This window comes from Lacerta agilis, chromosome 8 (genome assembly GCF_009819535.1).
Source record: "Lacerta agilis isolate rLacAgi1 chromosome 8, rLacAgi1.pri, whole genome shotgun sequence".
Lineage (NCBI taxonomy): Eukaryota > Metazoa > Chordata > Lepidosauria > Squamata > Lacertidae > Lacerta > Lacerta agilis.
This window is the reverse complement of record NC_046319.1, coordinates 35,248,214-35,536,571: the sequence shown is the minus strand read 5'-3', so window position 1 is coordinate 35,536,571 and position 288,358 is coordinate 35,248,214. Positions and strand designations below refer to the sequence as shown.

Here is a 288,358-nt window from a genome sequence, read left to right as displayed (position 1 = left end):
AGATGGAGCCTCTCTTTGAAAGCTTGTGGAGGTGATACTCCCCAGGTAGCCAGCTGTAGATACTAGATCAAAGGGTTCCCCCCTCCTTCTAATGGCCTCTTCGTGGTAACCACGGAATGACGTCTTGAGTAGCTTCCGATCGTATCTGAACTCCCAAGATGTGTGGTCTCCAGATCCGATATGGAGATGCATCACTTTTATGACCCAGTTGCTTGAAAGCTTGTTTTGTTTAAACCTCTCTCTCATTTTGAATGTGGCTGTTTCCCCCCCCCCTAGACCTCACCAATTCTCATTTTATGTGACATTGTTGTTGGGTGATGGGTTCTACCCCACTTCCCTTTTCTTTTACTATTAAAAACTTGTCTCAACCCAACATCACTTGGGAAGCAGAAGGCACAGTGGTGAAAACAATCACTGTATTTTTGCTGGCTATTAAAAAAGATCAGCCCACCCACTATCCACCTCAGAAGTGCTGAAATGAGCCCTACCCCCTTCACCCTAAAGCAGGGGTGATGCACCCCAGACCTGAGGACTAAATGTGCCCTCTTGATATGACCCGAGAAAATCTCCCAGGGCTGTGCTTCCTTGATCCTCTTTCAGCATTTTTTTCTAGATGGAGTGTGTCATAAACTGTCATGAAGCCTTTTCCATGCATGAATGTAGGGATATAAGGAGCAGACCATTTGGGAACCTCTGACTTTTGTGAAGCTGGAATGCAGCCTACTGTAAAACCTTAGGATTCTCTTAACTCTCTGCACACGTTCTTCGTAAACTGTGTTGCCCAGAATTGAACCACAGTTTAAGAAGAATGTGCACAGAGGAGGGCAACCAAGACTATCAAGGCTCTGGAAACCAAGCTTTATGAAGAACAGATGAGGAAGTTGGTATGTTTCACCTGAAGACAAGAAGACTGAGAGGTGATGTGATAGCCATCTTCAAATATCTTAAGGGTTGCTGCATGGAAGGTGGAATGAACTTTTTTCTGCTGCTCCACGGGGTAGGATCTGAACCAAAGGATTTAAATTACAAGAAATGAGATTCCAACTAAACATTAGGTAGAACTGTCTGGTGGTAAGAACTGTTCAATGGTGGAATGGGCTAGCTTGGAAGATGATGGACTTTTTAAACAGACAGTGGATGGCCATCTGTCAGGGATACTCTAGTGATGATTCATGCACTACATGTGGTTGGACTAGAAGATCCTTGGGGTCCCTTCCAACTCTACAATTCTAAGTGTCACATTCATTTTTCCACCTACTTCTGCCTTTGGCCACACCCACCACTGGCACACATCCCTTGGAATGTTTTTTGGGAGGGAATGTGGCCTTCAGCTGAAAGATGTTCCCAGTCCCTGTCTTAGAGGAAAGGGGGACAAAACATCATCTATGTTGGGTTCTACTCAGGCTCTAAGCCCTACCTAGAAATGCCAGGGATTGAACCCGTGACCTTCTGTGTGCAATGCAGATGCTCTGCCACTGAGCTAAATGGCCTTACAGGGGTGCTGAGATATGGTTGGGCAGAGTGCTCCTAAAGTGATTCTTTGGAAGATCCCTGTGTACATAATGAGGATGGAATAGACTCTCGGTGACCCATGTCCATGTGCATCAACTCTGCTAATGCCTTTGATTCATCCAACTTTCCCATTGCATCTGAGGGCTGACTCAACGGAGTCAAGGTAGATGTTGCAACCTTAAAACCTGGCATCCTTTGAACATAAAGGCCTTTCAAGTTCTGGGCCTCGTGCTGCATGACCTGTCTGTCCTTCTCAGTTAGAAAGACCTGGGTGAGAGTCTGATACAATAGCTAGCCCTTCCCTGTGGCTTTGTAGTCTCTGGGAAAGAAAGCATGAAGGGATCAGTGGGGAGGCTCAATGCTGGTCAATGCTTGCCAACATCAAAGAGACAGCTTGGATCCGCTCCTTCAAGATCAAGGATTGCTGGAAGAGTGAGCCAGCTCAAAAGCGAAGTCCCCAGTCAGAGACAGCTTGGGATTGGTACACACAGATAATGGTTGTTCCCAGTGGAGTAACTCAGCAAAGATGTAAAGGCCAGTTTTGAAACTAGGGAGAGGGGGTGGGACTTCAGCCAAGGGTGAGGGAAACTGTGTGTGGTTCTGGCAGGAGAACAGTATGTGCTGGAAAAGAGGTCAGCCTACTGCTGGGATATCATCTTGCAAAATACTTGCTGGTGTTCGCTTCCACTTCACACCTACGGACAGACATCCTGTGCTGGGTGACAGCAAAAAGCTCTTCACAAAGGCCTAAACTCCTCTCCCCTGCTCTTCCCCATTCGCTGGCTCTGTTCCGATTTTCCAGATTCCCCACCTCCTCCAATTTTCTCCAACTTTCTCTTTGTTCACATGTGTGGCACTTTTTATACATCCAAACATCTTCTGCTGAAATGCTTGGAAAAGATTAGATTTGCTCAGAACGGTTGGATTTGTGCATTTGTGTGTGTGTGTGATATAGACACATTTGTACATCACAAATGCTCAAAATTGCTTTTGTCTAAGACATGGCTATGTAGCCAGATCCGGTGCTTTGGAGTGGCCCAGATCCAATTCAGAGCCAACTCGACCCAGATCAGTGGCTCAAATGGATCCGGGTGCCTTTAATTGGGGTTTTTAAAGCCCTTATTAAATGTGCAAAATGTCAAAAAGGGGTAGTGAAAGTGATAGACACAGGTTGCCTGTACATCTCCTTCTCACTGGCAGACTGCACTAGTCATGGGCCCTGAGTGCAGAGCAGGTAGGCAGGACAGAGAACAGCAGTGACTGAAAGAAGACCCCAAGGAAGGATCCAGTGGTCTGGGAAGCTTACTACCCAGGTCAGGAGAGCCTGGGGAAGGGGTCCTGAGGGGGCTGGATTCCCCTCACCTTGTCCCAACTTCCCACCTGTCCCCACAGTGTGAGACGTGAGTCAAACACACACGTTGCAACCACCTCTTGCCTCGTGAACTCCTGTGTTTATTCAGGAGATATGAAGAGGCAAGGGACACACACTCTAGATTTGGATTGGAAGGGGCTGGGAACCTGAACTCTCCATGGCTCTGCCCTGAGCCTTACAGTGTCTCTCCATCAAACTCTTCCATTATACCTCCTCAGCTGCAGCTTGGATTTCTGACTGCATCAGTGTGGCTGCGCCACATTGCTCTGCACATGGAAAAATAGAAGGCTTGCAGATTTTAAGATAGGATAATTTGTTTGCTTTATTTTTCAATTTCAGAATGGTTTAAACCCAGCAAGCTGCTCATTTGAGCAACAAACCCGCAACCTTCCCTAATTGACTTGGCCCTCCTGCTGGGATTTTTCAGGGGTTGCCAATTGCTCTATTTTTTTTCTTTTTTAGTTAGTTAGTTGTTTTTTTAAAAAAAAAGCTTTATTTGCATCTGTAATGTATTGCATGCATCTGATCTGTGTCCCCCCCACCCCCTTTTTCTTTACAGGCAGTCCATCCCTCCCGTTAACCCAAATCTTTTTTGGAATGTGTATCCAGCTTGCGGTAATAACGCTAGCAATAACATGAGCCGGTTGCAAGGTTGCCTATAAAATGAGGCTCTATGGGCATGAAATTTTTACGAGGACCATGATTAAAACACTTGCTGGATGGCGTGTTTATGTAGAAAATCGTAGGATTTAAGGACTGGAATATGTACCTTAAAGAGTTCGCTTTCCTGCTTTTAAACTGAACCAGTAATTATCCTTGTCTTCTTGTAGACTCATACAACTCTGCAACTGGAAATGGTACTCAAAGGTCATCTACTTCAGCCTTCACCAACTAGGTGTTCACCAGATGTTTTGGACTACAAATCCCATTAGCCACAGCCAGCATGGAGGGCAGCAGGTTGGCAGAGGTTGATCTAGACACTCCTGATGCACTGAGAAGGTTAAACCCCACCGTCCTTAATATTAGAGTTCATCATTTGGATTTGAGTGACAGTCCACTTGTTGTTTTTTAAAAACCTAATTCTCTCAGAGTTACCAGTCCTCATGAAGGCTCTGTTCTCTTAAATCAAAAAGATAAACAGCTATCCACCAGCTGGGTGCACAGTCCTCTTGGTAGGCATGGTTTATCGGCCTGATTGTTTATGATAGTTGCTGAAGATGGCAAGCTATAAAAATCTACTCTTGGTGGTTGCTCTGCCATTGGCTACCAAGGACTTTTGATGGGGCCCATAAACCAGGGAGAGAGAAGTAAGGCAACACAAGGGGGAAAGGGAGTGAAACACAAACACAAGTGGTGAGACTGCAGGAGTGAGGTATAGCAGCTGCATCTAGGGCAAGTGAATCATTCACAGGGGCATCCTTGCCCTACATTCGGGGGGCAGCAGGTTCTCGGAGTGGGTGAGAGCAACACTGGCTTGCCTTTAGTGCGTGCCAACATTTCTCTCTTCCTCAAAATGACAAGCCTTGCTATCACCTACAAATTCGTCCCAGCGTAAGCTTTCGGAGACTAGAGTCCATTTAATCAGATGCATATACAAATCTTTGATGCAACTGCCTTTGGTTCCCTTCCAGCTCTATGATTCCAGATAAATTGCTTAGTTAAATATGATGTTTATTTCAAGAAGCAATAGTACTATGTAAAGAAGTATTTCCTTTTGTCTGCCCTGAATCTCCTTCTGGTTGCTTTAATTATATTTCCAAGCCCAGGCAATGTGTACGGAGGTCCTGTGCTACCCACATAACTCTCCTCTCAGCCTCACTGATGTGGTCCAAAGAAAAAGATAGCTATACATTTGGCACCAGCTTGGCTCCAGCAGTTGTCAGAAGCAGGAGTACAAGATGCCATGCACAAACTCGTCTAACTCGCTAAGAGTTTAAGACCCATCGGCTACCCTCACCTGGTTTAGCCAGTCAGTCAAAGCCGTTTCTCAAGGTGTGGCTGCTGTCAGCTTCTAGGAGCCACAGGTGAGAGCTAAGAGCAAGGTGGGGACTAAAGTGGGGAAAGGAGCATGATGTGTCCCCGACCAGAGATACTGTCCCTCTCCTAACACCCCATACTTAGATGACCACAAGATCTAACATTATCAGAGAGAGAGAGAGAGAGAGAGACCTGTTTCCCTTCTCTCGTAATATTTTGTATCGTTTCCTGCAGGATTGGTGCTTTTGTGTGCATCCATTTCTGGGAAGACACTTTTACTTGGGAGCTGTTCCACCGCTTGTATGTTCAAAAGCTCATGATGATCTTGGGTTCACGCATAGTTCAGCGCACGTAGCAACATGCAGCGCCCTCAAACAAACCACTGGCAAGATGTCCAAAATGTATCAAAACGTTTGCTGACAAATTAATTCCTCACTGCAATTTAATAATTGAGGATTAAGACAATGTCTATATCTGTAACGTTATTTCTCCTGGAAGAAGATTAATTTGTTGCTGGAGCAGATCTTGAATTTCCTTTGATGTTTTTGAGCACACATGGGAGATCGCAAATTGCTTGGCTCTCTCATTGAACTGGGGAAAAGAAAAGAAAATGCCCCCCACCCCTTTCTAATGCATAGGTTTTTAGGGATTTCTGCAGCTAGGATGGTGATATAAAATATTCCATTTGTTTAACAATGGCCTGTTCCAGTGATGTCGAGACTTTACCTCAGGGCCACTTGGAAAGCAGTCAAGTGTTCTTCAGTGTCAGGATCAGTAATAGAAGACAAACTTTCCTGAAAGACATTTGCTCAACTTTGCTATTTGTTGGGTGTGGTCTTGGGTGCATCCTCAGTTCATTTGGAGACATGGTGAGTCAAGCTCTTTATGTGAACTCAGTTTCCAACCTATGACATCTACCCAGAATCCTTTGCAACAGTCAAGAATGGCTTGGCAAACAATAAGAGCATAAGATCAGACCAAAAGACTATCTAGTCCAGCAGTCTGTTCTCACAGTGGCCAACCAGATGCCTGTGGGAAGCCATTGCATAAGACAGGAGCACAATGGCACTCTCCTCCTTGTGATGCCCAGAGACTGGGGTAGTCAACCTTTTTCTACCTACCGCCCACTAATGCATCTTTCTTGATGGTAAAATTTCCTTACCACTCACCAGTGCTTGATGGAAGGAGGATTCAGCTTGTGCCGTAGAACCCCCTACCGCCCACCAAGAATCCTGAAACGCCCACTAGTGGGCGGTAGGGACCAGGTTGACAACCCCTGCCTTAGAGGCATACTGTCTCGAATAGTAGATAGCAGAACATAGCTGTCATGTCTAGTAGCCACTGATAGCCTTATCCTCCATGAATGTATCTGTTTAATTATGTGCTCTATGAAAAATTATGAACCACATTTCTCCCCCATCCTTAAGCTAACCTCTGCTGTTTTCTTCCAAGCAATTGATATTTTGTGGTATACCGCCATTAATCTGGAGGTTTCATAATTATTCCTAGACCTCCTTTCCATGAATTTATCTGATTATGTTTTAAAGGGAAATAAGCTAGTGTGGCAGTTGTGTTATAGTACTGGTTAGAGTGCTTAGAGTGCTTAGGGACACGGGTGGCACTGTGGTCTAAACCACAGTCGGTGGTTTGAATCCCCATGATGGGGTGAGCTCCCGTTTTTCGGTCCCTGCTCCTGCCCACCTAGCAGTTCAAAAGCACGTCAAAGTGCAAGTAGATAAATAGGTACCGCTCCAGCGGGAAGGTAAACCGCATTTCCGTGTACTACTCTGGTTCACCAGAAGTGGCTTAGTCATGCTGGCCACATGACCTGGAAGCTGTCTGCGGACAAACACTGGCTCCCTCAGCCAGTAAAGCGAGATGAGCGCCACAACCCCAGAGTCGTCCACGACTGGACTTAATTGTCAGGGGTACCTTCACCTTTACCTTTACCTTTAGGGGTACCTTTAGTGCTTAGAAAGTGGGGATATCCATATTCAGTTCTGCTCTCTCTCTCACACACACCCCAACACACACTTTTTGTAAGGGTGCAAGTTTCTAGAAGATTTTCAGTGCTTCCTGTAATCAACAGAGCTGCCATTAACCAAATCCCAAAATCATGCATTTTTTTTTAATGAAGTGCAAATTGTAATACATATTACATTTCTAACCTTACCTCCTCCCCACTCCCCCCCCAAAAAAAACCTCACAATGATCCCACTGAAACCCTATTTGAAGTCTGTGGAAATAACTGTGGATTAATCCATCTGCAGAATTAACAGAGGAAAAATGTGCAGTCTGGCGATATAAACAGGAAGTCCCAATAGCCTAGCTTTTTAATATTTGCTTATTGCTTTAGTGAATAAAAAGATGAATTGATGGCATGTGGGTCACAGTCTGAAAATATCTCCGTGGGCTTTAATATCATACTATAAACAAATGTCAGTCACAAAATATCCCCCCCACTTTCAGCTCCCCACCAAGAGAAAATAGTTCCCTTATTTGGATAGAAACATATTTGATATGAAGAACAATAGCCTTTGAATTACTTTGGCAATGAGCGAGAGAGATGGGCTCAGCTTTATTTCCCTTCAACGTTGAACTTTAAAGAGCGGCGCGTGAGGAGAACCCGCAGGTTCTGCTCTTCAAACGCCGGCTGCTGTTTTCTGGAAATAAAATTGCTCATTCCGGGAACAGACGGTACTTTCTGAGGAGATGCTGGCCTTTGGCTGTGCAGCCCTTGCTTTAAAATGGATGGAGATCCCCCCCTCCCTCTGTGTCCCTCACCTCCAGTCTTTTACATCTTGGTTCAAAAAGAGCAGGCTCAGACCACCTACATTAAGAGAACTTGTGGAGGTCTCTCCACTCAGCTTGACCTGAGAGGAAGATCTCTCCTCCACCGTTTTCTTCACAGTAGTTAGCTCCATGTACTTCCTCTCTCCTTCCAGGCTTCCATTTGGATTTCTCTGGAGAGGCTGCCGAGTTAAACAGAGACAATGTTCCTTCTTCTTTCCTAAGTCCCAGAGCTTCACTCCTACCTTCCGCTCTAACTGCGGGGAGCGTTCGCTCAGTCCCCACCGCTCACTAATCAAAAACAAACCCGCCGCACACAGGTTTTCCCAGCATTTGTGCAAATGTGAGGGCCGAGGGGTCTCTGGGATACGGACGGGCAGAGGGAAGTTAATCACCAGCAATGATGTCCTCCCCTCTCTGGGCTGACCTCTGCAAGGTCAAGTTGAAGACTGGTTTAGCAGCCTCTTGGGATCCTTGTGTAGCAAAACATCTGGAGGAGCCCACCTGGTGTCAGCAGAAATTTACTGGACAGCCAGCGAATGTGAGGCTCTCTTTCCTCCATTTGAAGTTGCAAAACACACAGGCAGCAGTAACATTATTTCAAAAAACAAAACAGAATTTAACAAACTGGCCTTTACAACACACCCAGAGGTGTGCCCCAACCTCAGCATGTCTGCGACACAGTCACAGGACCTAATAACGTTGCGTGCAAGACCAGGTGTTCCTTCACTTCCTCATCTTGCAATGTGAGATATGCCACCATCTGTCAACAATGCATCTGGCAACAGGCCAGTTGCTAAACAAAAGGATAAATGGATGCAAATTTGACATTGGAAATGACAATATCCAGAGGGGGCATTTCAACCTCCCATGACATTCTGCAAGAACATTAAGGGGAGACAGTAGCTGAAACCACTGAATTACAGTGCATCAAGAGGTTCACTGCTACTGCTTAGGAACTGATTTCGGACAAAGGATAATAATAAAAAATCACACTGCATAGGTTGATTGGCTTACCAATGCCAGGGTTTCTGTGTTATCAACAACAGTAACTGGTGTGGGTGTGAATAGCAACTGTTAACAATGTAATTATCACTCTGTACTTTCTGCAATTCATTCTCTGGTTACATTTCCCCCCTCTCTCTCCTCTACCCACCTTGTCTCTATACTGTATATCTACAACTCAGGATAACATTTATCCATTTATTTTGTTACATTTTTACACCACCTTCCCCCTTAGGAGCTCAAGTGGCTACTAGCCCCTGCTCAATTTTATCCTCACAACAACTCATCGAGGTAGGCTAGGCTGAGAGAGGCAGGGACTAGCCCAAGGTCACCCAGCAAGCTTTGTGGCTGAGTGGGAATTTGAACCCAGGTCTCTCAGGTCCGAAACCAACCTTCTAACCACCACTCTTCATGGATAAGAACACAAGAAGAGCCTGATGGACCAGGCCAATGGCCAATCTACCCTCAACTAAGAAGTCCCAAATGCTTCGAGCTTTTCCTGCAGGAGAGTCGCTCAGCCTCCTGATCGTTTGGGTTGCCCTTTTCCAAACCTTATCTAACTGTAATTCCAGGCAGAATCTAGGGGTTGTAGAATGGGGAGGTGTGCATAGTGGAAATTGGGGGCTGGGTGAAGTTTCTGAGGGGCAGAGGAGCTTTTTTTTAGAAGAAGAAGAAGAAGAAGAAGAAGAAGAAGAAGAAGAAGAAGAAGAAGAAGAAGAAGAAGAAGAAATAGGTTCAAGTCAGGGACATTAGAGAGGAAGAGGAGTTACAAAGCTCCATTCTCTGAAGCAAGGGAAGCAGCATGTTCATTTAGCGCTCAGTGCTAGCCTAGAAGAAATATAAGCACCCTAAACAGAACTCTGTTAAGTCCGTCAGCATATACAGTGGAGTAGGTTACTGTTAGAAGAGCTGTAACTCAGAGCTAACAGGAAATCTTTCCTATTTATGCACAGAGTTCAGCCAACAGCCTTCGAAGTCATTTAGATGTTCTCAGAGATTTAAAAAAGAAAAGAAAAACCATCTAGAAGACAGGCCTTTTTGTAAACCCAAGGCGACATCCACACAGCCGACAGCGGGATCAGCCTTGTGGAAACAAATGATCGGCGGTGAGTGAAAAGCTGCACAGATTTGGCTCCTGGGTGCCCTCGGAGCTGGAAAGAGCAGTCAGAAATTTCAGGCTGGGTTTGTGTAATTTATTTTTCACCCATTTTTATTTATTTTCAGTTGAGCTCAGTGTTGGAGAACTGCAATAAATACAGAAGGCAAGAAACACAGCCATCCTCTGGAGGGATTAATATACGGGATGAAAAGTAATAAATAGAGTCAAAACAAAGAGGAAAGATGGCAGAGGGGGGAGAAGAGTGACATAGATTTTTTTATTATTTTTTTAAGTGACAAGGCAAAAATGTAAACTGCAAGGCTTTATACGGCTAGGAAGGAAGACATTCTGCTCCTTCGGGGAAATGCAAAGACAAAATATCAGTTACGTTTAGTGACCCATGTTGACCTGCAGCCTCTCTGACCTTCCCAGAGTCTCCCGAACGAGCCCTGAATGACTTGCTAAAAGATGGGGAATGGCAAAGTGACATCAATTCGTGTCTAGAGAAAATACAACAAAATGCAAGCCAATAAATCCAGGGCAGGGAGGGCCACATTCCCTCATGCTCAACTTTCCAAGGGCCGCATGCCGGTAGGCATAGCCAGAAGCAAAACTGAGCAGAGCAATGGATGTAACCTTGATCTTTGTACAGTAGGTGGCACTTAAGCCGTGCAAAAGTCGGAGGTTTATCCACACCCATAAACACCACTCCATCTTCTGGCCAGGTAAGCAAGAGGTGTTATTATAGTCCAATGGCATATTCTGGAGGCGCAAAAGCACCCAAGGAGGGAAGAGAGCAGAGCTAATGAGGATTTGGACTGGGGACAGCCCTGCGTGGACCAACTAGAAAGACCTCAAGGGCCGCATTTAGCCCCTCAGCTTGAAGTTCCTCGCCCATGCAGTAAATGGACCCACCTTAGCAAGGGGTGGAACCATTCCGTGAATAACTCTGTGCGCCAATGTCTACGTACCATCAGTGGATATGTGCCAATGGATACATGCCACCAGTCCTGAGTAACTCCAGAGGCTGTGAAAGAGAAAAAGAAAACATTTAAGTTGGCAGAAGAGAAAATGAGAGAGAATTGGGCTGGCTTGTTTGGCATTTGAACGAACACAAAACCATTTTGCTCCACATTTTGTTTCAGTTGCAGGAACTATAAATGGCAAACAAGAGACAACCATTCACTAAAAATGGGTCCTCCAGAAGGAGGCTTTTTCTCTACACCAGAGGCCATCATCGTGGCACCTGTGGGCTCAGTAGGTCTTCTCCTGATGCCCACACATCCTCTGACTGCCCTCCCACATTTGGTCATGGGGTGGTAAAGACAGACCCTCCAATTGTCCCTATTTTCCAAGGACAGTCCCAGATTTACAGTTCCTGGTTCCTGAATGTCCCACTTTTCCTTAGGATGTTCCTACTATCATTGGAAAAATAAGATGGGAATAAGGATAGGAGTCAATGGACGTGACCAAGTGATCCTTAAGAGAAGAATTACTGGGGTGTGGGGAGAAGCAGGGGGAATGTTTAGCACAAAGAGCACCAGTAATGGAACAATAATATACCCAACCCCTGCACATGCAATATGGGTCTGGCACAGTAGACTGTGGTCACTGCAGCAACATATAATTACTGGTATTTTATTTTTTAAGACACCATGAGCGGCAGGTCATACCTTTTTATTTTTTATTTTTTTAAAATGCATTTAAATCCCACATTTTCCCCGCCCCCCAAGGAGCTCAAAGTGGTGGTTCTTCCTCTCCTCATATCACAACAACCCTGCGAGGTAGGTTAGGCTGAGAGACAGTAACAGCAGAGGCAGATTTAGGGTAGCATGGCTGATCCTGTCACACTGGGCGCAGAGCCTCAAGGACACCACAACTATGATGTAGAATGGAATGGAATGGAAGATACACTTCTGTTTCAGTGTATCTGAAGAAGTGTGCATGCACACGAAAGCTCATACCAGGAACAAACATAATTGGTCTATAAGGTGCTACTGGAAAGAATTTTTTATTTTGTTTTGACTATGGCAGACCAACACGGCTACCCACCTGTAAGTAGAATGGAAGGTGAGAGGCGGAGGATGCTGAATTTTGGTGTCACACTGGGCACCACTGAAATTTGAGACCCCCCAAGGTCTGCCACTGCTGACAGGCCCAAGGGGTTTCACAGTGAGCTTCATGGCCAAATGGGAGATTTGAACCCTCATCTACCAGGTTCCAGTCTGACACTAAACACGGCACCACCACTGGCTTAGTCGTTACAGCCTCTCCTTGTATTCCTGACTAGCAGCAAAGCAGATACAGCTGCTGAAGGCAGAGGTTGGTCTTTTCTCCGCATGACGTCTAATCAGGAAGCTATCTGGAAGTTTGGGACTGATAAGAATTCCAAGCTTTGGATTCAGGCCTGTAGCTCAGTGGTAAGGCAGATGCATTGCATGGAGAAGTCTCAGGTCCAGTCGCTGCAATGCCCAGGAAGGCCTGGGAGAGAGACTCCCTGTCTGAAACCCTTAGGAGCCACTGGTGGTCAGTGTAGACAGTACTGGCCTAGAAGGACCAGTGACCTGGCTCAGTAGAAAACAGATATATTAGGAAAACAGTATGTTTTTATTTATGCGGCTTCCGCCTTCATCAGTTGCTCAGATAAAAAATGGCATGATGCTATTTCCAAGGTGGCTGTTTTGGAGCTCAGAGGCTGGAATGCTCAGATGGGCTTCATTCGCTGAAGCTGAGCAATGCTGGCAGCATCTTCCAGGCTGAGGCCATGCAGGGCTAATGTGGGCAGCGAGTATATCCAGAAGCTCTATCTTTTTGCTAACATTGATGGATCCACTGGCATCTTTGTAGCAATGACTGGGAGGACTGACAGGCTGTGCTTCTCAGAACTGGAAAGCTTAGCAACTGGTTCCCCCCCCCCCCCGCCTCTTCTCCTTCTTCTTTTTGTCAAAACAGTAGATTCCTGGTTTCTAAAAAGTGTAGCTGGGTGTGCTTTTACCTATGCACAAGCTATGACATCCCTTTTCATTGCACTTAATTGTATAGAGTATAATAATATATAGATTATAATGTAGGATCTGTAGGTGTTCTCTTCGATGTGGTGTAGCACTCCTTTTCTCTCTCTCTCTCTCTCTATATATATATATATTCATGGTGCTATAACAAGATGAAATTGTAATTATCTTTTACCTGTTTCTATTATATATACACTCCACACTAATAGAAACACTTCCATTCAGCACACCATCCACTGTGGCTGCTCCTTCCATCCCACATGACAAAAGACTGAGTTCTCCTTGCTGAGTAATCTGACCAGCTGCCCTTTGCAGTTCCCATCTTCCACTCTGCCAAATGTTGAGTCCCTGGGACTCCAAAGGGAGGGGATCTGAAAAGGAGAAGACACACCATTTGGCAGCGACGGCACATGCCTTCTTGCAGGGTGCCAACAGAGAAGGTTTGAGATACTCCAAAAACCCCAGCCACACCTGCACTATCCATCGAGCACAGTATCATGCCAATTTAACAGCCACGGCTTCCTTGCAAAGAATCCTGGGAGCTGTAGTTTGTTGAGGGTGCTGAGGGTGGTTAGGAGACCCCTGTTCTGCTCACAGAGCTGCAATTCCCAGAGTTTTGTGGGAAGAGGGATTGGTTGTTAAACCACTCGGGGTTAGCTTTATCCTCCATGAATTTGTCTAAATCCTCATTTTGAAACCGTCCAAGTTGGTGCCCATTACTGCCTCCTGTGGGAGAAAATCCCATAGTTTAACTAATGCACTGCCCTTTCTTTTATCTGTCCTGATTGTTCCAACATTCAGCTTCATTGGATGGTCCTGATGAAGTATTATGCAAGGGCGGGAGGCGGGAATGTTTATCCACTTTTCCCACACCATGCATTATTTTATAAACCACTGCCATGCTATTCACTTTTCCTCTAACCAAAAAGGGACCAAATGTTGCCAGCTTTCCTCTTTAGGAGTTGCTCCATCCCCTTGATCACTTTGGTTGCCCCTTTCAGAACCTGAACTCGGCTAATGCCCAGCCAACCATTCATCCTTAGCACCTGGCCAATAGAGCAGAAACACATTTTCTTTAGCACTCGGCCTCCTTTTCGTGCAGGAAAGGAGAAGTTTGCAACACCTCAGGATCTCAACCTCTGTGGTGCCTAAACATGACCCCGTGAAGCATAGGACAGTGCCACCTACTGGCCCGGAACAGCATGATCATGCTTTCCTTGCGAAGGAAAACTCATTCCCGCTGAGAGGGTCTAGCCTTTTCAGATCCAATTAGGAGAGAAAACAAATGAAGGGCCATAAGATGGTGGCGATGATAGGTGTGTTGTTTCTCCACCACTTTATTTCACTGCTAAGTTAATAATGGGAACTCATTGTTCAGATAACAGAGCAGGCCACAGAAGCTGTAAGATGGAGGTGGATAATAAGCATTAGCACCAGAACTGTGCGGTGAAATTATTTATGACAACACTGATTCATCACAAAAAGTGCAGTGCTCTGGCTTTAGGTTTTAAGTGGGAAAGGCTTCAGGTTCCTAAAGCGTAGAATGACCTTCTTCTTCTTTTTGGCCCAGGGTACAAAGGCTCTGGGTGCCCATCCCATATAAGGATTTGGGCCAATTGGGTTGTACCTGCAGAGATCTGGAAAGGTACAGTCCCAGAGCATAGCACAGAAGAAAATGAGCCTTCAGCTTACTTTAGGGTTAAACTCTGTCAAGACTTTATTCAAGCCATTGCTGAGGAGAGGTACAGACAGGTCAGAGGAGGTTCTACTGGTCTGAAAGTCCTCTGATGATGAGCAGTTTCCTACAAGTTTATATAGTACTCTGTAGTATATAAGCATATCATCAGATAAGAAATGAGTTTGTGCCATTTTGCTATGGTGCTAGTAAATAATTGTGAGCCAGTCTGGCCACATTAACACCATACATTTAAAGCACTATGGTACCACTTTTAACAGTTGTGGTTTCCCCCCAAATAATTGTGGGAGCCATAGTTTTCAAGGATGCTTTTAGGAGACTCATATTCCCCTCCCAAAGCTACAATTTTCATATCAATATCCATCAACCCCTCTTCATAGTGAACTCTGGGAATTGTAGCTCTGTGAGGGGAATAGGGTTCTCCTAAACAACTCTCAGCACCCTTAACAAGCTTTGTCTCCCAGAGTTCTTTGAGGGAAGCCATGACAGTATCATGGTGCCTTAAATGTATGGTGTGAATGTGGCCTCTGATACAGTGAGCATTGAATGGGGAGATGGAATTTTGGGCTTGGTTGGGGCTGGTCAAACTGTCAGTGGTGTGAATTTCAGGGGTGGGGAGCACCAATGAGTTTTGTGTCCACTATCTCATCCTTGAAATTATGTGTCTCTCCATCCCCAGCCACAACAAAATAGCCCCATTCCCTCCTCCACTTCCATGACCATTCTCACTCAGTATCAATGCAAACCAAACATTGCTCCTTGGAAGACACGTTAGATGCAAATGCAAATGCAAAAAAAGAGAAAAAGGTGGATGCTTCCACATGGGTGTTTATTGTGGGATGGGTGCTCTTGGTGCCTGCAAGTTGTTTTGTAGCATCCACATGAAGTTGTTGGCATCAAAATGCCAGCCTGCATCCCTTCCCTTTAACCCAGACCTAGCTTTTTCATGGAAAATCCGGTGAATTTTTATTTTAAAAAATGTTGCCAATGCCCTATTTGTGATCTGAATAACCTATTAGTACTATTATTAAGCCCTGCTCTGGAAACCCACTGTAAATTTAGTGGATAAATTTAAAATGTGAGGTGTATTTAGGTTGCAAAATAGGCTTTTTAAAGCAGAGGTATGAACAGCCTTGCTTAGGGAGACCCCATTTCCAACCTCACACCCTGCCCTCCAAAATACCAGTGGGCTATCCTTGGACATACTGCTGGCTGCCAAACACGGCCCTGTCATGGTCTATGGATTTACTAAGCTAGACCCTCCGGAAAGTTGTGTATTCTGCATCCACCCATCCATCCATCTTCAAGTCTTTTGTGAGCCCTCTTCCCCAAAGACCTGCTGGTAGACTGCTTTTTTTTTATGCCCCTCACAAATGTGCGTTGCAGATGTTGGAATATGTCGGAAAAAGGAACTCCCTTTCCGCAACTCTCCAAGCTCCACATCGATCTCTTTCGCCTTCCTCTGCAGCCTGATTATTTTCTCCAGGCTGCTGTCCGTTACCCCTTTTCTCACTCATCGCCTTGCGTGCTAAGGGTTCGCTATCTGCAGAAGGGCATGTTGATTGGAGATAATTAGAAAAGGTTCAGAAGCTTGAAAACTTTCAGAGCTCAGCTCCTCTACCACCAACACCAACCCCCCCCCCCACCTGCCCACCCCCTGTGAGAATGTAACATGTCAGGGCCCTGATAGGAAAATTGCTGCAATTGTCAAAGCCACACAGAAACCCCTGCCAATTAATCCCAACACCTAGCCACCTGGAATAATAAGGAGCCAGCAGGACTTGCCAAGCTCAAATCGACGGAGATACGAACCAGATTGGAAAACGGGGCTTCCTTTCTCACCAGGAGTTGAAGGGTTTTGTCAGTTCCCTGATATGCACCTCATTTATTTACTCCTTGAGGCTCCTAGTCACCACTGGATTATAAAACGCTGAGAGCCGATCCTGGACTATATTTTTGGCACGCCATATGTCTCTCTGCCTCACTTACTTCTTTGCTGCATTTTTATACCTTAGCAACACACTCGAGTCAGTTTATGATTTAAAATCCATGGCATGTGATCGAATGTGCATGGCACATAAGGAAAAGGGGGTGAGGATGGAAGAGGAAAATAAACTGATTTGGGTTCTGCTTCTTATAGAAGGTTATGCAATTGTTATAGTGTTACAGTGCTGGATTTACTGCAGCTGATGGAGACCCTTCTGGGAGGGAAGGAGCCAAATGGCTGAGCTGATAGAAGGGCCTCACTGTCTCATCTCTTCCTTAGATGCAGTCAAGATGACTCTCTGTGCTGTATGCATGAACTCATAATGCAATGAACAGTGTCTTTTAAAAGTCTTATTTATCCCAGTATTATAACTCCCCCCCCACCCCACCCTACCATTCCCTGCACTCAGTTACATGAACATCTACAGGGAGGCTTCCTTCATAAGTACAACTGTCATTACAAATGATCTCTCTAAAGATCTCAATGCACAGCAGGAGGAGGAACTGCAGTACTCAGTTTGCATAACGTTAAGTGTGATGTTGGCTGGCTCATGGTAATGTAGACAGCTAATATTCTCTACGCATGCCTTGAAGATTTGTGCTTACTTTCATAAACCTCTGCCATTTATAATTTTTATTTGTACCTCCCCTTAACTAAAAGTTCCCCAGTGCTTTCACTTTTCTTGCTAGGGAAGGTGAGCCAACATTTGAATCATTTCTGGTGGCTCTTTTCTGCCCTTAGGAATCCTACAAGACTGCCCAACGAGGTGGTTAGTGTGTGTGTGTGTGTGTGTGTGTGTGTGTGTTTAAAGTCCATCCAAATGGTTCCAGGGCTTGTAACCAAGATGTAAACTGAATTTCCCCGACACTTCAGAAGTTTAATGTGTTTCTTCAGCTGTGCTTACCACACAGGGGCAAAAGCACTTTTCTTTGCAATCGCGTGCAACAAAGATGTGTTTTATGGAAGCTGCAACTTCAGGCCGTTGCGGGCACATCTTGAAAAAATCTCCTTGTTGCCTTTGAGCCCGTTCCACCTATTGCCAAAAGTTGGCGTTCAACAGGCCCCTCGGAGGAGTGCAGTGGGACTCTCTCCCCAGGATTCGCTGCAACAGATAAAGGAGCAAATGCACAGCAAGCAGGGCAGCTCTGAGGCAAAGCGGAGAGGCTGCAATTTGGCCGCAGAGCTCTGGACAGTTGGCACATAAATTTCTCACAACGGGCAAATGTCAGGAGCATTAACACCTAGCGTGGAGTGTAATCATTTCAATCTGTTAGCTGAAGGGGGACGGGCGGGCAGTCTAAATTACACACACACACACACACACACACACACACACACACACACAATGAATGCAGCAAGGAATCAAAGCTTGGGAGGTCTATCTTGCAAACTATTTCAGGAGCTTGTAAATGTTGTGTAGAAAGGAAGAAGAATCCAGGATTACCAAAGTAGTGCGATATGCTTTATAGCAGGGGTGGCCAACTTCCAAGAGACTGTGATCTACTCACAGAGTTAAAAACTGGCTGTGATCTACCCCCTTTGGGGGGGGGGGTTCTGGTCAAAGTTGTTGAGCTTTTTTTCGGAAGGAAAGCCCTGTTTTGGGGGGTTCACATAAAAGTTGTTGAGCTTCTTTAGGGAAAAGGAATGTGATGTTGAGCTTTTTTTAGGGAGGAAAGCCCTGTTTTTGGTGGTTCAGGTCATTTTTGGGGTGAAGGGCAAAGATGTTGAGATTTTTTTAGGGGAGCCAACGTTTTTTAGCTTCTTTGGGGGGAGCCACTGATCTACTGGTGATCTACCACAGACGTCCAGTGATCTACCGGTAGATCACGATCTACCTGTTGGACATGCCTGCTTTATAGGTTCAGAACAATTGATTTAGAGATAAATATAAGCCTGCCTCTCAGGAGCAGTAAATGAGGTGGGTCAGTCTGTGCTGGGCTGAATGTCAGGTGGGGTATTGAAATGGCTGTGCATTTCTCCATACCGAAATCATTCGCTGGACATTGCAAAACAAATGAGCAGACGGTAGGGAAAGTCTGGAAAGACCATCCCTAAGGAGCATTCAGCCCTTTGGTTGCAAAGCCCAGGAGCAGGTTGAGCGCATCAGCTGCTTTCTAAGAACGAGACCCTAGAAAGGTTAAAAAGAAAAAAGAAAAAGAGCCAATCAACTTAATTAACTAACATAATTCTGCTGTTTTTCATTAAAAGAAACAATCCCAAGGCGGTTTGCCACAATAAAATCATAGCAATAACAATATACAAGAATAAAACAGCAAGGCATCACGATTGCAGTACTAGGGTTGTTAAAAGTTGGCATCTACAGTCAGGAAACATTTGTGCATCTAAGGTATGCTATTGATAAACGTCAGAAGCGTGCCAGCTGTTGGCACCTTCCATGGTGCAGAGTCGAGGTTGGTGTGGTGCAAATGTACCAGCAGGAGTGTTGGATTGACTCCGAGTGGGATAACAAGGTCATTTATCTATTGAAACCCTCTAGAGTGAGCAGTGCTAAGCTAGTGGATCTGGCTAGAAAGTAGACTTCATCTGTTGCAATCACACACAGAGAGGTGCTTGTAGGTAAGAAAATAACACAGTGGCTTCTTGCAGGAAATGCATACCTTGGATAGGAAAGTTTCTCATTCTAGTCTAAGTAGTGTAGAGAAAAACAAGGCAGATATACTTGCTCCTTTCCTGAAAGAAAGGCCAGCGGAAACCAGTTCACTCCTTGTTTCTGTGATGACACTTGTCCTCTGGCACTTTTCCTTCCCAGATCTGGGTTACAGTTTCACCGGAGAGGATAGTTAAAGATGGCATATGGAGGTCCGGGAGAGAAGTGTGAGGAGGAGGGAGTTGTAAACAGGATGGAACCTAAGACTTATCAGCCTAAACAAAAAGGAGGTAGAGAAGGAAGCTGATTGAAACAAAATTCAGCTCATACTGCTTTTGCAGACCTGGAACCCCATCATGATGGGGGAAAGCTCTGTTGGTTTGATTTCTGCAGATGCCAACTGCATAAAACAATTTGCTGTGCATGAGCCCTTGACTTTTAGTTTTAAAAAAAAAAATCTACAGGGACCCTGTGCATGGCATGCCCAGCACACCTCTGGCTTGTGTCCTAAGTCTAAGGCTTGAACATTGCAGACATATGATGTCACACTTTCTCAGCAACATGGGCTCTGCAGAAGCAGAAATGGAACTGTTGCTAATGGTTGGGGCGTGTGTGTCCTAAATGTGCCAGGCCACCAAGACGCTTTCTCACAAGTCCTGCTTTGCCTCCTATCACCTGGGAGCGGATCTAGATTAGCCAGGGTGATTCTAGCAGAGACAAAAATGATCGGGCTGTTGGAGGTTAAGGGCAGATGAGATATCCGATTCGGTCTGCATTTACGGTCACATCTATAAAATTCACATTTTCTGAAACAATGCGCAAACCCAAACAAAGCCATCCTTTGGAATTATTTTGAGTTACTCGAATTTTGCAATAAGTGCTCCCACCTGAAATGGGAGGAGCTGCTTCCCCCTCCTACTGGATTGCTGCAATGCACTCTATGTGCAGCTGCCCTTGAAGATGACTTGGCAACTTCTACCGGTCCAAAATGCAGTGGTCAGATAACTGGTTGGGGTCCTGTTTAGATCTCACAAAATCTTTGCTTGAAAACAGCTGCCCTGGTTGCCTGGTTCATTTCAAGGCCCAAAATACCTGAAACACTGCCTCCTTCCCTACAAAGATTAGCAGAGGGGGCCCTCTTAACTGCCCCCAGAGATTTGGGGCATTCTCTGTGGCAGCTCCTAGGCTGTGGAATTCCCTCCCTACCACAGGGATAACCACCCATCTAATTGTGAAATGTTTTAACTGAATTAATATTGTGGACAGATCCCCACTATACATCGAGAGCATATTCAGCACAGGTTTCAAGCACATGGCTTCCCCCAAAGTACCCTGGGACCCATGGTTTCCCCTTCACAAAGGTACCATTCCCAGCACCAGGATCCTTTGGGGAAATCATGTGCTTGAAATGTATGTTGAGGTTACCAACCAGTGTTACGAAGCCAGATCAGAGTGAGGGCAATGCTTCTTGTTCTCGCCCTGAATAGGCAAACATTTCCCCTCCATTTCTCTTCCCTCTCCCAGACTGAAATGACTGTGTGTGTGTTTGGCAGGGGTCACGTTTTTCATACAACCAGCCCTTCTGTTTCAGCTTAGCCCTGAAGTTTGTGAGATGGTAAATAATAATCCCCACTTGCCCCTGATTAAAGACATTACTCCCTCACTTGCCCTGCACAAGAGAAACTGTGTTGCTGGGTTCCTTTTATGTGAAACATAAAAACGCAAAGAGGATGACATCACCACAGGCCAATTGCTCTTTATCGTACAACAGATGCATAATGACTTTTTAAGGCTCCCTCCAGACCTCAGCCGGGCTCTGTTGTACATGTTGACAAGTTTCATATAAAGCTGGAACTCGTCAGTCCCAGCCTCAAATTCCCACCATGGCCATTGAAATCCGTGATTAATAACACTGCCTATCTTATCTGCTTCAAAAAAAGAAAATAAAACGAGGGCGGGTTGTTTCCCTTTGATTACGGCCTATGGTTTAACAACAGGAAAATCACCCACTGAGTTCACGATTGCTTTTACAGCATTTTAAAAAAGCGGGGGGGGGGGGGGATAGCAACTTATATATGTGTATATATATACCACATTTCTCATCATCAGGCAAATAAGATAGCTGGTCAACTGCAGTGAAAAATCGCAGTTTCAACAGCAAAACAACAGCTCTGCTTTTTGCAAAACAAGAAATATGGAAATAGCCACAACTGGAGAAGATGGTGAATATGAGAACAAAATAATAAATCCTCCTTCCTAAAAAAAAAAAGTTTGAGACAATTTCCTGGGTGGTTTTTCACAGCCTAGTGAAAGGAAGAGAATGTTGAGAGTAAGGGAACGACAGTTATCCGATGCCAGAAAATCCATATTTGGAGTTGATTGACTGTGGCCACAATCCAAAATTCGGGGGGGGGGGGGAGAGCCAGAGAGCCAGAGGGAAGCCTCAACAATAGCTGACTTTGTTTGAAAACCTTTAAATGTTTCTGAAATCAGGATCCTTCCCTAGGTCTTCCTCAGAGCAATCTGATATATATCTACTCCCTCTGAATTCAAAGATGTTTACTATTCCAAGTAAATCAGAGATTACATGGGGGGCAAAAAAGAAAAGAATGGGATGGGATGGGGAAACTCAGACCTGGGGGTGGAATGTGGTCCTCCAGGCCTCTCTGCCTGGCCCCTTGGGACTCAGCCACACACCCATCTCCGGGAAAACCTTCTGCTGGCCCTGGTTTGGCAGATGACCCAGCAGGTCAAGTTCATTGAGCTCTTTGGAGTGGTGAGGATCAACAGCCTGCTGCAGGAAATGCTTCTGGGAGTTACAGCATTTGGAAGTGATGTGTCTTTCCCACCTGTATGTTGTGAAACCTCAGGACTAGGGGATGAATGCCACCCTCCAGATCTCTCTGTACGGCCTTTGCTACTCTCTACAAGCCACCTTCCTCACTGGCCCTGTGTCACACCTGAAGTGTTTTTGCCTGGCTGGAATGTTCCCTTCAACTCTGATGGTGCCTCTTGCTTGTCTGGATGGAGAATGGGTGTGTGGATGTGCATAGGAATCAGCTTTCTATACAGAGATAAAATCTGTATTCATTGCGCTCCTCATTTTTGCCTCTAGCCCTGCCCACCACTGGCATGCAGCCCCTGGGAGGTTGCCCAGAACAGAAGGTGGGCCTCAGACTGAATAAGGTCCCTCACCCAAGGGGTTGGGGATATAGGCAGGATGGCTTAGGCAGCTCTGGGCTACGGAAGCCTGCATGCAAATTCCTGATGAGTTTGACATGCAAAAAATGCAACAAGCAAGCACTTTCTTTCTCTCCTAGCCTAACCTGCTTCACAAGGCTGATGGAGAAAATGGGATTTAAAAAGCCACACACACACCAACAGCCTGAGTTCCTCAGAAGGCTAATGGAGAAACACATGGGACAAAACGAATATCAGGCTGGCGACCCTGTGCACATTTGCCTCTGAGGAAGCCTCAGTGAATGCAGCAAGACTGATTTCTGAGCAGGCAGGCATAGGATTGTGCTGTGCATCTCAGAGCTGAACTCCAGGCAACAGTCAAGAGGAAGTCAAGAATCGGAAGCCAAGAGGTCAGAAGCAAGGAATTGAATAAGGTCTCATTGTAGAGAGATAGGGTGGGATCCAATGCTAGTTCTACTCAGAGTAGACCCATTCAAGTTAATGGATAACTTTGGTCCATTAATTTCAATGGGTCTTCTCTGTGTGGTTTGTGGACCACAGTAAAGTCCTGAATTAGGCAGAATTGCATACAAAAAAAATTCATATTAGGGAAAATGTGCATTCCAGTGCTGATAAATTTTCATGAGGACTTTTTTTTTAAGTCAAACTGATTTGAAAATAAAGAGAACTAAATTTAAGACTGGAAAAATAAGAAACTGAGAGTAACCAGAATCAACAGATTTGTCTATCCCTTGTTCTATTGCAGTCAATACGTATTGCTCAGCTGTGGATTTTGGAGTTTTCCATGGGGCTGGGCACATCTGGATGCAAGGTGGGGAGAATGGGGAAAGATGGCTGCCTCCTTGGTCCAGTTATGAGCATCACAGAAGCATCTTGGAAGGGCAACTGCCAGGAACAGAATGATGGACTTGTGGGCTTTTGATCTGACCCAGAGGGATTTGTACTCTTCCGTTCTTACAGTGCCCACCATAACAGAATGTTTGAAGGCTCAAGCAGACAACGTGGAAGGCTGCTCCTCTGCCTTGTCAATGTCGCCGATCCAATGAAAATACCATCCGAACCATCTTGGAACCGAAATGCATTTGCAAAGGAACATTTCCATGAAAATAACAAGAGATGGTTCTACTCTGGTCATAACTTGGCTCCTTCGGCTCTACCTGTGGATCCATGTTCATGAATTCCTTGCCTGGAGGAACTAAACAAAACACAAGAGTGATTGGGTTCCCCCTCCCCTTTCCTTTTTATTTTTACAGCTTCGAAGCACAGAAGGGATCATGGTTAGGAGAGCATATACCCACGTCTCAAGTTTATCACAATTATCCAAACAAACGCAGTTTCTTTAAGGCCCAGGACCAGAAATTCCAATTCAAAATGTTACCCCACCCAAAATTCAAATAAATATATGATTTATGTTCTCATCTCCTCACAGCAAGGGACAGCCTTTGAGCTGAGCCCAAGACTCAGCAAACTCCAACATTATCTCTTCAAGAAAGGGAAAGACAATTTCAAAGGCAAAAGTCCATTGAAAACATGTTACCAGCGGCCCCTGGATATACAGCTATGCCGCTCCTGCAATCATATATGATTCTCAGCAGAATATGGGATGAAGCGGTGGATGAGATGGCAAAGATGAAAGCCCAAACCCTTGAACGGAGCCCAAAGCCAATAAAGGAGCAGTGGGGAATGGTCCCTCTGAGATGGACACACATCTCCTGGCTTCAGCTTTGCATTATTCCTTTCATAATAACCCAGCAGGGGTGACTGGCCAATCTGCCTGACTTGCACTGAGGCACCATATCCAGCATCATATTCAGACTGCTCCCCCGCTGGCTGGCATGCGGCTAACAAATTGCAAGGCTGATAACAAGGCCTGAAGGAAAGAACAGAGCCCGGGGCTTTGTGTAGGTTTAAGTTGAAAGTTGGGTACATCCCTCTCAGAATGGCACAGAGCAAGGAAAATGGATTTCCTAAGAAATGTGCGCAGCAATCTTTTTCCTTAATGGTGTCCAAGGCAAGGGTGAATCAGCAACGCCCTGGAATGTTTAAGGCATTAAGTTATCATCTCCCACCATGGGGCTTTGAACTTTACAGGGAAGGGCCATAGCTCAGTATCTCCAGGGAAGCTGTGGCAAAACTGCCAGAGAGCTGCTGCCTGTCAGTGTAGACAATGCTGAGCTAGATGAACCAATCGTCTGAGTCGGTACAAGGCAGTTCCCTATGTTCCTCCTAGGCTAGGTTCTTCTCCCAGCTCTATGAAACAGCACCATCTTTTGGCAGGATGAGAAACTGGCACGCTAGACTTGCCAAAGAGCAAATCAGAGGGTTATCAAAATTCTTGGCTGTTCCCCTTAGTGCCCACATTGTTAGTCTACCCAGCCTTAGAATAGCCAGGGATTGAACCTGGGACATTCTGCATGCAACGCAAATGCTCTGCAGCAGCCCTTTCCTAAGTCCTCACGCCAACCATCAGGGGACCCTCTTGCCATGGTTGCAACTCAGGGCAGATGGCATCCACTGAAATTGCCAAAATAATTCCATGTTCCATTATTACAGCAGAACTGTCTTTGAGAGGCCCTACCTAACTACCAAGAAAATTTAATCTCTCCCTTAAGCATAGGGGAAAGAGCATTTGTCAACAAAATGTACTTTTTTAAAAAAAAAGAATAAAAATCCCCTTGTAAACTGAGCAAAGCACTTTCCTTGTCCTGCCATCATTTACAACTGGATTTTAAACGTTTGTTACATAAATGGCTCCCTTGGGGAAACAGCTCCGGTTAGGGAGCCTGACAGTTTCAGAGCTTTGCTGCCGGTTTAGCTCTTCCTGCTCCTCATGATTTAATGTACATCGTGAAACTTTACGGCTGTATTAGAATGAACTTCAGTTGCACTGGATTTGTGCAGGCTGCTTTCCCCCTTGAAAATATGTTTGAAATGACACTGTAAATAAAAATAAATAAATGGAGGGAACCAAAGAGAATTTATTTCCCAAATTTGGAGAATCAAAACACCTCTTTTTAGTGTTAACAGCTGGTGGCAAAACACTCCTTATCCTTTGCAATGGTTACATTCTACCCATTTAAAAGAAAACAAAGAAAACCAAGTGGAAGAGATGGGTAGCATGTTGGTTGGAGGAAAATGAAGTAAAAGAACTCATTACTGACACAACTTTTTTGATACATCTATCATAAGTTAGAAAATGATCTAGGGGTCTTAGTAGACCTCAGGCTTAACACGAATCTGTGGGATGTAAAACACAGGAGCAGTCAAACACAACATTGCTAGAGTGGACATAGAAAGGGAACTCTAGGCCAGCCAGTCGGAACTTGCTGTTTCCCCTGGGCTGGGATGACTTCCTCTGTGTAACAAGAGATGGGTGTGGTCTCACCTGGGCTTGTTGTTGTTCAGTCGTCCAGTTGTGTCTGACTCTTCGTGACCCCATGGACCACAGCACGCCAGGCACCCCTATCCTCCACTGCCTCCCGCAGTTTGGCCAAACTCATGCTAGTCGCTTCGAGAACACTGTCCAACCATCTCATCCTCTGCCATCCCCTTCTCCTTGTGCCCTCCATCTTTCCCAACATCAGGGTCTTTTCCAGGGAGTCTTCTCTTCTCATGAGGTGGCCAAAGTATTGGAGCCTCAACTTCAGGATCTGTCCTTCCAGTGAGCACTCAGGGCTGATTTCTTTAAGGATGGATAAGTTTGATCTTTTTGCAGTCCATGGGACTCTCAAGAGTCTCCTCCAGCACCATAATTCAAAAGCATCAATTCTTCGGCGATCAGTCTTCTTTATGGTCCAGCTCTCACTTCCATACGTTACTACTGGGAAAACCATAGCTTTAACTATATGGACCTTTGTCAGCAAGGTGATGTCTCTGCTTTTTAAGATGCTGTCTAGGTTTGTCATTGCTTTCCTCTCAAGAAGCAGGCGTCTTTTAATTTTGGGACTGCTGTCACCATCTGCAGTGATCATGGAGCCCAAGAAAGTAAAATCTCTCACTGCCTCCATTTCTTCCCCTTCTATTTGCCAGGAGGTGATGGGACCAGTGGCCATGATCTTAGTTTTTTTGATGTTGAGCTTCAGACCATATTTTGTGCTCTCCTCTTTTACCCTCATTAAAAGGTTCTTTAATTCCTCCTCACTTTCTTTCTTTTTTTTTATAAAGAATTTATTGGCATTTTTATAACAAAACATACACCCACACCCACACCTACAGTTATACAATTATAAACAAATACAATTATAAAACAAATACAAATATTGCCAGGATTCTTCTTCTTGTTTATATACATAAAAAAATGTTTTTTTCTATTTCCGAATCTTGACGGTTGACTTCCCCTGCCTTTTCACCTTCGGTTTCATATCCATAATCTACTTTTTTAACAACTTCCCTCTAAAGATTAAACTCAGTTAAAAAGAAAACAATCATCTTAATCATCTTAGTCTATATTGACTAATAATACACCATAATCATAACAAATTATTCTTATCAAATCTATACTAACTTCTTCTGTCCTTTATCCTGCTGCTAATACTATAAAATTTCAAATATCTCCTTTCTTATATAAAAAAACCAAATAAAACTAACAATCTTCACCCTCCGATTTCAGAATATCATAACAGACCATTTAAATTTTAAACTTAATACTTCACCCTACTCCCCCTCTGTCCATTATCCTTCTCCGTCTATCACCGGAACCCATCTTCCAATTGTCCTCTTTTCCCATATGTCCACAGATCCAGGCACAGTTCGCAACAGACCTTGCATCGAGCTTCAGGGTACCCATCTCATCTTCTTTCGGCTGCTCCTCTTCTTTGTACCATTCTTCTTCTTTTTGTAAATATCTTAATTCTTTGTCCCTTACCCCCGAGCTCACACCTCGGGGTCTGGATATAGCAAATCTTACCGTCCTGGGGCTGCCACCCCCAAAGAACGGATCCTTTTCCCGAAGTCGCCCTGTCATTTCTCTCCATCCTTCAAACATCCCTTTCAGCTCTTTGCCAAGGTTTCCTTCCATCATATCAAAGATTTGAAAAGCCTCCTCTGTGGGAAGTAATTTTTTTTCCATACTCCCACTCAAGACTTTCACTTTCCGATTAAGCAGTTCCAGCTTCAAAACAATAAGCCTTTGTTCATCCGTTAGTCCAGAGTTCAAAACAAGTTCAAACACAAAGTCCAGCATATTGAGAGAGGGGATGGATATCAAATTTCAGTTCCTATCTCTATGTTCTTCCTTTTATAGCAGTTATTTTCCACGTCGATTCAGACTTTTCATCGCCATTTTTCCTGAAGCCAGAGCGCAAAGACCAAAACTTTAAACGGAGATATTTTCCGCAAACTTACTCCCCAAAGGGAGATTTTAACAGCCTCATTTATCAAAGTTCGAATACTTTGTAGCCAATTTTGTAGCAGCAGTCACTTAAGCTGGTTAATTTCTTTCCCCCGAAGGGAGGGAGGCAGGCTTCCTTTCCACTTCCCCCCGGATCGTCCGAAAAGCATAAAATCTAATCCAATCGAATACTCACGACCACCGGGTTTCTTTAATTCCAAAAATCACAGGTAGAACTTTGACGCTCGTCGCGGGGGTGACCGCCGCATTTACATCCCGGTTGGGGCATGTCCCCTATAGCCCGGCTCCGTTGTCCCTTCACCCCCACTCCCCCTTTACAGGGGGAGCGAGGGAAGGGTTCGGAGCACTAATGGGCACAGCCGGGGAGCCCAGGGTGCGGGACGCTCTTCCCGCACCCCACCGGAGCCCCGCTTTGCGGTAGCGGAGCTCCAACCCCCGGGACGGACTGGGTCGCCTCGCAGCCGAGGCAACCCACGACCGCTCCACGATGGCGTCGCCGCCGGAAGTAATTCCTCCTCACTTTCTGCCATCAAGGTTGTGTCACCAGCATATCTGAGGTTGTTGATATTTCTTCCGGCAATCTTAATTCTGGCTTGGGATTCATCCAGTCCAGCCTTTCGCATGATGAATTCTGCATATAAGTTAAATAAGCAGGGAGACAATATACAGCCTTGTCGTACTCCTTTCCCAATTTTGAACCAATCAGCAATTTTGAACCTGGGCAGGTTAACACAAAACCACAGGGACCACACCCATCTCCTGTTGCACAGAGGAAGTCATCCCAGCCCAGGGGAAACAGCAAGTTCCGACTGGCTGGCCTAGAGTTCCCTTTCTATGTCCACTCTAGCAATGTTGTGTTTGACTGCTCCTGCATTTTACATCCCACAGAATCAACAGTGTGATGCAACAGCAAAAGAAGTTAATGCAATTCTAGGCTGAATCAACAGAAGTATAGTGTCCAGATCAAGGGAAGTAATAGTACTCTGTCTTGGGCAGATCCCGCCTGGAGTACTGTGTCCAGTTCAGGGCACTATCATGCAGTATGAGCTGACGTGTGTGCAGAGGAGGGTGACCAAGATGATTAAGGGTCTGGAAAGCAAGACTTATGAGGAACTGTTGAGGGAGCCGAGTATGTTTAGCCCGGAAAAGAAAAGAGGCAATATGATAGCCATCTTCAAATGCAGTGGTACCTTGGGTTAAAAATATCTCAGGTTACAAACACTTTGGGTTACAGACTCCGCTAACCCAGAAGTAGTACCTCGGGTTAAGAACTTTACCACAGGATGAGAACAGATATCACGCACCAGCGGTGTGGCGGCAGCGGGAGGCCCCATTAGTTAAAGTGGTACCTCAGGTTAAAATCGGTTTCAGGTTAAGAATGGAATTAAGTTTGTAACCAGAGGTACCACTGTACCTGAAGGCCTGTCACATAGAAGGAGCAAGCCTATCTTTCTGGTGCTCCAATCTGCAGCATGACATAGTGGGAGGGGTGAGGAAAGCAGCACAATTATATCTTATGTTACACAAAATCAGCTTTTCCCAATCTGCCGACCTCAAGATTTTGGCACTGCCCAACTCCCATCAATCCCAACTAGCAACGCCAATAGTCAGGAATGATGGGAGTTTTAGTCCAAACATGTATGGAAGGCACTAGGGTTGGTGGAAAGGCTGCACTAGATTTCATCAGGAAGAGTGGGAGAATGAAATATGGAGCTGCATTGACTCTTTCAGGGCATCAAGACATCCCGTTTCTTCGTTTTGGTCGTTTGTACACCTTCAATTTTGTTTTTTGAGGGGAACAGCATTTATGTTGCTTTCAGCCACTAGAGGTCACTCTGAATCTTCCAAAAAGGATAACGTATTATTTAAGAATGAGCTTCCTTCAAATAAGTACCAGTATGTTTTCAAACATACTGGGAGCAGCGTGCCGAGATTGCAGGGAGTTGGACTAGATCAGGGGTAGGCAACCTAAGGCCCGGGGGCCGGATGAAGCCCAATTGTCTTCTCAATCTGGCCCATGGACGGTCCGGGAATCAGCATGTTTTCACATGAGGAGAATGTGTGTTTTTATTTAAAATGCATCTCTGGGTTATTTGTGGGGCATAGGAATTTGTTCATCCCCCCCCCAAAAAAAATATAGTCTGGCCCACCACATGGTCCGAGGAACGGTGGAAGAAGGTTGCTGACCCCTGGACTAGATGGTTCCTCAGGACCCCTCCCAAACTCAGCAATGCTATGTTTCTATAATTCTATAAATGAAAATAGAACCCACAAACGATTGTGTCTGAAAGCTAATAGGCTTTGTACAAATTATTCAGATTACAGTACTAGCTTTTCCCAGAATAGAATCTTGATTGTTAAAAGGCAGCCCGTTTGATTCTCAGCCACTCAAAGGCTGCATGAGGCTCCCAAAGCACCACCATTCTATACCAGCCTTCTTCCACCTTGGATGCCCAGAAGCTGTTGGACTAAAAACTTCCATCATCACTGACCATTGGCTAAGCTGGATAATGGGATAATTGGATAACTGGGTGTCCAACACCTGGACACACAAATTTGAATAACTGTTGTAACTCCATAAATTAGGGTGGCCTTTAAGACTTTGTTAGACTCCAACTCTCATCAGCCCCAACAAATGTGCCTAATGGCCAGGGATGATGGGAGTTGGAGTCTAGCAACATGTGGAGGACCACATGTTCCCCATGGCTAGTGTAAACCATGCTTAGCTATTGAGCAAGAGAGACTGTGAACGTTGAAATTGTTCTGCAGCGGATTTCATACCCTTAGGTATCTACCAGCCTCCAGTTCTCTACGTTGCTGCCCTCCAGTCTCTTCTGTAGCTTCCCTAAATAAATGACCCCATGGCTAAGAGTTCATGCTGCATGCCCAGCTCTTCAGATCTTATAATCTGCTCTGCCTAACTTGCTTAATAATCAAGATACTCCTTCATCACTACACTACTGGCAAAAACTAAGAAAAAGAGATGGTAGCAAGGTCCTGGGTTCTGGAGCCACCTGCCTCATGTCTCAAGCAGGTGGAAGACCACTTGGCTACTGGCTGAAGAGAAATGCCCTTCTACCCACCAAGCACTGTGAATAAAAGCTGCAGCAACAGAGAGCAATTATTGGGTGGCACCTGCAATGTAGAGGGCAAGGCCAGAAATGGAAAGATCCTGTTTCGAATATTTTGGTGGCCTCAGTAAAGACACACACTATCTCTCTCACTCTCAGTCCATCATTGGCAACGTGGCTCAGTACTTGCTACCAGGGCTGTTGTGAGTCTTGTTGGAAAAAATACATTGAAAACATTTTGAATGCTTGAAAGGTTGTAGACGGTTGCATCTACCTGGGCTCCACCATAACCTGCAAATGGTCTGACTCAGTCTAAAGCAGCTTCCTATGTAAGAAGCCACCAATCCCAATGAGTTCAAGGTCAGTCTGGTTTCACTAATTCAAGCCTGGTTGCATCCCAGCCGCTGCAGTGTAGTCACATAGGCATACAAGGGAATGCTGCTAGGCTGGAGGTCTGTTTTCAAAGCATCCTGTGCCACTCTAAGCACAACCTGGGCTTTTCTTCAGTTTCAAGGCATTTTCTTGCTCTAAAAATGGCCAAGAAGCTCCATATGTGCTGCAGGATCAGAAGAACCATATTTAAAAAAAATAAAAATAAAAAATCCAGAAAACAAAACCAGAAAACAATCCACCCACCTCCCAATAGTGTGGAAAGTCACTTGCAAATCTACTCACAGCTTACAACAAAAGAGCAATTATTGGGTAGCTCTAGGAGACACCCATCTGGAAGGAGTCAGAGATTTCTTTATTTTCGTGCTCTTTAATTTCCTCAATGAATCCTGCCCATATATTTATATTTTAAAATCACCACTTTGGGAGGGAATGGGTGAAAGAGTGTGAGAGTGAGAAGCAGGATGAGAAGATTGTTTTCATTTACATTCTCTTGCCAGGCAAAGGAAGACCAATCTGAAAGCAGCAGATGTAAAGATATTCAGGAACATCTGGATCCCAGCTGAGCCATGCAGCTGTGCTCCATCAGACACAAATGACCAAGCTTTACAAATGTTGTTAGAAGGAAAGCAATGAATAAGTTATCCATCCTGGAAATATGACTTTCCGAATACCATCCCACAATAATTCCTCTTTATGCTGCCACTGAGGAGCTACTGCCTGGTGGCTGCATCCACCTTCCATTTTAAGCCCTGTTCCAACAGAGAGCCAGTGCAGCATGGTGGTTATAGTGTCAGACTAGGACCTGGGAGACCAGGGTTCAAATCCTCACTCTGCCATGAAACTCACTTGGTGACCTTGGACCAGTCTGAATCAGCTCCCAGAGGGCTGAAATAACACACTGGAATAACTGAAGTAACACCTTTCCAGCACCGGCCTTTGAATTAAATGCACCACCTGGTGGCCAAATAGAGATCAATGGATTATGGGGAAAATTGAACCAGGGAATTACTGTATTTCAGCCTGCAGTCCTATGGTTATTTACCTGGGAATAAGGCCCTTTGAATACAGTGGGACTTATTGCCAATTAAACCTGCCCAGGGATGAGATGCTGCAGTGAGGAGTTTGGAAAATGGACATCAGGCTTTTTTTACATTGAAATGAAATGCCAAGACCTTTTCTTGATATATGTTATTATAGCAAGGTTTTCTCATTCCTTGGCTATTCTTTATTTCTTGACAGCCAGTGTGGTTGTTACGGTTGTTAAGGTATCAGAACAGCCACATGGAAACCCAGGTTTAAATCCCCTCTCAGCCATGTTCACAGGCTGACCTTGAGGCAGGTACTTACCACAGCTTATCCTACCTCACAAGGCTGTTGTGTGCACATTGCCTTGGGCTCCCACTAAATTCAATGAGGCTATCTTGGAACTTTTACAGGTTTACCCTATACATGCTCAGATCCAACCCTACGTCTAATTTGGCTTTTAAAATCTCAGCTTTTTGAGCCACTTGGAGACCAAGGTATTTGCAAGAAAATTATTGTAGGGCACTCTGGGAATAGATTGTGTCATTTCATTCCGTTTTATCTAGCATTGCTTAATTGGTTTAGTGCTTGTTTTGATTTTGCACCTCTTTTTAGATTCATTTTCAGAAGAAAAATGGCAACAAAAGCAGGGAATTTATTCCAGTCTGTATCTATATTACATATGAACCTTTAAAAATACGTATGAAAGTGTTTTTAAATGGTTTTAATGTTTCTGATTGCTTTTATGTATGAAGCTGTGCAAATTTTATTAATGTTTTAATGTGAAATCACTTCGAGATTATTTTATGGGAAAGGAGTCATAAATGGCACGTGTGTGTGTGTGTGAATGAATGCACATTAAATTGTATTAAAGAAATTATTTAATTTAATTGTAATTAAACAAATTTGTAATCCTATCTTTCCTGGATTTGGGGATGATTTCTCCAGGGATGAAGCCTGGCCTAGAGAAGCAGGCTTTGGAAGTGAGGCTGAACCCCCAGATTCTAATGAAGCCCGGTCGCAGCAATTAATTACAATCACGGCAAAGGTCACAGGTCAAAAACTTCCCAAGAGAAAGCATGAAAAAACAGAAGCAGGAGACACGTTTTAGGCACTGCGCAAGCGCAACGAGGAATCCGGGACTTTCCAGGAGCGCTGCCCATTACCCCTCACTTCGAGTTTCCATTCGACAGCTGCCATTTGCGGGGCAGCGACGTAATCCCGATTGAGAGCAAAACAAAATAAAACGGGATGTCCTGTATGCTCCGCAGCTCCCGCGCTGTTACTTCTCCTTCTTCCCCCGGCATTTTCGATTAATGGGAGAACAGGAAAAGAGGCTTGCTTACATGACTTCCAGAGTCGCTGCAGTGCCCTACTTTTTCTGCTTCTTTCTCTTGTGCCCTTTGGAACCCATCGCTCTACGCATGCGCAAAGCCATCTTTCCTCCCCACCCCTCAGGGGCTGGGCCTAAACCGCGCGACGAAGCGCCTGCGCAGTGTGCCGGGCTGGCTTCCCAAGCTCGCGCTCGCCCCGTTCCCCTCACAGCAGCGGTAGCGGCGGTTACACACACGGCCTGCCAACCTCCCTTCGGCGGGCCGCGAGCGGAAGGGCTCCTCTCTCCCCGGGATGGGCCGGGCCTTGGAATGCGAGGCTGCTGCTGCTGCTGCCGCCGCCGCCGCCCTTATCATCCTGGGTTGTCGTCGGCAAAGCCCTGAAGGGACCGAAGCGACGGTGAGTCTGTGAGGGAGGGGCAGGGAGAAAGAGAGATAAGCAAGCCCCGCCCTTGTTCTAAGCCACGCCTATTCGGGTGTCCCCACTCCAAACCACGCCTCGGTTATCCCAAGCCACGCCCTTTTCGACCCCTCCTTCCTCTTTAAACCACGCCTACCAAGCATGTCACCAGTTCTCTCCCCCCACCCGTGTTCCTCTGCCCTACAAACTGTACCTCCCACCAACCACGCTTCTCTCATGGCTGTGTGATGTAGATTTTGTTTATTTATTTTGTTTATTTATTTATTTATTTGACCTGTGCTGCCATCGCTAAAGAGACCCCATGGAGGGGAATGCAATCAAAACTAAAACTTTATTGAACAAATAGCAATTTAAACTTGCAGCCAACGTGGGCAGAGGAACACCACAACACCCAGCGTCAGAGCTCATTCCCAACAAAGCCCAGGGCAGACAAGGTAAGGCCTTTGGTTGGTGCCAAAAAAAAAAACCAATCAAGAGTTCACACTACCAGTATTTCAGAAAAGAAGCTTATTAATGTGGTGCCGCCACTGAGAAGGCCCACACCTGTGCTGCCATATAGCACATTTAAGCTAGAGCAGCCTCCCCCAAGCTGGCATCCTCCAGATTTTTGGCTTTTAGCTCCCATTCCTGACCGTTGACCACACTGATTGGGGCTGCCAGTGTTGGAGTTCAGCAACATCTGGTAGTCACCATCTTGGGGAAAGTGGTGAGAGGTGGTTTGTGCCACCTGATGAGCTCTTTTGAGAAACAGTGGGGTCAGTGTTGTGTAGTGGTTAGTGTTAGACTAGGACCTAGGAAATCAGCCATGAAGCTCATTGGGTGACCTTGGGCCACCTCACAGAGTTTTGGGGATTAAATGAGCAGGTGCAGAACCATATACGCCACCTTGAGATTATTAGAGAAAAAGATGTGATAGAAATGGAATAGATATAATAAAATAGATGTTTAAAATATATACTAAAGTAAGTAGAGTGGTACCTCCGGTTACGAACTTAATTCGTTCTGGAGGTCTGTTCTTAACCCAAAACCATTCTTAAACTGAGGCGCGCTTTCGCTAATGGGGCCTCCTGCTACCAGCGCACGACTTCCGCTCACATCCCGGGGCAAAGTTCACTACCAGGAGCACCTACTTCCTGGTTAGCGGAGCTCGTTACCCAAAGCATTCGTAAGGAGGATGGTACGTAACCCAAGGTTCCACTGTACTTAATTAGTTTGCTTGACTATTTATGCTTATTTGCCTAAATCACACCTTTCTGCCAAGGTACGCTTGGTTCTCTTTACCATTCTTATGCTCACTAAACCTTGAGGTAGATTAGGCTGAGGTCATGACTGGCACCTGTTGAGCTGTATGTCTGAATGGGAATTTGAACCTGGTTCTCTCCAGTCCTAAACCAACAGCACTAACACCTTTTCTCTCTTCCAGCTGGTTAATTGTAAACCCCTCCCAGTCCTATTTGTGCATTTGAAAACGACCTCTACTTGACCACACTTTTCATCGCCATCTGACAACTGATAGCCTGTGTTTCACCCCCACCCCTACAAACTATCATGGATAAAATCAGCTGTTACTGCCTTTTACTCTTCAATACAGTGGTGCCTCGCAAGACGAAATTAATTCGTTCCACGAGTCGTTTCGTATTGCGAAAAATTCGTCTTGTGAAGCACAACCATAGGAATGCATAGGAATTTAATTCCCGTAGGAATGCATTGAAATTTTCGTCTTGCGAAGCATGACCATAGAAAAATTCGTCTTGCGAGTCACCTAAAAATCGCAAAACCCTTTCGTCTAGCGAGTTTTTTGTTGTGCGAGGCATTCGTCTTGCGAGGTACCACTGTACTTTGTTACTCTGTGTTTCTCCCACTTTTCAAACCTATCCCATCTTTGTAGCCCTATCCTGTACTTGGAGGTATTCCCAATTAATGTATACGAGATTGCAGCCCTTGGATAACTGTTTCATCCCACAGCAAAAGCTGTACCATGCTTCGTCTAGGGCTCACTGAGGTAGTCCGAACATAGCTTTGCCTGAACAATGTTTGCCTGAACTGCGTTGCTTCGGGGGGAGTGCACTTGATTGAATGTCCCCCCCCTCTCTCTATATATGTGTGTACTTAAAAATCCATCCACATAGAAAATCAGGAACCCTGCTGTCTCCCTGACATAATTGCTTTTTCTTTTAAGCACATGATTTGATGGTTTGCTTTCAAGTCACTACTTACAGGCTGATGTGGTGTAGTCTAGACACTGGCTTGCCATCTCTATGAGAAATTGGTCCTGGTTTCCCTGTTGATCAGGATTTTCCCATCATGCTGTTATCTTTGTTCTTGTCTCAGCACAGTTTAATACAGAGGCTTACATTTTTCCTCCTGGCATAAAGGTGAAATCCTTAACCATTAGCATTCATTTTCCAGGACTGCCAGTGACCTAGTCCTGTAAATGAGAATAAGTTTTCTCCTTTTTTTCAACCATGGCTTTGTGTTCTTCCATGATTGTAGGACCAAGTTTGAGAGAAAATGTTTTTAATCAACTCAATGTCTGGGATAATTGGCTTTCTGTTCTGATATGTCTGCTAAAATAATTTCATTCACCTTGTACAGAAAAACTCACATTGAGAGCCAGGTGCTGATGCTTTTGTTGGCTGCTGTCTTTGCAGCAAAGAAATCAAGGAACATTGTCATTGATTTAATTCATTATCCTTGGCTTTAAGAGACACTGCTCATTAGGTTTCTTTATATTGAGTCAGACCAATGGTCCATCTACACCAGCATTCTCTACTGTGGCTAGTATTGGCTTTCAAGAGTCTCTGGTAGAGAGATGATATTTCCATCTCAGCAGTCTATGGTTCCCCTCACTCCTTTTTTCCCTTTACTGTGACAAGGGATTGAACTAGGTAGGACATACTGCCAGGAAACTGCATGTACTCCACCTAACTCCTCAGTTGGCTCCCCAGCACCATCACTGCTCAGTACAACCTCTCTCTTTAAGGTCCTCACATTTCAGATGATTTAAGCAAATTTTAAAACAAGTAAGAACCTGAAGCTTCGATAATCATTTTGGAGTAGGCACACACAACTTGTATTGTTGTTATTTTGATTTCTTACCTGCCCTTCACTATGCGATCCCAGGTCAAGTTATAGCATTATAAAAATACAATATTAAAATAGTTTAAAGCCAATCACAGTCACCAGAGTAGAGAGAGGGTCCCTATTGTACTACAAGAATTTGTAGTCCCTGCTGTATCTCTGTGCAGCTTTTAGGATCATAAGAAGCTGCCTTACACTGTGTCATAGCATTGGTCCACCTAGCAGGAGGTTCTGTGTTAAAGTGGGTCCACTCCTACCTGCAGAGTTGCTACAAGGAAGTAGTACTAGCAGATTGTTTCTTGGCTCTGTGGTTTTTGGACTATGGGTCCCACAAGGGCACTTTTCGTCTTGTTGCTATTTTAGTATAAATAGCATAAAAACTGTTAAAACTGTTGGGAGCTGTTATCTGGGGATTTGGAATGCACTTTAAGAAAATTATGGACATGTTTGCCACCCTAGGCTCCTTTGGGAGGAAGGACGGGATATAAATTCAATAAGTAAATAATAGCTCAATATTGTATACAGTGACAGGTGGAAACACTCCAGGGTTCCAGCCAGGGGTCTCTCCAGTTCTACCTGGAGATGCCAGGAATTGAACTTGGAACCTTCTGCATGCAAAGCAAGTGCTGCACCACTGAGCAGTGGTATTGTGGTATTGTTACCTATTATTCAAATATGATTCTAGTCCTTTTGGTTGTTGGGAGTATGAAAACACGATGGCAGTGAAACAAAATCATGTTAGTTTTCCCATGCATATTTGGTGTTACTGTGCAGTGCAGTAGGACACTTTGTTGAAATGTTTCCCTGAAAACCAAATAGTGTAAAGAGTGTCTCCACCCACATCGTTCTGCCTGGACACTGAGGTCCAGTCCTGAGGGCCTTCTGGCGATTCCCTCGCTGCGAGAAGCCAAGTTACAGGGAACCAGGCAGAGGGCCTTCTCAGTAGTGGCACCTGCCCTGTGGAACGCCCTCCCACCAGCTGTCAAAGGGGAAAACAACTATCAGACTTTTAGAAGACATCTGAAGGCAGCCCTGTTTAGGGAAGCTTTTAATGTTTAATAGACTATTGTATTTTAATATTCTGTTGGAAGCCGCCCAGAGTAGCTGGGGAGACCCAGCCAGATGGGTGGAGTATAAATAATAAATTATTAGTATTATAACTTATTAGAAGAGAACAGCCTTTGGCTTCTTATTTTGCTTACCGAAAACTAACTTGGGTGACATAATTTGTTTTTGAATTTTTAGCGTGATGACTGTAATCATAATGAATTTTTGTGGGAAAGGGAACCTTTGTCAGTAAACAGGTAGGTAGCCATGTTGGTCTGCCATAGTCAAAACAAAATAAAAAATAAACAAATTCCTTCCAGTAGCACCTTAGAGACCAACTAAGTTTGTTCTTGGTATGAGCTTTTGTGTGCATGCACACTTCTTCAGTAAAGTTTGTTAACCAGAAATAGGAGTCAGTGGTTTAGTAAGTAGTTGTGATAAGTGCTGTTTCTTGGACTTTGATGTCAAATACTTTAGCTGTGTACCTGTGTACTTCCAAGCTCTCTCTAGTGTTTTAATAAAGGCATTGGTAGCGGTACTCCTGACAAATCATGTGAAGCAGCTCTGTGTGGAACTGAGTTGGACCATTGGTCCATCTAGCTGAATCATTTCTATTCTGATTGGACTGACCCTTCAGGGTTTCAAGCAGAGGTTATTTTAAGCACTTGGACCTGAAGTCCTTTTAACTGGAGAAGGCAGTGACTGTACCTGCATGCAAAGTGGGCACTTCATTACTGAAAGCTATGGTCCTTCTCTACTCGATTAAGCAATCCAGTAGCTGGCATGCAAAAGAATAGGTAGATTTTTGTATGTGCTTGGAAAGCTCTTCAAATGAAAGCGGTTGGATGTGTATACAGTTTAATGGAACATACATCACACTGCTTCGTATTAACATCATAAGCATTGAGAAAGCTCTAGAAAACTGCCTTTCAAAACCTGGATTGGGTTTTGTGTGTGTGTAACTGTAAAGGGGGTGGGTAGTGTCTGTGGGCTTGCTTGTGTAATCCTAACCAAAGGCAGGGTTCAGTAAATCTCACCATATGTAGGAAGAAGGACTAGTTTCAGATTTGTGTGTCTGTTCCTATATTGCCATTCATAAACTTCAGGCCCTTCTAGGTGTGTCTGTGTCCAACTCTCAAATTGTGACCGCTCTCAACCAGCCTGTTGCTGCTGAATAAGTGGGTCTGCCCTCCTCACAAGCAGAGTGGAGATGGCTGGGCTCTGTGACATCACGGTTTCACACAGTATGGTTGAGACTTGCTGCTGAAGAGGGCTATGGACTTGTGACAGGCCCTCAAGTTTGAACAGGGTCTGCCCGCTTTCCATGATGGGATGACATCATGCAGCACCGTGTGGGTCGGGCAGCGCCTGCGAGGCCTGCAGAATTCCTAAGCCCCTTCACCCTTTCAGCTAGAACAGTTCATCTTACTTACTTGTAAGTAAGTAAGGTCGTCTTAAAGGACTGATTATGGATCGCACGGGGTGGAAGGAGAGGGTGCAAGACACAAGCATATACAAATTGAAGGTCAGAGACTTGGGAGGTACAAAAAGTGAAAGGTAGCCTAGCATAATTGAAAATAATTCCCTGACTTTCCTAATGTACAGCTGGTCATGTACAAAGGAAGCTTCTAGGGGAAATATCTTACTTCAAGATCATTTTGCATATCCAATTGCAGAAAATCTACCATTAGCTGGAGTAGAGCAACTGTGACCTTGAGCATGGAATACTTGGACAAAATAATCAAGAGGGGGTTAATTGGGCACTTATAGGTAGATTGAGTCTCCTGCAGCTGCTGCTTTCCTGCAGAAGGGCTTCCCCTGGGCTATAGACCTGGTCTGCCTGCCTTCTGAGAGAGGAGATGCTGACTCTGTAGTTAGCAGAGCCAGTTTGCTGTGAGATTTTCATTTTTCGTTATGGAAACCATGCCATAACTTTGTGTGACAGCTTTGCTTACATTGTCAATGCGGATATTCTCACTAATATTGTCACTGGTGCCCACGTTTAGGGCCCTGTAGATTTTTCTTTTCTGCCAACAGAAATCTTTTGGGGGGAAGGGGGAGCTAATCTGACTGCAGAGACAGAATTTTTCCCAATTGAATTCATGGTCATGAAACCTCAAGCACTGTGTCTGGGGATGTGTTAATACTTGAGATAATAGGTGAAGGTGCTTCTATATATGATGCTGCAATGTCCATACAGTGGTACCTTGGTTCTCAGACTTTATCCGTTCTGGAAGTCCATTCCAAAACCAAGGCATTCCAAAACCAAGTCACGCTTTCCCATAGAAAGTAATGCAAAATTTATTCATCCGTTCCAGACTTTTAGAAATAACCCCTAAATTAGCAATTTAACATAATTTTTACTACCTAACGAGACAATTGATCCATAAAACGAAAGCAATAAACAATGTACTGCAGCCACACAATCAATCAGTAGCTGAACTGGGTTCCACACAGTCACAAAAACAAAACAAAAAAGCCGCAAAAACAGAAATGTAAAATAAATAGCAAAAACAGACAGACCTCAGCGTAACACTCAAATGGAAGTGTGGCACTCAAATCGGAAGCGTAACACTCAAAACAGAGCATGTTCGGCTTCTGAAAAAAGTTCGCAAACCAGAACACTTACTTCCGGGTTTGCAGTGTTTGGGTTCCAAGTTGTTTGAGTACCAAGGCATTTGAGAACCAAGGTACCACTGTATACAGGTTTACTGTCCCAGGTAGTCTACAATATTCCATTCTATTCCCCACCTACCTGCTTTTCTGTTCTCTCCCTCCCCAAATCATTAGTCAGCATTCTGTGACCACTGAGTGTGGCAAGTGCTCAGTGGTTTGTTTTGGGATCCTGCCTTTTTTATTATTGTTTTTAACTTCAGCAAATTCTTATGGTTCCGCAAACTTGCTGATCCTTCTCTTGTGAGTGTGTGCTGTTTTGGCTATGCAGGTTCTGTTACCTACCTCTGAACTTCATAAATGGAGGGAATGATATCCCACCTTTCAGTTTGCTAAAATTTCGAAGGCAAGTTCCCAGTTAAGGTTAATATAAAAATAAACATAATTAAGACCTTCCCCAAAGCATTGCCTGTATAAATAGCAAAGGGGCGGCATAAATAGACAGCAAAATATAAACACACAGACACACAAAAATCCACTCAGAAGTAGTAAAATTAAATCATAATTCAGTAAAAGAAGAAAAGAAAAACAAATGGAAGATAACATCATTATTAACTGCCACCTAAAGCTTCATGATGTTGATGTCAGGTAAGCATACCTAGGGAGGGAGTTCAGCCATGGAGGAAGAGACAATGCCCAGCTATTTGGAGAAGGATTTCCGATGAAGTTTATCATGGCTGGACTGGTTCATGTAAGAGCAGGTGGCTTCTTAGGTATCCAGGTTCCAAGTCTTTACTGACCTTAAAAGTCAACACCAGCATTTTTAAATTGTGCCCAGAATGAAACCACAAGATACAATCCAAAGTCAGTAATTTAGCAACCGTGTTGTGCTCCAGGTAGAAGTTCTCAGATAGATAGTCTTCTACAGCACATATTGGTGTTTCCCAGTTGTGAAATCTCTTGCTGGAAGAACATGGAGGTGAAAGGAGCAGACAGCAACGTGGAGCAGCTGGGCAGGGCAAATGGTTTGAGTCTGAGATTTCCTGAACAGCTGATGGTAGATAATGCCTATCATTAACGTTATCCTCTCTTCAGAAAAATGAAAAGCCCCTCCCCCACTTTTTTCCTAGAGATTCAGTGTTTATCCAAGGACAGAGGAGAAAAGCAGCCTTTTTAACTTGATAAGTGAATCGGAGGTCAGAATGGAAGTTTTCCTCCACGTTAATGCAGGTTTTTGCCTTCTACAGATGTGTTGTAATTCCATCACAGAAGACACCTCATGCTTTGTTATAACCTTGCTGCTGTGCTTGTAACTAATGAGTGGCTTTATTATGTCTGTGCAGGTTACATCAACTATGACTACATGCATCGTAGAAGCCCAAAGGAACAGCAAGATGTCAGACTAACACTCACACTCATTGTCAGGTATGCGTTCATTCTGGATTTATTGCCCAGCCTGTCCCCAGAGGCTCAAGGTGGGTTGCAAATAGAAATACAAACGGTTAGATGCCTTTAAGTCCCTAATGGTGGGCCTGTAGCCCAGAATAAGCTTTCTTCAGATTTGTAAAAATAGAGCAGTAGACGTAAGTATGATGCCTTGGAACAAGCCACAACAGCTCACCTTAAAATGCCAAAGCAGGGAGGCTCCTTCACTCTTCAAGCAACTTGTGTGTAGCAGCTCAGCAAGCAGAAGTGGCATTTGTCTGTGCTATTTCAAATGCTGTGTATGCCAGACCAAAAAAAAAAGTGAGGGGAGGGCCATAGCTGAGTGGTAAATTGCCAACTTTGCATGCAGAAGGTCCCAAGTTCAGTCTCCAGGTGGGGCTGGGAAAAACTCCCTGTCAGCGTAGACAAGACTGAGCAAGGTAGACCAATGGTCTGACTCAGTATAACCTTCCTATGTTCCTATGAACTGGTGGCACCGCTGGATTGGCATAGCAACCTGCCACACACACAAATGGCAGCTCACTTGTATGTGTTTATTAGGTCTTCGTCTTCAAGGCAGATAAACTTTTAGCATGCTTCCATTCAAAATTCATGCTGTTCCTGGGACGTTACCTTAATAGGCCTTTTTGTACTTGCATCTTGATTGCAGTAAGTTAAGCAATTTATGCAGCTACCCCAAATTTCATCCTATTGCAGCTTCCTTCCCCCTCTGTAGTTCAACTTGCTTATTTGTTAAACTGGCTTTAGTGACTTAAAGCAGCATGTTGCATAGAGGTGATGTGCTGTAATGTGACTGAGGCGGAAGTCTCTATTTTAGTTCTTGCTTCCCCTCCAATTGTTCCTGGACTACAACTCCCATTGTTTGTGAATACCCTTTGACAAGGAGTGGGGTGGGATCTGCCTTATTTGGTTCAGAAACACCAAAAGTTCTTATTATGATCAAATTGAATAGTGCAAGCTTAATGTTTGGAAGAGAATCAGTAATGACACACAAATTGATAAGCATGCGCTTTAAACTACATTGAAGCTGGCTAGCTATAGGGAAGGGGACCTAGCATAAGCTTGCAAAGCAGTGAGGCATCTGCTCAGATATCACAAATCAATGCAGTGCTTTCAGGTTGCTCTCCAACATGGTCCTTAATAGCAGTGAATCAATAGGGATTTCAGTGATGAAAGTGCTTCTAGGGTTTCATGCTATTTCTGGCACTTTTGGGGTTATGCTGCAATCTGGTCATAATACTGTGATTTTTTATATAGATAGTTGGAGGCTCTCTGGGGCCTCCTTTCTGTTCCTGGTGCGATGAGGCAATGTGCAAATAAATGGAGCTCATTATAGTTCCGCTCCAGACACCAAGTGCAGTTCAATGAACACCTAGTCCCACCAGCAAAACAAAAACCCTCCATCTGCTGGGAGAGAGGATTATTGCAAAATGAAACCAATAGGGTAGCTAAAAAGTCAGAATGTTATTTAGTATTTAAAGATGCTGAATTGTATCCAAGTAAAGTAGTTTTAATGGGTCTAACATTGGATATAACCCTCGATTATACTGTTATAAATTATACTGTTTCTCTTTCAAAAATATGCCAAATTTAAAAGGAACAATGTTAACGCATGCACTTGACATTATTGTGAGTATCTTGTCAAAATTATTCTTATTTACAACATGCCATCCATCGTCATGGTGCTTTACTAAATACAAAGACACGGCACTCACTCTCATTTCACTAAAATCACTTAGAAGATAGCAGCACATTTTACCCCATTTCTTTCTAGAAGGGCTAGAGACTATTTATTTATTTATTTATTTATTTATAGCTGCATTTATATCACACCTTTATATATAGAGGGGATTTGGTCTCCCAGGTGCTCATTCGACACTGGGGTACCTGCCCAGGGGCACTAACTAAAGCTTTTGTTAGTGCCATGGTACCCACAAGCACTGGGCTGGCAGTTCCTGACAAGGAAGATAGCAGCAGAAGAGGAAAGGAGGAATTGAAAGCATGTGTATACAGTGGAATAATATTTCAGCAGCACAGTGTTAGATTTGGTAATATTATGAGAACTTATAGGGTTGCACCAAAGAAAATGTGGCTTTCCAAGGAAGAATTTGAAGAAAGTAAGACAAATGAGCTCAAAGTTGTGTTCTTGGAGGAAGTTTCATTCATTAGACTGGGAGCCAGCAGATGGCATCCTTTATCTCACCAGCTCATATGGGTGATTTTATACCTTTTATTTTATGTCCTCCAACAATCTGAACTCTGCAAGGTGTTCTGTTTCCAAATTATGAATAGTTATGATTCCCAATAAGCAAACAGCATAGGCATTTTCCATCTCATGGTTTTCCCACTTAAGACCTGCCTTTATTTCTGTAATGTTTTGAACATCTGATCATATACATGTTTATTAATAAGTCCCACTTGGTTCAGTAGGTGTTACTTTCACATAAATGTGCATATTCTACAGGAAGAAGAAGAGTTTGGATTTGATATCCCGCTTTATCACTACCCGAAGGAGTCTCAAAGCGGCTAACATTCTCTGAGAAGGCAGTCTCACTTAATATCCATGCATATGTGTGCAGAAGGCCAAATATAAATTTATCTCTTGTCTGTGTTGTGGACTGTGTGAGGGATCCCTCTCCCTCCCCTTTCGATACTTCCCCAACCGTGAGTCTCCCTAAGTTTCACTGTCCACTAGGATGAATCCTTCAGTGGTTATATGGGAGTGTCTCTGGGGTACCTCAGTGCTTTACGTTCGAAACAACTCTTGCCACCTTTGGGATCTCCCGCCCTGGGTTCCCAAACTACTGCAGCTTGCCTTCCCTTTTTGGCAACTGCGTGGCACCTTTGGCTTCCCTGCCCAGTCCTCTGTATGCCAGGAAAATAAGCCACCCGTTCCCTCTATCACAGGAAACCCTTAGTGCTTTTCCCCTCAGCCACACCTCTTGAGGCACTGACGCACTGCCACAGTCAGCGAACGTTTAAACACTTTTAACTTTATTAAGGTAACGTGAAAACATGGATGTCTTGAGTTGTTACTGGTACAAATCTTCTCATATAATCCAGCTCAGTTATAATCTTTCCTGCATCCCGTTAGCATTGGTAATGACCTTTCCTCCCATTCCCCGAAGCCTAACCTCGCAGTTTCTCTTTCTAAACCTCCACACCCAACTGCCAAACCCCCAACTGCCTTTCCAGGTTGTTCCCCCTCCTTTTAGAATGCCCAGTAGCTCCACCTCCCAGGGAACACCTACCTAACATGGGAGTGATAGGTTAACCCATGATGAACCAGGCCTTATTCCGCCACATTCGTCCCACCCCCAAAGTCATTGCATAGGCATAGTTATACACTTTAAACAATGCCGAAGCAATGTATTGGAGCTTAATCAAAACCCACAACATAGTACTTCCCTTTTGTACACAACTTCTATGTTGCAACATAACTTAACAAATAATTTACTTTTTCCTGTATCTTATTTCCACCATAACAACTACTTTGGCACTTATACACATTTCTAATTTGGAATACCATTTGCTATCCTTCTATTTTTTTTTTCACTCTAGCATTCAGTCCTTAAAACATCTTGATAATGCATCAGCTATGACATTATCCTTCCCTTTTACATGTTTAATGTCAAAGTTGTAATCTTGCAAAGGCATACTCCATCGAATTAATTTATTATTGGTGCCTTTTACTTGGTTTAACCACCTCAAAGGAGAGTGATCGGTACACAGGGTGAATTTTCTTCCCCACAAGTAAGGCTTTAGTTTTCCAATCGACCACACTATTGCTAAACACTCCCGCTCTAACCTGTGTTTTTCTTTTTTTTCCTCTTTTTTGTGACAGGTCCAGGCCATTCATTAATTGCTTTGACCTTGCTGTGGTCAGGCCTGATGACCCCACTTCCTAAAATGTGTCCCAAATACCATATTTGCCTCATGCCAATTTGACCATTAACCTTCACTATTACCAGGTTTCTGTCAAAATATGGTTTCAACATATTGACATGAAAACTTTACATCGTCTCTCTTCAACATTTAACTCAACTAGATAGTTCACCGCTGATAGTTTTTCTATCACTCTAAAGGGTCCATCCCAGGAAACCTCGAGCTTCCGCTGTCGTCTGGGCCTCAACACCAGGACTTGGTCACCAGGTTGGAAATTCCGATCTCTGGAGTGTGTGTCGTACCATCTTTTCTGACGTTGTTGTGCTCTTTTTAAATTACAGGATGATAGTTCCTTAAGTTCCTGTAAATCACTTTGTAGATCCTGAAGATAGGTTAAGACGTCCGCATTCCCAATGGGTTCCTTTCCATTCCCATTCCGGGCCAATAAAACCACGCTTTTATTCTGTCTCTGGTTTTATTAATGCCTAGATAAGCAGCCATGGGTGACTCCAGTGCCAACTGTAAAACTTGTAGTCGGTATTTCCGGGGCAAAACCAACTTTTTTTTTTTTTCATTTTCCATTTGGCTGCACCTTTTCTCCTTTTGGCTATTTTCATTTTCCACTTGGCTGCACCTTTTCTCCTTTTGGCTATTTTCATTTTCCACTTGGCTGCACCTTTTCTCCTTTTGGCTGTTTTATGACGTCTCCCTTCTATTGCAGTAAACAGGCAGGGATTCTCTAAAGTCACTTCAGAGTCAGGACCCTGCACCTCATCCCACAAGTCTCTCAGAGATTCATCTTCCCTCTGTTCCACTAAAACCTGGGTGCTAGATTCCTGCGCATTTGGTAGCGTAATCAGTACTTCCTCTCCCACAGGCTCTGTGGTTGGTGCATTAATGGCAGGATTTGAACCCACAAGGGCTTCTGGTTTCGCTCTTGTGATAGCATGTATTTGAGGTCTCCGTTTGGCTAGGTCGTTGCCTATCAGGACAGGAACCTCCAGATCATCCCAAAGACCCACTGTCCACTTGCCATTGAAATCTTGATACTGAATATTCACTTCTGCTACCTGTACCTCAAACTCCGGTCCCCATATACCTTTTATGCTGTAAGATTGGTTTGGGAGATATTGTTCCTTAGGAATACAACTAGATCTCATCAGAGTAACTTCCGATTCAGAGTCCTGTAGTCCCACTAACTCTTGTCCATTTACTCTGACAATCTCCAAAAATTCCTTATTAACCTCTTCCTCAGATCTCCAGACCTGCATAACTTTGGCAGAAGCCTCTGTTTGACTATACGTTGGCTCCTGGACTGGCGTCTGCGGAAGGTTTTTAGTATCTGTTTGAAGTAACAGTTTTACTGGCTTCGCAACAGCAGCTGCAGTTTGTGCTTTGACCACTAGAGGGCATTTATTTTGTATGTGACTCTCACTTTCACAAAAGAAGCACGTAATTTTCTTTTGAGGAGACTTATCAGACTCGGATTGTCTGACAGGATTGGGTTCTTGTTTTTCCTTTCTTTCCCCAACTTGCCACAGTTTATTTTTCTGTGAAGGCTTAAAGAATGTGACTTCTTTACTATCTTGGCTCTGAGATAATTTTGCTCTTAGCCGTATCTCCTCCAGCCTCAGTCTTCCCAACTGCACTTCTCTCTCCATAGCAAATCTCTCCCGTTCTGCCTCAACCTTGGCTAATTGTATTCTTTCAGATTGCATTCTCTCCTCAGCAGCTATCTTAGCCTTTTCTGCCTCAACCTTGGCCAATTGCATTCTTTCCTCAGCAGCTATCTTAGCCTTCTCCTTTTCTGCCTCAACCTTGGTCAATTGCATTCTTTCCTCAGCAGCTATCTTAGACTGCTCCTTTTCTGCCTCAACCTTGGTCAATTGCATTCTTTCCTCAGCAGCTATCTTAGACTGCTCCTTTTCTGCCTCAACCTTGGCTATTTGTAATTTGAGTTTCATTAACTCCAGTGCGGAACTCGGATCTTCCCTTGCCTCAGATCCTTCTGTTCTCTCATCTCCCCTTGCCTCTTTAGCTTTCCTCAAATGTGCCATTTTCCTGACTGGAAAATCTTATCAAAATCACACAAAACTTGGCGTGTGGGCTTTGTATTCGAATCGCGACGCTGCCACCAATAAATGTGAGGGATCCCACTCCCTCCCCTTTCGATACTTCCCCAACCGTGACTCTCCCTAAGTTTCACTGTCCACTAGGATGAATCCTTCAGTGGTTATATGGGAGTGTCTCTGGGGTACCTCAGTGCTTTACGTTCGAAACAACTCTTGCCACCTTTGGGATCTCCCGCCCTGGGTTCCCAAACTACTGCAGCTTGCCTTCCCTTTTTGGCAACTGCGTGGCACCTTTGGCTTCCCTGCCCAGTCCTCTGTATGCCAGGAAAATAAGCCACCCGTTCCCTCTATCACAGGAAACCCTTAGTGCTTTTCCCCTCAGCCACACCTCTTGAGGCACTGACGCACTGCCACAGTCAGCGAACGTTTAAACACTTTTAACTTTATTAAGGTAACGTGAAAACATGGATGTCTTGAGTTGTTACTGGTACAAATCTTCTCATATAATCCAGCTCAGTTATAATCTTTCCTGCATCCCGTTAGCATTGGTAATGACCTTTCCTCCCATTCCCCGAAGCCTAACCTCGCAGTTTCTCTTTCTAAACCTCCACACCCAACTGCCAAACCCCCAACTGCCTTTCCAGGTTGTTCCCCCTCCTTTTAGAATGCCCAGTAGCTCCGCCTCCCAGGGAACACCTACCTAACATGGGAGTGATAGGTTAACCCATGATGAACCAGGCCTTATTCCGCCACAGACTGCAACTCCCTTCAGCACGAGCCAGGCCTGATGATGTTTTGCTCAATGGAAGTTGGGAGTCCAAAACATCTGGAGGATCCCACCTCAGCTACCTTCATGTGCTAAATGGGCCACTTTTTTTTTTTTTTTACTCTGTGTACAACTATAGTCTGTATAAGGCAGCTTCCTACATTTGTAGGTTGTAGAACAGCTCAGCATAGTTGCAACCAATTTGCTTCACAACAGGAATCGGTGAATATAACACTTGTTCTCAAAATATATCAATTTTTAAATGGGGAAACTTGATTTAAAGACAGTGATTTAAATAACTTTACTATTTTTAACTGATTTTAAATTGACTTGATTTAGATCGTTCTATCCTGGGAATGAGTATAAAAGCCATTGTGTAAAAATAAGGTGTTCTCGTGGAAAGCAGTCTTATTTCATAAGGCTGGAACCTATTTCACCACTTAACCACTTTTGAATGAACAGAATGTGTGGGCAGCAGAAAGAGCATCTGTTCCCAAGATTAAATTGCTAGCTGAAAGTGCAAAGCACAACCCCTTACAGAGATCTTGCTGCTGCAGTGCATTGAGTAGCCTCTTCCCTGTTTCTTTTCTTTTTTCGCTGAGTCATTGTATAAATTGAGACATATACTGTATATTTTTTGCTTTGTGTGTGCTTTAGCTATTGTCTCTGCTTTAGCAACTGTCTCTGCTTGCCAGCACCATATGGGATCAATTGTTTGCTCTTCCTGCTATTCCATCTACACAGAAGTGTATATTTTTAATTTGTGATTTGAACATAATCATTTACGTGATTTCCAAATGCCCAGAACCCCTGGTCATTAGGCATGCTGGATGAGGCTGATGGGAATTAGTAGTGCAGCAGCACATAGAGAGCTGCAAAGTTTCCTTCCCTGCTTCACAACAACCCTGAAAGGTACCCAAGTCTGATAAGCCTCAAATTGCAGAGACTAAGAGCAAGAGTGGCTTGCCTTAGGCCATCTAATCTATGGTGGAATGAAAATCACATGGGGTTTCCTGACTCATTTAATCTCTTTGCCACCTTGCTGTACCAATTGTATGCTCATCCTATGCTAACAGTTCTGCCTAAATTACTTATGACTTGTGGTGGCGGGGGGGGGGAATCCTTTTTTGGCCCCTGGGATCAAAAAAATGATGCTAGTTCCTAGGGAAATGTTAATATGAGCCTCAAGTCTTTTCACTTTGGGGTAAACCCAGTTGAATTCAGTGAATCCTGCTTCAGAGTAAATATTAATTAGCTAGAGCTGTTAAGGCCGTTTCTTCATATTTTTAAATGAGACTTAGAATTAACTGCTGTAAGTGAGGAATCTGTCCTGGATGTAATAAAAGCTATTTTTAACTCTGTACAAACGTATAAATGTTCTCCCTCAGTGAATTATAAACCTATCTTGCATAGGCTTCATTTTCTTGTCTTATGTGAATGTTGTAAAGAGCATTCACGTAATGTTAGGCACATGAGCCAGTTGTACTCCTCCTTTCCTATTGGGGAATTCCAAATGCCTACACCTTACAGTCATCTCCCACCTTTTTGAAAATGACTAAGCCTGTTTCTCCTTCCTGTTAAAGGCAGAGATGAGGAAGGGAGAATGTCTACAGCACAATATCTGCATTGCTCCTCTCCTTCTATACTGAGGCACCCAGTGGAGTTGGCACCAGTATTTTTAGCTACTTTGCTGCATGCTCCATTTGAATGTAGTAACATAATCATAAACATGCTTACTCTTAAGGAAATCCCATGTTATCCATTGGGGCTTATGAGCTGGTAATTGCAGCTGAAGACTCCTTAGTGGGGTTAATGGTTGGGGTAGCAAACATTTGGTTTGCTGTTGTCACCAATTTCAGAGAGTGGTTGTAGAAGTAAGGTGAATGTGGGGAAGGGAGTGCACAACAGCAACAAAATGAGCAGAAATTAGAGCCTGGAAAGGGGGGGGGGTTAATAATGAGGGGCAAGGGTGCACAGAGGAAAAAAAGGGGTGACATGGAGTGCAAAGTGATTTGGGGGTGAGCAAGAGAAAAAATAAGTACCTATGAAGTGGGGGTGCTGAGAAATCAGCAGATAGAGATGTCAAAAGGCAGCAATTTCCATTCATCACAGTCGGCACTGTTTCCATTCTGCTGCAGTTTAGTTTCCACCAAATACAGTGTTATTTGTGTTCTGTCTTCTGTTTAACATAAGTTAAATAACTATTTACTCAAGGTATGTAACTTACATTCATTTCAATCTAAAGCAAATATCAAAACAATGGTTTAAAAAGTCATTTGCAGACTCAAAGAAAACAACAGTGATGTCTTTGCTTGATTAATTTATGCTCCTGACCACAAATGAACCTTAAACTGCAGCAATCTCTGCTTCCACTTGCTTTTCTGTTTTTGGCTTAATTCCCTCACCCTACTCATGAGTGATGAAAAAGAGGGATAATGGATGGAGTGCAGAAAGAGAAAAAATTGTGTGCTGTGAAATGCAAAAAATACCACAGATTTGGGATTAGAATAGATGAGAATACATACAGAGAGCTCTGAAATAGGGACAAAAACAAAAACTTCAGTTAATTTTTTAAACAAAATGCTTTCCTGCAGTTGACATAAGAATTCAGACTTTGTAAAAAAATATAAATGGCCCTTGAAGTGGTGTGAGATCAATGTATCTTACTCGGTTGTGCATGTTCTTACAACCACAACAAATCTGTCTGCTAGAGAGAAATGGGAGATGCAAAATATTCAGGTAACTGGCAGAAGACTTGCACTTTCTCTCACTAAAGTACTGTTCCTTGAACAAAATTGTTATGGCGAGGTAACCTCTACCATCAGACCTGCTTCTGTCCCATGGTAATAGAACCTGACATCTGCTGTCAAAACGCCTTGGTTCATGGCTGCCCTCTTGTTATTTTTCTGCAGGGCCAGTCCAGAAAACCATGCAGTCATCCGGGCACAGGTTCCGCGACGTCGAGCATCACCCGCTGCTTGCCGAAAATGACAGCTATGATTCATCATCGTCGGAGTCTGACATGGCCGACCGGGTCTGGTTCATCCGTGACGGCTGTGGGATGGTCTGTGCTGTGATGACTTGGCTTCTCGTTATCTATGCGGATTTTGTAGTGACATTTGTCATGCTGCTGCCTTCCAAAGACTTTTGGTACTCCCTCATCAATGGGGTCCTCTTCAACTGCTTGGCGGTGCTTGCCTTGTCCTCGCACCTGAGAACAATGCTGACTGATCCCGTGAGTAGAAGTGTTCCTCACAGTTGGGTTTAACCATTTTGTGTGCATGGAACAGTGATACACGGGGAATTTTTTCTGGGCAGAACTTTTGGCACTTGCATAGCACCACAAACATGTTTGGGAAGAAACAGAACCTACAGTCAAATAAAAATGCCCCAAACAGGAAACACAACTAGCATTATACACATTGTGCTTGAACACTCAACACTTCTTACTGTGCGTGAAGCCTTTCCTAGTAATTTATCCTATTGGCATGCACTTGTGGATTGCCTACCACAGGGTTGGGAAATCTTTTTATGCTAAGGACTGTGCTCCTTTAGGGATAATCTCTTGAGGACCACATACTGCTAAAGCCAAAATCAGGCAGGGCCACACCCATTGTCGTACTCAGGTTTAGGAGCAAGAGTATACTTTAATTCAAATCATCAATCCCTTTTGGAGAATGTTCTCTCAACCCCCTGGGCTCCTATTTGCCTTATCAGGTTTCCAAATCTGGAATTCTAATACCTCAAGCAATCTTCTAATCACTGGTATTCTGCTACTGCCATATAGACAATAATATCTCTGACCGACTTTGTCATAGCCTTGATGGCTTGGCCAAATATGAGGTGTTTGAATGAACAAATATTTATTATATTAAAAGCAGGCATTAACAGGTATGATTTGCTTTCAACAATAGTATTAGAAATTTCATAGCATGTGCTTATAACTTTATCCCTAATACAAATACTAATCCTATCTTGCCCACTCTGCCCCCTGCTCCTCAGCACCGACACCAACCACCCTTCTTCAGAACGCAGCTGTATTTTTCTGTACACACACACACACACACACACACACAGTCATACTCCACCCTCAGCCATACAGGACACACCACACACCACCATTCTGTCCCATTCTCACTCGTACCCCCTTGCACTCATCTTACCTTACAACTTACAAATATCTCCCTAAATAACATTTTACAGTATTTCTTTTTAATATCAAACCTGTACAAGTCAGTTACAGTGACAAACACCATAGCCAACTCATCTTTCCGTTACACAAGTTCCCCTCTTTTTTCATTTATCTTTCTCTCTCTCTCTCTCTTCCTCTTTGCACTTCTTTCCACACCGAAAATCAGCCCTACACAATAAGTAGGGAAAAGCTTTCATTGACACCAGTGGAAGCTTTTTGTTCTAAACTCAGTTGCTACACAGGAGGGCTTTTGGGGGGTGGGGTCATGTCAGGCAGAGTTTAACCTTACTCTTCAGCTGCCGCCCCTTTAGAATTTCCAAGCACAGCAATTGGGATTAGAGAAAAAGCTCCCATTAGCACCAATGGAAGCTTTCCCAACTAAATCTAATTTATTTATTAGAGGGTGAGATCTTGGACAGGAGACTACGGGCTGGTTCCAAAGAAACCAGCAGTTCCCCATTCCAGGCTCAGTGTTGATAATGGTAGGAGTATCCATAACTGAGAAGTTAAAAACACACTGTGCATGCAAAAGGTCCCAGACTTATTTCCCATAGCTCCAGTTAAATGAAACATGCGTAGCAGGACTGGGGAAAACCTTGAAGAGTCACCACCAGTCAGAGTGGACAGTATGGTTTTTTTGTACACCACTTAAGAGATTTCATAGTAAGTCATTTAGAAAGGCTTTTAAATACAGGGCCAGACACATTGAGTTAAACCACAGTCAGTGAACTGCAGGTTCAGTGACCGAAGGGCAGTTGGGTGGCTCACTTTAAATGACATGAGCAGAAACTGAAGGGCAAGAAGACAATAGATCAGCAGCCCCCATTAGCCTCCTCTTTGACACATACTATGCTCAACCTGCCTCTACACTGCTGCATCTGCTTTGTTATCATGTAAGAATTCCCCATCCCTATAGCCTCACCCTCTGCAGTTCTCCCTAGCTACCACACTGAAACTTGGGGCCATACTCCCTCCAGGCCCTAGTGCCTGCTTGTTTATTTTACTTGTCCATTACTGTTAAGACTTTTGCTTCAGTAAATGCTATCAGTTTTGTGTTGCTGCCTTTAGAATTGAGAGAGGTAATTTGCACACACACACACACACCACCAAACTTTATGCTGGAAAATAAGAAAACAGTCCAGTTGCGCATAGAATACATGTGCACTCCTCTGGCTTGGCTCACAGTGAACATTCAGTTGCCAAAGCTTAAACCATCATGAATAGTCATGTGGGAACTTGTAGCCAGAATTCAAAGAAATTGCTCCAGTGTCTGCCGCATTATGGTCTTGCTACTACAAAACCCTTAATACATCTTCCTTCCTACAGGCCTTCCTCATGGACATACTGTGTTTTTCCTTGGTATATTCCCAAGATTAAATCTTACATGTCTATATGTCACTTGTTAAGAAATCAGCCCCGAGTACTCACTAGAAGGACAGATCCTGAAGTTGAGGCTCCAGTACTTTGGCCACCTCATGAGAAGAGAAGAATCCCTAGAAAAGACCCTGATGTTGGGAAAGATGGAGGGCACAAGGAGAAGGGGACGACAGAGGATGAGATGGTTGGACAGTGTTCTTGAAGCTACTAACATGAGTTTGGCCAAACTGCGAGAGGCAGTGAAGGATAGGCGTGCCTGGCGTACTCTGGTCCATGGGGTCACGAAGAGTCGGACACGACTGAACGACTGAACAACAACAAGAAATGGAGGCATAGGATCCTTTTTTGTCTTCCTAAACTAGGATTGTAAATTAAAATACAAGCAAGTTTTTGTCTGAACATGATACTGCTCAGTTTGGTAGCTTATTGAGAAGGTCGAGTGTCTGAGGAAATATGGCAGTCTCTCTCTAACTTTCTAAAATGTTATTTCTATGTATATAGGTTCCATATTGAGGGCAGTTAGTCCTTACCACCAAAGACCTCCCAGATCCTTGTCCCATCTTATTACTCTGCCCTCCTGTCCTGCTACACCTCTGCTTGCAACCTTCACTCTTCTTGTTCTGCCACCCTCATCTGCCCAAATGTTTCCAGGTCCTATAAATTACTCTGCCTTTTCTTCCTTTTTGCTGAGAACTCCCTCAAAAACGTGGTGGTGCCCTGTTTCTTTCTATCCAAATCCCTCCTTGGAGCATACCTTTTGCATGAAACTTGTGGACCTCAACCCCTGTGGAAGTAACATTAAAGTTGTGTGTAGCTGCATTCATACCCATTCCTATTCTCAGCTGTGCCTTCAGGTTGCCTTTTAGATCACTGGCACTCTTCAGATATATACCAGTAACTGGGCCTTGTCTTCCTTTCCATCTGTAATGCCTTAGGGGGCTGTTCCGAAAGGAAATGCCACAAAAGAGTACATGGAGAGTTTGCAGTTGAAACCAGGCGAAGTGATCTACAAGTGTCCAAAGTGCTGCAGCATTAAACCGGAACGTGCCCACCATTGCAGGTATGTCCCATTGCTGCTTCTGTACTGTTCTCAGCCTGGAATCCAAGGCCCAAACTATAAGTGATGTTAAAAACGTATTTGCATATTGCAATTATGCAGGTGGAAGGAAGTTAACCCCTTTCCTCCTTTCCACAGCCCCACTGAAAATCATCCTCCCCCACCACTTTCCCTCCTGGGGAAAATAGTAAGACAATTTTCCCAGTGACATCAGCACTTGGGGAAATGAGTTAGCCTCACAGTCTCTGCACAATACCTCCAATATGGATTGAAGCTGTTGTGTTCTATTTAATAAATAAATAAATAAATCACATAAACAATGGCAGTCTCAGTGTAATGTATAGTTTGGCTCTTGCGTGGCTTCTCAGACCTCAGAGATGCCTTTCTTTCAACACATATCTGAAGAAGTGTGCATGCACACGAAAGCTCATACCAAGAACAAACTCAGTTGGTCTCTAAGGTGCTACTGGAAAGAATTTCCTATTTTGTTTCGACATTTCCCTAAAAGTATTCTTTGCTTTCATGTGTGTTCTATTTGCAGCTTTCTCGGAACAGAGCATTGCTGTGTGACTTTTAAGTTGCCTGCACTTCACTATAGCTTGTGCAAAAGTGACAGACAAGGTCATTTCTTTCAAGATTCCTTTCAGATTCCCTTTTGTCTGAACAAGCTAAGCAGGAGCATGGAGGGTTGTTGTTTTCCACAAGTTGCCTGCAGCTGCTTCCCCACTTTGTCCCACCATCTCTTTGTGCCTCGCTCTTCTAAGCATTAAGTTGAATGCTTAAAAGCTTGCTGTGGCTTTGTGATATAGCAAAGCACTTGAATCTGGCCATTCCTGGAAGATCTGGCAGAGCTCATCTGCACTAAAAATTGCCAGCTTTAGTTGTGTTTCCTGAAAAATGTGGTGCTTGAGAGCCTTCGTTTCAAGGTAAGGGAAGGTGCCAGCACTCCAGGGTAGAATGAAATGTGGAACTGTGCAATGTTGTTATGTATTGAAGATTATTATAATTAGTAGCATTAGTGTTGTTAGTGGCGCAGGGAGCAAAATGTATATACTCACCTTCAAACCTGAGTGCTGCTCAGAGAGCCATCCATCCAGTCATACCCGCCTCCCTTATCCCACCCCAATTTTCCTTTTTTTATTTTCCAGCTAATACTCAATATTCCAAGACTTCCAAGTATGCTCAGTTTTCATTGAACTGATTTTATTGGGGAGGGAGCAAGGTGTGCCCCCTGAGGTGTGTTTGTGTGTATTTTAATCACGTTTATTCACTTTGACATGCAGAAAACAAACAATATTAAGTCGCACAATGTTTGAATGTCCTACAGCATCTGTTAATGTTGAGTGGCTGCATTGAATGAGCTGCAGTTTGAAATCATCCTCTATTTGGCCTCCTGTACCATGCGTGCCAGCATCTTAGATTTCCAGAGAGAAGGCCTCTTTGCTGTCACCAAGGGCAAAATATCTGTAACACATACCACAGCATAACTTTCAGTGTTTTTCCCCCCTCCTTCCACTAGCATTTGCAAGCGATGCATTCGGAAGATGGATCATCACTGCCCCTGGGTCAATAACTGTGTGGGGGAAAGAAACCAGAGGTTTTTTGTGCTGTTTACTGTGAGTAGGTTTATTTATTTATTTATTTAGTTGTTTGTTTGTTGTTTGTTTGTTGCCAATATAAAACTGTTCCTGGCTATCCTAATTTGGGGGTTGAATCTTCAAGTTGGAACCTCTACACTCAGAGGCACAGCGTGCCTCTGAATATCAGTTGATGGGGCAGATGCAAAAACCGCAGGAGAGGGCTGTTGACTTCATGGCTTTCTTGTGAGTTTCCTGGATCCGTCTGACTAGTTGTTGTTGGAAAACATTGATGGGCTAGATCACAGATAGTCATCGTGTAGATCCCCAGCCTTCAGCGCCCAGCCTTCATGGTCATTGGTTTGAGATCATGGGGGTTGCAGTCCAACAACATCTGGTGGAGGCATGGTGGGAGAGGTTTGCTATCCCTGCGCTAGATGGAACCTTGAGCCAATGGAGCAAAGCTTCCCTTCCCACCTGCCCCGCCTCAAAAAAAGAAAGAGAATTTTGAAAGCACTACTCAGTGTAGCATGGTTCTCCTAAAAGATGTAAAAGAATTTAAATATTGACTGCCTGCCTAATGATTGCATGGTTTTCAGAGCTGATTTCCAAATCTTTTTCTCACTTCCAGATGTACATAGCTCTAATTTCAGCTCATGCTCTCATCCTGTGTGGGTTTCAGTTCTTCTCCTGCGTCAGAGGACAGTGGATTGGTAAGCACGCACTTCCGTTGCTTTTGTAATATGGCGTTTTACTTATTTATTTTTGATATATCTAGGTCACTTTTCTACCAGAGCATCCAAGTACCATAAAAGAAACTACCATGTAAAAATCAAACAATTGAAAAGTTAACAGCACTATCTAAAAAAATAATAATCAGCAACAGATTTTTTCTTTTTAAGCAGATAAACCTCAAGAACCACTAAAACAGTAAGAACAGCAGAACAGTCATTCAAACACCTTGGTTAATAAAGGAAAGCTTTCACTCACCACCTAAGTATTATTTTAAAAAATGCTTCCCAGATTTGTTTGGGGATTGTACAGTGGTACCTCGGAAGTCAAATGGAATCCTTTCCGGAAGTCTTTCGACTTCCAAAACGTTTGGAAACCAAGGAAGCTCCTGCAGCCAAACAGAAGCCGCGTTGGATAGTTGGGTTCCAAAGAACGTTCGCAAACCGGAACACTCACTTCCAGGTTTGCGGCGTTCGGGAGCCAAAATGTTCAAGTCGCAAGGTGTTTGTCAACCAACGTACGACTGTATAGAGGCCACCACTGAAAAGTTCTTCCCTGGTAACCATCCTCCTTACCTCTGAAGATGGGGGTACCTTGAGAAGGACCTCTGAAGGGGTCAGAAAGATCCATAGGGGAGAAGGCAGTCCTCTGGCAGCTCAGGATGTATAGGGCTTTTAAGATTAAAATCAGCACTTTGAAATTTTGGCCTAAAAAACTGGTCACCCATGTAAATCTATGATTGAGAAGCCCTGCAGTATTTGCTAAGGTGGTTTTTGCCATTTCCATTACAAAGATGAACAGGCATCATCCTTCCTTATTAAGGAAGTCCTTGGAGCTTGACAATGGTGGGACACATTCCAACAGACCATGCCTTTTAACTTTGCTTTTAAAATAATTGCCTTTTTAAATTGTGCATGTGGGTGCAGGTCATGCACACCTACCTAGCATGGTGAATCAGTGATGAGGGAGACCTGCGTATATTGTGTTTTATGCTTTGCCATATAAGTACAACTGGGTATTTAGATCTATGCAAATTCTGGTGGCACCTGAGCCTGAAGCACCTGGAAGGCACTTTCCGTTTGAGCACATGGTGTCCCACTACCATTTGTGTACAGTGGCAGCTCCATACAGGAACAAACTCCCATTCTACATGTCACTGGCCCCTTGCAGGCCAACAGTCTGGCTACTGATGTGTATGCATGTGATCCCTCAGCCTGGGCTTTGTGTTGTAGATTGCTCCTAACCTTCTGTTACATTCTCAGATTTACTAATCCTTTTGAAGTTTACTCTGTTTGGCGTGCTTGTTGCAGTTTGTTTTTTTCATTCAAGTTCATCCGCTCTCTTTCAGAATGCAGTGACTTTTCACCACCTGTGACTGTGATCCTGTTGATCTTCTTGTGCCTTGAGGGTTTTCTGTTTCTGACGTTTACCGCAGTAATGTTCGGCACCCAGATCCACTCGATATGCAACGATGAAACGGTAAGAACTGAGGGTTTTTCTTGGGGTCTGGTTTCAGGACTAGATAGGGATTTGAACCTGCTTCTCCTATGCCGTTGTTCCGCCCCTTTCCTTATCCTCTGTTCAGTCTTGGCTAGAGTTTGGCGTGCTTTCCAAATTTCTAAGCATCAATTTTTATCATATTTGCTTGCAGGAGATTGAAAGACTGAAGAGTGAGAAGCCTACATGGGAACGGAGGTTGCGCTGGGAAGGAATGAAATCTGTCTTTGGGGGCCAGCCTTCTCTGCTATGGATAAATCCGTTTGCTGGATTTCGAATCAGACGGCTTATGCTAAGAGCCAAGAAAGGAGGTCCTGAGTTTTCTGTTTGAGTCTGTCTAATCATGCTGGAACTCACAAAAAGTAGTATATTGTATTTATTGGGCACCAGGAAAAAAGAAAAAAAGCTGCCCACAAGTAACCTGTGACCAATGAAGATTTGACACACATGAAACATTTTGCTTGTAGCAAGCAGAATTTTATACATTTATAGTCACAGACATCTCATTAACTCTCAGAAGTGTAAACTGGATACTACCACACATGGCTTTCAAGCAAGATGACAAAACAATCAGAAACAACCAAGAAAGGTGGACAGTCACACTATGAAGCCAAAATATTGTCTTTACTACTGTAACTTATTATTTTAGAGGACTAATTATGCATTTATTTTTGTCAAACCCCTTTTATTTGATATGTGTCTTTTTTTTTTAAGGAGTTGACCTCTGCTGTTTTTATATGACTTTGTGGCAAGGCACAGTTGTCAATCATGTTATTATACAAGTACAAATGCTGGAAATCACGAGCCAAAAGAAACCGTTTTTTGACTTGATAGTTTATAGGCAATGCTCAGCTCCATTATGTAACTTTTCTGTTTGTCCCCAAGGACCCCCTCAGCTGTACTTCTGCATGTGGGTATCTGAACAGGTCTGTAATCCATTACCTTGTAGCCAAAACATACAAGGCCGATCAGTGTCCAAAATTTCCATAGACTCAGAAAAGTATTCCTTTTTTGGGATTCAGTTTTAAGTGGTAAGTGTGCAGAAATCATATTGCAGGGTTTTGTTCTACCCTGAGGTATTTACACCAGTTTCCTGTTCATTATAATTTCTAAGGGAACTCATCATTAGGTGTATTGAAAGATTACTTTTTCTCCTAAAAAGGTGGGGGGAGGGAGTGGAACCATGGATACAAATTTCTTGTGGCATGAAAAATTGCAGATTGGAAGTCTCTTAATTTAACCAACAGCTTCAATTGCTTCTTGCATTTCATTATATAAATTTGTCAGAATGCAAGCCAGGCCTCTCAAAAGCTATGGGTAAGACCTAGTGAACTTGCTATTCCAAAATATGCACATAGTGGGGTGGGAAGATGAAAGCTGCAATAGATCTGAAGAACAAGCATGTCTTTAAACATGCTGGCCTGCAGCCAGATTCTAAACATGCTCTGTGGATGTCAGGCTTGCTGGTTCCAGATGGCCTTAATTGCTGAGTTCACTGATGCACCATTGTGCATGCACTGCTGCCACATAACACCAGTTTTCATGTTCATTGCAGTGGGAGAGGCGCCTCCTGATTCCATAAAGGGATTCTTGTAGTGGCATTGTCCTGTTGAAGCTATTGGCACTACTCTTGTGAGAGCGCTGAGTACTCGTCAGCACTCCTACACAAATATGGGGCTCTCATGATGAATCTTGAATGCATTTGGGAATGTTGCCAATTGTTCAGATAGTCTCCTTGCAGCCATGCCAACCGTGTGACTCATAGCTACACTTACTTACCATTGTCGGCAAAGGAGATGGGCAGATTTCTTCAGAAACAAGTGCAGTACTTGACTGAGGATTCCATTTTAATGATTTATTTATTTTTAATCCTTGGCAGCAAAAGGAAATACAGCATGCTACCATATTCCAAACAAAACCACTTCTGAACTGGAGAAATCAGTGGTATCAAAGCAGCTTTTACCATCCCTCGTAGAGTGAAACCACAACATGGTCTGAATGTGCTGTTACATCTGCAAGTAATGAAATATTGTCTGAAGGGAGTAATATGTGTGCTCAGTAACAGAAGCTGATCCCCCCCTCCCCTTTCTTTAAACAGGAGACTTCACATCTTGAGCATGCATGTATTGAAAGGAGAAATGTTTTTTGAGGGGGCGGGGGGAGCCTTTCTAAATTGAAACCTGCCTTTAAGCATATCGAGGCTGAGCTTTCGCTTCGCCATTGGTATTGCAGTACCAGCATGCTCAAGAATCTGGAGGCTGGCACACCCCACAGATGACCGAGTATGCATGTGCATGGGAAACTGGGACTTTGCTGATATCACCCCAGCACTTCCCACTGGTGAAGAGAGGTGGCTTAGAGAGTGGATTGCACCTTCTGTTATTACAAAAGCAAACAAACTTCTGTCTCATGCAGAATTCCCTCTTCTGAATGACTTGTAGGCTATAAGTTTAGTGTGAGGCTTCCAGTGGGATCTTTAATTCCTGGAGGTTCACTCGCCTATTTCTCTGTGTCTCTGTGCAGCATCTTAACTATAATGACCTGAATTGTGTTTTATAGCAGGATGGTAATGATGCCCAAGTGTGTGTCCCCATGAAGGGGGGCTTCCTGCATGACCATTTTGGTCCTTGGCTTTAAATGAAAACTGTGTGATCTGGAGGAATGGAAGTGCGGGAGGAGAAACAAGAGATACAACGGAAGGGCCTGTTTCATACTGCATACCAGTTCACTGACCCTCCTAATATAGGTGATGAATTTGTTACAGGCTCCCCCTCTTCACACACACATAGTGTAAGCTGTGGGGAAAGCACACTGTACATACATCCATGTAAACAATTCTCCCTTGGAGGAGAGGAATTGGGCCTCCGTCAGGAGAGGCTGCTTACAAAATCACAGTATTTATATGGTGATGAAGGTCCTATTTGCTCTCCCCCACCATGCAGGGCATAAACTGGAACCATGGTGATGTGTGCACTACCTGCCATGCAGAAAAATGGGCTCACGGCAAGCGGGTGGTGACTTGTAGCGAAGCCAGGCACACACTGCTGGTGAACTAAGTGACCTGTAAGAATCAAAAAATGCTCAGACAATGCCTCAAGGGATCTTTGCAGTTCATTCTCAGCCCATGAACAAAAGCCTGCCGTTTGTTCTTATGTACATATTCACAGTTCTGTCAAGTCTGTGCACGTATTACTAGGGAAGCAGAACTTGCAAGCAGATAAATAACATTAGATTTGGATCACCAAAGCAAGGGGTAAAAATGCAGCAAGCCCAGGAAGATCTTGCCCATTTCCATTTTGTACCTTCACCAAGTTTGGGAATTGGTTATATCTGCTTTAACACAAGACTTCATACATACACTTTGATGGACTGTATACTGCTGGAACTCAGCAAATCCCTTTTAAAGCAGCTGAATCTGTGTGTGACTTAGCAAGTGTGTGTGCGTGTGTGTATGAAAATGGAGTTTCTTGGCTTTTCGAATCCTTGTTCTGTTGTAATTTTTTAATGTAAAATAAAGTAACTAATTGAGGGCTTTGTGTTGGATATTTAATTTCATTTTTATATATTGACAGCAGAGCTCATGTTTTGCGTGCATAGAAGTCTGGGCATCCTTTGTGAATTTGGGAAGAATACCTACTTAGGGACGCAGGTGGCGCTGTGGGTTAAACCACAGAGCCTAGGGCTTGCTGATCAGAAGGTCGGCGGCTTGAATCCCTGTAACAGGGAGCGCTCCCGTTGCTCAGTCCCTGCTCCTGCCCACCTAGCAGTTCGAAAGCATGTCAATGTGCAAGTAGATAAATAGGTACCGCTCCGGCGGGAAGGTAAACGGTGTTTCCGTGCACTGCTCTGGTTTGCCAGAAGCAGCTTTGTCATGCTGGCCACATGACCCAGAAGCTGTATGCCGGCTCCCTCGGCCAGTAATGCGAGATGAGCGCCGTAACCCCAGAGTCGGACACAACTGGACCTAATGGTCAGGGGTACCTGTACCTTTATCTACTTAAGACTTTCAGGAACTCTAAATCCAAACAGAGGAGGCAATTGGGGGACAGATGACCTAATGTCTTTTGTTCCCTGTGCATTTGTGTTTTAAGAACTTCCTTACCTTCAAGGACTATGTCCTTCTGACATTTTATTTTTCAGCTGTTTAAAGAGAGGAAACAACTGTTAACATATGTTTTGGTTAAGCCTGGTATCTGGTCATATTAGGACTATAGGGAGGTACCTTACACTGAGTCAGAGCATTGGTCCATCTAGCTCACAGACTGGCTGGGAGAAGCACTTTCCAGTTTTTCAATTGTGGGTCTCTCCCAGCCCTATGTGGAGATGCCAGAGATTGAACCTGGGACCTTCTGGGTGCAAAGTAAATACTCTACCACTGAGCTCCGACCCATCTCCTATTTGTAGAAATACAGTACATCTCTACATAGTGAGGAAAGCTAGGTTTCCTGTGTGCTCACTCAATTTGCTGCCCTAAGTTTACAGGAAACTTCAAGGCCCACCTGTTCTTCACTCGTAAGTGTTGGTCATTTGTAGACTGGACTTGAACCAGATAGCTCTGCAACAGAGGACTTCTTCAGACACATAGCTGTGTTTTGTAAAAGATGACATGTGGCCACCCTGGAAGATTCACCTTGGTTCAACAGAGGTGTAGTTAAACATGCCTCTGTTATACTTGATCTCAAACAGGAGTTTTACCAGGAAGGAGCAATCAACAGGATCTGCATGTATTCATAGCAACCACTCCTACCCATGACATTGTTGCATTGTCCTAGCACAGGCTTCCTCAAACTCGGCCCTCCAGGTGTTTTTGATACTACATTTCCCATCATCCCTGACCACTAGTCCTGCTAGCTAGGGATCATGGGAGTTGTAGGCCAAAAACATCTGGAGGGCTGAGTTTGAGGAAGGCTGTCCTAGCATGTCATAGTCTGGTATCATTTTGAATGAAACGTTTTGTTACATCCCTGTGTGCTGCCCAGTGACTTTTTCATAGCATGTAAACTGGTAAACTAGCTTCCCCTGCTGGGGCTAGAATGGAATATACCGTATTTTTCCGTGTATAAGACAGTGCTTTTTGCTTTAAAAAAAGAGGCAAAAATTGGGTGTTGTCATATACACGGATAGTGAATGCAGAGGGGGGACGTGCAATTAATGGCAGCAGCAAGCAGGAGATTGGCGGTGGCGATTGGGCGGGTGATTGGTGGCTGCAGCAAGGCCCGCTGGTGATTGGCTGCGGCTGCGGCAATTTGGCAGGCAATTGGTAGCTGTGGCGAGATGGGCAGGTGGGCTGTTGCCAGCGTAGTGTGCGATCAGCAGTGGTGGGCAGGTGGGTGAGCAGTTGGTGGAAGTGACCTCCCCCACCCCACCCCCCAAAAACTAAACAACTTATTTTTTTAATTATGGGTTAGAAAAAATAGGGGTCATCTTATACATGGGGGCATCTTATACATGGAAAAATATGGCATGGTGTTGATGGTTACTCCATGTAGTAAAGGATATTTCTCAACTCAAAATCCTCAGACGGTGGCTTTAAATCAGAGGTGGTGCCCACATGTTTCAGTGTGTCTGCAAGTACCTCCTCTGTTGTTTAAAAAAGGTCTCCCCTCAAAAATCCACAGGCCATGAGTGCTCCTTCCACTCAGTTCCTATTTGCACTGGCTCAGCCTCTGTTACATTGAACATGTCCTAAGCGTGTCCACAGTTCATTGTGTACCAGGACAGGACACCCTTCTGAACATAGGAGAGGTGCCAAGAGCTTCTCTCTCCATGAGCAAGTTTGGCAGTGCCGAATGTAGGTGCCTTTGTTTACCATTGATGGAGAGGCATGGCAGTACCATTTTGTGTTCTGCCACATACAGCAGCCATTTTGTGTTAGGTTCTGTCATGTCACCATGGCAGCCATTTTGTGACTCGTGCCACAGCACTTTTTCAAAATCCCAAATATAACCACTGGGTCTAAAGCGTTGGTGACCCTGGCTTTCAATAATTGCTATGAGTCGTGGTTCCCATTTCATGAGGGCAGCAGCGGCAGTGCATCCATCCAAGTCAATACAGTGGTTTGTGGCTTTCACCTGATACATATTCTTAGGAGCACCTCATAGCTTGAAGAAGCAATGGAAAGACTGAAGCATTAATTACATACTTTTGTATCACTTCATGACTTTTTATTTAAGCACAGCATGTTCCTATTTTCAAATATTGACGGCTTTTAGAAATGGCATAACAATTCTCAAACGTTAGTAAGTTAAGTCCTAATAGTATGCTGATCAGACATTAATAAACAGAAACCTATGGGATCAAAAGAAATAGCAATGGGAATGTAGGAATCAATTTTGGCAGAGGCTGTGATATGAGCAGAACCAATCTTCTCCACTTTGGATTATGTATCCTTTATTCTGTTCCAAAAGAACCACACAACAGCTGGGAGTGTTAACAGAAAATAAACTGCCAATTTTTGATGAGCAGCATGCTCTTCAGTGAAGACTGGTGCCTGTTGGAACTGGTAAGGTAGAAGCCAGGGAGACCCACATAGACAAACAGAGCCAAGGACAGGTGGAGCCAACTAATTCTAGTTTTGTCCTCATCCTCCTCCCCACTGAGTTCTACAGAGCCAACACTGGGACTTAAGAAGTTGGAAACTGACAGCCAGTGTCGCCACGTCCTGGAGCAAGAAGGTAGGCAGCTGGGGACTGGCAGACAGCAACTAGAGGTTGGTGGGGCAGTGCCCCATTTGCCCAAATGGACCAGCCTCCATTGAGATACCAACTGTGGAGAGTGCAAACAGCACTTAACATCTATTAATTACACAAATAATAATGTCAGTGAGCCTCTCTTTAGTGAGTGCTGCATGATTGAGATACTGGATGTTCTGCAGTGAAACAGGGAGCCAACCAGGATCCCACATCCTCCAAGTGTCCCTATTTTCCAGGGATAGTCCCAGATTTACAGAACTGTCCCAGTTCCTGATCTGATCCTGCTTTTCCTTGGGACATTCCTATTTTCATCAGAGAAATGTTGGAGAGTATGGAGTTATCCGACCCCTGAGGCACGTGAAGACAGCCCTGTATAGTGAAGCTTCTTAATGCTGAATGTTGTTGTTAGCTGGAAGCCACCAAGAGTGGCTGGGACAACCCAGTCAAGATGTGCAGGGTATAAATAGTAAAATTAGTATTATTATTATTATGGAATAGGGTGTCCCTATTATCATTGGAGAAATGTGGGAGGGTATGGGACTTTGGAAACAAGGTCTGATGGTGCATTTATGCTTGCTTGCGCTCTTTAGTATGCAGCACATTATTAAGGCCTCATAAGATGTAATATTGCCAAGCCCCATGAAGGAGCATCTCTGTGTTGGAGCACTGTGGAGCTTCCCAGAGGAGAAGAAAGCGGCAGACAGGTCCAGGGTTCACAACATGCTTGCTGCTCTTTGCTTCTGATTTTTGAATGTGTCTCTCTGAGTCTGTCTGCTGCTTGAGCTTTCCAGGCATTGTTGGTATGTAGGCAGAGTTTGGAAAGCATGAACATGCACAAGCATGAAGACCCGTCGCCAAGAGAACTTAGAATACATGCATCTATCTGCTACTTAATCTCCATTAACAAAGAACCCCTGCAGCTTCATTAGGAAGCACCTGCCCCAAACACCTTACACTTCTAACTGAGGAAACGACATGAACCCATAGGAAGGGGACACTGCCAACAGGTGAGCTCTCTCCTCTCTTTGCTGAAAGGTGCCATTTTGTTTCAGGTAGGCAGTGCTAGCTGCTGCTGTGAGAACAGTGATGGTTGGACTTAAGACTTGAAAGGTTAAATTATTGATTTCTTCAGCGTGGTTCTTTATAGAATCTCCTGCTTGGGTATCACCGCCTGAGGCAAAACAGTCGCAGGTACTACTTCAGGCCTGGGGGCAGGACCTAGCTTGTAATCTTCACTTCCTGTACTGGTCGAAGGAGAAGGAAGGGATGTTTCAGGAGATGCTGTGGAGGGGGGGAAACACAAAAAGGTGTTATTTGCAATAGCCTGGCATTAGTCTTCAACTGGTGGGTCAGGACTATAGATGTTGGGGAATTCCATCAGAAATGGGAACAGGAGTGGACATTGCTGCAATTTGCATGTTCATTGGAGATCAGGAATTGGAATCATACAAGTTTATATGAGTAGCATTCACTAGCTTGTGTGTTTTTTTAGTCTGCAAATGTTATGTACCATATGTAATCATCCCCTGAACCTTTTCCTCCAAAGAGGTCTCTGGGTTGGACAGGATCCTGGCAGGATCAAACCAAAGTACTTCTGGGTGCAAAGCATCCTTGCTATCATTGAATTAAATTACTGCCCGGTACAATTTCTCACATTGCTGTGAAGACATATGCACTTGGAGTATGCAATTTCCTTTTCAGGAAATTGCATATTGCGGCTTAAATTTTCACAGTGAAATTGAGGCATCGCTCCCAGATTTTCCTCTTCTTATCCTTACTCCTTGGAAGAAAGTGCATTCCTGAGGCAATATGTGCACATTCAGAATTTAATATTTCAGAAGAAAGATCTGCGTACCTTAATAAGCAAAGGTTTTAACTACCGGTAAGTGAAACAGATAGGAAATTGGACACCTACAGGCTGAAATGGTGTGAATTACTGATCCGATGCTGCTGGGGAGCACAATGTGTCCCGGAAGAGGTTCCATGTTAAGGCTAGAAGGTCCTGACTGGTACTGTGGTGCATCCATAGTTGTCCCTGCATGAACAGAGAGAAAAGCTGTCTCATTTTGCCAGTTATTATTGACCAAATACTGTACCAAACACAGGCGTCATTTTCTTTGTTTTGAAGTTCATTCTGCCTTTAATGGGAAAGCCTAATGCAATCCTCTTGCTTTTATTGATGTGACCCACTCTGAGCCTTCAGAAAGCTTTTTCTAATTATACCATTCTCTTTGTATGCAAACACCCAAATGGATAGATGGATTTGTCTCCTGGCTTTCGCCCAAAGTGTGTCATTCCCCGTAGTTTGGTTTAAAGATACAGATGGGATAACCTTTCCAATCCAAGGGCTGCATTTCCTTCTGGGAAACTCTGCAAGGGCCACATACCAGCAGTGGGCAGGGCTAGAGGCAAAAGTGGGTACAGTAAGTTTACCTTTGTCTAGTAGGCTAGTGTCTACACACACCTGTGTTCTCCATCCATGGAAGCAAGGGGCATTACCAGAGTTCAATGACACATCCGAGCAAGGCAAACACATTTCTGGCATAACACAAAGCCAGTGAAGAGTGTGGCCTAGGGAGAGTTCTGAGGACCATATAGAAAGGTCTGGGGGGCCACATTCTGGCCCCCAGGCCTGAGGGTCCTCACCTCTGTTTTAAGACACACAGGTAAGAAATGTTACAGGTAGGTAGCCGTGTTGGTCTGCCATAGTCAAAACAAAATAAAAAATTTAAAAAATCATTCCAGTAGCACCTTAGAGACCAACTAAGTTTGTTTTTGGTATGAGCTTTCGTGTGCATGCGACACAGCACCATTCCAAGTGTTGTTACCTCCCAGAAGCATTTCCTGAAGCAAGCTGTCGATCCTTGCCACTCCAAAGAGCTTGACGAACTGAACCTGCTCAATCATCTGCCAAGTGATGCTTTGGAGAGGAGGCAGCAGGAGGAGAATGTCACTGAATCGGCCTCGCGAGTCATACTGCCGGTCGTTGATGTAATCCTCCAAGTTCACCTGTACCTGAAAACGCATGTTTTTCACCTTCCCAGGCTCACTCAGGCCTTTGCAATCTGGGAGGGAGAGACAAACTAATGAAGGTTAGTTTGGCTTGCATGCAGCAATTTGGCTCAGGGGGATCTGTGGTATTCCATATGTTGGACTCCATCCCCACCCCCAATCAGCCCTGACCATTGGCCATGCCAGCTGGGACTGATGGGGGTTGGAGCCCAACATCTGGAGGGCAGCAGTTTCCCTGTCCCTGCCTTAAAGGGTTTACAACTAGGATATGCACAATACCCTCTGATATCACCTAAGGAGATTTCTCTGTGTGCCCTGCCACCATCTGAGATGTGGTTCACAACAGTGCACGAAAGAACATTCTCCCTAGTGAAGCCCAGTTAGTGGAATTCCCCGCCGCAGGAAAAGGACATGTGGTGAAGACAACTGAAGAGGGTGAAGGAGAGACAAGAGGAGTAAGGGCTGGATAAGGGCAAATACCATTGGATGGACAGGCTTGGTTATGGGATAAAGATGCCCCATGTTAATTTCACATGTGCTCATAGCTTGTTCCAACCCATTTCCCCATTAACCTGTACCACTCCTGCTAAATTTCAGACACCTGGTTGAAACTGTTTTATGCCAGGAGGACTCTGCTGCACTGATGTTTAAATCTCTAGCATTTAATTTATGTTTCAAATGTTGTATATCATGTTTCTATTTTGTATAAGACCGTTGGGAACTGAGATGGTGAAACTCAGGATATACCTTTTTAGAATAAATAAATTATCCTCTTATTGCATACCGGTATGTTGTTGTTGTTTTCTAAGAAATCTGCATGAAGATTTGTATTTAAATAAATACGTTCTTGAAAAATAGCTGTTTTGTAAATATATTTTATTTCAACCTATGCATTTCTAAACACTCTTTTCTCCTACAATGCAAATGCTAAATCGCACAAGTCAAGAACCATGTTGTAAAATTCAAAGAAGTGCAAAATCCAAAAGAAAATTGCATTCCAATCCACACATTAATCCTGAAGGTGTAGATCAGGTCAGTTCACTTTTCAGATTCACCAAAACTGAATTCCTCCAGTATACCTAGAGGATTAAGGGGTTCAGCAAAAGGCCTTGAAGAAAAGTGATGTTTGTGGGAGGGTTCTGAAGAAAGGGTGAAGGGGATACCATATTAATGAATGGTCCAGGAAGGAACCTGAAGCATAGTGGATGGACAGAGATAAGCAGTGAAGCCTTGCTGCTGAAATCTGCATCATCCTCTGATGATTAATGGATTTTGTGATGGTCAGTAGCACATGAGAGGACCTCACCTGGGTCAAAGAACACAATGGCTTTCAGGCAAGCGTATTCATTCTCATCAATCTGAATTTCTCGCAAGGGCTTCACCAGCTCATCCAGAATTCTGGTAGCTACACGGGCAATTTCAAGCTCTGGACAGTGCATTGGGATGATGAAGTCATTTCCTGAAAAGAGAGGGGGAGGAGGAGCATCTTACCTTGATGCAAAGAGGAACATAGCATGCTGCTATACACTGAGTCAGATCCTTGGCTATCTTGCTCAGTATTGCCTCCACTGACTCTCCAGTATTTCAGACAGGGAGTTCTCACCCAGCCCTATCTGAAGATGCCAGAGATTGAACTCGGGGCCTTCTACATGGAAAGCAGATGTTCTACCACAGAGCTCTCTAGGCCTTCTCCAATGTTTAGTGCAAATATTGATGTGCTGTTTCAAAATTATTATTTTTAACAAATTGACCCCGCAAGTAAGAATGAACAAGCTTTTGGATTTAAAATGGGACTCTTCACCAAACAAAGTTAAGGCACCGTTCTCTGGTTGCCTTGCCTGAAAACCTGGTGGTAAAGGATGAAAAGGGTGGACCCCCTTCTCTGTTGGGAAAAGGATGTAAGAATGATGTGGAAGCTGTAGACCTTCAGATGTCCATAAGACTCCAGCTCCCATCAGCCCCAGCCAACACAACCAATGGGGGGAGTTGGATTTCAGCATCATCTAGAGGGTCCCATCTCCATCTCCAAGCTAGTGTGTTCGGGCCTTTTCAGGTTGCAATCCTGTGTACACTTACCTGGCAGTAAGCCTCATTGAACTCAGGGGGGCTTACTTCTGAGTAGACAATGGATGCATAGGATCACACTTTAAGGCAATAATCCTCTGCCCACTTTCCTGGGAGTATGTCTTATGGAACTCCCTGGGGCTTGCTTCTGAGTAGACATGTATAGATATTGCATTGTAAAAGGGATATTATATAGTGGCTGTTTATAAAGCTGTCTAATGTGCTATCTTTAGTGTGGAGAGAGGGAACCACAGAGATATTTCCCCCCTCTCTCATAATAAAGGCTCAGTGAAATTGAGACAGAATAAGTACTTCTTCACATACTGCATAAATTTCATCAATTATGTATGTATATGCATGCATGTTTTATTGTTCCAAATAAATAAATAATTTGTTGGATTTGCCACCAAAGGATGTGACTAGAGCGACTAACTTATGGAGATTTATCAGGGGGCTAGATGAAATCATGAAGGATAGGTCTATCAGCAGCTATTGATCATTGAACCTCCATGTTCAGCTACAGTCTACCTCTGAATATCAGTAGGTGCAGCGGGTAGAGTGAACTTCATGCCCTGCTTCATGTGAGCTTTAAAGAAACACCTGGCTTATCTTCTGTGGGAAACAGGATCCAGCAGGGATCTTCTTGTATTGGGGTGATACATTTTAGGGTGGGGTGTTTATAGATTATTGTTAACTTACTAGAGGGATGCAGGTGGCACTGTGGTCTAAACCACTGAGCCTCTTCGGCTTTGCCGATCAGAAGGTCGGCGGTTCGAATCCCCGCGATGGGGTGAGCTCCCATTGCTCTGTCCCAGCCTCTGCCAACCTAGCAGTTCGAAAGCACGTCAGTGCAAGTAGATAAATAGGTACCGCTGTGGTGGTGAGGTAAACAGTGTTCCTGTGCACTCTGGTTTCTGTCACAGTGTTCCGTTGCACCAGAAGTGGTGTAGTCATGCTGGCCACATGACCTGAAAAGCTGTGGACAAACGCTAGCTCCCTCAGCCTGAAAGCGAGATGAGCGCCACAACCCCATAGTCACCTTTGACTGGACATAACCGTCCAGGGGTCCTTTACCTTTACCTTTCACCTTACTACAGGGAGTTGGACAATATGGTCTTTGGGGGTAATCTTTCCAGTTGTCTTATTCTATAACACCAAAAATATAATAATGAATCACTGTGGTTTTGAAAACAGAGAGAGAGTACAGAGAGCTGGTTACTCTGTGGAAACCAGACAATGAGGTGTGTTATAGTGCATGGGTATTTTACCTAGTAAGAGAAAATCCGTGTATGGTATAGAACGCTTTGCAGCTCCCAGCAGTAAGTGCTCACCAGCATGGGCTCTTAGCAAGGCAACCTGTGAATCCCAAGAGAGAAAGGGGGAAAAGGAAGAACAATTTCATACTGACTGAACTGTAGTCTGCTTTACTGATGCATGTCAACAATGGATCTTGATCAGATCCTAGTTCTGGTGAAGTGATCAAAACATGAAATAAATCAGCCAACATCCTTATGTCTGGTGCTGCCATAAATTTCCTTCCTACCTACCTACGGCCTCTATACTTTCTTCCCTTACTGGCACTAGGGAGAGCAGGTGAGACTTGACAGTGAGCACTAGGCAAATGGGTCATCTGCCCGCAGTCTTCTCCACACTGGTCACAGTAACATCTGTGTGAATTATAGCCATTATCTTTCAATGCGCCTCTATAGATAGGAAATGAGCATTTGCAAATTGTATGCAAACCTGTCCTCTCCTTTTGTCTCCTTTACAAATGGTGCATTTCCTGTGTGTGTGTGGTTCATAAAAAATTATACACCACTTAAATGTTTTAAAAAGCCCTCAAAGCAATTTACAAAAAAGAAAACAATAAAACAGAAAAAAATTCACAACCATACTTTAAAACATACCAAAGTTAAAATATATGATTTGGTAATGTAGAAGTGACCATCCAAACCTGATGCTTTTTCCTCAGCCTGCTAAACTGGAGTCGCAGCTAGGGTTGTTACATGCAAGCTGGCCTCAATATGCTCATTGCCTCCCTAGGGTTCCTACAATGCTGCCTACCTACAACCTTCAGTGCCGTTGGCCTGATCCAGCAGGCTTTTCTTATGTTCTTCCCCACCTCTTTTAAGTGCTGTGAGGTCTTCAGAGCCGGTTGTTGCCTCAGTTTGTTGTCTCGTCTGTCCAGTTACCCAAGTTCCCTTCTCTTCCATCAACACCTTCCCTTCAGGTACCTTTTTCTCAGTCCATTCTACCCTGTTTTTGGATACCTTGCTTATGGGGGTTACTTCTCTCTTGGACTGAGACTTCTTCCTAGACCAACCCCACAAAGCTACTCCTGTCTCTAGGGTCTGTGCAAAGCTTTCATTTCAGCCAAACTGACAACTTTCACTCCCCTCTCAGAAGCAGAAAACATCTGTTCTTTGAGCAAGTGCAATGTTCGCTAACATTCCATGACATCCTACCCATCCACCTCATTGATATCTGAGGCTCTGTGCCACAATTGCCAATACAGTACATGTGTTAGCTTGAAAAATGCTAATCTTTTACACCCAGGTTTTCTGCTCTCTCTCTCTCCCAAATCACTAAATCAATCCATAACTGATGTGAAATGAACAACTGTACAGATTTTTGAGTTAGGAAGTTTCTCCTTTGCACATCGCAGGTCTGCAGAAGGAAAGCATAACGTTCAAAGAATCCGGGATGCAGAAGCCACATATGCCTCCTTCCTCCCCAAAAGTTGCTTTTTTCACCTGGTCATCCAGGGGAAGCTCACAGAATGCTGGGATGTATTTTGCCCACTCAACGAGGACCAGGAGCTGCTGCTTCATCGACTCACACACATCGTTGATCGTTGCAATCTTCTTCATGGCAATATCGGCGCTGTGCACAGGACGGAGAGCTGAATACTATAAGAGAAAAGATCAGGCACCCTTTAACTAGGCAATCCTACATCTCCTTCTTCCCCATTTCCCCACTCCTTCACCCCTCCATATAACACACCATCGTATAGATGAGTCTATCGTGCCCAAATGGAAAGTTACCCTTTTGTCCAGAAGGTGGCAATAGATCACAACTATTCTATCAACAGCATATGTTGACATTATGAATTTGCCTTGTGCCCAAACTCACCCTCCAAGTTCTGGAAATCTGCAGTCCTTCTGTGCAAGAGGCTTGCATTTTATTTATTGATTCCTGTTTGGGGCACTTTAGAATTTCTTCATAAAGAGAGAGAGAGAAACTAACTCCATAGTACACAGTTGGCTAATATCTTTATTTTAGGACCAAACAAAAAGTAGATGAAATGTGGCAAGCTTAAGAGTTCTCCAGAGTTCATTGTTGGATAAGATCCTCCATATGGTAGGGAGTTGTTGGACAAGGAAAAAGAATAAAGAAAAGGATAGAAAAAATGGTCTGGATGTTACAACCAAAAAATGATAAACAGATTCCAAACATACAGTCAGAAACTTCTCCACCTATTGGGGCTAATGGGAAAGCCCATCTGAGGATGTTGGGGATTTCAGGAAATGTGGACATTCAGGGCGGCCATGTATCTCCCCTGCTTTGGCCTCCTAAACTAGCCTGTTGTTTGGGGGTGCATGAATTTGTCCATTTTGGTTTCTCATTTTGACTGCCTTAAATTCAGTCATCCACATTTCCCCAACAACTAGTTCTCACGAAAATTCATTTTAGAGCATATATGCAATTCTCCTTAACACAATGCACTTTTGCTCCCTTTTTTTTCTTATATACACATTTTATTGCACATTTCACCCTAGTATTTTTGAACCCATTACTTGGCTTGACAATTGCACTGCAAAATATGGAGATACACAAATTTCAAAAGATGGCTATGTTTCAGTTCGCATATTGTTTTGGAAAGTACAAACTAGGTAGGTTCACCTTTAGATGTGACCCGAATCAAATTTTGCTGCCTCAGGTGCAGCGGAAGATTATACCCTATTGCCAGGCTTCAGTGTGGTTAAGGACCTCAGGATGAGTAGACTTCCAATGACTGCAAGATGTAAGAAGAAATGGGGGGAGGGGGTTCCCCTCCTACCTGATGCGCCATCGCCTCTGCTTGGGTCAGAATGGTGATTGACAGGGCTCCGTTGTCTTCGTAACTGCTCCGGCGGATGCTGATCCTGTCACGCTCATTCTGTACAGCTTTGCCAGAGAGATGAAGCAACCGTGTCAGGCAGGCATCACCTCCAATGACCACACAACCAATTGTCAATAAGCAAGAGGGCTGACTTGCACCGTAATTTCCAAAGTTTACATTTCTTACTGGACTTGCACCAAATGCAGACGCTAAGAATCTTGGGAACTGGTCAGGCCAGGTAGGGAGAACTCATAGGAAAGTGTTCTGATGGGGACAGGGTTATAATCATTTGCAAATGTTCACACCCTTTTAATTCATATTCCTTTCTGAAGGACCGCCTCTCCCTATGTGAGCCTGCCTGGGCTTTTCTCTGCCACCATGACAGGCACATTTGGTAAGCGCACAAGACAGGGCCTTCTTGCTGGCTGCTCCCAGATCGTAGACCTCCCTCCCATGGGAAGCTAGAATGGCCCCCTCTCTGCTTTCCTTTTGCCAACAGTCCTTGGCCACCAACTGGCTGTTGTGGCAGTGTCTTCTGAGGGTGGGTGCTGTATCTTTGTCTCTGTGTGTGGTTTCTTTTCAGTGCCGCTGTTGATATTCATTGTGTGGTTTAAGTTGCATCTGTTTTCATTTACGCTAAGCCCAGGATATAAATTAAGTGTCAACAATACTGAGCTGGATGGGCCAATGGTCTGACTCAGTGTGTTCCCACAGTACCCTAGAGGCTAACAAACACATTTTTGTGTTGAAAGCTTTTGTGGGTCCCACTTAGGTATATGGATGCATAAGCTAGGCATATATACCCTGAGAACAGAAAGAAGAATGATTTTATGACAAAGTGAGGCCAAAAGGTCATCCACGCAAGAGATAAAAAAACAGGTGTGTCACATACTGTTTAAAGCACAAATGAAGACAGGATCCAATTGAAGTGAGTTGCATTAATGCTCCTATCATAATCACACCCTTTGGAGAGCAAAGTGGTTCCTTGTTTATCTTTTGTGTGGTTTATGGTGTATATTTTTTCTGTTTTCCCTTCAGGGCAGATAGCAACCCCCCAGCCTAAAGCACGACGTTCTCAAGATGATTTTGGCATTATCGCAGGAGGCTCCTTGGAATAAACTTATCCAGTTAATATTTTACCTACTGTAAAAGTAAGTCATTATTAGGTGGTGAGTGCATTGCAATGCATTTCTGATGAAAAGAAACATTAAGTGAGACAGGGATGGGCAAACCTGTGAATTTCAGTTTTTCTGTTTCCCAACCTTAGGTTGAGTTCTCCACATTTTCCTTGTGAAAATTCAGCAGCATTTTAGTGTGAATTCCTCCTAATGCACACACCTTTGTATGCAGCTTTCCCTAATGTACACATATTTGCAAAGCGATTTCCCCTTATATAATGCATTTTTATATGCAGTTTTCATTTATATATGCATTTCTGTGAACATATGTGCATTTTTCTATTTGTTACTTGACTAGAGAAGTAGATTGCAAAGTTCAAAGATGTGTGAATTTTGAAGGATGGCTGCATTTCAGATAGTGTATCATTACGGAAAGTGTGAATTAGGAAGGTTTGCCCATAAATGCAAACTGAATTGAGTTTCTCCTCCATCTCTAAGCTGAGGCCAGTAGCCTATCTGAAAGGCTGGACAGACACAAAGGCTTACTGAAACTGCATCACTGGAAATGCAGCATGAACACAGAGCAAGTTTTGACTCTGCCTTTGCCAACTCAATGCCTTCTTGGTGTTTTGGACCAGAGTTTAGGATGTAGAAAATCACTGGGTATTTCCTGTCAGGAGCCTTGCTGTATCTGAATTTTGCTGAGATACGATAATCTTTATTGTCATTGTCCCATACAGAACAACGAAATTGAAAAATCTACATCAGATATGCAAACAACGACAATCCTACTATCCTGAAAAAGCCTATCGACTCATTCCCCATCCTGCCTATGCATAATTAACCTCCTAAACTTTAATACCCTACCTGGTTAGCCCCCTAAAAACTCTGATGCCCCACAACTAAATACTGATACTCACTTAGAGACTGCCTTACACTGCATTTAAAACCAAAATCGCTTTTGGATAGAAACTGTTTCTCAGGCAGCTAGTCCTGGTCTTTATAACCCTTTACTTTCTTCCAGAAGGCAGAAGCTGGAAGAGATCATTTCCGGGGTGCGCACTATCCTGCACTATCTCTGCAGCTTTCTTATGGCACCTGGAGGCACAGATTTGACGCAAGGTGGGAAGAGTGCACCCAGTTATTCTCTCCGCAGTCTTTACAACCCTGGACAGCACTGTTCTTTCCCTGACCGAGCATTCTGCAATTGAATGATGGAAAACTTCAATGTCCCTTCCATGTCCAAAATCTTGAACAAACAGGACTGTGTTTGCTGTTTGACTTCCTAGTGCAACACCAACCAAACAATTGGCTTCATTTCCCCTGAAACCTGATTGGGTTGCTACAGAGGGGGTGGATCAGGGTGGGGCAAGAGGTGGAAAAAAAAAAAAAACACACACACACATAGGAAATCGATACATATCCTAGTAGAGGTCACTTTTCTGGCAAAGGAAGCAAATCAGTAACTTCCCAAAACTTTCGCTAGATATGCATATCCTATGTAAATGATGAGGGGGTCTGATTGCAACATCTGGTGCTCTGCTTATATACTAATTACTTATTTTATTTTTAAAAAATAGTCCCCTTTTTCTGCATAAAGCTCTCAAAGAAGCTTAAGAAATTTAAAACAAGATGAGGTTTCTATCCTTGTTTTTCATCTTGTTTCATCTGGCACCTTCACTATACTGTTTTCATTCAATACTGGAGATGCACCTCTGGCCTTTGACACTAGAGAGGTATATTTTCAGGGGCCATTGTATTCTTGTGATTGCAATTTGTCTTTAACTGGTTCTATTGTATTTTTGAATGGTTGAAACCTGCCCTGAGACTGCATAGTGAACGGGAGACAATAAATCAAACTACTAATACAAATTTGAATTCTGCTTCAGGAAGCAAAATGTCTTGGGATGGCACTGTCTGGACAACGTCCTAAAAATTTTCCGCCACCCCCTTCCAAACCACATGATCCAGCTCTGCCTAATTGTGATTCAGAATTCATCCGTTGTGATTCAGCACCCTAATCAACGGTGCTGCAAAGGAATTTGCTGATGTGGAACTTGGCACAACTCGTCAGCTCCCCCAACACTAGCAGCAGGCTACTGAATGCAAGGCTAGCATCACAGCAGTGCACATGGGACTCTGGATCAGGGGACAGTTTTAGATCATTTACCTTCCTTCTTCATTCCTGCCCGGAAACATTTCTTCAGACGGCAGTATCGGCACTGGTTCCTCTTGTCCTTGTCTATTACGCACTGCCTGCTAAATCTGGAAAGGGAAAGAATCATTGGTGATATGAAGGGCCGGTTCTATCATTAGGCAGAGTGGGCCAGCTGCCTTCGACGGCAGGTGCCAGGATGAGCAATGCCAAAGGCTGGAAACTCCCCTGCTAAGCAGAGTAAGAGGGGAAGCTTATACCAAATCAGACCATTGGCCCATCTAGTTCAGTATTGTCTATGCTGAGTGACAGCAGCTCTCTGGGGTTTCAGACGGGAGTGGACATTCCCAGCCCTGCCTGGAGATGCTGGGAATTAAACCTGGGAGTTTCTGGATGCAAAGCAGATACCATGTGTTCAGGACCAGCGTGTCCATTAAGGCAAACTAGGCAATTGCCTAGGGCGCCAAAATGGAGGGGGCACTGGCCAGGCTTGGGCAGGGGCGCGGGACGGGCTAGCAGCAGCTTCTCCGCTGTAGTGGAGAGGTGCTGCTTGCCCCCTACACCACCCCCCGGCTCCCACTAAAGCAGGCTTTGGTGGGGGGCAGGGGGCGGGACGGGCAAGCAGCAGCTTCTCCATTCAGTGGAGAAACTGCTGCTTGCCTCTCCACCACCCCCACCTCCCGCTAAAGCAGGCTTTGGCAGGGGGCACCAGAAGGTGGTCTGCCTAGGGCACAAGAAACCCTAGCACCGGTCCTGAATGTGTTACCAGTCCTTCCCAAATCCTGCTGCCTTGTACGCTGTCCTTTTGCTGGGGTTGAAGCAAGGGTCAACTGTCAGTGTTGTTGGGTTGAGAGGTTTCTTGTTCTTTGCCTCAGGCAATGAAATGTCTTAGACTCTTATTTTATTTTACATCTTATATCCCACTATTTGTCCATTATGGAATCCAAGGTGGAGTACAAGTGGTCTCTGGGTGGCCACCCATCCATCCACTGGCCAGACTTGCTTAGCTTCAGCTAAGTGTTAGGGCAGCTTCAGCTAAGTGTTAGGGCAGCTTCATGGACGGCCAACAGAGATAGGCAATTCTGTCTGTTTCTCCATTTCTCACCCCCCCCCAACTTAAATTCATTTTTTCAAGCTACTGTAGCAATTTATGGATTCCTGCAAAATTAGGAAATGTGTAAATTTCAAAGGATGGTTCACATATTGTTTCAGGAAGTGCAAACTAGAGAAAATTTCAAGTTGTCATTCATCTTCCTCTTCCAGCCAGTGACAATGTTCAAAGCTTATGGAAAAGCCAGTCTATGTCCAAGGATGACCTACAAAACTACAGAGCTACCTGCACGAGTAGACGTGATTCTTACGGACACTCCTTCTGAAAAACCCTTTGCAGCCATCACAGCTGGAAGCTCCATAATGCTTCCCAGTAGCACGGTCTCCACAGATGGCACACATTGAGCTGATTCCATTCGACAGCAGACCACCACTGCCTGACTCTGAAACAATGGCATCTGCAAAAAAAAGGAGTTCACCAGTGGTCAATAAAGTGGGTGTCCTGGGGATGGAAAGAATCAGGGCTACTGTGAGGCAGAGGGAAGCAGCTGCCACAGGTGACCATAGGTAAGAGGTATAGAGTGGATACAGCTGGGTCTGCATAGCAACTTATAAACTAATCTACTGCCCTCTAGTGGAGTGGAGGATGGTGTCTCACCACCTATGTCTAAGTTAGGTACAACTACCAATCTGGATGGCTTTTATATATGGACTGGGTAGGGAGGTAAGCTCTATCTTTCCTCTTGGACCAGCTCTGGAAAGGAACAAAACCAACCCAATCCATAGAGTATTGGGTCTTGCCTTATTTTTAAAATCAAAATTCACATGGCCCACTACTGTGTGTTAAATGAGTCAACATTCACAGCATACATTTAAAGCACTATGATTCCACTTTAACAAGTCATGGTTCCCCCCAAAAAAAAGAATTCTGGGAGAAGGAACTATGGACATCATTGGTTGGTAAAGGGAACAGAGAAGTATCCTAACATTTCTCAGCACCCTTCACAAACTACAGCTCCCAGAATTCTTGGGGGAAAGCCATGGCTATTTAAAGTGTTATCACAGTGCTTTAAGTCTATGATATGAATGTGGTCTAAATTAGCAAAGCCACCAGCTGACACTAGGTGGTCCACCAGAAATTGGCCATGGAAGCAAGATCTGCCCACTCCTAAGCTAGTCCAATCATGATCCTGAAAATTAGTCTATTATGCCAGGCATAGGCAAACTCAGCCCTACAGATTTTTTTGGGACTATGACTCCCACCATCCCTAGCTAACAAGACCAGTGGTCAGGGATGTTGGGAGTTGTAGTCCCAAAACATCTGTAGGGCCGAGTTTGCCTATGCCTGGTCTATGCAGTCCCGGGATATGATGCTACAAGCCAAGACCAGTGCTAGTGCAAGAGATGGTGCCTTATAGCAGTGTTTTTCAACCACTGTTCCGCGGCACACTAGTGTGCCGCGAGATGTTGCCTGGTGTGCCATGGGAAAAATTGAAAAATTCAAGAGAATTACTTTATATATAGTCAATATAGGCACAGAGTTAAATTTTTTAACATTTTCTAATGGTGGTGTGCCTCGTGATTTTTTTCATGAAACAAGTGTGCCTTTGCCCAAAAAAGGTTGAAAAACACTGCCTTATAGGTCATGAAATGGAAAACAAAACAGATTCTTGATCATTAAAAAGCTATTGATTCAGGTGGTTCATGCTTCTAATCCAAGCTACACCACACAAGAGAGCAGAGAAATAAAGCAGCCGACGCAGGATCAGTTGACAATCTTTTTTGGGGGGGAGGGGGAGCATTATTTATTTAGAGTTGTATCCAAAGATGCAGTAGAGGACAAATTTCTGGCAGCGGTGCTGTTCAATTTAACTGTTGTGCAAGAGCCACCAGAAAAAACATTGTGTGATGATGTGCAATGCATCTTCTGTGAACAAGTATCCTGAAATGTTGTGCAAGGCCACGTGCAAAAGATGGTGCAACAAGACTGTGCACACATGGAAGTATCCCAACAGACTTCTATTTTCTTGTCTTGCACAGGGATCTTCCAGCAACTGCCCTCCCAGACCACTTTATTTTACCAATGCTGCTTTCTCAATCCAGGCAGCTGCCATTTCACATTAAAAAAACATGCAACCAACTTGGCATCAGGCAGGAATGAGAGGCAGGTGGTGGACAGGAAACCTCCACTAAGAGGCCACGGTCTATCTGACCATCAGCTGCATCCTCCCAAGAGAAGGTAGGAGCCCAATGCCGCCTGATTCTCCTTCCTGCCTGATGCGCCGTCTCTGAAGCAGCACCTCACATGATTGGTGTCTCTGTGCAACAGCTGATGCAGGGTGTTCCTTCTCAAGTGGCTTGCATGCTGGAAAGCCTCTTGGGAAACAGCGCCCCCTCCAGGTTCAGCCTTCCTATTATCAGTCAGGGGGGAGTTGCAATATTCTCCCAGCTGTATGTTTAATTAGGTTTCAAAGGGGGGAAATAAACATTAGTCCCACCCCTAAACTAATTTGGGACTGGATCTGGGGTAGGTGGCTGGGGTGGGGTGGGAGAGGTAGCCTGATTGCCCACCCCAATTGAGACCACAGGCTGGGTGGAGGGGGGGGATGAGCTGTGCACAGCCATAAGTTATACCCGACATTCTCATATTCACAATCACCAAGGTGGCTTGCAGCCATAAAACCAACAGAATTAGAACACAACATACCATTATAAGAGACCACAGCATCAGTAAAGCAGCCAAGCCATCCAGCAATGAACAGGCTGGTCATCTACTGACTCCTCTGCTCTCTGAATCAGATGCCTAAAGCTCAACAGTGATGGAGTTGGGTGGGTATCTCTGGAAGCTAATTCCACAATTCAGGTGTGAGCACTGAAAAGTCCCTCCCTTGTTTAGCCATTCAGGTGTTTGGGAAGATAGCATAAGAAGAGTCCTGCTGGACCAGGCCAATGATGCATTTAGTCCAGCATCCTGTTCTCACAGCGGCCAACCAGATGCCCCTGGGAAAGCTGCAAGCAAGACCTGAACACAACAGCACTCTCCCCTCCTGTGAGTTCACTCAGGCTCAGGAAAACCCCTTGCCACCAGATTGCTTGCTGGATCCTGGTGCCATCCCACAAAGGTGCCTGACCAAGGTAAGCATCATTGGCATTAATATTTTGTGTGACAGGGCCATCTCTCCAATTCTGCCTTCTGAAAACTTTAATAAAAAAAATTGGATCCTTTGTTGATGCTTGCCACCTGTCATTTAGTTTAACTCAGCTAAGTAAATGTTAGCTTGGGATATATGATGATGACATTTTATTTGGCCATAAATACTCCTCAATGCTTCTGCTTGAGAACAAAAAGGCTGGCTGATCCTTTTAGTGAGTGAAATAATACTAGTGGTGCTATGATGATGTCAAAAGGAGGGGGGATGAAGTGCTTTTTAAAAGCAGGTGGTGGGTGGGAAGAAAGCAGGCAATATAAGGCCACATTCATACCATACATTTAAAGCAATATGATACCACTTTAAACAGTTGTGGCTTCCCCCAAAGAATTGTGGGAGCTGTCATTTGTTAAAGGTGCTGAGAATTGTTAGGAGACCCCCTCATTTCGCCTCCCAGAGCTACAGTTTCCAGAGTGGTTTAACAATCAATCACTCTTCATAGAGAACTCTAGCCAGGACTTTTAAAGTGGTATAATAGTGCTTTAAATGTATGTGCGGATGTGGCCCAGGTATTGTCCATCTTCTGTGCGACAGTACTCAGAGATTTGAAGACCACTATGATGTCTCTCCATAATCTTCTCCAGGCTAAAAATAATTCTTTAAATTTTTCTTAATGGACTTTGGTTTCTAGATCTCCTCTAAACATACCCCAATTTAAATACAATAAATGGCCTTGTTCTGGGGCAGGAAAATAACTCCTGGGAGTGGCTGTGAGATATATTTGTGGTGAGAATTCTCTGGCAGAAAAATAATCTCCTCCGTCCAAGTTCCACAAACATTCTGGCTGTGATGGATGCACTGTGTGCAGTTTGGGAATTTATGGCAATGTCTTGGGGTAGAAAATGTATCCTCACAACCGCATCATGTGTGGAGGAAGTGCGTAGCACATTGTTGATCTTCAATATATACAGTGCATGCAGAACGAAGGGCTGACGTTTAAACCTGAAAATGTACAGTTTATGGTTATCACTCAACAACAGACTCCCTCAAACTCTGACCTCCAGATGTTTTGAGACTACAATTCCCATCATCCCAAACCACTGGTCCTGCTAGCTAGGGATCATGGGAGTTGTAGGGCAAAAACATCTGGAGGGCCGAGTTTGAGGAAGCCTGCTCAACAAGATAGACTTAATTATTTCTTTGTTACTCCTTCTTACTTATAAATCCCTAAACAACTCTGGGCCATGTTCTTACTTATAAAGCCCTAAAAAAAACCTCTACTTTATTTCACTCTATTAGCCAGTAAGGGTATTACGCTCAATAAATGGAACCTGGTTAATGTCACCATGGTCTGATGGCTATCAGCTTGAGATAACACGAAGGCAGGCTTTTTCACTGGTGAAACCAATGTGGTAGAATAATCTCACTGCTGAAATCTGAGATGCCCCATCAGTACTGGCATTCCTCCGGCTCTTGAAGACAAACTTGTTTAGACAAGCATTCCCCTGATCTGCTAAATTGAAATTCCTGCTCTAATTGGGAGGGGGGAGCTATTAAAATTGTTGTTGTTTTAATGGGCTTGTTTTATTGTACACTTTAATTTATTTTAATGTTCTGGTGAAATTATTTTATTGTGTATTTTCATTATGTGTGTGCGTAGAGAGATGTGCCTGGAGCCACCATTCTCAACTTTTAAGGGCAAGCAAAGATGTTACTCTTCAGTCAACTATATGCCTGCTAATTGGGGTCACTTGGGAATGACAATACCCGAGGTTGTATTGGTGTTCTTTCAGTAGTGTGGGGTAAGATTTTGCCCTTTTTGTTGTTCCAGGATTAGTCAATAGTCAATGGATGCTATTTCATCCATCTGATGTCTTTTAAATTTTGTATCGTGTATGCTTTTATAATTGTAAGTCACTTTCAGACATTTTTGGAGTAAGCAATGAAGAAACTCAAACAACAACAAGTCACCTTGGCAAATAAGTGGCAAATAAATAAATAAATAAATAATCGCTGCCTACCGTATATAGGTTTTGTAGTGGCCCTCACTATTTAAAAGGAAGCAACTGAAGCAACAGGACTAAACAGGCAAAGCTGATTTTGGCCCAGAGGTATACTTGGGAAATAGCTTTCCCTGTGGATTTCTGCTCAGAGCAGCCTAGAGCTTCTCTGTATAACAAAAGATCAGTCCTAGTTTTCATCTTGGAATCTCAATTATTATTTTAATGCCACAGAGCTAGCAGTGGAATTGCAGCTTGTGTGTCAAGTTTCTCCCTGCTTTCCTCTTCTGTACTTTTTTTGGAACAAAATGTATATCCTGCTAACTGGACAGAATAACCTTCAAGGGGTTTACAAAGAACAATAACAAGTATTCATTTAAAATATTGATAAAAGCAAGCATTAAAATCAAGCTGACACACACAAATTCTCAAAATGCAAATAAAATCAGCCATACTACCTGCTAAAAATTACATGTTAAAATGGCATGCCTTTGCAAGCTTGGTGAAACAAAAGCAGTTTGGAACAATACAGTAAAGGCAACCTGCCTAATATCAATGGGCAGGGAGTTCCAAAGAGTAGGTGCTGTTGCCCATTGCTGGCAATCACAGATGGAGAGAGTGCAAGTTCAGCTTACAGGCTTCCCAACAGGGCATCTGGTTGGCCACTGTGAGAACAGATTGCTGGACTAGATGGAGTTTTTATCTGATCCAGAAAGCTCTTCTAATGTTCTTATGATTCCTTACAAGTGTAGAACGAACGTTATGTGGCACTTGATAATGTGATAGCAACTTACTCAATGTCACAATGTATTTTATTATGGGTATTTTCTTGCCAACGAGTGGGGTGAGGCTCATTGAACCGGCATTGAGACGTTGCACAGGTTGACGTTATCTGGCCTGTTCTGCCACACCTCAAGAGTAGAGCCATTTTTACTCCCAATGCCCTGTGCACTTCTCCATGAATCCAGATATATAGTCTATTGCCTTCTTGGTATGTTACTCTAGAATAAGCTTCCTTTGTTTGATGTGGTCATCCTGGCCACCACCCATGGACCAGATTGCAGCTGTGACATTTTTGAAAAGGGTCGTGCTGAACTTTTAGGATGGGGGGAAGTATTAGGGCAAACAACAAAACATTTTCATAAGAGAAGTTCCTTTTCCAAGCCAGTTGTGAAAGCAATTCCAATGAATAAGATACATCAGCCAAATATTGAAACAACAATATGAGGAATTGTATCATGGGGCAGGTGCTAGTCCAGCATAAACAATGTAGGTTAAGAAGACTAGGACAGCTAAAATGGTACCTAAGAGAAAAATAATCAGATGTAAACTGATGGGGAATATTTCTCAAGTTTGTAAGAGTTGGTTTGAAAAGGAAAGAAAAGTGGGAGGGAGGGAGAGAGGGAGGGAGGGGTGAGAAACAGGATCATAAGGTATTCTAGATTACAACCATACATCTTGTTCTGGTTCAATCCACTTCTGGTGAATCTTCAAAATTCTAAAATCTACTGAAAAGAGATGTATATTTCTTTATTTTATTGCCACAATTTATATCCCACTTTCCCACTAAGTATTCAAGATGGATTTTCTTTTTAAAAAATCAAAATAAAAAATCAATGCATACTAAATTATTACAAAGACAGTGTCAGCATAAATCCCCTTCCCAAGGCAGTCTTCAAAAAAATGCCACTGAAATGAAACTGTGTTTGTTGTCCACCTGGAAGTGAGTAGCAATGGGGCCAAGCAACCACATGGGTGTTCTTTGTAAGGTCAATTTATGCTGGCTTCACGTGGGAACATAGGAAGTTGTCTTATACCAAGTGAGTATTGGCCCATCTAGCTCAGTATTGTCTACACCAGGGTTTCCTAAACTTCGGTATCCAGCTGCTTTTGGACTACAATTCCCATCATCCCTAGCTAGCAGCACCAGTGGTCAGAGATGATGGGAATTGTAGTCCAAAACAGCTGGAGACCCATGTTTGGGAAACCCTGGGCTACACTGACTGACGATGGCTTTCCAGGGTTTCAGGCAGGAGCTTTCCCCAGGCGTGCCTGGAGATGCTAGGATGTTACCTGGGACCATCTGCATGCAAGGCTGATGCTCTACCATGGAGCTCTTCCTCAATTTCACGTCAGAAGTGAATCATCTTAACAACTGGGAAGGCTACAGAAAGGCCACTGCAATCCAGTGGGGTTATTGGAGGTTACGGGAAATCACTACAAAATTAAGATAGTCACAAGGTTTCATCACTGGGTTTCAATTCTTAAATTCTTTCGACTCTTAAGATGATTCAATGGGGCAAATCTGAAACCCTACCCAGTGATTAGCTTTTCAAGAAACAAGTGCAGAGATGTTGCTTGTTTATCATGCAAGATGAAATCCTCCAAGTTTTCCTTCTACAAAGTGTTTTTGCTTAAAGGATACCCCATTTCCCTGGTGCTCAAGCTGCAATAAATTGCAATCGGTGGCGGGGAGGGAAGCTCAGTTTTTCAGCCAGTAAACTTGCAGAGTCCTATAAGGTGTGCTTGCGTCAATGTCATGAACACTTTACTCAAGAGAGTGCTCGTGATATCTCTGGTGATAAGCAATGCAGCTTACCACCACCACCTCATGTCAACACCATCTCTGTACGCTTTAAAAGACATTTCAATTTAATTTTATTCTGCATCTCTAAAGCCAGCCTCCACATTTTCCTGGCATACCACCCTTTAGAGAACAAGCAGGAGCAGTGCCAGCAAAACTATCTCCTCCCCTTCAGTGTTGTACCGCCATTTTGAGGGCTTTAATTTTGTGTCAATGTGAACTTCCTTTCAGGGATCAATATATTTCCCCTTCCCCATTGCAACAGAGAAGTATCACTTTATCAAAGTTCCTTTTTGTCTAGTGAACACTAGTGAAAGCTCCAAAGCCCAGGATAAGAATGAGACTGAGAACACAATACAAGACACAAACTTTCCTTTCTTCTAAACCAGTTGCTAATTCCGTAATTTGAGCAAACGCTTCACCTAAACACCATTAAAAAGATGGCTGTTTGTCTATTGTAAGAGTTTTGTGAAAGCTCTTGGATAGACTTCTTACATTTGGGTCACTTTGCTAATGGGATATGTCGAGGTCTCAAGGTTTTGGCTAGGTTGTAGGGGGGGGATGTTTTCTTTTTTAAGCTGTTTGGACAAATTTTTGATGGGGATGCTTACCCAAGACAAACATGCTCATTTCAAAACAGCAAGTTCCTGACTATGTTGGTTTACTTATTAACAAGTAGGCAAATACCACAATGCCAACTTGAAACAGCCTTCACCTTTCAGAAAAGCTAGCGTGTTGTTTCTTCACTATTGTATAGATATAATTTATTTATGAATCCTAACTTTTCTAAATATATAGCAAGGTGGAGCTATAGAGATGAAATCAACCAAAGATCTATAACACACCATTAAAAACATTAATACAACATCAATAAATAACAATAGATTTTGATCAGTTAGAAGGAAAATCAGGTTGCAAAGCCCTTTCTAAATTAAACAGTTTTCAAAAGATGTCTGAAGGCAGGGAGGGACAGTTCTTGCCGAACTTCTACTGGCAAGGAGTTCCACAGGGCAGGGCCTACCACACTAAAGGCTTGGTCCATAGCAGAGGCTGCCCGAAATTCGGGGGCATGGGGAACCACAAGAAGTACTCCTAGGAATGATGTCCTGTCCAGTTAGTGACACTTGAGCCACAGGTTGTAAGGGGAAAAAAACATATTTGAATAAAACATCAGCTCAAGTTTTCTGGCTACCCACAAGCCTTCTGTTTCAAAGTCGCAGAAAGGTGTCACCATATTGTTTAAGAAAAACAGGGAGGCATCTGTGTTTCACCTTAAAGACTAAGAGAAATCTTGTAGCACAAGACTCAAGCCCATTTCATCAGATGCTTGAAATGCCATGTCTCCCCTTAAAGATGAACTCATGTATTCATCATCATCAAACCTTTTATTGGCATCACATACAAACATCCACAACTCCCCCTCTGGAAAATGAAATGTTGTACTTCATCAGATATGTAAAATATTATGTTCTCCTCAGCTGGTAGATGGGGAAAACGTGTGTAAAAAGTGGGTCCGAATGGTCATGAAATCCAAGAGCTACAATCAGAACCAAGAAGACATGAGATTCTAAATATATGCAAGTTCAGTGAACATTCACAATGAACATGCCCAACAAAACTCTGATGACCTCTCTCCCTGTGCCCCAGAAATCAGCTTCGGACAAGAGTGATTTGGAAGGAGGAGGAAGAAGAGGAGGAGGAGGAGGAGGAGGAGGAGAGGTAGAAGAAGAAGGCCAAACTATTTCATATCTATTTATAAATGTAATCTCTCCCCACTATCTCATTTATCAATGGTACATCTTGCCAAACAAAGTGGGAAGTGGTATAAAATGCCATTTATTTGATAAATACATCATCGGCATAATATTCAGAAAGGAGATTTTCCCAGGCTTAATAAACAATAGTCTTTGCTGTTGGCTAAGTATTTTGCAGCATTGTGATGTCATAACAAGGTGTGTGAGGTGTGGAATACACCTTTTCCAAGAGATTTCCATTGATTAGAAATCCATTTTCTCAATCACAGTACAAGCTTTTCAATCTAAGTCCCTTATCGGCAATATAATTCAAGGCTACAGCATAACACCTGTCCCAATGCAGAAGTCCAAGAGTTCACCCACACAAATGCGACACCCTCCACCCTTCGACCCCATTTCTTCTTGTCCACCGAAGAGGACAACATTTGAACAAAGGTAGCAGAGGCCGTTTGGAGAGGCAACGGAAGGTATCTCCTCACTCACCTGATGAGTTTGTAGGCAGCACCCTCAGGTTTTCGAACTCCAACATGGTGTATGAGGAGTCGAGAGACTCAGCGTAATCTGGCATCTCCATGTCCATTAGGCTTTGACAAATCCGCATTATTACTGTCAACAGAGACAAGTGAGGCCCCCACGACCCTGCTGTCAATCACAGCGAGGATCTCCAGCACGGTAGGGTTGACAACTATGGCAGGCTTGAGGATGACAAATCATTACCTAACTTTCCCACTGTTCCCTCCCCCACCACTATCAGAAGGTTGGAAGGTAGAAATGACCTAGTCTTTATTGCATGCTCTCTCTCTCTCTCTCTCTCTCTCTCTGCCTTGTGCCCTATGAGTCTATGCCCTGAATCATGATTATATGGTGGCAGATAAGACCTGGTCTAAATCAACTTAAATTGCATCCTCCGTTCAATAGTGTGTGGTTTATGGCAATCCTTAAGCAAACATTTTGAAAAGCGCAGGGAACGACAGATGATCTAACATACTCTTTCTGCAGGACACGAAGCGTTGGAGGCTATCATGCACTTTTTCGTTCTAGGTTTTGTTATAGGGTTTTAAGTATCAATATTTGTCAGAAAGGATGCTGGAAGGAAAGTGCCACCATTTTGTGAAAGAAAAGGAAGTTTTGGGCTATGTGGAGGAAACTACATGAAAGCCACACACTCATAGGAAGCATGTGAAGCCACAGAGAAAGTTATCCAGGTGCTATGAAGGCAACTGTTGGCTCTTAGACCAAACAAACAAATCCCTCAATGTATTTCTACTTGGGAAATATAATGTATATCCAGTGTCCCGTCCCCCCTAGAAAAATAGGTGAAGTTGTTACAGTAAGTGCCACTCTTTTTAACCAAGAGAGAGAGGGGTGCTGGTACTGTGTACCCATTGTGTATATCCCACTGGAAATTCTGATGTCTAAACAACTATTGGAAAGTTGAAACGTAAAAGGAGTGGCAGGTGTCAAATATGGGTGCCAAAGACACCAATCCTTTGTACATATGTGCATGCAAGCACATTAACTTAGACCACAAGGATGATGGAGACAACAACTCAAAGTCCTCAAATGCCCAGACTTTAATGCCAGATACAATGCATTACTGTATCACCTAGGGTTGCCATATTTCAAAAGCAAAAACCAAGACACCCCATAATTGTTGAGCTTTTTTAAACAAAAAATGCAATTTTTCGATTGACTTGCCTAAGATCCAGGACACAGTGCCACCTTTCATGGCAGCCATAGTATCACCCACCACATTGGTGCAGAGAAGGGTAATTGTTTCAGTCATTCCATTGTTGGCTCCGCTTTGATCCATTACAGTGGGCTAATACAGTATTTGTTTATACTTTGGTATAAACTGGTATCTGGTACTAGTACCCACAGTTAGGACTGCTCATATGGGGACTTTGAGTCTCTGGATTGTATCCAATAAAGTCATTGCACAAGCAGAAAGGCTTCTGTTTGTGCAGCGAATCTTCCTCTCCCTCCCCCCATGTGACCTCCCCCAAATCTGCTCCATGTTATCCCCCAACCCTCTGGAGCAGATCTGGGAGTGGCACGGGGGCAGGGGGTTAGTAGAGGGAGGGGAAGGGAAGTTCCATTGCAAAAGCAGAAGTTGTTCCATCCAAATAATTCCATTTGATTCAAACTATTGTCCCCATTGTTCTTGTGTGCATGCATTTGCACATTTAAAAATGGCTGCCATATTTGGATTGCGCTCCTGGCCACCACCATTCTGTTTCACTGGTGCATGTGGAAAAAAATGGCCACCAAATTGAAATATGTACATTGGCATATGAACACACATACACACAAAATAGCACCACAAAACAGAAGTGGGAGCAGCATCAGTTATGGGGAATGAAATCCAGTGGCATACTTTGAAACTGTGTGGGTGGCAGATTTGGAGCTTTGAACAAGAAACTTAAAGTGAGGCCCACAACCCAAGATAGTGAGAAGGAAGACCTTCAAAGAATTTGTGTGTGCCTCACTAAAATTACACCCATGGAAAATTGAATGATTGGATTGTTATTTCAACTCAAGGCAAACCTACTCTGATATGCAGTCATGTTTCAAGAGAAAGAGATGGGGGCAGGATGCAGTTTCCAGAAGGAAAGCTTTGGGCCAAAGAATTGTCAACTGCTTTGTCTGCCAAATTTCCTGAACTCAGATTCAACTCCATTAGTAGGGAGGCCCAGTTTAACCTAATAAATCCTTTAATAAAACAAATAACACAAATAATGGGACGAGCCAAAGCCAGTCTTTGAACAGCTCAACATCTTCTGTCTTTCTCTCTTTTTCATACTTGTGACCTCAATTCAGTTCTCAGACTGGCTAACCTTTTGCTGGAGGTCACCAGGCTCAACCTCTGATCGTTGTCTCTGACTTGCGACCTGTGACCTGTGAAAACATAATATTGGATCTGTCTGGTCTGCCATCAGCCAGTGTGAAAACTGAAACAAAGACCACCCCTAAAATCTATCTTCAAGCAAGAACGTTTATTATCATGTGCAAGATATAAAATAATTAAGTTGTGCAATCAATTCCCTCTTTGTTTCAAAGAATAAGCACGGCACAGACTCCTTGGAAAGATAAGAGTTTTATGTTTTTTATCCTTGGACTATGTACCAAGGCTTCCAGAAATGCCAGCATCAGCTCAATTAGGCGTTAATTAGTAGTTCTGATTTTGTTTGTGACTCTCATCGTGGGTCTTGGTGAGTTATGACACAGCAAAGCAACCAACCAACCAACCAGGAAATGGGTATTTTTCAGACAAATGGACAACTCACTAATGTAACGATAAGGAAGATGCCTAGATTCCCATTGATACATTACACAAGAAGTTGGATTTACTAGCACTTCCTGCTTTGCCTGTCCAACATGGATTCTGCACAGTATTATGGAAGACCTGCTAACCCATTTTTCTTTATGCCCTTTTAGAGTTGACTACAAGATCAGCTTTCCACACCCTGGGGCACTCCATATGTTCTTGTGTTATAATTCACATAAGTTCATTGGCCATGCTCTCTGGGGCTTATGGAAGTTGTAGTCCAACAGCATATGGAGGACACCAGGTTGGTGCCAACTAAGAGTGTGCAGAATCAAAACATTCCCACTTCCCACGAGCAGAAACAGCTTCCTGAAGATGGCTGGTGGTGACATTTGAGTTTTCTTTCAGTCAATGCCAAACACAAACATTGCAAAAGTCAAACATTCCTAGCTCTAAAACATGAAGAATATTGGAGGCTGGCCTATTAAAGACAGACATTATGTCTCCTTTCTTGGAGTGGCAGCATGATAAATGGGTACCAAATGCATCCTATAACTATGAATAGTAAACCCATTTTGGAGTAGGGACACAGGATCTTTAAAGAGAGGTGCCTACCCCAACATTATCTTTTCATACTTTATATCAGCTCTCTTCTTCTTCTTTCCACTGTCAACAAAGCCCAGGGAAACCTGAGAGCACCACCAACCCACATCTTTCTAAGAACTTTTGATGTGGTATCACACTAATATACTGTGTTGACACAGGACTTAGCTGTATTTGGAGGGAGTCAGGAGTTTCCTCTTACTATTCTGTTCTTGGTGGCAAGAGACAACAACGCTATTACCTAGCTTTTTGATGGGTATATTCTCTAAGGGATGGGGAACTTCAACCCTAGAGACAGAATACAACCTTCTAGACTTTTGCATCTGGGACTCTCACCAGGTCACACTTCTCTTCAGGTCACATCCCTCATTAGCTCTGTTTCATACCCTTGTTTGCCTGGCTGGACTGTGTCCCTGAGCACTGACCATGCCTCTTGCCTGCCTGCCTGCCTGCCTGCCTGCCTGCCTGCCTGCCTGCCTGCCTGGAGGATACAAAGAGATGTGGGACTGAAAACCCACAGCTTTTGCATGAGTGGAATCTACCCTATTGCACAAACTTCCAGTGATCTCTCCAGCTTTTCCTCTGTTCCTGCCCACGGCTATCCTGCAGGCCCAGATGGTGGCCCACAAAGAAATGTTGCTGAAAAAAAAACTTTCCCAGTCTCTATCCTCTAAGCATTCCTCTTAAGTCTTGAGCCAAAATCATTGAAATTAACCACATGGAAAAGACTACATCCAGTAGCTATTTCAGAAAGTTCACCACCCAATGTGATCTGTTTGCAGTCATTCTACAGAACTTTGACTTTTTTTTTTTACTTACTGGATATCTTATAAAAATAAGATCACAGCTTTTGTGGGTACCATCCATTCCTTGGGGAACTGAAAATTCCTGGAAGTCTCTGTTTTGGGTGGATGCCACCTCGTGGAAATTCCAGGGTTGTAAATAAGCCTAACCACTCTTTCCTTCCTTCTCCCCCCATTCATTCATTCATTCATTCATTCATTAAGAAAATGGTGAACTCATTCACCTTCACAAAAAACCTTCATATTCTTCCCCATAGGCATGGGGAAGAAATTCCCCCCTGTTTGCATTTTAATGTGAACCTAACTAATTCATGCTTCCTGAAACAATACACAACCAAAATTCAAGCATTTTGAATTTGCATTTTATGATGCTGTTTTCCAACCAATAACATGCATATATTGAGGGACAGTGCGTATGTATCCATGAAAATAAACAAAAGGCAAAATATTTGGGGAAATTGCTTGCAAAAAATGTCTATATTGGGAGAAATTGCATACAAAATGTACATATTTTGCCCACTAAAATGCTGAAATTCTTTCTGCCAGGACTTAAAAAAAACCCAAAAACAACTTCATAAACTAACATGGAAATATTGCAAATGGAAGTTTTAAAAAATGAAAACCTGAAGGGGAGAAATGGGGGAAAGGACCCTCCCATCCTCCTCAAAAGAAAAAAAAAAATCCAATTTATTGACTTATTCATAGAATCACAGAACTGTAGAGTTGGAAGGGACTCCACGGGTCACCTTGTCCAACCCCCTGCAATGCAGGATTCATAGATAAGGAATCCTTGACAGTTGGTCAATCAACTTCCATTTAAAAACCACCAATGAAAGAGAACCCACCACCCTCTGAGGTAATCCATGTCTCTGTTGAACAGCTTTTCCTGTCAGGAAGTCTTCTTAACGTTTAGTCGTAATCTCCTGTCTTGCGTGGCAATGTCCCTCCCTCCCCATGGGAAATAATGACACGTGAGACGTAATATGGGTTTAAATACCTGAAGGCAGCCCTGTTTAGGGAAGTTTTTAATTTGTGACTTTGTATTGTATTTTGGTATTTGTTGGAGGCCGCCCAGAGTGGCTGGGGAGACCCGGCCAGATGGGTGGGGTATAAATAAATTATTATTATTATTATTATTATTATTATTGGCAGAAAGGCCATAACTTTATTGGTTACGGATGTTGAGTGGTATTGGCTTAGGCATTGGACCCTAACCGACTATATCCGACCCCAACCCGTGTGTTGGAAGTCCGGGAAGGGTTAACCACCAGGAAGGAGCCCAGTGATGCATATCTACTGGAACTCCCCTGTGATCACTGTTAGGGGCGTGCCTTAGGCTCTAACCTCCCTAGGCTTTGGACAGGGCCCCCAGAATCCTTTAACGGAATACCCTTCAAATGAGGGGCAGGTGATGGTGCTACCTCCGCTTCTCACCTCTATTGATGTTTTCCAATGCCTAACCGCCAAACCAAAGTTGTGACAAGTTGCTACGAGGTAGGCGAAAAAACCGCCTTGGCTAGTTCAAGTGGAAAAAACCCTACCAGGCCCCTCGGCCAACCGAGGCAACCAACCAAAGTCCATAGCAAGCTCAAGAGCTGACCTAAAGGGCGGGTGGGTGGGAGAACCTATGCAGCTGGGTTCCGGAGCGAAAGAGAGAGGATTCCCGCCGTTTCCCGCTTAAAGGGAAGCAGGACACGCCCCCCCCATCCGACCGGGTTGGTCAGCCTTTGGGCGATGCAACAGGAATCCTTCCAATCGCACTGGGGCTGAGCTCTCAGCCCCTGTGCGTGTGATCGGGTTGTGAATGCCCGCAATGCCACCTCCTGTGCATGCACGGAAGATGTAACTTGAATCCATTGGTTTGGATCCTGCCCTTTGGAGCAGCAGAAAACAAGCTCATTCCATCTGCCATTTGACAGACCTTCTGCTATTTGAAGGTGGCTATCATATCACTGACCAGTCTTCTCTTCTCCAAGCTCCCAACTCCCTATTCATCCATCCTTACTGCAGATCAGGAATGGGGAACCTCTGACCCCCAGATGTTGCTGGGCAACTATTCCCATTACTCCTGCCCATTGACCATGTTGACTGGGACTGATGGGAGATGGACTGCAACAACACTTGTTGAGCTGCAGATTCCCCGTCCTTACTACAGATGATGGCTGAGAAGAGAATATTGGCAAGTTCAATAATCTAATAGATCTTCTCTGGATAAACTCAATAACTGAAATACAGAAGCCAATGGATGTCTGGGGGGGGCATATAATTAGAAACAGTGTGCTGCCTGTGATAATCAGTGGTGTGAGATCAAATCATTAGAGTCTAATCTTATAACCGCAGCCGTAACACATTTACCCAAACCAGATGGCTGGGTAATCAGTTGCCTTGTCTCAGTAGTATCATTTTGAACGTCCTGCATTGTATTGCATCCTGGAATGTTGTTTAGCAGCCAGTAATCTCTTGCTGTTGTTAGTTAGGTCTCCCCCATCGCTAGCAAAGCTGTCGTTAAACTCAAGTCATGATCTGGATTGTAAAAGTGTGTGCCGAGTCTATGGTTCCTGCATGCGTGTGTGTATGTACACAATGCTGAGAAAAATTCCTTCTTCCTGTGAATTCATTGTTCCATTGGTTTGCTCCGCTCTTCTTTCTACCCCTTCCAATTTCCATTTTAAATAAAAGAATTTTGAAAAATATTAATTCCAATATTGAAGCAGGTACAGTTTGCCTTTGGGGAAGGGCTATATAGCTCAGCAATAGAGCAACTGCCTTGGGTGCAGAAGTTCCCAGGTTCAATTTCCAGCACCTGCAGGTAGGGTTGAGAGAGTGTGTCTGTTATACTGAGCTGCCGCCACTCAGTGTACTGTAGACAAAACTGAGCTAGAGGAACTCTTCTTCAAAGAGTCCAAAGAAATTCAAAGAAAACATGAGATTTGGAGAAAGTCTGCTCTCTTTTCTTGGCCTGATTTTGGCAATTTCTGTAACACTTCTGCCTAAGAGGAATTTCCAGAAGATACAGTAGTGAAAAACACAACTGGAAGCCAGGGAGACACAGACACTGAATCAGACACAGTTGACGGAAGTTTTCCATGGGGGCTGCGTCTGCCGGTGAGCTTCCTCTGACTCTGCTTGCTAGAAACCTACACCCCATTTGTCAAACATTAGTTTACGGGCCAAAAGAAAATAGAAAGTCTGCTATAGCTCCAGGTCAAAGCTGCACCATACATTGAAGGCATACTCAATACATATTTAAAGCTCATGGCTTCCCCCAAATATTTCTTGGCGCTGTAGTTTGTTAAGGATGCTGGGAATTGCAATTCAACAAGAAGTAATTTTGGGATGAGGTGGGGATCGTGGTCTTTAAATGTATGGTGTGGATGTGACCTCAGTCTACTCAACCAAGGACTTCCCTGAATATATTTCCCCAGAACACTTGTGTTTGCTCAATAACAAACACCGTAATATGGGAGACATAATCAAAAAGGGATAGAATGTCAACCCCTGTAAGAGCTCATATGTAAACAGGTGCTCAGAAAGTGCTATTTCTTCATCAATGCTAACAGAGAAAGCCAAAGCGAGAGAAGGAGTGTAGTGGTTAAAGTATCAGGCTATGAACTGGGAGATCAAGGTTCAAGTTCCCACTTGGCCAGGAAGCTCTCAGCCTACGCTGCTTCACAGGGTTGTTGTGGGGATAAAATTGGGAGGGGAAGAACCATGTGTCTGTCACTTTGAGCTCCTTGGGACCTGCCTAACCCACATACAGTGCACTAGGTTCCCAAACCTATGAACTCATAGTTCAGAATAAGGCCTGACAGCAAGTGCTGAAAGTCAGCCTAAATTTCCATGTATACATATAATTCAGTACATGTAAATGTATGCAAGATCTGCGTATTTGTTTATTTATTGATTTTCCTCCAAGGAGCTCAAGGTAGCATACATGGTTCTCCGCCTCTTCAATTAATCTCCACAACAGCCTTGTGAGGTAGGTTAGGCTGAGAGGCTGTGGCTGGCCCAATGGCCCAAGGAGAGCTTCATGCCCAAGTGGGAATCTGAACCCTGGTCTCCCAGGTCCCAGTTTAGCATTCTAACCACTATACCACACTGGCAATTTTTTTATGCATAAATCAGCATGTGCAAAATTTATGCAAAGTTGTGCCATAGGCCAGTCTGCTAAGTCTGTTAAGTACCTAATGATTCCCCTTGGCTTAGTTTACCTGGTTGCACCTGCCTTTCTTCATGTGACTAGATACAATATTTGTAGCTGAACCACAGCAATTTGATTCAGTGGAACATTCTGAGTTATGGCTGGGAAAATACTGGTGTTGAACGTGTTAGATAGGTTGCTACATAGGGTTGTGGCACTGTTTAGAACTTTGTAGCATATTTTTCCCCTCCGTAGGTTATAGATAGTTCTGCTGAAAGTCATTTCTGAGAAATCACAGACGTCTTAGTCTTATTTCAATTGCTGTGCTGGCTTTCTCTGTAAGGTGGGTGTCAGGGTGGAAAGCAGGAGAATTAAATCAGCCACAAAATAATATTATGCAATGTGGAGGATCAACAGTTTCTGGGAGCCAAGACGTGTGTGTGGAGATTTATCTCATCAATGGAAAACATATGTATCTTGGGTACACCAGCTCTCCTTTGCTGTTCCTGAGATTGACTCATCGAAGGCAACTATTTCTCAACCAATCCAGGATTTATCTCCCCCCCCCATACAATATTCTGTCCCCAAAGGCTTATAAATAAATAAGGAGAGCAAGCTTTGGATGAGGGTGCCACAGCAATTCTTCCTTAAAAACAGTATCTCTGCACATTCAGGATTGGGGAAGCTCAGGTCTAGGCACAAGATGTGGCACCTCCAGGCTTCTCCATCTGGCCCTTGAGACTCCCCTCCTGGGCTATTGTCCCCACTGCCTCTGCTCTGCATCAGTGCTTTTGCTGATAATGTCTCTTGCCTGCCTGAATGGAGGATGGAGAGGTGTATGGCTTTTGCAACACTCAAATGCTGCGCACTGTGCAAACACTTCCATTCATTACTGCACCCACTTTTACTTTTGCCCACACCTACCACCAGCAAACGGCCCCTGGAAGATTGCTTAGGAGGCAATGGCAGCCCTCAGGCTACAGAACATCCAGGCAAGGGTTGTCAGCTAACCTTCCTTCCAAGATGCTTGTTTTCCATTGGCAAGGAAACTGTGTGTGTACCTGAAATACCATCAGGTCCTGGAATGACTCTGCTCACCCAGCCTGGCCATTGGCTCCTCCTGGACAGGGGAGAGTATAAGAAGATTTCCTCTTTCAACTGAGCCTTGCTTAAATCACATGGTCTTCCTGAACCCTCGAGTGTTTCTGTGTCCTTTGCTATTCTTTGGTCTTGTTTCCTGACCTGTTGTTCCTGATTTCCCCTTCAATCCTGACGTGCTCTTTAGTCCTGGCTGCTGGCTTTCTTCTCTGGCTTTCGAAGGATCTCAGACCACTACTTGCAGCCTGACTGTGACAGTGATGGAACATTCAGTCATTTGGCTCCTACCTCACATATGTTGTTCAAGATACATCAGTTCACCTGAATTAATTCTAAGGCTGAGTTCTGCAGCCCCACAGAAAACATAGAGCACTGATTATAATGTGTGTGTGTGTGTACAAATCAACACTGGGATGGAGACTCAACCTTAGCAAAAGTTAGACCTTAGCAAATTGTAAGAAGGGATACCATAGCTTTGAGAAAACCCCTGTACTTGCCCATCCCATTCCACAGATCATTGATAGATATTCCATGTTTAATAATTAGCTAGCCTCTATTGGGTTGAGATGTGTGTCTTACGACACAGTGTCATAAAATGCATAAATCTTAGCAAGCCCTTTCTTCAGAGTATGTCATAAATTGGCTGCTAACCATTTGCATTATTCTGTTGATTTATTTTCAGAACTGGGGCCAATATTTGGCTGGAACTGTGTAGGTTTAAGAGGGTGGGGAGAGAGGCCAACCGGCAATTGTAGTTTGTCTTGCCGATGATATGTTCTTAAGGACTCCGAAACCTCAGAAATGAATCCTAGACAGCAAGCTAATCCTGGGTTGCAGAACAAATACATTAGAGATTAAAGAAATAGTGGGGAGGGATTTTTAAGGAAATGATGGTGGCACGGTAGAAATTTATACAATTCTGCATGGCATGGAGAAAATGTATAGAGAAAAGTTTTTCTCCTCTCTTATAACATTGAACTCATAGCCGTCCATTGTAGCTGAATTTTGGAAGATTCAGGACAGATAATAACAGTTGCTTGAAACCACAGGAAGGGGGAGGGCTTGAGCTTGAAGGTTGTGGGTTTCCCACAAACATTTGGTTAGCCACTGTGAGAACAAGATGCTGGACTAGATGGGTCATTGTCCTTATCCTGCAGGCTCTTCATATGCTCTTAACAAAAAAACTATTTAAAACATTCAAAAAAATCAAAACATAAAAATATTTTCTGGTTCAATATTATTTTTATTTTGAATTACTTATGGGGGGGGACCCACACTCTTTTCAGTGCTTAGGGCCTCTTCTAAAGGTCTTACCGGCAATTCAGTCCTGGCCAGGCCAAAAATGCAAACCATCCAATCAGTAAGATGATGAGACAAAGTGCACTGAGATCAGAGGTGACAAGAAGGAACGGGAGAGAAGCAGAAAAAGCAGTAAAAGCCAACCCACAGCATAGCAATAAAATTAAGATGGCAAATGAGTAATAAATACATAATCTATTAAAAACTCTGGATGATAGGATTGTTTTCTGCCGGCACTTAGAAGTCAGAAAAGCCAACACTCCTCCGCCCCAACTGGGCATGGTATTATTTGTTATATTGCCCCCTGGCCTCCATGTTTAGAACTGCTTTAATCTCTCCTTGGTTGATCACTTGAACAAGCCTCTATGAAGAGAGAAGCTGCGTACACATTATATCTTTGAAGCACATTTGAAACACACACCCATCCCCACCCCAAGAATTCTGGGCCTTGCAGTTTACCCCTAGTTGCTATTCCCAGCAATCCTTCGCAAACTACAGTGCCCAGAATTGTTTGAGAGGGGAAATTTGCTTTAAGGGTCGAGTTTAAGGTCTTGCTGTTGAGATTTAAATCTCTGAACAACTTGGAACCCAGTTTCCTCTGGGAACACCTTACCATGCATATCCCTGCCTTTGATTCTTGGGAGATACGCTCTTAGTAGTGCCACAGTCTCCCAAGGTCGATCTTATGTCTACTAAGACCGGGGTCTTTTGTGTGGTAGCCCCTGCTGTTTGCAATCAAGCACTCTGCCTTACCTGCTTGCCTGAAGCTTAAGTATGCTCATAGTTAAACAGTGGAACTCATTGCCATAGGATGTGGCAATGGCAACCAGCTTAGGTGGCTTTAAAGAGAGGCTGGACAAATTCATAGAGGATAGATCAACATATGGTTACTAGTCTTGATGGCTCTATATTACTTCCAGGATCAAAGACCTCTGAACACCAGTTTTGGGGTGACATCAGCAGGAGAGGATGATTGTGCTTGTGTCATGCTTGTGGACTTCCCAGAGACATTTAGTGACACCATGGGAAAGAGGATGCTAGACAAGATGGACCCTTGGACTGCTCCGGCAGGGCTCTCATTATGTTCTGAACTCCTGTGTTGACTTATGGTGGCTTTCTATGCATGGAACTTAATCAGCGTCGATCAGTTCTACAACCAGAGTAAGGCTGTTGTCAGTACTAGGAACAGATGCCTCAATTTCTATAACAGAACAGGGGAAATCTTGAGCCCTTGTGGCCTATAAATACACCACTCTGGACAAGAACATTTGGTTCCTCCTGCCCAGTAATATTTGCACAGTCTGATTAGAGGGATGACTTGTCTCAAGGTTGCCTTGTTGGAAAAGATAGGAGGAAGGCAGCATCTTACAAAAGATCACCTGCGGAGCATGAACTGTCTAGTGCAGATTCCTCTATTAACCGTTAAACAACCTCTCGCCAGCTGATTCACTCTTATTGATAGCAGTTGGCCATTTCTCCCAACATGTATTAAACTGAAGAAGCCAAAGTTCAACATAGCATGCATTGACTCATTAACAGCCACTAATTAAGGGCTGCATCCAACTATGGCCACATTCACACCATACATTTAAAGCACTATGATATCACTTTAAACAATCATTGCTTCCCCCAAAGAATTCTGGGAGCTGTAGTTTGTTAATGGTGTTCAGAGTTGTTAGGAAGCCCTTATTCCTCTCACAAAACTGCAATTCCCAGAGTTCAGTGTGCAGAACGATTAATTGTTAAGCCACTGTGGGAATTGTTGCTCTATGAGGGGAATATGGGTCCCCAACAACTCTCAGTACTCTTAAGAAACTACAACTCCTAGAATTCTTTGGGTGAAGCCATGACTATTCACATTGTCATAGTGCTTTAAGTATACAGTGTTCACATGGACCCAAGTCTTTAGGCTTGCCGAACGTCAGGAAAATTCCCAAAATGGCTTCTTGGTGTAAAAATGGCACCAGGGTGGAATTTTTGGCAAAAATCACTCTTCCTGAAAAAAGCTCAGCAGCTTTGCGGATGTCAGGAATTTTTCACCTAACCAAAGTAAGGGGTAACATTGGCCACAACCCAAGTTTTCAGGTTTTAATTAAAATTTCAAATCTTCATAGGAGCATTACTGGGGCAAGACTGAGGCCAATCTTTCTGTGCCAAACAGAGGAGATAAAGGATAAATATAGAAAACAAGCAAAATGTCTGATAAAAATATATGATACAGAAACAAGCCACTGTTTGCATTGCTTTGTATCCCTGGTGAATTTGAATATATACAAATTCATTTACATCTTGAAAAGGTGTCCTATATTGAAACAGAATGTGAAGAAGGAACAAGCCACTGGCTATTTCCCAATTCAAATATATCCTTTCGCAGCTCAGATGTAAACTGCTTAGAAGCATGCTAAAAGGGAGACCTTTCCCAAAATGTGTACTTCCGATCTTAACTACAAGGATGTAACAGGTGGTTAGTTGGAGGGAATTTTACCCCCGCCCGCCCCCCAAGGCATTAAGAATCACTCCATAATTATTCCCTTTTGCATGAAAGGTAAACTACTCTTAGTTTACAACATCTGGAAAGGATTTGTCCACTTCTGAGCTTCCATTGTTGATTCTGAAACCGTTGTAACAGTATCCACTTCTAATGTGGTTTAGGAAAGACTCCAGGCATAATAATGGAAAAGAATTGTCCCCATGACAACCACTTAGCATGACGAGACCCTCGGAACCAGGAAGGTTTTGGCAACCGTTGAAACCGTTTGAAACCGTACGCTTTGAACTTCGGCGAAATGACTCGCTCCGAGAGCGCTTTCCATGAAACCAAACAAATATGGCCACCGGTTTATAGGCATCCTTCTCTCTCCACCCTCCTCACCCCTCTCTTTTGCTGAGCAATGCATTTCGTAATTTTTTGAACATTCAGACTCCCAGCCTGAAGGAATGCAATTTGTCAAGCTGCTGAATCAGCAGAGTAATCAGATCCGTCATTTAAGCCTTAAGTGGGAGGTGGGAGTTACCCAGGTGGGTTTTGTGGTGGTGTTACTTAAACGTGGCTTGAAGTAGCAGAAAAAAAGAAGATGCAGTATCAGTATGCAAATCTGGATTGAGTTCAGTGATGCGATGAGGCCCCACAAATGAGCTTATTTATGTATTAATGAATTAATTAACATTTATTTATTTTAATTGCCTTCAAAGCCCCCGCCTCAAAGTTTTTAAAAATATTAAATTAAAAACAACAAATATCTTTAAAACAAGGCCAAAACCCTAACAACTGGAGGCCCCGGGTAAAGACTGGAAAGTGCAATGAGTGGGCGCCTGTCATATCTTGACATGAATGCTATTCCACAGGGCAGGGGCAGCCACACTAAAAGCCCTGATCTGAGTCGCTGTGCCTTCTGAGATCGTTGGAACTCGCAGGAGGAACCCTCCTGAAGACTGCAGCAGTCTACTGGGTATATAAGGGATAGTGCTTATCATGCCCCATTGGACATTCAGTTGGTTCTGTAACCTTCTTTTTAAAAGCGTTTGTTTTTAAAAATACATGGAATTTTCCATAAGGTTCTCCATTGCCATCTGGTGTCACATTGTATATTGCACTTAAAACATACTTAAAAAGATTTGGTGACTTCTGTTTCAGTGTATCTGAAGAAGTGTGCATGCACACGAAAGCTCATACCAGGAACAAACTCAGTTGGTCTCTAAGGTGCTACTAGAAAGAATTTTCGATTTTGTTTTAAAAAGATTTAATTGCAGCTGTATAGCTGAGTCCCTAGCGAAACGTTATTGCCTGGACACCTTCCTCTGGAGCTAGGTTTCTATATGCAGAGAGCATAGAGAATAAGTAATAAAGATTCAGCAATGTATTTTTATCTGCAGTCTAGTTTGAGGAAGGCTGTGCCACATGGTTTGCTGACTTTCCAAGAGCAATAATCCCCTGTGTTCACCTTGGTTCTCATCTTCAAATGCTGTGGCTTTCTTGAAAGGATCCTGGGAACTGTCATCTGTGGAAGATGCAGGGAATCCCCACAAATGCAGAGAAACCGTGTCCTTTAAGTGTGCTTTAAAAGTATTGTCTTCTTATAGAAGGTGGGGGGAGTCAGTCTGGATTATACCCAGGCAGTAGCGAAGCTGCATGCGCCACTACCGGGGGCGGAGAGCAGGCAGGGGCATGGCTGGTGCCCCCTGGGGGCATGGCGCATGTCCGGGGGTGGCACGCACCTGGGGGTGTGGCATGCCACCCATGGGGGCATGGCGCGCATCTCGGGGGCGTGGCACCCTGCGCACGCGGGGTTGTGTGGCGCATGTCCAGGGGGGTGCCGCAATGGCACCCTGCCAGAATATTGGTGCCAGGGGTGGTCCCCCTCCCTCCGCATCCCCCGTTCCTCTGCCAATGTACCATGGGGTCCTTTCCAAACCTGTTCTGTATCTGTGAGCTTAGAATATATAAGCGGAAACCTGCTGAACTTATCAGACCAGGATTCTTTCTTTTTTTAAGATAATGGCCTTAGGAGGCCAGTAAAGGATTTCCATTTACATATCTAAAGGGGTTGGCATAGAGACAAATGGGTGGTCCTTTCACAACCTCACCTGGCTGGATGCCAGGTCATGCTAGGAAGGTGAACAATAAGCCAAGGAGGGCTTGTGGGAGAGAGAGTTTTGGTTGGAAGCTATATACACAGAGGCTGGTTTTTCTCTGCGTTGGACCCAAAGCTGTGGCTGGGGACCTCCCTGGAAACCTAACAGGGAAGCAAGATCTGTTGGGGTGCTGATGCTGTGAGCCCCTCCATCCTATGCTCAGGTTGTACATGTGTGTAAATAAAACCATATATCCTACAGACACCACTGTCTCCTTTGACCTTCATTCCAAGGGAATAGAGCCCTGGGAAAGTGCAAGAACCCCTGGAGTATCTTCTTGCTGGAGTGTGTGCAACAGGATATGATCCTAGAAAGCATGTGAATAAAAATAAAATAGCCAGTCATATACATTTTGCCTCTACCTTTGTCTGGCCGTTTTAAGAAGTTGGGCAGGGGAGAGAGAGAGCACACATACCCTCTTAAAATCATCCTTTTTAATCAAAACAAAAGAGGGATGCAAGAAATATAGAGATGATGACCCCCCAACACCCCCCCAGTAAAACCTAACATCCCCTTTCCAAAGAGATTTGTACTCCTGACCTTCCATTTTTCAGGTCCTGCCTTGTCATTTGGCCCCTTCTGGAGTGCTGGACCAACTATCAAAGGCCCCTGGGGAGAGGAGTGCTTCTTATCCTCCCTCATCTAAGAGATAAAGTCAACCGGGTTCTTCAAAAACTACAATGGAAAACAAGTTAATGTTGAGCCAAGGAAAGGAATGACGGTACTAAATGGCCTGGATTTCTTTACCTCCTCCCTAAACGTTGCTACTCACCATTGGCAAGTCCCAGCTGTAAGGTTACTCATTTTTTATTCACCAGCTTGATGGATGGAAGAAAGAGGTTCTGCCAGGCACCAATTAGAAACAGGAGTGCTTGCGGGTTGCTGCTTTCGAGATAAGAGGACCATTTGTCTTGCTCTCTATGCAACAGGACTGCCAAAATACGTCAAACCAAAATTCATTCTAAATGATCCTGCTTGGGGCTGTTGAAGCACATGGAGAGGGACGCAAGGGGGGGGCTTCTCTTCCTCCACCCCTCCAGTTTCATTCTTGAAACAGCTGGAAAATTATACCAGGGGGTGAGTGAAGCATGCCAGGGATGCATCTCTAGCAGTTGTCAGATCTTTCAGAATTCACCAACTTGGGGTTGAGATAGAGTTGCCACACAGGAACCTCAGGTTGTAAAAAAGGTTGTTCCAAATAGCAGACTTTGGGAAATCCAGGCACAGAACTGTGAGTGGCAATAATGGCAGGAAGAGTCTGGAATCACACCCTTATAATGCTCAGATTGAGTACTATTGAGTTGAATGACCCAGAAATCCTTGGCCTTGATTCAAACCATTGTCTACTTAGCTGAGGCATGGGGAAATTGTGGCCCTCCAGATGTTGTTGGACTCCATTTAGCCTCAGCCAGCATGGTTGGGTATGATGGCAGATTCACTCTTTGATGTAGGTGGTGAGTTTTAATTCTTCATTCATTCAGACATAGGGACAGAGGAGGTTGCATTATACTGAATCAGACCATTGGGTCCACCAAACTCAGAGTTTTCTACACTGTCTGGCAGCATCTCTCCAAGGCTTTAGAATGGGAGTCTCTCCCAGCCCTACCTCCCTACCAGGGATTGAACCTGAGACCTTCTGCATGCAAGACAGATACTCTACCAACAAGCTACGGCCCCTGTAGACATATCTTTGGAATGAATACACTGTGATCATTTTATAACTTTGGCTTCCCACTCAGGTTTCAAAAAAGAAAGGCATTCTTCTTTGCCTCTGAAATTTTTCATTTGTGCTTGCCTCTCCAAAGGAGAGTTGCCACTAGAGAATTGGAGCCCCCTTCCTCCTCTCCTCTGGTGAGATAAGACATAATTCAATTAACCAGAAACTGCTGCTGAATCATAAGATTCCCGCACAAGATTGCCAGACAACCTCTCTCAAAGTGTCTGCAAATGTGCTCATTGGCTTCCTGTCAAGGTTCATCCTTTGTCTGTCTAGCATAAAAAGTCATCCTCTCCCACCTGTGCTTTGTGGGGGGGTAGGGAGCCATGAAAACCATTTGGGCTGAACTATTTGACTTTAACAAGTAAACCAGAAAGGACTATACAAGCCGTTTGTCTTCTAGATTACTAGCGTTTCATCCTACTCACAATAGCCCCTCTGGCGGCTCATGGAACATTCCATCTACCTAGGAATGAAATGTGTGCTGCCATCTCTTGGGCATCAGAGGAACACTAGCCAAAGTTGCAGTGAAGAATCCAGAGCAGGAGGCCTTCAGATGTAGCTGGTGCTTTTCCTACAGCTAGAAACTGCTGGATTCATGGAGGATAGTGCTATCAATGGCTGCTGGCCATGGTGGCTATGTTCTGCCACCACAGTCAGAGGCCGCAATGCTTCTGACTACCAGATGCTGGAAGACACAGGAGGGGAGAGTGTACTTGAATCCTGCCTGTTGGTTTCCCACAGGCATCTGGTTGGCCACTGCGAGATGCTGAACTAGATGGGCCATTGGCCAGATCAAGCAAGTTCCTCTTATGTTCTTATGCTTGGCCTCCATGGTCAGAGGCAGCAATGCTTTCTGAACACCAGTTGCTGGAAGCCACAGGAGGAGAGAGGGCTCTCATGCTTAAGAAGATTGACATCATCACCATCCACCACCTGAGGCAGTTGTCTCACTTTGCCTAATGGTAGGACCAGCCCTAGATGAGTATAAGCCCCATTGAACTCAGTGGGGCTTTACTTCAATGCAGACATGCACAAGTTTGTACTGTGAGTGTTGTGTATGTTTGACTGTGTGATTACTATAGTTGTGATTCCCGGGGGGGGGTGGGATTACCTAGGGGGGCACTAGGAGGCTATGGTGTAGCAGAGGGATGCTGGAGGTGTAAATGGCAACAACAACAACAACAACCAACAACAACAACAACAACAATAATAATAATTTTATTGTTTAAAAATTAAAATTTTATTATTTGTTAAATTAATTCGCTTTTGAAAAATTAACTTAAATTACTGTTTTGACATTTATTGTGTTATTAACTTCCTTAGTGGGTTGTGCAAACTCCTATTCCAAATCATGCTTTTTATTGGGTAGGGGACATGGTGGGTGACTTTATGGTACCAAGGGGGCAGTGGCCAGAAAAAGTTTGGGAAGCATTGCTTTAGCGGGTTTTAACTAACAGTCACTTGGCAATTTTCCAGAGGAGCTACAATGTCCCTTTTAGTAGCTGGAGATGATTCTACAATTGGGGTAACAGACCAGTCATCTGTTGGAAGTTCCCAGCAATCTGTATTTTAGAGTCATTTCTTTTCATCACTGTGTAGACCTTTTCCTTTCTCTAGAAAAGCAGCCATCAGTCAATAGGCAGAAGAAAACCCCCACAAAAAAACTGAGTTCTAACTGAGTCAAGCATAATGGTCTGTGTTTGATGCAGACTTCCAAAAACATGTCAAATGCCATCTGCAAGGTGTCCAGGAAAAATTACATTAAATATCTCAGTCCATTATCATGACTTACTGGAGAGTTTTCAGCAAAGCCCCAAAGACAATTCATGGAGCTAATAATACGTTTGTGCAATCCATGCTGCTTGAGCTTTCTTTATAAATTCATCTATTCAATTCTAGTTTTGCCTGGAGGATCTTCAAGTTTCTCTCCATTTTGCAACATAGGAAGCATTAAGAAACTTCCGGATGTGCTTCTCAGGAAGAAAAAAAAAGGAAGAAAGCTGCAGGAATGACGCACATTTTTTTAATGGCTTGTTACAGGCCCCCTGCCAGCCAGCTGAAATTGCCAACTCAATTGAAACAGATTCCATGCTTACCATTAGCTGAGTTCCTTGCTGTACTTTCCATGGGAAGCGCCCCACCAGAGATGGAGATGGGTGATTTTTAAAAAAATAACAAACCAACATATCTCAGTTTCAAATCAATCGCTGACCTCTCAGGCAAATGACAATTGTCAGCTACACCCACTGGGTCCATGTAAAATGTGGAAACGCCGCTGGGGTCCATAGCAAAGTACAGAGGAAAAGTCCAAAGAGATCAAAAGGGAAAGACATAATGTTTGACTGTGACAGGGAGGTGGGGCAGAACTTCCTAAATGGGACTTTTAAGTGTGTGTCTTTTTGAATGAGATTGAAGCTAGTAAACAAATCAAGCTACAACCCTCATTCATACTTCACACAATATCCCGCTGCCCTAAAATCGGAGGGATGAGATACCCTATGTCTACTCTTTCAAGACACAGGGACATGGGATGTGGGTGGCACTGTGGTCTAAACCACTGAGGTTGGGGCTTGCCGATTGGAAGGTCGGTGGTTCGAATCCCTGCGACAGGGTGAGCTCCTGGTGCTCAGTCCCAGCTCCAGCCAACCTAGCAGTTCGAAAGCACATCAAACTGTAAGTAGATAAATAGGTACCGCTCCAGCGGGAAGGTAAACAGCATTTCCGTGCGTTGCACTGGTTTCACCAGAAGCGGCTTATTCATGCTGGCCACATGACCCAGGAAAAAAACTGTCTGAGGACAAACGTCGGCTCCCTCGGCCAGTAAACCGAGATGAGCACCGCAACCCCAGAGTCATCCGCGACTGGACTTAACTGTCAGGGTTCCCTTTACCTTTACTCTTTCAAGGTCTGTTGTCAACGTCTAATGGTTAGATTCTCACCATTAGAACATAGTGGGTGCACCAGTTGATGGAATATGCAATAAAGTAACACTGAATGACTGGTGGAGGGTGGGGCTTGTTGAGACTGGCCTGGTAGTAGGCTGGACTGAGGGCGCATGGTGGACCAGATTATTTCCCCCTGCTTAACCAGAGGAACCCTTCAGTTTGAGGCTATCTTCTGACAGGCCTTTAAATAAAGAAGTTGTCCTACTGTAGAACAGGACATGTGTCCAACCTTGAGTCCTTTCAGTTTCTTGATTGCTAGACATGCAAACAGGTCTGAGATGAGGACTGGGATTGGAGTCATAGCTGATGATGCCACAAAGACATCCGTGCCTCTCTAGAATCAGGAGAAAGCAGAGCTATTTCGCTCTGCGGCTTCTAGAGGGCATGGGACATTCTGGACCCTCTAGATAACATTTCCCCATATACAGTCCATTACCTTCCCCCATAGCATGGAGGCATTTTGTAACTGCCTCCTGAACACACCAGCAAAACTGTTCAGGAGTTAAAAGCAAATGGGCAGATTATAATATGATTATAGAAGATGCCAATGTTACAGACCATTATAGAGATACTTTTCAGTCTGTTCAAGTGCTTGAACTCAGCCAGAGGAATATTTAACTTGGTCATCGCAAATTCAAGGAAGAGACCGGCTATATGACTATTAACCAAAGTGTCTTCATCTTCATACACATATTCTGGTTGCACACTCTAGGAAGCAAAATGCTGGGAGTAAGCGGACATTTAGTCTGATTGCGGTAGAGCTCTTGTGTTCTTATAAAAACACTAAAAGTGTTTTAGTGTGCAGAATGTTGCTTACACTTGAATTGGCAAATCCTGTAGGGCTAGGCCAAATGTTTCAGTTCCCCCATGGATGAGCCGGCTCAAAATATATTCTCACACCACATAGGATTTGCTCATTGACTGACTGTGTTTTTATTTATTGTATGCTCGCCCTGTTATTTCCTTTGGGCTCCTAGGGATCTCTCAGCCAGTTTGCTAATCAAGCTCAAATCTGTTAAGCTTCAATTATCCTTCGGGATGTAGGTTCCCTAAACCATTCACTGGACCTGCTCGCAGAGCATGGTTTGCAAACTCAAGAAAGGCAGAACATTTGGTTACATTTCCAAAGTTAACAGGACATGGAACAATGCATGAGGAACAGCTACATCTGTTGTTTGACCTTCTTAACTGAGAAATCAGTTCAAGGAGTCTCTGGGATTCCAGCTTTGCTTGCTATTAAAACAAAGCCATTCTGAACACACAGATTTGGTTTAGTAGAAAGGAAACACCAAAAGGCGGCGGGGTCAGGGGGAGGAAACAGAATCACCTTCATTTTAATGCTTCTCTATTTAAAAATCTCAGATTCTGCAACATGCTCTTGCAGTCACAGATTCTGCAACATGCTCTTGCAGTCACAGATTCTGCAACACATAAATGCATACATATTTTATTTGTATGCAGCCTTTCCACAGTTCAAGGTGATTTACAACATGAAAAATATTAAATAATTACAGCCATAACGAAAGTAGGTTTTTTTGGTATGTTTGTTTTTTGTTTTTTGCATGTAACAACTTGCATTTGCTTACTTGGGTGGCATTCAAAGGACAACATGAATGTTTATTTATATTTATTTAACAATATTTATATGCCACTTGATTGTAAGTGGTTTACAATAATCTGTTTTTTAATTACAATTCTCAGTTAAAAAGACAATTAAACACAGGTTTTTATAAAACAGTCTAAAGATTTTAAAAATCAACTGTAACTAAAAAGAGATAAAACACATGTAACTTCCTTTATATTAACCAGTCATTTTAATGATAATTTTGTATTGTTTTGATGGTGCTTGTGTTTATTTTTGTATACAGCTTTATACCCTCTTGATATGTTATATACATATATGATATTTTGTATATAAAGGTAAAGGTAAAGGGACCCCTGACCATCAGGTCCAGTCGTGTCCGACTCTGGGGTTGCGGCGCTCATCTCGCTCTATAGGCCAAGGGAGCCGGCGTTTGTCCGCAGACAGCTTTCGGGTCATGTAGCCAGCATGACAAAGCCGCTTCTGGCGAACCAGAGCAGCACACGGAAACGCCGTTTACCTTCCCGCTGGAGCGGTCCCTATTTATCTACTTCCACTTTGATGTGCTTTCGAACTGCTAGGTGGGCAGGAGCTGGGACCGAGCAACGGGAGCTCACCCCGTGGCAGGGATTCGAACCGCCGACCTTCTGATCAGCAAGCCCTAGACTCTGTGGTTTAACCCACAGCGCCACCTGGGTCCCGTATTTTGTATATAGCTGTATACTATCTTGATATTTTATATGAGTTAACAGTATAATTTTACACGCCACCTTAGTCTACCTAGTCTTCAAAAATTATCATCTTCTTTGCATGTTTCTCTCTCTGTCTTCTACCTCCCTATAAATTTTTTTTAGACCTACATGTACTCCATCTCTCCAAGAGAGGGAGCACTCATCATTCAAAGAGAAAGTTCACACTTAGAGCTGTAACTAAGTATTCTGAAATCTGGAGAAACCTCATGTTAGTTTCACTCCCAGGCTCAGCAAACTCGAGACAAAGTCTAAAGAGAGATATAAGTCAGCAATTAAACTGACAAGGGGTTTATCTGACATTAGTCAACTCCAGCTTCCAACCAGTATTTTAACTAAAATGAGATTTTATATTTTAAACTTATGTATACTTTTTCAGTATTTTATTTTTTGCACACAGCGTACCGGTAGATGTGATTGCAGTTAAGTCAGATATAAATAAAATAAATAAATAAATAAATAAATAATCCTGTTGTTGTTGTTGTTCAGTTGTTCAGTCGTGTCTGACTCTTCGTGACCCCATGGACCAGAGCACGCCAGGCAACCCTATCCTCCACTGCCTCCCGCAGTTTGGCCAAACTCATGCCAGTCGCTTCAAGAACACTGTCCAACCATCTCATCCTCTGTTGTCCCCTTCTCCTTGTGCCCTCCACCTTTCCCAACATCAGGGTCTTTTCCAGGGAGTCTTCTCTTCTCATGAGGTGGCCAAAGTACTGGAGCCTCAACTTCAGGATCTGTCCTTCCAGTGAGCACTCAGGACTGATTTCTTTAAGGATGGATATGTTTGATCTTTTTGCAGTCCATGGGACTCTCAAGAGTCTCCTCCAGCACCCTAATTCAATTGCATCAACTAATCCTAGCACTGTTAAAAAACATGCACTGCTGACCCAGCTACAAAATATCTTTGGTGAGCCAAAGGTCTACAAGGAGAGTTTCTGTTCTCCTTGCAGCTTGCAGAACAGCAAAGATTGAGAGTCTAGGAGCACCCTTTGTGATGTGATTGAGTACTACATAAAAGGAGCCTGTTGGATCAGACCAATGGCTCATCTTGTCCAACGTTCTGTTCTCACAGAACTTAAGCACAAGAGTGCTCTCTCCTCCTGTGATGTCCAGCAAGTAGCATTCAGAAGTATTGCTACCTCCAACTGTGGAGGCACAGCCTAGCCATCACGACTAGTAGCCTTCAATAGCCCTCTCCTCCATGAATTTGTCTAATCCTCTTTTAAAGCCCTCCACGTTGGTGGCTATCACTGCCTCCTGGAAGGGCGAGTTCCATGGTTTTGCTAAGGATCTCCCTGAAGCAGAAATGCCTCCTCTGAAGGATGATCTCTGAAACCCAAACAACAAATTAAGCAACACCTTTCCATTCATTGTGCTATAAATGGACTGTCTGGAATAACCAGGAGTAAAACACAATATAAAATGCATCTATTTTTTTGGCAGAAAATGTTCACAGCAAAGTAAGCTAGTAATTCTTTATGAATTAGTCATCATTGTTTCCTTGCTCTAAGCTGGAGCAAGGGATGGGCTGAACATTCTCTTCCCTCTCACCTCTTGCCTGATGGGACGGCCCTGTGAACATTTCCACCTACAAAAAGCCAGCCTGGAATCTTCCATCTCTGGCTGGGAAGTTCCTTTTTTTCATGCAATCCGATTAAAAAGACAATTGTCCGTTGTTCTTTTTCCATACATTTAATGTCAGGGGCAGTATTCTGGGTAAACAAAAATGTTGTCAAATTCCTCCTGAAAGTTGATGATAATAATAGTCAGGTGCACCTTACTATGGAGGACATCCTGCAACCAAGGTACCACCACTGAAAAGGCCCTGTCATGGGTCGGCATGAACCAGGAAGCCTCTGGTGGTAGCACCACCACCAAGGCCTCCATTGCCTGACACCAGCTGGTTGACAAGAGAGTGGCTCCACCCCATGTGTTAAAGTGGCCCAGAAGTGGCAGGAAAGGAAGGGCACCACTGCACCTTGGCTTTCAGGAAGTGAAGTCACTGTACTGACCTTCTGCCCAGATCCCTTTCCCAACCCCTGCTCTTGCCCCACCCACTTTCACCTGTGGTCCGTCCCACATCCACTGGGATGTGATCCCTGGAAGGTTGCCCTCACAGGGATGTGACCCTTGGCCTGCAAAAAAGTATCACCACTGTTTATTTTATATACAAATTCAAGGAGCAACGTGGGGTCGCATCCTGTGGAAGCTGCCCCGATACCCCTGTGTTTCATTGCATATTGGCTCTAGGAGCCCAAGAGGAGAAGCTTAATGATAAAATATTCCCATGATCACATAAATGACTCAGTCTGGGTATAAACTGATTGCAATGCAATCAACCTGAAGACAATAATCTGTAGTTAAGTCATCAACAAGCAGAGTCAAGCTCAAAGGCCATCATCTTCCCCTAACAAGCCCAACTCAGAGGGTGAAATGTTATTAGTTGCAAAATATGGAACCCATTCTTGTTAACCACTGGAGTTGGCAAATGAGTCCAGGGAAAAATTACAAGGGCTTCTAAGGACTAGGAATGTTGTGATTTCAGTCATCTGTTGAAGCTCTGGAGGAGAGAGATTCAGGGAAGTGTCTGATGCACATTTCCCAGACCTTTCCATATTGGGGTTTTCCAACTACTTTTTTCAGTATCAGGAAGCATTTGCTCCTGTTTTGTCTCAAGCACTGGCAGGGGAAGAGGGGGCGGGGAGAGCGCACCACCCCCAGCACCACAATCCTGGTGGGGTGCCATTACGGCTGCCTCCTCCAAGCTGGGTGCCATGCCCCCACAGGCAGTGCATCATGCCCCCCGGGACGCGCGCAGCCACTCCCCCGCCTGCTCCAGAGCATGAAGCTCTGCCACTGGTCTCAAGCACAAAGGTGGGGAACCTTTTTCAACCTGAGGCCCACATTCCCTTTGTACAGGTATTGCTACAATGGGGCTGCATGGTTGGCAGAGCTGGAGCAAACTGTGGGTGGGGCCAGAGGCAAATGTGGGTGGAGCAAAAAGGGGTGCAACTTTTCCCTCCAGAAAGTAGGCTACATTCTAGCAGTGTGAAATGCAGGGGTCTTTATACCCACCCACTTCTCCATTCAGACAAGCAAGAGGCATTATCACAGTGCAAGGACATATTCCTACCATTCAAAATTATTTGAGAGTCATTAAGGGTTGTGACCTTGGGAGAGGGGGTGTGACCTGGGAAGGGACCTGGTCTAAGGCAGGGTGACTAACACTCACTTTGGCAGCTTGATCAATCCTCCAAAAGATTTTTTTTTCTAGGCCCCTGCCAACCAGGGCTGTCTTAAGCATATCCGGCACCATGTTTCAAAGATCCCTCCAGCGCCCCCCTCCATTTCCCAGAGTTGCTGACCTTTTTACAGTGCTGCCAGCAGCTTTGCGGGGCTGGAGGAGGCGGGCAGCAGCTGGAGGGCAGCTCCTCTGGCGGGGAAGAGGCAGAGGCCCCGGGTGCAACACATCTTCAGTACAGTGGGTGAAGGCGCAGCGTCCAGCCTTTGCCTCTTCCCTGGCACCCATGCCATGGTGGCCACAGCAGGCAGAGGCTCCGGGTGCGGCACTGCTTCGGTGCAGTGGGCAAGAGCAGTGAACTGATGTCAGGAGGTGCTGCGTCCAGCCTCTGCCTCTTCCCAGGTGCCCTCCAAAACTCGGCATGAACTTGGCACCCCGGCACCCTGCGCCACTTGCTTCTATGGGCAAGACACCCCTGCTGCGAATTTTGGTGGAGGAGTAAAAAAGGCAACAAAAATTAAAGTGTACACAGCTGGAGTAGGCTGAACCCAAAGCCTTGATGGAGATGAAAATTGCTACATCCCCAACCATCAGATTGATTGGTTTAGAGAAAATGCAAGTAAAAGGGGATGTGATAGAAGTGGAGAAAGAAAAGTTTTTCTCCCTCTGTTCTAACACTAAAGCTCATGGACATCCACTGAAGCTGAATGTTGAAACAATGGCTTTTTGACCAATATACCAGCATGTCGTGCTAAATGCCATTCATACCAGTGGGTATGATGTGATACAAAACAGATGTCATTGGGCAATGTCACAGCTTCCCAACCCTTTCTGCACATTCTTACATCTGTTCTTCCACGATTCCTCCAGGGAAACAGCAGGAAAGAACTATATGCCAGTCTACCACTCAAAATCACCTCACTTTACTTCCATAGTTTTCTGGGTTAAAGGAACTGTAAATGGGTCTTTTTCTGGAAAAAGAAAATGAGTGCTAAACATGTGCTATATTCCATTAGATTTCCAGAAGTGGCTTTTACATGGTGTGAAAGCTCAGATATAGTGAGGAAACCGATAGGGAAACATTGGGGGAAAGGAATAAACTGCCCTGTGAATGCAGCCATTGAGTGAGTCAGGGAAGTCGAGCGATCACACTGCCCTCTCCATGCTTGTTTTCATTGCTTTCCACACACTGGAAGTCTGTTGTCTTAAAAGGGGAGACTCTTGTATCCATGGAGGTTCCCTGCACCAAAGACATGCAGGGAGTCTCCACTGATACAAAAGGCTCCCCACTGTATGTACCGGTAGCTTCCAACTTTGGAAGGCAATGAAAACAGGCAGGGGAGGGTGAAGCTAGTACTGTACACTCATCCCCTCTGCCCCCTCCTCAGGTCACCAGTTACATGTTTATAATGCCTCCAGTGTGTAGCACAGCAACCTATAATGGAAGGAGATGTTCAGTAGCAAACACAGGATTCCCAAACTTATGTTTACGGCCAGCTTGCGGGTGGACATATGGCAGCATATGAAGATATATGACAATATGCTGAGTCAGACCATTGATCCATCAATTGCCTACTGTGAATGGCAGGATCACTGCAGGGGCTCTGACAGAGGTCTTTCCTACTGTATGCTGCATTACCTTTTAACCCAGGGATGGGGAAACCCTCAGGACTCTCTCCCAGACCACACCCCATCTCCAGCCATGCCTTCGCTGACTGTGCTTTGCACTTTTTCTGAGTGTATTTGCATGGCTGAAATGTGTCCTTGAACTCTTGTCCAGATGGGCAAGAGAGCATTGTGGAACTGTGTGTAAAACTGGCCTACGGTACAGAGGTAAAATTTACATTAATTACTCCACCCACTTTTGCCTCTAGCCCCACCCACCAACACCAAATGTGACCTTCAGGCTGTAAAATGTTCTGCAACCAGTTTAGCCTCACCCTTGCTTCCTCAAGCTTCCTAGCTTGTTCTTCACCTTTCCAACATATTTTCTCTGGACCCCTGCTCCTGGTTGCTCTTCAACCCTTGGCCAGGAAACATGCAAGATAAAGTCAGTTCAAATCAGAAACTCAAACACTCACTTTTCAAGTGCACTGTACAATCTTCCAGATAAAAAAAACCCAGAGCCAGCTGTTATGATTCCCAATTTTCCCTGGAGATTATAGTGCTGAACGGACAGCTCAGCTGTGCATTCAGTTTGGCATCTTCAACTTTTGGACAAACACTCAATGGTAGGATTGAGCTGAATATCCTTTAGTGATCTTTTTCAGTACACAAAAAATAATGAATAGGTGTCTATTCACATCCTTGATTGGCTGCTATTCTTGTGGGTGTTTATTTATTTTTATTTCCTTTTTCCATCTCAGTAACAATGATGTTCCACAGGAGGCAGTGATGGCCACCAACTGGGATGGCTTGAAAAGAGGATTCAGCAAATTCATGGAGAACAAGGCTCTCCATGGCTACTAGCCATGATGACTATCCTCTGCCTCCATGGTGAATACCAGTTGTTGGAAATCACAGGAAGGGAGAGTGCTCTTGTGCTCAAGTCCTGCTTTTCAGCTTTCACCAGGCATCTGGTTGGCTACTTTGAAACTAGATGGGCCATTATTCTGATCCAGCAAGCTCTTCTGTTCTCTTGAGAATATTAAAGAGGCAGGAACGCACCCACCCTAGCTTTGCTTACAAATATCTATTGCAACTGGCTTACCATTGCATTTTTCAGTTCTCTTCAATCAGTGTTCCTGGATTTTCCTATAATTGTTATTATTATTGCAAGTGTGTGGTTTGTTTGCTTTTTGTCATCGTCAGAGGAGAGAAAATTAATTGCATGGCACATATTGATTTCTAAGAAAGGCTCCAAGATGCTGTCTTCGGAGCCTTCAAAACTATCATTTACACTTGTGCCAGACCACCATGAGTGGAGTGCTATTGAACGGAAGGAACTTTTCCTCCCTTACATCCTGCCAGTTGGAACAAATAAAATATTCACAGGACTTGGTGGAAATGTACAGTGTTTTTAACCTTCATCATATTAATCAGGGTGAAAACAGTAGACATTTCTGTATGTTGTAGCAGTCTGTTCTATCAGCTAGAAGAGGTTAGTTCAGGGAGTGCTGAACTTCTAGAGTTGAGTTCACAGGTCCATGGCCAAGGCTTGGTGACTGCAATGGCAAGTGAGGGCTTGCATGTTTAAGACAGTCATGACTGATTTTTGCAAGGAAGTGAGGGGAAGAATGTGCCTCTCCCCTTTATCACCCAGTCCATGTCCTAAGTCCTTAATCCAACACTCTTTTCTTGCAGAGGACAACAGTGTTCTTGAAGCGACTGGCATGAGTTTGGCCAAACTGCGGGAGGCAGTGGAGGATAGGGGTGCCTGGCATGCTCTGGTCCATGGGGTCACGAAGAGTCGGACACGACTGAACAACAACAACATCAATGGCTACTTGCCCCGATAGCCATCCCTCCACTGTTGAAGGCAGTATGTCTCTGAATACCAGTAGCTGGCAACCACAGGGGGAGAGAGTGCAGTTGTGCTCAAATTCTGGGAAACCATTGGTTCTTCAGATGTTGCTGAACTACAATTCCCAATGGGCAGGGGTGATGGGAGTTGTAGTTCAGTAACATCTGGAGGACCAAGGTTTCCAGTACATGCCCTAGATGTTAGCACACCATGGCCAAGGCCATTCTGGATTCTGCTCCAGAATGGAATGCAATCCAGAGTTTTGGCTGCCCGGAATCAATTTGATCTAGAAGTCTTAACACTGCTGCTACCTAACAGTTTTATCCATCCTGATCCACTGAGTTAGAAATGTGTTTTGGTGTGCATGCCTTGCTACAGAGCATCTTGCCCTTGGGTTGTGGTCTAGTTGATTCTCACAGCTTTATCTGCCTCCTTGAAAATCCTTATCCACTTCAAGCATGGCCAGTTTCATGAACAGCGTTGTGAAATCTCTTCCAGTGTGATATCAGCAAACCCCAAAGTGACCATTACTCAATTTGATTCATAAAATAGCACTTAACTTTATATCCACAAAAACATGTGTATACTCTCCCCACACACCCGTCCTCTCCACACAATAACAACATTCAGAAGAACAAAAAGAGAACTTTCTGCAGATGTTGACGAGAAGAGCTTGGAGCCAACAAGGCTAAGCCAGTTGCGCAAATGCCGTAAATCCAACAAGAAATGAGGCATAAAATGCACCATTTAGAAAACATCAGTGAAACTATAACCAACCTGAATTTATGGGTGATTCCTTCTGCAAACATTTAAGAGCAGGAATCTTAAATGAAATGCCTGCTGAGCTGAATATTGTCGGCAGTAAACCACTTGCTTCAGGTGCAGAGAACACCATGGGCCGAAATGTGTGTGTATGTGTGTAAAAACAGGATTCGTCAAAACCACCTCACGAAACAGAGATGCAAGAGAAAAGACACCCTAGAAAATAAACAAAGTGAGTTCCTAATGTAACCTCTGGCTGACTTGCATTAAGTTGGAATGCTGTACTTTTAGTGCTTTATTGCTGTATTAAGCTTCTTGGCCCCGATCCAACTGTGTGTACGTACACAGTGGTCAGAGCCATGCATTAATCACTCTGTCAAATAAGCACCATGCTGATCCGATGGACTGATCATTCATACATGTGGAAGATCAGGGTTCTAGATTGCATGGGGAGGCCAACCTCTCCCCCGACACAGAAGTGTACTTTTTATAACACTAAATGTCAGGGAAATTCACATGATATTAGGGGTGAGGCTAAGTGCATGCCCCTTGCAGGCCAGTTCTACCTATGCGTAGAAGAACACATGAATATAGGTTTAGAATTAAAGAATTCTCCACCTAGGAATTTGTTTTGAATAGTAGGGGGGAAACTGAGGCTGTGCGCATATTACCATTTACTCCAGTTGCAGCACACTCCCACCACCAGTGTTTGAAGCCAAGTACACAGGACGTTAGCCTCCATCAATATGTATCCTGAGAAATAAGAATATGAGAAGAACCATGTAATCCAGCATCCTGTTCTCACAGTGGCCAACCAGATGCCTGTGGGGAGCTGGCAAGCAGTGTTGTGATATCAGTACATGACGAGCTGCGAACGCTGCAGCAAGGTCACAAGACTCAAGAGTCATGTTTCCTCTCTGTGGGAATTACACTGGGCATACCAGCTCCCACAAATGTGATGTCATTGTAATTACTGTTGTACTCCTTACTTTCTGTTTTGCATCAGGAGGTGCAGACGCTTTACAGACAGCTCTGAAATAATGAGCTGCTGCGCAGAGGCATACTCTGCTCTTTATCTACAATAAAGTAGATCTTAGCCAAAAGGCTTGCATGTGTTGTTTTCAAGCTGGGAACAACCGCATATTACATTGTGCCCCTGGACTCCAGAAGCCAGAGGGCACGGAAGCTTCGTCCACCTTGGGGGTCAGTCTCTCAACTTGCCCCCGCGGGAAGTTTTCATAACAAGCAGGACCTGAGCACAAGAGCACTCTGCCCACCTGCAGTTCCCAGCAACTGGTATGATGCCTCTGATAGCGGAGGGAGAACATAGCCATCGTGGCTGGTAGCTATTGAGAGCCTCATCCTCCATGAATTTGTCCAACCCTCTTTCAAAGCCATCCAAGTTGGTGGCCATCACTGCCTCCTGTGTGACTGAATGTCATAATATAATTATGCGCTACATGGAGAAGCACTTTCTTTTATCCATCCTAAATTTTCTAAGTTTCAACTTCATTGGTTCAGAATGAAGGGAGTAAAAGTTTTCTCTATCCACTTTTTCGATCTCATGCATAATTTTGTAAACTTCTGTCTTACTCGCCTTTGCTGCAACCTTTCTCCATTGGGGAGTTGCTCCATCACTTGATCGTTGTGGTTGTGCACAGGGGCTTGGTGCATTTCCCCTCAAACCAGCTTCCATCAGCTTTGAAAAAGTAAGCTGTGGTTAAGCAGAGGTGGGTGCATTTCAGACCTCTGTTGCACCTGCATAGATGACAGCGTGTGCACAGGTAGGTGGTGACTTAAAGGAGGAGGTGTGTGGAGGGAGGGTTGCAGGCATGGAGCAAGAAATCAGGTAGTGCAGATCAGGTGAAACCAGGGTTCAAATCCCCCACTTGTCCATGAAGCTCACTGGGAGACCACGGGCTGTTCACTGCCTCTAAGCCAAACCTACCTTGCAGGGTTGTGAGGATTAGATAAGGGAGGGAACCATGTATGCCACCTAGAGAAAAGGGTGGGGTATAAATGCAAATAAATCATATTTCTCATATCACCCAGAGACCTAAGAATAAATCCTGGTCTTCCTCCTACTCACCTGTGATTTCAATCCTTTTTTAATCACTAATGAGTTCAAGATACAAACCATCCAATATAGGACTTGATTCAGGGTTGTTGTTTTTAGGTGCTACAGTGTTAGCTGTCAGTGCTCAACCCAATTACCAGCAAGGCATTTTTCAAGACCAGCTGTCAGTGTTAATGAAATAATCATTCTTACTCAGCGATATAGAAGATACCATCTGTGATTATGGTGGCTGCTCACATCTTTAAATTTTGGTATGTTTCAGTTGCCAGCTCATTACTCCTCTAGAGTTCCTCAGCACACACAGCATAGCCAGGCAGAAGGGATGATTAGCAGCAATTTTTATTTATAAAGCGCTAAATGGTTTAGTTTACAACAGCCCAGAATCTGCAGGGGGTGGCTCTATATAAATGCGAAGTGCTTTCCGTTCATAGCAGCCTGGAGCAAATGGAAACATAATCAGAAGCAGCTACACAGAGGGTAGCAAGTAATTTAATTCATAACAGGCAGTGACGAAACCATTGCTATCAGCAACTTTTTACAACGTGCTAAGAGGTTGTACGTGACTTTTAAAAATGATTATTTGCTGGCATGTGAATACACAAACACAGCAACTCCCACTTCATTCAGTCACATCTAATCTCAGAGAACATAGGAAGCTGCCTTAGTCCTCTGGTCAAATTATTTGTCCATCTACCCCAGTATTGTCTATCTGGATTAGCAGCCGCTTTCTGATTGAGGTATTTCCCTTCCCCGTGGTGTCTGGTCCTTTTAACTGGAGACGTCCAGAATTTAATATGAGACCCGGGATCATCATCAGATATTCTACTCTTTGATTTGCCTCTAAGAACAATCAAATATCAGCAAGTGCTAAAGACAGGACCTTTTCAATAGTAGCCCCACATTTTGGAATTCCCTTCCCTGGTGGTGTGCATAACAGCCCTTTCATTGATGGATATTATTTTAAATTCAGCTCAGCTTCTTACCGATGGCTTTATTTGGCTTCAAGCTTGAGATGTGACTGTTTTGATTTTTAAATGGACCAGTTTTGTCTTTAAAGTTTTATTTGTTTGATACATTGTATTTATTCATTGTCGTGAGTCACACTGTGAGAGTTTTACCCTAAAAGGTGGGGGGAAATAAGGCACTGTAGAAAATTAAAAGCAACCACATATTGCAAATGTAAGGTTAAAGGGTGGGAACGAGGGTCTCAGGACATTTGCGTCTTGCAGGTTGTGCAACTAACAACAACCTTTTTGAAAATATAGAAAGAAATAGTATCTTCTGGAAGGAATCTCTCTCTCTCCTCCCTCCCCATTTTTTGACTCATTGTCAGGTCATTATGCAATCTTGCCCATCTCCTTCTTCCAAATATTACTGGGAAAAGTGTCTAGCATAGAGGATGAACTTGTTTAGGAGAGTGGCAAGGCTCCTGGAAAACAGAGCCGTGAGCTTTGGTGCATCAAAGCACAGCTTCGTTCTGCTGTGTGGTGTAATATTACATCACCGTTGTGTAACTGTTCCTTATGTACAAACACACACACACACACACACACACACACACAGAATAGCAAAGTTAAGAAGCCACCCAGGCACTGCTGGCTCAATAAACCTCTGTTTACTTAGACATAAACAGCACACAAGGCTTGCTTAGGTGCCTAGAGAGACTGTTTCAGCTCTGACTGCTCAAAGTATGGACTGTTTGAGACCCTGAGCTCCAAGCAGAAATATTTAGAGGAACCTTTAAGATGATGGGGCTTCATTTCATTAACAGCAGCCACATATGCTTTGGTCCTAAAAAGAGGAAATGTATTCCCCAAAAAGGAGGACAAAAGAGGACACTAATTTGCATAGAGGGGCTGATTTAGAATGCCTGTCATTTAAATATAAATTCAATAATCTCATTCTGGGGAAGCCAGTGGTACAGGTCACTTGTAAGATTCTTCTATCTGCTGTCCAGATCCTACTTGTTAATAATAATAGACACTATGGAAATACACATTAGTTTAATGTCTGCAATATAAAAACGTCCCTCTTTTCATTGGATAAATGTTGGAGGGTATGCCAAGGGTCTTAGCACCCAGGCAGGTTTGTATGCAGTCTTTCAGGTAGCCTCGGTCCCACCCTGATTCTAGTCAAAGCCAGTGCTTTTTTTCTTTAAAAAATGTTTAGGAGTACTCGCATTTGGACTCCAGAAAATCACCAGGAAAGGAAATGAAACTGCCATCAGATTCACAGAATGTTTAGGGGTATGTGTACCCCTGCATACCCCCAGGGGGAAAAAACCATTTCAAATTCTTTAAAAATCTGAAAAGTAATAAAACTGAGTGGCATATGTGAACTTCATCTCAGAGCCAGCTTGAGCACTTGGGCGTCTGGTGGAAAAGAGGGAAAAGCTCTCCCCCTCCTCTCCATCCCCACCCCAAAGGACACAGAGGAAGAGGCTGAAGGCCTGACCTCTGGAACCTGCTGCCGAGAGCACCGGCTCCTTGCCACTTCAAGGTTAGGCCAGCCCTCCTTCTTTGGAGTTATTATGAGAGTGGAGTATGAATTCTCTTGGCACAGAAAAGGGCTCCTTTTGGCAGACCTGTGAACGGCAGAGAGTTCGGTGTGGTCTTCAGGCATTCTTGTACAGCAGATAATAATAATTATACCATCTGTCATTTGAGATTGCTTTTACATGACAGATCTCTCCCTCTCTGGGCGTCAGTGGCTTGGCAAAAGACCTTGCTGAATACATTCTTGTACACAACTGTGTTCCCACTGGAGCGACTCCTAATTTTAGCAGATGGACAGAATGTACCAGTTTGCAGTCCAATTCAATATTTTGGGATCTACCCTGTTCCCTGTCCTGGCGGAATCCAGTCTTCTTCATTTTCCTATACCTCTTCTTACTTGCTCACCTCCTCCTCCTCCTCCTCCATCCCCTCTTCCATTTAGGAATGTAAGAAGGTGCCTCATAGTGAGACAAGATGCAAGTTCATATGCTTTGTATAGAGTGCAGCAGTTTAGGACTAGGGGCAGAGGAGGCTGGCACATTAGGGCAAATGCACCTCCACCAGCCTCAGCCAGCCAGCCAGCCACCTTCCTACTTAGAACCAATCCAGAGAGGAGCGATGGACAAATCAACCCATTTTTGGTTCTCCCGCGTTCTCATTTTCTCCATCTTAAATTCACTTCTTCGCAATTCTTGTGTGTGGTGTTTGGTTGTTGTTGTTGTTGTTTTTTTTAACTTAGCATTTTAGTGTGAATTTCTCCTAATAATCACATTGATTAATGTATGTATTTTCACAAACAATTTGCCTTAATATAATACCTTTTGTACGTTATTTTCACTAATATATGCACACTCTCCCCTAATATGTACATTTTGGTATGCATTGCTTGGCTGCAGAATTTGGCAAAGCGTGAATTTCAAAAGGTGGCTATGGTCTTGCATAGAGCTTTCAATTCCCAGAGATTCCTGGGAAGAGGTATTGGTTGTAGCTCTGTGAAGCACCTGCAGCTCTTTGAGGGGAACAGGGACTTCCTAACAAGTCTTAGCATCCTTAACAAACTGCAGCTCCCAGAATTCTTTGGGGACTTCACAGCAGCATCACAGTGCTTTAATGTATGGGTAGAATGTGGCCTCTGGCTTCACGTACTGTTGGCCTCCCTGCCTTCTGCCCTATCAGTCTCAATGGGTTCCAGCCTCCCTGAGTCATTTCTGCTTGGTCCTTATTGGAGACCGCTTGTTGTTGTTGTTGTTGTTGTTGTTGTTCAGTCGTGTCCGACTCTTCGTGACCCCATGGACCAGAGCAGGGGTCAGCAACCCGCAGCTCCGGAGCCGCATGCGGCTCTTTTACACCTTTGCCGCGGCTCCGGGGCTCCGGGGCGGATACGCCCGTCCACTTCTCCAGCTGGCCGCTGGCAGCCAACCCTCCGGAGGCTGAGGGTGCTGCTGCTGTGCTGCTCTGCTCATGCGTCGTGCCTCGTTTCTGCCAGCGCAGGCGCAGCAGCAGACAGCAGCAGTTTCCCTCCAGAGGTGTGGCTGCTGCTGCTGGCGTAGAGCTGCTGCTGGCTGCTGCGTCGAGGCGACGACAAGGTAGGCAGCTGCGGGCTGGGCCAGGGGCGGCGGGTGGCGGGCGAGGGCGAGGGGGGAAGCCCTCTTTTTTAAAATGGTCGAGTAAGCGGCGCCTGTTTCCCTGCCGCTGCCTCCTTCGCTCCTGGTTCCGCTCGCAGCCTCAGACCGCGCTCTCACGGGCGCGCGTCTCTCTCCGCCCCGGAGCAAGGCCGGGACGCCCCAAAAGGTTGCAGTTTTTCCTCTGTCCTGAGTATGTGTTAGGGGAGCCTTGACAAAGCACCTGTTGGCGTGGAAGAGAGGAGTCTTAACTTGGATCTGTGTTCATGTGCAAAATCTATCGCCATTGTCATTAAGGGGGCAGGGAACTCCCCTAAAAAGGTTTGAACACTATGAACTACTACAGCCACCTGTATGCAAGTCAGCACAAACATCACAGGCTTCTCTGGTGCAATTCTGTGCTTTATTTAGCAAGAGAGGAGGTTGGAAGAGGTGAGCATAACCTCTGGTCTGGAATATTAAGGGTAAAAGACACTAAGATTATTGTAAAAGCCAGCAGTCTTCAATTAGACATGGGACAAACATTTAACACAAGTGTGCAGTTGAGGACTCGTTTTTTTTTTTTTAAAAAAAAACAACAACAAATCAAATATTTGTATGCTGTTGCAACCCACCTTGGATCAGGCTGTGACCTGGTAGTGGTCCCCAGGGTGGATAAAAATGAATGATTTTTAAAAATAAAAAAATAAAAAATGGATTTTTTAAAATTTAAATCAGATTTTTTTTTTTTTTTAAATCGGATTTTTAAAAATAAAATGCAGTGTTACCGTGTTTCTCATAATATAAGACGTGCCTATAATATAAGCCATGGCAGGATTTTGAAGCAATCCAAAAATATAAGACATACCCCGAAAATAAGCCGCCTGGAGCCACATGCCAGCGGGACGCAGCAAGAGCCGCCTCCTCCTCCTGCTGGCTTCCGGAGGCTCGGGGCGCTCAGTGCAGCGCTGCTGGGCGCCGACCCGGCAAGCCGCCTCCTCCCCCTCCTGCCGCCGCGTCTCGGGGTGCTCCGTGCGGCGCTGCTGGGCGCCGACCCGGCAAGCCGCCTCCTCCCCCTCCTGCCGCCGCGGCTCGGGGCGCTCCGTGCGGCGCTGCTGGGCGCCGACCCGGCAAGCCGCCTCCTCCCCCTCCTGCCGCCGCGTCTCGGGGTGCTCCGTGCGGCGCTGCTGGGCGCCGACCCGGCAAGCCGCCTCCTCCCCCTCCTGCCGCCGCGGCTCGGGGCGCTCCGTGCGGCGCTGCTGGGCGCCGACCCGGCAAGCCGCCTCCTCCCCCTCCTGCCGCCGCGTCTCGGGGTGCTCCGTGCGGCGCTGCTGGGCGCCGACCCGGCAAGCCGCCTCCTCCCCCTCCTGCCGCCGCGGCTCGGGGCGCTCCGTGCGGCGCTGCTGGGCGCCGACCCGGCAAGCCGCCTCCTCCCCCTCCTGCCGCCGCGTCTCGGGGTGCTCCGTGCGGCGCTGCTGGGCGCCGACCCGGCAAGCCGCCTCCTCCCCCTCCTGCCGCCGCGGCTCGGGGCGCTCCGTGCGGCGCTGCTGGGCGCCGACCCGGCAAGCCGCCTCCTCCCCCTCCTGCCGCCGCGGCTCGGGGCGCTCCGTGCGGCGCTGCTGGGCGCCGACCCGGCAAGCCGCCTCCTCCCCCTCCTGCCGCCGCGGCTCGGGGCGCTCCGTGCGGCGCTGCTGGGCGCCGACCCGGCAAGCCGCCTCCTCGCCCTCCTGCCGCCGCGGCTCGGGGCGCTCCGTGCGGCGCTGCTGGGCGCCGACCCGGCAAGCCGCTTCCTCCTCCTCCTGTCGCGGCTCAGGGTGCTCCGCATGGCGCTGCTGGGCACTTTGCCAGTACTTCAGCAGCAGCACCAACAGCCAGTTCCGGGCGCCAAGCCGCAGCAGGAAGAGGAGGAGGCTTGCCAGGTCGGCGCCCACCGCCCCGAGCCTCCGGGAGTCAGCAGGAGGAGGAGGTGGCCTGCCGGGTCGGCGCCAAGCAGGGCCGTGTGCCCGCCCCAAGACAGCTGGACCAAGCAGCAGCAACACCGGCCGCGGCAAGAGGAGGCAGGTGCCCAGAACTATACAGTACTTAATTAAAAAAAAATAAGACACCCCCGAAAATAAGCCATAAGCTTATTTTCTTAAGTAAAATAAATATTAGACGGTGTCTTATTTTATGAGAAACACGGTATATTTGTTTTAAATGTCGCAATGGTTTTGCGGCTCCCAGGTTTTTTTTTTTTCCTTCAGAAACGGGTCTAAGTGGCTCTTTTTGTCTTAAAGGTTGCAGACCCCTGGACCAGAGCATGCCAGGCACGCCTATCCTTCACTGCCTCCTGTAGTTTGGCCAAACTCATGCTAGTCATTTAGAGAACACTGTCCAACCATCACATCCTCTGTCGTCCCCTTCTCCTTGTGCCCTCCATCTTTCCCAACATCAGGGTCTTCTCTTCTCATGAGGTGGCCAAAGTACTGGAGCCTCAGCTTCAGGATCTGTCCTTCCAGTGAGCACTCAGGGCTGATTTCTTTAAGGATGGATAAGTTTGATCTTTTTGCAGTCCATCGGACTGTCAAGAGTCTCCTCCAGCACCGCTTACTCTTGGTTAAATAATGCACACACTCACACACCCCAAACAACCAAGTTTGTTAGAATCATAGTTGTCAGAGATCTGTGGACTATAAAGGTAAAAAGGTCAGATGAAGCAGCAGCAGTTCAGCACTCGCTTGTGTAATATGCTCTTGAGGTTTGACACTTCCACTGACCTTTCGCAAAATCTCTCCTCCTGCAAAACGTCATATCACAAAAATATGAAGCTTCATGTTGCTCCAGGGCTAATAATCCAATAAACCCAAATCTCCATCTTGCTTCCTGGTTGGCATCTGATTTTTCTGAACGGAAAGCAGAAGGGTTTAGAGAAAGCATGAAGCATGTGGGATCTCTTTTCAAATTTAAGTACCAAAATGGAGAATTATTACTAAGCATTTCTTCGCTTTCAGAATTAATCAAATAACTTTGAAAATAAGCAGTAAGCATTTGACAATACTCATAATAGTAATATTGCTCACTGTTTAATGTTCTTACTCTTAAAGTCACACAAAAATCACTCTAAGTCAAGAGCATTGCAGATAAACAGCCTAGATTTTCTAGAGGATATGAAGTACTGTGCAAAATAATAATAATAATAATAATAATAATAATAATAATAATAATAATAATGGCTTCCTAGGTCTCTGTGAAACTAATTCACTTCTGTCTACCTTTTCTTACTCCAAGATGCACCCTCCAGATGCATCATAGTAGGGGAAATTGCTTGAAAAACACTTTCCTACCTAGGCAAAAATTCATACAAAAATGAGAAGTGCATCATGAAATGCTGGTGAATTTTGTGGTTACTTTTAAAGAAAAATTAACAAACTGATGCAGAAATGGGACAAAATCAGCTTAAGACGGGAAATAAAAATAAGAACTCAGAAATTAAAACTGGCAGATTTGTAGGTCACCTGTGGCCCGCCAGATGTTGCTGGACTACCATCCCCACCTCCCTGGCCATTGGTCGTGTTGGCTGGGACTGATGGGAGCTGGAGTCCAGCAACATCTGGTGGGCCTGTCTTCACCTCTATCTTACTCTTATGTAACTAGGAAGTTCTGCCAGAATGGCACATTCATACAACTTTGATTCCCATTCAATTATTATCGGAATGTGACTGTCTCCAATATTCTGCATAACGAAGTCTGGCAGCAAGAATTGTAGAAGATAATTGAATAAATGATAAGCACGCATATAAGGAAGTAATGCCTAGTGAGTTCAATGGCATGCAGGTTGCAATCCTGGCCTGAACTTACCTGGGTGAAAGCCCCATGGGCTTCAATAGGGCTTCTGAGTAGATGTGGTTAGGATTGTGCTGTGGCTTCTCGGTAACCACACTGAGGGATGCAAAGTAACTGTCTTAATTATACAAATGCTTTTTTGTTTAAGCCAGTCAAAGCAAGACTGGATCTAGTTCTATTTGCACTGCTGCTTGCATCTCTTATTTGGTTCCAGAATTGCTTTGCCTTCTTGCACACCCACCAAATGTGAAATTTGCACACCCATTATCATTCTTATGATTATTACCATGATTACGTATCAGAACTTTGCAACCAAAAAACTGGACATTGTGGGTTCACTGCCAGCCAAAATAGATAGCACTGGACCAATGATCTGATTCTACATATATCCATATATTCAGATGATTGCCACAGTCCCCATATCAAGAGGAGTTACCAGGCAAGTTGATTCAAATGCATTTTGGTGGCTACCAATTTACCACTATGCCTATGTTTACCTCAGTATCTGTGTTCCAGATCCAATGTCAGAGGTTTTTTCCAGAAGATACCCAAGGGTACATAGTACCAGCACCTCTTTTTGTTGTTAAAAAGTGTGGCACTTACTATAACAACTTCATTATGAGTGCCGGTACCTATTTTTCTAGGGGAAGCACTGGTCAGAAGCAATATGCTTCTGGAATTCCAGGTGCTGTTGTGTTCAGGTCCTGCTTCCAGGCTTCCCACAGACACCTGCTTGACCACCGTGAGAACTGAGTGCTGGCTTAGAGGAGCCACTGGCTTGCTCCAGTGTGTACTTGACATTATTCAGTGTACCCAGGATCAGGATACATATTGGCTGAGGTTGGCATTCTACCTACTGGTGTGCGCTCTCCACTTTGCACACTATAAAAGGACCTGTGAGCCACACAACTCCACAACCCCCTGCGAACGCCCAACCCACCATTCTTACAAGTGATATCACGGGTGGCTTATGGGTAGTTGCTGTTGTACTAATTCCCCATTATCATCTGTGCTTGTTTTCCATGCCTATATTAAGCAGGAGGCAACATGTCCTTGGATCTTGTTTTTGTTGCTTGGGTTGTTCCCTCAATAAATGTTTCCAGATTATGAAATTTGGTCGCATTTCAGAACTCGCTGCCACAAGATGCAGTGATGGCCACCAACTTGGATGACTTTAAAAGAGGATTGGACATATTCAGGGAGCAGACGGCTGTCGTTGACTAGTAGCTGTGATGGCCATACTCTACCTCCATTATTTGAAACAAAATAAAATAAAAAATTCCTTCCAGTAGCACCTTAGAGACCAACTAAGTTTGTTCTTGGTATGAGCTTTCGTGTGCATTATTTGAGGCATTAATGCTTCTGAATATCAGTTGCTGGAAAGTGCAGGAGGGGAGAGGGCTCTTGTGCTCAAATCCTGCTTCTTGGCTTCTCATAGGCATCTGTTTGACCACTGTGAGAACAAGATGCTGGACTAAATGGGTCCCTGGCCTGATTCTGGACTGATTCTTATGCTCTTAAGCTTAAGAAGAGTATCTGGAAGACCAGCTCCTGGATTTAAAAATGGGACACCTAAATGAAACAAAATATATATATGAGGGAGGGAGAAAAATCCAATGCATGGTTAAACTGTGTTTAGATCCCAAGGAATCAAAGCCATCTTGAACTCAACACAGCCCTGACATTGAATCAAGGCTGCCTTGGAGGCTCCAGTAAGATGAAAGGTGGAACATAAACATGAACTATAAATAAAGTAATAAAGTTTGCTTATTGAGCACAAATAACAAATGACCTCTGTTGCATCTTGACAGACAAAGGACTACTCTGATATGGCACATCAAAGGATGCAAGGTCTTGTCTCCTTTGAGCACAGGAAAGCATACTGTAGCTTGATATGTACTTTTTACTGTATGTCTATTGTATTGTTTCAGTGTAAGTTTTCTACCCTGTTCTGGGATTGCCTGTGACTGTGGAGAGCAAGTATCAATTAAAAAAAAAAAGGAACACCAATAAATGAAATGAAATGAAATATGTGCCTGCAATATGTCAGGCTGCAAGCAATGCTTTTGACCCCTGGAGAGCAGAACACCTGTTTGTCCATCTTAATTTAATCCCAGTTTGATGATATGAATCCTCCAACTGCCTTGGGGTGTGTTGGTCAGAGCAAGATGGTCCCAGTCTCAGATGAGCGATGCAGCAAAAGCCAACAGGTGCTACAAGAAGTTGCTTAGAAAAGCAGGTCTTCTGAAGTATTGTAAAGGAAATCCCTAAATCTTACAGTTCCGCTGGCATCTGCAAAAGGGCACAAAACAACTCAAGGAATACGGGGCTCTGGAAAGATAGCTTGCATAAGGAAGATAGAGTGGCCTCCGAGAATGAGACTTCGCCAAGAATGTCAATGCGGACCATTTCTCGTTTTTCCAATTTTCATTTTAGTTTGCTACATTTCTTCATTGGGATGGAGGGAAAATAAAGAAAGGTTACCCAGTTTTTTTTCCAATGAATCCGGGGACACTTTTCAACTTCAATGGATTTTGTATGGGGACTGATTTGTAAATCCGGGGACTGTCCCTGGGAAATGGGGACGTCTGGTAACCTTAAAATAAAGACCTTATAAAATGCACCACATTTTTCCTGTTTCTTTTGCAAACCATCTCCCCTAATATAATGCATATGTTTTCACCATCATTTGCATTTTTATGCACACTTTCCCATCATGTTCTTTTGGGACAAAATTCAGGAAAGTGCCAATTTCAAAGGACAGCTGCATTTTGGCTTGCTTTTTGTTTCAGGAAATGCAAATTTGGTCAGAAAATGCAAACCAGATTGCTCCCCATCCAGGGCCGTCTCAGCCATAGGGGCTTGTGGCGCGGCGCACCAGGGCGCCAGGCCCCCCAGGGGCACCCCTGCAAGCCCGCTGGCATAGGGGCTTGTGGCGCGGCGCACCAGGGCGCCAGGCCCCCCAGGGGCACCCCTGCAAGCTCCCCCTCCCCAACCCGCCCCCGTCCCCGGGCGGGCGGGCACTCGCGCGCCGGCGGGCAGGCAGGCTACAAGCCGGCCGCCCTCGCCTCCCGGAGCCCCAGCTAGAGCGCTGGAGTGGCGCGGGGCTTTGCACACCCTTCCAGCACTCCAGCTGGGGCTCCAGGAGGTGAGGGCGACCGGCTTGCAGCCCGCCCGCCCGCTCCAACGCCATGCCCCTCATCCCCCGCTCGCCCAACCCCCCTCCCGAGGGGCAGCCAGCACGGGAGGGAGGCGGGCGGAGAGGCGGCAGGGGCACGGGGGGGGCGCCAGAGGGATCTTTGAACCAGGGCGCCAGATAGGCTTAAGATGGCCCTGTCCCCATCCCTACCTCAAAGCATACTAAAGGGCTGATTTGTGCCAAAGTTGACTTGTACCATTGCAAGATAAGATTTCAATGGGATTACATAGGCCTAACAGCATGAAATCAAACCAGGGAGGCAAGGACACGGGGCTTTGGAGGCGGCAGTAATCAAGTGATGAGTGGTGCTTGCAAACCCTGTTTTTGGCAAAGAGCCACTTTTTAAAGATACAAAACTGTTTCAAGGATTGGAGAAGGTTTCTTCATGACATCATTGCAAAGGAGGCAATCGCCTAACATCACACCGGCCCCCTCACCGCAATGCATTTGCTTCAAACTTGCAAAGGTGTGTTTTCTTTTGCTGTTGTTTTCCCAGACCTGAGCTCCGGAGAAGAAAGAGATGGCTGGGATTCCGCTGCTGCTGAAAAACGTTACAATTATTTTCATCCACTAGGCTTACATACACTATAAAAAACAATAAATAAATAAATAAAAGGTATTGCGCGCAGCAATCTCGTGCATTGGGGGCCACGTTGGAAGCATCCCAGCATTAAAATATGCAGGAAGGAACTATTCAGGCCCAATGGCGTGCACCTTTCAGCCACAGGTAATGATTATTGGCTGAGTGACATTCCTTTTGGAATGGTTGGCAGATTGTGAAGCAACTTTTCAGGTGTAGGTAGTCTTGGCGGCGAGACCGCGTGTTTGTGGTCTTGGGTGGCGGTTTCAGGCCTTGGCCGGAATCCTTTAGTCATCTTCCTAAATGGGGGGGGGGGCGGCGTGGGGCAGTGACTCCACGCCCCCAGTGTGGCGGCGATAACAGGGTTCCCCGTTAAAGGGGTATTAGGGGTAGGCATTGTCCATACGCCGAGAGGTTGTCATTGCTCTCCCCCACCAGTGGCGGCAAAACGGGGGGCAGGCTCTCTGCTTGAACATATGCTCTCCAGAGCTAGCCCAATCCCCGCACATTCTGGATAACCCTGACATTTCCCAGATCCCCAGCTGGAGGCTGGGAAGGATAAACACCCAATGCCTGAGCCAAGGCCTCCCTACATCTGGATCTTAATAAAGTTGTGGCCAATTTTAATCCCATAGCACGTTGTCTTGTGTTATTACTCCGCTCAGGGATTGCCTAGGGTTTGGGGGGACTCTGCCTGTCCATGCAAAGAGATGGCTGGGATTCCGTTGCTGCTGAAAAATGTTGCAATTCTTTTCATCCATACAATGTCAATGCCACCCTCTTACATCAGAGTTTAGCTCTCTGCCCCACTAAATACAGCTGGGTCATTCAGGATTGCAGAGTGGCTGTGATTGAAATAGTCTTGCTGAATTATTCACTGCCAAAAACATTCCCACAAAACAGTTAACAGGCCCTCCAAAATAAACCTGATGTCAGGACGCTACCTTTTTGACTGAGGTAACCAACCAAGCTTGACATGACTCATTCAGGAGGGGCTTTCCCCCTAGTTTAATCGGGGAAGGGGAGAGCGCTAGGGAGAGAGATATTTCAAATATTTTCCAAAAGCAAGTAAAAGACTGCCAAAGAGTCTGTAACCTTGCATGCCATTTCATGCTTTGTCAAGTGTGCAAAAAATATTTTGTGGGTATATTTCTAGAGGACAACAAGGACCAGGCAGAACAAAAAAAACCTCTCCCTCTCTTTAATTAATGAAGCTTTAAAAAGTTCAATGGTTCTCTACTCCTGTACTATTTGAAACAAGGTGATATTTGTTGAAATAGCACTTGATCCAATTTTGGAAGCATGCAAATATGAAAAAATGTCATTTATGAGCAGGTAGTGTGAGAAAAATAATGTATACAAACAAGAAAAAAAATATATCTAGCAATTTAGAATCAGTCATGGATTGCATCCAGCTAAATTTTATTCAGTATAGGTAAAGGTAAAGGGACCCCTGACCATTAGGTCCAGTCGTGTCCGACTCCGGGGTTGCGGCGCTCATCTCGCTCTATAGGCCAAGGGAGCTGGCGTTTGTCCGCAGACAGCTTCTGGGTCATGTGGCCAGCATGACAAAGCCGCTTTCTGGCGAACCAGAGCAGCGCACGGAAACACCGTTTACCTTCCCGCTGGAGCGGTCCCTATTTATCTACTTGCACTTTGATGAGCTTTCGAACTGCTAGGTGGGCAGGAGCTGGGACCCAACAACAGGAGCTCACCCCGTCGCAGGGATTCGAACCGCCGACCTTCTGATCGGCAAGCCCTAGACTCTGTGGTTTAACCCACAGCACCACCTGGGTCCCTTTATTCAGTATAGACCCACTGAAATTAATGGACATGACTAACATAGGTCCATTAATTTCAATAGATATACTCTGAGTACAACTTAATTGGCTGCTAGCCTATTTTTTTTAAAAAAAATAATAATTCAACTTTGTGCAATTCACATTGCAATTCTATACATAGCTATCCAGAATTAAGTCCCATCGAGTTCAACGGGATTCACTCCTAGGTACGAGGGTATTTCACTATTGCCCTAGGATGATTATCACTTGGAGTGGGACCATAGCTCAGTGCTAGAGCATCTGCTTTGCATGCAGAAGGTTCCAGATTCACACATTGGCAGATAGGGCTGAGGAGAATCCTGCCTGAAATCCTGGACAGCCATTGCCAATCAGTGTTAAAAATACTGAGCAAGATGGGACAGTGGTGTGAATCGATTAAGGCAGATTCCTATATTTCTATGTAAGCTCCAAATGACTTGGGAACTGTTATTGTCCAGCATGCTTACATGAATGGATGCGCCTTTAAAAAAATATGACATGGCAAAATCCCTCCTCCTTCCCTCAGAGGTCTAAACTTTGGTTCTAGAGCAGCTTGTTGGTATGGCAAACACAAGTGCAAATTTGTACAGATGTTAAAAGCAAAACACCCTTCTCTCCCCCCCCACCCCCTGTTCTGCAAGTGTTGATTGGGTGCTAAGCTGCAGAAAGAAATTTGAATGCTGTTGCCTTTTCTAAAGCAATATGTGAACCAAGACATAGCTATCCTTTGAAATTTGCACTTATCTGAATTTTGCAACCCCACACAAGGTGGTTGCATTATTGGAGGGAAATGTGCATGGAAAGGCAGGCCTTTGGGAAAATAACATACAAACTTGAATCATTTTAGGGGAAGCGGATTACACAAATGTGTATATAGATAAAACTGCACACCCAGATGCATTTATTAGGGGAGAGGTTTTAGCAATTCTTCTAACTCTGTTTGAGGTTATTCTGACTAAAGTATTTGATCCTTTACCCCTGCTTGCTTGGTTTCCTTGATGTACTTCTGCTCCTCCTGTGCCATTTGATTAAAATATTATTCTTAGGGTCCCCAGAAAATTGGGAATCTCCCATGTGAGGAGATGTAGTCATTCCCTCAACCTCCACAGACCAAGTTTGACAAGTGGGGAGCATTGCCTACTAGACAATCACCTGGCACCTCAATAATGTCAGGTGGCCCATTTGTGCCCACTTGGTTTGACACCAACAGACAAAGGCACAGTTTGCAAAGCACCAATGATATACTGGCCAAGTTTTGCAAAGCCTCCTGCACAGAACCCCAGAAGCACTGTAGATGAAACTCATCTCCCCCAGTGCTTTGCAAAACCTGATAGTCAGCTGATTGTCAGGTATTGGACAAGATGACCATGGCCAAAATGGCTTTGCAGGTTGGAGGTTCCCCATCACTGCAATACAGTGAAAGAACTGCCCTTCAAACTATTTTAAACTGCTAGAATAGGTGAGGCATTTGAGAGTCTGTGTTGGCAGCATTACCTGGTTCATATTTCAGGGGGGAAATTGAAAGCACACATCGAAGTAGGGCTGCCAATCAGCACTGGAAGGAGGTTCTTCGTAATGCAAACCATATTGTCCTCTTCCTCTTCTGAAGCTGCTCCGTGACTTCACTTCTGCCCCATAGGTGACTCAGAAGGGATAGGAATCATGAGGAGAATTTTAAGCATGCACTGGTAAAATCTGGAATTAAACAAATTGAAAAAGGGACAGATTCCCCCACCCCCGCAAGTCCAACATCTAAGGCATTTTGCTGTATCTTTTCAGGAATATTACAGGCCACAAGTAAAATTCATGAAGAAGAGGTGTAGAGAAATGGCTCGAGGCAGAATCATACACAGAATGTATGAAGGGCCATGCTGGATCAGGCCAAAGGTCCATCTAGGTCAGCAGCCTGTTCTCACAATGGCCAACCAGATGCCCACAAGCAGAACTGACAGTAGAGGTAGAGCATAGCCACCATGGCTAATAGTCAGGTAGCCTATTTCACCATTAATTTGTCTAATCCTCTTTTAGAGGCATCAAAGTTGCTGGCCATCATTACCTTTTGTGGGAGCAAGTTCCATAGTTTATGTGCTATGTGAAGAAGTCCTGAATCTTCCAATATTCAGCTTTGTTGGATGGTCCTATTGGGTTCTAGTATTATGAAAGAGGGAGAAATAACCTCAGCCGTATATAATATAGCCTGAGACAACTACATACTCACTTTCTCAATTGCAGGGGGAGGCTGGAGACAATTTTGAAGGTGGCACCATTGAGACTTCACTGTCTCTGATGTAAGAAATAGTCATTTTTAACTAACTACATACATACATACATACATACATACATACATACATACTGTACATACATCATTAGGTTTTGCAGATATTTGGTGCAACTTTCCTAAACTGTTAAACTACACATAACAGTGAGATGAGTGTAAACCAGGGGTCAGCAAACTTTTTCAGCAAGGGGCCGGTCCACTGTCCCTCAGACCTTGTGGGGGGCCGGACCATATGGGGGGGGGGAATGAACGAATTCCTATGCCCCACAAATAACCCAGAGATGCATTTTAAATAAAAGGGCACATTCTACTCATGTAAAAACATGCTGATTCTTGGAACGTCTGCGGGCTGGATTGAGAAGACGATTGGGCCGCATCTGGCCCCCGGGCCTTAGTTTGCCTTCCCATGGTGTAAACACTGTGGGGTTTGCCCTATCACTTTGGAGGTACTGTCTGTCTACAAACCAAAGCCTGAAAGCCCAGTTTCATTATTTTGTTACACCTTGGGAATTTGAGGGTTACATACTGACGTGGATAAAGTCACTAAGTAACCCACAAGACTTGGCAATATACTATAATGGCATCTTAAAGTCAGTTCAGACTGTGGTCAATGCGAGTAGGATCACCAGTGGCCTTGCTCTGAAGGGCAGATTTCTACACTGTTTTTCCATTCCTGATATCTAAAACTCATTGCAAATTCAGCAGTCCATCAAACAACAAGCACTCTGCCCCACTCAGCTATGGCTCTTCTCCAAAAGGCAAAAGGGGGGGGGAATGAAAAATGGGGGCAGTGATTTAAGCAGAGACAACTCCCACAGAATAGTGACAAGTCAGAAGAGAGGCTGCTACACAGGTCAGTCCCTCTTTAGCACGGTGCTAATGGCCTCATATAGAAGGGGCAATCCAAGGTTGCAATGTGTATGGCAGATCTTCCTTCATTACCTAAGAACCTCTGGACTAAAGGGAAAAGGAGAGCCACGTGCCATGGCAGCACTTTCCTTATAAAACTAATAATCCAAAGATAAATGGAAGTTGTTGTTTTTTAATAGGGAAACATCTGTCCAACAGCTGCATCCGTAGAGCTGATTTCTGGAGTTTATGTAATTTGCAAAAGGTTCATAAAAAAACGAGAAAATAATTACGCTTCATATTTATCAGCACCATCACCACCACCACCATCATCAGTTTGGAGAGAAGGGGGAATGAAAAAGACGCTTCTTGGCTTCTTTCGAGATTTGGCCTCTCGCATCCTTTTGCACTCCAGGGAGATCAAAGAGACAGCTGAGAAAAAGCAGATGCTGCTCAGTTCTGTTTCCCTGCCTCGCGAAGCTGTGCCATTTCTGCGCCCTCTTCCAATGGAAACAGGAAAGCAGTACCTATCAAAGCTTGCAGAAAGTGTAGGTGGCCCCTTTCCAGCCTTCTCCCAACATGCAAATGCTCTGGCTCCACCCTTCCTGGTCAACAATCAGATCTCTTCATTAGCATCCATGGCAGCAAGAAAGGTTGCCAACTTAAGAAGAAGAGGAGGAGGAGGAGGAGGAGGAGGAGGAGGAGGAGGAGGAGGAGGAGGAGGAGGTCTGGATTTGATATCCCGCTTTATCACTACCCAAAGGAGTCTCAAAGCGGCTAACATTCTCCTTTCCCTTCCTCCCCCACAACAAACAATCTGTGAGGTGAGTGGGGCTGAGAGACTTCAGAGAAGTGTGACTAGCCCAAGGTCACCCAGCAGCTGCATGTGGAGGAGCGGAGACGCGAACCCGGTTCACCAGATTACGAGTTTACCGCTCTCAACCACTACACCACACTGGCTCTCCGGTGCTAGGAAAGTGGTGCAGAGTTTCTTTTCTCTTAACACAAGAGTGGGGAACCTTTTCCAGCCAGAGGGCCACATTCCCGTCTGGACATCCTTCCAGGTGGAACCAGTGACATGGGGAAATGTAGTAGGCAAACATAGGTTGCTAGGTAAGATTCTTGTTGTGCAAAAGCTTGTTCTTGCCATGCAATCTGAAGTGCAACAATATTTGGTCGTGCGCTTTTGTTTTGCCTTGCACATCAACATTCCATCAGCGCAACAAGTATAAAGCAAAGAATTTCGCTTATGGCTATGTTGGGTACAGCCTGTTGTCTTCAGGAGAGGGTGATCAGCTTCCCTCTATCAAACTAAACAACCTGCTTTTTCCCAGCTTTCCCCCTTCTGGTGTCCTCTTTTGTCTGCTTGTCTGTTATTGAAAAGTGGCCAGCAGGTCTTGGGTCACAGCCACACCATATATTCAAAGCGTTCATAAAACTCTTTAACAGTCATGCAAAATGTCAAGGATCATTGGTTGCCTTGCTCTTTCACCATGGGCATCTATGCTTATGAATTAGCACATGCATGTTTTATACAGATGTGTCCTTTGTCCCATTCTTTGATGTCTTTCCTGGCTTTCCTATCTGCAATCCTTTTTAAAAAAATAAATAAAAATAAACCATTGTGGGAACATAAGACGCTGCCTCATACCACTGGCAGCAGCTCTTCAAGATTACAGGCAAGGTAATCCCTACCTGGAGATGCCAGGGGTTGAACCTGAGACCTTCCACATGCAAAGCAAATGTTCCAACCACTGAACTGCTGCCTTTCTCCAAAAGACTCTCTCCCCGTCCCCACCTACACTAACTGGCAGTGACTCTCCAGGGACTTTCGCAGCCATACCTGGATGAGGATTGAACCTGGGACCTTCTGTGTGCTGCAGTCCTTTGAAACCTCATTTGTCCTGCCTGATTTTGTAGTCTTTGGTCCTGGAAATCTGGACCAGAGACTTTGAAGCAAAGACGTGGCCCGGTTCCTTAGCCAGAAGCAGAGCCAATTCCTGTCCTCAGCTCACTTCAAACCCTTTTCCTGATGGGCACTGACGTCAAAATCAACCTGGTGTAATTAAGAGCGGCCTTTCTGATTCTCTGCCTGCCAAGAGCGCTGGCCCTTGCAAAGTGCCTTTGGTGAAAGGAAGAAGAGGAACAGATGGGTCCTTACAATAATGATAGCCCGCATTTCGGGATCTGAAACAGCAACAGAAGAAGCTGAAATCACACAGACTGGCAATATAACCCTTAAAGTGATGCAGACTACAGCCGCACTATAATAATAATAATAATAATAATAATAATAATAATAATAATAATAATAATAATTTGTACCCCGCCCATCTGGCTGGATTTCCCCAGCCACTCTGGGCGGCTTCCAACAAAAATCAGATACAAAAATATCACACATTAAAAACTTCCCTGAAAAGGGCTGCCTTCAGGTTTTTTCTGAATGTCAGGTAGTTTTTTATCTCCTTGACCTGTGATGGGAGGGCGTTCCACAGGGCGGGCACCACTACCGAGAAGGCCCTCTGCCTGGTTCCCTGTAGCTTTGCTTCTCGCAGTGAGGGAACCGCCAGAAGGCCCTCGGCACTGGATCTCAGTGTCTATACATTTAAAGCAGTTCCTGCTTTTAACAAGCATGGCTTCCCCCAAAGAATCCCGGAAATTTTATTCTGTCATGGTGCATGGATCAGGCCAAGGCCCCATCTAGTTCAGCATCACACAATGGCCAAGCTGATCCCCTTGCTACACCCCCCCAAAGAGGTTCCCCCGACTATCTGAAACAGATCTGGGGAAGATACAGGACATGAACACAAGTAGGGGGGAAGTCCCATCGCTCAAGTGGAAGTCATTCCAATCATGTTAATTTAGTTGAATCGAGTCCAAGGAAAGTGATGAGATGTTCCTGGTTTATATATATTGAATCGTGTCCAAGGAAAGTGATGAGATGTTCCTGGTATATATATATATATATATATATATATATATATATATATATATATATATATATATATATATATATATATAATATGGAATAAATTATCCCCACTTACCCTAGTGTGGGTTAAAGAAAAAGAACACCAGCCTGAATGGTCAAAACAATGTAGGATGGATGAAGCAGAATTTTTCTCTCTGGAAGTAATGGTAAGGAACAGATGCCCTTTTCTCCATGCCAATGATACAGCCATGGCATCCTTGGCTGTCTCTCTTTTGGACCGCACAACAGCGCTCACAATTACATAAGCAAACCTAAACTAATCCTGTTGCAGAGTTTCAAAAAATGAAATAAAATAAACATTGTCCTAGTTATAACTTAACTAGTTGATGGCATCAAAATTCAGAATTGGGGTTGGTTGAGAAACGAACTTTTTAATTTTATTGTAGTTTATTATTATTATTATTATTAGTAGTAGTAGTAGTAGTAGTAGTACAAAGATGTCACCCTGGGCTCCTTTGGGAAGAAAGGAGGGCTATATATGTGAGAAATCAATCAATCAAAATAGTTAACCTTTCTCAGTTTGGGGAGGGTAAAGCAAAGCTCATTATGAGCTGAGCCGAAAGGCCGTCTGAAATTTGGGCTTGGTTTCAGTGACCAGCAATCTTTCATAACCAGACTTGCTAGACAGTCTTCTTTTTTGACCTCATTTTGATGGTCCATAACAGGCCATCCTACTGAAGGTCCCATCCACAAAAGGCATTGAAAGTGCATGGCTTCTGCTGAAGAATCCTAAGGATTAATCCTTGTTAAGGATGCTAGGAACTGCAGCCCTTAAAGGGATAAACTACAGTTCCCTCTAGGTGGAAGGCTTGTGGCTTAAATGTGCTTTAAGTTATGGTTGCCCTATTTCAAGAAGTACAAATCCAAACACAGTTCCTCCAAAAAAAGTTATTGAGCTTTTTTTTTCTGCGAGCGGATTGGCGGATGCTGGGGTGGTGAGCGACCTTCAGAAATCTCCATCTAAGAGGCAACAAGGAAGCGACCGCTGCAGAACGCTTCTGTTTCTGCCAAGGAACAGAGGAAATCCCAGACATTTACTATCATGTTGAAAATTGCCCCCGGTCACCACCACCCCCCCGGGACATATGAAGACCCCCAGTATATATGGTGAACCTATTTTAAGTGTAGAAGACAGGAGTGCCTGACGTGCTCTGGTCCATGGGGTCACGAAGAGTTGGACACGACTAAACGAATAAACAACAACAATTTTAAGTGTAAGGCCTGGCAATGTGGCAGCACTTATGCTTTGGAACTGACAGCCAATTTTTGCTTAGGCACGTCAACTTGTTCTAGATGCCTGCTGATTCCCACCCCACCTGCCCCCCTTATTTCAGATAAATAGTGCAGTCATCTATATTCATTTTTAAATGTATACTGGTTTTCTTTGTGTTTTTTAATTATTATTTTACGTCTTACTAGGTTTTTTTCTTTAAGAAAAAGTAGCGTGGATTTTACCTGTGTTCCATGAACAATTTTATAATTCACAACACTTAGAGAGAAATTTGAATAATGAGTTTACGAATCTTTCTAAAAACTAATAATCAGGTAGCAGGTGATGGGAATGACCCCCTGCCTGAGAGCTACTGCCAGTCAGGAGAGAACAACACTAGGCTAGGCTGACACACAAATTCTTTCCAAACCATCGCTGCCTTTGGGTGGGATTCAGTCATGTATTGGCAATTCAGGTCATGCAATTAGAGTCGATCAGGAGATCTTGCACAACAAACCCGCTTTAGCAATAATAAGTGATGGGGAAAGGCATTGACAAGGGTGGCATAGCATTTGCTTTGGTGTAGGGATGGGCAAATCTGTTCATTTCAATTTCTCTCCATTTCTCATTTTTCCACTCTCAAGTTCAGTTCTCCACATTTCCACATCCGCTTGCTTTTTCTTTTTTAAGTCCTCATGAAACTTCTTCGTCATCTTGGTAAAAAATTGCGTGGCCAGGAGGAGTCCCCCCGAACCCCGGGCAACCCCTGAGGGAAATAACGACACGTGACAACGTTCTATGGGATTCAATTGGCCACAACTTTATTAATATTCAGATTTAGGAAGACCTTGGCTCAGGCATTGGGCGTTTATCCTTCCCAGCCCCCCAGCCGGGGTTCTGGGTAACTTCAGGGTTATCCAGCATGAGTGGGGAGTGGGCTAGCTCTGGAGAACATATGTTCAAGCAGATAGCCCGCCCCCCATGTTCGCCGCCGCTGGAGGGGGAGGGCAGTGATGACCTCTGGGCGTATGGTCAATGCCTTCCCCTGAGACCCCTTTAATGGAAACCCTTTTATTGCTGCCGCAATGAGGGTGGGGGTCACCACCCCACGCCCCCCCAATCTTGTAGATTACTAAAGGATTCCGCCCAAGGCCTACAACTGCCAAAGTTGTGACAAATTGATACGGGAAAGGCTCTGAATCCAACGGCCGCTTCCCAGGTATGACTCAAGTTCTATTGTGTGTACTGTATAATCCCTCCTTCTACCTGGCCAATCTCCCCGGCAACACCTCCCCAGCCGGGATTGGGTGGCTGCTAGAGTAGGTGGAGTCCACAGGTATCCAAGCTGGGAAGGCGGTGCCAGGACCAACTGCCAGTAGCTGCACCGTGATCCAATGGGGCTACTTGCGACCATGCAAAAGGCGCACCCCATTTGATGTGGGGAATGTTCATTCTCCTAACATACACAGATTTGTGTGCACTTTTGGCCATTGTAACATATTTGCGAAATGTATTTTGTCTAACATGTTATTACCTCTAATATAATGCAGTTTTCTATGCTGCTTTTGCTAACGTACACGTTTTTATAACACATAGCTTACCTTAGCAAATGCATTTCTGCACACGTTATGTGACGTGGGTGGCGCGAGGGATGCAGGTGGCGCTGTGGTCTAAACCACAGAGCCTAGGGCTTGCTGATCAGAAGATCGGCGGTTCAAATCCCTGCGACGGGGTGAGCTCCCATTGCTCAGTCCCAGCTCCTGCCCACCTGGCAGTTCGAAAGCACATCAAAGTGCAAGTAGATAAATAGGTACCGCTCTGGCGGGAAGGTAAACGGCGGTTCCGTGTGCTGCTCTGGTTCACCAGAAGGGGCTTAGTCATGCTGGCCACATGACCCGGAAGCTGTACGCCAGCTCCCTCGGCCAATAAAGTGAGATGAGCGCCGCAACCCCAGAGTCGGACATGACTGGACCTAATGGTCAGGGGTCCCTTTACCTTTACCTATGTGGCTGCAGAATGGCATTGCAAAATATAGAAGAGTGTGAATTGTGAAGAACAGCAGTGTTTCAATTTACATGTTGCTTCAGGTAGTGATAGTTAGATAGGCCACCTTTAAATGTGAGGTTTTCCCCAGCCCCAGTAAGATCTAACCTCCTTGTAAACAAATGAGACTGAATCAAATAGCCAACATTTTCTAGTCTCGCTGCAGACAAATGAGGATGAATGCTCAGTAAACAGGTCGTCTCACCTGGAAGTGCCTATAGCAGACCTGGTATAAGGCAGATTCCTAAAGGCAGAGGCGAACCCTTGCCTCCATTTCCTAGGGATGGGTTGGCCGTGAGAGGTACAAGCTGGCATTCGTTTGACTGCCTGCGCTGGCATCTAGGGACCAGCTGCACAGTGGATCACAGAGCGCCCTTTCTCTCCAGGCTGGAAAGAATCCACCTTCCAAAATAAGAACACTATTAAGGGAAAGCCTGCAATTTGGAAGGAGAGAGGTTGTCACCTGCTCAGCTTCTCTGAATGTTCTATTTTAAAAAAAAAACCAGCCCTCAAAGATTTACGAACATTCTACTCCATAGCGTTCTGAGCTGAAAGGCTTGTGTGTCTCCCAGGTTTAATTTAAATCCAAAACTCTCCAGAACTCATTGCTACGACTGCTTTCAAAGGGAGGATTCAAAGTGGAGTTTTGTGAAAGGGAATATGGTGGTAAATCTCTCCCCCATCCCACAAATGTGTAAAGTTTTGTTGATGTGTCAAGAGTGGTGGAGCAATCAATTCCTCTTCCCAGGGAACTCTGGAATATAACGCCATAGATTCAAGGAATCATAGTTGTAGAGTTGGAAGGGGCCCAAAGCATCATCTAGTCCAACCTTCCTAACAGCACCCTGAACAAGGATTTATTGTTTGAGGGAAGCCATGACTTTTTAAAATGGTATCATAGTGCTTTAAATGCACGGTGCGCAGGTTCCCTTAATTGGGCCTTCATCCTAATCAAACGGGGCTCTTCTTACTTTTTCATGCAACATTCCTTTTTCAAATGGCTGGTTATGGGGAAATGACTCATATTTAGATTCTCAATTTATGAATTGCTAATATTTGGCTTTGAGGATCAAATGTTTGCTGAAGGATGCTCTTTTTATAAACTTTGACCAGCCTGCCCACTGAGAGTCCTGAAGGAAGCCCTTTTCTGTCACAGTCAGGGAACACTTTCCCTGCACCATCCTCCTGGGTTGCTGTTTATATTTCAGCTGCTGGCTCTTTGCAGGAGACCCCATTTCTAAACACTGCATCCCTAAGAACAGGCATGCACAAACCTCTCTGTGAGTTTCTCCTGGTGCTAATTTTAAAGTCTGGATCACAGAGCGAAGCAGGGGGTGCAAAGCGAAAGCTTCGCCAGCAATTCTGCCATAGCTGAATGCTACATTCTGAAAATGGACCACAGGAAAAACCCTTCATTTATTTACTGAAATCATATATTTTATTTTATTTTAAATGTTGGCAAGCTTGCCACTTGATATAAACAAGGCAATCTATAAATCTGTTAAACTGGAAGATCCGGATATAATAAGGAGTTCATGTTAGGACACTGGAGCTAGGAAATAAAACAGCCAGAGAAACCTTTGCTAATCCAATGTTTTGAACTACAATTCCCGTCAGCCCCAGCCACCTAAACTAAGGTGATACATTTTTATTGGGATAGCTTTGTTTCCTGTTGGACTACATAAAACTTTCAGATGACGCGGGTCTCTTATGATCAAAACAAATGAAAGTCCATTCCTCACTTGACCAGACAGAGCAAAGTTGGCTATAAGTGTCAAAGACAGTGTGGCTCAGTCTTATCAATGCTACAAAACAACTAGATACTTCAGGCTCCATTAGTCCAAAACATCCTTGCTATGCTACATGTTTCTGTTTTTCTAAGAAGAGATTGCCACAGTTCACTACCTGGAATAAATCCTACTCATGAGTTGCAGTCAAATAAAGGTATATATTCTGGTAAGAGTAACAGACTTGTAAATTCTAACGACCTTTTGAATACTTTTGGTTACGGACTTATACATCATTTGTTGTTGAGTTAAACCTCTTATGTTCTACATTGTAATATGTGACTTTAAAAAGCTGTTTTTCTGTTAGAATTTACAAGTCTGTTACTCTTACCAGAATATATACCTTTATTTGACTGCAACTCATGAGTAGGATTTATTCCTAGTGTTGAAACTTCTGGCCAGAGTTCTTGGTGCGTGTGTGTTTTGGTATATTAATAACAAGAACTACAATTTATCTAACAGTTCACTACCTGCCTGAATGCGCGTGTGTGTTCATTTCTTAACTGCGAGACAAAATAATAAAAAATCCTTCCAGTAGCACCTTAGAAACAAACTAAGTTTGTTATTGGTATGAGCTTTCGTGTGCATGCACTGTGAGGACACCCCCCACCCTTGGAATTTGAATCACAAGTAAATATGCCCTGTTGCCCCCAAAAGTGAATAGATAAGAATACTGTATGTCAGGAAGGAGAAACTTTTTTTCAGCCTTATGGCCGGATTTTATTCTGGGTGAATTTGGGGGGGGGGGGTGGGCACATACCAGTGGAGAGTGGGGCCAGAAGCAAAATTGGGTGGAGCAACACATGGAAATGTTCCTTTTATACTGTAGGCTAGTTTCTACACACTCACACTCCCCTCTGTACCCTGCATCCAGGAAAGCAAGGGTTGTCATTAGAATTAAAGGACATATTCCAGCATGACAAAAACTCTCAAGGAAAGCACAAAACAGAGGCAGTGAAGGATGTGGTCTGGGGAAGAGTTCTGAGGGCAAGACTGGTGGGTCTGGAGAACTGAATTCATTCCCCAGGCCTGGGTCTGACACCCCTGATTTATAAAAGAAGAAGAAGAAGAAGAGTTAATTTTGTTCTGTGTGACAATTCTGCAAAAGCCTTGAAACAAACCCAGCAAGATAAGATATGAAACAAACAAGCTCCATGCTAAATGGTCTCATTTAAATCTCAAGAGTTTTATTTCTACAAATGTCATAAACCAAAACAGCCGGAAAATCAGTCTGTTTTGCTGTAGAGATACTTTGCTGTGGTGCAAGAGAATCAGTCTGATATCCTAAACCCATCGAGAAGACCATGCAAAGCTAAAACAAAGTCATTTACAGTAAACTTTTTTTTTACAAAGGAAACAGTAAAAAATACATCATTTTTCATAGAAAAAAGCAAATATACAAAAAAACCAACCCTGCAGGCCCTTGCTGCCTACAGAGAAGAGATGTATGCAGATCACGCATCCAAAATAGGCAATCATGAACCCAGGAATGAAAAGGCTATTCTTTGTTGTAGTTGTTCTATATTTTTGGAATATTAAATCAGTTTATTGGGGACAATTCCTGGGGCAGATATGGGGGCGGGATGCAGTTCTATTTATCCCTAATTAGCACCACTTTAGCACCACGGCTGACAAGCACTCCTTGAAGTTCAGGATCCCAAAGCTTATCCAAGGCACTTAGCTGATCATCTGCATCACTATTTTTTTTTAAAAGGAAAGAAACAACTATTGCTTACTGTAAAGATTCACTCTAAATAAATAGAAAGTAAATGTTCAGATTATAATCTTTGGCAGAATGTGATATGGCATGAGATGAGATGCCAATATTCAGAGAGTCCTGCAATAAAATGTTGTGGTGTGGGACACTGTTCAAGATTTCTACTGCTCCATTCCATTTCCCCTCCCCCCATGTTTTCTGACCCACCCACTCCTTAGTCAGCATTCCATTGCAAATGAGCATGACCAGCTCTCATTGCCTCTTTGAACCTAAAGATATGTTGAACCTATGCAAACTTTGGGGGTTCCCTCCAGATCCACTGATACTTCTGTTATATATGGATGGTGCCATTTTGGTTACATAAGTGATCACATTAGTGCTTGGAACGAACTACTTCACTGAATTAATTCAGCTATCTCTGAACTACAGCAGAAAGCATTTCCTATAATTTCCAGGTGAACCAAATGTGAATTAGTTTTTTTTCCACATTGCAGTGTGTGTGTGTGTGTGTGTGTGTGTGTGTGTGTGATGATGATGATGATGATGATGATGTTTTCTATTTTATACTTCTCCAGAGCAGCTTTTAAAACTCTGGCGTCTAGAGAGATAAGAGGAAAAGAATAACACCTAGGACTACGTGAAGGAATTATGAATTATTATAAATTGAATCAGAATGGAATTTGTTCCTCTTTGCAGGGAATGAACTGGAACTGGAATGAATTCCTTAAAATAAAATAAAAACTTTCCAAGTGCTCTGTGACACTCAGAGCCTGGACATTAGAGGAACTGCTGTCCAAATTCCCAGCAGGCAGACAAAAGCAAGCTCTTTGGATCCCAGCTGTGGATTGGGCTGGATTTTAAAAGGTTTTAAATGGGGGGTTTGGGGTGTGAGAATGATAAAGGATTAAAATCCAACCCTTGAAATAGCTGGGTTAATGTTACAACTCCATTCATCATGGAGGCAGTTGGGATCTGCATGGGATCTAAATATATAATTACTGAATACAAGGAAACAAACCAGATCTATTAATTCTCTAATATATATGTTGTGGTTAACCCCAACATACATAATATATATAATAATAATAATAATAATAAAATAAAGCCCCACATCTGTACAAAAACAGGGGCAAAGCAAACGCTCTGTAAATTTCTAACAAAATAAAGATCAACTTCTAGAGATCACTGCATAATTAAGATATGACCAGCTCTGCTGAATAAAATAAATTGTAGGTAATTGTAAATAAAACAATGCTGTCTAACGTACTACCAATCGAAATGTGCCTGGACAGGGGTTCTAGTTCCTTGATGTATTTTTAACACCCCAAACCTTCCTAACTTCCTGCAAATGTTTGGCCAGCAAACCCAGCTATTCCACATTTTTTCCCTTTGTTTGAGAGAAATTCCCGGTTTACAGAGATGGTGCTTTGTTTTTCCGACAGCTAGGTGTGTCTTTTGCACTATCCACAGAACAGTCTACCACATGTTGTTTCAGCACTGCATTTAATGGACCTGTTGTTAACCCAAGAAAAGAATCCAGAGATACTTGGATTCTCTCTCTCTCTCTCTCTCTCTCTCTCTCTCTCTCCAACACACCCAATCACACACACAAACTATCACACACATAGCAAGGCCTCCATAGTTATTCAAGCTAACATTCACCCTTAAGCGGTAGGTTCATTCCATGAAGTGCAAAGCTCTTGTCTTTGAGCAATCTAAGCTGCACGCCAGAGAATAAGGTGTTGAACACTCCGCTCTCAAAATCTGACCCTAAATGTTTGAAAGTAATATTAATAATAATAAAACACTGAGCTGACACCAATGGGATGTGGATAGTTAAGTCAGAATGTGATTCCGGCAGCCAGAGTTTTGACCAAGAGGGCTTCGTCGTACTACATGCCAGGACCGGCCACCATCATGTGTGGGCTTCCCATGGCTTAGGAATAGCGCCGCATCCTCCTCCCAACAGACAGGGTTCCGTTTCTTGGAAATTTATTGCTTCACGGCAAAGATTCGGAAGGCGTTTCCTTCTGTCTGTGTCTTTAAGCTGGAAACAAAGAATCAGAAATAAGACAAATGGAAGGCATAAGCAGTTTTTCCATTACAGGAGTGGGGGGGGGGGAGCCCCTGCATCTTCTTTTGATTGTTTTAAATACTTGGAAAATTGCATAAAGTGATAAACAGGTCTGACCCTGTCATATTTTCTTCACAAGAAGCCTCCTGGGGGCCATATCTCCAGCATCTGGTTTTCTGAACAGCTTCTAAGTAGGGATATTCTGGTCTTATCTATGATGACCAAGAAGCCATTAATCCTCCACACTTTTGTCCAGTCCTCCCCCCACCCCCATCTCACAGCCAATAGGAAATTCTTTATATGAATTCCCCCACCCTGAAGAGACTGGGGGGGGTGGAGTCTCAGGAGAGTCTCCAATGGCTACAAGAGAGGAGATAAGATTCAAAGATTCAAAGAAAACTCAGCAGGCCCCATCTGAAAAGCTTGGCTCTTTGGGTTGGCGATGGGGCACAGCGGTCAATGTTCTTTTGCTAATTCCTCTGTTCAAACTCATTTAAAGGCAATGGGGATTTCATTCTATGTTTGAAACCCTGAAACCTATTTCAAAATTGAGAAGGTGGCCGGCTGATGCAGACAAATTTGTTATTTATAGGGTTGCTTGCTTTACTAGGTAGGCTACTTCCTCCCATCCACATCCGGAGTGGATTTTTTAAATGATTTATATTGAAAATGACCCTTGGCTCTAAACAGTAAAAACATGGTTGACTGACTGAGGTCCCATCCACACCATGCATTTATACCACAGCGGGTGGCACTGTGGGTTAAACCACAGAGCCTAGGGATTGCTGATCAGAAGGTCAGTGGTTCGAATCCCCGAAACGGGGTGAGCTCCCATTGCTCGGTCCCAGCTCCTGCCCACCTAGCAGTTTGAAAGCACGTCAAAGTGCAAGTAGATAAAAAGTACCGCTCTGGCGGGAAGGTAAACGCCATTTCCGTTCACTGCTCTGGTTCACCAGAAGCGGCTTAGTCATGCTGGCCACATGACCCCAAAGCCGTACACCGGCTCCCTCGGCCATTAACGCAAGATGAGCGCCGCAACCCCCGAGTTGGACACGACTGGACCTAATGGTCAGGGGTCCCTTTACCTTTACCTTTATACCTCTTTAATAGTCATGGCTTTCCCCCAAATTACCCTGGGAACTGTAGTTTGTTAAGGGTGCTGAGAGTTGCAAGGAGACTCCTTATTCCCTTCAGAGAGACACTGTTCTTCCTCACCATGCTCAGAGTATTCAAAAGTTGCCTTGCTGACTCGCCCTCCCTTTTCACTTCCATCAAAGGGAGAAAAAAGCAACAGTCTTGGAACCAGTCGCAACCCTGAGAGTTTTGGCTTTTACAGAAGTCCCAGTGTGAGCTATCTTGGGATATTCCCAAAAGCCTTTTCCTCCTGGGGGAGCAACATAGTGAAGCTTACGCAGGACTGAGAAGAGCAGGGAGGGAGCTATCCAAGATGTACTTTCCCAGAAACCCCCATGGGATCTAAGGCAGGAATGATGAGGGCACCATGCCTGGTTGCTTGATGTCAGAGATCTAGGGGCCTGCCGCCCCACAAACTAACTCACAGAGGTGTGCTTAGCATCCTACAGGGTCAGCCTTGTTATATGCTTTCTAGAAGTGAGATTCTACTAAGGGGGAGGAGGGACATCACTTGCATTCCCTTGAACAAGGATGGGGAACTTGTGGCTCTTCAGATAACATTGGACTACAACACCCATCACCCTTGACTATTGGCTGCACTGGCTTAGGCTGATGGGAGTAGAGTCCAACAACATAAGAACATATGAAGTCAGATCATTGGTCCATCCAGCTCAGTGTTGTCCAGACTGACTGGCAGCTGCTTTCAAGGATTTCGGACAGGGGTCTCTCACAGTCATAGCTGGAGGTGCTGTGGGTTGAACCTGGGACCTTCTGCTTGCAAAGAAGATGCTCTTCCGGGTGACACCTCTCCCCAAACACCTGAGAATCACCAGGGACAGGCCATAGCTCAGTGGTATATGCTGAAGGTTCCAGGTTTAATCCCTGCTCTGTTTCCAGGTAAGTCTAGGAAAGAATCCCACTGGAAATCCTGGAGAAACACAGCCAGTATGACTAGATACAGTAATAATGAGCTGGATGCACCAGTGGTCTTTCAGAGCATGAGGCAGCTTCCTATGATTCCTATCCATGACAAAGGACCATCACTATTGTAAAATAAAATATCAGAACAAGGTGATGAATCCCTCTAAATTTCTGTAATTACTTGCTCTTACTAGTTCTCTTCTCAGATAAAGCAGAAACACGGAACATGTCTGAACACCTCCTTTCTTTATCCCCCTTGATCACTCTCAAGAAAAATACTGTGAATCAATTCCTTATTGAATACTTTGTCATACAGCCAATCACTGATTTATGGAATTTGTTATCAGATGATGTGGTGCTGCTCAGTAAATCAGATGTGGAGGAACAGACAAACTCATAGAGGAAAAGTCTTGTCAGTGACTATCAGTCCGGATAGCTCAGTTGGTAGCGTGGTACTGATAATGCCCAAGATGCCCAGTCTATGATCTACTAGTCATGGTGGCCATATGGAGTCCACATGCTCATATGCTCTCTCTCTCTCTCTCTCTCTCTCTCTCTCTCTCTCTCTCTCTCTCTCTCTGAGTAGCAATTGTGTGGAACAAATGTGAGAATTACTGTTGTTTCCTGCTTGTGCATGTCCTGTAGGCACCTGACTGGCCACTGTAGGATGCTGGGTTAGATGGACCTGTGCTCTGATCCAGCAGGGCTTTTCTTCAGTTCTTAGATTGCAGAACAAAGAAGACAACAGAAGAACCATTTCATAAAGAGCCCAATCAGGAGAGGGGTGACTGCCTCACCTTGCAGATTGGATCCCATTCTTCGAAGAGCCACTGTAGGATTTCTTCTTCTCCACAGGCATCACGTCCACGTACCCACCAGCGGTGTCCCCAATGACCCCTGCATGCACAGCAGCTTTGCAGATACTGGAATTCTGAAAGGTCATAGAACAACCACAGTTACTTACAAAGGGGCCCAGAGGCTCAGAGGAATCGCATGGAAATCAACCCATGTTGCATACTAGCTGGGACATTATTCACAAAAACACAGTTCCAGGTTATCATTTTGTTATCGCTTGGCCTGTGCCAGGGCTGAGGGCACAGGGCATTCAACACCAGCCCCAGCGCTCAGCATCCTGGTCCAAAATGAATCCTCAATTCCCTCATCGTCAGCCGTGACAGCAATGTCCACCCCGGCGCCTTTCAAAAAGCAGCATTAATTTTTTAAAAATAAAATACAGGCGCATGTATACCTTTATACCAGGTTAATTCCAGATCACATTAAAGTTTACCAAAATGTCAAGCCTGGCTTTAGAGAATTGCAACAACCTTTGATGGATCACTGCATCTTAAAAGCTATTTGGGAAAGAGGGAAATAGCACAGAACACCGAAGCTGAAGGGAAAGCCAGTCTTTGGACTCAAGAGGATTTGTGGATAGGCAGCTACAGAGGAACAAAGAGCTAAAGAGAGAGAGAGAGAGAGAGAGAGAGAGAGAGAGAGAGAGAGAGAGGGAGGGAGTGTGTACACACACACACACACACACACACACTCCAGGGCAGCATCTTGAATCAAGCGCGGAAAATATAACCATTTATTCTTCATGAACTCCAACTGTTGTCATATTACAGGTACAAAAAGGAATGTATGCTGTTGGCTTACATGTGCAGAGCTCTTTCTTTCTTTCTTTCTTTCTTTCTTTCTTTCTTTCTTTCTCTCTCTCTCTCTCTCTCTCTCTCTCTCTCTCTCACACACACACACACACACATGTTGGAGATCATGGTCTCCCCTCCTTCTCTCCCGCCCAAGCCATAAAAGGCAGGTTCTCTTTCATCCCTTTAAACATTTATCACTGCCTCTGTGCTGGCAGCTCTGCCCATTCCAATTGCCAGCTTGATTTGGGGGCTTCTATATATGGTCAAGGAGAGCTGAGGAACACAGCTGAAGCAGATATGCTTCGAATCTGCCTGAGTATGCAGCCACAAAGCATCTAAAACCGGGATATTTTTTTGTTTTTGTTTTTTTTAAAATCACCCTGTCCTCAAGGAAGTCAGGCAGGCTATTATTCTGCAGCTTTGCACTATGGAAGCCTCCCTTTCCAATAGCTCTTTCCAAAGACTTCATTTCCGGGCTGTTCTGCCTTCCGAAATTCACCTCTGGTGTGGTCAAGGCACACCCCTTCCACCCCCTTACCCCCTGGTGTTGCCTTTCGCTTGCTCCCAGTAAGAGTTTCTTATCTTCACTACCAAGTTGCAAAACTGTTTAAAGAGGATAAGCCCCAGCAAAGGAAGGAATTTCCTCCCTTCCTTAAAAAAACAGCAATTATAATATAGAACGATGGCCAAGCAGCCTCATTTTCTCTATCCCTAGTCTGGAATGCATCCAAACCATGCATTTGATAATTTTCAAATGCAACTTCTTTACTTATAAATTGATGGAGAATGGGGGGGGGGGGATGAGAATTGTTTTGGCACTGTGCTGTGGGAGTAACAAAAACCCAGTGCGCACCGTGTCGGCAAAATCACTTAACCAACAGAAATGGAGGCAAGAGAGAAAAGAAATCTTGATAACACTTTACTGAGCTTACTGAACAAAAGCTGCATATAAGTTCACTAGAAAGGAACAGAGAGATTTTGACTTTCTTCGTTCCAGCCTTGTACATAGCAGGGAGACATACAATCAAGCATACAGTCTGTTTCCTTTTTAATCTTAATTTTTTTGGGGGGGGGGTTACATTTTCTCTTTGTTGACAATACACAACGCCACACCTGCTGTCTGCTGTGTTGCATTTTAACTATTTTTTAAAGTCACTCTCAACGTTATGAGTGAATAATAGAATATAAATCTGCTCCTGTCCCCATTCCCCCCCCCCAAGCTATTAATTTCAGCAACCTGCTTGTTCAGTGGAGTGGGGAGCCTTGGCATTGTCACTATTGTCAAAAAACTGGGAATCAGAAATCCTTGCTGCAAATCACCCAGAAATCTACCAGGAGATCCCACTCTACATTCTGCCCACCCACGGCTGTTGTAAGCTTGTATTTCAATATGGTTTTCTTTTCTTTTTCTTCCCCCTTCCCCCTTGGTCTGTTTTAGAAACAGCTGAGCACCATCCCTTGCTCTCTGCAGGGTGGCAGGAAACCACTTTTATGCAAGGTTTTGATGGGCCATCTGGCTTTGATGATAAGCTTTCACTACTTTCGGCTGTTTGCTTCCTCAGTTCATCCAAGCCTGGAGTGCGCCTCCGGCACGTTTGTGGTCTCATTATTTTGCCACTGATTACAAGCACTCTGGCTCCTTGAGCTCTCAAGAGCGTTTCCAGATCTACCGTGACCTCTTTCCCTGCAAACATACCTTTCCCAAGGCCTCAGTCCTGAGCCAGCTAAAATAGCATGCTGGTTTCTATGGGGGGGGAAGTGAACTTGTCTCTTTTCTTTCCCATTCAAGTCACACAGGCCAGAATTAAGTGTTCTTTATCCCCATGGAGGAAAGCACACCAAACAGGTCTCAGGGGGAGGGGGAACCAAAAAAAGCTTCAGTCTTTATGGGGCTGCAGAGGGGAAAGATACCTCGAGTCCAAGGTCCTCTGCAAAGACTGGTTCCTACTTCCCTATAGCCCTGTGCCATAATCAGAGATCATTTTGGATACACATGTACCCAAACAAATGAGCTAAATGATGTGTAAAGGCCAAAATTTAAGGCCCAGTATGGAAATCTGCTTGGTCTCCATTTTGCAAAAAGTCACCTACCATATAAAGAGCAGGGACCAGTTCACACACGGCCTCTGCACTTGATCACTGCATGCTTCCGAGCAGTAGTAATATAGTGTAGCCAATGTGGTGCCCTCCAGGTGTTGCTGGACTACAAATCCCATCACCTTTGACCACAGGCTGTGCTGGCTGGGGCTGTTGGGAGTTGAGTTGGAGTCCAAAAACAGTGGGAGAGTGCCAAGTTAACTACTCATGTGGTGGGAATAGCAGTAGTAATAATGAGAGAGTTTTGTCTATGATGCCACCCAGCCTGTGGAATGGTCTCCCCTCTGAGATACAGAAGGCATGAACTCATACCCTCCAACATTTTCACACACACACCCCCCCCAAAAAAAATCAGGACATCAGGAAGGGTGTTTCTTCCATTCTGACACTCTGGCACTCGTCAGCAGGATCATGCCACGGCACTGGACCTTCGGCACTTTGGTGCGTCCTTGCTGACTCGTGCCAGAGTAGGCGTCTTTTTTCCAGTAGTCTGACACAAGGACTCGCACCAGAGTGCTGGACCAAAACAGATGTTGGGGTTGGCATCTGTGATTCTGGGATGTCCTGCTTAAAATGGGACAGTTAGGGGGTATGTCAACTGTGATGAATTTCCAATAGTTATTGAAAACAAGTCTTCTTGCCCAGGCATTCCCTGGCCTTTGATGCTTGTTTTAACAATTCTTGGCTCCGTGTGTGTAGATTCTGTCCTATTTTTCTAGTTCTTGCAAACCACTTTTAGTTTATTAATGAAATGCTGCCTAAAAAAAAAAATTCAAGTAAATTAGGACTATTATTCATTCCTTCTTTATTGATATATACAACACCTTGCAGAGTTATGCAGGCAAGGCTAGAGCATGCAGGCAAGGCTTTTTTCACTAAAAGCTTAAAGACCACCAACTTGCACCAGTGTCTCAAATTCCCCATATGCACTGGGATACCCTGCATATCATACATATATCACATAGAGAGGGGGGGGGCGGGGAGAGAGAGAGAGAGATCTCATCTCAACCATCTGAGTGCCCTTCTTTATGTGTTGGAAGTGCAATGGAAATCCCAGGGCCAGCCCTCCCATTATGCAGAATGAGGCCATGACCAAACTGTGTGCAATCATCAGTTCATCCTGTAGGCATCAAGCGATAACTATACACACCGGCACATATTTCTTTAACACAAACTTTCCCTGGCTGGCCTTCCATCTTCTCCTTCTACCTTATATCCAATTAAGTCCACCACTCATAACTGCCAAAGCCAAGGCAGTTGAGCAGTCATATTTGGGTGGGAAGCCATGCTTCCATTCAACCCATTGCTGAAGAGTGCTAACTCAGGATCTAAAGAGGAGTTTGGTCTAAACCACTGACCCTCTTAGGCTTGCCGATCAGAAGGTTGGCAGTTCGAATCCCCCGTGATGGAGTGAGCTCCCGTTGCTCAGTCCCAGCTCCTGCCAACCTAGCAATTCGAAAGCACGCCAAAAAGTGCAAGTAGGTAAATAGGTACTGCTCCGGCGGGAAGGTAAACGGCGTTTCCATGCACTGCTCTGGTTTCACCAGAAGTAGCTTAGTCATGCTGACCACATGACCCGGAAGCTGTCTGCGGACAAACGCCGGCACCCTCAGCCTGTAAAGTGAGATGAGTGCCACAACCCCCAGAGTCGTCCATGACTGGAATTAACTATTGGGGGTCCTTTACCTTTACCTTAGTTCATACAAAGAAATTGATCTTATGCTAAGGGCACACGGTGTCCAAAATGAGCTTTATCCCTTGCAGGGATTGGGTTTTTCTCCTTTTTTAAAACGCAATTCAAGAAGCTCTGCAGTAGGAACAAAATCATCAAATAATTTGGACCATTCTCGCTGTGCAGTAGTAACTTTATTCCACTGCCAACCCACACGTTGATTAAACACTGTCAGGCTCTGTTGCCAGCCAACAATTTTGGAGAGCAAAGATTTGGTCTCCAAACAAGATGGATGTTGTTCTTGAACACATCCCTAATTCAACAGGGAATAAATGTTTTTGGCTCCTTCTGTTGAGCCCTAAGAACGCCTGGTGTGTTGAGCCTCTGTGCTATAGACATGCAGAGGATGTTCACCTTCTGGTACAGAATATCTCATGGTTTTTCTATCTGCTCAAGGAATCATAAGAATTATAGGCCTGCTCTGTAATGACCGTATGCCAACCTTCACCAAAGGAATGGCCTCTGGGTGCTGTGAACTACAACTCCTCTCAGGCCCAGTCAGCATGACCATTGGTTCCAGCTCAATGCTGTTAGCATACAAAGGGTGCACTCTTCTATCATTGACTATATCATGATTTTTGTCCACTTACTCAAGAAATCCTGGGAACCGTACGCTTCCCAAAGTGCTGAGAATTCTCTTCTGGCAATCCTCTGGCTGCCGGTGAACTACAAATTCTGTCACGTGCTTATAAAATATGAGTCTGCCTCCACCTTACCTTTGTCACATGGAAAGCAGGTTTGCAGCCACATCTTAGCTCAACGTTGTGTTCACACACACTTATGTATTTATTTATTGGTAAACTGCTTTGAGAGCCTTCAGATTTCTCAATGTCACAGCCTGGCTTGCACTCTGGATGTGATATACAGCACTCGTAGCCGGGCTCAATTGGCGGAAGGTGCATATACCCCTGTCATTCATAAAACTACAGAAGCCGAAAATGCCACAGCTGCTCCACTGTTTATGTATAGCCCATTTTTGCCAAGCAGGATAAAAAGAAAGTTACTTACATCTGCATAAATGTTGGTGCCGTACACTGGTGCCCAGTAGGATGGCTCATCTTTGCAGTAAGCTGGACAGTAAGACCTGAAAGGCAATTGAATGCATTGAAATGAGCATCTTGCACCATGGGCAGCCAATGAGTTTTTGGACTCCACCTCCTGTGAGCCACAGACAGGCTGCCTGGCCAATGGTCAGGGATGGTGAGAGAGTTGTGGCCCAGCGATATCTGGAGGGCACTGTAGGAGAACAGCTGTTTCCCTACAGAGCCGCCTTCGCTAACCCTTATGTTACAACAAGCTTTTAGCTTTTAGGCAGGAAGCTCCAGATTCTGTCTCCCACCACCCTACTAAATTTGCCTGGCACAAATATATTTGAACAGCCTTGCTGGATCAAACCAACAGTCAGTGTCAGCTAGTGAAGGGATTCACGCCTGGGAATCACCATCTACTGTTTTTGCAGACTTACTAGTTTGGAAGGGGAAGAGAAATCCTTACCGCTGACTGGTGAGAGGCAATGGGGAGGCAGGAGTGGCTCAGTCAGCACCTTCCAAGCACTGTGGCTACTGAATAGCTAGCAGCTTCTGATGATGTCGCCACATTGGGAGCTGCTAGCCAATCAGTAACTGCAGAGAGCAGCATGAAAAGCCCCTGCTACCCCCTTACCTCTCAGTGGTTATAGGTAAGGGAGCTGTTTCTCCTCTCTGTGGTGCTGATTGTCCCCACCAGAGAACCATCCCACCAGTTACTGCTGTTTGCTGTGGGTTTTCCCAGCCTCCTCTCTGCTTTCACCAGTCTTGCTTTTGACTTCCAGGTGTCTCTTGAATATTTTTTTTAAGCTGACAGGCTTATACCATTGTTTAAAATGCCCTATGAGTGGCTGTTCATTTTTATGAATGCATCATAGTGTTTTTAATGTTTCCGCGTTGCTGAACACCACCCTGGTGCTTTGCAAGAGTGCGGCATATAAATACTTTATATGAGTAAAATGAATAAATGAATTTCCCTTTCATTGCAATTGGGACTCAGGCAGGGGGAAGTCCTGGGCAACTCATACCCACCAAGTATAACTCCGGCATTTACCTTGGGCAATGAGTGGCTGGCTTCTTGAACTGGCAAAGCTCTGCTACTGTGGTGTAACAATCCAGAGTCTGCACTGTGGAAATAAACGTAAGGTCAAGTTGTGATGGAAGGAAGCACTTGAGACAGACTCCCCATGCACACACCACCCGTTGCATATTCAGGGCACCAGTTCCAGGTGTGAGAAGTCCTTGGGCAAAGGGTCCTCTGCTGCTGCTGCTGCTGCTGCAGGATCAAGCAGAGATATGCATCCTGAGTAGGAGCTCCTGAGTGGCTCAGTCATCCCCTTGAAAGCCTTGCAGTTGCTGATTGGAAAGCAGCCTCTGTTGGTGTCAGGAACTGCTAGCCAGTCAGTGATAAATGAAACGCCCCATGCCGTCCCTGGATCACTAGTAAGGGAGGACCATTAAGTGTCCTCTTGTGGACCCCTTCTGTCAGCTAACCTGTCTTGGCTGCTGTGAACCAGCCGGGTCCAGCCGCCCTTTACATTTCCCTTGGTGACTCCAGAGTGACGCAAACTCAAGGGCATGGTGGGAAATTTAATAGGGCAGCTAAATCCAGATATCTGATAATGTTGAGGATCAGAAGCAAAGAAAAATTCGGGGGCCATCCAGGGAAGACAGCTGGTGCTTTAACGGGCGTTAGGGTCCTGGAAGCAGCTGGAAGGCAGAGTGCTGGATGATGCCAGCCCTGCACATCCAAGTCTTCAAACAGTTTTACACAAAGGAGACATTTTTGAGAGTCTTTATCTTGGAGATCTGCTAAACTGCAAAAAGATTCCTTCATTTAAAAGGAGGGAAGGAATCCAAGGGTTTTTTTTCCTTCTTTTTTAAGTGGCCTCATTCTTCCTTGTAAGTGTCCTGTCCGGTCTGCAGACTGTTCCTGGCAGATTATAAGTCGCATCCTAACTTTAAAAGGCCTTTGATGGCATCGCTTTTGAAAGTCCCTCTCCTCTCTCCCCCTTTTCGTCTCTAACTTTCTAATGCCTTTGTTCAGGCAAACAGGGGTCTGGCACACACACATACACACACACACACAAAGCTGTGTTTAGCCTGGATCAGAACTGTAACTGGATGGGAAATGGGTCTGTTTCAGGACAATGCCAGAGTTAGCTTTTGAGTGTTTGTGTGTGTTCTTTTTTTCCCCTTGGAACTTTCATGCTTTGCTCTTGTCATAATTATGAATATTGTTTTTACAGGCACATGAAAGAGACACACATCTTGATGGCTGGGGTGGCGAGGGAAGCCAACAGGAAGAGATTGTTTCAGTTCAAAGTAAATTGCAGGACACATTTTGGACCAACCTAATCAAAACCAGGATTTTTATATTTTTTATTTAATTATGAAAGCAGCTCCCTTGCTGTTTTTTGTCACAGATTGACAAGGCAACTAGCAATGTTTATTATTATTATTATTATTATTATTATTATTATTATTATTATTATTATTTTCACCTAGACAACAATTTTTACTTATAACGTTCTTCACCATGTTTTCTGTAAGTCTTTGCAACAGCTCTGCAAAGTAGGTCACTTTTGATCTCATTTTAGAGATGGGTAACAGCCAGATGCCATCAGAAAAATCATTATAATGGAAGAGATTGTGGCTACTTTCACAGCATTCATTTAAAGCACTATGGTAGCACTTTAAACAGCCATGGCTTCCCCCAAAGAACTCTGGGAGCTATAGTTTGTGACGGGTGCTGCGAGTTGATAGGAACACCCCTGGTCCCCACACTGTGCTACAATTCACAGAGGGGTTTAACTAGGGTTGCCATACATCTGGAATTTCCCGGACGTAGCCGGAATATGGCAGAAGGAAACAGTGTCCGGGCTCAACAACCTTTGTGTCTGGATTTCCCCTTTTAGAAATATGGCAACCCTAGTTTAACAGTCGATTCCTCTTCACAGAGAACTCTGGGGACTACAACTCTGTGAGGGAACTATCAACCACCAAGTGGCATTCTTGAGTGGAGCTTTGAAATGGGTTCAGCAACACCTGGCAATAAGTTGATTGTTGGATCAAGAGAAGCTGTCTTTTGAGTGCTGTTATACAGAGTGCCTTTGTCAAGCCCTCTGCAAGATCCCCTGTTCTGCCCCCACAAGTCCACCTGTCAAACCTGGCCCACAAGTGGTGGGGGAGAGAGCAGCCTGACCTGTCAGCCAGATCCCATCCCCCCACATCCTTGATGTAAACCAAAGGCCAGTTCTAGTATACTGTACAGTTCTAGGAAGCTTCTCCATGCCTAACAAACCCCTGAATGGTTCTCAGCTATTACAGGCTCCCTATAAAGAAAACTTACCTGTGACTTTCGAAACAATGAAGGAATTAGAAGGTTTGAATTTACTGTGAAATGCAAAAGACAGAAAACAAAAAGTATTAACTGGCTGTTTCAGACTAAAAGATATGCACTGAATAATCAAATCTCCATGCACTATTATAGAAGGAGGACCAGCATCTGTTAGATATCGTAAGTAGGCAGGATAAAGGAGTAAGCATGCATAAATTCCAGATTTTGTAACTGTTAAACAAGCCCCTGCTGCTAGGCGCATCACAAGTTGACCCGCAGCCACTAGCAGGAGTGTGTGTTTGTGTATTTAATGCCATGAAAATGCTCACCAGCATTTATTTATTTTTTTCTGAATTATACTGCAGTTAAAGGCAGAAGAGTAACCAGGGCATTTTTCTGTGATCATTTGGCCACCCCTAAAGGAGTTTGGATGTGAAGTTTGAACTTCAGGTTTCTCAGATTAAGAATAGTATGTCAGGAATTCCATTTTATAGGTGGAGCACGGACCAATCAGAAGATAATGGAAGTCACACACATAGCCATGACACAGCATTTCCTTAAAGCGTATCACTGCTGAAACTGGAGTTTGACTTTCACTTCTACAGGTCCTGATTTACTCCCTCTTTCTTAATACTGGAACTCAAAATCTTCCCGTGAAACTGAATGACAGGACATTCCGGATGGGCAGGCGGATGTACTTTTTTGCAGAAAACACAATGGAATTCACCCTCAATTGCTTAGATACTTTAAATGGGAGTTCAAACAAATTCACAAAGGATAAGGCTATGGGCCATTAGATCTAAGCAGAACCTCCACATTCAGTGGCAATATACCTCCAAATATTTGCCCATGGGCAACAGAATAAAGGGAAGGCTACTTCTTTCAAGCCCTACTTGCAGGCTTCCCAGAGTCATCTGGCTGGCCATTGTAAGTAAACACTATCCTGGGCTAGACGGGCTTTTGGTCAGATTGATCTTGTGGTGTCCATATGCCCTTGACTACAGAGCATTCCAGGCAGCTCAGTAAATGTGGAAACCAACTGGTGAGTGCAGCAGGCGCAAGTTAAAATCCGATCCCACCAAAACCATCACCCAGAATACTTACTGCTCAGATTTCCCCCCTTGGTAAATTACCTTGATGATTGGATGCCATTTCTTGAAGACTTCACAAAGAAATCTGCTCTGCCTTTCCTGGTGATGTCTACTAGGCCTCCTCTGTTATCCAGCACCCCAGAATGGATGGCAGCCCGGCATATACTGGATGACTGCAAGGAACATTATTTTTACAGAAGACAGTTAATAGAGTTTATTTGTAAGACTCTTCCTAGCTGATGAATAGCTTGCATTTTTGGTAGCAGTCTGTCATTAATCCCGAGCAGGGGTCATCAATGCAGTGCCCCTGGGTTCCGCAGTGCCCTCCAGTAACCCCCTATGGCACCTGGAAAAGGCCTCAATAAATATTCTCCCCCCAAAAAATCTGTAATGTATGGGAGACTGTTTGCTCTTCCTGCTCAGTTTCTGTTTGTTCTGGCTCAGCTTCTCCCACATTGAATACATCCCCTTAAACATGTCCATGTGTCATCAGATGCCAGAACACCCTTCCGTTCCTTTAGTTCTGAACAGAGGAGGGGCTGGAAGAGTTTCTCTCTATGAGTGAGTGTAGTGGTGATTGATGAAGATGCTTTTTTCCAATGATTGCATCAACTTGTGGCCCTCTTTTTCTGCTCTTTTAGATCTGAAACCATTTTGTGTTGTGTCATGTCTCAAAATCCTAAATTGATCTAGTGGCATTTGCCATTCATAGCCCACAAGCCAAAATTAATATGGAACATAGCTGACAACCTTGATTTTCAAAATACTCTCTCTCTCTCTCTCTCTCTCTCTCTCACACACACACACACACACACACACGGATTGGAACGAGTACAAGGGACACCTGGACTTCAAGAGGTGGAATGTAAAAATTGTTGATTTTAATTGCTGATCACTAAATGAATGCTACTGTTTCTGTTTAAGGATTTAGATTTGGTGGCCAGAGTGCCTGAAGAACTACGAATGGAGCAAGGGTAAGGCCTAGCTAGTGATGCATGATGTCTACCAGAATTTCGAGCTCCAACAGAATCTGGAGCTTCTTCATTCTGCAAACATCCCAGTTTTGGAGGCCAGACATCATTCATTCATTCATTCATTCATTCATTTATTGCAGGTCAGAACTAATTAAATACTGTATAATGGGAGTAGCCTATTGAACTGAAAGCCACCTACACAGAACACAATGCTGTGATTGTGTGCTTGGCTTTTATCCAGGGTGAGTATGCCTGGTGGTTCTATCATCACACAGGTCACTAAGGCACATCATTATCCTCCATTTCTTGGGACTTGCAAATATCTCTGTTTATTACTTTATTACTTACGCTTTCATAGGTGAAGGTTCCGAACACTTTTGCGTTATTGTTCAAGCAGCCAGCAGGACACAGGTATCTAGCCGGGAAAAAAATGAGTATAGTTAGTCATGTAATAGTCTTCAAGCTTTTTGGAACTATCTGTAAACCCAGCCTGAAACAGAGAACCCACTTTTTTATTTTTATCATACATTCTGACTTGCCCATTCTTCTCTGTCTCTCTCTTGTTCCTCCTCCCTCCATTTTTCCTCCTTCTTTGAACCCCAAATGAATAAAAACTTCCCCTGAAATGGGGTGATGTTGTGGGTGCAATGCATGTTAGGTATGGATACCAGCTTTGACTTGTGGGTCTTGATTAGGGATAGAGGCGGAACCCGCAAAACTAGGATTCCAAGAGGATCATGACTTGGATCAGACTGCAAGCTCACACTGTCTTTAGAACTTTTAGGTATCTAGAGCTGATGGACAAAGTTCCATGGAGGAAGACAAATGGGGAAGACCACCATGTCAGATAATCAAATCCATCCCCTGCCCCCACAAAACAACACCACGAAAGTGGCTTTTGCAAGCTTCATCAACATACAGTGGACAGGAGCTGTGTACACACTAACCCATTTATAGCACAAAAATGTAGTTTCCCCTCAATCTGTATTCATTCATGCTCTTGCTCAACATGCTGCTTTCAATCTAGATTGATCTTACATCCTGCTGTCCACATGGGTGGGTATTTGATTACTTGATACACAGTTGAAAACCTTCCCCTTGATTAGGCTGTCCGCTTTTTTCCTCCCTACACCCGCCCCAGGTGAATGAAGAAGGAAGCAGTCACTGTGATATTGGCATATGCCCAGCTATAACATCACTGGGCAGGTGTGGAGAAACACACACCCACCCAAATTGCTGGGACGGCCCGTATCTGTTTTCAAATGGACACACGGCAAGGTCTACCAGCAATGAGTTTTTATTTTTGGAACGAAATCAATTTTTCAAGAAGCACTTTTCAGGGGCAAATTATATATATATATATATATATATATATATATATATATATATATATATATATATATATATATATGCAATAGATCCAGACTGAGTGTGAGCTATGTTGCAAATGCAAGTACTCAGACTCCACTGATTTGCAAATAAAATGTTGTGCAGCGTTACTAACCTCATTTGAACTACCCACTTTTTTTTAAGGAGAAACAATAACAAAAAAAGCAATGCATTAAAAAAGGAACACCACCCCCACTCTACATTTTCAAACAACCCTCTCTTTAAGGCCAATGTTTGGTTTGGATTTGGTGTGCTTCTCTCGCCGCCTCCCCCACCCCCACAAAAACCCCAAAGTGATAAACTGTACTGTACTTAAACTAAAACCATCACACGCAGGCTTTGTGGGTGGAGGCAATTGATGGTCCAGCTGAGATAAGTAAACATTGCTGGAGCGAGGGTGCTGAAAGGTCAGTGCCAACATTATCCAAACAGCGTTGGGCACTTTGGGAACTGCAGGTTACACATCGCGGGCACTTGCACGGAATCAACTGCAGCCCCTTAATCTTGGCTGAATTTGGCTGCATCATTTACATGAATGGGCCCTGAAAGGCTGGCTTCATAGACAAGGGGCTTCTACACAGCCACTGGATCCCTGTCACAACAAACAGAGCACAGCCCATCTTTTGCTTTGAAAATATAGTGCAACTTTGCCAAGGCTGAGGCCTCTGCTTTCCCAGCAAGGTAGGGAAAGGAAAGAGAGGGAGGGGGCGATTACCTGTTACATGTCGATCCTTTGCATTTATCCCTCATTTTGGTGTCACACTTGATCACTTGTGCTGGAAGGGGGAAGAGAAAATATAGAACCATGAGCAGGGCAAGTACTGTAACAGATATCCACATGGTCACACTTGTGTAGATGAAGTCTTTTCAACCCGTTGCTAGACTACAACTCCCATTGTCCATGACCATTGGCTATGCTGGTGACGGGTGTTGGGAGTCCAACAAGATCTGCAGGGCCACAACTTCCCCAGCCCTGGTCTAGAAGCTTTAAGGGGGTTCTCTCTTAAAAAGCTACAGGTGACCAAAAATTCCCTTTCAGGTTTGTTTGTTTGTTTTGTTTGAAAAAAGAAAAAGCATTTTGAAACTTAGGAGAGGGAGAAAGTAATGCTCTCTTACTCATGTAAGACACAGTGGTTGGCTTTTCTTTCACAGGTTTTGTGGCTTTGGGCTTCCACACAGGTTTGCTGTCCGACACCTGGGGCGTCTCCACTTCGTTGGTCTCTTCGGTCTCGGGTTTTTGGACGTAACCGTCATCTTTTTTCACCCCAGCAGGTTGAAAGAAAAAGCATCTTGTTAATATTTAAGGTCAGTGGGGCAGGTGGTGGAGGTGCAACTGCTCCCTTTAATTTGCTTAGTGGGGTTGGCTACATTGCCCAGAAGTTCGCTCCTGCTTGAAAGCTTAAAATGCAAAGCAAACAGAAAGGAAAAGTGGGTCGTTCTCCTCTAAAGGTCACATCCACACCACCACAGTACCTCTGTAGAGAGTACACTACAGATCCCAAGATTCTTTGGGGAAAGCCATGTGTTTTATATTTACGGTGTGGCTTTGACTGGAGTTTGAAGTAACAAGCAAGACCTATACAAATATAAAAATTACTATCCCAGGCATAGGGAACCTCACACCTGGGGGCAGGCATCAAATGGAGACCTCTATGCCTCTCTGTCCAGCCCATGAGATGTCCCCAAGGCACACCCATTTATCTTCCAAGGCCACAATCTCTATTGGCCCCACTTTGTACCCTCTGGGAGTATTTTTGCCTGGCTGGCAATGTGCCCTGGGTCTCTTATCATGACTCATGATTTCCTAGATGGGGACTAGAGAGGGGTATGCAAGTTGGGTGTAGAAACCAGCCCACTGTACATCAGTAACCCTGGCATTCATTGTGTTGCCACCGGCAAAGTTCTACTCAAAGTAGACCCACTGAAATTGATGAGCCTGAGTTGGTTGCATCCAATCATTTCAGTGGGTCTACTCTGAGTAGGACTAACATTGATACAGCCCATCTAGTCCACCATCCTCTTCTCACAGTGGATAACCAGATGCCAGGTGAGAAACTTGAGCGCAAGCACACTCTGCCTCTCCTCATTCATGGCTCTCAGCGACTGCCATTCAGAAGCATTGCTGCCTCTGATTGTGGGGTCGGAACCATACAAAGGGAGAGCGGGTGGGCCTTGAAGCTAACCATCAACAGCAAGCAGCTGGACAGCAAACTGAGCAAGCACACAGATCCCACCTCCCTTTGGTCACAGTCTTAAGGGGGAAATACAGTTCTACATTTGCATCTATGCACATGCATTAGCATATGCCAATTCTATTGACATCTTGCAAACCACTTAACCACGTACCTCTGTAACAGAGATTATTCTGGCACCTTCCTCCATAGCTAGGCGGGCATTCAGAACACGGCCTGCCGTTTTTATAAGGGGCTTCTCCGATCCAGTTGCCTCTGAAAAGTGAGCACACATTTTGAAAGTTCTTTAATTTCCCCCTCTCTCAAGCATCCTCTGTTCCACACTTTAACATATGCAGTTGCTTCACTGGACTGTTCCAGGCCAGTTGCCTGGATCTTTACCCTCCTGAGGCCTCTAAGCACCGTGGAGCTACGGAAGAACTGAATGTCCCTACTGTACTTACTCATTGATAGATTACTGTAAATATGGGGAAAGATTACTCCTTTCCACAAATGTATAGCTGAGCAGCACTCTAGCGATAACTTGGCAGAGTCCAGAAGTGAAGCTTCCTTTTTATATACCTCACAACCAGCCAGTCACTGATGGGCTTTTGCCACTGGCTCCCCCTCGCTAGTTCCACAAAGCCGTTAGTCAAGGCTGCCTCCATTTCTTTCCTCACAGAGACGTTCAGGTGGCTGGAGGAACTTAGCACGGATGTTCAGGTCTTCCCCACTCAGGAACATGTTCCATTCCCTGTCCTGGAGAGCTTCCGAAGAGTCTTCCAAGAGATCCAAAATACTAGCAGTGATGCAAAATACTAGCCAGACAAATTGCCAGTGTCTGGGAACATCAGACTCGCACAATGTTTCCTTCATGCTAACCCACTCATCCTTACTGGGCAGAAATCACTCAGCACCAAATTTGTCTTCAGGAGAGGCGAGAGGCCTACGTTTGAGCCACGCCTGTCCAGAAACACACTTCTCAAAACATTCAAAGGAGCAGAAGCTGCCATTTTGATACAAACAAGCCCACAAGAGGGCCTGTTCAAGGTTCGGGTTAAGGATGCCCCTGTTCTACCTCCACTGCCAGGGGCATTATGCCTCTGGGTGCCAGTTGGTGAGAATCACAGGTGAGCAGAGTGCTGTTGTGCTCATGTTTGGCTTGCAGGCTTCCCATAGGCATTTGGCCAGCTACTGTGATAACAGGATGCTGGACTAGGTGGGCTATTGGTCTAATCCAGCAGACTCCTCTTAAGTGATGGAAGCACTGGTGGGGTCCAAAACTGAGCATGAGGATTCTCATCTTTCCAGCCTTAAGTTCAGCTCTCCACATATCCACATCTGTTTGTGGCTTTTTGAAAACAAGAGTCCTCATGAACATTCATCACCCCCTCAGTGTGAATTTATCCTAATATGCACACCGTTGTGGGCAAATTTGCTTAATGTACACATTTTGGCACCTAATCAATTGCATTTTTACACATTATTTTCACTAATATATGCAGTCTTTACCCTACGTGGCTGGAGAATTGCATTGCAACATTCAGGAAAGTGCAAATTTCAAAGGATCGCTGTGCTTCAGTTCACATGTTGTTTCAGAAAACCCAAATTTGTTAGATTCCCCTTTAAAGGGGAACAGAAATGAATGTATAACCCCATTCCCAATTCCTTACTTAGGAGAGTAGTTGCAGACCAGGTAGACAGCATTCTCCCAGATTTGGCCCCACACGTCCATCCTTTTGCAGACGTTCACAGCACAGCCAACCTTATTTGTCGTGGCCCAGACCACCTGCAAATGGGCACAAGGGCACAAATGATGTCAATACTCACCACACAAGATCAGTCCCCTAGCATTTTCACATCTGTCCACATCTGGCAGACTTGTAACAAGAAGCAGCAAGTTCCAACAGAAGCCCATCCCGTTTCCCTTACCTGTGTGTAGTGGGTGCACATCGGTCCTGAACATCTCTCTGGACACCAGGGATTACATTCGTGGGGATAGGGATAGGTATAATCTTTCACTTCATCATACCAAGACTGGACATGGAAAGCTGGAGAGCGATACCTAAGGAAAACAAAGATATGTTCCAGTTCTGGTGGAAGATTTGGAGCAGATAAAAGGCAGTGCCTATTCCTGCAGCAAGGGACATGGGTGGCGCTGTGGTCTAAACCACTGAGCCTCCTGAGCTTGCCAATCAGAAGGTTAGCGGTTCAAATCCCTGCAACGGGGTGAGCTCCCGTTGCCCGGTCCCAGCTCCTGCCAACCTAGCAGTTCGAAAGCACCCCAAAAAGTGCAAGTAGACAAAATAGGTATCGCTCCGGTGGGAAGGTAAATGGCATTTCCATGCACTGTTCTGGTTCGCCAGAAGCGGCTTAGTCATGCTGGCCACATGACCCGGAAAAACTATCTGCGGACAAATGCCGGCTCCCTCGGCCTGTAAAGTGAGATGAGTGCCACAACCCCAGAGTTGTCTGCGACTGGACTTAACTGTCAGGGGTCCTTTACTTTTTATTCCTGCAGCACATAGTTAAACTATGGCACTCACTCCCACAGGAAGCAGTGGTGGCCTCCAACTTGGAAGGCTTTCAAAGAGGAGATGACAAATTTGTGGAGAAGGAGCTATCCTATTTTTAAGAGACATCTGAAGGCAGCCCTGTTTAGGGACGTTTTTAATATTTAATGCTGTATTGTTTTAACATTCGTTTGAGAGAAGCCCAGAGTGGCTGGGGAAGCCCAGCCAGATGGGCGGGGTACAAATAATAAATTATTTATTTTTTATTATTTATATTTAATCAAGACTTCTTGGAATAGACAGGCTAGTCTCTTGGTGAGGTGTGAAACCTTGATGATGAGCCATTAGGGCAGTTAAGGGGCTTGGTGCAAGATGCAGCCCTGTTTAGGGAAGTTTTTAATCTGTGACATTTTAATGTATTTTAATATTTGTCGGAAGCCACCCAGAGTGGCTGGGGGAACCCAGCCAGATGGGCGGGGTACAAATAATAAATTGTTGTTGTTGTTGTTGTTGTTGTTGTTGTTGTTGTTGTTGTTGTTGTTACCAGCCATGATGGCTATGCTCTGCCTCCACAGTGGGAGGCACTCATGCTTCTGAATACTAGTTGCTGCATGTTGCATGAGTGCTCTTGTGCTCAGGTCCTGCTTGCTGGTTTCCCACAGGCATCTGGGTGGCTACCATTAGAATAGGATGCTAGACTAGATGGACCATTGGCCTGGTCCTACAGGCTCTTCTTGTGTTCTTAATTGGACAGAGAATACCATTGCCTCTCTTGAGTATTTATGCCAGAGTACCTTTCCCGCACTGCCAAGAATCCACAACAGAAGAAAAGCCCAGCTGGATCAGACCAGGGCCAATCTAGTCTAGCCTCCTGTTTCCCATCTAGCAAGAGATGCACCGAGAATTTCTCCACAAGGTTTTTTTATATGCTACTTTGCTGAGGAAAGAAGTGGAGATGAGCCCCGGACTGACTCCAGATTGGTATAATAAGTGTGGGCAGGTTGGGACTGGTGACTTTTAGCCACTGAGCAGAATGGAATTCCCCCCCCCCTAAAAAATGGGATTCAAAGTGAGTTGCATTATAAAGTTCTGAGCATGAAATCTCCCACGCTGTTTCTTTTTAGGAGCCCTCTCATTCTCTGGGGACATTAGTGAAGAGAAAGTAAAATCTCTTCAGAAACTCAGGGATTCTTTCTTTTCACCAGGCTGCAGGTGTAGCAAAATAAATAACAACTTCACCATTAGGCTGTGTGGGAAGTGAAAGATATAAACCCTGAATTGAAAGTAGGGAGTGGAGCTCAGCCCACTCTCCAGTTGGCAGCCAGTTCTTCAAATTAGGAGCTGGCAAAAACATTCGGCTGCATCAACAAGCATGATTTCTTACCCTGCCCAGTGCAGTGTTAGGATGAAGCCTTCAATTGGGATTATGGAAAGTACACTCCCTCTTAGTCCACGTTATGTGCTCACAATCAGGGAATGAACCCAAAGTGGGGAGTACAGAGCCTAGCAGGACATGGGTTGACACTAAGGATTAAGGAGCTTAGCCATTTGGACGTTGTGTTCCGTCACCAAATATGGATTTCTGTAGGTTACAGAAGATTCTGCCCTGGCTTCTGTCTTGCTACTGACTTTCTGCTTCTTCTTGGACCATTTCCCTGCCTGCATCACATCACCAGCACTCTTCCTAATGGAGAAAATTCATGCAGCACAGAGTAATTTTTAAAAAACCAAACACATGGGAAATGTGTGCGCCAACAATAGCTCTGCAATCCTGGAGTATGAATGGTCTGGGCATTTAGACCAGGACACATATCAGAGACGTTTAAATGCTGCTCCTAGTTGCATGGTTGAGCCACCACCACAGACCAGGAGCGGGGCATCTAAAACCTGCGCATAGGCAGTGGGAAGCTAGGCAAGTTTCCATTGATGAGTGAAGCTCAACACATGCAGAAGCTCTATTGATAGGAAGAGTGTGTGGAGAGAAGACCTGTACAGTGGTACCTCGGTTTACAAACGCTTCGGGTTACAAACTCCGCTAACCTGGAAGTAGTACCTCAAGTTGCGAACTTTGCCCCAAGATGAGAACAGAAATTGTGCACCGGCAGCGCAGTGGGAGCAGGAGGCCCCATTAGCGAAAGCGTGTCTCAGGTTAAGAACAGTTTCAGGTTAAGAACGGACCTCCAGAACGAACTGAAGTTTGTAACCCGAGGTACCACTGCATTTAGAATAAACCTTCCTCTGGCATTTCCCCCTGCCTACACACTTGTAAATTTGCCATATGGACGTGGTATAAAAGGTTTCTATACTACAACCACTTAACTACTAGTAAATTTTGAACTCAGTGGGGCTTCCTCGTGAGCAGATATGTGTAGGACTGTGCCTTGCTTGGCTTGGTAGCCATCTTAGATTCATTCATTATCTCTGTTCATTGTTAAATTCTTAGCCCACCCTTTCTCCCAAAGGAGCCCAGGGTAGCAAGCACAGACACCATAAGACAATTAACACATCTTACCTGCCCCAGTGAACAGCCAGATTTTGACCAATAGACATAAGGAGGGTGGCAGGCCCATGATCCCAAATGCATTGATGGGCCCAGGACTCTGCTGATCTCTCCAGCTCATCGTCCCATCTCTATGTGGAAGAAAGACAGAAAGGCATTAGAGTAGTGTCTTGCTGGAAATAAAAACAGGAGGCAAAATGAAGTTCTGGTCACAGATGGTGGCATTTTCCAACCAAGCCTCAGAATTAAACCCAAAGAAGCAACACACCGAGTGTGTCTCAATAAGGAATGTTCCAGAGCATCCTTTCATTCCAGGAAAAGAAGAAGTGCTTATACCGTGATGTTATTTCCATATTGGGCATCCTGTCCAGTTTGTGGAGAAAGGTTGCTTCAATTGTTTAGAGGTCATGAAGGAAGACTAGCACTGGCAGCCTGAACACCAGAAAGATTGGGGAAGAACTGGAACCAGTGGAGGCTGGTCCTTTGGGGTGAATGGGGCACTGCCCCACCAACCTCAGTCCACCCTCAGTTTGCCTCCAGCTGCCCAGCCATCTTACTTAACAACCAGACCAGAGGTGGCCCTGCCTGTTAGCTCCCCCCCCCACCTCCATCTCAGCGCTGCTCCTTGTAGAACTCAGCAGGAAGCAAGGTGGGACAAAACTGAAATCAGTTGGCTGTGCCCATCATTGGCTCTTTGTGAAAGTGAGTTACAGAAATGCATTGCATTAGTGAGGAATTGCTGCCCCCCCAAAAAAAATGCATCCCATAATTCCTTTTTTCTTTTTTAATGGAAATAAATTGTAATTGCAGAGAAACAATGAAATAGTTATGGGCATCGTGTGGTGACTACAATGGAAATTATGGGAAGGTTGGTGCTTTTGTTCCCCAGGGGAACTGATTTTTATGATAACAAGGGGATGATGAGGAACACAGTGCACTGCTAAAGCTCCCATCATCCCTGACTGCTGGCCATGCTGGCTGGGAGTCCTACAACAACCAGAGCACCATCGGCTCCCCAATCCTGTGCTATAATAATCATCTTCTTCATCTTCATCATCATCATGCTTGTGCTAGATTGCTAATTGGGGCATGGCACTGAGTTTGGCTTTACTGGGACTGTTTTCTTCTTTAAAAGAAAAGAGGTGTTTCACAGGCATATAAAATTGGCAGTGCAGAATCGAATCGTTGGTTCACATAAATGTAAACCATGCCCATGCCAAGACAAGGTAAAAAGTACCTGGCTTTCTGGCAACCCTGCGTTGTGTTTGGGTCATTTAAGTACATCCCATGCTTAGATCGTGTAACTTTTCCGAGCCAAAGCATAGTGAGGAGTTGGGGAGGGGGGCTTGTTAAACTCGAGCCAAGAACACATGTTCTTGCAACGCGCTTCAAATTAGCACCAGCTCTAGTTGGAAGCATTTGCTACGGGCGTGCAGAAAATAAAATCATTTGCGATTGCTAATCCCCTCTCCGGAGCAGCTCCTGGACTGGAAAAAAAAAAAAAGCACCAAGGACTCACTGGCTTGTGTGCTGCTTGCACTGAAACACAAAGGACTTCAAAGCTCCGTTTGTATTCCAGAGGTGAACGCTTATGATTTCCAACTCCTATTAGGTAAATATGAGTCGATGAAAGGCGGATTATGAGCCAGCCCCAGGAGAGTCGTTTAGAGTTGGCCTTTCTGCTTGGTCTGTGAGACTCTTTTATAGGCTTCGTGGCCCCCAGGAAAAAAAGGGGGGGCGGGGAACACACGAGACAAGCACACCGAGCAAAAGCAAAACATGAAGCTGTAACCATGCTTTATGAGTAAATAGTCATTAGCCTGAAGAGTCTTCTGCTGCTGCTGCTGCTGCAATGCTGAGCTGCAAGGAACCCGAAAGCCAAGGAAAATAAGTCTCAGCTGCGTGTTTACTTTCAGAGAAGCAGCAGGGCCATTTCTGCCCTCCTAAGCATTGGAACTGCCTGCTGTCTGCCCAGCCGTAACTGAAGCTGTGATTCTAAATAGATTTGCAGCTGGAGACTGCACACGATGGGGACACCGTGTCTTTCGTGCACCTGGCCACCAAATTATGGAGAGCAAGAGATCACATCCAATATAACACCCTGAGGATCTTAGCTTTCATTACAAAGATTATGCACAAGACTCTAGCAGAGCCATGCCAAGTGATTGAAAGGTAATCCAGGGATGGGTGACATGTGGCCCTCCAGATGTTTTTGGACCATGTTTCCCATCAGGTTCCATGAAACACTTGAATTGCTTTTGCCACAATGAACCGTGCCCACTCGCCCATCGGCCGACATTGGCTGATGTGTGGGAAGACAGTGTATTTATTAATCCTGTCTCAGCCACAGCACCTGCTTCCAGCAGGGAACAGGATCCTGCAGCCCAGACAGCAGGATTTAATCTCAGAAGTTAAAGCCCTTTGCTTTAAGTGGGGAGATGGGTGAAGTGCGGAGACTGCCTTGAAGCGCTTGGCTGCAGAGATCAAGAGCTTAAAAGGGAACTGATGATGAGAGTCTCTCTCCCTCTCCTTTTCAGATGGAAGCACAAGGAGTTTTGACAAGTGGGCAACCCCACTCATCTCTCAAATTTAGCCCACAAAGCATATCCTTTGGAGGATCTGAGCCGTGGAGCAAAAAAAAAAAAGCTTTCCCACTCCTGTACACCTGCCTTCTTTGTTGTAGTATCACAGAATTTGGCTTCCTAATTAGGGTAGTTCTTTACACATCAACACCACCCCCAAAAAGAGAAAACCAATTACTTAAGAAAAAGAATGAAGAAGGTGCCAAATTGCATAATATTGGCATACGCTAATTTATACATTTAGATGCAAACAAAATAAATCCCCCATTTCCTATTTTATTTTTTATTTTTTATATGCTTTTATGTTGCTGTTTTGCTGGTTTTGGGTTGTACTTTTGTTTTAATGATATTGTTTCTTTGTTTCACATTGTGTGCCATTTATTATAAAAAGACTAAGTGGCTTATAAGTGCTTTAAAATAAATTTAATGAAGGAGTTATTTACATACATACAGGAGACAAAGCAAGGAAGACTGTGGCCAGTGTGACTGCTCTTGTCAGCTGCTGGCAAGGTGCTGCAAATTATCAGTGGGCAACATCAAGACCCTGCTCTTCTCTCTTAAGTGTTGTTTACCTTAAACCTCCTTACTTCACCAAACCTTTATTAGGCATTACAAATATAGGCCATCATAAAACATCCATATATAAAATCTTAAAATATATACCTTAAACCAGGCATGGGGCAGACAGGACATTCAAACAGAGGACTCTCCCCTCCTGCCAACAGAGGACACCTTCAAAGAGAGAACTGCTCTCTATAAAGTTGGGCACATGGACACTTCTTCACATTCTGACTCATTGGTCTGTGGAAAACTGGACCTATGTCAAATGCATTCCAAAGCCTTAGGATTTCCACATAAATGTGTTAAGGGGTGTGTGTGTGTGTGTGTGTGTGTGTGTGTGTGTGTGTAATAGAAATTTCTTGGAAAGGTTTTATAAATTCCTCTTTCACTGACAAAACCTGGATGACAAATAGTAAAGGACTTGGGAAGCTGCTGGGCTAAAAATATTTGTTTTTCTGTTTTCGCCACATCTAATTTTTAAGGTGCTATTTCTGAAGAAAAAAACACTCCTTCCTTTTCTCCCCAGTAGGTGAGAAACTCACCTCTGGTTCTTATGGGGAAAACATGAGAAATGGTGATTGTGCCGCCTAAATTACGTCTGGGAGAGAGAGGAGGGTGAGTGAGGAGCAATGCTCCTTGGGTGTATATAGCCTTGGATGTGTATCAAAGGGTTTTGGCTCAGTGGTAGAGCACCTGCTTTGCATGTGGAAGGTCCCCAGTTTGATCCCCAGCATCTCCAGGCAGGTCTGGGAAAGACTCCAGCATGAAACCATAGACAGCGTCTGCCAGTCAGGGCATATGATACTGAACTTGATGGGCCAATGCTCTGGCCCCATATAAAGCAGCTTTCTATGTTCTATGCATCATCATTTTCAATAACGGACATTCAAACAAGCCGGCTGAGATACATTCCATTCTTCCAAAATATGTCATTTCTGAATCAGGGACGCCCAAGGCCACCCAGTGGACTTCATGGTTGAGCAGGAATTTGAGCAGAGGCCTCCTTATCTGAAGTACAGCACTCTGGCTGCTACTACACACTGGCCCTCTGTGCTATTCAGGGACCCTCTGGGGAGGGGATTGGGCTCAACAGGTCCATATTCACAGCCCTTCTAGCTTTACTTTCTCCTCCAGAATTCTTGGGGAGGCATTTAGCACCAAGCATAGACCCACCCTCCTCTTCGGCATAGCTCCACCCTGAGTTGAGCCAGGCGAGGCCATGACAGAGCCCTGGCAAAAGAGCCTTCTTTTTTTCTAGCAAGAGAGGTTGAGCGAATAACCAAACTATGCAGAGGGTAGCCCTGGGTTGACCCGACCTACTAACAGTTCCTTTCCAGCTGCAATGACTCAAGAAGCTGCAATCTGAGCTGAATTTGCTTCAGGAAACCACTTGAAGGAGAAACTCCTTGTTACTGGAATTTGTTAACAGGCATATGGCCTAAATGAGACCAAAAATAGGTTAAGTCTCCAGGGCCAGGCTGAAGAATGGAGATACAGTCAATACAGGGATGGCACCCAAAATGTGATGCTTCCGTCCCCTCCTAAGTCAAGGTGTCCGTTATGAAGCTGGGCCACAGCTTGAAGGCCACACCCCCTTCTGAACAACCTTCTGGGAACCACATGCTAAAGATGGCCAGGACCAGAGACAAAAGTGGACAGAGCAACACATAAGAATGTTACTTTTCTTCAGTGGGCCAGTTTCTCCACATTCAAACATCACTCTTATCTTCCATGCTTTTTCCTTCCTTTTTTAAGAACACAGGAAAAGTTTGCATTTAACATATACAAATTTTGTATGCACTTTTCTTGCCCAAAATACCCACTTTTCAGTGCTTTCCAATGCATCACCTGTGACATATGTAAAATACATATTTGGGGGGTGGGGGTTTGTAGTTTTTGTGCATCACACCAGCTTTGCAAAATCTGGTGAAGGGCATGTTTCAGCTGCACCTGTCCCCTGCAAAAGGTGGTCCAAACAAATTCCTCCCTAACCCTATGTTACATATTGGAAATGTTTTTTTCTGGGTCTGGCTTTAACATCTGCCTTTCTTGTTAACGTTCTGCTAACAACCAGCTATTTATGTTTTCTAAATTATGGAAACACTTTGGGTACCAGAAAGTGGTACAAGTAGATATAGGGAAAGGGAAAGGGAAAGTTTCCTGTCGGCATGGTCGACTTAGTTCATTTCTTCCTGTTGAGTGTGGCTTGAGAGATAAGTGATTAAAGCCCCCTCATGAATGAATTTCTGTTCCTTGTTCAGTTAAATTACTGGTGACCTTTCATTCCCCACTCTTTTACATAGCAAAATAAGCATGATTGTTAATCCCTCAGCCACACTCAACAAGAAGCAATACAAGTTTCATTTAACATCCGAAAGCCCTTTTGCTGAATAACTCTGGGCTGCTAAATACTCTGAACAGTACTTACCTGTGAGTCTCAACGTTATAAAAGAAAATTGGCCACAGAAAAGGGCAACACTAGATAATACAGCACTATATTAAATTATACATGGAGGCATCGTTTTTATTTCACCTCCAGCTGCTTGTGGAAAAGCAATTCCTTAGCAGTGCTAAAGAGCAAAGTTATAGGAATCAACCATGGTGTGTTTACTCACCCTCAGTAGTGGCAGCCGGTGATGTGGAGCAAAGATGGAGAAATACACATCATCACGACAGCAGAAATGTTTTACTACATATTACAAAGGGGATATTGATGCAGACTTACCAGTTTTGGTGGCTGTCACCCAAGCAGGCAAGCCTATATTAAGTCTCCGTTGTAATGTGTAATAAAACCTTCCTGTGCCCTGCTTCCATATAATTGTATATTACCGTATATTTGGTCATCCTAATGTAATAACTGGGATCTTGAAGTCTGTGTATCACCAAAGCTGCAGCTAAGGAAAATACATGGTCTCTACTTGCAAGCTGTGCAAGAAGAAGGCTTGTGTTTGTGGTGCATATTTCCTAAAAAATCATGTCCAGAACTTGGTAAGTAATCACAAATGGCACACAAAGGAGCAGGAGTGGAAAGGAAATTCTGAGGCAGAGCTAAGCCTCACTTATCATTTTGAACTCACCATGTATTCCATGTTGGATGCTGAAGGGTAGACCTGGCCTCTCAGTTTATTGTGAAGCATTAGAATCTCTTCTTTGTCCGATCGAGAAATGGCTCTCTTGGTCCTTGAGTGGGGCTGCTCCTCCTGGTATCTACTCAGGATGCTTTCCAAATCGGTAGCATTGGGCAAGAAAAAGCAATGGATTCCATGCACTAGGAAGAGTAGCCCAAATGGTACGACAGTCCGAGTCAGAGTGGGACTTCTGGCCATGTTCTGCTCAGTGGAATTAGGATGAGAGAAGAAACACTCCTCAAAGGGATCTCTTCTGGTCTGTGCAACAGATCTAGAAAGTGAAGAGGGAAAGTAAAGAAAGTTTAGTTATTCTCAGCCTGACACTGGGCAAGCTCTTGGGCTTCTGGGCATCTCTGTATGGCCTTCATGACACTACCCAAGCCACACCCTCATCCTAGCCACACCCCTCACCATCCCTATTTCACACACCCTTTTTATGTTTCTGGCTGGCTGAAACATGCCCTTGAACTCTGATGTTTCTTGCTTGCTTGGATGGAGGATATGAGAGTGTGAAGAAATTAAGACTACTGTCCTGGAGAAAAGGTAAAATTCACATTGACTGCTCCATCCACTTTTGCCTCTGACCCCGCCCACCATTGGCATGTCTCCCTCAGAAAGGAATGTGGCTTGAAAAAGTTTCCCTACCCTAATGAATAATTAGTCGTAATGAAGGAAAAATGTAACAGATAAAAGTATGTTATATAATGCAGCAGGGAAGGGGATGGAAACATCAAGGAGGAAGGGTGGGAAATCAAGTCACAAAAATTATTTTAAATTTGTATTAAATTAGAAGTTAAATTGTTAACATCTTTGAAACTCAATAAAATATAATTGGCAAAAAAGAAAGAAAGAAAGGTTTCTCTACCCCAACTTATAAAATGGGGTCCTTCAAGCTAGAATGTGGCAGCTAGACTGGTGACTGGGAGTGGCCGCCGGGACCACATAACACCGGTCCTGAGAGACCTACATTGGCTCCCAGTACTTTTCCAAGCACAATTCAAAGTGTTGGTGTTGACCTTTAAAGCCCTAAACTACCTCGGTCCTGTATACCTGAAGGAGCGTCTCCACCCCCATCGTTCAGCCCAGACACTGAGATCCAGCACAGAGGGCCTTCTGGCAGTTCCCTCATTGCAAGAAGTGAGTTTACAGGGAACCAAACAGAGGGCCTTCTTGGTTGTTATCATCATCATCATCATCATCATCATGTTTTTCTCCATTAAATGAAACAGAAAGTTTACACTTTTCTGTTGTTGTTGTTGTTGTTGTTGTTGTTGTTGTTGTTGCAATAAGATTTAGCTGCCCACTCTGAAATTAGCTGCATGGGATTGGGGCCTCAGCAGAGCAGGTCATTCATGTTTTGGGGAGTAATGGCAGAATTCCCATTGGACATGAGAGGAATCCATTACTTGGTTCATTCCCACATCAGTGCCTCAGACAGGGCTGACCCAAGACATTTTGATGTCTGAGGTGAAGGAGTAGATGGCACCTTCCCATGACATATTCCAGAGCCAACTGTGCTGGCAGCTGGCTCTAACTTCCAGACTGATGACAGCATCCTTTACTGTAATCGAGGGCAGCAAGCTAGTTTAGGAGGTGAAAGGCAGGCTGCATGGTGCACAAACTCTGTCCTCTGATATTTTACTACCCCCTGGACCAAGCATCTGCTACAAGAAGTGGATGCTTCACTCTGCCTAACAGTAGAGACAGCGTTCTCCTAGACATTGGTAGTATTGTCTACACTGACTGGCAGTGAGTCTTGGGGTTTCAGATAGGGATCACTCCCTGTTCTACCTGGAGATGCCAGGGATCGAACCTGGAACCTTCTGCATGTCAAGTAGATGCCCTTACAATCTATACCCTGTGTAAGCTTTTATATAGCCCCAATCCCTGTTGATTTCCAGGCCAGCCCAGACAGGAGAAGTGGTCCTGCCAAGTATTATCATGGAAGCAGAATCCCATCTAAATGGAAAAGGACAGCAGACATTCCCAAAGAGCCAGGTTGAAGAGGTCAGCCATGAGCTATGAGCTGTTTTCTGCCTGGCAGAAAAACAGAAGCAGAACTCTCTGCCAGTTCCCAAAATCTGTCACCAGCCATATCAGAGCAACTGAAAGACCCATTTTGCAAAGGAAGCATCAGGATTTTCTCAAATTACTGTGGTTATTACTTATATGTCACTTTGCTGGGGAAAGACACGTACAAGGGTGCTGGACTGGCTCTAGAATGGTATCAGTGAGGTCTGGGCAGAGCCGTCTCATCCATTGGGGCTGGTGGCGCGGCGCGCCAGGGCGCAATGGCCTGGAGGGCGCCTCCGTCCTCCAGCCCCGCTGGCAGCGCCTGCCGGCAGCGCCCTCTGACTCCCGGCAAGGGAGCTGGCCGGCCACGCCACGCCCTCTGGCTGCCCAGCAGAGCACAGGAGCACAGCTCTGTGCGCCCTTCCAGCGCTTCCGGGACGGGAGGCGAGGGCGGCCGGCTCGCGCTCCCGCGCGCATCCGGATGGCGCGGCGCAGCCGGGCGGCGCGGCTGGGCAGCTTGTGCTCCATCGGGTGGGCGGCCGGCTGCGCTGGAAGGGCGTCCCGGAAGCGCTGGAAGGGCGCGCAGAGCTGTGCTCCTGTGCTCTGCTGGGCAGCCAGAGGGCGTGGCTCCGCGCGCAGCCGGCCGCCCACCCGATGGATCACAAGCTGCCCAGCCGCGCCGCCCGGCTGCGCTGCGCCGCGCCATCAGGATGCGCGCGGGAGCGCGAGCCGGCCGCCCTCGCCTCCCATCCCGGAAGCGCTGGAAGGGCACGCAGAGCCCCGCGCTGCTCCAGCGCCACGCCCCTCATCCCCCGCTCACCCACCCCCCTCCCAAGGGGCGGCAAGCGCGGGAGGGAGGCGGCGGAGAGGCGGCATGGCGGGGGCGCCGGAGGGATAGCCGCGCCAGGGCGGCAGATCCCCTTAAGACGGCTCTGGGTCTGGGGATGGAGTTGGACCAAAAGGGGAGGGAGAGATATTTAGCTGCAATGATGTAAGATGAGCCCTGATGGATCTGAGGTGTTGAATATTTTTAGCAGTGATTTAGAGTGCACAGAAACATAGGCATCTGCCTTAGTTTTGAACCCTGGAACAGTCAGGCGCAGAGGAAGGGGGCAATTGGAGAGCACCGCCCCCATTGGTGCGATCACGGTGGGGTTCCATCACGGCTGCCCCCCCCACCTGCGCTGGGTCCCCCACCCCCAGAACCCGCCCCCGCCCCTGCGGGCGATGCGCCCCACCCCCCAATATGTGTGCCCCACCCCCAGGACGCATGCCAGCCCCGCCCCACCTGCTCCCCGCCCTCGGTGCCGGAGAATGAAGCTCCGCCACTAGGAACAGTCTGCATGCAAAGCAACTTCTCTACCACGGAGCTGCAGCCAACACTGCATACAAAGACCTTGTGACATTCCTTCTTCAGGCAGCTGGAATGGAAAGAGCTGGCCATTGGAAAGCAAGCCAGATGCCTACACTAAGGGCTCATCCAGACTTCCTTTTGTGCTATGTTTCTAGGCACCAGTCCGAGCTTTAATGCTCCATGTCTGAGTGGTTTTTATTTTCTTTCTTTTTTTGTCCCAGTGAATTCCCCAGAAAACCTGTGTTTTACTACTGAATCAGAGCAATCAGGTTTTCTGTGTATTGCCGTTTGCTCCGATTCAGCGATACAATGTGGGCTTCCCCAGGGAAAGTGCCAGGACACAAAGGGATGTCTGGATGTGCCCTAGGTCAGTGTTAGCACTGATGGAGAATGGCTTTGATGCAACAAGTACACGTGTCCAGTGGTCTCGCACAGTCAGATTCCCTCATATAGTGAGATGCTACCCATACATTTCACACATGAACACACACTTTTCAGTTACAGGTGGGTAGCCGTGTTGGCCTGCCATAGTCAAAACAAAATCAAAAATTCTTTCCAGTAGCACCTTAGAGACCAACTGAGTTTGTTCCTGGTATGAGCTTTTGAAGAAGTGTGCATGCACACGAAAGCTCATACCAGGAACAAACTCAGTTGGTCTCTAAGGTGCTACTGGAAAGAATTTTTGATTTTGTTTTGACACACTTTTCAGCTAGGCTTTTTACTCAAAGCCATAAAGCCGTCTTGCACAGAGATACTTTCCCTGCTAGAATTTTCAACTTTCCAGGCTCCTGATAAAATATTTTCATTGCCACGCCTGATGTTTAAGCACACATGTTTATGCTTTGATTACATGGTTCTTTTTGTTTGTTTATGCACTATATGATATATAGTGAAATACATCATCATATAACATATATCATATAATCATATATGTACATATAATCATATATAATAACTGAAGTTGGGATGAATGGAACTGTCAATTTCAGTTTCTCATTGTTTCTCACTCTTCCGGTCTTAAATTCAGTTCACATTTCCACAGAAATCTGCATTTTAAAAAACCAACAACCATGGGGCTGCCACTCCTGCTTGCTCTGCCTGCCAACCCCATAAACCCTGCCCTCCCTCTTCACCTGACCAACCCTCCCTGTACACCTCACTCACCCCCTCACCTCTCCCCACACAGCTCACCCCAAACCCCACCCCCCATTTAAAGAAGATGGGAGGCACTCCAGACAGTTACTTGCTAAACCACTGTGTCAAGCACCTCCTTCCCTTCAGCCCAGAGTGGGTGGAGCACTTCCCAGCCTCTCTGTGACTACATGAACTGCAAAATGCGACGATACTCTACCTTTTTGTGTATATAAGGAGAAAAACCCTCATGGAAATTTGTCAGTATCGTAGTGTGATTCCTCCCCCCCTCCCCCCAATGTTCGTATGCATTTCGCCCCAATGGGATGCATTTTTGCCTCTGATTTTCACAAACCTATGCATTTTACAAACACTTCCCCCCAAAATATGCATTTTCGTACACATTGTCTAGTGGAAGAACCACGTCGCAAAACTCACAGAAGTGCAACATTCCAAGTATGGTGTTTGTCATACAGATGCAAAGAAAACCAAATTCCTCTCTGTCCCTAAACTGAAGACAGCCTTGTAAGACACATTAAACATTAAAATCCAAGCATCTGGAGGCTGGCACTTCTGTATAGTTGAGGGAGACTTTAGCAAGAAACACTTCTTTTTTGGCAATTCTAGCTGAAGCAAGAGACAGAGGGGGGGGTGGAGAGGGAGATTGAGATTTTCTTCCCCTGCAGAGGAAATCTCTTTGAAACGAGCTCCCTTTAGAGGGGCCCCTGCCTTCTAAGCTCTGTGCATCTAAAGCATCTTCTCCACCATTCATTCTCTCCCCATCCAACAGTCACTGATAAACCTAAGGCAGCCACCCCCTCTCCTTTCTCAAACTATGTGCCTGTTAGCTTCCTGGACGATGAGTTCACTTTTTTTCAGGGCAAATATTGCCTTAACCTCATTCTCTTTCCAGCATTATTTGGGCCTGTCCTCGTCGCCCAACACCCGCCACTGACACACACACACAACACACTCCTGCAAAAACCCCACTCAAGCAAGAGGCTGGCTTGGTGTGGCTAACCTCAAGCTGTTACTTTTGTAGACAGTCTGACCCACTTCAGGGGAACAATTCCTACTTTCAGAGGCTTCTCCGAGGGGGTTATAAATAGATGCTCTTCTGTAAAGCGTCCACAATGTGGCCTTTTAGCCTGGCCCATTGCTCAACGCGGACAGCTTTTTAGGTAGGGAAGCAGACGGTTACCATAAGCCGCGTCGTCACCACCCCCACCCACCCACCCACCCCGTCAGACCTCGCAGGCCGTCTTGACTCTTTGCTCGCTTGCTCTCTCTGCAGTAAAGTTACAGAGGGAGCAATGTGCCAGTCTGATGTAATGTTTGTTGGCACACACACACACACACACACGGCACCAAACTAGCTGCTTTATGTAGGCAAATCGGCACACTGAGGACGGAGAGCCTGCAGGATGGGACCCCTCAGCCAATTTTCTTTAAATCCTTCCAGCAGCTAGATCTTACCATGTTAACAGACAGGGTATTGTCCTTGCAATCATTCACACCATACATTTGAAGCACATTTAAAACCACTTTAAACAGTCATGGCTTCCCCCACCCCACCCCCCCAAAAATATATTTTTATTAAGGGTGCTGAGAGGTAAAGGTAAAGGGACCCCTGACCATCAGGTCCAGTCGTGTCCGACTCTGAGGTTGCGGCACTCATCTCGCTCTATAGGCCGAGGGAGCCGGCATTTGTCTGCAGACAGCTTCCGGGTCATGTGGCCAGCATGACAAAGCCGCTTCTGGCAAACCAGAGCAGCACATGGAAATGCAGTTTACCTTCCCGCTGGAGCAGTCCCTATTTACCTACTTGCACTTTGACGTGCTTTCGAACTGCTAGGTGGGCAGGAGCTGGGACCGAGCAACAGGAGCTCACCCCGTGGCAGGGATTCAAACTGCCGACCTTCTGATCGGCAAGCCCTAGGCTCTGTGGTTTAACCCACAGCGCCACCTGGGTCTCTCGCTGAGAGCTGTTAGGAGACTCCTATTCCCATCCCAGAGCTGCAGTTCCCAGAGTGAATTAACAGTCAATCCTTCTTCCCAGGGAACTCTGGGAACTGCAGCTCTGGGAAGAGAACAGGGAGGCTCTGAACAGCAAAATACAGTAACCATAATTATTTGGGGAAAGTCATGACTGTTTAAAGTAGATCCATATTTGTATAAATATGTGGTGTGAATGTGACCGCTGTCTCTTTGTTCCCAGGGGTATTATTCATCTCTGAATGGAAAATACCAGATCATGCCTCTGTGGTAGAGCAACTAGTTTGCATGCAACTAGTTTGCATGGAACACTGGGAATGTTCCCCAATTGAAACCCTGGATAGCTGCTGTCAGTCAGTGCACACAATGCTGACAGCTTCCTGTGTTCCTTTACACCCACCAAAAATCATTTCCTGCCATCTACCAGATTTAGGGACCCAGTGCAGTTAATTTTGGGGGACAGGTGTCAAAGACAAGTGGCGGAACACACATTTTGCATTATTGAGGTTGCAGGAGATGCCTTATACCAGGTCGGACTATTTGCCCATCCAGTTCATTATTGTCTGCTCTGCCAGCAGCTCTCCGGGGTCTTAGAAAGAATTCTACCCTATCACCTGGCTAAATTATCCCCTTCCAATTGTAAATTCCAGGGGTTGAAGCTGTGGCTTTCCGCATTCAAGGCTGGTGCTCTTCTATTGAGCTTTGTTTTTCCCACCCCCTCAAAAAAGGTATACAGTTCACTTTTAACAAAAGCAGCAAACTTGCAGCCCTGCAGATGTTCATGGTCTCCAACAACATCTGGAGGGCTGTAGGTCCCCAAGTTAAGAACTCTCAGCAGAGCTGCTGGGAACCATCTCACTGTCTAAGACCTAGGATAGCTGTTTTAGAGCGAGCAGCTCTCCACGTGATGACAACCACCACGTGGACCAATTTAAAGCAGCCTCCAGATGGCAACCATCATGTGTCAGAACCAGCTCTCAGAGGGATTATGAAAAGAATATGCTGAGACAATCCTCTCTCCGCTTGAGAGTGCTGAGTGACTTGCAGTGTGCTGCGTGAGTAATTTACAAGATGCAGAAAGTGCTTCCCTAAAAGGAGGAGCCGGTTCAAGACTGATAAAAATCTGTGGAAGAAGAGAGGTAAACACTGGCCAAAGAGACTGTCCAAAATGTCCACAAGTTCTCTTTCCCCTCTCAAGTCATCCAGTATCCTGTCACTGACAGTGGCCAGAACCAAGAATTTCAGCAGCGACGTGATTTAAAATGAAATAATGAAATTACGCGCCAAGCAAGCATTGACTCGTCGGCCAGCCTCACATTCCTTGACATTCTCCAGAATCCAAAGGCTAAGAGGATCAACCTAAGGTTGTGGAATGGAATCTGGTTCAAGAAGAGAGATCCCAAACTTCCTCTGCTGAGCCGAGATCAGGCATAGGCAAACTCAGCCCTCCAGATGTTTTGGGACTACAACTCCCATCATCCCTAGCTAACAGGACCAGTGGTCAGGGATGATGGGAATTGTAGTCCCAAAACATCTGGAGGGCAGTTTGCCTGTGCCTGGCCTAGATCCTGCTTCTGAGCAACTTCAGCCTCCTGACCAGCTTTTAACTCTCCAAAAGCACAGCGGCATGAACAAAATCAATATCCCTCTGCTCCAGCTCTGCTGTATGGAATCCCTATTGTTCAGAGGCAGTATCAGTCTGAACACCTGTTGCCAAAGACAGCAACAGCAAGAGATGTCCATTGCATTCATGCCCTGCTAGTGGGTTTCCCAAAGACATCTAATTGGCCACAGTGGAAAGCAAGATGCTGGACTGGATAGGCCAGCACAGCGCACCTTTTATATTGCTTGCTGGATCAGACCACAACCTTCTCTCAAGTCCAGCACTCCGCCACCAAAAAGGAATAGGGAGACCTGAGCCTGAATCCCTCTTTGGCCATATAACTCACTCCATGACCTGTGCAGGTCCCTATCTCTTAGGCTAACCTTCCTCACCAGGTTATTGCAGAGATTTTTAATATATATATATATATACGAGTGGAGTAGGCACAGCCTTAAATGTTGTTTGGCCTCCCTTTTGCAGCAGACTTCAATTTGACAGGCCTGAACTTACTTGAAACTGCAGTTCTGGACTTCCGGCGGCGACGCCATTCCGGGTGGTCGTGGGCTGCTTCAGCTGCGAAGTGCCCAGTCCATCCCGGGGGTTGGAGCCCCGCTACCGCAAAGCGGGGCTCCGATGGGGTGCGGGAAGAGCGTCCCGCACCCTGGGCTCCCCGGCTGTGCCCGTTGTGGCTCCGAACCCTTCCCTCGCTTCCCCTGTAAAGGGGGAGTGGGGGTGAAGGGACTACGGAGCCGGGCTATAGGGGACATGCCCCAACCGGGATGTAAATGTGGCGACAAATCCCGAAATGTGATGTATGGATTTGAAGAACCCGGTGGTTGTGAGTACTTGATTGGACTAGTTATTATGCTTTTTAGACGACCCGGGGGAAGGAGAAAGGCAGCCTGCCTCCCTCCCTTCGGATGAAAAAAGCTAACCAGTCTGAGTGACCGCTGCTACAGAACTGGTTATAAAGTATCTGAACTTTGATGAGTGAGACTGTTACAATTTCCCTTTGGGGAGTAAATTTGCGAAAGATATCTCCGTTGGAAGTGTCGGTCTTTGCACTCTGGCCTCAAGAAAAATGGCGATGAAAAGTTTAAACCGAGGCGAAAAACAACTCCCACAAAAGGAAGAACATAGAGACAGGAACTGCAATTTGACACTCACTCACTCCCCCTCCTCCACTATGTTGAACTTTGTTTTCGAACTTGTTTTGAATTCTGGATGAACAAAGGCTCACTGAGCTGAGACTGGAACTTCTTTATCAGAAAGTGAAAGTCTTGTGTGGGGATTTGAAAAGAAATTTACTACCCACAGAGGAGGCTTTTAAAAGTTTTGACATTCTGGAAGGAAACCTTGGCAAGGAGCTGAGAGGGTTGCTTGAAGGATGGAGAGAAATGACAGGGCTACTCCGGGAAAAGGATTCGTTTTTTGGGGGTGGCAGCCCCAAGACGATGACAAGATTTGTTATATCCAGACCCCGAGGTGTGAGCTCGGGGGCAAGGGACAAAGAATTAAGATATTTACAAGAAGAAGAAGAATGGTTCAAAGAAACGGAGCAGCCGAAAGAAGATGAGTTGGATACCCTGAAGCTCGTTGCAAGGAGTGTTCTGAACTGTGCCTGGATCTGTGGTTATTTGGGAAAAGACGATAACTGGGAATCTGGCTCTGGGGTCACTAGGAGAAAGACAATGGACAGAGGGGGAGTGGGGTGAAGTATTAAGTAAAATGTAAAATGGTTTGCTATGGTATTCTGAAATCAGAGGGTGAAGACCGTTAGTTCTATTTAGCTTTTTTGTTTTTAAATAAGAAAGGAGATATTTAAAGTTTTATGTTACTAGCAGCAGGTTAAAGGATAGAGGAGTAAGTATAGAATTTGACAAGAATAATTCATGAAGATTTATGATGATGTATTAGTATGATGATGTATTACTAGCAAAACTAGTATAAGATGAAATATAGACTAAGTTGAGTAAGATGATTGCTGTATTTTATATATATAACTGTGTTTAACTTTTAGAAGAAGTGGTTAAAAAATAGATTAAGGATATAAACCGAAGGTGAAAAGGCAGGGGAAGTCAATGGTCAAGATTTAGAAATAGAAATTTTTTTTATAGGAAAGATTTAAATAAGAAAACTTGGCAATGTTTGTATTTGTTTTATGAGTGTATTTGTTTTGTATTTGTATAAATGTAGGTGTGGGTGTGGGTATATGTTGTTACAAGAAAAAACGTCAATAAATTCTTATTAAAAAAAAAAAAGAAACTGCAGTTCTGAATTTTGTACCCCTTTGAATTTTGCAATGCAGTTTGCACATTTTTTAAAAAAAATCCATGTTTTATAGTTCAGATGCATTTCAAGCTAGTGTTTTATGGGAAAACTGCACTGGAAAACATTGGAAAATGTGCATTTGAAGGAAATGCGTACAAACAGTGTGTCCAATTTAAATGCAATCTTTTCATGCATTCTTTCAAAGAAATCTGCACAAAACCAGATAGAAGAGATCAAGGCAGGACGCCAGGAGAAATGAAATGGGGTGAGCTTAGGCTGACCCATCCATCCCTGCTTGGTGGACCCTATGAATGCTGCCCAGAGCAACCTGGAGGAAGAGCATCATAAACCTAGCCAATGCTATCCAGCGCTGCATGGGCGACACTCCACTTGCCCAGTGGGATTTCCTGTTCCCCTTCACTTCATGCACACAAACCCACCCACCCCCCAAAAAACTGCTTCAAAGGGTTCTCCAACCATCTGGAGAAAATTTTGAGGGTGTATGGTGGTGGGACTGTGGGGGAGAAGAGAGGGGGGAAATCCCATTGCTCTAGTGGAAGTCTTCCATGCAAGCAGAAAGGCAACACTGGATGCAGCCCCATATAAATACGTTCAGAGAGAAAAGTCCTGATGTGGGGACAGGCAAACGCTTTAATTACTCTCTCCACCTTATCCCATCTCCTGACCTCGAAGGGAACTGTCTGCTCTTTATGCAGCTTAAGCTAACAGCACTGTCTAGCGTTGGCCTCCAGCTGGGAGCTTGGCCGCTGCTCTTCTGTCTTGTGATAAAGGGGAGCAGAAGCAGAGTTCTCTCCCAGCTTATGATTTCCAAGGCGCCCCTGTGCAGGGAAGCAGAGGAATGGCCCGCTATTCACTTTGGAAGACTCGAGATCATTAAGCCACAGCAGGATCCTCTTCTCTCTCTCTCTCTCTCTCTCTGGCTCAATCAATTATATAGCACAATGGCTAAGCTGTTCATCCCCCATCCTTGAATCTAAGCCATGCCTTTGACTGCCGCATTGGGTCAGGTGCCTGGTGGGTCAGGAAGAGGTTCCCCATTCCTTGTGCTATAGTGGGGGGGGGGGGAGAAGCCTGATAGACCAGAATTCTCAACAGGTGGTGGGTCCATGGACACCACATTCCTCCAAGATTTGCTGTGCTTTCTCACTTGGAGATATTCGTTCTCAAGGGATGCCTCCTTCCAAGATGCCCAACAGCTTGGATGCCTTTAAAGGAGGATCAGACCAATTCATGGAGGATAAGGCTATCAGTGGCTGGGTTCTGCTGCTACTATTGGAGGCAGTATGGCTCTGAATACCAGTCACTGGGAATCACATGCAGGGAGAACACTGATGCCACTCATGACCTGCCTGTGATATTCCCAGTTGACCGTTATGAGAACAGGAAGCTGGACTAGATGAGCTATTGGCCTGACCCAGCAGGGCTCTTCTAACATTTCTAAGGAGTCTGCATTGGTCTGTCTAGCTCAGTAATGTCCTCACTGACTGACAATGGTGCAACCTGTATTTGCCAGTATGTGGTTGAATCCCACCTAAGAATAGCAACAGCCTGGCAGCATCAGTAGGGTCATGGCCCAGGGTTTCTGCAGCAGGGTCCCTGCCTCCAGCATCCAGTCAGCATGAAATGGGAGCCTTTGGAGCCAAGCTAATTATTTAGGAACACTGAGAACAGAAGATGCTTCCATTTCAAAAGAATGGTGTGCAGCTTCTGTTCCAAACAAGGGAACTTCATGGAAAACGTGCAACTCCAAGAGAAGATATTGGAGTGCTCCAAGTCATTTGCCCATGTATGTGTACAGAAAATAGTAGGTCTAGTTGAACGGCAACACATGGAGGTTCTGCACTGATTGTTGCAAAGCACCCCTAATTATTAATATTGTATAATGATGATAATATTGTTGTGGAATCTTAGAAAGCTGCATAATCTTGGAAGGGTGTGAGTGGACTTGACGGTGACTGTCACAAAGGTATCCTGTGCTTCTGAACTGGCCACTGCACTCCTGGGAACCACGCTTAAATCGGAAACAAAAGCAGAGCAGGAGCAGCATTCGCTGTTGTTGCTGGCATCCATCTGTCTCAGGAGACAATGGAGTGCAAGAAAGCAAAAGTAGCAGAGTCAGCAAAGAAGGATGGCTCCAAAGGCTAAATACAAAGGTTCTTCCCCTGGGATAAAAGAAGAGTGACATACAAACCAGCTGAGATAGCAAGCAGGGGATCACCAGAAGGATCTTAATAATTGGGTAGGGTATGCCCGGAAGAGGCCCTTTCTCTGGTATATCTGGGCTCCCAATTATTTAGGGCTTTCTATACCACCACCGACCCCTCAAATCAAGCTCTCGTGGGCTCACAGCATTTGAGATGCCTTCCAAAAAGAAAATTGCCCAAACAAAACTGTGTTTGTGTTGGAAGTTTTTGGTATGCGCCTGAAGTTCTTTTGAAAGGATCTTGCTGCCATCTAGGCAGCTGAATAAACTTTGCTTTTGTTTTAAGCAAGAGGGTGGGAGTGGGGCGGAGGAAGGAGGAAACCGTAGGAGCATGGCCTCCTTTTCAATCCGTTGGGCTTAGGCTACGGATGCCGCGTCAACATCTGGGATGGATCAGAAAGCCATGAGTCGGCAGAAAAAATGCCTCCTGGTGCACACCCAGGAGAAGCCTGGTGTGGAAAAAGAATCTGGAGGGATGGAACAAAAGGGAAAACTTTGCTATGATCAGCTGAAGTAATATTTGATCTGGGAACAAAAGCAGAGTCACCCCACATCCCTGGCTTGAGGCAGGATTGGCCAACCGATTCCAATTAAAGAAGCCCCTGTTCTGTCACACTTCTTGCACAGAGTCTCATCAGCTCAGATTCCCAAGAGCAAACTGCCTTCTTAGAAAATAAGGCATGGTGGATCTGTGCATGAGCACAGCATTCAACAGGTGAAGCTATCACATGGATGCTTGGCCAGATGCTAAGCTCAGAGCATCATTTTGTGTTTTTGCAAAGAGATTTCAATCTACTGTATGTTGTACATAGAACCCTGAGGGCTGGGATTTGGAGAAAGGACTATAGCTCAGTGGTAGAGCACTTGCTTTGCATGCAGAAGGTCCCAGGTTTAATCACCAATGGCATCTCCAGGTAGGGTCAGGAGAGACTCCCGTCTGAAACCTGGGAGAGCCACTGCCAGTCAGTGTTGACAACACTGAGCTAGATGGACCAATCACCTAACTTAGTATAAGGCAGCTTCTTGTGTCTCTGTGTCTGTATTTTATTGGGGGAGGGAATGTAGATGTTCTGCCTGCTCTTTGAGGAGGGGTTTCTCTGCATTGTCAGTTTGTCTTCTGTGAAATGGGTACATTGACAGATTCTGAAATGTGCCCCCAATCTCCCTCCAGAAAGGTTGGGGACCCCTGTCTTCATATTACAGATCTGTTTAAAAACTTGATATGTATTTGAACTGTGCAGCTCAATAAACAAATAATGGTTAATTCTCAACCGGGAGATGGGATTAATCCTTCCAGCTGCCACAGCAGCCCATGCTGAACTCACATTCTCAGCACACAGATTTGTCCCATGTTGAAATCAGCCCATAGGATCTAATAATCCCTTTAAAAATGACATTTATAGCCCACTTAGCTTATAGGCCATAAAAGCCTATTCATTCTGCCCCGGCCAAAATACCGTATTTTTTGCTCCATAAGACGCACTTTTTTCCTCCTAAAAAGTAAGGGGAAATGCCTGTGCGTCTTATGGAGCGAATGGTGGTCCCTGGAACTGAATTGCCCAGGGGCCAAAAGAGGATCATGCTTTTTATTTTACAAAGAGAAAAGGGAGTGTTGAAAGGACCCCGCTCAGCAGCTGATCAGCAAGAGATCGGGAGAGAGATAAGAGTCCTGGCTCCCTTTCAGCCCCGCCCTCCTTTGTTGAATGTGCTGCAGAGGGAGGTTGTTTGTTTCCCCAGGACATGTGACTGGCTGATTAGATTATCTGTCTGGAAACTGTAGAAATGGCTCCCTTTCCTTAAGATTTTTCAGAAATGTGAGTTAAACCTCATAAAAATGGGGCTTTTCCTCTTTGCTTTTCCCCCTTTGCAAAAGGAGCTTTGCTTTTCCCCCTTTGCAAAAAAAACTGCAAAACCTAGCTGATCCTGGGGGGGGGGGAACCCAGGGCTTTTCCCTTTGCAAAAAAAGCTGCAAAACTTTTAGCTGATCCTAAAAAAAGCCTTTTGCCTTTGCAAAAACAGCTGCAAAACTTTTAGCTGATCCTCAAAAAAGCCAGGGCTTTTCCCTTTGCAAAAAAGCTGCAAAACTTTTAGCTGATCCTCAAAAAAAGGGGGGGCTTTTAGAGGAGGAAAACCAGAAAAATATTTTTTCCCCTTGTTTCCTCCTCTAAAAATGAGGTGCGCCCTATGGTCCGGTGCGTTCTATGGAGCGAAAAATACGGTAGTCAACCCTTCTGATTCTTAAGAGTACATAGCAACCCACTAAAGAGCAGACTAGTTAAGGATATTGTTTTCCCTTTTTGCATTTAGCAATTCTTACACCATTAAACAAAATGAACAACATGTTCTCTAGCATCAGCTACGTTCCTGCAAAAATATATTTTAACCAACGAAAGCTGCAATCCTGTACATGTTGTTCCAGGAGTAAGCAAGCCCCACCAAACTGAGTAGGATTTAGACTTGTGTAAACATGCATAGCCCCGGATTAGTACAGAGCAGTCCTATGCATGTCTACTCAGAAGTACCGTTTAATGGAACTTACTCTCAGGTAAGTATTTACAGGATAGCAGCCTAAGTCGTGCGAATCTGCTGAAGACTGCCATCCGCCATGGGTTCCTAATAGAAAGAGCATGATGGAAAATGAGGAGTTTCAGAAGGGCTGAATAGATGGGAGCAAGCCTGTTAGGATGTGCCAGCTTTAGAAAGAATGGTGCTGCTTTAATATAACTTGTAAACAGCTTGCTATTTCACACAAGTAGCAGCTTGTTTAAGGCAGGCAGTGCAGAACTTGTTGGACTTCATCAGCCCCAGCCCAGAAGATTCATAGCTCAGTGGAAAAGCCTCTGCCTTGCATGCAGAAGGTCTCAGGTTCCATCCCCAATGGCATCTCCAGGTAGGGCTGGGAGAGACTTCTGCCTGAAATCCTGGAGAGCTGCTACCAGCCAGTGTAGACATTACTGAGTTAGATGGACCATTGATCTGGCTCAGTGTAAGACTATGTTGCATGATCCTATCATAAAAGAAGCTGGAGTCCAACAACATCTGTGCAGCCACAGGTTCCCCCCATTCCTGATTTTAAAAAAACAAAACCTCATCCAACATCTAGACAGGTAAATACATCAATGCTGAGAACCAGTGTGGTGTATTAGGACCTGGGAGATCTCAGTTCAAATCCTCAGTCATCCAGGAATATTGGTCCAGTCACTGTTTCTCTGCCTAACCTACCTCAGAGGGGTGTTGTGAGGAAGAAATGGGAGAAGGGAAGAACTATATCCACTATCTTAACTCCTGGGAGGAAAGATGGGGCTTAAATGTCAGAATAAATAAATAAAACTATCCAATATTTTCCAATAATTATCTAAATTACTACATCTTGGGTCTATTCGCACTCAAGTCAGCAGTTTTTAAATGAGCTAATGTGGGAAGAAGAGAAAGTAGGTTGCATGCAATAATGGCCCTACTCAGAGTAGACCCATTGAAGTTAATGGGCATGACTAATTTTAGGTGCATTGATTGCAGCCAGTCCACAATCAAGCACAATGTAAATTCTTTAGTCATCTTCACTGAAGCATTTACTAGAAGGCAAAGCATGGAACAAAGGTTATCCATGCATGAGATGAGGAGAGATGAAGATTGCACCAGATGCTCTGCTGTGTTCCATAAAACATTGAGCAAAAATGATCTGGTTCAGGAGACAGCCCTTGTGACACAACGTTGGCTTTTGGACAGGGTTCAAGTCGTAAGTGGACAAATATGAGCCTGTCAGTCACACTCTTTCAGTTTTCATAGAGCTGGCATGGATGGATGTGGATGCATGTGAGCTTCATTTAATAAATAAACTCAGGCACCTTTTCATTAAAAAATAAAAAAAAATACACACAGCTATAAAACAAAGTGGAAATACAGCTTAATTTCAGCTCCATCTAATAATAATAATTGCACTTGTTTGCCACATTCTTTTTTAAAAAAAATTCTCAAAGGGATGTATCTAGAGCCAGTATGGTGCAATGGTTAGAGCATTTGACTTAGACCTGGGAGACCAGGGTTCAAATCTCCACTTAGTCATGAAGCTCAACCTCACAGGGTTGTTGTGGGGGTTAAGTGAGGAAAGGAAGAACCATGTATACCACCTTGAGCTCCTTGGAAGAAAAGGTGGGACATAAATACAATTTTTTTAAAAAAAACACCAAGTCCTCTTTGGAGTAGACCCATTGAAATTAATGGACCCAAGTTATTGGTGTCCATTCATTTCAATGGGCCTAGCTCTAACTTAAGTTGGATGCAATCCAAAGAGCAGGCTGAAAATGCAAGCAAATAAATGCATTACAAAAAAGAAGACACAAAAAATAAAAGCACAGAGCAAAAATGGACAAAACTACCCCATCCCTGTGAGGAAGCAGATGAGGGGAAGGAGTCCGGATTCACTGACTATAAATCTCCAAAGCCCCTGAGACTGATCTCTAAGGATCAGGCTTAGAATTCTCACTTAAAATGCTACTCCCTCTGGATTCTCTAGGGGCACATGAACACCGGTTGTTTTTTAAAAAAATGTTTGTTTGTTTTTTTAAAAAAAAATTAAAAAGGAAGAAAATCGGCACTCACCTTTGCAAAATATGAAGGAGGAGGGGGAAAGAGACCCTCTTTGTTATATTTACTCCTCTGGAACCTGCGGGTGGCGAAGTGAGGCGTCTCTTGTTTCAAGTATTAGGAGAGGCGGACAGGCGAGAAGCGGGAAGAAGAGTGTGTACTCCTTCTCTCTCTCAGGACCTCAGAGCAACTGTGGCAGAGCAGTGTCTGGTCTCTTGCTTTATACCATCCTGTCTTTCCTCCTCCTCCTCCTCCTCCTGCGCCCCCCCTCACTTCCCACCCCTTATGACAAGATACGAGTGAATCATTTCTCTTTCCCTGGAAAATGCGCTTCCTTAGCAGCATCTGAGCCTCTGCAGGAGAGAAGGGGCTTTGCACTGAAGGGGAAGTTCAACAGATTTGACTGAAACAACCTCCACCAAAAAAAAAACAAAAAAAAAAAAAACCCGCCTCTCCTCTCTTCCCATCCCCGCAATCTTCCCTGAACAGAACCTAACGTGTGGAGTTAAAAGGACTGCAATCCCTTCTTCAAAAGTGTTGCACTTGCCCCAACAAACAGCGCCAGGCAAAAGCGTAGACAGGAGCAATCCATTTTGGTAACCAGAGTGAAATGGGCAAGCTGGCGAGACGTCTCCTCCTGTCTGAGAAAGTGGATTGGCGAGATAAGGGGGCGAGGGAGGGACCTTAGACCAGGAGCCAGCGAGCGAGCTCTAGGCTTGTGGTGTTTATTTTGCGCGTGTTTTACTAGAATCCCCAGATCCATCCATCACGCGGACCCTGGTGAAAAAGCGCTCGGAGTGCAGGAAATTGTTTTAAGCAGCAAAACTGGATGTGGGAACTCACAGTTCTGACTTCTCCAGCATTTTTATTTTTATTTTAATCTACTTCTGGCTAGTCCAAACTATCTTCATTCCAGCAGGGCAGTTTTAGGGCGGGAAGAAATTGGGGGACACAAATCCCTGCTGAAAAGCATCCTGAGATCTGCCGGTAGTCAAACTTTATTTTCTGCCGATAGATCCCCGATCTGCCTGCCCCTGCCTTCACTTTCAGAGGAAGACACGGATTGACCTCTTTGGCCGGAGTGGCTGCAGAATTGGCCTCGCGGATCCTCCTTACAACTGCTCCTGGCGTTTCTGCAGGCGCTGCTTCCCTCCGGCTCTGAGATGTTGCTATGGTTGCCCTCTGCTCCGAAACGCGGTTTCCCCACTGCCCAGGCAGGCTGACTGGCGGCGCTACTGAGAATCTCCTTTCCGAAGCTGCGAGAGGCTGACGGGGTGAAGGAGCATAGGAACATGAGAAGCTGCCTTATACCGAACCAGACTATTGGTCCAGCTAGCTCAGATGTTAAATCAATGCACTGGCTGGCAGCAGCTCTCTTTAGGAGGAGACTTTCCCAGCTCTGCCTGCATGGAGATGCTGCGGGGGATTGAACCTGGGACCTTCTGCATGAGATGGAGATGCTCTGCCACTGAGCTGTGGCCCTTCCCATACCTCTTGCCTTTGCAACCTCACTGGTGTAGTTAGCTGAGTTGTAGTAGTCAGCTATTCCATCTGCAGTCAAGGTCACTTCCAAACAATCTGTTTATTGAGCATTTGCTCCAATTGGCTTAGGACATTTCCAGTCTGTCGCTGTTTTTTTGTGTGTGGTTTTTTTTTTTTTTTTTTTGGATGTGATGCAGTCACATGCCAGCAAATTCAGTTTATGCAATTAGAGTTTATTGGGAGGTCTTGCACAGTAAACTGCAGGAAGGGAAATGATGGGGAAATGCATTGCAAAGCATGAATACAAAAACACAAGAAGAGCCTGCTGGATTGGGCCACCTCTGGGAAGCCCACATCAGGATCTGGTCACAACAGCGCTCTGCCCACCTGTGATTCCCAGCAGCTGGTATTCAGAATACTGTCTCTGACAGTGGAAACAGAAGACGGCACTGTTGTCTAAACCACTGAGCTTCTTGGGCTTGCCAATCAGAAGGTTGGTGGTTCGAATCCCTACAACGGGGTGAGCTCCTGTTGCTCCAGCCCAGCTCCTGCCAACCTAGCAGTTCGAAAGCATGCCAAAAGTGCAAGTAGATTATGCAATAAAAATCATTATAAAAAAGTGCAAGTAGATAAATAGGTACTGCTCCAGCAGGAAGGTAAATGCCATTTCCGTGCGCTGCTCAGGCTTTGGTGTTCCGTTGCGACAGAAGAGACTTAGTCATGCTGGCCACATGACCCAGGAAAACTGTCTGTGGACAAATGCTGGCTCCCTCGGCCTGTAAAATGAGATGAGTGCCGGAACCCCAGAGTCGTCTGTGACTGGACTTTACTGTCAGGGGTCCTTTACCTTTACCTTTTATTGCTTTGATGCATTGTTGTCTAACTTTCTCACAAAGAAATCAGAGTAACTGCTCATTAAATAGCCAAAATACAATATAGAATTTCACAAGGCACTGTGGAATGCCTTCCCTATTGCCCATTGTGAAACACCATCCATCTGTTGTTTCAGGTGTCTTATAAATACATTTATTTTTCCACAGGATTTCCCTGTCCTGAATGAGACTAGTTGCTATTATTACTGAAATTCTGTTTTCACCTGTTTTTAAAATACTATTTTAAATGTTTTGCATCTCTCCTTTTACAATACTTGATTGCTTTTTAGATGTATGTTTGTATTCTTCTCAGAGACTTTAAAATAGCAGGCAGTTTAGAAATGCAAAGGAAGGGAGGGAGGTTAATTCCATGCTCTTGTGCAACAAACCTACTCCGACTCCCACCCATTTTTTTGTGTGATCAGGAAAGTGTGGAATAATAATTGCTTGTCACAGCATATCAGCTTCTTACAAACAAATCAGAATATGAATGCTCATTAAATAGCAGATGTAGCCTAAACTTCCTGCAATCTTTGTGCAAACAGATAAGGATGTTTGCTCAATAAATAATCAATGTGGAAGTGATCTGAGTCCTGATTAGGTTGTTGTTGTTTTGCATCAGCCTCTGAGTCTCTTGTCCATTTCTTTCAGAGTATCTGGGCATGCTGCAGAATGCAGTGCCAGTGAGACCACAACCCACATTCTTTTCCAACACGGATACCTACCTGTAACTTCCAGAAACATGTAAGTGTCATAAGCCATGAAAGGAGCGTATGATGCAAAAGGTAATCAGAAAACGCCTGAGCCCAAGAAGTTGGCATGTTCATATACCCTGTTTCCAAAGAGGCAGCTTCCTGTACCACGAAGAACATTAGGGGGAGCTCTGATGCTATCTATACTCAAGAGCTGTCCCATTTGAGGGGGGAAAACGATATTTATTATTACTTTATCAAAAAGGATTGATTGTTTCACCATCATTCATATTCCAAGACAGTATGTCTAGAAAAAGATTGTGAGACTACACATTGAAATTGTTTGTTTGTTTGTTTGTTTTAAGCAGCTTGGCTAATCCAGAGTACTTTTATTAGGACCAAACAAAAGGTCAAGAAATAGTGAGCAAGCTTTCATGATTTCCAGGACAAACGATGAAGCATTCCAGAGAACAGGATGCTGGACTAAACGGGCCATTGGTCTGATGCAGCAGCCCCTTTCTGTGTTCTTATGAAGAACTCGCAAGGTGGCTCACTATTTTGGAGACATGTAGGAACAACTCATAATAAATATCTTTTGCAGTCGTGGATTTTGGACCTTCAAAAAGTGTACTAGACTGGTCAAGAATGGAAGAAGACCCCTGTTGGATCAGAGAGAATGGTTCATCTATCTCAATCTTTGGCCCTCCTTGCTGGGGCTGATAGAAGCAGCAATATCTGGAAGGCCAAAGGTTCCCCACAACCCATCCAGTCTGGCAACCTGCTTCCTGCCGTGGTTAACCATTGCCTCCACAATCAGCATATGACAGCCATCACTCCTTCGTGCTGTTATTCTCCAACAACTGGTATTCAGTAATACATTGCCTCTAGCCGTGGAAGTTCCATTAGGGATCGTCATGACTAATGGTCATCTGCAGATGTCTTCTCCATGAATTTGTCTTTGATACCCCTTTGATACCATTCTAAATTACGGGCTATCACAACTCTTGGCAGCAAATTCTTTAAATCAACTACCGGTATATGTTCTATGACGAAGAGAAGAGATGGGCAGAAGGGAGACTGGAAACTACTAGTAGATCTCTGGATGATTTGCAGTAGATTAGCAGAGGTGTCAGACTCCCAGTTGTCTACCAAAAGCAACAACTGATCTTCCAATGTCATATATTATCATATATCTGCCAGAGGTGTCACAAAAGTCTCAGCATTTCCTGTCGCAGGTTCCATGCTGTGGAACAGACTTGCAGCAGAGATTCAGGAGGCACCCTTGCTTTTGACTTTTAGGTTTCTTTGGAATACATTTTTACGCTGACATGTCTTTGTAGCAGTTTAATTGTTAATTTTTTAGCAGTCACTCTAATGCTTCTCTGTATCATTTTTAAAAGTGCTTTATATTTTAGGGTTATACACCACTCTGATATTTTATGATATGGTGGTACAGATACACTTTAATAAACAAGCCAATCACTGCCCTTCTGTATTCTAAATAGGACAAATTTGCTACAGGAAAAAAATCAATAGACACAAATCTGCCATCAGAAATGGGAATATCCAAAAACCTGTGGGAGATCATTGCATCCTCCCAGGACAATCTATTGGACATTAAAGTGGTCATGCTGGAACAAAGGGACTTCACAGGAAGGCTGAAACATAAAATGAGTGCGTTACATTTCACTAACATGTGTCTATCACTTCTGGATTGAACTGGGACAATGGATTTTCATCACAAAGCAGGAGTTAATTGACTCACCAATGCCAGGATGTCTGTGCTTTTTTACAATGGTCACAGGGTTAATAATGTAATTATCACTGTTTGCACTTGTTCCTTACGACCTCACAGTTTTCAGTTCAGCTGTGTGGGTCTGTTCTTGCAACTGAAGATTATATCATGCATTCTATGGAGTCTACAGAAGCTCATGCTAAGCTTTAAGGTTCTTACTTCATTGTTTTCACCACAATAAACTTACCTGACCGCCCCTCCGGAAACATATATTTTCTGAGCATTTTGCTTTGTGCATAAGGTCTCGCTTCAGATACTTTTCATGGGATAAATAGGGAAGGTGAGCAGCAGCACACAGGCTAAACCAGGGGTAGACAACCTAAGGCCCATGGGCCGGATGTGGCCCAATCACCTTCTCTTTTTTAAAAAAATTAATTTTTATTCATTTTATCATATATAAGAAAACAAACGCACAACAACAAAAGAAAAACATAACATAAACAATTAAACACTACAATGAAATATACTATTTTTATCTAATTTTCATAACATCTTAATGGGACTTCCTCTGGTCTTCCCTTCCTGGTTTCCAATTTAACTCCTATTTTAAGTAAATTCATCTTCATATTTAATTTTCCTACCTCTTATTACCCATTTAATCATTTATTCATTTTATAACCCATTTTTGCATATTATCTTATATATCATATTTAATTTACTCCGTGCTATTTACCTTTTCTTCTTCTTTTATCTACTATTACTAATAATTCCAGGAACCCCTAGGTATATCCTCTGAATTTCTTATCTTAAACCTTAAAATAATATATTCATTAACTTTTATAATTTTTCCAATTTTCCAGCTCCCCCTCCCAGTCTCGCAATATCACTGTCAATTCAGCAAATTCATGCGGCCCAATCACCACCTCAATCCGGCCCATGGACAGTCCAGGAATCAGCGTGTTTTCACATGAGTAGAATGTGTGCTTTTATTTAAAATGCTTCTCTGGGTTATTTGTGGGGCATAGGAATTTGTTCATTATTATTATTTTCCAAAATATAGTCGAGCCCACCACATGGTCTGAGGGACGGTGGACTGGCCCACAGCTGAAAAAGGTTGCTGACCCCTGGGCTAAACTGATTGCCAAAGCCATATCCACCACTGAAGGGGAAGGGCTCAGAAGGTCCCAGTTTCAATCCCCAAAGGCATCTCCAAGTAGGGTTGCAAAGAGACCCCTGATTGAATTCCTGGAGAGCCACTGCCAGTCAGTGTAGACAATACTGGCCTAGATGGGCCTGACTTGGTATAAGGCAGCTGCCTATGTTCCTAAGTTCCACTGCTGAGCTGTAATGGAAAAATTGTGGAGAGGAGAGGTTAAAAGCTCCCAACCCAACCCAATGACCCCCCACCCCACTGATCACCCACCCTTCCATGTTTTGCAAGTGGTTGGGGATGACAGGTCATTAGCGGGGAGGGGGGGAACTTGCTACCGTATATACCCGAATATAAGCCGACCCGAATATAAACCGAGGCACCTAATTTTCCCACAAAAACCTGGGAAAGCTTATTGACTCGAGTATAAGCCGGTTCACCTTTGCCGCTGTGGAGGAGGAGGAGGAACGAGCAGCCTGAAAGCAGCCCTTTGGGCTGCTCCTTCCTCTTCCTCCTTTGGCAAGTTTGCATTTATGCGAGCAGTTCAGGAATGGAACAAGCTGCCTGGGGAGAGTAAAGAACCGCTGTTCTTGTATGCTTCTTAAGGAATGGTTGACTGGGGAGAGCAGGTGGCAGCACAAGCGGAGAGAAAGGGCTTCTTCCCCGCCGCCCCCACCGCCCGCCTCACTCAAGTATAAGCCGAGGGCAGCTTTTTCAGCACAAAAAATGTGCTGAAAAACTAGGCTTATACTCAAGTATATATGGTATATTACTTTGCTGTGCAGTGAGTAAAGGAACCCCCTTTTCCAATGTGCAATGTGGAAATATTAAGCAAGTTCCAAGACTGAAGGTCAGGTCTCCTGAATGTGAGCCACTGAACCACTAAAGAGTTCTGTTGATTCCAAAAAGCATTCAATGGATTTCTTTACCAAAAAAGCTGAGTCAGAAGATGGTTGGCCAAAAAGAGAACTAAGGTGTTTTTCGTTTTTGTTGTTTTTTTTATAAAGGAAAAATAAATCAGTTACTGGCAGACACATAATTAATACGCCATAAATTTTGCTCCCTAATCCACTTTTTGGACAGAGCTCTAAAGCCACACAAAGCTTTGATGTGAGGCCTTAGCAAAAGGGACAAGGTGGAATTTTGGATTAGGAGAGTGTGTACACATCAAGGGAGGCTCCCCCAAAAGAACCAGCTAACAGAACTTTTTAAAACCCAGGAAAGCACACTCTTCAGTAAGAAGAAAATAGGGATGGGGGGGTATTTTCAAGGGCAGCATGTATAATCCAGAGCCATGTGTGCTGTTGCATCCAGTGACAGCCAATGAAGTTGAATGTTGGAAGATTCAGGATGGACAAAAGAAAAGACTTCTTTGTACAGTGCAGTTAAACTATGGAACTCACTGCCACTGGAGACAGTGATGGCCACCAACTTGCATGGCTTTAAAAGAAGATTGGACAAATTCAAGGAGGATAAAGCTATCAATGGCTATTGAATACTAGGTGCTAGGAGTCATAGGTGGCTTAGCTCCTGCTTTTTGAACTTCCAACAGGACGCTGGACTAGTCTGGCAGGCATTTCTTAACCTCTAATGTAAAACATGGCTGCTGAGATGCCGACAGAAATCCACAGCAGCAAGTGCATTGGGTGGGATTTCAGACCTAGGTCACTTTCTCACAGCCTCATCTAGAAAACCACCAGGAGGATCACATCCATGCCATATAATTAAAGCATTACAATACCACTTTAAACAGTCATGTTGTTGTTTAGTCATTTATTCGTGTCCAACTCTTTGTGACCCCATGGACCAGAGCACGCCAGGCACTCCTGTCTAAACAGTCATGGCTACCCCAAAAAATTCAGGTCACTAGTTTGTTAAGAGTGCCGAGACCTCTATTCTCCTCACAGAACTACAACTTCCAGAGTTTCCTGTGAAGATGGATTAACTGTTAAGCCTCCCTGGGAATTGTAGCTCTGGGAGGGAAACAGGGATCTCCAAGCAACTTTTGGCACCTTTTACAAAATTATGGCTCCCAACCAGGGCTGTTTTAAGTGGCATCATACTGCTTTAAAAACGTGGGGTAACTGTGGGCCTAGTGGTTTCATAGACAGGGCTAAGTACTTGGTTCAATCACTGTGATTGTCCAAAGGAGCTCTGCTCATTGTGTTGTTGTTGTTGTTCAGTCGTTCAGTCGTGTCCAACTCTTTGTGACCCCATGGACCAGAGCACACCAGGCACCCCTATCCTCCACTGCCTCCCGCAGTTTGGCCAAACTCATGCCAGTCGCTTCGAGAACACTGTCCAACCATCTCATCCTCTGTCGTCCTCTTCTCCTTGTTCCCTCCATCTTTCCCAACATCAGGGTCTTTTCCAGGGAGTCTTCTCTTCTCATGAGGTGGCCAAAGTACTGGAGCCTCAACTTCAGGATCTGCCCTTCCAGTGAGCACTCAGGGCTGATTTCTTTAAGGATAGATAAGTTTGATCTTTTTGCAGTCCATGGGACTCTCCTCCAGCACCATAATTCAAAAGCATCAATTCTCCGGCGATCAATCTTCTTGTGTACCATACTACAAAGGCCCAACTGGCCTCAGCTAGAAGCCAGACATTTAGTGTTGCAGCTCCCATGCTGTGGAGCTCTTCCAGCGGAGATCTGGCAAGCAGCCACACTTCTGACTTCCAGGAGTCGCCTGCAGACTTTTTTTTTATGCTGACAGGCCTTTGCAGCTATAAAAACGTTGATTAGTCTGTTACTTTAATGATGCCTTTGTTCTGTGTTAATGGCTTTTATATATACCAATTATCGTATACCACCCTGATATTTTCTGAGAGGGTGGTCTATAAATACTTCTATAAAGTATTTATTAAATAAAATAAGTAAGTGTTGAAATTCTTTAAAAAATCATGAATGTGAGATCTGGGTAGTCTTTCCTGCAGAAGATAACCCTGACTACAGGAGTTCATGCTCTAGTGACGTCAAACCTGGACTACTGCAATGCATCTTATATGGGGCTGCCATTTTAAAGTCAAGACACTTCGCATGGTCCAAAATGCCACCATTAGACTATGACAAGGGCTGCTTCTTCCTTTATCCAGAACTCTACATCAGAGTTTATGGGTTGTAAAAGGTATTAGGGGACAGGTAGCACCTCTGGTGAGGGACAGGTTGTGCTCCTTTTGGGGTAGTTTGTCCACCTTCGGTCCCTACCCTACACTCAGTTCTCACCTGTGGCTTCTTGAAGCTGTCAGCATGTGACAGCAGCCACATCCCAGGAAATGGCTTCGACTGGCTAAACTAGGTGAGGGTAGCCAATGGGTCTCAAACCCTCAGTGAGAGAGGGATTTCCCCTGCGTGCAAAGACAAGCTCTATCAGACTGGGCAGATGAGACCAATAGTAGGGCCAACTGTCGAGAAGGCGGTTTCTGCACATGCCATAGAGGGAAATGAGGGGTAGATGGGGCTTGTCAACCTGGGAAAGTAGTCCATCTAGAAGGAAAACTCTGATCCTAAACCTCCACTGCCTTGCCAGCTATACTCATAAGTGAGAAAGGCTTCTGGAGTAAACCCCAAGGAAAAGTCCATACCCGCTGCCTTGTGGGACATCTTCAGAAGGAAGGGCTAAGGAGTAAACCCTACCTGCTTTCCTTTGGACCACATCAGTGAGGCTTGTCGGCTTGTCGTCTGGGCAGCCAATATACACTGTCCAGGCTTGCACCGGAGTGTTCAGTTCGGTGTTGCTAACACAGCAAAAACAATGCGGGAGGCAGCAGTTACGAGTTTCCAGTCTCCATGGGCAAAGCAGGCCTTGTGGTTCTCCAACAGGTTGACTTCACCCCTGGAGGCGCACTTTGTCTCTCAAGACAGACAGGTGCCAACAACACAGGAGACCCACCAAAACTCTTGTCTCTTACCGTTTAAAGCTCTTCAGTGAGCACTGTTTTTACATTCCTGAAAAATATAGCTAAATTCTCTCTACCCTCAATACAAGCGAGAGAGATATGATGCTGAGAGAGGGGAGATCAGAAGCAGGAGGAAATACTGTCTGTCTATATATTTATTAGGAAGTTGTATATTGTAATATTTGAACATGCAACGCTGCATTTTTGTAACATTTGGTATTTTTCTAAGTTGACTGGTGTTTTAGTGTCCCATACATCACTTACGAGATTTAAAAAATATGTATCAAGCACTATAAAAGTGGTCTAAATAATAGTAAGATGGGACACCAACCTCCCTCCCATTCTGGACAGAAGAGGCGCAAAGAGCTCCTCTCTGTGAGCAAACATGGCAATGGTTGGTGCAGGCACCTTTATTCATTGTTGGGGTGGCATGCCAGCACCATTCTGTGGTCCTTTTTCTCTGGTCTTTTAAAGGCAGCAGCCATGTTGTTACGCCACACCACCATCACCACCATTTTGTGCTATGCCACACACAGAGAGAAGCCATTTTATGGTGATCCCTATACAGTACTATGCCCTTTCTCAGAAATAAGGCCCACCTGGAATCTCACCACGGGTGGGGGGAAGCATTCTCATTTGGGGTCTCCATATTACAAAACCCAGACTTTAATAGTCAGTCAAACCAGTTATTCTTGGCCCGAAATCCTGACAGGAACACTGGGAGCTCTCATATACCGAGTCAGGGCATTGGGTCCATCTAGCTCAGTATGGCCTTCGCTGACTGGCTTGTGTTATACAGGGGTCTCCCTGCCAGCCTTTCCTAAACATGCCAGGGATTGAACCTAGGACCTTCTGCATGCAAAGCCTTTCCCTGATACTGAAGAATAACTGTAATACAATACCCTCCCCAACTTTTGCACAGGCAGTCAGTTACAGAGTTCTTTTAAGACAACACACAGTTCGTTCCAAAGCAAAGAATGTGGTGCCATGAAGCCCACACTAAAATCAAAATTGTGGTTAGGTGATAACGATGTTGTGCGTTGCTCAAAGGAGCTGGTTAGTTCCTGTAAGTGCCTGAATGTTGCTATTTGGCAACCAGGGCATATTGCATGATCCTTTATGAAAAACCCAATTAAGCCACTCAGTCCTGACAGGATTTCAACACTTGTTTTTCTGTAGGATTACATGGCAGAAGTATTCTGTTAAGAAAAAGAAGGTTCTTAGTTATCTTTGCTTTGTGCCAGCATGGTATCTTGTTGCAGTTCTCAGCTAATGTGATTCAAAAGTGATAGAACCCAAATCCAATTAGTTAACAAACGTCAATACACAAAACCACGATCTCAACTTTTCACTTTAGACAGGATGTTTCATTTGTAAACCACGCAATTCCTTCCCTCTTTCACAATTTCCTTCCAATCTAATGCATCATAAAGGAGCCCACTTCAGATGTCTCCTTTACAGCCTGCACTAGAGATTCCTCATAAAAGTAAACATAGCAATTAAAATCCAAGAGGATCGTTAAAAACATACATGCAATTAGAAGGGCAAGTACTGCAGGAGAAAAGAGCCATACTTGTCATTTCTTAGCAAAGGTGTACAACTTTCTCATAAAGGTGAAGTAAAAAGAACAAGATAATTGTTGGGCAATATTTCAGAAGGAGCTGTCCTTTGGAAATGACCATAAAACACAAGAACTAATAGACACAAGTCCAAATAAATGGTCAAGGTTTCTTTAGCTAGAGTCTGACCTGACAGGAAATATATACAGATGATGGCAGGAAATATATAGGGTTCCTGACAGGAAATATATAGGGATTATGGTGGAGAATGAAACTGTTGACTTAGTGTGCAGCAGAAAGCTCAGTTCCATGCTAGGGATCATTAGGGAAAGGATCCTGAAATAAAAATACCAATATTTTAATGTTTCCCCCCAAATCTATGGTGATGTCATCCTTGGAGTACTGTGTTAATAATTCTAATCATCACATTTCACAAAGGATATGGCAGATCTGGAAAGTCAGGAAAACAGCATCTAAAATAATCCAGAGACTGGGGCAACTCCTCTATGAGGAAGGATTGCATAATTTGGGATTATTTAGTTTGTGAAAATGAAACAAGAGAACATGAAAATAATGCACGACAGAGAGATATTTTTCTCCCTCTCTTGTAATACTGTAATTTGGGGGGCTTCCATGGATGTGATTGGTTTGAAATTCAAAACAAATGGGATTTCTTCATACGGTCTATAGTTGACATATGGAATTCACAAGAAGTGGCGACAATCGCTAGCATATATTAAAGAGTGGTTGGGCAAATCCATGGAAGATCAGGCTACTGAGCATGGTAGCACTAGGATACCTCTGTGATCATAGGAAATGTATATCCAAGTTCATGGGTAGGCAAACTAAGGCCCAGGGGCTGGATCCGGCCCAATTGCCTTCTAAATTGCTGAGTCAAGCTATCGGTCTATCTAGCTCAGCATTGTCAACATTGACCGGCAACAGCTTCTCCGGTGTTTCAGACAGGTGTCTTTCCCAGGGATAGTCAACCTTTTTATACCTACCGCCCACTAATGTATCTTTCTTGATAGGAAAATTTCTTTACCGCCCACCAGTGCTCGATGGAAGGATTCAGCTTGTGCCGTAGAACCCCCTACCACCCACCTAGAATCCTGAAACACCCACTAGTGGGCGGTAGGGACCAAGTTGACAAGCCCTGGTCTTTCCCAACCCTTCCCTGGACTCAGCAACATTTGTAAAGATAAAGCGCTGTATGTGCGTTGTAGCACTATGACACCAGATTGCGCTGTGGAGTCCCATCTTTTTGCCAAGGGAACTTTTAAGTTTACAACGCATTTAACTGAATCGCTGGGGATGCCAGGACTAAACCTACAACCTTCTGCATACAAGGCAGATAAAACATGCTACCTTTTCAAAATAGGCTGACTGTGCCAACTTTTTAGAGAGAGATTATCATCTCGGAACAGCAAAGGATGCCAGAGGTGTTCTGATGTACCGGTAACAGATCACCAAACTGCTAGTCTGCTATTTTTGTTTCTCTAATGTACAGAATCGTAGAAGCCATGGTTTGTTCATTTAACAAAATGTATATACTGCTTAATCAATTCTAACCTCTACATGGTTTACATAGTTTTTTAAATAAAAAATATTAAAATTTAAAATTACAACACAGAAAGCATATTTTATAAACTTATGCATTTTATGAAAATGGAGTAAGTGAATAGAGAGGTATTAGGGCACAAAAGTATGAGAAATTTAGTAACCAAGGGCCACAGGCGTATGTCCCAAGAAGCAATACAAGGGGAGTCCCCTGCCTTTGCAACACCTTCAAGATAATTTAAAACAGACACTGCCATCCACCCAGGTCTTCAAGCTTATGTTTTCCTCCAGGTGGTAGAGATAGGGAAAATAAATATTCTAAGAAAGAATTTACAACAGGAATGGCTACTTAAGCTCACAGGTTTCTTAACTCCCTTCTGGGAAAAAGGATTTGAAATATTAAATCAATGAAGAGGCGAGTTAACACAGCTTGGGAGTGCAGGACTCTTGACGTGGCCCTGGTGCCCTCCCCATAAATCATACTCTGCTTGCTAATTATTGTGGGCCAGAATTATCCTAAGTACAAGTTGAGTAATGTGTCATATGGAAGGAAGGGGGGGGCTGGATGATAGTGACGTGTGTATGGAACAATAGAGATGACAGGCTGGCATTGTGGGACAAACGACTCTCCCCACCGCTAAAAACTCCCAAGAACCAACAGCCACTGCAACGAAAGCAGATGCCATTTGCTCTGAAGTCAGAATAGATTCAAGTTGTCAATTGCTGATGGTCTGTATTGGGAGAGGAGGAAATAAAAAACTTTTTAAAATGGCTTTCGATGTTACTGGCTTACAGAACTTTAACCTACTGTACCCATTTGTGTGGCACATGGACAGCCTGAAAGAACAAATGGTTAACTTTGGCAGTTTACAAAAGCTTTTTGCATTGTTGCCTTATGAAGATTCCAATTCAAAAAGCAATCAAAGTGAAATGTCATTTGCAAGCTTGGATTGTGAGACTTTAGACAAGTGGTCTGAGACCTGCTGGATCAGACCAAAGGTTGATGTAGTCTAGCATCGTATCCAGATGTTTCACAGATGACCCAAAGGCAACCCTCCCCAAACTGCCCCACCCAGGCATACTGCTTTTGAACATCCATTTAGTTTACTGGGTCTAATAGCCATTGACAGAACTACACCAAATAGATTTGTCTAATCTCCTTTAGACTAATTGATTGGAGATGAAAGTGAAGTCGGTCAGGAAGTACAAAACTGGTATTTCTCAGTTTTCTGTTTGGCACCCCACCAGGAGACTTGGATTCATAGCTTTTCCTGTTCATTTGAATGTCTCTGTTGCTTTCAGCTGAGCCCCGTGGTCAAAGAACACTCTCAGAGCTTTAAATCAACTTTGTGACTTTTTTTATTGATGGGCGACAACTTTATACTCCTAGATATCACTAGACTGTGTACACTTAGGAACTCAACATTATAGGAGAGCGGACAGCAAAATTAAACAAAGCAGACTGAAAAAAATATCAACTTTCATTATTTTGCCCATTTTTTGTTTTAAAATCCCATGTACACAGAAGCATAAATGCAGTTTTGAAATCTCTTAATAGCAATAAAGTTACAATCACCCATCTATATAGACTAACATTTTAACTCAAAAGTATTTTGATCTGCAATGTGTACTTAAGCAGTTTCTCATCGCACAATTATTAAAATGTGTATTTTTCCCTATCAGGAACCGGCAACTCTGTATATTATACTTTTTTGTAGAGTGTTTTCTTTTTAAGGAGGACCATTTTTTCATTGATAGACACTGGCTCATTTTTACCATTTATCAAAAAACTAGTGGGGGAGGATTAGAGAGGATTTTTTTAAAGTTTTTTTATTTAAGTAAAGATAAAACATTTTCACAGAAATCTACAAGTTCTGTTGCTGGTGCAGGGCTGCTTCTACTATGCAATTAGAAAGTGGGAATCAGTTGCAAATCCCCCGTTTTAATAATCTCTTAGGATTCAGCATTAGCGCAAAAAAGAAGAAATACTTTGTGGGTGATTCGTGAGACTGAGTCTTTCAAACCCTAATGACTTCATTCAGCAAAGTCAATAAGCCAACACCAACTAGGCTGTTCACAAACCTCAAAAAGGTAGTCTTCTCTTTCACTCTATCCCATAGTTGCAAGGGGAAGGAAGAGAGAGGGAAAAGAATTCATTGAGGGGAGGAAGAGAAATAAGGGTTAGAGAGAGTTGGCGTTCTAGAAAGCAGGTAATCTGGCAAACACAGCAGAAAAACAGTGAGTTTTCAAAGCAGGTCAACTCGGCGGTAGTACAGGAGGTAGGCTGTGCGCTCAGCAGACGGCTTCACCACCTGGTACTGATTAATCACTTTGACAGCCTGGTCATCTATGCGCAACCAGCCATTGAGACCAATCTGGAAGACGTCTGTAGTGTAATGTCCACCAGTTGCACTGTTTCCGTGATGGTAGACAACTGTCAAAAAAACCAAAACCAAACAACTAATAAGACAACAGGGAAGGAAGCAACATTAACAAGTTTCAATGGATGCTGGCATGTCCAAATGTTTGTCAGCTTATGTGGAGGGATGGAGTTCCACAAATATCAGGTTGCTTTATTAGCCAGATGATTACATCTTGCCACACAAAGACCAGAACCCTTGGGCATGAGAAAGGGGCTTAAGGAAGAAGCAAGGAGTGCCCTCAATTGGGCAGGCACAAAACATCAAAAATAGTGAGAGATACTGAATTTTTTATGCTCTTCAAACCTCAACTCAAGAGTAAGAAAACTCCATCTCTCTCCCAAACTTAGTTGCCAGAGGGCTTGAGAAAACAGGGGAGTCACCTGAAATTCATTCAGCAATTTTGGAGAATATTAAAAATGGGGGAAGAGATAAAACTCTGACTCTTTTAGTTTAGGCTGCTTGGGAGAGAGTGCTTTGTTTGCTGAACTTCTGCAATCACTAAAATTGTGCAGGAAAACAACAAACAACTAAATGCAAGCTTTTTGAAAGCAGCAGGTTACTTCCCTCTCCAATTTCAATACTTTGCGAGTGACTATCTCTCAATCCACAGTCGCAACCAGTCAGTACTGACTCAAGTACTAAATTCCACAAGGTTGACTGCACATTTGGCTGCCATCAACTGACAGGTCTGAGTAATGTGAAGCAACTCTGAATAACTTCCTTGATTTTAATAATATGGAGTGGTTGCAGAATATCATCTTTGTTGAACTGGCATTCTTGGATTAAGACACACAACAGGGAACTTTTTTTAAAAAAAAGAATGAATTTTAGCAGTACATATGCTTGATCTGAGAGGACTGCCAATATTTTAAAACAGCAAGAGCCCTTGTGACAAAATTAATTACATTTGAGATAAATGAGCACATACCTGCAAAGAGCCGGTAGGTTCTTTGGCCTTTAAATATCTTACTTTTGACCCCCGGAGACAGCAGCTCTGAAAAAGCAAACAGAATTTCAAGTGAATTACTGTCTTTAGTATTATCAGATTACTTCCACCTCTCCTTTACCCACATTTAACGAACCAAACAGCAAGCACCCACTGCAAGGAACAAAAGAACTACTGAAAGCTGAGCCTGTCAACAATAGCTCTTCTATTCCACTGCAACTGCTCAGGATGTATTGCCATCCTCCCTGAGGAGATATAAGCTTCTCACTGATCTTTGCCAATATGAGGGCTTCCTTTTGTCTGATACCTGGCCAAGATTTGGGTATGATACACAAGAGTAAATGGCAGGCAATAGGTTTTATAGTACATTGGTGCTAAGATGATCTTTATTTTTAGGTCTTTATTTTATTTTAAAAAGAAATGCTTATAGATTAGGATGTGAGATTAAATAACTTCAGAGATTGTTGTTATTTAAAGGAGTTAAATCACAGCATTCCAAACCTTGGAATGAGAGAAAAAGATAGCAATTTTTTAAAAATAGCTTCCGTTTTGAGAGAAATGGCAGTATTCTGGTACCATGTCCTATCGGCACAAGGATTTCTGCTTGCCTAACAGGATGCCGGGCCCCTCCAGCTGCATGTGCCCCACATCTTCCCCAAATCTGCGCCAGAGGGCTAGGGAAATATCCTAAACAGATTGAGGGAGCAAACATTCAATTGCACAGGCAAGAATTCTTAAGCTGATGGAACCTTAGCATTACACTGTGGTCCACCCAAGTGCTGCAAGATTTTGGTGATTAAATTCAGAGGAAGAAATATTAATGGGCTGATTTATGAAGACTCTGGAACTAATGTACGGCAAGCTTTTTTTAAATATACTGAAAATAACACTGGATATATTTGGTGTTAAACTCAGCTCAATCTGTGCTGCTTAACCAGTCCTGAGGATATACACTGATCCTGAAATCTCTAAACAGACCCACCCCAAAAGCATAAACAACAATATTCTCTTTCTGTAAAACAAACAAACAAAAAACCCAGATGCTTTGTTCAGAAGATTTACCTTTACTTATTTCCAGGTCAACAGGATATTCAATATTTTTTATGAGCTTCTGGCACCCCCCTGTTTTCTCATAGACAAATCGTTTGAGGTGTAGGACAAGGACAGGCGGGAGTTCTTCAAGTGTCACTCTTCGACTGATCTCCACCTAGCATGGTGAACACAGAATTTTAGTTGGACCTCAAATCTCTGCTAGTCACTAATTAAGCTTATTTCCTCAGAATCAGAAGTGGAAAGTACTGAAATCAGTTTAATACACACACATACCTTCCATTTTTAGGCACTGCCAGACTAACAGATGAGGGATTTCCACCACAAGTGGGGCGGAATAATGTTTCTGGCTATGTACAACATTTAAAGTCACCTACCTATATATTATATATCTACTTTCATAGGCATGAAGGTTTTCAATGGAGAAAGCACTTGGTGGACAAATTTTGGTTCAAAATTTGTTTTCAGTTCAGCTCTTGACTCCAGTTCTACACACTACTCCTATGAGCTAATGGTCACATATTTAATCAGCTTTTGTTAATGACTGGTGCAAAGTGCAAAATAAGATTTTGTTCATAAATACGTTAGAGAAAACTATTTTTTAAAAATGCAATACGAGATGTTTGCACTCTTCCCAGACTAGACACTAAAATATAAACCAGACCAGACTAGCACCTCAAGTGAACACCCATTTCTTCTAGAAGCCATAATTGAACATTTGGGTTGTCAAGTAAAGAGGAGACTAAAACCATATATGAACCAAAACCCAGAACTGAGTGGCTAGCCAAACCAAATCCGTGTGGCAAGCCCTGAGGAGTTTGCACTGCAAGTTTTCCTCCCATACAAGGAGGTCTCTCAGACAACCAAAGAGATGTTCTGCCACTTCCACTCCCACACATCATGTCAGACATAAAATCCAGACGGGCTGCATTTGCCTACACATAATTTCAGGGCAACATGCTTCTCACCCTTTTTTCAGGTTGTTGCCCTCTCCTCCCAATGCCTAAGCACTGTGGTTAAGCCCACTCTTTTCTATCTTGTAGAGAACCACTCTGTTTACAAAGATTATGTGTGCTTCCTACATTGAGGCTAGTTAAATAACCCATCTCTGATTCTATCAAAGCATCACCTGACGATCAGTGCACAGCAGTGGAAAAATACAACCAGGCACATCATTCTATTAACTATTGAAAAACTCAGGACAAAAGCACTGCATTTTTTACTCATCTGCATGGCTTGACATCACACAAAAATGTAAAAGAAACCATTTTAATACAATAATATTTGTGATTTCAGCATCTACTGAAGACCTTTTAATTCCAACAGGCCTTCCCAGAAAGATAATATTGGCATGGTCATTGTTAAAATAGCACTGCATTGTTCCAAAATTCACAGGTTTATATTCAATTATTAATATATAGTCTCTTTTATTTCTGTTTTGTACATTGCTTGGGGTTCTTTGGAATGCAAGATAAATTGAGAAAGTATGCAAATTAATTACATAAATGAGCTAAGCACTATGTCATTCTAGAGCACTAAATTCCACAAGACTCTCATTAGGAACAGACTGGGGGGAAATAACTTTGGTTTCAAAAAGCAGTTCACTGAATCAGCTTTTAGAATGAAGCAGCATAGCCGTATTTATACTACACAGACATAATAAAAACTAGTCACAGACAACCCAGCTGCCATATAAAATGGAAGAAGCACAAAATAGACTGGAGGAGTTGCCTGGTTCCTGGTTCTCTCCTACTGTCCCATTAGTTTGTCCCAATATGGCTATGTTCAATCAGCCACATATATGAGACTCTAGGCTTTATGGATGCATAACACATTTTGCACTCGTCTTATGAATGTGCTCAATGGGACAGAATGTGCCTTGGCTGCACAGGTCCCAGGTCCAGTACCTAGCATTACCAGCTGACAGGATGTCAGGTAACAGGATTAAGGACTTCTTTCTGAGATCTTTGACAATTGCTGTTAGTCAACACAGACAATATTAAACACCCACATAATGATTAACGGTAATATCTGACTTCAAAAGTGTACCCAGCCATTAAAGAACTTACCTCCTGCTTGGTTTTTGTAGTATAACCCTGAACAGACTCTCTTGCCACCAAGCTTTCCAGAGCATCTTGAACTGTGCGTATCTTATCAGACTGGATATCCAACTGCAGAGTAAAAAATGGCTGCAGAGTGGCAGACTCCTTCGAACTTTGTTGGTAAACCACAGATCTAAAGAAACAAGTTAGAAGTTTCATTTGTGAAAACTCTTCAAAATTTAATTCTGGAATGACTGATGGTGAGACTGCCAACACATACCTTCACATATACCGATATCTTTCTGAAACCCATATAAAAATGTCTCATGGCCAAACTCAGTAGGCAGGCTTAAAATGATGCTCTTGTGTTACAAAGCCCTGCCAGATTTTGACAGATATAAAGACATATGGTTAAAGTAATGACCAGATTCAGTATCCAGAAATTGAATATGTCAGGTTTTATGCAGAAATCAAATACACTTTAAAGATGCATCCCCTGCAAGGGATGGGGAGAAATGAGTAGTACTTCTTTCAGTTCCTGACCCATCCTCCTAGCTTAAACACAGTACAGTGGTGCCCCGCTAGACGAATGCCTCGCTAGACGAACAGCATTCGTCTAGCGGAAGCTGCCCCGCAAGACGAAAAAAAAAAATTTTTTTAGCACGAATTCGTAGAACGAATTATTTTCGTCTAGCGGGGCACCACTGTACTTTCCTTTCTCATCCTCTTCTTTAAAAACATAATTAGGATTGAATGGGAAATAGCCACATACAGGACTTCATTTCTCATGTCCAATTATTTTTCAGATTTACAGTCCACTGAAAGTTACCAACACATCCAGATTCTTAAAACAATTTTATTCAACTTGCTTAAGCTTATTCATGAATACTGAATGTGAATAAAATTGTTACTTTGGTTCAAACATAACCCCAGGTTCTTTTTAATACTGGCACCCAGTCACCTCTTTATACAGTAGCACCTTTATTTTAAGGTAAGAATAAGGTCTTTCTTGGATGATGTGAAGCCCTCATAATGGCAAGGTTGATGTTTGTAAGAGACAACTTGCCCCACCCATTGCATGAGAGCCACATTTGGGATACCTTTTTCATCAACAACTAACATGCTGTTTATTCAGAGGCTTCTTCAACTCAGACCGAGACCACACTTAATCCAGATAATATTTCGGGTTAGCATTTTGCAGCGGTATTTTTCCACAACACACAAAAGCACCAATAAAACTGCAATGTTTGGTGAAGAGTCCAGGAGTGTGGCACACACTCATTCTTTCTTTAAACTGCTGCCCACCAGGAATAAAGTCTGACCTCAAAATTTTATTTGTTCAAATGAGGGTATATCCAGCTACAAATTTATACCAGCTATAGGTATTAAACGATTATAGTTTCCCCTTTATCCTGGGAATTTAAATCAGAGGTCTGGAATAATGACCAACAGCTACACACAGTTCTTCTGACCTGTGCAAAGTGGCTAAAATAATTTGGGAAATAACTTTATTAACTAAGCTAGCTTATCAAATAAGAGCAATGAAGAATCACCATCACAATGCCATCTTAGAAAGATGAAGCAGTTTCATTAATTTCTTAAACAAAAAGAACATTAACTACATACAACCTTATAACTCTTTTCCATCAATATATAATATATTTTCACTATATCCACCCTGAAACTATATCCACCCTGAAACTATCAAGACTGACCAACACATCTTTTCTAGCTTATACATTATGGACTAACAGAAGAATGGAAAATCTCTATCAATCTCTCCCTCTGGCTGTCTTATCTCTATTAGTGCATCCACAACTTCTAAATGTTTTCTTTCAGTTCTTTTAAAAACAAAACATAAGCATGTACTAGCAATAGCAGCAATGATGAAAATTATCTTGACTTGGTTGTTTCTGAAAATAAAAAATACCCCTGAATTTGTGGAGTTGCCTCTGAAATGTGTTCAGAAACTACAGGTATTGCAGAAGGCTGCAGCCACATTTATTGGAGCATTTTACATCCATGCTATTATGTGCTGAGTTTTTCATTTCCAAGCCTAATTCCAAGTAATTCTGCCTGGTCAATGAATTCACTGGGGTGGGGGTCTCTGCTCCATGTCCTATGAGAAATGGGTGTTAAGTGAACACCAAAATTCTACAAAGCGATCCTGACTATCATAGTCATTGACAGGTCCTTTCTCCATGAACTTGTGTAATCCTCCTCTAAAGCCATTAAACTAGGGGCCATCGCCACATCTTGTGCCAATGAATTCTGGAACCTGGATGAAGTACTTCATTCTAACCACTCTAAATCTACTGCCAATTAATTTCATCTGATGAGCTTGAGTTCTGATGAGCTTGAGTTCTAATAGAAGGGGGAAAGAGACCATCTCTACGTATTTACTTTCTCGAGACCAAACATAATTTATAAATTTCTCTCATGTCCCCTGCCACAATCTTTAGTTCTTTTTTCTACACTAAAAATCCACCACAGCACAGCACTTTTCAACTACTACTTTTAAGGGCAAAGTCCACACAAAGACACATAGAAGAGTGAAGCATGATAATTATAAGTACATTTTGGCATGAAAAGCTCAGATATATGCAGATTTGGATTTTAATGCATTCTTATTATTTCTTTGCAAGAAACAAGGTACAGTGGTACCTCGGGTTAAGAACTTAATTCGTTCTGGAGGTCCATTCTTAACCTGAAACTGTTCTTAACCTGAAGCAGCACTTTAGCTAATGGGACCTCCCGCTGCCGCTGCGCCACCAGAGCACAATTTCTGTTCTTATCCTGAAGCAAAGTTCTTAACATGAAGCGTTATTTCTGGGTTAGCAGAGTATGTAACCTGAAGCGTATGTAACCTGAGGTACCACTGTATTCATGAAGGCAATAAAGAGCCAAAAACACGATAGGGGAGGAAGTACTAATATACATTTTTTGTGGGATGGAAAATACAACTATTTCTAGAGCTTATGTTTGGTAGACTACTATTAGACCATTCCTATCTCCGTTGCTGGCCTCACAAGTGAAAGCTTTCCAACATCCTAACGTGGGATCTTGTTTCTGCGGTGACCTACTTTGTATAGTGAGTAGGACAGGCGTGGCAAAAAGCAGACTACACATGTGGGATTAGAGATTTGTGGTTCTCCCATTCAGCAAAAAGAAGAAAACAGGAATCCCTCAGTTTCATCTTGCTTCCTTTGGATGTCAAGACAGGACGATGTGCTCGCCATTAATAATTGTTACCAGATTAAACATACAAAGAAGTCGGCTCAAAAATATGTAGGGCTGGCTCTTCAGAGTTCCTGTCACCAAGGAATGGAAATGAAGGTATATTCTTTGGGGCAGCACCAGCTTATCTGACTTATAGGAATCTCACTATATCAGCTTTTGGGATGTACCTTAATGTACAACACATTTTATATTTATGAACACTAAGCTTCTACAGTGGAACCTGGATTTGCGACCATAATCCGTTCCAGAGGTCTGAAACGGGTCGCTGGGAGAGGCGCCGTTGTGTGCAGGCAGTGATAGCCCGCTTCAGCGCATGTGCAAATGCTGCTTCTGCACATGCGCAAACTGCGACCGCCACTCCTGCGCATGCACAAACAGCGGCAAACCTGCCGGTTACTTCCGGGTTTGCCACGGTCGCGACTTGGAACGACCATAAAAAGAGGTGGTGGTAAGTAGAGGTTCGACTGTACTTATGGTGGCATACATTCATTTTGTCCATTTCCCCTCACCCATAAACATGATCCTGACATTCTATTAACACTAATTACAATTTATTGTACCTTATGTGACCACCAAATATATCTGTAATTGGTGTCTGGACAAAATCTGCTTGCCGAGTGACAGAGGATTTGTTGCGTGGTCCAACCTGTTCCCATTCATCCTCACTTCCTTCGCCTTGCTCCTCCTGTTCTTCCTCTTCATTTACAGGCTGGGTCTCCGGGCCATTGGAAACTGCAAGTTCTGGAGGGAGGAGGAAATGTATATTAGAGTAGATAATTTCCATCTAGAAGGAAACACTGCTTTATGGAAACTTTATCATTAAAAGCAAGTATCATTCCTCTACCTGCTCAGGCAACTATTGCAGTTACATGAGTAGTTCTACCTCCATTCTTTCAAAACTTAAGACTATAGGCATAAGACTTAAAGAAAATAAACCATAAATAAGCATCATGTCTGCACACAGTCTCTATACAAATATGCCATATATAAATATACATATTAATTTGCATTAAAAAAAACCTTACTTTCACTGTGTGGAGATAGCAACTTCTTCAGAATCAGCATTTCCTCATGTAGGCCATTTAGAATAAATCCCAGATACTCTTCAGCATCTTCTTGTCTGCCCTGAAGAAACAGGTGTTTTAGTATAGCCACTCATTCTCCAACACTTTCCTATTTAGGATCTTGGGAGTGATCCAAAGGCACAAGTACATTACTTAGAGCACTGAAGTGAAATTAAGTTTCCAAAGCAGTACTACTCCCTACTGTACTCCAAACTGCTTTTTAAAACTTGGGAGAGTTTAAAGTTTGAGAATTTGGTGCAAGAACTTCTACATAGAAAAAGTACTCTAACATGGGCTTTCATCAGTCCAAGGAACTTCCTTTCAATAGGTCTCACTTCAAATGACAAGATGTCTGAATGCAACTTATTTTGATAAAAGTACCACTTCTCAATGAAGCATTTATTCTGGCACATTTAGAAGCTGAATGAAGGAAACATTGGGTTTGCTAATCCTAGCTTTGGATAAAACCTTAACTACAAACTTTGTGTTATATCCTAGGGTCTCCTTTGTACTGTTGATTCCAGAGTTATGGAGACATCCATTCTATATGTCTGCATTTAAATGTAAACACTGCATGTAAATACTAGAACTGCATGTGAAGACTAATTCTTTAGGCCACAAGGTTTGAAGAGGAAGCTGGCACCACACCTTCAGTATTCTTACCACAAGTTATCATTATCTTACATTTTACATTAACATCCAACACATCTAACTCATTTTTTAAAACAAGCCTACTATTCTTTTAACTCTTGCTCCCTGGCACTATTAGGGTGTTCTAGATGCAACCAAGGATAACCCACCACTGCTGAAGAATGAAATTAATCATATTAGTGCCGCAATTAAATGGTACTGCAAACACTATTTTTCTACAGCTACTTACATAATACAGGGTAAGAAACAGCTAAAAAGATCTAATCTCACCTTTTCCGAGAGACTTGACTTGATAACTGTCAGCAATCTATAAATGTATGTAGGTTCAAAGGCAGCTCCAGGCCTGATATCTCTTGCAATTTTATCACCTAAAGCTGCCAAAACAAAAAGGGGAAAGACAGAGCAATTTGTTACAAAAGGCCAGAATTTCAAGTACAGGGTGGGGCCAATTCAACGCTCCATTTTCAACAAATAATGAAGTAACCACTGCCCCTGTTCTTTTAGCAACACTATGCTGTGGAGGTTTGTCTGTGGCTCAATCACAATCACACAACACTAAAAGCAGGCAAGGCAACTATTAAAGCTCTCCTAGGTGGCTACTTACACCATCAAATTACCGAGAACTGAATTTAGGTAAAAAACCTATAGGTGAGTGATGCAAAGATTAAGAGAGCTATACAAAAGAAACTGAGGCACTGGATCAGCATGGAGAAAATGACAGCAATTGACTTCATGCAACCATGAAATACAATTTATTTGTGCTGTTACATCAAACTTAAGGATTGTGTCTGAATACAGTGGTACCTCAGGTTGTGCACTTAATTCGTTCCAGGGTGCCATTTGCACCCCAAACAGTGCTCAACCCGGGCGGTGCTTTCCTGCATGCGCGAGATCGTGCTTCTGCACATGCACGAACTGCGCAGAACGCTTCTGCGCATCCACGGACCACGCGGACATGCACAGAAGTGTCCGCGCTCTGTGTTTCACTTCCAGGTTTGCGGAGTACGCCACCCGAACTTACTCAACACGGAGCGTTCGCAACACAAGGTATGACTGTACAGCAAGTTTCCCAACACCTCCAAAACTGATGCAAGAGGTTTGTTGCCACCTTAAAAACAACTCAATCTTAAGAGTACAGAAGGAACACTCTCTTCCTGAAACAAGATCATATTTTATGCAAGGTCCTAATAGATCTGAAAAAGATGCTGCAAAAATGTTGTATGCCTTTTAAACAGAAAGTTTATTTTTACCTGACATCACACAAGCCTCTTGGTGAAAGCCAATTTGTACTGCAGAAATGTAAGTACCTCAGCTGTATCATACAAAGACAGCATTGAACTCCTCCACTCTACCAATATGTCACCAGACAGTTAGCAGGTGATTATTTTCTACCCACCTTGTTTTGCCTTAGGAGGGACTGGCATGTTTGTAAACTCATTCATTAGGCGGACACTGTATTAGAACAAAAGGAAATCGGTGTCAGCTACAGAGACAGCAAATGTTACTAGATACAACTAGCCACATACATCTGATCAAGTTAATACTGGAAAGGCTCACATAAGATAAAATTATTAACTTGTTTGTTACAAGATAAAAATTGGTGATTTGCCTCTTCAGATTATTACAATCTCATTTGAGTGTCAACATACATTTATTTTACTGGTCCTCTTCCTCAGCTGATGCACTAAAAGCAACTATTTCAGTATTTTCATCTCTAGCGCTGAGATGGACAAGTTTTCGTTCCATGTGGTAAGTGAACTAAGTGGCCTTTCTCAACCTGGCACCATCCAGATGTTTTCCACAACTCCCATCTGGTGGCAGTTATAATCCAAAACATCTGGAGGGAGAGCCATGATGGGGAAAGTTGACTCACATTAGCTGAAGGAGATGGAGCCCCAATTCACAATGGCAATGTTGAACTGTTACTGAATGCAATCCACTGGCTAGGTTCAGACAATCTTTCCCACAGTTTATGAAGCTTGGAATGCACACGGGGGCCTCATGCTCCATCCTTGCCCCTTGCCTCCCTTCATGTTCTGGCTTTAGCTTAAACCAAAGCTCCCTGTTATACCTAACTGGAGAAGTCTGGCTTAACTAGGATAGTAAACCAGGATCTGATTTATGAAATCAGGAAAGGTAGTCCAAACCCAGCCACTGAATGAGAGGTTCTCCAAAGCTCAGGGCTTTGGTTTAGAAATGGATGTGTATTTTACCTTTGATAAATTGAAATATTCCCAAATCACAGAATAGGGAAGAGAGGGAGTTGGGACTATGGCAGCATAATTTGAAAATCAAACAATATGGCAATTAGAAATTAATTTATGTTTGCTCCAAATATTATCCTGGTACTGCTCTGTGAAGGGACAATTAAGCTACCAAATACGTAGTATCATTGACTGTTTCCAACCTTTAATTAGTATTATTTTTAAAAAGAAGTTAAGAATGTCTACTGACTTACATTTCTAATTCAAACATTGTGATTGTCTTGCAATTTACTTACAAACTATCTATCATTGGTGTTGAAGTACACGGCCGTTGTGATTTCGAATACATTGGAATGGACTTCATTAGGTGATACATAGGAGGGCAAGCAACCAAAGCTTGCAGTGTCTATAGAACTGCATTAAGGAGTCAGTTAATAAAGACAGCATTTAACACACCCAAGTCTTTGTGCAGAAAGAGAGGGGGAGAACGAAAATGAACTTAAAACACTGTATGGCACAAGGAAGCCATTCAGCAGCCATAATGATACTGCTAACTTGAAATATACCCCATTCCCATTTTGAACCTTTAAATTTAAAGTCTGATAACAGGATCTATTTTGTTTTCAGTATTAGAAACACAAGCAGGTAATTAATTCAGGTAATATTTTTCCAATGTAAGGATACAGCGTTGATATAACACCAGTTTCCTTTATTGATCAGCCCTCGTGGTTGCAAGGATACTGGTTTATGTATTAGTTTTACATTTTCCAGTAATTCTGTTAAATGAAGAACACATCCAAAAATGTCAGCAAATCCACTTCCAACTGAACAAATATACTGCCTATTACATATGTAGCGCAGGAAAATCAAACAGTATTTTAGCATCCCCTTGTGGCCAATGAAATGAATTTACACACATTGTTTTCTTGTTGCAAGACATTTGGTTATGTCTTATCATGCTTACCAGTATTTATCCTCCCACAGATTTGCAGGCAAGGTGAGGCAAAGTATAGGTATAAAACTTCACCTGGAACCGCTCCAACATGCATGTACCATCAGTTGTCCACTAATGACTTGTATCACCTGGACAACAGTTCTGATTTCCCCGCTTAAGAGTTACTCTTACTGTTCCAATGCTTGCTTATACTCTGTATAAAGCTTCTTGCAACATCCATTTTTGAATTCTAATCTCATACACAATCAAGGGACGTGCAAAAACATCTCATTTGCTGTTACAGCAACAAGCATTAAGTGCATTTCAAGAGAAGACCAGGGTGTAAAATGAAGCAGTAGACAGTATTACTCTAAGCCTGTTCCGAAGTGCTTGACCTCATCTGCATTAGGAACTTAAGCAGGGCTGGGCTTACATGGCAGCATAAAGTTCTAAGAGCTAGATCCTGATTGACATGCAACCAACCCTGTTTATGTAATCAACACTAGCAACAAGAATTCTTAATAAATGCTCTGCTATAGAAACAAGTTATTTCTTGCAAGTTGCTTTTTCTTTGCAGATACAAACACCAATGACTAAACAGAATGAAGCCCGCCCAACAAGCTTATAATTTTTAAAATGCCACATATTACACTTTTATTGCCATTATATATAGATAGGTCTTGTTCCCACCACCACCAAAGGTTCTAATAACCCAGGTAGAATAATGCTACTGAAGAAGTTACTACTATTTAATGAAAAGTCAAATAAACACTAGTGATTGTTTAAAAAAAAGTCAAATCAAATAGACACTGGTGATCTTCATATTGCCAACTTGTATGAAGTAAATCATTATAAGCACACCATCCGGCAATGTTGCATGCATTTATGCTTTTGAATGTTTCTATTGAAATTTAGGTCAAAGAGATTAATAAACCTAGACTTGAAATCAAATGTGATAAGTACTACCACTTTGGGGGATTAGACATGCAGAAAATGGCTTGCTAGTAAAGAAAAAAACTATTTAGAAATAAAGGAATATAAATAAGTTATACACGCCTTGCATTTCTATAGTCAAGAGTATTATTTTTCTGTATTATATAAAAAGTTCTGCCTGCAGCACAAGTTAACTCTTCATGCAATGTAGTTGCCTATGGGGATGCAACTCTGATTTACAGGCAACTCCCCATTTGTTTGCCATTCCATGGCACTGCGCATAGGCCCACTCTGCCCCCTTCTGGGGCTGAAAATGGCACTCATGTCAGTGGTCGCTTGTGCCTTGAATGCATGCAAATAGGGAGTTGCCTGTACTGTATGTCTGATACAGTTATACGTTTCTGAAGAATCAGCAGCTTTCAGCACCATTCTGTGCCCCGTTATCATGTTACAGGGCATGTGTCAGTTTTAAAGAATACTTTCACATTGTGTTCAATGAGCAGAATGTCAAGCTGCATGTGCTTGCATATTCTGAATATGTATCAGATATTACAAAGCAATGTGGTGCTCACAGCAAAGATCACAAGCTAAGGCCTGGTGGCCACTGTTAAGACTGTTTATACATTCAAAGTCAGTGTTCATCTGGTGGCTCAAAGGCTGCCACGGGCCAGTAAAATGTGTGTTTTTATTTGTAGGGAGACAGATAAATGTAGGAGTGAAGGAGAGTAGTTGTATTCAAATATTCCCTAGCAATAAACGAGCAGTGTTCAGCCCTCCCAAAAGAGGTCCTGGGTGGAAGGAGTTATTAAAAAGAACAAAGACCCCCTAACATAGCAAGCTCTCAGTGCTGAGCTGGCAAAACTTTCCAAACTGAGTCACACACATAGGCTCTCACAACAGCAGCAAAAGGTTAGCTCTAGAAGAGAGAACAAAATTGCTCGAGCCTAAACAAACTCATTCTTTCGTATCTGAAGAAGTGTGCATGCACACGAAAGCTCATACCAGGAACAAACTCAGTTGGTCTCTAAGGTGCTACTAGAAAGAATTTTCGATTTTCGATTTTGTTCATTCTTTCGTGTGTGCACATAAAAGCAAGAGTTCATTTTTACTTGTACATCAATCCACAGTTGTGTGTTTAAACAGATACTACATTAACAAAAAGCTGGAAGCATTACACTAAACAAGAGGTGTCACTCTTACACACAGTTAAATATTTTCTTACTATTGTGCTACTAAAGCATTAGGACATTTAGGTTCACTCAAACTTTCCACTCCTTCAAACCTTCCTACACTCTTTGTAGCTCAAGCTTGAAGCACATTAATGATACCTGCAATCCTTATGGCTACAGGATCCTCAGAAACTGGAACAGGCCCCTCTTTGACTTCAACCTGTTTCTCAGGGACCACAGGAGATGTGGCAGGAGGGGTATACTTAGTTTCAACATAAGCCATAGGCATGGAAACAGAAGGTTTGGAATTGTGAAAGAGGCTTGCCCATGATTTTGCAGGCTGATTAACAGAAACGGCTCCTGAAACAGGGGTGGTTGCCTCAGTAGTAGGCAAAGCATCCTCAGGCTTAGTTTGGTCTGAGTTGGTGCTTTCCACAGGATGCAAGTCTACCCCATTGGCAGCTGTGCCCTCACTAGAGGATTCAAGTGTTTGTCCATTTGTAACACCAAGGTTTTCAGTAGTATCAGTACCAGCATATGGCTGTACAACAGCTGTCCTTAATGGGCTGTCCCTCCCAGTTTCAGAGGGGACACAAGACTGTTCCAAATTAGTAACACTGCATACTTCAGGCTGCCCTGCAGTCCTTGTAGCATCTAGCGCACTAGAAACCGAATCATCAGACACGGCTTCGCTAGTGAAGTCCACAGAATTTTCAGGGCTGTTACAAGTCCTTGGAGTGACCGATGGCGCGTCGCCTGTAAGGTCTACATCCTCTGTGCTTATGCTATTAAGTCCTGATGAATTTGCATGCCCGTTTACCAAAGCCTCGGCAGGAACAATGCCATCAGTAACATCTTCCAAGTAACTGTAATATCCAGGGGGTCTTTTTTTCTTCTTTTTGCGTTCCCTTTGCCCAAGGCTCCCAGGTAAACTATCATTTTCAGCATTAGAACTGCTATCCAAAGCGAGAGCAGAATCAGTGAACTGGCAGTCTATGGAGTTATAGTTGGCTTCATTGAGTATATCACTGGGCGTCTTCTGGGAAGGTGCACAACCAAGAATGAATTCCGGTGCCTGAGGATTCAGAGTACTTGAAATACTGTAGTCATTGTTATTCAGCACAGATGAATCTGCCTCAATAACCTCATTAACACCAAATTCAATTCTCTGATACTCTTCCCCTAGGAGAGAAAAATAAACTTCTATTAAAGTGGTGCTTTTTTTCTTGGGAAGTGGGGGCAGATACAAGATAGGTTTGCAATCACTTGTCTTCACCTCAAGTTATTCCTTTTCATAATATTTGTTAAAAACATTCCGAATCAAATATAAATTGTGCAGACTGAAAATATGAAAATAGCTTAATTATCAGCATAGATTGGGATGTCAAAAGATTTTCAACAATAGGATGTTCAAGGGTCTATATTTCACATGGCTGGCACTAAGAGTAGAATTTTGTGGCTTTGACCAAGAAAAACAAAAACACATTCTGTAAAACCATCATAGTCCCATCTCTAAGACAAGGAATTTCAAAGGTCACTGCAACTAAGCAACATAAACATCTGATACCAGCATCCAAGAAATGGCCACTTTTTTCTGAAATGAAGGATGAAAATATTTTCAATAACTATTCTGCTGAAACCCTAGGAAAATATAATACTTTAATTTGACCCCTAAAAGATGTCAAATTTGGGAAACAAAGGGTACCAAGTTGAAGTACCATCTCCAAACAAACCCCCTTAGCAGGTGGTGACACCTAGGCCACTAATGATTATCTTAATAACTGGGCTGGTCTATATGGGACTAAAACATTTAGGGATTTAAGGCTGCCCTCTCATTTACACTCTTCTGGAAGTAAGCCCTATTGAACCCAGTAGCACTTGCTTCCAAGTAAACATACATAAGACTAGCCTGTGAAGATTAAAACCAGTACCAAGTCTTAATTGTGCCCAGGAAGAAACTTCATCTAATGAAGCTTTCAGTACAGACAAGATACATTCATGTCTCAACAGATCAGTGATCAGTCATGCTTACTTTTCTAGCCCTGTCCAAGTCATTCTCTTTCTTAATGAAAAACAGATTTCAGTATTGAGAAGTGCTGAAGTTTTAACATTTACAAGTCCCTAATAATCAACAACTAACAGCACTGATCTAACAAGGCCTCAAAACCACTGGATTCTTTTAAAAGAACTTTTCCAAAGCCATCAGTTGGGAGTGAGGGTTTACTGTTAGCTAAAGAAACCATAAAATATGGATTGCTATTAAGTTTAACTGGGTTAGTACATTTAAGTAGCAAACTAACCCGAACCCCCAAAGCTGAACAGAAGAAACGAACCTGCAACACATTGGACTTCAAAAGGATTGGGGAAACAGTTGTGAAGAAGGAATGGCTTCTTACCATCATGGAGCTCTCCTGTGGACTTAAGGCCACATGAAATGGTTTCATTGTAGGGTGGAAGCTGTACAGAAAATAAAACAAATGTTGCATTGGTGGTGGGGAAAGATGATTTCACCAAAGATAACTTATGTCTGCATTGAATGGAACAATCTGAACCCACCACTAACCACCCTCACTAACCACCCTTCCTCTCTTGTACACATATTCTCCTGTGCCCTTAATGTTGCTGCTGTTGTTGTTTAGTCGTTTAGTGTGCCCTTTAATTAACCGTTGCTTCTTTACAATTTGATATACACAGCAGTCTTTTACCAGACTGACTGATAAAATAAACACATTGGATTTATGGGGTGGTGTGGGGGCGGACTGATATGCTATTGACAACTGTAACAACATTCAAAATTTGAAGTGAAGCAAAACTGTGTGGCAGTATTATAGGGTACTCACTGATCTATACTGAACTTTCTTCTATGCTTTCAACATACAGTAGATTTCAACATTTCACACATACAGGTAAATAAATTTAAAATAGTTCTTACCTCAACAGAGCAACGAGGAGTCACAAAGAACTGATTAAATTCATCGGGGCTGAATTCCCCAAAGATGTACTAAAATGTAAAACATATTGTATTTAATTAGATTAACTGAAGTAGATCACGGCAACACAACTTAGCTGTTTTGCATATGTTCGCTGGAAATTTCAATGGCCTTTGTCAAAAAGAATCCTGAAAAATCTCTTCATTGGAAATTTGTGTGACCTCTAGTTTATACAAGAGGTCCAACCACAACTTCTAAAACTGCAAGTAGATGGTTAACTGAAGGCCCCAGCACTTAGATTTTGAAAGATTAGATCAATTATGCTTATGCTTTTTGCTTAAAGAGCCATGTCTTGTTTACAGCTATTGTAAAGGTTACATATGTAATTAGTGTTAGAAACGCAATATATAAGCTAGGCACCAAATGGCTCCTTAAATGAAGGTTGCAGTTGCTAAAACGGAATGTCTAGTTGCCATTTTGGGGCAAGGCGGCTCTAAAGTCTTATTTTTCACATGATGGACTGACTGTGATTCTCAGTTAAACATGTGGATAGTTCAGATGACAACCTTGAGCTAGGCTAAGAACTTTGAGAACTAAAAGAAGAAAAGTCACTTGATCCATGGACAGACCATAAAATACTGGCCTATTTCCCACCTCTTTTTCTCAATGGTGACTGCTCCTGCACAGAAAAAGCATTTTGGTTCCTGAAATTCATTCTGATTTTGTAGATAAAATATAACTGACAGAATTATACACAATGGGGTATTATCATGTGAAAAACAGTCCAAATCCAATGAACCCTAGGCATGCACCTCCAGATGGTAGAGATGTCAAGTGCCATCCTGGCGTTCAAGCATCTTCACTTTTTCAATCAGTGAAGAAAAACTGCAGTCTGGGGATTCCTTTCAAGCAATTTTACAAATGGAGCTTCTAACAAGCAGATGGAGATATGCTACTAATGGTGCGAACATATATGAACGGTCCTGGAAACAACAATGTATACTAGAAGCTTTGGGCAGTATCCAACGAAGTAGTTTAATTACTACAAAGGACTTTTAGCTGAACAATGTAACTTATCGTGCTTCCCCCCCAAAAAAAATCTATGTTGGGGATTCCCTCAACTCTCCGGAGCAGATGGGGGGCATGAAGGGGAAGGGAACATTTTGTTCTGCTAACAAAAATCTTTCTGCTACTGGAAATACTTCAATGGATACTGCTCTTATGATTTTAAAAGCTCAAAAACTAAATGTGACAATTTTAATTGCAATGATGCTGCAGCCTCCAATACCAATTCTGCTTCTGGAACTTGGTTAAAGTTTTGTTAATCTGTTAAGGACCATCTAAGCAGCTGCTTGATATCAACTATGTTACACCTCAAAGTAAGCCACAACTGAAGCATACTGGAATCCTTTCTCATATTTCAGTGGATTTCTCAACACTAATCAAGGAGTAACACTCATTTCAAATGCAACAATTCAACAGACACAATTTCACACCAAAGTAAAAATAGCTGCTTGCACAAAAACGTATTCAATGATAACTTGTTAGAAACATTTTAGATGAAGTCATGCAAAGCACGAAATGCAATCATGCAGCTTAAAATGCTGTTACACAAATAAAACTTGTTCCCACCACATTTTTCTCTCAGAGGCTTAAATCAATATGTGAAGTGCTTGATATACTACAGCCACCAAGAAAGTGTGTCAAATGAAGCATTACCATCTCAGGTCTGTGACAAGTGTATCCATGAACTTCTCAAAGAGATTCAAAACAGAGGTGCAAAGCCAACTCAACGGACACTTGTGTTATGTACTCTCATCAGAGGAGACCCAGGAGGCCTTGTTCTTACACCAGGCTCCAGGTCAGTCTGCACCCGGTGGCAAAAAGCCAGGACCTTGAAATGAAGCTGAGACTGAACAGTCCAAAGACCAAGGGAAAGACGGTGCCTTAAATGCCAGGTGGAAGCCTAGTCCATTTGGGAAAGTGTCTGATTGCAGGCAAGGACTCCTCAGGAGTAAAAGCTCATTGAGCGTAAGATTTTCCTCTCAAGGAAACCTCTGGAGAGAAGGGACTAGATACATTCTATGTAGCAGTTCTGTGCCCTGTGTCAAACCAGACCTTGAAGTGCTCTGACCTTACCTCATCTAAACCTTGCTGTGAACTCTGCTAGTCTGGACCCTCCTTGGTGCTGCTACTTGTTTATTCAGGACCAAAGCACGGTGACCACACCACAAACTAAAATACACCCATTCCAGTGAGTTAATTTTTGCTGGATGCCCCAACAGTCAAGTGCTTCACCTCATTCAGAGATGAGGTGAAGCACTTGAGCTCATACCAAGAACAAACTTAGTTGGTCTCTAAGGTGCTACTGGAAAGAATATTTTATTTTATTTTATTTTATTTTGACTATGGCAGACCAACACGGCTACCCACCTGTAACTGAAAATATGCTGTGAGACAAAGGATACACCAACCAACCACAGCTAATCTAAAGTTAGTGCAGCAATTTCATATTCTAGCCAAGCCTACCTTGTATATCATCACAACCTTCCCCTGGCACTGACAGTCCCAACTAAAAACTACTCTTCTCATTTCGCCGCCTTCAATAATGCCCTATTCTGAATGAGACCATTCAAGAGAATGAAGTGGTAGATATTGAAGTAGAAAAATTGACTGAAACCCTTCAGAATGCAAGTGGGTACCAATTAGTAGTGACCCCTTACTTTTCTACAAGTAACAAAATTAGTGCAGCACTGGACTGGAGCCTTTTCATCCAACATGCTAGTTTCTTTTGTTTTCTTTTTTCCTTTTCTTTTTACATAAGGAAATATTCAGCAACATTATTTTCCACCTGCAGTCTAATTTAACACCTCTGTATTCAAGCACATATGCTTCAGCCAATTTCTAGACTAACATTAGAAGCTAGGCAGTAGCCAGACTAGCCCTTTCCACTCTGACATGCACCTATGAATTTTGGTTTAATTCTAGAGAAACTATGATAGCATGAACACCTGAAGACATTTCCAAGCCTAAAAGTTGCTATAAAAAGTTTGATTTGACACTTAAGTCATTCACATACAAACAGAGACAGACACTCTGGGATTACCACCCCGACTACCGCATCACCATCCAAACTAGGGTGTGAAAGTAGCTGTTCCAATCACAAACAGAACACATGTATAATGCAATAGTCTCAAAAGCTGTGTCTACTGTCTCAGTGTGACAATCAAATCAGGATGATTTGAGGGTGGAAAAAAAGGCAGGGAGTAGTCTACTTGTCCAGTGAAACTTTACTCCATACCCAGATAGCATCTGCATTCCAAAACCTGCAGATCCTGCTAGGGAACTCTCAAGGTTGATGAGGAGGGTTTGTGGCAGCTACTACCAGAACAACAAATCAAAAACACATGTTACCTATTTGACAATTACTGAGGGAAAGGGTTGAGAGATTAGTGGTTTCTGGGGCATAATAAAGGCTTTCTACCAAATAATTATCAGCTAAAAAAAGTGTCAAGCCAAATTAGCAAATTTAAAACAGCAGTGTGATGTAACAAAATGCTACAGTGTGAAGACAAATCCCAGTGGATTGTGTCCATGACATTCCTGCACTTATTTTCAAAAACACACCCCTACATGTGGTACTGCATGACAAACTATCTACCAGTAGTTATGACATCTGAAAAATTCTAAATACTGCTGACCATGTTAACTTTTCCAATACAACACTCAACTCTTGTTCTATCTTGATCAAACACAGGCCACCTTCAACTTAATCAGATACTGAGTGACCTAATAAGCTTCTTATAGTCTCACCAGTGAACTAACAGTTCCTGATGTGCACTTGCAAGGGCCTTTCTGACTTCACCTTGGAAAAAATGCCCCACAATTTAATATGTGCAATATACAAACCAGACAGTAACACTATGACAGAGAAGTCACTTCAGAAAAAATGTTTCTATATATTAGTCCCACCTCTCCCAAAGAGAAAACTGCAGTCACAAAGAAGCCTTTCCTGGAAGCTTCCACAGAGCCAAAGCAATGTGCACATTTACTACTAGACACTGTACACTAAAGTTCACTACCACTGCACAGTACACACTTTTCACAAGCTGCTTCTTTTGAAGAACGTGAATAATGCACAGGAAAAGCAGGAATTTCTAGTCTCAATTATAAACATGTTTTAGAATTGCTAGAAGCTCTCCTGTCATGAAGTACCATTGTTCCACACAAAGTTCCTTAATCCTGAGTGGTATGTTAAATGGTTATATATAAAGCATTTCAACTGAACAGAAAAAAACTGCAGCTCTAGCAATGCAGTTCTTTCAAACTCAGTACCTACTTTGCTGAAGCAGCATTAAACTGACAAATGACTATAATCCAGTGGCTCAAGGCCAGCAAGTTCTACTACAAACAGACCTGTACAAAGCAGACAACAGCATGTACAATGTTTATGGCAGTAAACTGAAACTGAACTGTGTAGGTTGCCTATATTATTAGGTTCATGTGGAAGAGTTCTTGCAATATGACAATTTGCAGAAAGAAAGCACATTCTGTACATGCAAAAAATGTTAAATGGGGATTCTAAAATATGGCTGACACAAAGATTCAAAGAAGAATTAGAATCATCTTAAGTATGAAGGCTTTCTTCTAAAGCAGGGACATCCAACTCTCAAGAGACTGCAATCTACTGGGGGGGGAGGCAATGATCTACCCATGGGGAGGGGGGGACCTGAAGTTGTTGAGCTTTTCTACAGGAGCTTTTTTGGGGGGGGGGCAGCCAAAGTGGGCCTATTTTTTCCTTGTCGCTAAGCCTCAAAAGACTGGAAGTACAGAACAACATAATTTTGTTGCCATCCAATTCATGCTGCTGCAAATACATTGGACCCAAGATTCAAGGGAGAAATGCAAGTGACTTTGGAGACCATCTTGGGAATGATGCATGCATATGTAACAGCAGCCAGTCAGTATCTAAGAAGATGGAGAAGGAGGAGAGGACAGAAGGTGAATGAGTCACAGCTGTGGGAAGCCTGAGGAAGTACCGCCCTTGGTGTCTGCCCATAAAATGCACGTCCTGCTACGGGACAGTAAAGATGCTAGAAGAGGAGAGGACAGAGGGTGAAGGAAGAGTTGTGAGTGAAGGGGGCCCCTCTACCCATCCTTTGGACACCCTGGGAAACCCAATAAACCTGCTGTACCAGGAACTGGGTGTGGAGAGTGCAGCTGAATGGGACACAGCTGTGCGCAGCTTGAGGAGGTGCCATCCACCTTGAGCCTGCCCATAAAAAGCTAGCCTAGAAAGAAAGACTACGGTGATGTCCGCTGTTTCCAAGAACTTTTCTCATTGTGAAACTTTTGTGGGTGAGCTGAGTTTGTTTGACCCTGGGTGAATCAATGTATCATTTTTATATGTAACTGTGTAGTTTTGCAATATTTTGTTGAAGTTCTCTGTTGTTGTTTCAGTTTCCCATACACTGCTTAGAGATATTTTAAAAATATATTAAGCAGTATAGAAACTGAAATAATAATAATAAATCAATCCTGTGAGGGTTATCACTACTTCCGGATTTGAATGGATTACAAAGCAAGCAGCATACTTAGGACTTGATGCTGGAAAGGTACTTTCAAATATTGCAGAGTACAAAACTTCTTCAGGTATTTGGCCAAGAAATGTAGTCTGGGATCCTGCCAAACACATCCCTCTTGCAACATGGTGGCAAAGCCTTTGCACAACAAAGCCTCCAGCTCTTGCTTCTTACCTACTTCAGATTCCTCCACATTCTGAAGCACGTGAAAGAAAACTGGTCTATGTTTGGAAATATACCAAATTAAGAAATAAACTGACACAGGAAAGGGTAGGCATGTGTTTCCATCTGGGTAAACTTTCAATTTTTAGAAGTCCATGATAAATATGAAGAAAAAGCAACTGAATACATTTCATTTAGTGAGTTTTGGTTCCCCTACCCTTTTTCTTGGCTCTCTTAATAAACAAATTAGTGCTTTATGTCTGCTTGACACTGTGTAGGACTGGAGGAGACATAATAGTTTTATGACTAAATAAGACTTTGTTTAAATATTATGTTGATGGCTCATCTTTATTGGGGGTTTTCCTGCTCTTCATAAACTTGCAAAACCGTAAGAGAAGCTAGATTCCTTACAGTTCAGCAGCTTGTCTGAATAAACTACATTTTTAATATACCAGATAAATGCTAAACCAAGTTATACATAAGGCATTTTCTGTTCTTAAAGTAACAAAGTGACTTTTGATAAGTAAAGAAAGCTTCTAAAATTTTTGTTTTTGAGTTTTTGAGTTTTACAATTACACTTCTTTCCCATTTTTACACAATAGTTCTGTATGACTTCCCACCCAGCATTCCATGACAGTTTTTTTAAACATATTGCTTAGCTGCATATACATTAATTACTTCACCCAATTTTCCACACCCTCATATCTTTCATATTAACAACTCTTGGTCACAAAGTACCCCCTACCTGGAATTTATATCTGAGGTTCAACTTCTGTAAATATTCCCCTAAGTAAAGAAAGCTTTAAAAATGATTTTTCTTCCATTTTAAAAAAAAATCCCTTTCTCCCCAAATCCCTCAGGGCAAAAAATTGCATCCTCCAGTGAGGATTCAAAATTCCCACAAATTTTATATCTGTAATTCTGAAGAGCACTAAAATTGTTCTACCCAATTGATTTGCACAGAACAAAACAGGCAGAAATTATTTCTCTTCTCTTATGTCATCCCAGTAATTTCACAACAGCTTTCAAGGCTACCACTATTTGTACAATACTGCCCATCTAAACGTAATTCCAAGTAGAAAGCATGTTTTAAACAAAACAAAAAAAAGACTGCATATCCAATATATTTTGCATATAATGAAACATGGGATATCACATACATAAGTTTCCTTGGTGTAAAGAAAGATCTTTGAAACTTTGGGCAGCTATGTTACTATAATAAACCTAGAGCAGTGGTGGCGAACCTATGGCACATGTGCCAGAGTGGGCACTCACGAGCCCTCTCTGATGGCACGCACACCATAGCCCCAGCAGGGCCGTTGCTGGGGGTTGGCAAGGGGACAGCCACTTCCCCCCCCCCATGCCAATGTGGGTGGGAAATGCTCCCTAAGGTGCACAACGCCCTCATCAGCTTTAGGGGAGTTGTGCAACACCAACCAGCTGGTTGGCGGACGTGCAGCTTCCCCACCCCACCAATGTGGGCAGGAAACGCTCCCTAGAGTGCACGCCGCCCACAGTAGCATCAGGGAGAGTTGTGTGTCGGCCAACCCCATGCCGCAATTAAAAACAGGGTGCTGGGTAAGGAATCATGGAGACAGTGGGTTGTGATGGTATGGGTTTGGATCCAAAGCAGGTTTGGATTTTTATTTTTAATTTTGGCGGGGAGCGACAGCTCAGCTAGCCATCAATTAACAGAAGGGTCTATCACTTACCCTTGAGGACAAACAGCAGGCTCAGGCTGTGCTGCTGTTTTCAAGATCCAAGATGCAGAGCAGGGTGGGGGTGGAGAAGGAGCCTGCCCTCCAACGCCATGGAGGGAAGCGCTACGCTGGGCCACACTTGTGCGAAGCAAAACACACATGGGAGAGGGGGCAGCTTCGCAATATGCCACACCAAGATGCTTCTGCCTGGCTTTTGCGTAAACCAGATTTCCCTGCCTTTCCCCCCTCCTTTTTTTGAACTCAGAAGGAGGTTGCTCTTTCACCTGTGCTGGAGAGCTCGGACTGGGCAGGGAAGAGGGGGAGCCAGTGAGGGGGTGAAGGCGAGCTGCTCCTTGAAGACAGCTCACAACAGGAGACCTTGCTGCCTGCACACTGCGAAGCCCAATGAGCCTCAGTTCTCTTCCTGCCCACCCAAACCCCAACCCAATAGAGTGACTCCAGCTTCCCTGGTGAATGGGTTGGTCGCTTGCCAGCCACGGGTTTCCCAGAGTCCCACACTGAGTCCTCTGTCTGTCTGTCTGTCTGTCTCCTCTCTGCTTCTCTCTTGTTCTCCGATGCCCGGGATAGAAGCGCCGAAGGAGCCGCAGAGAGAGACAGACAGACATCTATACACACACACTCCCCCACATGCAGGGAAAGTATCCCGAGAGCGCTCTGCCTAACAGTCTGCTTCACAACACACACAAGTGCTGCAGCTGCTGGGTTGCCAGTAACAAAAAAGAGTGAATAATAATAATAATAATAATAATAATAATAATACCCCGCCCATCTGGCTGGGTTTATTTATTTATATTTTTGTATGTGTGCATGCAATCATTATTATCCCATATTAAATTGTCGTGTTGGCACTTTGCGATAAGTAAGTGGGTTTTGGGTTGTAGTTTGGGCACTCGGTCTCCAAAAGGTTCACCACCACTGACCTAGAGCAATGGAATGCTTGCCTTTCAAACTAAAACACCACCTTCAGTGTTAAATGAAGGTGATGAGGCAGAGATATTCAAACTCTGTTCTAGAATCAAGGCAGCGCAATCTGAGGGCTGGTCTGTATATGCAACAGAATATGGTGGTAGAATGGGCTGCACCACTAAAGGCTGCAGATACAGAATCACATTACTGAAATCTTCCTTAACATTAAATTCCCACTAAAGTTCTAGTCTTCCATCTGCAGGATGCTCATAGGGGAATATTCCAAAACTGCATCTCCCCATATACAGTGGTGCCCCGCTAGACGAAAATAATTCGTTCTACGAATTTTTTCGTCTAGCGGTTTTTTCGTCTAGCGAAGCGGCAATGACAGCCGCGCTCCGCTAAACGGAAAAAAGACGAAAATTTTTCGTCTTGCGAAGCAGCCCCATTGACTTTTTCGTCTTGCGGGGCAGCTTCCACTAGACGAATGCCGTTCGTCTAGCGAGTTTTTCGTCTAGCGAGGCATTCGTCTAGCGGGGCACCACTGTACTCTGAAGTGCTCAAGTCCAGCTTGTTATTTCATTCTGCTGCAAGCCCACTACTCCAATGAAGTTAGCAACAGTATTTCAACGTCAAGTGATTTAGTCACTGAAAGCTACTGCAACCAAAGAACTGCCAGAAACAAGAAGATAAAGTCAAGCTGGGGTAGTTTTTGTTGTTGCTGCCAAGCCATTTTCCATAACAAGACTTGATGTGCAATGTCTCAGGCTAGTATGCAGAAGTCAAGGCTTCTGGACAGATGTTATAGGTAAAGGTATACTTGAGGGCATACTATGGCCTTTCAACTTTGGCTGCAATCCTAACACAACTATGTGGGAGTTAAGTTTCGCTGAAACTAGAGGTACATATTTCCAAGTACACATTTACAATCAGAATGCACAAGGCTCGGAAACACATCTACACTGAGTAACAGCGATTTAAATTTTTGTCAACTATAAGACTACATTTTATAAAATGATGGTTGTTTATTTGACTTACCAAAATGTTTACAGCAGGTAGGTTATTTATTAAATATGTATCCTGCCTTTCCACTTTTGCTAACTTGTTTGCTAGGTAGGTATATGTTATCCTAAATCCAAATGTCAGGATTTAACTGCTTTGCTTTCGCATACTGAACTCCAAAATAAATTTCTATGTAGATTTCTGACAGCCACTGCTCTCCTGTCATTTTCTGTTATTTGTATGCTACTGCAAAAATGCTTGAGTAGCTGGAACTGTCTCCCCCACCAAGTTTCTAAACACTCTAAAGGGCGAGGGGCCCCATTTTCAGGAATACTGGTCTAAACCAGTGTTTTTCAACCACTGTTCCGCGGCACACTAGTGTGCCGCAAGATGTTGCCTGGTGTGCCGTGGGAAAAATTGAAAAATTACTTTATATATAGTCAATATAGGCACAGAGTTAATTTTTTTAACATTTTCTAATGGTGGTGTGCCTCGTGATTTTTTTCATGAAACAAGTGTGCCTTTGCCCAAAAAAGGTTGAAAAACACTGGTCTAAACTCCAAGAAAATCAGTGGCCTTCCTAGCAGTGTGTACTTGATGCCCCCTAGCCTTAAAATATAGAAAAATACTATATACAGAACAGCATATTCTAACAAACTTTGAGTGTTTTCATTTAATTCCAGAAATGCTCATGTTAATATTTTGCTTCTTTTTAAAAGTAATTGTACTACTGTAACACCTTAAAAACCCACATATCTGTGCTATGCAATGACTAACATAATCACAGTGGAACAGGAACATTTAATATGCATAACAAGGGAATTAACAGACTTCAGGTTCAGGAATATTTGCCTAATAAGTATGAAGAATGAAAAATCCTGAATATCAGAGAGAAGCTATAGTAAGATAAAGGAGTGAATCCTGCAGATAAATTAGTCAAGACTATTTTTTAAAAAATGTGATCTATTTTATCAAAGTTATTCAAGCAAGTAAAGTTAAGGTGTACACTTAGCAGTTTGAGAATGAGCCTGTTAATGAAATTTTAAGCCGAAGAATCCACATTGAAATCAAAGACTCTAAACTAACAAACCGAAGTTAGCTAAGCCTGTAGATCAAACAATTAAAAGAGCATTTGCCACTTACTTCAGTGGGATCAATCTAACTTAATGCAGTATTTAAAGAGATGTTGCAAGTGAACAGCTGACAGGTTATAGGTGGAAATCAATTTACAGCAACTATCATTTTGTATTTTCAACATGGTTGCAGGACCTGCACCTGGACAACTTAAGAAATGTATAGCAAGAATAATCAATGTTGTGCCATCTAGATGTTGCTAGACTACAATGGCCATCCATCCCTGTATACTAGCTATGCTGGCCAGTGCTGATCAGACACTCTCCAACATCTAGAAAGCACTATGTTGGCTACCCCCACAGTCTATAACATACATAAATATCATCTCTAACGTAAACTTGCTAGGAAATTTTTGGCAAACCACTAGCTCTCAAATTCAATTCCACCCCCATCTGCTATACACTGGTACCTCGGGTTAAGAACTTAATTCATTCTGGAGGTCCATTCTTAACCTGAAACTGTTCTTAACCTGAAGCACTACTTTAGCTAATGGGACCTCCCGCTGCGCCACCAGAGCACAATTTCTGTTCTTATCCTGAAGCAAAGCTCTTAACCTGAAGCGTTATTTCTGGGTTAGCAGAGTCTGTAACCTGAAGCGTATGTAACCTGAGGTACCACTGTACAGGGAATAGTAGTAATACTGGTCTAGTTTACAGAATCGTTGTCAGAAACTGCAGACCTGACTTTTACCACTTGCCTGTCTATTGTGCCACTGCTATCATTGCCAAATGTTGTCCTTAGTTCCAAATACAGGCGACTCACCACTTATGAGAGGGTTGTCTTCTGGGTACCACATGCATAAGTGAAATGTGTCTAAGTGGAGAGCCTGCTGCAATACAGCTTCCTGCCCAACAGCTGTTGACTAGGATAACATGGAAGCAGTGAGATCTCCTGCACACCATTTTGGAACCCTTGGACTCCTTTTCTTTTAATAGCTTTTTTAAACTTTCTTTCTGGACTCACTGGGGTCTTCTTCAGGCTCTGGGGAGGGTCTCCTCATGAGCCACAAAAACTTTCCAGCTCTCTCCCACCATTTCAGGTTTGAATTGAATTATTTATTTGAAAATTTTATTTCCCAGTGCCACATGTATACATGGTCGCGCACGAGTTGATCGTGCATAAGTGGGGGAATGCCTGTATTAGACTGCTGCAGCTATTCATCCATGTACACAAACTAGAAGCGGATTCATTTTACCAAGTACTGAGATAATGCTTTTAAACTTCCAAAAACCAATATAAGTGATCACTATTAGTAATTGGTCAGTCCTTGAAGTAGCAAAGAGCAGCGTGTTCATGAGTCAGTTGGGACACCATTATACCCACATGCAAACATGTCACTAGCTTCTCCTAAATGACCTCTTCTAACCAGGAACAAATCTATAACAAACAAGAAATGTTACAGCACACAATGCCTCACAACCCTGAGAAGCAGATTAGGCTGAGAGATTGTAACTTGTCTAAGGCCATCTACTGAGCTTTGCAGCTGTTCATTTATGTGAACCTTGGCTTCTTCTAATCAAACCTAACATTCTATTTATTAAAAGATTTCTATCCTACCTTTCAGGACAATCACTCTAGCCACTGCACAAGATACAAACTGCAAAGAATCATGTCCATGAAGCTTCTCTGGCATTAAATAAGTCTAATTGCTTATTACTAAAATAATGTACATAATGGCTTCAACTATAACACCTTCAGTTGCAGAAGAAATTAAAGCCTCGTGGAAAGTTCTGAATTTTGAATCCAATGACCACATTTTAAACTAACTATTTAAAATGCTAGAAATGCAAATGCACACTTCCTTTCAGGTGTTCAGAACATCCTGTTTCGCCAAAAAAAAAAACTTTAAATGAGAATACTTTAAGGCATGTTTCTCTCATTCTTTATGTATTTTGAAAGGTTTACGATCATCTCTATAAATTTTCCCACTATCAATCAGTACAGGTAAAATGCTGCACAATCTCCAAATTATGCTGTTATAACACCAACCATAGCTAGCACCAAAACGAAAAGGGCAAATTCATATGCAAGAGAGGCCACACATGCCTGCAGCCACAGACACATCCAAAGCCCTGCCTTTCATGCCAGACAGGGTAGAAGAAAAATGACTCTGTTACACCAGCTTTCAGACTGGTGCAGCAAGGAGGCCAGATCAGGCCATTTTGGTGTTTGCTCTAACTTCTGTCTGTTCATCCCTTGGGCAGGAGCACTTTGGTATTACCGGTACTCACCAGCTGAAGCTCATCCAAATCCCAGCATGGCAGATAGGCAGTTTGGACTGCTCTATAAAGCAACTTCCTACAGGAACATAGTAGGCCACTTTATACCAACGGAAACCATTGAGGTTGTTTCCAATATTAGTTCTACCCAACCAAGCGTAAAATATTTGAAATTAATGGACATGATTAACTTAGGCCCATTAAATTCAATGGGTCCACTCTTGAGTAGAATTAACCTTTGGTTCTACCCATGGTCCAGCTAGCGCATACTGTCAACAGTTACTGACAGCAGCTTTCCAACATTTCAGAGTACAGGTGAAACTCGAAAAATTAGAATATCGTGGAAAAGTCCATTTATGTAAGCAATTGTTTTCATTAGCTACTGGAGTTTAATATATGAGAGAGAATCATGACATGCAAAGTGAGATATGTCAAGCCTTTGTTTGTTATAATTGTGATGATTATGGCGTACAGCTGATGAAAACCCCGAAGCTGAAATTGTTAATTTGGGGTTCTCATCAGCTGCACGCCATAATCATCACAATTATAACAAATAAAGGCTTGACATATCTCGCTTTGCATGTCATGAGTCTATCTCATATATTAGTTTCACCTTTTAAGTTGAATTACTGAAAGAAATGAACCTTTCCACGATATTCTAATTTTTCGAGTTTCACCTGTATTTTCCCTGGAAAGGCCAGGGTTTGATCTTAGGACCTTCTGCACACAAAGCAGATGCTCTACCACTGAACCATGGCATTTCACTGTATAAGTTAAGCTATGCCCAAAAGACTAGCCAGAAAGAATGTATACAGACTATAGGTGTCATTTGTGTTCACCTAGCAGCAACTGCTGCTCCCCCAATTACATCACTGAAAAGGAAACTTAATTGCAAACTGATCATCCAAGTATACAAATCAAAGATATGTTTAGAGATGCCAATTAATAAGATGAACCATACAGGTAATACTAAAGAAACACAGTAATAGCGAGTGGATATAAAACTTACCGGTATACTAAAACTGTATGTATGTATGTATGTGTGTGTGTGTGTATGTGTATATATATATATATATATATATATATATCCCACATCAGACAGGGATACACTACCAAAGACAGCCTTCCCGAACTGATGCCCTCCAAATGTTTTGAAGTCCAACTCCCATCTGCCTCAGCCAATATGGCCATGCTGGTTGGGGATGATGGAAGCTGTAATTCAAAACATATGGAAGGCAGATTTGGAGATCTGGCTGAACTGAATCATTCTGGGCATCAGTAGCCTAACAGTACAATGGGGAACAGCACTTTATTTCAGAAGTCTTTGATGAGAACAAAAAGCTACGGGAAAACCAAGTAGAACAGTAACATACAACCACAAAATGCCTACACTCATTTTTTGCTTGTCATTTACTATATTTCTCAAGGCACTGACCAAAGATCCTCTACAAATTTATTAAAGAGCCAAAGTCAAGAATTAGATCCAAACAGCAAAGTAGTAACAGTTTCAGATTGAAACAACCAGGCATCATACATAGCAGAATTTAGATTATGATGTAGAATATACCACCATGTGTCTCAGTTCTAAGACTCACATCCAATCTCTTTCTTTTCTTAAGTATCAAGTTATATTTTCTAATTAGCTAGACAAAGTTTCATTGCAATTGTACCTCAAGTTCTCGGGATATTTCAATATTAATCCCCCCTCCAATTTTCTCTGTGAAAACAGCACTTAGTATTTGCCACTGCCTTACCCAAAACAAAGGTCTCCTAGAAAATAACTTGGGAATGGGAAGGGATTTGTATTACAGTGGTGCCTTGCAAGACGAAATTAATTCGTTCTGCGAGTGCTGCCGTATAGCGAAAATTTCGTCTTGCGAAGCACCAACGGGGGAATAGCGGTTTGACGGGGGGGAAATCGCGGAAATTTTTCGTCTTGCGCGGCAAGCCCATAGAAAAATTCGTCTTGCAAGACAGCCTTTCGCTAGCGAATGCCTTTCGTCTAGTGAGGTACCACTGTACTCCATCTACGAACCAAGACATCAGATGAATCTCAAATCTTGAAATTTGATACAAAACAAGTTATACTGGCATTTAAGTAACATTTTCTCTCTCTTGAAGAGATAACCTTGTTTCTTTGAAATCCCAGGGGTCAACATGATCCATCATATTAACATGGTATTTTATATATATATATAGGTCAGACTACTGGGTACTCTAGGGTGTGAGTCACCTTCATCCATAGTCAGTGAAATAGCTCCTTTGTGCAAGTCATACAAATTCATTTTACTAAAACAAATGTCCTTGTCCTTCAGTGTCCTAGCATAGTGTGCCCAGATCCTCCACTTTACTTTAGTGAGGCTGATTGTAGACTGTTTTTTTTCAATTACATGACCTTTAGATGCAAGTTCTATGAGCAAAAGAAATATTCCCAGTTACTTGTGTGTCCTATGTATACCCCATGTATTCACCTACTACCAGAGTGCAACAAGCAAGTATAAAACTACTGGCAATTAGTACCTGTCCAATACTTTTAACTCTCATGCATGTCTGGCAGTCTGTAATCATGAGCATGGAATAAAACTTCCAAGTTAAGCATGTGAGAACTAAAGAGTGAATGAATGGATGCAAATCCTTTTGAAACAACGCTCAGCACAGGACAACCATGGGCACTTTTCTCCAATTCCCTCCCCTCCTCTACAAAAAGCAATGCCTACTTTCGGTGTTTCCCTACCTTCTGCATTTGTTGCCTCCATCACTGGCAACATTTCATTTACCTCCAAAGTGAATCTACCCACCAACTTAAAAAGATATAAAGACTGAGGTTACAACACCATGCACACTTATCTAGGACCAAAGTCCTATTATGAATGTGGTATAATTTGCTTCCTAATAATAATAAGCCTGCTCAGGGATCAAGCTGGAATCAGCCCCAGCTAGCATGGCTGGTTATCAGGGAGATGGGAGTTACAGTCCAACATTAGCAGTAAAATTCTATACCTGAACCCAGGGAAACTTACTCCTGAACAACAACAACAAAAGTAAAGGGTGCCTGGCTGAAAAGCTGCAACAATCCTATGCCCTCTATGAGGCTTACTCTTGAGTAAAACCCTATGGCTGAACCTAGGGAGACTTACTCTCTCAAAGCATGCTGTTGGGTTTCCTACCAACGCACTCTTACCCAGGAGCAAAGTCTCATGACTGAATATTGGCCAGGTTCCCTAACCTGCTCAGAGAATCAAGCTGCAAAGCTGCAGCAGCACAACCCCTCCTCCCGCTTTAAACTGCGAGTTAAAACAAAACAAAATGGAAAGTCCTACCAATGGGTTTTATACTCCGAATAAACCCGCTCAAGGAAATTCATCCTTACTAATGTATCGATGAAACCCCCTACCCATGTGTGCTTGAAACTCGGGAGGGGGTATAAAATCCCGCATACACGATATTTTAGGCGTGCTCTTCCATTAAGGTCAATGGAGATTCCCCCCCCCCCCGCGCGCAATTTCTTCTTTCCTGCTCAATTCCAAGTAAAGTGTGCAATGGGATGGCTGCCTTAAAACCCCTCGCCTGGCTGTGCTCCTCCGCGGGCGCGCGGGCGCCCCACCACCACCAGCCCCTCCTTTTCATCATGTACAGAGAGGAGAGAGAGGCGCCCCGTGGCTTAGCGGGAAGAAAGCCCTCCCGCCACAACCCGCTCGCTCGCCATGACACACACACACGGCGCGATGAGCCTGCAGAAATCGGCCGGGTAGGCCCAGCCCTTGCCAGGCACACACGCAGCGTGCTCCTGCCCCGAGGAGGAGGAGGCGAGGCCTGGCCGGGCCACAGAGCGGAGCGGAAACCCCTTCAGGCAGGGAAAGGGCATAAAAGGTGGTAGCCTCCAAGCTCGGCTTGAGGCGTTTACCTGCGCGCCGTGGACGGCCATGGCGCCCCCGTCCCCACTCGGTGGGGGAGGCGGCGGCAGCAGCGAGCTCAGCGTCTCCCTCAACGCCTCACGCTGCTGGCCCCGCCGCCGCCATCTTCTCTCTTCGCGCACACACACCACACAGGAGAGGGCGGGCAGCGCGAGGCGGGGCGGGCAGCTGCGCCTGCGCAAAGGCGCGAGCGCACCTAGTCATCCTGGCTCACGCCGCGCGCTCCGGTGTCTGTTCCTGTCGCGCGCGTGCGCGCGCCTTGACAAAAAAGGGCTCTTGTTGAGGATCTCGCGTTCCTTCCCCGCGCGCGCGTGCGTAATCGGGGATGGCCCGAGATTGACAGGAGGGAGGGAGGCGCAAGCGAACAAGTTTTTGCGCGTGCGCAGCTGCTTCGGCAAGCGACCGCGAGACAACGAGTGGGGGTTGGAAGAAAAAAAAAACAAGGCTGAGAGAAACGGGAGGCTGGTGACACATTACGCATGCGCAGCTCTTCCCTACTATTGCGCTGGGATGAAGGCAAATCAATGCTGCTGAATGTGAAGGAAAAGGCGGGGCGGGGGTGAGGAGGGTTCTGCGCATGCGGCCCTTAAGGCGCAGAAGGGAAAGAATAAAAATGCATTTTGCGCGTGCGTAGTTCGACCGCCGAGCTCGAGAGCGTGCATGTGGGCTTGCTGTATCAAGAGATGAATGAATATTCCGCGCGTGCGCAGCACTACCAAGGGGCGGGATTGGGCGGTTCCGTTTGGTACGCATGAGCAAAGAAATGCTGAAGCGCTTGTGCTGCGCTAGGATTGTTTCAACATAGTGGGCGGAATGTGAATGAATGAGCAGGAAAGCAACACTGACAAGAGTTGTGGATGGTGCTTTTTCTTGTTCTTATCTTGCAATTATATCTTCAATTATAATAATATATATACAGGTACACACAACCGAAACAAGACTAATCCAACAGTTGCAGCAGGCGGCAGATTTATGGATCCCAGTTCTATAAATGTCCAATGCGTTTGGAGGAAATTGGATTGTCATGGGGGCGGTGGTCACATATACTATATTGCAATTCCTCAAAAAAAAATTGCTGTAAAAGCAACCATTGTTCTACTGATTCTGTGCTGCAGGCAGGGTACTGCTATAACCAGTGTGGGTGAGGGAAACCTGGGTTCAAATTATTATTATTATTATTATTATTATTATTATTTGTACCCCGCCCATCTGGCTGGATTTCCCCAGCCACTCTGGGTGGCTTCCAACAAAAATCAAATACATTAAAATATCACACATTAAAAGCTTCCCTAAACAGGGCTGCCTTCAGATGTCCTCTAAATGTCTGGTAGTTTTCTATCTCTTTGACATCTGAAGGGCGGGCGCCACTACCAAGAAGGCCCTCTGCCTGGTTTCCTGTAGCTTTGCTTCTCACAGTGAGGGAACCGCCAGAAGGCCCTCGGCGCTGGATCAAATTCCCACTTGCCATGAAACCACCCACTCTTGAGCCACCCACTCTTTCACAGGGTTATTAAAATGAAAGGCAGAATCATACACAATGCTTCACAGAGGAAGAGTGGGATCAAATCTTAAAAAATAAATCATTATTTAAAACTGTAAACCACCTTGGGTGCCTGACAAAAAGTGAAATGCAATAAACACATTTGCTGCCTATTGTTTCATATTTTATGCTTATTAGTTGTACTTTATATTGTATGTATATGTTGTGTCATTCACTTCTGTGTAATGTTTTGACAGAGTGACAAATATTTTAAAGGAATATACTTTTTAATCTGCCTTTCCCAAGGTCCAGGGAGGCTTCCAAACAATTAAAAGCAAATTATACATTGATTCATCCACTGGATGTAGCGGAGACCCGTTCTGTTGACTCAGATGAGAGGACAGCAGCTTGGTATTAGGCTGCACCAAACTAACACAACTCCCCATTCCAAGGGGCCAGAGGGGTGGAGTTATTACCAGTCAAATCCTGGCATGGGTGGGAATATAAATTAGGGGAGGGAAACCCATTTATTTTAAGTTATATATCTTGTTCCAGGTGAAAAACATTAAATGCTTGTTTGAAAGCGGGTGTGGTACAGGGTGCCTAAATTGACAGGTGATTTTCTTAACCATGTCATGTCATGTGCTCCAGCTATAAAGGATTCGGAAAGAAAACAGGGTCTAGGCCTCTAGAATGGTGCAATTAGCAACAGAGACAGCCTGGCTGGCTTTATTAAAGGGAACTCCCCAAAAACAATTTTAGTGAGAACTGCAATAAAAAACACTAATTTGTGGGAGGGGCCAAGCTGTGTTGCAATGGGTTGCTCGTCCCCGCGGTGGATCACATCTGTGGATTCCTCCCTTTTTTATGGAGGGCTAGGGGGAAGAGAAGGCGAAAAGGGGAGGGGCACCCCTCCCTAGTAAAGGCTCCTTCTCCATTAATAAAGGTGTGCCAACGGCAATCCGGAGGCGCCGCTTCCGCCCCTCGACGCAGCGGAGGCACTTCCGCCGAGGCCATGGCGCCCATGTCCCGCTCGCGGAGCCCACCGAAGACGCCGCCCTCGCGGCTGAAGCGGAGCGGCAGCTCGAGCAGCCCGTCCCCGCCCAGGTCCAGCCGCTGCAAGAGTTCCCGCGCCCGGTCCCGGTCCCTCGATCGCGGCAGCAGCGGCGGGTTTCGTCAGCGCCCCGGGCCCCCTCACCCCTTCGGGCCCCGGCCCGGCGCCGAGCACTACGGCAAGGAGCAGGAAGAGTCGCTGAGGCAGAGGCGACTAAACGAGAGAGAGAGAATAAGTGAGCTTGGAGCACCTGAGGTTTGGGGGTTCTCGCCCAAAGTTCCCGACCGGGACTCTGATGAGCACACCCCTGCAGAAGACGAGGGGGGTGCATCTAAAAAGAGCAGCTCCTCTGGTTCCAGCTCAGAAGAGGAGGAGAGGAAGAAGAAAAAGAGGAAGAAGAGGAAGGCTGCTTCAGGTGAGGAAGGGGGAAAGAAAGCCAAGAAGAGGAAAAAGAAGCACAGGAAAAAGAAGTCTAAGAAAAGAAAGAGGAAGAAAAGCAGGGAGTTGAGCAGCAGCGAAGACTCCGATGGTGACCAACAGCAAGAGGGTGATCTCTGGACTGAGAGATTAAGAAATGCAGATGGGGCAGATCTCATAGGACCAGAAGCTCCCATTACCCATGCCTCTCAAGAGGATCGACCATTGAACTATGGGCATGCTTTACTCCCCGGGGAAGGCGCTGCCATGGCTGAGTATGTAAAAGCCGGGAAACGCATCCCTAGGAGAGGTGAGATTGGCCTAACCAGCGAAGAGATTGCATCATTTGAGAAGTCTGGCTACGTGATGAGCGGCAGCAGGCACCGGAGAATGGAAGCCGTGCGCCTGCGGAAGGAGAACCAGATCTACAGTGCAGATGAAAAGAGGGCCCTGGCATCTTTCAACCAGGAGGAGAGGCGGAAGAGGGAGAACAAGATTCTGGCAAGCTTCCGAGAGATGGTCTACAGGAAAACCCAGGGCAAAGATGACAAATGAACTGGATGCTTCTTCTTGTGTACATTGACAAGCGACACCTGTTAACAGCGATCTGCAAACGGGTGTCCAGTGTCACAGCCCTACTTGCAGGATATACTCTGGGTTGAACTTCAGAAAATGGTCTGTGTGTATCAAATAAGAACATTGACAGGTGTATGTGGACAGCCCGGTTTCACCAATTTGCTGCATGGTGTTGCCAGCAGCAGCAGGACAATGGTCTAAATGAAACAAGGCACGCTCTCTTGCAAACCTTCCCAAAATATTGCTAGGAATCCAATATATTGTGCCAGTTGGTGACTTTGTAAAATCCTGAGCATCAAACCAAGACTTATGTAACTGAAACTTGGCTTTGTTTTAAATCCTTTGCTAAGAGAATGTTGGGTTTGAGCCACAGAGAGAGTGGATCAAAGTGATCTTCCTCTCACCGATACCCCCTGAAAATTCAAACACCTGCCACCCCTACCCTCCTAATTTCAGTTCCAAGGGAAAGCACTAAATATACTTGTAATTTTTGGTAAAAGTTAGGCCAGCTCCAGCTTCTTTTTCACCTTGTAAACATTCCTGTTTTTCTGTTATGCTCACAAAACGAAAACCTTTGGTCTGATCTGGCAGGCCTCTTCTGATGCAGTGCTGACATGCGTGTCATCTTCAAAGGGCAATGAATTTAAAATTTATGACTACATGGTATAACCACCTCTTCTTTGGAAATGGTTTGCTTTCTGAATTCCCAATTCACAAACTTGTAGATTTAAAACATACCGGTACTCAAATGGAAAGCAGGGAAGAAATCAGAGTCAGGCCATGTTTAGTGTTTACACTAGAAAACGGTTTATAAATGTATTCAACTCCAGCTATATTAAACTCATTCTAGTACATGAATTAGTTCTCATATATTTCTCTCTCTCCTACAGATAACTTGGTATGTCTTTTAATGACAGAATTCCTTATTTTTTATTTTTAAAATGAAGCTTTTTCATGGGGTGAACACATCTTTAGAGAATCGGAAGCACTAAGTTATGCTTTGTATTTATTTTCAGTCGCTCCTTCCAAGTAGCCCTTCCAGGAATAAATCCCTTAACTCAGGATTGGAAACCTGGCAACCTCCAGATGTTCAGACAACAACTCCCTTCCTGACCGCTGGCCACACTGATGGGATCCCACAGCATATGGAGCAAGGGGGGGAGGGGCAACTGGATCTGCCCAACAGGCCTGATAGTTATCTGCTACACCCACCCTGCAGGCCAGATTTAACAGGTGGGCAGGGCTGCACACCTATAAATCATCATGTCAGGCAATACTTTTTTGCCCCCATGGTTGAAAGCAAACCGTGCAGGCAAATGCATAGTCTGCAAGTGCCTTTTAAAGCACTCCATCAGACCTGATGGATCACCGGGTCTCATGGAGCACTTTGCACAGGGGTTTGCAGGTATCCTCAATCAGGTGCCTGTAAACCTTTCAGCTGAGCCATGTTGGTGTTGTTTGACTGCATTGGCCTTCCGAGCCCATTGCAGATGCCTCATAGCTCTAATTATGTCTGCAGGTCAGAGATAACTTACCCCTGATCTAAATGGTCTTGGTTCTTCATCCTTTCCTTAACAAGTAAATACTTCAGCCATTCAATTTATTGTTCAGCAGCCATGGAAAAACCCTACCCATCTTGATTCCCAACCCTGGGTGAAGTAGTCATGTTGATCTATATAGGTACGGGAATCAGCTCTATTAGCACATCACCCAAATTTGGCAGTGATTAAAACCATATCCTGTGCATGTCATGGACAGGTCTTTGAATCATGCCCCATGACCATCAGACATTACTGGTGATGAAAAGATATCCCACAACTCTGGGGGCTGGTTGAGTTTGGCTGTAGAGTTACGCAGTTCTGTGGTTGCAAAGTCCTTAAAGGAGTGGGGAAATGACACCTGACAATGAAGGAAAAACAAGCTTGGCTTCAGATTTGTGTCTTGCTAAAACTCCCACAGAAGCTCCCTCTGACTGGTTCCCCAAGGCTCCATCACTCCAATTACAGTTGTTCCCATGCCTCTCACTTCCATCAGCAGCTGGAATGCCAATCTTGGTTCCCATGTTGTATTAAAAAAAATATTAGGCAGCTGTAACTGAGTTATGTGCATAAACCATCAGGGATGGGGAGATCTCCGGGGCTGAGAATGTGACTAGCCCTATTACCAAATTGAGTGATACAGATTTACATATGGCAGAGGCTATTGCAAAAGGAGGCAAAATCTGGCAATACTTTGGGGTGTGTACATCCAAATCCCAATAGACTGCGATCTACTCACAGTATTAAAAAAAAAACAACTGGCAGTGATCTACCCATTGTCGTAAAAAGTCTGGCAGTGATCTACCCAAAGTTGTGGAGCTTTTTTTAGTAAGCCAAAGTTGTTGGTTTTTTGCTTTTTTGTAAGGAGATCGCTGAGGGGCCAGAGATCAACTAGGATCTACCAGGAACACCCTGCGATCTACCAGTAGATCATGATCTACCTGTTGGACATGCCTGTTTTAGAAGAATGGTAGCCACCTGACAATGCAAAGGTTTGTCATTGTTTTTTCCAAGGCAAGATTTCACAACCAAGTTATCCACATCGCCTGGGAAAGCCCCAGTGTGACACACTCCCAAACAGAAATGACAGGACTATAATTATGCATCAGAAGCTTTAAGAGTAATTAACACACCAGGTGACAAGTTACAGGCTAGGTATTAGCAAAAACGTGTCTCATTTAAAAAATGATACAAAAGGTTTCAAAAACTTTTAGAAAACTTTCATTGTCTGGAGTGGGAATCTTCCCCACCATGTCACTGAGACTCCATCCAAATGGCAGCATTTAAGTTCTTATAAAATGATACAGTAGTACATTTGTATAAAATAAACATACTGGCCAATGGACACAGATGGACCGTTCAAGCCAAACACAAGTAACAAGGGCCTCAATACAGCAGCAGACAAAAGCAATGTTTCCTTGTTTCAGGTAACCAACCCAGTTGCTGGAATATACCAATTAGTTACTCCAGAACAATGTCCCATTCAAGCTTGGGAGACTTTAACAAATGCAGCTTTTAATACTCAGCGCACCTGAATTTTTAAACACAAGTAACCCTCACTTCGCTCTCACTTCAGATGCTTTCCACACGCTTCTGTCTGAATAGGGAGCACACCTATTGCCCACAATTAAAGGTATTACCTCCCAACGTGTAGCTACGTTGGATAAGTGAGAATTGAAGGACAACTCTTTGAATTTCCGTTCCAGTTTTTTTTAGGACAACCTGCTTTTCTCTCAACTCCTGTCTCCTCCTTTTGATTTCAAAACAGATGTTCCCAACCACCATTTTTTACATGCATTTTACCATTTCTTCCAATGGATTTTGTTCTATGATGACATGACAGTCCCAAGAACAATATGGCATAACATTCAACTGCCTTTCCTGGAACCATGAAGATATTTCATCATCAGAAATTACCCAGTCCAACTGACAAGGGGGTGGGGGTGGGGACCCTTTGTTGTAGTTTTATGGAAGTTTCCAAAGCCATTTACAATGTTATATAAAAAATGATTAGAGGTTTGGTACACATTCTTTCTTCATGGCTGAACTGTCCAAAAGTTTGTCATCTCCCTTGATTCTGATGCCGTTTCATTTTTGGCCTTTTCTTTTTATCTTCTGATCTTGGTTTTAATGCGCACACACAAGCAGAAACCCCAGCAATCGCTTTTGGAAGATCAGTTCCTTTTTGCCACTTGTTCTTCTCTTTGTTGTACACCTGGACGGTTCTGGAGAAGATAGTGTCCTCCCAACTATAGCCACCAAGGATGTAGATCTTGCCTTCCCACATGGCCACTCCAGATTCACTGTTGGCTTGCAGCAAGGGTGCCACTCTGGTCCACTGATTGCACTGTGGGCTGTAAGACTCCACAGCCAAAATGTCAAAGCGGGTCATTGTTTCAAGGTAATCGTCACTGCCGCCAATGGAGTAAATGTCATCCTCCAAGGTGCACATGCTGTGCCAGCCGCGGGCAGTGATCATCGGTCTCTTCTCTTCCCACACATCGGTGCGATAATCGTAGCAGAGCAGATTTTTGCGATAGGGACCAATTTGGTAATCGTGGCCTCCTGATATATAAACCAAATCATTGTGGGCTGCGCCAGCATGGCCATAAGTAAACCTAGGACAGAAAGAAAGGGGGAGAGGGAAAGATATAATCAGTTGTGGGGTTCCCTTCAGGGTCCCTTTCAAACAAGATGAATACTTTAGAAATCCCACTAAACTTTACTGTTATCGTAATAGTAATAGTAATAGTGGTTGTAGAGGTAATAATAATAGGCTACAGGATACAACACAAATAATAATAATAATAATAATAATAATAATAATAATAATAATAATAATAATAATAATAATATTTATTATTTGTACCCCGCCCATCTGGCTGGATTTCCCCAGCCACTCTGGGCGGCTTCCAACAGAAATCAAATACAAAAATATCAAACATTAAAAACTTCCCTAAAAAGGGCTGCCTTCAGGTTTTTTCTGAATGTCAGGTAGTTGTTTATTTCCCTGACCTGTGATGGGAGGGCGTTCCACAGGGCGGGCGCCACTACCGAGAAGGCCCTCTGCCTGGTTCCCTGTAGTTTTGCTTCTCGCAGTGAGGGAACCGACAGAAGGCCCTCTGCGCTGGATCTCAGTGTCCGGGCTGAATGATGGGGGTGGAGACGCTCCTTCAGGTATACAGGACCGAGGCCGTTTAGGGCTTTAAAGGTCAGCACCAACACTTTGAATTGTGCTCGGAAACGTACTGGGAGCCAATGCAGATCTCTCAGGACCGGTGTTATGTGGTCCCGGCGGCCACTCCCAGTCACCAGTCTAGCTGCCGCATTTTGGATTAATTGCAGTTTCCGGGTCACCTTCAAAGGTAGCCCCACATAGAGCGCATTGCAGTAGTCCAAGCGGGAGATAACCAGAGCGAGCACCACCTCGGTGTTCTGGTCCTGAATAGGGGCCCACACAATGGAGAAAGGTAGGACATTTGCTTTCAGCACCAAGGAGAGCTCCTAGTGACCCACTTGCTCCTATGAAGGCTGGAGGCGGTGAAGTCTTTTCAACCTCTGCCTCCCACGCACCTCTCCTAGACTTCTGGCTCTCAGCACCAAGTAGAGCTCCTAGTGAGCAACTTGCCTTTTAGGGGGCTGGAAGTGATCTGAGGCTTTGTGAGCCTCTGCCTACTGTCCACAGCTCCTATGCAATGCCCCCTTTGTTTGAGGAAATACAGATGAAAAGCTCTGCTTCTCCTGTGTGCCATGGCCTCCCACATGGACCCGATTCAGTGTCCCAGTCTCTGCTAGACTTCACTGCCATGACTCCTGGTTCTGCAAGCCAATAAATCAAATTCTGCTTTGCCCCTGGACAGTCTGAGGATCCTTACAGCTTTTCCTTTGAATTGCCACCACAAAGAGTAAGAGGCAACAAGCAAACCACTTAATTTTGCAACTTTTCCCAGAAAACTCACATTGCTGTTTTTGCAAAATAAAACGGCCTTCCCCAACCTGGTACCTTGTTGGACTCCCAACTTCCATCAGCCCCAACCTACATGACCAGCGGCCAGGGAGGATGGCAGTTATGCTCCAAGAACATACGGAGGGTGCTGGACTGGGTGAAAGCCAAAATAAAACAAAGGTGGGGGGATAATCTTCAGCCTGAGACCCCATTCCCTTCCAGGGCTCACCTGTCACTAGTGCCCATAGCAAGAGGAGAAACACACATACACTATACATATACTTGACAACTGCAAAGCAGGGTCATGGCTTGGGGAGGATTGATACAGAGGCTTGGAGGGCCAGATCTGGCCCCCAGACCTGAGGTTCACATATACACCCCCGTGTGAATGATTGCCTCCAGATCCTGATCTAGGTTACCTTGGCAAGCCTGCTACATAGGTCCATGCATCTTTTTCCGGGCTGTAGATCTCAACAGATGAAAGTGCTCCATTTTCATTCCTTCCACCGACAGCCACTAGCATGCCCTTGATGGCAGCCAGATAGAAGTCCACACGACGCTGCCTCATGGAAGCAAGCTGTGGAAGAAAAGGAAGCCCCACAACATACCTGAATAGTCTCATATATATATATATACACACACACACACACACATACATACGTGTGTGTGTATCATTTTTTATTTATGATTTTCAGTTATATTCATTTCAATAGTTTTACAGTCATTTTAACATTTCAATACTTGATTTCCTTCCTCCTCTTTCTGCAGTTCCTTAAATTTATTTTTATCATTTCCTGCATATTCTAAATTAACTTACAGCCAAACATATTTTTGATGGCCAGACAATAGTCTAGAAAACAGATTGGCTCACAACAATGCATGATAAAGGAGTTGGTCGTGTCTAGATTAGACTATTTTAACCATATCAGAAGAAAGATATCTTCAGAAGCCTGATTAATTCAGTAATAGATGTATCCATTTACAGAGAAGCACCCAAACCCCTCCTCGCTCGAACATCTCTCTTGATGAGAACAGGAAATCAAGGAGTTAGTAAAATAGAAGTGACTTGCTACAGGGGAGAGACTGTTGGAACCCCAAGGAGGAAGAATTTGACACTTGCTATTTATTTATTTTTTTAAAAAAAGCTTTGATGAATTTATTCAAAATTTTGTACTGAGAAACTCTAGAAAGAAGCTATTTTAATTTAATATACAATGTAAGTTTTGCTTCATTTTGAAATAGTTTTTTATTTTGTGGTTAAGTATTTTTGAATTAACTAGGAGGGGCAACACAATCTTTTCACTACTCAGGGCCTCCCAAGCTCTTCAAGTTACGTACTTCCTATAATAAACTGCTTTGTTATTTTCTTATTCTACAAACATCTCTGTGCATGTGCTTGCAACAGGTAAAGTCTACCTCTAGCCAGACTCACAAGCCATACAACGCACTCTCTGCCTATCAAAATTCCGACACCACCCCTTGCCCCAATTTCTGACCTTTCTTAGAGAACAGTGCCTCATTTTCTCAGTCTTCTATGCACCACCATGAATGCTAAGAAACTGCTCCCCCCGCCTCCATTGAATCTAGAGGGGCATGATATTATATTGCAATATGGAAACCAGATTCCGCAGTTCACAGCATAAGCATTGCTACATAGATGGCTGCACTCCTTGGTTTTCGTGTTTTAAGGACAGAAGTCTTTACCTTCTGCTAAAAGCATAAAATTTTACAAGAACATATATGTGCCCATTGCAGCTGAAGCCTCACCTTTATCCAGTGGTTACACCGAGGGTCATACCTATATAGAAGATTGGAGGCAGCATCCCCACCATTGTCACGTGAAAAGCTTCCTCCGGCAATAAAGATGAAACCTCCGAGCACTGCAACGCAGTGATGGCTCCGCGGGGCAGGGAGCGGTGTTTCCCTCACCCACTGCCCCGTTTTGGTGTCCAGAAAGCAGGTGTCGTCACTCAGCTCCAAGCAATTTTCTGACACCTCCCCGCCAACGAAGAGGAGCTTTTCTTCACTCGCGCGGAGAGCGGTCCGCTTGTTCTGAAGGACCGGCTGAGCTGCGACATTGTTGTGGTAGTGGACCGCCTCTTCGACGAAGGTCTCACAGTTGGTTTCTTTCGAGAGGAGGGAGCAGACGGCCGGCTTGACACGGTGCAGCAGGTCGCTCTTTGGTATCAAGGGGAAATGGATGTTTTCCAAGACGGAGTAGGCCTCCCTCTCCCTCTCTGGGTACTGTGTCAGCCACTGCAATGCAGCCTGCAGCAAGTCATGCTCACATTCCTGCTGGACAGCATCACTGCCCAGGTACTGGCACAGCTTCCGGATGGAAATGTTCTGCAGGAAGTGTGGCGTGAAAGACAGCGTGCCAAAGTTCCTCAAGATGAAGGAATCGATGTACAAGTCCAGGCGCCTGAGGTTGTAGAGAGAGGCCAGCTCCTGCAGGTACAAGTAGTTCTCCTCGTTGACCTCGTTCTCCAGGTACTCGCAACAGAAGTCAACCACCTTCCAGATCTGCAGCAGGTGGGCAGTTTCCAAAATGTAATCGATGTTGCCACCATCGAGGGAGAGCTCGCTCCCATACAGGAAGTCCACGATGGCTTTGAGGCCAACATAGGATGCTCCAAAGAGCTCCACCTCTTTCTGGTAGGCTTCCCGCATCCCAATGGTGAACATTGAGTTGAAATAGTCACTGCAGACCGCTAAAATATTCCGATGGGCGGGGACCCTCTGCTCGTCCGCAACCAGAACGATGTCACAGAAAAGGCCCCGTTGCCTCTGTTCATTCAAGCTCTGAAGAACTAGGCTGGAGTGGTCAGCCCATTTGTATACCTGAAAGGAAGAGAATGGGTGTCAAATTGCTATTCACCTGAGGCAGAGGGCCATGTTCCCTCAGAGGTAATCTTTTGGGAGCAACATGGCAGCACAGGGAGTGGTTTCAGAGCCACCTCACACACTCTCTGTTTATCTCTTAAGAAGACCACCACCCTTCCTTCTCTTTCTTATGGGAGAATTGAGAGGAATGGAGGAGAGAAAACAAATACAGTATGGAGTAGTGGTTATCTTAGGAGAGAGAAAATGCTGGGTAGTGATGATCTTAACTCCCCGCCATCTTCTTGGTATATGCCTGGAATTAGACAGAAGGTCACACAAAGCCCTGCAGTCACAGGTTGGCCGTTTGCCCCTCTCCTGGGCAGTTCAGGAGAGCTACATCTCAGATTGGATGTTATGCACGCAGAAAGTCCCTGGTTCAATCCCTGGCATCTCTAAGTAGGGCTGGGAGAGGACCCTGTCTGAAACCCTTGAGAGCTGCTGTCAGCCAATAATAACTGCAGTAAGCTAGATGGATGAATGGTCTGACTCAGTACACGGCAGCTTCCTAAGAGACATTGGTCTCCTCATCAGACAACAGCACTGTGACCTAGGGTTAGACATTTTTGGAACAAAGCAACTTCTAAAAGCAACCATCCCTGTTTCTTTTTCCTGGGCAAGAGACCTGTGAATAAATCAGCACATGTGGAATACAGGAGATGTTATTTTCATACATTATTTACATTCCACATGTAAAATTGGGTACTCTGGGGTATTAAACAGAGACATGCAAGTCTCCCATATCCGTGGGACAAGTTCAAGTCTGCCAATGTATCAAGCAATACGTGCAAAAAGTCACAGACCTTTGCGGATTCACTTATCTTGTGTGGGCGTGAAATCCTTGCTTGTCTTGTTCCTTCCATCATTGTGCAGCTTCTTGCAATCCTACGAGTGTGGAAAACAAAAAAACAAATTAACAACATTTGAAAGAGAAAGCAAAATGAACTCTAAACATGGGGGACTAGAATATAGTCAACTTTTAAACTCATTTTAACTTTAGCCAATTGCTTAGAACAGGAGTGGGAAACCCTTTTGGGGGCCAGGGGCCACATTCCCCTTCTTCACTGCTGTCAGAGACAGCATTCCAATAGTGGGTGGGACCCAACTCAAAAGTGGGTGGGGCCCCACCCAGCAGCAAACCCCACTGAGTTCAATGGGACCTAGTATAGGACTGAAACCTCCATTGAATAAAGAAACACTTTTAATCAGATAAAAATATACACCCAATGCTGTTTTTAAAAACAGATATTGTTTAAAACTGCAGGCGGCAAATGCCACCTTAAAAAGGTATCCTCTTCAGTGCGATAAAGAAGTGAAAATGAAATTGTTTTTAAGGATATGGAAAGTTTTGCAAGCTTGGGACAACAGCTTAATCAATTTATAGTGCAATGCTACGGTCCTTTGCTATGCAGTTGGTAGTGTCCTACAATAGGATTGTACCAAACGTCTCATAGGTTTCATTGATAGGTTAGCCATACTCAGGAGGCTCCCCATCACAAAGTTAGAAAGAATCATAAAGGTAAACTAGCCCACCACCTTCCAAGGCAGCCATTATTTGGCAGGCAATTCTCTCCCCACCCCCCTGCAGAATATTTCAACTGCCAGAGAGGAGGGTGCATTCAGCCCAAGGTAAGACATCATTCCTTGAAATCTTGGCACAGCCTTTCCACTAGCACAGATACAATTTTTATGAGAGTAATACAATTTTAAGGAGAATAAATTTAGCAGGGACCAGAGATCTACACACACGCATGTGCACGCGCGCGCACACACACACACAAAATTAGCTATAGATTAAGACTGCAATCCAATGCTGTTTATAGGAATAAACAGCATTGAACACAGTGGGTCTTGTTTTTGCATAAGTCATGTAATAAGAGTGCTGTCTAGGACAGAGCTTAACCAAAATATCAGTTTGGGAGAAGAGGGCAATGACTAAACTGGAACATATGAAGCACAATTTTAAAAATAATAATAAGAATAGTTTTTTCCACTTAAAAAGTAAACCAGTTTATACTATTTTTTTAAAAAAAGAATTGCACTGAAGTCTAATCTCAAGAGGACTGTGCAGTCCAATCTGATGCCCAGCATCCAACTGCCCCTCAGCTAAATTTGACTTGTAGCAGTCTCTCTCTCATTCTAACCTATATCACAGGGTTGTTGTGAGGTTAAAGAAGAAAAGGGGAATAATGGGTCATGTATCCTGACTTTAGCTCCATATGAGTTTGTTTGTTTGTTTGTTTGTTTGTGTGTTGCAATCCTGTATCCAATTCTGTAGCCATTTAACACAGAGTAAATTGAACTTAATACTTACTTCTGAGTACACATATATAGGACTGCACTATTTTATGCCCTTAGAGGCATAAAAAGGAGATTTGAAACCAAAACATGTAAAAGAAAATGTTCTTAACAAATATTTCAGCATTCTAGGCAGTTAAGGATGGCATTTGCACTTAACTAATGTGTTAGTTTGCTTTTAGGTTGTGAAATTAACAGTGCAGTCCCAGACCTGTTTACTTGGGTTCTCCTGGCTTGTCCTAAATCTGAGCCTGTTCTGCAAAACCAAAGGAAAATAGGGAAAGGAAGTTGGTGAAAGAGGCAGAAAGGGGAATTGAAATTCAGCAACTCCAATGCATAAAGAGGGGGGGGGGGGAATTAACCCAGTAAGCATGTGGGTGGGGAAAACAAAACATCAATCTTAAATGTGCCCAGGAAGAGATTGTAACACGCATATCCTGCCCAGAAAACAGCCAATGGGAATCGGCCTTCACACACACATAATACACACACGCACACTTTCCACCACGCTTCCAAAGCTCTGTCGTCACCCCAAATCTGCCCAACCACGATGAGAGTCAATTAACATCACGGGGTAGGGGGAGGCAGCTGATGGTGAGGCGGGTTTGCAGCTGGGCTCAGGGGCTCGAGGCAGCGGGAGTTTCCCATCATGCTTCGCCCCGAGCATCTCCCCAAGGAGGCGCCGAGGGCCCTGCTGCTGCTGCTGTTCTTACCGCAGGGCTCAGGAGCGCTGCTGCTCTCGCAGCCGCAGAAAAGGCTACATTGCTCGCCTCTTCCTCTCGCAGCCATGTCTCCCCTTTTCTCTCTCTCTTTTAAATCATCCAGGAACTGTTGCCCAGATTGAAAGGGGAGCGCGCCAATGAGAGAGAGGGGAGGAAAGGAGGAGGAGGAGGTTGGCACATAGGGTGGGGCTAACTCGGGTTTGCGCCTCTCCGCCAAGTCGGGAGCGAGCAAAGCGCGGAGGGAATCTGATCTCGCTGCTGCTGCAGCAAAGAGGTCAGGTCTCCCTCGGGCATTGAAATTCCGCTCAGGCTGCAGCAGCGAGCGGAAGGCGCCTCTCTCCTTTGCCTTGGAGGAGGGTAGAGGCAAAAGAGCGTCTGTTTGCAGCCAAGGAAGAGCTTTTCACTGTTTCTTAACAACAACAACAACAACAACAACAACAACAACAACAACAACAACAACAACAACAACAACAACAACAACGCAGTCCTGTGGCATGTTCTTCCAAGAGAGATTGGCAGGCGCCTTCTGTTTCCACCTTCAAATGCTTGCTGAAAACTTTCCCATGCCACCAGGATTATTATTATACTGTATTAGAATCATAGAATTATAGAGTTGGAAGGGACCACAAGGGTCATCTAGTCCAACCTCCTTTTGGGGCAGGAATCTTTTTGCCCAACAGGCTCAAACTCACGACCCTGAGATTAGGAGTCTCATGCTCTGCCAACTGAGCTATCCTCAGTATATTATTATTATTATTATTATTATTATTATTATTATTACTGATTTATTAAATAAAACCATACCCCAATGTGATTTATGAAAAACAGTAAAAACAAACCCAAGAACAATAAATACATTTAAAACAAGACTAAAACCGGAACAGGTAGACACTTGTGGTAAAGACCCAGTTATCCAGCTGGGAAAGCCTGTTAGACCAAAAAGGTCTTCATTTGTTTCTAGAAAGTGCAGATAGTGGGGGGCCTCTCAAAACAGCTTTAATACAACTAGAAAACTTAAGCCTTAGGAATGTCGTGTGAATTTGAGACAGCCATTGCACATGTGCAGATAACTCCTTCATGAATAGGAGTTCCAGGGGCAGGAAAACCAGGGCAGGGAAAAGATCATGCGCATCAGGCGAAGACCTGCCCACCTCCTTTGTGGTGTACAACACCACGAACATGGCTTTAAATGTAGAAGAGCAAAAATGACCTCCCTGCAATGTGAGCCATAAATGTGAATGCACCATACAGGTAAATGCAAATGTCTGACAGTAATGCTAAGCACAGGTTGCAGGAGCTAAATCCCAGTGTGAACTTAACAGCACCAAACTACTGATATAATGTGCTCAGGATTTTGCTACTGTGTGGCTGCAATCCCAAGCACACCCAGGGTATGGTCCCGAGCTTAAGGCACAAGAAGCCACCACATAGCTGAAGCTAAGCAGGTGTGAATCTGGTTTGGGAAAACTGCCTGGGATCCAAATGTGTGCCAGTAAATAAATGAATAAAAATAAATAGGGAGACAGCTCCCTTGAACTTAATTGGTCCGCTGCTAAGCAAACATGTGGTTTCAGCAGAGCCTTTTGAGAGGCTCCATAAGATGGACACATAATAATAATAATAATAATAATAATAATAATAATAATAATAATAATAATATTTTTATTCTACCCCGCCCATCTGGCTGGGTTTCCCCAGCCACTCTGGGCAGCTTCCAACAACAAATTAAAAATACATTAAAACGTTTATCCATTCCCTATCATCTCTGGGGCTTATATGCCCCCCAGTCTCCAAGTTCTCTCAACCCAGGGGTATCAAAACTTCTGCAGAACAACAAGGCAGCAGTAATTTCAATGAGCTAGATAGGAGGGGAAGCCTGATTCCTAATCTCTGCTGCAACCTAGATGCCAACCGTCATGCTTATATTATTATACACCTGGGTTTCTGTTCCCCTAATGCCTCTCTGCCTGCTCTTTGTACTGCTTTGGGATCATAGAGACTAGAAACATTCTAGACCAGCAGGGGGAGGTAGCTGCATCTGAAACAAAGCAGGAGAATGCTACTTCAAATAATATCTTTAACTCAGCCTAAGTTGGTCTAAGAAGGTAAGAACAAGGAGAGCCTGCTGGGTCAGGTCAATGGCCCATCTAGTCCAGCATCCTGTTTTCATGGTGCCCAGCCAGAGGCCTGTGAGAAGCCTGCAAGCAGGACACAGGTGCAATAAAGTTGTTTTAATTTAACACAATAACAAATAAAGAAATTCCTTCCAGTAGCACCTTAGAGACCAACTAAGTTTGTTCTTGGTATGTGCTTTTGTGTGCATGCACACTTCTTCAGGTATCTGAAGAAGTGTGCATGCACACGAAAGCTCATACCAAGAACAAACTTAGTTGGTCTCTAAGGTGCTACTGGAAGGAATTTCTTTACTTTTTATTTTTTATTTTACTATGGCAGACCAACACGGCTACCTACCTGTAATTTAACACAGTGTATAATGCAGGCACATCACAGGCTCAAACTGGTATATAAATCTCACCTCCATTCCGAGTTTACTAGGAGCTGCAATGATTTTCTCCTGTCGCAATACAGTATAGTTATGAGATTGGACGTCTCATATTCGTATTCATCTGAATGTCATATTTTTGTTCCCCCTCAGGACTGTAATTTTATATCTATAAAGTGGGATTTTGTAGAATTGCACTTCCAGCTGACCTGTTTATTCATCCCCATTTGTTGGTAGGGAGGTTAGATGATGTTTGTGAGAACATGTGTGGAGGTTAGCTGATGTTGCATGTCACCCCAAATTTTCCAGTGCGTTTCCCCCATCACTTTCCGTATCACGAAAAGTCCAGCCTTATGGGGGTTGCAGGTTTGTAGGCAAGACCTCTCTGCAGACTATAACTGCATGACCAGAGACTGCTGATATGTGATTGAATCCCACCCTAAAATGTGACAGTCTGCAAGTGTGTTAAGAAGAGGCAGCTGAAGGGGTCAGACTTTGGCTGCATATACACATTAGCAGCTTCAAGCTTCTTTTCTTCAATTCAAAGCTGGCTTGGAGGTAGGAAACACATCCACATGAAGCATTTCATTAAACAATTTTAAAACAGGATACAGGATAGATGTGGGTTGTGGTTAATGTCATGTGTACATCGCTCCCCAAATCGGCAGTGGGAGCACATTGGATGCAGAGCAAACATGAGCCTTTGTTAAGTTAAAGGCACTAGCTGGGACTGATAAGTATCTCTTTGCAGGACTAAACAATACAGCAATTACTAACTGGAGATGCTAACAGAAGGCATGCCTCCTCTGCCCCTCCCCTGACTGGGGGTGATGCCATTGTAAGAAAACAACAGACCAGGAGCTGGTTTTGTCTTGAACCTCAGCTGGCCTGAATCCAAAGCTATGGCTTTGAAGGATCCCCTAGAAATAGTAAGAATGTCGTGGCCCACAGGCGCAATTTTGCACCAGGTTCTGGTAGACTTAGTATAAAAACAAATATGACATTTCAGGGGATAAGGTCCGATGTCAAGAGGTTGGGGGAGGGCATCAAGAGCAAAAAAGTTTAATAACAGGCCAAGGTCTCTCACACACATACAGTACACAGCAATCAAGTTCACAGCAAGGAAGTGGTCAATAAGCTGGAGTAAGGAAATTGTTCTAGCAACTTTCTTCTTCGCTCCTATGAAAAAAGGCTTGTTGATCAGAGGGGGACTTCCTTTGGGGGAAAACATGCATAGGGTTAGGCCAGCCTTTCCAGAACAAAGACCCACAGCTTCAGATAACTTCTGCAGCTGCTGCGTGAGAATTATATTATAATAAATTCAACTCCTGATAAAGGGCACTGTTTATTGGCCTATTCACTTTCCCTGTGAACTACCAGCCATTTATCATACCTTCAGCCTTTTGTTCTTTAGTTGTCAGTATTCCAAACATTGTTAAGCCTTCTTGTCTCTTGACAATGTGCAAAGGTCGCATTCAGTGCTATTCAGAGCAGACTCACTGAAGTTAAGGGATATGACTCTCAACGGGTCTTCGTTGAATGGATACAGCCCCTATGTTGACAGTGCAGAAAACTAGTCTAGCGTTCAATTCATTACGAAAAAAAAATAAGGGGGGGGGGAATGAGTTTAAGGATTGGGCTTAACGGGCTCCTGTACAATCAAGGGCCACCCCTGCCCCAGATTGCGCCAGAGCACATATCCTCTCCCCCCAACTCATGTCACACTTTGTGCTCCAGCCAAAGATTGGTTAGTTGTCATAGCAACCTCCGCACGACATCCAAAGGACAGCTCTAAGAACCATCAGGGTCTACTTAGGCAAATCCCAATTCGGTGGATATAATTTTATAGACCCACATAAACACATCAGGTCTACTTAGACAAATCCCAAGTCGGTGAATATTTATACTCGCATATATATGCGTTTCAAAGACTTCCTACGTCTTTTGCGACACAGACACCCCCCCCCCAACCTATTGCATCACCGCACAGAAATCCTAGCAATGCTTTGCAGAACAGAAAAGACACAGCCGGCTGGAGTAGGCGGTAAGCAAAAAGACCACTCGGTTTCAGAGAGAGGGGGGTGGGATGTTTCGTAAAGGAGCAGAAGGTGGGAGGGAAAGGGCACCCCCCCGCGCCTCCTCGTGACAAAGGACCAATAGAGTCGCGCCAGACGTAGGTTGGTTGAGCTTTTCTTTTTCTTCCTTTCTTCTCCGCCAGGCAGCGAAGGGGTTAAAAGCAGGATCTGCTCTGACTGATCATTTTCAGCGAGGCTGTGCGAGCAGGACCGCATGAGCAACTGCAGCGGCAGCAGCAACCGGCTACATCAGCAGCAGCAGACCTTTTCCTTTCTCTTTCCTTTGGACTTTTACCAATCGGCTCCTGGGAGCGGATCGGAGCAGCCGCTCTGAATGAGAGGGTCGTCTCCTTGGGGGTCTTTTCAAGTATCTTAAGCCTATATCGGTGAGGGGGAGCATTATCGGTATTACTATTAAATTTAAATTCGTCCGGACCCCATCTTTGCATTTGCCCACTATCCCTGGAATCGTGAGAGAGGAGACACACACACCCCGCCCCACTCTTCATAAAGAAGTTTTTCCTCGACAGAAATGGCAACGAAAATCGACAAAGAGGCGTGCAGAGAGGCGTACAATCTCGTGAGGGACGACGGCACGGATGTCAACTGGTAAGGCGCACAGCGTTAGACTTCGGTGAAAATAATAATGACTATTAGAGAGCAGTGCAAATGTAACAAAGACAAAAGAAAGGTATCTTGGGGGGGGGGAGCGATCTCTAAGCTTTAAGCTTTAGCAGTACCACACCCCTTGGCTTAAAGACTGAAGCAGATGCCCGTGGACTTCAGCCTTGCTTCATGTGCCCATATCCTTGACCGGTGGATATAATCACTGGCAAAAAGCATGCAGTTGTGATTAATGCCCCAGAGGTTAGCATTAGGCCGCTTATACACTGATGGGGAAGATTGGAAGTTGGGAATCGCATTACTCATTTCCCCACCCCCGTGTCTAGTGTGTGGTACAGTGTGTGTGTGTGTGAGAGAATTTTTTTTTCATAGAGTCAAAATGCAAAGACCTCCCACACATCTTTTACGATGCTCTCTCTCTCCCCCCCCCCCCCCACTTCTCCAAGGGTGACGTTTAAGTACGAAGGATCCACCATCGTCCCAGGGCACCATGGAGCCGATTATGAGGAGTTCATCAGGGAATGCACAGGTAAGAAGAGGGCAGATGTACTTTCTTCCGAAGATGACCTCATGGGGTTGGGGGTGGGGAAAGGAATACAAAAGGCTGAATGAGGTGAGCTGTGGATTGCAAATGGTTTTTACATCCCCCAAATGTCTCATTCCTTCAAGATAGTTTGAATGTCTGGCTTTTTACATGATCTCACCCTGGATGTCTAAGCAGCCCAGTGGAATGATCTCATTCAGCTAATCCCTCTTTTGTTTCACCCTTGGCTTGAGTTGGGGAGGGGGTTCCTCCCCCCCTCAAAGAGCAATTTCTTCCTTTCTTCAGGAAATGTTCTTCTTTTCATTGCTGGAGTGTAAATGGTGAGCTCTCTTTACTAGGGGCATCTTGTAGGGGGGAACATCTTAATAATGCAATTAAACTGTAAAGCAAATGGAGTTTTGTTTTAAACACACACACACACAGACAAAACTTCAAACTAATGATGGCAGCTTTCATGACTTATTTCCATTGGGGACCCCTCCTCTCTCTCTTTTTGGTCTTTTTGAAGTTATAGTTTCATCCAAGAGCCAGCAATCTTTTGGGGATAAAAAGGCAATGCAGAATCCCAAATTTGTTTTATTAATTAATTCAGCAATCCATCCATTTTATTGATTTATTCGATTTTTTAAAAATCCTGACCATGCACACACACACCCAGTCTCCCAGAATCTTATGAATCAGTAAAAAGAGAGAGAAAGAGACAGTGGTGCCCTCAGGCTTACAATCTAAGAAGAAATGCCATAAAAGGAAAATTAGTTGGGAAGGAGAAGGAAATAAGCTTTGTTACAAGAGGCTGGAGAATGGTGGGCTTTTATGTTTTGGGCTGGATTTTTTTAAGGAGGTTATACCTTCTTGCTTGCGTGTTGCATCCCTTGTGTCCTTATGGAGCAGCTAGCTCCCTCTGTTGAAAGCACCATCAAAGTCCTAAGCACACGTTCCCTCTCTTTGTGCATCTGTGCATACATGGAGCTCTTGTGTGAATATTTTGTGGTATTGGTGGATTCTGGAGCAAGAGAAAGCTCTGAAAATGAAACACACTGCAACTTTTTAAAATAAAAATAATTTCATACATTTATACCCCAACTTCCTGTTACCACGCCTCCATGTAAGCTTATAAAACCAAGATATTGCTGCAGTGCTGAGAAGCAGAGCCCACTAGGTGCAATGGAACTTCCTTCTGAGTAAACATGCATAGGTTTGAACTGCTTATAAAATGAACAAGAAACTATAAAAGAAATAAGGAACTGTTTATAAAAGAAATAAAATAGTTTATAAAATATTTATAATATCATTTCTTTAATAAAGAAACAAAAAACCTAAAATCTATCCAGCTACGCAATCCAGTAAAAGAAATGGCAGAAGCAATGGGATAGCAATTAGGGTAACACAATTATCTATAAGATGCTCAAGAAACCAGCGGATTGTCCACACTTCTGCTTGTCCTGTGTCTAGAACCTGAGAGGTTTTCTGCTTGTCCCACTGCTTTCCTCCAGGAAAACTGCTCTTTACTGCTGAATCCGAGCAAACGTCAATCTGCTGAAAACCCCATTGACGTTTCTTCCAATTCAGCAGTAAAGAGCGGGTTTTCTTGGAGGAAAGCTCTGGGACAAGCGGAAGTGTGGACGAGCCCTTTGTCAATTTTGAGTTGGCATATAAAAGATAGATTGGTTAATGCTAAATGAATATTTCTGTGCAGCTATTGCATGACCAGGGCACCACATGGAAAAGGCCCTGTCCCTGCTCTTCAGCAGATGCACCTGTATTAATATTAGTGTTATTAATTTGGTTTATTTAATAACTCCAGGGTACCTAGAGCATATAGAAGAGAAGGCAGTCCTTCAGATACTATTTACAGGTAGCTGGAATGTTGGGCCCACAAGATCTTGAGGAAGTGATTCAGACAAGTTGCTTTGTATGCTTGAAAGACTTGTGTCTTAAAATATAGCTGGATGCAGTCTTAGAGAGCATGTCAATGGCACTTATATGAATTTTTGGGTCACCTGCTTCCAGGGGGCTTTTTATATATAAATGTGGAACAGAGGGCCTCACAGCCTTCTGGGCAACCTTCTAAGGGCCACATGCCAGGGGTGGGAGGGGGCCAGAGGCAAATGAGAGCACATCAACCAATGGAAATTGTACAGTAGGCTGGTTTCTAGGCACATGCAACACACCCCTCTTTCTCCTCCATCCAGGGAAGCAAGAGACATCATCAGAATTCAAGGACACATTCCACCATGCAGAAGCCATTGGGGGACTGTGAGGGGTGTGGCCTGGGGGCATTTCTGAGGACCAGGGAAAGAGGCCTAGTGGGGCGCATTCAGCCCCTGAGCACCTTCAGCCCTACAATATTGAGTAGATACCAAGACACATTGCACCAAGACCTCTAAAATGGAAAGAAAGAATAATGTTTTGCTTTGCAGAGAAAAGTGAAATTGGAACAGACAGTCCAGAGGATTCTTTATCTAGAGCCCTGTGCAAGTGCTCATGTGTGGCTCAGAGTGCTGGGGAGAGAGCAGGTGTGTGCCTGCTAGCTCTGCTCCCCACCTGCTGTTCCAGTCATCCTACACAACTTGGAGGGCAGCGAGCTGAAACAGGGAACAGCCTGTACTTGCAGAGGCTCCCCCTACTCATTTTATAAGACTGGGGTTCAAAAATGTGCAGGGAGACACCATGAGTGACGGGAGGCTTCTCCACTGCAGCCACCCTCCAACTTGTGAAGGACGACGTGGGTGGAGCCAGAACATTTGTGAACACCAGAATAGGGATTTTGTATCAGTCACATCAGTCTGCAAGGAGGAATGAGCTGTTTTGTTTGAGTCACACACACACACACACACACACACACGTAAGGATCACTGAGTCACAGCATCTTTGATTTGGCTGGGAGAAAACTGATTTGGATTTGCAGGTTGGGCAACAGAGGTGATGTGGTCTTGGGAGCCGCCTGGTTCAACTGTGTGCTTCCTTCTACAGCATCATAATACCTACTCAGCCTACATGTTTGTAGGAAAATGGAGTTGTATACGATGCTTGTACTCAGAGCAGACCCACTGAAATTCATGGGCATGAGACTTAATGTAGGGCACTTCCAGATTGTGACTTTTTTCAGGTGGGATAGTCATTCACATAGGTGATTTGGATGGTGTTGCACAAGAAACCGGCTTCCTTTTTTGTACTGGAAAGTGTGGAATGCAACATTGTCTAACCTCCCTGCACAAAAATCAGAATGCTTATTCAATAAACAGGTTGTCTGGAAGTGACCTCAGGTCCATCAGTTTCAATCGGTCCACTCTGAGTTAAAACTTAGTTGGAATACAACCCATTATTGCAAAAGAGATGTTCACTCTCCAGTGTTCTCCCTTTTCCAAAGTCTTCACAGAACTTCATATTGCTTGCAGAAGGGGGGAACACTTGCACCATGAAGCAAACTTGCCCACAAAATTATCCCAACCTCCAAGTATTGCATCTTGAGCCTGAACAATTTCCTTATTAACTTCCTCTGTTTATTTGCAGAGCTGTACATTGTGTTTGGCTCTTTTTTCCCATCTGGGAGGCAGTCAGTGGTTCCTGCTTGTCTTTAGATTTAGAATAACAAAGCAGAAGCAGAATGGCTCAGCAGGAAAGCAGAAAATATGTGTGGCTTTGTCAGAGAATGAATGACTTTGTATGAATCTTTTGAGGAATAGCTTCATATGCATCTGTTTATTCAGGCAGGGGGTTGGGTTTCCCCCTCCCTTCCCCAGCCCAATAAACTTTGGAAGGGGTGTCACCCCCTTCTTATGGGGTCTCAGTTCACATGAACAGAGACAAACAGCACAACGTTTGCAAGGAGGATTTGCCCCCAAATGCTGTGTGTTTGCTGTGAGGAAACGTTTTCATTCCGATTCTAGGTAACCTGCTATGGTCCAGATGCTGGTGGTGGATGGAGCAAGTGGCAAAGTGGGTAGAGTAACAGATGCCAATTTTGCCATGGTGCAGGAGGGCAGTTTCAACACACACCCAACCATGCATGAGGAGAGAGTGGGGAAGTTCCCCATGGCACAGCCAGAAATCATTGGATACTGTCCTGCACCTACTTTACTGTTTTTTTCTTTGGGGGGAATTGGGGTGGTGGTCAAAGTAGACCCCCAAACTAAAAGTTAGGCACTCCTGGGTCAGGCCATTAGGTATAGCATGTGCTACAATGAAAAATCAGAGGCTTGTAGAGTTGGAAGGGACCCTAAGGGACATCTATTCCAAACCCCGCAATGCAGGAAGCACAGCTGAAGAATCCCTGACAGATGGCCATCCAACCTCTGTTTAAAAACCTCTGGTGAAGGAGTGTCCACCCTCTTCTGAGGTAGCCTAGTCCACTGTCAAACAGCTCTTCCTGCCAGCTTTCTAATCTTTAGTTAGCATTTCCTTTCTTGTACTTTGAATCCTCTGGAGCAGCAGAAAACAAGCTTGTTCCATGTGACAGCCCTTTAGATATTTGAAGATGGCTCTTGCATTCTCCTTCTCGGAGCATGTTACATCCATGCCTCTCAGATGCACAGCATCTGTCTTTCCGGTGGCTTTCAGATGGGTTCCCTCCCCCTCCTCCCCCTAAAAAATAAAGGAAATGGCTAGAATGTGTTTGAAGCTAATGTGCAATCAACCCCATCCTGTTTCAAGAACTCGTCTTGCGGGGCCTGGACGTCTCTCTGTGGGCTCCTTGAGCCTTAACTAAGGATTTAATTCAAGGCTTTTGAGCCTGGTCCCTTTGGTCCATGAGGGATGGCATCCCTCCAGAGGCAGCATTAATAACGGCATCTGTGAGCCATCAATCCACTTTGAAACTAGGGAAGGGTGCATTTCAGAAACGTCTGCGATAACCTTCAATGCCTTTCCACCATCCACTTTTTGTAAAAATAACACTTTAATGTACTTATAATTGAGGTTAAAAATGAGGTCACTAAGTGGGAAAAGATCTGATTTTATAGGGCACATTTAAAAAAATAAAGGACGTGGATTAGCCATCGCTTGACATCTCCAGATTCAAGCTGTATTCTTATAGAAGGCGTATTTTTTGGCCAACTTTATTGAGCTATAGCAGATAGTTATGATTCTCTGTTTGAGAGGGAGGTTGGCCTGGCTGCAAGGCTCATTTGATTAAAAGCTTTTCAAATGAGTGAAAAAAAACCCATACATTTAAAAAACAGTCATCCTGCCACACCTTCCCTCACCTACTTGGGAGTGAGACTCGTTGCATTGGATCCAGACTAACTTAGTTGACCTTAAGTCAACTCATTGATTTCTGCAGGCACTAAGTCATGTATTACTTAGGACTTAGAGACAGTCAATGAAGCTGAATGTTGGAAGATTCAAGACAGAGAAAAGAAAATACTTCTTCATATAGTGCATAGTTAAATTATGGCATTTACTCCTATTGGATGTTGGATGGCCATTGAATTGGATGGCTTTAAAGGGAGGTTGGACAACTTCCTGGAGGATAAGGCTATCAATGGCCATTAGTCATGATTACTGCTGCATAGTGCCTGCACTATCAATATATACTGGGGAGCGTGGATGGGAGACCTAGACATGGGCTTCCCACAGGGGCGTCCGGTTGGCCACTGTGAGAACAGAGTGCGGAACTAGGTGGACCATTGGCCTGATCCAGCAGGACTCTCTTTATGTTCCTAACTTGTCCCATTGAGTTCAAGCGGTACTAAGGGTTTTAACTAGCTGGGACATTGGAAGAAGCTTCTCATACAGAAGTTTGCTTGTTAATTATTTCATTTCTGTACTGCTCTTCAAAAAAGAAAAGTGAAGTGGTTCACAAATAATAGCATAAAATAGATAATACACACAACTAAAAACCAGCCAAGCTAAGAGTAAAAAATAAATAAAACAAAAACAAAAATCACCCAGATAATTTCAACTTCATAGACTGTTCAATCAGCCAGCGGTCTTTTTGACCTCCTTAGGTACTGGATAGCTCAGCTGGTTAGAGAATGATGCTGATAATGGCAAGGTTGCAGGTTTGATCTCCATAAGGGACAGCTGCAGATTTCCTGATCCTCAGGGTATCTTTCAACTCTACAATTCTATGATTTCTGCCATACCAGCACAGTGACCCAAAGCCCTGAGTGAAGAGCTGCACCTCCAGCAATACATTGCCACAAAGAGGGTGCCACAACCAAGAAAGCCTTCACTTGGTCCATCGCCCTTGGGCAGTGTCCAGGGCTCTGACCACAAAGAGGGCTCCCTCCACAGAACTGAACTGGTGGGCTGGCAAGTACTGGGAGAGGTGCTGGTCTGTCAGTTACTTGGGCCAACCATTTTAGGGGATATTCAGCTGCTGCCAGCCAAGTGGGCCAGTTCAGCAGAAGGTCAGGGATATTGTTAGGGTGTGGCACATGGGCCCTGGTACTCCTGGCACTTCTGTCTCCTTTATTATTATTATTTTTTAAAAGTTTTACGGTGACTTCTGAAAGTCAATCTAAACTTAGTGTCCGTATGTATAAAAGAACCTGTGCAAATTGTATGCAAATTTGTGCCATGGTCCTGTGCCCTCTGGTCTTCTAAGGGCCTAGCGGTGTCCTTGATGCTGGCTCAAGAAGCCCAGCAGACCTCAATCACTCCGAAATGACTAGCTAAGATCTTTGGCTGTGTGGCTTGATGAGGATCCTCTCCCACTCCAAAATGACTAGCAGCGGAAAGCTTTTGGCAGGAGGAAAATATGCAAGGGTTAATGGTTTACCCTTCGGTTTCTAATCTCCTCCTAACTTCTGCTTCTACTGCCAGCCTCTCTTTTTCATGTTTACTTTAAAGGGTAAGACTGTAAGAAAGAAAGAAGGAAGGAAGAAGAAGAAGAAGCAAGATGAACCCTCCTTATGGCAGTGATTGTGGTTGCGTTTCTCATTGACAGGCTGTTCCTGTCTGCCTGCAAATCATTTCCCACCTCCACCCCCTCCTTTTCTCTCTGCCTTTGCAAAATGCACCTCCCTAGGCTGTCAGGCAGATGCCATTTCACTTGTTCCTCTGCTTCCCCAGTGGCCATCTGGAATTGGGTTTTGATTCTTTGTAAAATGCAAAATCTCTAATTGCAAGGCCTTCTTCTCAGACATGTTGCTGTTACCATGAACATGTAAATGTAAAGGCACACGCGCACACGCTTTATTTAAAACGTTTATTTCTTTGTCAGATCTCTTAACTTGCCTTTGACTACAAGGTCCCAGGGCAGGCTGCAACAATATAATCTTATGCCTGTAAAAACGAGTACAGCCCTCCCAAGCAATGGTACAGGATGGTACTATATCAGAGGTGGGCAGCTATTTTGTTTTTTTACTAGGACCCGCCCTCCACCAACCAGAACCAGTGTAAAATAGAGGCTGGTGTGGACGGGAGGTACATACACTTACAATTCACCATCAATATACTTCTGAACCACCTCTCAATCCTTTCACACAAAAAGTCCACGCCTGGTTTTCCTCCAACATTTCTTTTAGCAGTTTGATTTATTAGTACAGTATTAGTTATTGCTTTTGTTAACCTTTTAGAGTGAGAAATGCTTGCCTGATCTTCTGTAAATCACCAGGCCGGCAATCTTAGCTACTCTTGCTTGGCAGTATGCCCCATTTAACATAGTGGCACTTACTTCCAAGTAAACCACCTTAAGATGGCACTATATATTTTTCTCTGTCCTGGCACTAGAACAGTGGTAGCCCATTTGATGTCTTCCAGATGTTGGGCTCCAACTTGTACCAGGCAGCAAAACCAGTGTTCAGGGATTATGGAAACTCTAGTCCAGAGGGTACCACATTGGCTACATCTACACTAGAGTATTTCAGCCTTATTGGAATAAATCGTGATTCTGGGTGGTTGAGAATTGACCTGCCCAGTCAGGAAACCAGTTTGGGGTGGGGGGACTGCCACCTACTGATAAGTGAGCAATGAACTTTGGAACAGCTGATTAAGTTGTGTGTCTTTTAGGTGTGAATTGCATGGTTACTCGCTCATGTCCAAAGCAGCCCCATTGGTGCTCCAAAGGGTCTCCTTAGATGTCACTAGTATGCAATCCTCAATTCATCCGCTAGGGACTAAGTACCTGGTAAGCCTCATTGGATGCAGTGAGACTTACTTCTGAGTAAAGACACACTGCCCTGTAAGTCTCCTGGTCACATCACCACCATACATTTAAAGTGCATGGCTTCCTTGAAAGAATCCTGGGAACTATAGTTTGTTAAGTGAATTGTAGCTCTGTGAGGGGTGTGTGGATGTGAACAATGCCTGCTCATTAGTAGCAAAAGAGCCTTTTGCTGATGAGACTTGGGGCTGATCCACACACCCCAAATATTTAAAGCACAACCAACGCCTAACCCAGGTTTGTTATGTGAGGATTTTTTTTTAACTTCTGAAAGGAATCGTGCTAGTTTAATGCTCATTTCTGTTTTCGTTCCCAGATAAAATCTGTGTGCGAAGAACACATAAATGAGTGCTAAACTCGTGCTGTATTTCACTATGTCGCTAGATGTGCCCATTATGTTCTCTGGAAGCTCAAACAGAATGTGGAAATTCAGAGTTAGGTAAACATCTTGAAAAGTGAATATTGTAAACTGCTGTGGGAAGGCAGCCTGCATTGGGTCCATTCATCCTGGCATTATCTGCAAGACTTCCCATTTTTAGCTACCTGGCAAGGAAATGCATTTTCAGCTACCTGGCAAGGAAAGTGGCTTACCTACCCCCACCCTGCCTGCTTTTTTTGCATGATGACAGTGGCGTTTCCTCCTTCAAAGGGAAGTTGCTTTCTTACAAAAACACTTTGTTGCAAGCATTGCAGAAATGCCAGCCAACTGTGGAAGATTGAATTAAACTCCTTTAAGGGCTGGTGGGGAGGAAGCTGGTACAGGGTGTGTGGGGCAGGTGGGGGGGGAGAGGCTTCCATTAGGAATTTAGAGTGAGTTTAAGAAGAAGGCTGAGACTGCAGTCCTTCCCCCATTGAAACCAATGGAACTTACTGCTAAGTAGACTTGCATATGATGGCACTGAGGTAGGTAGGAGGGTCTGCAGCATCCTTCGAATATGTGAAGTGTGTCTGTGTATATTACGTTTCTGCAAGAGGCTGTCACACAAACCTTTGGTTTCTAACCTTCTGGGAAAGGGGTGGGGGATCTTTTTAACCCCGAGGGCCACATTCCCTTGTGGGAAGCTTTCCGTGGGCTGCATGTTGCTGGTGGGTGTGGCTAGAGGGAAAAAAGATGTGGCTCTTTGTAGGCTACACTGCACACAAGTGCACATCCGCATCGTGCACATTCATTTTTTTTATAAAGAATTTATTGGTATTTTTCATAACAAAGAATAATCCCACACCCACACCTACATCTACCCAAACAATCAACCACCCACAATTATACCAGACAAATACAAACATAACCAAGATTCTTCTTCTTGTTTACATACACACACACAAAAAAAATTCTTGTTTCGAATCTTTACAATTGACTTCCCCTGCCTTCTCTCCTTCGGTTTCAAATCCAGATTCTACTTTAATAACTTCACCTCTCTAAAAATTAAATTCATTTAAACAAAAAAATTCAAATCTAAACAAACCTCTCAAAATCTTATTTTCAATTTACAATTATATCTCACTTCTATCTTGGATAAAATCAAATCATATTGTAACTTCATGACAATTCATAGCAAAACTTTCTATCTTAACGTATTATTCTTGTATCACATCAAAACAAACTTCTTCTTTCCCTTAAACTGCTGCTAATAACAAAAATTTTTTCAAAATATCCCCTTTCTTATTTAAAAAGACTTAGTATCTTGACACACCGATTTCAGGTTACCATAACAGACCATTTATATTTTACGCTTAATACAGTTCACCCTATCCCCCCTCTAACCATTGTCCTTCTCCACCTTACACCGGAACCACTCTTATAAGTCCACAGATCCAGACGTAGTCCATGACAGTCCTTGCCTCGAGCATCAGGGTACACAATTGATCTTCTTCCAGCTTCTCCGGTTCAATACTGCATTTTTCTTCTATTTGTAGACATCTCAATTTTTTGCCCATCACTCCCGAGCTCTCACCTCGACGGCTGGATATAACAATCTTCACCGTCCCGGGCCTGCCACCCCCAAAGGACGTTTCTTTTCCCCGGAGTCGCCAAGCCATCTCTCTCCGTTCTTCTATCATCCCCTTCAGCTCTTTGCCAAGGCTCTCTTCCATAGAATCAATCACCTGAAAGGTCTCCTCTGTGGGAAGCACATTTTTCTTCATGCCCCAGTTCAAGACCATCAGTTTCTGGTTAAGCAGTTCCAGTCTCAAAAAAGTAATCCTTTGTTCATCAGTTAATCCAGAGTTCAAAGCAAGCTCAAAAACAAAGCCCAACATGGTAGAAGCAGGCATAGGTGTCAAATTTCAGTTTCTATTTCAATGATTCTCCATCTTAATGCCAGTAATTTTCCACTCCAACTCAAGCTTTCGCAGCCATTTTCCCCGAAACCGGGGCGTAAAGACCACAACTTTAAAAAGGGATATTTTCCATCATCTTCCTCCCCAAAGGGAAATTTCAATAGTCTCACTTATCAAAAAGACAAAACAATATAACCATCATTGTAGCAGCAGTCTCTCAAAAACCGTTATTTTCTTGCCACCGAAGGGAGGGGGGCAGGCTTCCTTTCCCTGAAACCTCCCGGATCGTTAAGTCCACAAATTAATCCAATCAAGTACTCACAACCACCGGGCTTCATTTCCTTTCATCTTCTGCAGGGAGAACGTTGTCGCTCATCACGGCCAGCACTCGCCGCTTTTCCGCCCGGTTGGGGCATGTCCCCTAATGGCCCAGCTCCGCGCTCCCTTCACCCCCACTCCCCCTTTACAGGGGGAACGAGGGAAGGGTACGTTGCTTAGCGGGCCCGCCGGGGAGCCCGAGGTGCGGGACGCTCTTCCCGCGCCTCACCGGAGCCCCGCTTAGCGGTAGCGGGGCTCCAACCCCTGGGCTGGACTGGGTCGCCTCGCTGCCGAGGCAACCCACGACCACCCGTGATGGCGACCTCACCGGAAGTCCCGCATCGTGCACATTCAATCCACATTGCTCCCCCGACCCAAAAAATCCGGGGGACTCTTAATTTCCCTCTCAGAGCTACAGTTCCACTTGTGACACATCATGCAGAGCCGTCTTTAGCATATGCGCCGCCGGGGTACAAAGATCCGCCCAGCGCCCCCAAATTTAGTTTAGCCCCCAAATTAACTTTTATTATGCTTATGTCATGTGTACTAGAGCCCTAAGTATAAGTAGCTAGTCAAAGAAAATGCCGACAATTAGCGAAAATAAACATTTTTTAAAAAATGATTTCTCTAAACGAATTTGAACTGTAAGTGATGAAATTTAAACACGCCATTGTGAATGAAAAGTGCCGCCGCTGGCGCATCTTTGGTAAATGAGCACACAGAGTCAAAAGTCCTTTAGTGAAACAGTAGGTATACATTTTGGTAATACCTAGGTATATATGTATTTTGTTTTTCTAGCTTGTTCAAAATTATTTATTATTTCATAACAGGTAGATAGTTAAGAGCTTAGGTGGCTTCAGCGGCGGGTGCCGGGCACCCCCCAGAATTCAGTGCCTGGGTGCCCCGCACCCCTTGCACCCCCAGGCAAAGATAGCCCTGACATCATGTACTGTATTCAGATGGTGTCAGAACCAGAAAACGGAGCCTCCAAAGAGGAGCTTAGCACTTTGATAGATTCATGGAGCAATAGGCAATCCTTAAGGAAGGGTTGTGGAATCTCCAGCTCCCATCACCCCAGGCTGTTGAACATGTTGGCTGGGGTTGATGGGAGTTGGAGTCTGACATCTGGAGGGCCACAGGTCATTCCTCTCCCCCCTCCCCCAGTCCCTGCCTTAAGGTATCCTGGGTCCAGGCTCGTTGCGTTTGCAAGCTGTTGGGTTACACCTTCTTCAGCTAGTCTTATTTTATTCCACCAGCTTTGTAACCTTTCTTTCATTTTTCCCCCCCTCCCCATCAAGATGACATTCGGTTGTTTGGCTTCGTCCGATTCACCACTGGCGATGCCATGAGCAAGAGAGTCAAGTTTGCCCTGATCACATGGATCGGTGAGAGTGTCAGTGGTTTGCAGAGAGCCAAAACTGGGACGGACAAGACTTTGGTTAAAGAAGTAGTACAGGCAAGTTTTAACTATTACTAATATTAGTCATTGTATTGTTGTGTTTCTTTACCGTAAACCGCGCCGCGACCCTTGGATGAAGGGGGCGGTATATAAATTTTAAAAATAATAAAAATTAAAATAGTGGTAGTAGTATCCCTGCTCGTGTGCCTTTCACAGCAGCCTGTATTTACATATGTGTAAGGGGATACGTTTGCATGAACATCCTCATGCATGATCTACATATTAACTTTGATGTTCCCTCCCTTGGTAATGGGCCCCCTTGGACCTCCAGGTCCTGGAAAGTGTATCCATTTCCCCTTGCTCCCTTCTCCATGCTTTGTGGGGAGCATTTGGCTTGACAGTCAAATTGAGGAGGCTAGAGCTATATTGGCAACTTGGAGTATCTTGTCTTTGACAATGTTGAATTTTACATCTCCTTGGCATTCTCCTTTAGTCTCCAAAATGTATCATATTTTTCTGTATATAAGACTAGGGTTTGTTTGTTTGTTTTTAACCAAAAAACTAGGTTTAAAATTGGGGCTCGTCTTATACACGGGTAGTGCTGAGGGGGTGTTTTCTTAATTTGGAGGGGCCCCCCAAATTGGGGCGTCTTATACATGGAAAAATATGGTATTTAATTTACTTTATTTGCTGCTTCTTACCATGGCCTGGTAATGTGCATAATGCCAAACTATGGTTTAGCATTAAGCCACAGGCATGCATACTTCCCTCCTTCCCCCCTTCTCTACCAGGTCCATGAGAAGGAGATGAATTAACCACAGTTTAATGTGACGGCCGGACCCTAAACTGTGGCTAATCTTAGCTACAGTTAGTAAAAAACCCAGCTTCACAAACTGTGGTTGGCTTGCTTCCACTAGCCACATTTAATACTTATCCCAGTTCATATATCATGATAAGCTTGTGACCACACTAGAGGAGGACGAAAGGTGCAGACCCGCTGTAACACATCTTATATTGCTAAACCATGGGTAGTGAATGTGGTGACATCAAGATGTTGTGGACTATAACTCCCATCAGCCTTGGACAGAGATGATGGAATTTGTAGTCAATTCCATCTGAAGGATAATGTGTTGGCTAAACCACGGCTTGGTGTTACAGGTGAACACAGCTTATGTTTTATTGTCTTTTATTGTCTTATGTCATTTTATTGTGTTTTTTTGTTGTATGTATTTTTTGGATGCATTTTTCCCCCCAGGATGCAATTTTTAAAAGATAAATTCAGATTTCAAAAGACAGATGTCCTTACTATGTATTTAACATGACTGCACACAATTCCATCTTTCCTGGATTGTTCTGGGCAAACCAGTGAGTGTCACTTGGCCAATCTTGTGCTGTCATATGAACACAGGAAGCTGTCTTACACAGAGGCAAGCCATTGGTCTATCTAACTCTGTGTTGTCTACACTGACTGGCAGCAGCTCTCCCAGGTCTCAGGCAGGAGTCTTTTTTCCCTCAGTCCTGTTGGGCTCCCAACTTCCATCAACCCCATCCGGCATGTCCAGTGGCCAGGGATTATGGGAGCCATAGTCCTGAACATTTGGAGGGTGCCAGGTTGGCTGTGTCCCTGCAGCCAACTAAAGGTCCATCTGATCTGAGGTTAAATCCGGTGCCTTTGAGCAAATTGCAAGGTAACCAGGCTTCCCTCTTTCTTTACCACTGAGTCATGGCCCTTTGATTCCAGAAGCCTGGAAACACCCCTGATAATTTTATCTGACTGGGTGCAGGCTCCAAGGGCTGTGCTTTCAGTCCAAACTAATTAAAAAGCGAGCAGCTTTTAATAGTTAACTAGGATATAGGAACGGCCTCCTGTTTGACTGTTGGACGGAAACAGGAAAACAGTGGTGTGTGTGCCTAATCCTTTCCTGATGGGAGTTCATCCACCCACAGGATCCGCTGCAGTTGCTAATAAGCACAAGACAACTTGTCATTATTTCTTTTAAACACACCAGGGGCAACTTTCAGCTTCCAATATTTTGGAATTAACAGTATATGTTTGTAAACCACCCTTGTGATCCAAGGGTGAAGGGAGGTAAAGAAACTATATATATATATACACACATTTCCAAAAAACAACAGAGGCATTAAATACCCCAATCGTTTAAAAGAAAGTAAAATCAAGTGTAACAAATAAAGCAACAATATGACTAAAGTGAAACCAGCTGCAAAACAGCAAACTGTAGCAATAAAACAAGAAACCACCATAATATCTGTTAAAAGTCTGGAGCAATAAACATGTAAGGGGAAGGGCTGTAGCTGAGTGGTTAGAGCACCTGCTTTTCATGCAAAAGGTCCCAGTTTTGGTTCTCAGCATCTCCCAGTAGGGCTGGGAGAAACCCTCCTCCCATCTGAAACCCTGGAGAGCTGCTGTCTGTCAGTGTTGACAGTACTGAACTAGATGAAGTCTGTCTCTGTATCAGGCAGCTTCCTATGTTTATATTCTCCAGTTCTCAAGAGTCAGTGCTGGTTGAGGATCCCTGTAAAGATCATTCTACAGCCATGGCACCACCACCAACAAGGCCCTGTCTCCATTTGCCACTCAACTACTTATGGGACCAGCGGTAAAAAACATAATGTGATATCTTAAGGGCCCTTCAGCAACTTCAGTCAAAAAGCTGCAGAGTGCCCAAGAACTTATATTTATTTATTTATTTGGAATAGTCAAAGCATACAATCCCTATGGAAATCTGCCTAGAGAAGGAATGGGGGAACCTCTTTTAGCCCGAAGGGCAACCTTCCAGGTGGTGCTTGTCAGTGGTGGATGAGGCCAGAAGAAAAGTAGGCGCAGTAATCATCTGGCCAGCAGATGATATTCCAGCCATGCAAAAGCCGCAGGTTTCTACACACTTGATGGCACCCACTTTTGCTACTGGTGATGCCACCAGAGCTTGTTTAACATAGCTGTTGTTTCGACAGAATGCAGGAAACAGGAAGTCCAGCGAAGCTGTGCTTGTATACACTGGACAGACCCCTTTCTCATTCAGAATGTGGCATTTGCACATGTTCTTAACAGCCCCCCCTCAAAAAGAAACAAGACTTCCAGATTAAGGAACCGTGGGGTCCCTTAGCAATTCTGATTCATTGCAGCAGTCAATGGATCAAATGAGAACTTCGGACGGAACATTTGCCGTCGGCTTCTCCACTTCATTGCACAGACTTTGCCTGCTGCTGCTGCTGCTGCTGTTGTCTCTGTGAAGCGATTCAGGTTGTTGCTGTGTCCCGGCCTCCTGGCCTAAAATAAATGGCCGCGCTTGTTTGTGGTGCCCATACGCTCTGGAACAAACACAAAGGCGGCAATTCATTCCTGGGGCACAGCCGAGGTCAGGATGGGGGGGACACAGAGAGGTGGGGGCAGAGAGGCGAGCTGAGAGGCTCTTGTCCTCAGAATGCGTGTCTCATGCCTGGAATTTAAGAGGAGCTAGAAACAATGTCTGAGCATCAAACAGAGGGGAAGGGTTTCACCAGAAGCTGTGAGCGATGGTCCAGGGAAACTGACATGACCACCCTGCCTGGTGTCCTTGTAGCTTCTGATGCTCCAATGAACATGAGAATGGAGCCCTGCTGGATCCAATCAAGTCTCACAACTAGTCCCACATGCTGCTTCCCATGGTAGTCAACCAGAAGTCTCTGGCAGGGCTTGTAAGGCAAGAAACCACATTACATGAAGCAAGGTCAGAAAGAGGCAAGGGCCATAGCTCAGTGGTACAGCATCTGTTTTGCATGCAGAAGGTCCCAGGTTCAATCTCCGGCATCTCCAGGTAGGGCAGGGACAAATCCCTGTCTGCAACCCTGGAGAGTCACTGCTCATCAGTGTAGACAAGTGTCATAAGTCCTGTGAGGACATTGTGGTGGTTGGGGGTCCAGATGAGGAAGTGTGGGAGGAGATCAAACAATGTTTTAATCAGGAACGTGAGAAACAACATACCTGAAATATTGTACAAATGCTTGTGAGTTTTTTTTAAAATGCTAAGCAGTTTATTTATAAGAAAATAAATAATAAATACTAGGATACGGATTTAACTGGCACCAGAAACCCATCAGGCCACATCAGCCAGGGAAGGGCATTTCTCAGCCATCGTGCCACTATAGAGAATACTCCCAATATCAGTTGCAGTCCAGCAACATAACAGAAAAATAGGAAGCTGCCTTATACCAGATCAGACCATTGGTCCATCTGGCTTAGTATGGTCTACACTGACTGGCAGCAGCTCTCCAGGGTTTCAGGCAAGGGACACTCCTAGCTCTACCTGGAGATGGCAGGGATTGGACCTGGGACCTTTTGCATGCGATGCACATTCCTTGGCACTGAGTTAAGGATAGGGGTGGGGACCCTTACCCTAATCTCAGGCACAGAACAATTCCTGTCACTGAAACGCTTGCACCGCCTCCCTCGATGAGCCTCATGCTTTGCTTTTGTCTCTTGCAGAATTTTGCCAAAGAGTTTGTGATCAGTGACCACAAGGAGCTGGATGAGGATTATATCAAGAGCGAGCTGAAGAAAGCTGGGGGTGCCAATTACGATGCACAGGCAGAGTAATTGGGGGCAGGGAATGCACTGTGCCTCTCACAGCCACCTGCCTGCATCCAGAAGAGGAGGGAGGGGGGAAAGCACAATCTATCTTCAAAATCAACACCAGGAGATGAATGGGGGCCAAGTGGGAGGACCAACCTCCTTCGTCTTCTGCACCTTCAGAGTCCCTTCTTGCCTCCCAAAGTGGACATTGATTTTTCATTCCATCCAGTGAAAACATCTCCTTCATACATGGTCTCTCCTTTTTACATTATTGGGTTGTTGTTGTTTTTTTGAAAAAAGAAATTATTATTATTATTGCTTATCTTTTGCTTTTAACAAATGCTACCTGGGTACTGGGCTCCTTAGCACATTGGCTCTGAGACTTTATTGACAATAGAGCATGTTGACATGTTCCAATCTCAATATTTTGGCAGATCTGTTGTTGCTCTGGGAAGCCTGCAGTTGCAGCATAGGGGGGGGGGAATATGCATTTTTAGTGAATTCGCACTCGACCTTCCAACTCCTGGACAGAAGTGTTCCCAGGAGCAGTGCATGCAGTTAGTTAGGCACAGTCTGATCATATGCACACTTACTCAGAAGTAAATCTCATTGTGTTCAGTGGGACTTGCAGTGCAATTCTATAATCGCCTGCTCAGAAGTAAGTCCCAATGTGTTCAGTGGGGCTTACTCTTAGGAAAATAGAATTGTAGAGTTGGAAGGAACCCTGAGGATCATCGTCCAATCCCCTGCAATGCAGGAATATGCAGCTGTCCCATACAGGGATCAAACTTGCAACCTTGCCATTATCAGCACGAAATCCTAAGCAGGAAAGTAGATATAGGCAGTGATTCTAAGCAAACTTTATGGGAAGTAAGCTCTAGTGAAATCAGGGGGACTTCGGTTCCATCTGTACAATTGCACTGTTACTCCCAATTAAGGGTGAATACAATTGCAGCCTTTACTGTCCTATATTGAACATGTTCTACTGAGTTCAGTGGGCTTCACTCCCAAGCAAGTTTGCAAACAATCGCAACCTTGCAGCACAAACCTAAACATGTTTATTCAAAAGTAACTTCCTCTGAATTCAAGAGGACTTATTCCTAAATCAGTGTGCATAGGACCTCAGCTTTAGGCAGCAACCCTATGCACACTTAATTTACCTGGGAGAAAGCCCTACGACGCAGTGGGACTTACTTTGGGATAAACAAGCATAGGCTTGTGCTATTAGCAAGTTAAGAGGTTGGTTGTTGTTTTTTAAGTACATTTTGTTCCCCAAGTCTGAGATCAACTCAAGCCAATGCCAGTCAAAATCACATGTTGAATCGAAATATCCAGAAGTGTTGAGTTCTAGTCATGAGAAAACATAATCTATATTTTAGCTTTTAAAGGAACAAGAAGAAATATAATTTGCCTTAACAAAATTGCTTGGCTCTGTGCTATATATGGGTTCTCCCTCTCTTTTAAACAAAGTGCTTTGTTTTTATTGGATTTTTTTTAAAGGTTTGCTACAATAGCAGTAAACAAGGAAGAAGTAAAATATCTCCTCTTTTGATTGTACTGTTTTGTATATGTCTGTGTTAATTACGCATTTGCCTTTTGGGTACTGTTGCTGAGACAAAATATGCAATGGCATTGGCAACATTTGTTTGAAGGTGCCACTCTGTGCAAGATTCCAGGGGGTTCCAGTTTTCTTTGGAATGAAGGACAGCGCAGACTGTGGTGTCTTTATGATATATGGTTTCTTTACACATTTATACAACCTGGGAGTAAATACCAATGAATTCAATGGAAAGATTCCCAAACCTATGGTAGTCTCTTGCAGCAAAAGCAACAAAGCATCTTGTGGCACCTGGAAGATGAAGACATTTACATTTACGTTTGTTAGTCTTTTAGGTGCCACAAGTTTGCTTGAATTTGATAGGACTCACTTCTGAGTAGACATGCATAGGATGATTTTTATCAGGAACAGGGAATCCTTTTCCACTCGAGAGCCACATTTCTGGCTAGGCAACTTTCTGGGGGATGCTTGCAATGGTGAGTTGGTCCAGCAGAAAAAGTGGGTGGGAAAACCAAGGTAAATTTTACCTTTGTGTAGTCCACTAGTTTCTACACTCCCTCAACCCTGCCTTCCATTTAGACAAGCAAGAGGCGTTATCAGAGTTCAGGGTCTCATACAAGCCAGGCAAAAACACTTGGGGGGCAAAGCAGAGCCAATGTGGGGCAAGGGTGTGTGGCCTGGGAAGAGGTCTGAGAGCCCAGTCAAGAGGTTAGATGGGCTAGATTCAGCCCCTTGTTCCTCATTCATGAAACAAACCATAGAGCTTTAGAGACTCTCTCTCTCTCTCTCTCTCTCTCTCTCTCTCTCTCTCTCTCTCTCTCTCTCTCTCTCTCTGAATTCTTATAATCCCTAAGTAGTAACCAGAGAAAGAAGTTAGGAACCACATCAATGCAGCTCTGGAAAGAGATTCTTCTGGGTTATACAATTCCCCCCTTCTTTGCCCTCACATCAGTAAGGTGTCCCCAGTGAGGTTGTGTCTCTCGGGAATTTCAGAGTTGTGGAAAAAGTCACAATGATCCAAAATGGTGGAAATTGTGTCCTCTGTGGCGTAAAACAATGAAAGCAGCAAAAAGGTGGAGGGAGGCCCCTGCCCTTGAGAACCTTATATTCTAAAAGGTGACAGTGTGGGTTGGGGACATGGGAAAGGGGGAACGATCAAGAGGCAGGGAGCATTGTAAGGACAATCGAAGTGATGACTTTACCCTCCTTTGGGTCACTATCTTTTTGCAAAGTTTCATCAGAACCCTATGTATGATTAACTCAGAACTAAGTCTTCCAGGACTTCTTCACAAGTGCATTATTACTGCTGCCTCTACCTCATTCACGCAACAGCCTTTCAGGGTTGGCCACCGATGTGTCCCTTTCAGAGTTAGCCAAACGACATCTGCTCTCATCCATGGGCAGCCTTACACCCGCAAGAGCTTTCATGTGCACTCTAGGGCTTCTTTCTTCAAGGAATTAAATGCTGGAGGGAGGAGCTGGAGGGACCCCGGCGTGCCTGGCTGCTGAGATGCTTTGCTTCCTGTGGTTCCTCTTGCTAAGCATCTATGTGCCAGTGCACCATGAACTCATCAGTGCAACTCATCTGGTGTTCAGGGATGCTGAGCAGATGCCTGGGCATCATATGAACTGAGAAAAGGGCTTGGCTGTGTACACACTTACTTTTAAAGCACATCTTCACCCCCACCCTCCAAAAGAAAAATAATCCTGAAAAGTTTAGTTTGTTAAGGGTGCTGGGAATTGCAGCTCTGTGACCATAAACTACAGTTCTCAGGGGGGAGATGTGATTTAACTGTATGGCATATATGCAGCCTTTGATTCCCATCCCCAATGGGATTCTTTTTTAAAAGAATAAACTAATGCTTGGAAAAGGATTGAAGGAGAGGAGCCACTTTCTCAACCTTTGCAATTGGCTGCCCTAGCAGAAGTGTTCCTAGTGCTTTTAAAAAACAACAACACCCCAGCCCCCCCAATAATTCTGCATAAAATGTGCACACATTAATTTCATCTATTATTACATTTATATCCCTCCTTTTTCTTCAGGGAAGCTCAAAGTTGCATACATTGTTCTCCCAACAACCCCATGAGGTAGGTTAGGCTGAGAGACAGTGACTGGCCCACATTGACCCAGTGAACTTCACAGCAGAGTGGAGGTTTCAACCCTGGCCTCCCAGGTCATCGTCCAATACTCTAACCACTACACCACATTATGTATATGTATGGAATCAAACTTAGACTAACTTTCAGAGCAAATAACTGAGGTTGAAATCCTAACCTCATTTACCTGGGTGTAAGCCCCAGTGGATTCACTAGATCTTTGGGGCAGGGGCGGAGCAAGGGGGCGGGGGAGGGGTGGGCCACCCCGGGTACCGCCCTGGGGGGGGGTGACACTTGGGGCGGCAAGTTTTAAGGCTGCAGCGTGTGAATAGCAGCACAGCGTCTGCACAGCGTCATCGCATGGTCGGGAGGGGTGCCGGCCGCTCGCACCCACCACCTTGGCAAAGCGGCTCCCTACACCCCTGCTTCGGGGCCCTCTGAAAGGTTTTTGCAACACGATGTTGGCACAATAACAGTGCATTAGGGGTGGATTTATTCTGCTTTTGTTCTGCCATGCTTTCCCACATTTCTGCTGCCCAGAGGGGCTGTGACACAAGAAAAGCGAGATGAAAATAAACCAGAACATTTGTTGTCCCACAAATTTACAGGATATCACCACAAAGTTGCAGGAAATGCACAGACTGGAAATGAAGCATTGTGACCACCCGAAAGCCTTTGCAGGCACAAGTAATAGGCTATTTAAAGAGTGTGACTTCTGATAGCATCAAGGGCACTAATCCTCAGTCCTGGAGGTGGCCTAGCATAGGGAGCTGCCCTATACTGAATCAGACCATTGGCCAATTGTCTACACTGACCGCCAGAGGCTGTCCAGGGTTTCAGACAGGGAGTCTTTCCTAGCCCTACTTGGAGATGCTGGGGGTTGAACCTGGGACCTTCTGCATGCAAAACATGGCCTTTACCACTGAGCCTGTCCCCTCTACTTGTGATTAGACATGGTTAGGATGGTGCTGTAGCTTCTTTAAAAAAGAAAAGAAATGTCAGGAAATTAGGGGCCCTGTACAAAAGGGTACCTGCTAGCACTTTGCCCTATGATTCTCAGGTTTCGGCTGAAGACTCCTTGCGATCTATGGAATAACAGCCCCTGACCCACATACGGTTTTTTTTGACACCCTGGGGACTGGGAACACATTAAGCTGGATTAATGGTTGGTGGCAAAGCAGGACATAGCGCCTTGGAACCCCATGGAGATGCTCCTAATCTTTCCTCCTCTTAAGCGGCAAGGGTACTTAACATCCAAGTAGGTGGATGGCAATTCCTTGGTAATTATTCTATTTGCTCTGGCTGCTTTTCTGTGTGCTTTTCAAGGCTCCAGTTAATTCTACTGGAGCTTTTACCCAGATCTCCTGCAAAAGCAGTGTGTGTGTGTGCAGTCGTATACTGACAAATTCAAGAGTGCAGGGTCCCTTCATGATACTCACAGTCATACCCCTCCCCTCACAGCCCCTTCCAAGGATATACAACCCTCTAAGATTACACAATAATCTTAGAATTGTGCTAGAATAACAATTAGGGGTGCATTGCAGCAATCATTTCAAAACCTGTGACTTAAAAAAAACCCACATCCCTGCTTTCAGTTTTCCCCATCTAGAGCTGTAGGTCCACCCAGCTTAGTGTTGATTATCATCAGGGACAAAGAGGAGCAGTAGGAGGCACCGGCTGGGGAACCCCGAAGGGAAACCCCAGAGGAGGAAGGCTCAGACCCTGTGGATTGGTGGTGGGACACTGAGGAGAGGTCAGAGGGAGGAGATCTGGTGGTGGTAGGGAGCTAGATGCAGAAAGGGCAATGGGGTCTAGTGAGCAGGAAGAGCTGGTGGCAGGTAGCAGTTCAGACTCTGAGGCAGAAGCAGAAGAGGGGGGAAGGTCAAGGGACTGCTGAAAAATCCAGGGAGTCTCCCTCTCCTGCTGCGACAAGCTCCCTTCCCGCTTTGTCTTCAAGAATGCGCAGAATAATGAGGAGAGCGGAACAGAGGCCAGAGGTGCTCAGGTGCTGTTTGAGACTGCTTGGGAAACATCCAGGAGAGGAGAAACTATAGAAAGGGTGGCAGGCAGGGACCTCCAGTCCTGGCAACTGCTCCATAAGGGCAAGACCTACCAGGAAGTGTTGCTGAGTTGTATGTTGTTTCCTTGAATAAAGAGTTAACTTCACTGACAACAGAACCCTGTGTCTTTTGTGCTGACCTGAGTCTGACTCCAGCCCTGACATTCATGCTGTAGAAGCAGGGAGCAGCCTGACTCGGAGATTGAACCTAGGGCCTTCTGCATGCAGAGCAGATGCTCTACCAATGAGCCAGGGCTCTTCCCAATGGTTGAGAAACTTGCAAAACAAATGACCACAGGGGATGCTAGCCTTAGCCCTCCAGAGATCGCTGCACAACAATTCCCACCATCCCTGGCCGCTGTCTCTGCTGGCTGAGGCTGATGGGAGTTGGAGTCGGCCGGAAGTGAGCCGCTCCAGCAATACTATATATAAAGAAAGC

General features: G+C 44.2%; 7 protein-coding genes across 16 annotated transcripts; 3 read left to right on the top strand and 4 right to left on the bottom strand.

Annotated features, from left to right (window-relative positions):
• The first annotated feature begins 33,586 nt into the window (after positions 1-33,586).
• ZDHHC7 (zinc finger DHHC-type palmitoyltransferase 7) lies at positions 33,587-62,719 on the top strand. Of its 3 annotated transcripts, none has more exons than XM_033156896.1 (8): positions 33,587-33,826; positions 41,932-42,013; positions 51,670-51,992; positions 55,262-55,386; positions 56,903-56,999; positions 57,592-57,673; positions 59,041-59,171; positions 59,344-62,719. In XM_033156896.1, the coding sequence occupies exons 3-8, from the start codon at positions 51,687-51,689 to the stop codon at positions 59,518-59,520; spliced, it is 918 nt and encodes a 305-aa protein (XP_033012787.1). In that variant the 5' UTR covers positions 33,587-33,826; positions 41,932-42,013; positions 51,670-51,686; the 3' UTR covers positions 59,521-62,719. The 3 variants fall into 3 exon arrangements, with proteins under 3 accessions (XP_033012787.1, XP_033012788.1, XP_033012789.1); XM_033156897.1 differs by lacking the exon at positions 33,587-33,826 and adding an exon at positions 39,251-39,410; XM_033156898.1 differs by lacking the exon at positions 33,587-33,826 and adding an exon at positions 39,251-39,414.
• Positions 62,720-65,328: 2,609 nt separating this feature from the next.
• Positions 65,329-89,669, bottom strand: LOC117050932 (hepatocyte nuclear factor 4-beta-like). 2 transcript variants are annotated; one of them, XM_033156894.1, is made up of 10 exons: positions 89,353-89,664; positions 79,669-79,840; positions 78,348-78,442; positions 75,018-75,124; positions 73,711-73,866; positions 72,226-72,313; positions 70,200-70,352; positions 68,710-68,946; positions 67,797-67,916; positions 65,329-67,162 (listed from the first exon to the last, which is right to left on the bottom strand). In XM_033156894.1, the coding sequence occupies exons 1-10, from the start codon at positions 89,468-89,470 to the stop codon at positions 67,023-67,025; spliced, it is 1,386 nt and encodes a 461-aa protein (XP_033012785.1). In that variant the 5' UTR covers positions 89,471-89,664; the 3' UTR covers positions 65,329-67,022. The 2 variants fall into 2 exon arrangements, with proteins under 2 accessions (XP_033012785.1, XP_033012786.1); XM_033156895.1 differs by lacking the exons at positions 65,329-67,162; positions 67,797-67,916 and adding an exon at positions 68,360-68,555 and having other exon boundaries at positions 68,682-68,946; positions 89,353-89,669.
• A 58,710-nt stretch (positions 89,670-148,379) lies between these two features.
• On the bottom strand, positions 148,380-195,940 carry CRISPLD2 (cysteine rich secretory protein LCCL domain containing 2). 2 transcript variants are annotated; one of them, XM_033156891.1, is made up of 15 exons: positions 195,717-195,940; positions 178,476-178,797; positions 172,268-172,386; positions 169,175-169,307; positions 168,916-169,031; positions 167,418-167,518; positions 166,188-166,337; positions 165,787-165,847; positions 164,031-164,097; positions 162,751-162,881; positions 161,630-161,673; positions 159,332-159,404; positions 158,261-158,336; positions 152,572-152,705; positions 148,380-149,692 (listed from the first exon to the last, which is right to left on the bottom strand). In XM_033156891.1, exons 2-15 carry the CDS (start codon positions 178,722-178,724, stop codon positions 149,638-149,640), a joined length of 1,509 nt encoding a protein of 502 aa, XP_033012782.1. In that variant the 5' UTR covers positions 178,725-178,797; positions 195,717-195,940; the 3' UTR covers positions 148,380-149,637. The 2 variants fall into 2 exon arrangements, with proteins under 2 accessions (XP_033012782.1, XP_033012783.1); XM_033156892.1 differs by having other exon boundaries at positions 148,385-149,692; positions 166,188-166,325; positions 195,717-195,938.
• A 14,049-nt stretch (positions 195,941-209,989) lies between these two features.
• On the bottom strand, positions 209,990-245,070 carry USP10 (ubiquitin specific peptidase 10). 4 transcript variants are annotated; one of them, XM_033156887.1, is made up of 14 exons: positions 244,865-245,070; positions 228,237-228,305; positions 227,638-227,761; positions 225,464-226,486; positions 222,953-223,044; positions 222,565-222,674; positions 221,461-221,516; positions 220,335-220,438; positions 219,375-219,474; positions 218,910-219,090; positions 215,137-215,302; positions 213,080-213,224; positions 212,000-212,065; positions 209,990-211,082 (listed from the first exon to the last, which is right to left on the bottom strand). In XM_033156887.1, exons 1-14 carry the CDS (start codon positions 244,883-244,885, stop codon positions 210,895-210,897), a joined length of 2,445 nt encoding a protein of 814 aa, XP_033012778.1. In that variant the 5' UTR covers positions 244,886-245,070; the 3' UTR covers positions 209,990-210,894. The 4 variants fall into 4 exon arrangements, with proteins under 4 accessions (XP_033012778.1, XP_033012777.1, XP_033012779.1 ...); XM_033156886.1 differs by having other exon boundaries at positions 227,701-227,761; positions 244,865-245,051; XM_033156888.1 differs by lacking the exon at positions 225,464-226,486 and having other exon boundaries at positions 244,865-245,043.
• Positions 245,071-247,269: 2,199 nt separating this feature from the next.
• On the top strand, positions 247,270-248,680 carry LOC117050927 (NF-kappa-B-activating protein-like). Its single transcript, XM_033156885.1, has one exon. The coding sequence runs from the start codon at positions 247,370-247,372 to the stop codon at positions 248,378-248,380; it is 1,011 nt and encodes a 336-aa protein (XP_033012776.1). The 5' UTR covers positions 247,270-247,369; the 3' UTR covers positions 248,381-248,680.
• Positions 248,681-251,037: 2,357 nt separating this feature from the next.
• On the bottom strand, positions 251,038-261,798 carry KLHL36 (kelch like family member 36). Of its 2 annotated transcripts, none has more exons than XM_033156880.1 (5): positions 261,745-261,798; positions 257,569-257,650; positions 255,653-256,726; positions 254,305-254,462; positions 251,038-252,557 (listed from the first exon to the last, which is right to left on the bottom strand). In XM_033156880.1, the coding sequence occupies exons 1-5, from the start codon at positions 261,792-261,794 to the stop codon at positions 252,002-252,004; spliced, it is 1,920 nt and encodes a 639-aa protein (XP_033012771.1). In that variant the 5' UTR covers positions 261,795-261,798; the 3' UTR covers positions 251,038-252,001. The 2 variants fall into 2 exon arrangements, with proteins under 2 accessions (XP_033012771.1, XP_033012772.1); XM_033156881.1 differs by lacking the exon at positions 261,745-261,798 and adding an exon at positions 259,777-259,889.
• Positions 261,799-264,499: 2,701 nt separating this feature from the next.
• COTL1 (coactosin like F-actin binding protein 1) lies at positions 264,500-282,495 on the top strand. Of its 2 annotated transcripts, none has more exons than XM_033156882.1 (5): positions 264,500-264,768; positions 264,894-264,972; positions 265,434-265,516; positions 277,535-277,692; positions 282,119-282,495. In XM_033156882.1, the coding sequence occupies exons 2-5, from the start codon at positions 264,896-264,898 to the stop codon at positions 282,227-282,229; spliced, it is 429 nt and encodes a 142-aa protein (XP_033012773.1). In that variant the 5' UTR covers positions 264,500-264,768; positions 264,894-264,895; the 3' UTR covers positions 282,230-282,495. The 2 variants fall into 2 exon arrangements, with proteins under 2 accessions (XP_033012773.1, XP_033012774.1); XM_033156883.1 differs by having other exon boundaries at positions 264,507-264,749.
• Positions 282,496-288,358: the final 5,863 nt, after the last annotated feature.

What these genes read in the sequence shown, in the direction of transcription:
- COTL1 (XM_033156882.1), top strand. Translation starts at nt 264,896, where the DNA reads ATGGCAACGAAAATCGACAAAGAGGCGTGCAGAGAGGCGTACAATCTC. An exon ending in GACGGCACGGATGTCAACTG is followed by an intron (nt 264,973 to 265,433) that starts GTAAGGCGCACA and finishes CACTTCTCCAAG; the next exon opens with GGTGACGTTTAAGTACGAAG. An exon ending in TGGTTAAAGAAGTAGTACAG is followed by an intron (nt 277,693 to 282,118) that starts GCAAGTTTTAAC and finishes TGTCTCTTGCAG; the next exon opens with AATTTTGCCAAAGAGTTTGT.
- LOC117050932 (XM_033156894.1), bottom strand. Translation starts at nt 89,470, where the DNA reads ATGCGGATTTGTCAAAGCCTAATGGACATGGAGATGCCAGATTACGCT. An exon ending in AGCTTCCCCTGGATGACCAG is followed by an intron (nt 72,314 to 73,710) that starts GTGAAAAAAGCA and finishes TGGGATTCACAG; the next exon opens with GTTGCCTTGCTAAGAGCCCA. An exon ending in TCAGGAAATGCTTCTGGGAG is followed by an intron (nt 67,917 to 68,709) that starts GTAACAACACTT and finishes CTGTTCATGCAG; the next exon opens with GGACAACTATGGATGCACCA.
- USP10 (XM_033156887.1), bottom strand. Translation starts at nt 244,885, where the DNA reads ATGGCCGTCCACGGCGCGCAG. An exon ending in TGGCCGTCCACGGCGCGCAG is followed by an intron (nt 228,306 to 244,864) that starts GTAAACGCCTCA and finishes TTTACATTTTAG; the next exon opens with TACATCTTTGGGGAATTCAG. An exon ending in GCTATCTCCACACAGTGAAA is followed by an intron (nt 219,091 to 219,374) that starts GTAAGGTTTTTT and finishes TCCTCCCTCCAG; the next exon opens with AACTTGCAGTTTCCAATGGC.
- ZDHHC7 (XM_033156896.1), top strand. Translation starts at nt 51,687, where the DNA reads ATGCAGTCATCCGGGCACAGGTTCCGCGACGTCGAGCATCACCCGCTG. An exon ending in GAACAATGCTGACTGATCCC is followed by an intron (nt 51,993 to 55,261) that starts GTGAGTAGAAGT and finishes GTAATGCCTTAG; the next exon opens with GGGGCTGTTCCGAAAGGAAA. An exon ending in GGTTTTTTGTGCTGTTTACT is followed by an intron (nt 57,000 to 57,591) that starts GTGAGTAGGTTT and finishes TCTCACTTCCAG; the next exon opens with ATGTACATAGCTCTAATTTC.
- CRISPLD2 (XM_033156891.1), bottom strand. Translation starts at nt 178,724, where the DNA reads ATGGCCAGAAGTCCCACTCTGACTCGGACTGTCGTACCATTTGGGCTA. An exon ending in TGTGCACCCACTACACACAG is followed by an intron (nt 169,032 to 169,174) that starts GTAAGGGAAACG and finishes GCCCATTTGCAG; the next exon opens with GTGGTCTGGGCCACGACAAA. An exon ending in CCAGCCACTCATTGCCCAAG is followed by an intron (nt 158,337 to 159,331) that starts GTAAATGCCGGA and finishes ATTGCCTTTCAG; the next exon opens with GTCTTACTGTCCAGCTTACT.
- LOC117050927 (XM_033156885.1), top strand. Translation starts at nt 247,370, where the DNA reads ATGGCGCCCATGTCCCGCTCGCGGAGCCCACCGAAGACGCCGCCCTCG.
- KLHL36 (XM_033156880.1), bottom strand. Translation starts at nt 261,794, where the DNA reads ATGTTTCTAGTCTCTATGATCCCAAAGCAGTACAAAGAGCAGGCAGAG. An exon ending in AGATAAGTGAATCCGCAAAG is followed by an intron (nt 256,727 to 257,568) that starts GTCTGTGACTTT and finishes TCTTCCTTTCAG; the next exon opens with GTATACAAATGGGCTGACCA. An exon ending in GGTGTAACCACTGGATAAAG is followed by an intron (nt 254,463 to 255,652) that starts GTGAGGCTTCAG and finishes TTTCTTCCACAG; the next exon opens with CTTGCTTCCATGAGGCAGCG.